Here is a 278,163-nt window from a genome sequence, read left to right as displayed (position 1 = left end):
GAATGTGAAGGATATGTTATATACACTTAAGGATAAATTTCTCAAATATATAGCCTGTAGAATGAAAGCTACAAAATATTGCTGAGAGAAATTAAAGAAAATCTAAAATAATGTTACAGTAAACAATATTCATGAGTCAGAAGACTCAATGTTGTTGAGATGTCAGTTCTTCCCAAACTGATTTATTGATTCAATGCATCCCAATCAAAATGTTAAAAGGCCTGTTGTAGAAATTGACAAGTTCATTCACATATTGTATGGAAATGCAAAGGACCTAGAATAGTCAAAATAATTTTGAAAAAGAAGAAAGCTAAAGAACTTATACTATTTGATTTCAAGAGTAATTATTTAGTTACAGTAATTAAGACAGTTTAATATAGGTGTAAAGATAGAGGTCAATGGAACAGAATATGGAGACTGAAATTGACCCATACATATATAGTCAATTGTATTTCAACAAATGGGCCAACGTAATTCAATAGAGAAAAGAAAAATCTTTTCAACAAATAGTGCTTGAACAACTGGACATTCATTCGCAAAAGCATTAACTTTGTCCTTTACTTCACACCGGACACAAAAGTTACCCTAAAAGGGATTACTAACTGAAACGTAAAAGTTAAAGTTATAAAACTTCTAAAAGAAAATATAGAAGAAATTCATTGTAACTAATAGTAGGCAAAGATTTCTTATATAGGACACAAAAATCACAAACCATAAATTTATAAAAAGATAAGTTGTAGTTTATCAAAGTTAAAAACTTCTGTTCTTCAAAAGATACTGTAAATGAAATAAAAATACAAGCCACAGATTGGAAGGAAAATGTTTGAAATATATAAATTTGCAAGGAACTTTTATTCAGACTATAAAAGAACTTTACAATTCAACAATAGGAAGAAAACAACCTAGTATATTATTTATGGGCAAAATTGTTGAACAGGCACTTTGTAAAAGAAGATACATAAATGGCCAGAAAGAACATGAAAAGATGCTTAATAGTATTAATCGTCATGAAAATGCAAATTAAACCCACCAGGAGATATCACTATATACCTACCAGAAGAGCGACAATGAAAGAGACCCACAATTCTGTGTTATTGAGAATGCAGAGCAGCTGGAACTCTAACACACTGCTGGTGGGGGTGTAAAATGATAAATCATTTTGGAAAACAGCTGGGCAGTTTATTATAATGCTCAACATACCCTTGTCATATGATTCAGCAATTCCATTCCCAGATATTTACCCAAGAAAAATGAAAACACATGTCCACACAAAGGTTTCTGCATGAACTTTCACCTTAGTTTTATTCATAAGCAAAACTAGAAACAACCCAAAGGTCCATTAATAGTTGACTAGATAAACAAGTCCAGTCCACAGACATGTGGAATATCTTTATAATTGAATACCACTTGGCGATAAACAGGAATGAACTACTGATACAACAACACGGAGGAATGTCAAAAATATTATGTTAAACAGAAGAAGCCAGGAACAAGAGAGTACCTACCATCTGATTCCATTTATATGAAATTAGAAAAAGCAAACTAAAGTGGCAGAAAGCAGGTCAATGTTTAGTCATGTCAAAATGACTTAGGAGTCAACCTGAATGGGGGCTCACTAATCAAAGATGGGACAGTCTGGTTATCAATAAACTTAACAATCCCAATGGAATGAAACTCATGGAGTGTATTTCAATCCATGAGTTTGTAAAGATGCTAAAGCACACACACGTGCGGTTAACAAAATGGTAAGTAAACAATTGTCAGTTGTGGAAACAAAAATGTTATGTTTTTTACTATATTTCTAACACTATTTCAGCCTAACCCCCAAAATATTAAAATTGAGAAACTAAATATTTATTGAATATATAGCCATTGAATGAAAGGAATTGAGGCAAATGAAAATGTGTTAATTTGTAAGGATGCAAGTGAAAATTTTTTTATTTAAACATTTCTTAATGTTTCAGCAATAAACAAAACTTTGAAGCTCTTTTTCTGTAAACCATCTGACCTTGAGTTCTACTCACAGAAATTTCCTGAATTCACACTGTGTGTTATTTCTCAGTTCACATAGCGTTTCTTCCCTCTTTTCACGGCTGAAATGCCAGGTCCTCTGAAATCTCCGTTTTATTAATGTAAGCAATGATGTACCACGTAGTCTCCTAATCCTAGGCTGCCTGGGTAGGGTTTTGACACTTATCATTCCCAAAGTGCAAGGATTACTCTGGCCCATTTGAGGAGCCCGTCAGTCCACAGGCATTCGGTCAGGGCTTGTATATTTTTCTTCCTTTAGGTTGTCATTTAGTCCCAAGGGAAACCAGACTAAAGATCTGGGTGGATTCACAAAACCTATCATTAATGGGAAAACAACTTGAAGGGCAAGCTCTCCCAGTACGTTTCAGCCAACTTGCCTCAGTCAGAAAGCAGTGTCTTTTTACCTTTGGCCAACTCTGACTGCATGGAAATGACAGACTCTGAGCGGGCCGGGAACGGCAGTGAGGAGGAGAGTTAGCGTGTGCCATCAGAATTAAGCTCCTGCCTGTAACCGAGGGGAGGGTGGAAGTTTAGAACTAGAAAGGACCTTAGCAATGATCGAGTCCATCGTTTCGTTGTTGTTAATCCTCACTGGAGGATATTTTTTCCACCGATTTTTGGGAGGCAGGGAGGGAGGGAGAGAGGGAAGCATCCATGTGAGATGCACTGATGGGTTGCCTACTGCAGGAGCCCCGCCCAGGCCAGGGACCAAACCCGCAACCCAGGTAAACCATCTGACTTTTGAGACTCTGCCAAAACACTACAAACTGCCTAAGCCATAAAGGTATTTAAATATTTGCAGAGGCTAGTTTAACTAGGCTTAGTGTTTCCTAGGGGCACGCCTCCCTTATTTATGTTACTCAATTAAAAAGTTGAAAAAGCCCAGCCGGCGTGGCTCAGTGGTTGAGTGTGGACCTATGAACCAGAGGTCACAGTTTGATTCCCGGTCAGGGCTGGGGGTGTGCAGGAGGCAGCTGACCAATGACTCTCACCATTGATGTTTCTATCTCTTTCTCCCTCTCTCTGAAATCAATAAACATATTTTTTTAAAAGTTGAAAAAAACAAAAAGGTGTAGAGGCCATGGGTTCCACAGAGGCACACGTTCTAATCTCGATCATTTCACTCCTCACTCAGCATTTAATGAGTGTCTACTATGGATCAGGCACCATGCCGGCTACTAGGAATCCACGGGACAAGGTCCCTGCCAGCCCAGAACTTACAAGGGAGGAGAGTATGTTAAAGTAGTGATTACATTGACGTGTTGAGTATTAAAATTGGGGAAATGCCAGGTTCTATAGATTTACCCCTGGAGAGTAATCCAAGCTGTTTCTCTTCTGTTATTAATATATTACTGGGCTGCCCCTATATACCATGATTTGAGTTCCCCAAACAGGAACTCTTTTCAATAAAACACTTAAAAAACCAAACATTTCCTGAGCGCCTCCTGGTATGCCATACATGGTGCGAACTTCTGCAAGAGAACCCCAAGGGAAACCAGCAATGTAAAAATAATTTTACACGAGGACAAAATTATTTGGGATTATATATGACTGATAAATTGAGTACCAGTTGACAGGCACAGGTGACCTGAAAAATAATTTGATATATCTTGAAACTTCAGACTCCCAGGTTTTTATAGTGTTCTGAACAGGTAAGCAAAATCTAACCCCGATCTTTTTTTTTTTAACGTTTCATTAGATTGATTGGGGTGACAACAGTGACCATGAACACACAGGTTTCAGGTGTGGGTTTCTGTGTGACAGGATCTGTATGTTCGCCCAAAGCGGAACCTTCTCCCGCCGCCAGGGTTAGGCCCGGTCCCGCGTCCGCCCCGCCCCCCGCAGCCACCGCGGCCCCCCGCCCCCCCCCCCGCAGCCACCTCGGCCGCCCCGCCCCCGCAGCCCCCCGCCCCGCCCCCGCAGCCACCGCGGCCCCCCGCCCCCCCCGCAGTCACCGCGGCCCCCGCCCCCGCAGCCCCCCGCAGCCACCGCGGCCCCCCGCCCCCCCCGCGGCCCCCGCCCCCGCAGCCCCCCGCAGCCCCCGCGGCCCCCCGCCCCCCCCGCAGTCACCGCGCCAGCCCCGGCCCCCGCAGCCCCCCGCAGCCCCCCGCAGCCCCCCGCCCCCGCAGCCCCCCGCAGCCCCCGCGGCCGCCCGCGCCCCTGCGTTTCAGTTTACATCCCGCAGATGCGTGCCATCATGCGGTCCTTAGGGTCTTCTGACCTATTTCACTTAGTAATGTTCTCCAGGTCCCCCCACGTTGTGGGAATGGCAGGGCTTCGCCCTTCCCGCGGTGAATGGCGTCCGCCTGTCCGCCCCACCTTCCGCAGCCTCAGGAGCAGGGCGCTGCTCCGTGAATGGCGACGAGCTTCCCTGGCGTGTCCCCGGGAGGGCGGCCGGGCGCACGGCGGCTCTGCTCCCGTTTCCCGGAGGACCCGCCGCCTGCCCCCGCAGCGGCTGCGCCCGCCCCGCTCCCGCCAGCGGCCAGGGCCCCTCCTCCCCGCGCCCCGTCACCGCCCGGCTGACACCCGCCACCCCCCGGCCCCGCGCCCCGTCACCGCCCGGCTGACACCCCCCGGCCCCGCGCCCCGTCACCGCCGCCCGGCTGACACCCGCCACCCCCCGGCCCCGCGCCCCGTCGCCGCCCGGCTGACACCCGCCACCCCACGGCCCCGCGCCCCGTCGCCGCCCGGCTGACACCCGCCACCCCCCGGCCCCGCGCCCCGTCGCCGCCCGGCTGACACCCGCCACCCCCACACGCCTTTTCCCGCAGCTGCTGGCTGTCGCCGTCCTCCCGCAGAGGGGACCGTCCAGGCCCCGCGCCGTGCGACCGGCTGTCCCCGGTCACCTCAGGGCCTGGCCTCGGGCGCAGGCACGCGTCCCCCGCCCCCCCAGGGCAGCTCGGGGCGCCGCCCCGCCGACCGTCCTCACAGCAACCTCTGCCCTCCGCAGATCCCGCGTCTACACAGCACGCGGCACATTCGTCCCAGTACCGACTCCGTGAATGTGTCCGCCCCTGAACTCGTTAAGGACGAGGCTGGGCCGCCACTCCCCTGGGCTACCGCCTTCAGAGGCAGTCCCCCCAAATCCGTACATTCATCACGGAGACACCCCGCTCGTGGGTGTTCGGGACTGCCCCATTAGCCGGGGAGCTCACCTCCCTGCCCCGTGCAGCACCCCGGTTCACTCCCCGGGTGGCGCCGGGAGCCGGGGGCGGCGGGGAGGGAATGGCGTCCGCGCGAGGCCACGGCGGCGTCCCGAGCGCCCTCGCCACGCGGCGGGGACGTGAACGCAGGCCTGAGGGGTGCAGCTGAAGGAAAGACAGACCCCAAAGTCGCGCGGTCTACAAGCAAAGGGGGCAGGGCACAGAACAAAGCGGCAGCCGCACGGGGCGTGGCGGGCACCGCGGGGAGCGCCCGCAGAGCGGAAGAGCGGGCACCCGGAGCCACCCCGAGGCCGGCGGGATGGGGCGGGACTTCCGGAGGCCTTCTGCCTGAGTGGCAGGGGAACCGGAAGTGGGGGCGCTGCCGCTGGTGCTCGGCCGACGAGGAACGCGCCGGAGTGGGGCCGCCGGGACTGAGCGAGCGACAGACGCGCCACCCGCCGCCGCCGCAGCCGCTTGGGCCTGCAGGGACCCTCTGCCTGAGTGAGTGCACCCAGGGTCGCCGGGGCCTGTGGCTTAGAGGCGGGGGTCCGAGGCTGCGGTTTGTTATTGTGAGAAGCCCGCGGCCTCCCCTCCCCCACCCGGCCCCTCCCCCCGCCGCCCTCGGGGGCCGTGCGCGCGCCCCGCTCTGCCCGGCGCCGGCCCCCCGCCGCCCTCGGGGTCCCCGGACCTCCGAGCCGCCCCCAGCGCCCCACCCCCAAGCCTGTCGGGGCCCCGCCGCCTCCGGCCCTTCCCGGCCTTGCGGGTGGAGGCGCCCCGGGCCCGAGGCCGCCTCCCGCCTCCCTCGGGCGGCCGCCGCCTCGAGCACCATTAGTGGCGGTTCTCCTGCCTCCAGCCTCAGCGGTTGCCTCTTCCCTGCGCCTCCGAGCTGCACCTCTGACCCTCCTCTCCCCGCCCTCTGGTCCGAGAGGCCTTTAACGCGGGCCCAAACCAGTTAGTTACTCGGTGTTTTTTTGACTGGGCACCTTTTCCTCTCTCTTTTGTTGAAAATGGTCAGCTCTTTAGAAACTTCAGCATTTCCTCCTCTGATATATTTTTTAAATGCATGGACCGTTAGGACTCAAAAGGGATTATTTCTTAGAGGGCTCTCCAGTCCGGCACCTCATTTTAGAGATGGGGCCCAGCGAGGTAGATTTGCCCAAGGTCAGCCAGCTGCTTAAACCGACCAGTGGGCAGGTGTTTTTAGGTGCTTTCACCCGGTCCCTGCCCATGAAGCAGATCAGGACCTTCTGGTCTGCAGGTTTGTGATACCCCCGTTGAGTGGTGACTCACTGTTCTGCTCTCTCTAGCTCCCGCCATCCTATAATTTACACATAAACCTAAAGACAACCAAACACTTGACATTTGGCCTCTTTTTAGAACTTACCCATGGAGAAAGGGAAGACCACCTGGACCCCATCCGAGGGCCTCGTTTTGTACAACTTTAAACTGGGGAGGGGACAGGAAGGTGTGGAGAAAGGGAGAAAATACAGAGGAGTATCTCCCCTGCACCTTTGAGTAGCCTTTGCCTTGGAAATGCCTGTGTCTTTAGATTCTTCTGGGCACATTGTTCTGATACAAAGGTTGCCTCCTTGTGGGGGAGCAGGAGAGGACTAGGAAATCACTGTGCTTTAATTTGTTGGTGTGGACATTTGATGATAAATTATGGATGTGCTGCAACCCAGGGACCCACCCACCAGCCCCTGAGGCTGGGTATTCGAGATGAGGCCCGCCTACCCCTTCCGAATAACCCTGCCAACTCACTGCCTCTGAAACAAAATGAAGAGTCCGAGGTCAGAGTGGAAACATTCTGAATCTTTTCATTCTTGGTGCAACTTTCCCCCTCCATCTGTTTCCTGGTTTCCTGGTTAGGGAACATCAGCCCAGCTTGAGAATTTGTAATTCTTTGTTGGAACTGGTTTGTGATTAGACCCACTACAGGGAGCTGGTATAAGCATCTGGAAATTCTGGTGTTGCGCTGTCATAGTCCAAGTTAAGCAGAGAGGATAGACAAATGAGAGAAAATTGGGAAATGCTCTCTGTGCAAGTCTTTTACTCATCTCCCTATTAAACTCATTTTCATGAACAGTAAAGCTTCCCTGGAAGAGTCTTTCCTGGTGAGTTAACAAAACTTGTGTTCTTTGGGCCTTTATCTCTGTTAGGCTGGGTTTTTCTAACTGAACCTGGTGTTTGTGATCTCAGAAGTTAATGCTGCACAGGAGAGATTATTATGAATCCTTAAGGTGAGATGGGAGTCAGATCCTTCCCTCTTGGTACTTTTTTGATGTGTTGTTGATTATAGCTTGACCATTTGTGAATACCACTGTGTTACATTATTGCACTCTACCTGAGGGAGAAGCCTAAAAGCACTCAGATTTTTGTGTCCTACCACAGACTGTTCCCTGGATAGTTCTTCATTCATTCTTCATTTTTATTGTAAAGAAGACAACAGTTTATTTTATCTAACTCCCATGTTATTTGAGTCTTCTAAGTGCATAGTCCCTTAGGTTGTACATTTCCATCCTGGTTCTTAAAAAGGAGATTGCACAGGTTTGTGGCTGTTTTTCTTTACCTGCTATTTTAAAATGTTACCAAGCCATAGGCACCTGTAAAGATGAAAGCTACTTTGTATTATAAGAGTTTTGACTTGTCAAAATAATACAAAATTCAGGGGTTTGAAGGCACAGAAAAACAAGTTTTTGCTTAGATACTTTTCCCTTGTAGAGGAAGGGGGGGGACCTTGTACTCATAGTTTTTTTAAAAAAGACTAGCTAATTGGGTATATTATGTGATCTCCTAGTTCTGCCTGCCTGGTAGCCTCAAATAAGTGACATTTTGTTCCTTAGTTTCTCTGTTCATAGTAGCTTTTTATTTTGCCCATGAGAAAATGTAGGACCAAGATGAAACTATTTTGCTGAGGGTATTAGAATGCCATTAAACTGAGATAGTAGTAATAGAAGATATAAGTAAACTGGTTTAGTAAATTAGAACTTGTCATTGTTCCATATACTCTTTTATAATGTCCTTTGCTCAAGTGTAATAGGCCTTGGAAGTATATTACCCAGAGTTTAAATCCCAGCTCTGCCTATCATGGAGTTCCCGAAAACTGAGGTTTAGTTTTACTTAAGTAACAAAGCTCCTAGTACAGTATCTTGTAAATGGTAAGGTCTTAATAAATCTTAGTTGCAGTTATTATTTTAGATCAGCTGTTTACCTGTTGGGGGAACGCTGAAAATCCATGCCTGTAAAATGAATCATCTTACAGTTTATATAGATCATTGGTCTTGAAAGTAGAGTATATGCACCCCCTGGCATGCATAAGATGATACATTGTAATACAGGAGAAAATTTAGAACTTTTTTCATTTATTTGTTATGTATAAAAGGAAAAAAATAAGCCTTACTAACATATGTATTGTATGTTATAATATATAGATTAACAGTGTAATTAACAATACAATATACAGATTAACAGTAATTCACATATTTAATTTATAACTAAATACATATATTGGGGTGCGTTTTTAAAAGCTTCTAAAACAAAAATATTTGTACCCCACTAATCTGGACTAATCTGGACTCGTATGCTTTAGTTCACTTTATGCTTTCCTGTTAGGTGTTTGCCTAGCCTCTCTTTCAATCTCTGTCAAGGAATCTACCTTGAGAGACAGGCAATGTCGTTTTGTGGTCATATTTGCTGCAAATTTGACTCACTCTCTGTTCTATCCATGGCCCTATCTTCGTCTTTGGAGACATGCAGAATAAGCCTAATATCCCTTCCTAGTAATCTTTGAATACTTTGACAGCTGTCTATGTCCTTGTTTTCCTCTTCCCCAGCCAGTTTTTCTGTAGCTATCCAGTTTATACATACCCTTTTTTTTTTTTTTTTTAAACTATTCTAATATGACAGATTTTCAAATTCCTTACGCATTTTTCAACAAGATCTGAACATGGCATCCCAAGAACTGAAGCCAGCTTAAGGGCTTGCCTGCATTTTGTCTTTAAGTGGTGAGGGATGTATTTGAATGCATCATATTACGAAGGTTGCTCTTATTGACAGTTTGTCACCCTTGCTCTTTAGACAATCCCCAGTAAAAACAGTTTCAATTATATAATACAGGGACAGACCCTTTTTCTCCCTCAGTAGTGCTCTCTCAGTTACACTCTCAGTTAACTGTGGATGTTAACTTTTGCCTCAAAATACCTAACATGTTAAGTGTTTCCCCAGGTAGGAAATAAATAGAGCAAACTAATGAAAGGGTTGTGTTTCTTAAATCTATTTTAAAAATTAGGAAATAAATTTTTTCAATTAGTGAGTGGAAAATGGAGCTCTTTGTTGTTATATTTCTTTATATTATATGTCTACTTTTGAAATCCATGATGGGAAATGTTAGTTGTCCTTTGTCTTAAGTCCAATAGAGCTTTTGATCAGCAGGAAAGAAAGGTACTTTTAAAATTAAAACTATTATTAAACATTATGTCATATTTAACCTGAATACCCAGACTTAAATCTAGAATTGAACTTAGACCCAAAGACTTATATAGAACATATAGGTGTTTTATGGGTTTAAAAACAAAAGCAAAAACCCAAGATTAAACTATTCTATACGGCTGTTTGTTTTAATCCCTTTAATCATTTTTCTTTTTCTTTCATGCATCTTTTAATTTTTCCATACCTTTTTTAGACAGTGAAACACCCCAGTCAGATATCATACGTAGTCTAATTGGAGCTATGCAAATTCATCTTGCAGTTCTTCCTAATTCTTGTATTTTTACATTGATGTTTTTAGCTCTGTGTAGTATTTACATAATGTCTTTTGAATGAAATGGTTAGATATAAGGTCCCCTTTAGGCACTCACTATGAATTCTTTTGTGATCAGTAAGCCAGATGTGACATTAATGGGGTCAGACATACCTAATTTCTATCACTCGCTGTGCAAATTACCTATATTGTCTGACCCTCGCTTTCCTCACTTTGCAGCACTTTTGTGAGGATCGTATACCTAACACATGTCATTCTTCATAGATAGCTGTTATTTTTTGGTAGTTTCAAATTTTAATGATCTAAAGAAATATATACACAGGGTGCGGATGGTATTTTACATCTTTGGTCAGATATGGGCTTAAACCTGAGCCTAATTTTTTTAGACCTAGTATCATTTAGAACTGAGTTAATTTGTTTATATAATTAGTGGTAAAACTCAGTCTTCTTTCCAAGAAAGTTTAGCTGTATTTGAGAATGGCAAAGGACGGAAAAAGATATGCGTATGGCCGGCCTCCTTTTTTTATAGCCACAAAACCCTAGATTTGGGATTTCTATTTTTTTCTGAATTTGACTTATTCTTCTCTACTATAAGATGCCATATTTGGTTTCATCGTTAATAAAATTTTCTTAGTGGAGTCCTGTCATAAGTAAAAATATCTAGTAAATGTTTGTCAAAACCAGGGCCAAAGCCTATGGTCAATTTTATCGTAACGTAGTACAGTTATTTATGGGATGCTTGTAACCAGTGGATTCTAGTCATTGCTGTAGTAATTCTCAGTGTGTAACTAGCAGCCTAAAAGGCTCTAATGTAGATTTCATTGAATTATAAGTGTCCAATTCCTTGTGTCCTTTGGTAGTAACAATATTATGTAATCATGAAAAATTAATATAGGTGTAAAGTGTATACTTGGAACAGACTTTTTAAATGTAATGCACTGTTCCTAAATAGTATCCAAACCTGCCTGGAAGTTTAGTGATGCTTGATATTTATGGGACTTAATCAGTTGTGTCCTGGAATTCATCTCTACTGAAGATAAAGTCCAGCTGTTTCTACACAAAACCACAACAAAACTTAAGGATTATTTTAAACCTGATGTTTAGTACTTAAGTAAGTGGTAACAAATAAACATTCCTGTTAATGAATGAAACATGACATAGACATTTTTTTCCTCAGGTGTAGAATGAGCCAAGGAGACTCAAACCCAGCAGCCATTCCACATGCAGCAGAAGATATTCAAGGAGATGACAGGTGGATGTCTCAGGTAAAAGGAAGTACACGTGTATTATTCACATGAGATGAGCCTCTTCCATTTTGGGGAGTCTTTTGACCAAAGCTGCAAAGGGTGTTTTTAATGGTCAACAAGAATTTATTACTATAAATAAAAGTCTAACATTAGAAATCTCAGGCCTAATCACTATCTGCTGTTGGAACGGAGGACTATTTTGAAAGCATGATAATTGCCCTCTGTTAATTTTAGGACATAACAGTGTTTCTACAGTATTCTTTTAGTAAGCTTTTAAAAATTTTGAAGTAATTTCAAAATTTTACAAATATTACAAAAATTTTACAAAGAACTCCCTATGTCTTTCATCTAGACTTGCCAGTTGACATTTTGCCACACCTACCTAATTATTGTGTCTATATCTATTTGTATATATGTCCAAAATACTGTTTTTTCTAAACCAACTTGCAGTCACCATGCCCCTTCACCCCTAAGTATTTTAGTGTTTTCTAAGAACAATGACATCTTCTTACATAACTACAATATGTAGTTAAAATCAGGAAACTTAGCATTGCTGTTCTACTATTACCAATCTCAAAACCGTATTCAGACTTCTCCAGTTGTCCCAATAATGTTCTTCATGTCAGTCTTCTTCCCAGTCTTGAATCACACGTTGCATTTCTTTGTCATATCTCTTTGTTCTTCTTTAATTTGAAATTTTTCTTAGGTTTGTTTTTCGTTGCATTTACAGTTTGGAGTAGTATAAACCATTCACTTGGTGGAGTCCCTGTCTTGAGTTTATCTTTTTCCTCATGATAAAGATTTAGAAGGTGCATTTTTGTCAGGAGTGCCATTGGTGTCCTTATTGCATCACGTGGAAGGCACGGGATGTTGGTTTGTCTCATTGGTGACACAGTAAGTCCTCACTTCTTGTCAGTAGGTTCTGTGACTTTAAGCAGAAGGGTGTGTAATAAAAGCAATTTTACTGTAGGCTAATTGATACAAACAAGAGTTAAGTTTCTACACTATCATCAACATAACAAGACAACGTTGAGCGAAATGACGTCATTCTAGGAGTGGTTGAGATGGTGTTGGCCTAAACCAATTCTTATATTTTAATGGGTTTATAGTATGAACCCATGAGTTCTTGTTTTATTTAGTGAGTTATAAGCCATTTTAATTTTGAAGCTCAGATTGTCCTAGGTTTAGCAAGTGGGAATCCTGTAAGCTGGCCCCTTTGTCTTCTCCATGTGTCTCACTCTTTTTTTTTAGCACTTTATTTTCTTTGATAGTTTTAGCTTCCTTTTAATAAACTTATCAACAGTAACTGTATTTAACTTTGATCTGTTTCTGACCATATTACCTCTTTGAAGTAACAAGTCTCTATGATTTTAAGTTCCCAGAGTTTTATCTTCTAGTATTTAGTGATTCTGTTTATAGTCTTTATAGCTGTGTAATATCCTCTTCTGGTTTTGCCTTCCCAGGCTTAAAAGTCAGTCCGTCAGCCAGCTTATTCTGAGTGGTAGTTAGGTTTTTCCCAGCTGTTCTCGTATGATCAACTACTTGGCTATTCTTACTTAATCTTCCTCATTTGCTTGTATCTTTATAAAAATATTATGAAATATTTTGAGCATTAGTGTATTTGCCACACACTCTAAAAAAAAAAATAAAACATTGCTAATAGAATTGCTGTTCCCTGTATACCCCTCACCAGTCAAATTTCTTTCTCTTTCCTGCCTCTCTGCCCCCAAACCAGTATCCTAAATTTGGTTTTATTTTTTTCATGTATTTACATACTACTTACGTGTAATCTCTTTTTGTGATGAGCACATTATAGTGTATGCAGTTGTCAGATTATAATATTGTACACCTGGAACTTACATACTGTTACTAACCAATGTTACCTCAATAAAAAATTTTTTAAAAATAACATAGCATTTCTTGCATGTTTTAAAACTTTATGTAAATAGTATCTTTCTGAATGTAGTTTCTATAGTATATCATGCATGTTAAAAGTTTAGCTATAGTTTATGTTCTCTCTTTAAATAGTATTCCATTGCTGTGTATGAAAATACCAGAGTGGATGTGTCCATTTTTTCGTTGATGGACATTTAGGTCATTTATAACTTAAATAGAAGTAGTAACTAAAAATAGATCCTTTTTTTCTGTCATAAATTAGGAGGCTTTTAATAATTAGCAGTGACTGGAAAAAATTAGGGATGAAAAAACAAGTGAATTTTTTTAAAAAATTTATCTTTGTGGAAATAGATGTGAATATTAAAAAAAAATTTTAACATGTAATATGGAAGGACTAACTTTACTAAATATTAAAATATATACACAGAACTTGGTTTTTAAATATAGTTCTCCAGTGGAAGAAACCGGGCTCCTTGGAGAAATGATTGATTCTACAACTAGAACAAAGAAAATAAAAGATGACCCTGGAACATCTTGTAATGCAAGAAAGCAAGGAAGCGCTCAAAAACCGGAAGGGAAAAAACGGAAGGGATGTATCGTCAGTGCATCAGTAGAAGATGTGGTTCTAGTTTGTCTCCTTGATGATACTAACTTGGACTATTTGGAGCCAGTTTGATAAGAGCACACAAATTGGAAAATTTGAGCAACATAATAAATGATGATACTGATTTATAACTCAAAAAATAAAATAAATATTCACGAATCCCATTCTGCTCTAAGTAAATGATTGGGTGAATAAGTAACTAGGGGGCGTGGGACCACAGAATAAGGGAAAAGAAAATTATGATTAGAACACCAAAGTAGTAATTACTGTAGGTGAGCTCCATTGATGAATACTGGAATTAGTGGGCACTTCAAGGAGGAACAGTATATTTGCCTCAAAAGTATTTCCCTGTGAATTACTTTGGTGGTTTTAATGTACGGCCACGTATCTCTCAATACTCTTCTCTCCAGCGGGTCGGAGCTTGATTCTCACCCACCTTTAATGTGGGCTGGACTTAGTGCCTCGTTTCCAACAAGTAAAGTATATAAAGAAAAATAACTTCATAGTGGAGAACCGTAGCAAACACCACCTTAACCAAGTGATTGATGTTAGCATCACCAGTAAAAGTCGTATCGGTATCGTGTGCCCCCTGATAAAACAGGCACATCACCTCTAGTCGTCTTCCAGAAGAATCCATAACCTCATTCTGTTCATGAGAAAACATCAGACAAACTCACATTGAGGGACATTCTCCAGAAGCTCCTGACTATAACATACCAAGGTCATGAAAGACAAGGGAAGACCAAGAAAGTGTCCCATTTTGGAAGAGACTCGGGAGACATGTAGACTAAATGCAACATGATATCCTGGACTGGCTCTGGGAACAGAAAAAGGACATTAGTGGAAAAATTGGTGAGATTCGAATAAACTATTTTAGTTTATGGTATTTACCAATGTTAATTTTTTTAGTTTCTTTTAAATATATCTTTATTGATTTCAGAGAGAGGAAGGAGGAGAGAGAAACATCAGTGATGAGAGTCATTGATCGGCTGCCTCCTGGATGCCTCACACTGGAGATCGAGCCCGCAACCCAGACACGTGCCCTGAGCGGGAATCGAACCGAAACCTCCTGGGATCCTAGGTCGATGCTGAACCACTGAGCCTCGCCCAGCAGGGCTAATTTTTTAGTTTTGACGAATGTGCAGTGCTTATTTATGTAAGATGTTCAAAGAAGCTGACTGAAGGATATATTATTTTGAAAAACATTAAAAAAAATAATCATGGTTAAACCAGATATTCAAGTTATAATCAATACTACCCTTGAAGTATTGCCAAAATGTCAAACCCTAGTGTAGACTTAACTACCGCATAGCAGGAAGCACCTGGAACAGATGATCAAGTTTACCATCACCTCAAGAATGTAAACAACGCAATCCAAACTGTAGGTCAAACAATCACATTCCTTAAAAATAAGTTTGGGAGATGGTGACAAGGGAAGGAGAAGCTGTAGATTAAAAGGGATTTAAGAGACAAATTGTTTGGGTTCTTGTGTTTTGTTTTTATTCTCACCAGAGGATATTTTTCCCATTGCCTTTTGGGGGGGGGGACGGGGGAGAGACATCAGTTGGTTGCCTCTTGCACTCGCCTGGACGGGCCGGGGTTCGAGCCTGCAATGTTGAGAAGGGAGGGTTATACGTGTTTTGTTTGATCTCTGATATTTTTCCAAACTTACTGCAATTACTTTTAGAACCTTTACAACAGCAGAGCCCAAATTCCACGACATGTTGAAAACACTATTTTATTGGTATTGAAAGGTAGTTGGTACTATATAGAGTGCATGCAATGGAGAGTTGACGTGATGTGAAAATGCACCTGCTCACTAGCTCAAGTTTTATTCCTGCTCATCTTATCCCTTCAGTTTAAAATACTTATTGAAACAATAGTAATTAAAAATAGATATATTTACACAAGAAATGGACGTGAGAGAAGAGAAAAAGCTATCCCAAATCCTGTCACCCTAAGGACCTGTTTTAATAAATTGTCAAATTATTTCTAGAAGTATTTTTGTATTTTCACCTTTAGCAAATGAATATGTTTCACCACAGTGTCATCTGCTGCTGGTATTAGCAGTAGGTATACTTAATACTTAACCCTACCTTAGTTCCTAGGGGAGCATAACTGAAGGTAGTTTGAGAAAAAGAAACAGCATTCAGACCTTTCCCTAGAACTGGGTTAGAGACCTGTTGCCTAAAGCATCATGTAAGTTTGTTTCAGGGACGAATATAAAAATCTGAAGCCTTGATGGGTAAAACCAATTTTATTTATATTTTAATCCTCACCTGAGGATATTTTTTTTTTCATTGCTTTTCAGAGAGAGTGGAAGGGGTGGGGTGGAGAGAGAGAGAGAAACATTGATGTGAGAGAGAGACATCGATTGGTTGCCTCCTGCTCCCACACTGACCGGGGCCACAGATTGAGCCTGTAACTGAGGTATGTGTCCTTAGCCAGGATCGAACCTGGGACCCTTCAGTCCATGAGCCAACGCTCTAACCACTGAGCCAAACTGGCTAGGGCTAAAATCCATTTTAAAAAGTGGCTTATGCCCTTAGAGCAAAGGGAAGCATTCTAGGACTAAATTACCACTGCTTATCAACTTGGATTAGACTGAAAAAGGCTTGAGTCCTAGTTTGCCAGTGTCTTACATTTGGAGTTAACAGACATTTTCAAAGGCATATTAAAAACATCCAAGTAGCCCAGCCAGCATGGCTCAGTGGTTGAGCATCAACTTAGGATCTAGAAGATCGCAGTTCAATTCCCTGTCAGGGCACATGCCTGGGTTGCAGGCTCAATCCCCAGTGGGGGGTATGCAGGAGGCAGCCGAGTAATGACACTTTCATTGATGCTTCTATCTCTCTCCCTCTCTCCCTTCCTCTCTCTCAAATCAATAAAGACACATTAAGAAAAAAAATTCCAAGTAAATCACATGCTTCTTGATTGGATAGATAGAAATCCAACTCTTGGGAAAATTGGAAAGATTGAATATGAGCTGAATGTTAGATATGGGATTATTGTTCATTTTCTTAGATGTGATGATAGTTTTGTTGTTTTCTAGGAGATTGTCCTTACACTTAGGAGATGCATGCTGAAATATTTCAGGCTGAAGAATCAGTGTTTGTAGCTTACCTTCAAATGGTTCAGCAAGCACATACAGATAAAACAAATACGGGGAAATGTCATTGATTATAGGTGGAAGATGTACACGTGTCCATTGTGTTACTTTAACTTTTCTTCATGTGTATGTGAAATTTTAAGATCTTGAGGAAGAGATAAGTTTTTAAAACGTTGAAAATATACTTTTTAGGTTTTTAAATTTCCTTTAAAAATTAAATTTATTGGGGTGACAGTGGTTAATATGCACATAAAGGTTTCAGGTGTGGGTTTCTATGTTGCAAGATCTGTATATTGTTCTGTGTGCCCACCACCCAAAGTCATATCTTCTCCCATCACCACCATACCCCTAAAAGTATTTTTGTAATTTTGGTGTCAGTAAAATTGTAGTTTTCTTGAGCATACTAGAATGACCAATATAGTAAGGGTGGGAAGAAAGTTCCAGCAGTTTATTGCCGGTCAAGAGGAATCAGCTTTAGGGACAGACCAAATAACATGTTTAACGACAGAGTAACTAGTTGGACAACTGTTCTATCTAGGCCAAGAAGTCTCACGGGGAAAGAAATGCCAGTTTCTAATTTTCCTCCTCCTTCAAACCAGCACAACAGATTTGTCCTGGACTGTAAAGACAAAGAGCCTGATGTGCTGTTCGTGGGGGACTCCATGGTGCAGTTAATGCAGCAATATGAGGTAAAGTGGAGGTGGCAGGGGTGACTCTGGGCTACAGTGTAAATGCATTCATCACTGGCCAACTTTCATTCTGAGTGGAGCCTGTGCCTGTCGAAGTATGTGTGACCCTTTAGAAAAGCTCTGGCTCAGAGTGTAAGGGTACCTGATGGAACTTTGTGTGCTAAACATAATGAATCAAAAAGGTGGCATTGTTTATAACTAAACTTCTTTTTCTGCCTTGGCTTCCAAGAAGCTTCACATTACATTTATTGTATTTGTCCTAGCCGTGATTTTCAATTCTTGTGTTTTACTATTTTCTTATTTGTATTTGCTCATTTAGGTTTGTCTTAGTCATGAATCTCAATTCTTACTGTTTGTGTTTTACCATTTCCTTATTTTATGTACTTTTGTAGTGAGTTGCTCCAAGTTGTTTTTTTTTAAGGTTAGGCATTCTACCAAGGGAAATTTAAAAGAAGAGATAGCTTTATTTCTTTTTGGCTCCAGCACTCTAAATATCTTCATCTTGAGTTTCTATTTTACCCTGTTCCTTTAAATAGTTGAATAAAGGGAAGGGAGAGTTTATTCAGTTGGCAACTTAATTATAAATGTTGCTACCTCTTAGGGGCAGCAGGTGGAGTTGTGAGTGGAGACTTGATACTGCAGGAACAGCCGAAGTTACACAAGGGCTGCTTGCAAGTCCTCAGACTGTGAGGAGCACACCACGTGCAGTGCTGTGTTTGAATACAGAAAATGGAAATTGTTACTTCAGATGCCTCACAATACGTTGCAATTGAGGGATTTTATTTCCCACTAAGTTTAGCTTAAATAAATCAAGTTTTTCTCCTTTCAGATATGGCGAGAGCTTTTTTCCCCACTCCATGCACTGAATTTTGGAATTGGAGGAGATACAACAAGACATGTTTTGTGGAGGCTAAAGAATGGAGAACTGGAGAATATTAAACCTAAGGTGAAGTGAAACTTATTTTTCAAAGATTTTCATTAATCTTGCATCTTTTTCAGATAAGTTGTCTGAAACTGGTAGCAAAAAACTTGTTTCTCTTTTTTTTTTTAACCCTCACCTGAAGATATTTTTTCCATTGCTTTTCAGAGAATAGAAGGGGGTGGGGGGAGAGACATTGATTGGTTGCCTCCCGACCAGGGCTGGGGATTGAACCTGGGACCCTTCAGTCCGAAGACGGACACACTAACCGCTAAGCCAAACTGGCCAGAGCAAAAGTTGCTACTTTAAAGCATTATTTCACTGTTGTTCTTTGGTTCATGCCCCATTAAGAGAAATTGTCATTGCTTAAGAACCTTCCAAATACACATTTAATGAAGAAGTCAGTATATTGTGCTGATTTGAGTGGTATTTGTAGTTGTTATAACCTTCAGCTGTAGGGAGAGTTTTGTTGCTAATGAGGTCTGCAGTTCTGTGAACCTGTGGCAGTGTGAGGGGTAAGCTGCAGAGGTGGGCCCTGGGAGCAGGGCCAAGATTTTCTTCAGGAAGTAATTTTTATCTGTTTAACTATAGAAACTAATTGGTAATCAAAGTCTCCAAGGTCTTCTGACGAAAATTTGAACCAGATATGAACAAAGGTTCACCATAAACATGAACCCAGTACCTTATCACATTATAAACATCCTGCGTGTATTTTTTTTCCAACCCCAAAGAAAAAGACTAAAAACTGAGCCACTGACAACAACTGCTTTAGTTTTATTTTACTCTCTGTCTTTCTAATAGTAAAGCTCATCCATGTTCCTCTCTTTGTGATAGAGGAAAATTACTTTGTTGAATTATGTAGTAAGATGTCTGTCTCTAGGTCACAGCCATGTTGTAAAGTTATTTTTTTAAAGAGGAAAACCTGTTAAAACTTCTTCCAGCTTCCACTCCAGCAACTCTTCCTTGAGTGCAACTCTGTGTTTATTATACCTTTACACTCCCTTGGGTACTGTGGCACTTCTAGTCAGGGAGACTTTGTGATATAGGTAGCAAATATTTTCCCCTAGGTTTTTTAGATTTCACTAATTTTTTTTGACAGGCACAGGTTTTATTTTTAGATATTGAATTATTTTTTTGGTAGAGTTTCTGGATTTTAACAGATTAGCTTCAAAATACACGATGATGAAAAAATTCTCTAATTTTCTTTTAGTAAAATTTTACCACTAAGTATTAATCTTCTGGGAATTTATCCTGATATATATGAGGTGTGAATCAGTGTTTTAAGGTGGCTGCTCAGTTGAAGCTATCCAGTACCATTTGAGACGTTCCTTTATTCCTGAGTATTTACCCCCTTTTTTCTTCTTCCTGAAATTATAGGTCATTGTTGTCTGGGTGGGAACAAACAACCATGAAAATACAGCAGAAGAGGTAGCAGGTGGAATTGAAGCCATCGTACAGCTTATCAACACAAGGCAGCCACAGGCCAAAATCATTGTGCTGGTATGTGGTCTCTGGGAGGGTGGAGACCTTAATGTCATTAGGTCAGCTGAGGAATCTTTTAGAAATCTGATGTTCATGAATATAAAGAATCTTTGGGTGGAAGCAGTTTACGATACTCCTGAGAAACTCTTTTCTGATATATTCCATTGTCTTACCGGTCTCATCATTTCCCAGACCAGCTGTGGGGCATCTTTTATCTGCTCATCCTTGTTTAGAAGTGGAAATCCTCTTTGTTGTCTCAGGTAGCCTTATTTTTATTTATTTTTATTTTTTTACTGTCTTTTGATAATTTTTAAAACTGCATATGAGACTTGTCCTAGTCTCGAGTCTCTTTTTATTATACCTGACTTTGGCTTACCTTAGACGTGGTGTGTTCTGTTCCACTGTTAATATGTTGTTAAAGGTGGTGGATTCACTGGAATCTCTGAATTCTCCGACCTACCAGAGATTCCATCACCAAGAAAATGGATACTTTATAGTCTCAACCTTCACCAAAAGTGCTACCCTTTTAGAGTTAAAGCAGTAAGGCTTCATGGACTCAGATAAACAGCTGTCTATTTCAGTGTAGAAGGTTACCTGTAGATAGCCTTGTCCCAACTAAAAATGTATGTTTTGGCAAAGTCTGATGTGTTCAGTTCTTGAATAAAGTAGTCCTGGGAAGATAGTCATTTACTCAAACATGCAAGGATTACTATGTACAAAGTACTCTCCTAGGTCCTGTGCATGCGAAAATGAAAAGACATAAACCCTCTCAAGGAGCTCACAGTCTGGTGAATGGACACAGCAGTTAAAGAGAGAACTATTATACTGCATGCTGATGGGAGTAAGGAGAGAACAGGGTGTATTTTAGACTTAAAAGTTGTGTCTGAGTTTAGTTTTAAAGAATTAATTGGTCTCCAGACAAACAGGGATAGGAAAGAAGAGAAGGCATTACAGAGGGGGAAAAAGAAAATGATCATGTATGTATACATGCGTGTATGTGTTTGCTGGTTGAGTGAACAAGGGTGCTAAAAGAATTTTAGGGTTGTCATGAAGTTTGAGACGGATTGTTAGGAGAAAGAGGTCACAGCCAGGGCATGTATGAATTTTTATACCATTAAGAGTTTGCATTTTATCTTACAGATGCTGGAGAGCCAGGTCTTTTTTTTTTTTTTTTTTTTTTTAATGTGGTATTTTGTACAATTTAATTTACTTATTTATATCTCGCCTTATTCCAGAAAGTATTACATTGTGGTTATGAGTTCCCCTCTGAAGTACAGTGCCTGGTACATAGTAGTTGCTTAGGACATATTTATTGCATGAAAGTTGTTGAAGAAGTCCTCCATAAATATTCTTTTTTCAACCAGATTTTTAAATTTGATAAACAGTGGTTCTACCTACAACACTAAAACATTGGCAGTAACCTCACCAGTCAACCCAATGGGGGAATGATTACACAAGTCATTTATATAATAGCATTAACCATATGACAACTATGAGGATTGCAGGAAAACAGTTTATGATGTATTTAAGTGAAAAATTGGAATACTAAACAATATATTTTATTTAGAATTACTTAAAAGTACATATGCAATTGGAAAAGGCAACAATTAAAATAGTTGTTATATGGTAAAGGGATTAGGAGCGTAATATATTTTTTTGTTTCTTTTAACGTAATATTTTAGCAATTACTAATTATTTTAGGGGAAACGTTCCATGGCATGCCCTTGATACTCATATATTAAGGAAAATAGATGTAAATACATAGCTACTTTTCTCATTCTGGCTCGAAAATTCCAATAGGCATGGTGCCCTGTCCTTGAGGCTTAATCATTCTTTATGGCTTTGACTGCTGTGGTATTACTTGAAAGTCAGAACAAAGTATGTATTTATTGTTCACTGGCCATCCTTCTGGTTGCTCATTATATCTCAACCACTCAGACTTTGATGTGTCAGCATTGAAAGCTGTTCTTCTTTGTTAAGTATTAGATGCACAACTATACTTTTTTTAGAGTTGGAAGGCGGGGGACATCGATGTGAGAGAGAGACATCAATTGGTTGCCTCCTGCATGCATCCTGACTGGGGCCTGGGATTGAACCTGAAACTCAGGTACATGCCCTTGACCAGGAATTGAACCACAACTCTTCCGTGCATGGGCTGACACTAACCACTAAGCCACACCAGCCTATACTTTTTTTTTTAAGGGTGTTTTATTTTTAATACATCTATTGATTTCAGAAAGAGGAAGGGAGAGAGGAGAGGGAAATAGAAACATCAATGATGAGAGAGTCCTCATTGATTGGCTGCCTCCTGCACGCCCCCCACTGGGGATTGAGCCTGCAACCCAGCATGTGCCCTGACCAGGAATGGAACCTTGATCTCTCCTGGATCCTAGATCAATGCTTAACAGCTGAGCCACATCCGCTGGGCCATAGCCTATACTTTTAACAGTCATATATAAACTAGGGTTTAGGATGATCTCATCTGTGATGACATTTTTCTGACCTTTTTTTATTGATCGATATTGATGTGAGAGTGAAACATCGATCTGCTGCCTCCTGCATGCGCCCTACTGGGGACTGAGCCTGCAACCCAGGCATGTGCCTTGACTGGGAATCAAACCAGCAACTTTTTGGTGCGTGGGACGACACCCAGTCAACTGAACCACAATGGCCAGGGCTGATCTGTGACATTTTGAGGCACTTATCAAGAAGATGGACTAGGGTAGCAGAGTCATAATTCTGTTTTGGAATTAACTATTACAATCACACAATAAATTGGTAATCAAGGCCCTAACATTTTGCTGAGAAATTTTAAAAGACATGAACATAAAAAATATTTACCTTTTTTTATTAGAATACCCACAGAAAATCTATTTTTGTGAAATAAGACCTCTTACCATACTCTGTAGTAGAAATGGATGGCATCATTAGCTATAAACCAACTAAAAGGTTGGGGATGTCTAACTGATTTTATAATAGGTTTGATCATCTCTAAAGGCCATTTCTAGTTTAAGATGATAAAACCTTGCTCTTACCATATAAGACCAGGCTTTTATTTATCATAGAAGGACAGATATCTGCTTTATCTGAACATCATATTAGATCACTAACAGAGGTTAAAAACAAATTTAGGACACATCTCTGTTTTAACCTACCAGATGTTATGTGTGTCTGATTCATCAAGACAGAATCTGATCCAGCTGTTTCTCTCGTGTGTCGTAGTATAGGTTCCATGTGGCATTAATAAGTAGATGTATGTTTGAGCTAGATTATTCTAGCGGCTGTGTAGAGAATGATGGGAAGGAAAGACAATACTGGACATAAAAAGACCTCAGGAGATTTTACATTAATGGAGGTGTGAGTAGTGTGGTAAGTTCCCTAGCCATAGCAGTGTGTATAGTCAGAATGGAGAAAAGGTGGATTAGAAAAATGTTTAGGATGCAAAGGCTGAGTAATTTAATGATAGATAGATAAATAAGTAAGTTATGTGGGATGAGAGACTCAGGGATGTCAGGGTAACCGTTGCGATAGAGAATGTAGGAGCATAGTTTGGGGGAAGAGGGTGAATTGCTTGTGTTGGGGGCAGTGCCTCAGGAGCATTCACATCTGCTAACGTTCAGTATGTAGTTCTGAAGCTCTGGGAAGAGATCTGGGCCAGAGTGTTTAGAGTGGCAACAACAGTGAGCCAAGGAGAAGGCCCTAAGAATACCAACAATTCAGGGACAGGAGGAAGAGGAGCTCATGAAGAAACTGAGAAGGAATGGTCAGAACTTTTATTCAAACCAATCTAGTCCAGTGGTTCAGAAATTAAAGGTGTAGCAAGTCCCAAATTAGTAGAGATAGCAAGTGACTCATCTTATGTTCTTCTCTGCCCTGCCGCAGGGTTTGTTACCGCGAGGTGAGAAGCCCAACCCTTTGAGGCAAAAAAATGCCAAGGTGAACCAACTCCTCAAGGTTTCCCTGCCAAAGCTTGCCAATGTTCAGCTCTTGGATACAGATGGGGGCTTCGTGCACTCGGACGGTGCCATCTCCTGCCACGACATGTTTGATTTTCTGCATCTCACAGGAGGGGGCTACGCAAAGATCTGCAAACCCCTCCATGAACTGATCATGCAGTTGTTGGAGGAAACACCTGAGGAGAAACAAACCACCATTGCCTGACTGGCTCCCATCAGTGTTAATTGCATCCCAGCTTCCTCAGATCAGTTATGTCACTGGCACTACAGAATCCTTCTCTTTCTTACGACACTTTGCATTGTAGAATGTTCCTGGATGTTCATATCGAGTGTTTGAAAGGGAGGAGGGATTTAAACTGGTCCTGTACATAGGTTTGTTTGACACAGGAGAAAAATTAGTCAAGGAAGATTGTTGTTTAAATTCATTTGAAACCAGAAGGGGACTTTTTAGTTGTATGTGTGACACATTCATTGAATTATCACTGTTGTACCTAGAACGACATGAAGCCTAAGTACGGAACAAAATGAAGATTCTTTTCTTGGCCTTTCTTTCTGTGGATTATGTTATGTGTAATGATGATCAGAGTCACACCTACTTGGCTTTAAAACATGTTGTATTCCCCAGTCTTTAAGGATCATAATTTAGCCTTTTATTTCTATTTTTCTTTACTCATATGTATTCTGAATGTTTTAACATATAGCATCAGATTGGAGTACTTGTCATTCAAATATCGGAGACACTATAGTTAAAGTGAGTTCGTTCCAGTCTCTTAATCTTTCCCAGGCTTAGCAGTGAAAAGTAGGTTTTGCCCCAATTGGGGGACTCTGGAGGGTATTATTTTTATGCTGCTGAATATCATGTCTGTAATAGACCCGTGCATGCAGCCTTTGCTTCCCTTTTTTGGAGTCCTTATTGATAATACAAGCTTTTAGTACATGTTTGACCTAGGAGCTCTGTTGCTGGAAGTGTAAGTCCCCAGCCAGTTACTCTCATGATACTTCTGATGTGTGGCTCATTCTTGTCTGGTCTTCTGTGCTATAGAGTCTGTGCAGTGCTTTCCGTGTTCATAGTTCCAGTTTGTTTTTCCCCTAGAACCTGTTACAGTTTCCTTTGGGGGGGGGATCAGAACTCTGATCTTCCATTCCATAAGCCCTGACATTATTTCAAGTTTTATAGTATTTTAAGGTGTATATTTTAGTTTTTTATCATCTTAGTTTTTAAATTATATCAGTCCAGAAAAATTTGGCCTTTTCTCCTGGGGAAACAAGTGAAACTGTTCTTCAGAATAGACATTCTACTTCATCCCACCATTTTAGTAAAAAAAACTAGGTTTGTTTAACTTTCAGGATTTCTCCTTAATGTATCTTCATCTGAGAATTTCTTTCAAGAGAGCTCTTTATAATCTTAATGGTTTGTTTGAGCTACAAGAACTGCCATTTTAAAAATGATGGGACAGTAGATGGTTTATTGTTCAATATACCTATGAAATGTGTACAAACTGGATCTACAAACTTATTTTAAACTGGACCAGGTAGATATTGAAGTAGCCCATCCAGATGTGCTCTGCGGTGATTCTGCTTAACATTCAAGTTCAGTAACTAAGGCATATGTTTTATGTTCTGCTTGCCAGGCAAATAGGAGGGTGTTGCTGATTTGTGCTAAGAGCCAGTTCTGATTGAGAGGGAGAGAACTTGGGCTGATGTGTTCTGTTCTTGTCAAGCCTCTTTCTAGGAAATTTTTTTTTTTGGTCTTTTTTAAAAAAACAACATACTTTTCTGAATGTATCATGTCTTCATTAACAAAAGAAAATACACATGATGTTTACTAAACTTGTTTACTATTTTAAAGTTTTCTTTTTAGTAAGCCCAGGTTCTTGAATTTTTCAAGGCAGATTTTTTTCTTAGCTGGGTCAAGTTCTAGGGAGAGTAACTAACTAAACTACAGTGTTGCATGTGAAAAGACAGTTTCCTCTCCAGTTCCTCTGTCAGAGGGTGGGAGCATGGTCCAGACACCCATGAGGTTACTCCAGCTGCAGAGGATTAAATATCCCTTTGTGAGCTGGCCTTCAACTCCTGTGCTGTGTGTTCAAGCCTGACATATATTACTGCATTTCTCCCAACCAGAGCTATTTGAGCAATAGTATTTGAGCCACTAGCCTTTTAAATAAAAGTCTGCCCCATTGCTAATGTGCAGATATTGAGTCCGCCTTCATTTCTTGCCCGCACTACTTTTAGACAAAAAGTGTTCATCTATAGGGTGTCCCCCCAAAATTATAATGGCAGTGTACATTTCATTTTCAGAATCAAGCTTTCAGCTGTTAAAGTGTGTATACATTTTTGGGAGACACCCTGTATTTTTCTTTCATCGACATCCCAGTTTGCTACAGTGACAGAACTTAACGCTTAATCTTTGGATCTCAATCTCTCAATTTATATGTGTATAAATTTAACGCACTGTCCAAGTGAAATGTCCCATTCGTCATTGTGATTTAGGGGCCAACTTCCCAGGCAGCTAGCAGAGGTAGTATTCTGTTCCTCTACCAGCAAATTTGAATTCCTTTGCCTACCCATTCCTGCTACATTAAATAGCAGCTGGTGATGACACTATAAAGATTTCTGTGGTCACATCTCAAATGTGGCAGGTGAGATGTACTGCCAGGGATGATCTAGGACCTGTTGTTCTGCTGCCCACAATATTCTAGGCTGCCATGGGCCTATTTGGACTATGTCTTTTGTCAAAAACCTGTACCCACCTGAAACAAATCTGGAGTAGCTTATGCCCTGCTGTTAAGAATTCTGTCTCATTGTTATATTCCAAGTTTTTTGTTTTTTTAACCTAGTCACTGTTTACAGTTGTATGCTAAAGCCTGAAATACTGTCTGTGCTGTGGTGTGTGAGCATTGCCAGTTTTATATTTATTGCAGTGAAGAACCTGAAAATACATGAAAACGTGGAGCATGTTCACGCTCCGAAATCCGTGTGGGTGCGTGTGGGAGAAGTGAGGTGGGGTCTCCCAGACTTCTCCTTGGTGTTCCTGCTTGGGGATCACTGCTGCTAGCTGACTGGACCTCCCCAACAGAAGTTTGTGATTCTGCTTTGGCAAAATTTCATTGACTAGTAGAACTCATTCTGATTTAGTGCATATTTCAATATAAATGTAAACATTTCACTTAAACTTGCTGTTTTCTGCTTCCTTTATCGTCTGAGTTCCAGTAGAGAAAGGGGTGGTTTTTTCTCCCACCTTATCACAAGCAAATTGGATACTTAGGTCACCCTGCTGCTTTTCTGTGGAACTGAATGTACCAAGCTGACCCTCACTAATCTCCTTAGGGGTGTAGGATGGTAGGGTGGGATGAACAGATACAAGGACTTCTAAGTAGACATGTGGGAAAATTGTCAAAACGTTTCATATTGGTTAAGAATATCTGGCAGTTGAAACCAGAATTAACTCTTAAACCATTAAATTGACCTTTTGACTCTAATTTCAATCTTTAGAATTTATTCACATTTAAATGTCCAAGTTTCCACTGCTTCTCCGTTTCTCACACTAATCACGGTTTCTTTTTTACACTTGGGAAAATCACTACTATTGCTCCCACCTTGAACTTAAGTACTTCAATTAATTGGATTATTCAGAGTTCCTGTGCCATCTAGGCAGAAAAGCCTCAGGATAATATTTCCTGTCTATTGACCACCTAAGGACTTGATATACATGCGTTCCCCATTCTAGTGTTGGCTGAGAGGCCCGGGGAGTTTTTCTGTCTTATCCAAGGTGAATCATGTATTCAAAGTGTGTGTGCTGGGGTTTGCTCCCAGCTCTACCTGACTTCAGTCCTTGCACTCACCACTCTTCATTCAACCTGGGGTATTTAGCTCTGGGTTCTGAGTCACTGAGGTGAGGACAGATACATCCCTAGCTGCCTTTCATTGGAAAGCCCTAGGAATGAAATGACAGTCTTGTCGCCTGGACCAAGGCAACAGTTTCCTTCAGTTTTTTGCAGCCAATACATGCCTTCTCACTTCCATCCTCCATGCACCACAGAATTACTACCTAAGCCAACTTGTTTCCCACCTTAAAACCAGCAGCAAGAACTGGATTGTGATGTTAGGGAGCAAGACTTCTTGGTGATACACATGAAGAGGTTCAAAGACTGCCTCGCTACTGTATCAGCGTCAATAAGTTCAGGTTGACACTAGTTGGGTAAATAAGATTTAAAATCTAAAAGGAAACAGGAAAGTATAAATACTGCCAAATGGCAGCAATAACTTTAAAATAGGAGTTGCTAGCTTCCATATGCTGAGGGGTGGGGGTAGGGACCACAATTGCAGATGACAACACTGAATGAGTTTATATCAGACCTTCAGAATACAGCTGTCTCCCCGAAGCCCGCCCTTTACGTGGGTCCAGGGCAGTGTTGCGATAGTTAATCTGATGCCGCTCTGTGGACCACCTCATCTGAACTGGGTGAGTGGCATCAGTCTCTGTAACGTAACACGACTACGGAGTGCAGGACAGGAAACTTGAACGTGGACACGGTTCTCACTTATCTCCCTCACGTCCCCAAGCTAAAACAGGCTGTCCCGAGTGCAGCCTGTTGATAGAGCTTTATGACTAGAACAAGGTTCAGTTGCTCCACTGACCATCAGGGCCTATCCTGATGACTAACACTCAACCCCCTGGCAATAACTACAGCAAATAGCTAGGTCAGCATAATGTTCCTAGCAGCTAAAAGTTCCCGTGGTTTTCGTAGCGTTCACTCCTTTCGCTCTTCGCTGCAGTGATGCTGTGGGATTACACGGGCTTACTCCTAGAAGAATATAACTTGGAGATATGACACTGAGGTGGTTTTATTTGCCCTTCCCACATATGTGATCACACCAAGTTCCTCCCTACCCCCAGAGGCCTTGCCTTTGGGAGCGACTTGCAGCTTCCCCTTAGGTCACAGAGCAGTGGTGACAGCAGCCTGGGTCCTGAGGCTTGGTTGACTGTGTCCACACTATCCCCTGGGAGCCTCTTCTGTGGCCCAGGAGAAGTGGAAGAGAGTGTGGGAGAAGGGAAAGCTCCCTCACCACATCTACTTTGGGAAAAAGTGAAAACCAGCAGGAGACTCCATCTACTTTTTTCCAGCCATGACGAGTGAAATTTTTGTTTAATGCTCACCCAAGGACATGCTTAGAGAGAGGAAGGGAGAGAGAAACATCAATCTGTTGCCTTGTGCACACGCCCCGACCAGCTAGCTAACCTGCAACCCAGGTGTGTGCCCTGACCTGGAATTGGACCTTTCAGTGCGTGGGCCGATCGATGCTCAACCAACTGAGCCACACCTGCTGGGCTGATGGGCGGGATCTTAACTCAGCTACACATTTTTCCATAGCCATGAAGCAAAGATCTTAAATGTGTTGCTAAACACATAGTCTTTTTTTTTTTTTAAGTTTTTATTGATTTTTTTCTTTTAGAGAGGAAGAGGGAGGGGGAGAGAGAGAGAAAGAGAAACATTGATGTGAAAAAGAGACATTAATCACTTGCTTCCTTTATATGCCCTTTAACCGGGGACCAAACCCGCAACCTGGGCATGTGCCCTGACTGGAAATGGAAGTGGTGACCTTGCAGTGCACTGGATGACGCCCAGCCAACTGAACCACACCCTCCAGGGCCATGGTCTTTTTTTGGGAGCCTGATTTTGTACCTCTTGCATTTTGCTTACTTGTTGGCTTATTTTGGTTTAACTCATCACATCGAAATACAGGGTAGGGCAAAAGTAGATTTACAGTTGTTCATATGGAAAATAATACAATAAGTAATAAAAGTACAAGAATAAACTTTCGCATACTCACTACTGTAAACCTACTTTTGTCCTACCCTGTAATGCATCAGAAAACACTATAAAATAAAAATGTATTGCACACACTGATCAAGCTTCGACAACACACCTGTGAAGAATTCCTGACTCTGTATAGTGCAGCATGCTCATTGGTCAACACTGATAGTCCAAGTATTGAGTATAACGTCCTCTCCATGGCCTGGCCCTCTTCAATTCATATCTTCACACCCCTTACTTTGAACTTTCATGCCAATAGTATTGAACTTTGAGTCGATGCCTTTGCCCCAGGTTGAGACCCCCCCACCCCCATCTGGAATATGCTCTGGCTCCCTCTCATCTTTTAAGCACCCCTCAGAGACACCTCCTGGAGTGTTTTCTGATTTGTGTTTGCAGCTCTGGTCTGTACTAGGTCTCTCAACTCTTGAGTTCCCGTAATACCTTGTGAAAATCTTTTATTATTGAACTTATCGCTGTTTACACTGCTAGATAACAAATTCCGTAAGAACAGAGAATGTGTTTTAAGCATCTCTGTGTTCCCAGCACCTGGCTTAGTAATAGTACAAACTAGTCACCGAATAAGTGCAGGAATGAATGACTAGGAGATTGATTCGCTCGGGCTCTTCTAGCCAGTAGCTGTCGGATTGAAACTGGAATACAAATTTTGACCACAGTTCTGCTTGTTCAGTGGTACCATGCTTCTGCTTGTGAAAACAATAGACATTATCCTTGCTGGTGATTAATAAGGGCAGACAAAGTTCACTTGAGAGCAACTACGAAAAAGATGCAGGACATGCCTATTACAAAAATGTTTGAGACATTTTCTGGAATTTTTTTGAGTAACACTAGATGGAATTAATAGAGTTTTTATAGGAAAAGTGAAGCTGGAAGAAAAGTCTGGCCTGGTTCAGAGGAACAAAAGTATTGTGAACGAAAATAACCTTTGTGGAGGCTCCGAGGACCAATGAAATAACAAGAAGCTCTGGGATGTGGCCTGTGTCTGAGCCAGAGTGAAGAGAGGGACCCTTTCTATTATGGAGAACAGCTTTGAATAAACTGGGTAGCTGCACATGATCTTTAGATACAATCAGAGAGGAGTTGTATCTAAAAGGTTCTTTGCCCACATCTTCTGATTTCTTAGCTAGAGACCCAAGCTTGCTTGAAACAGGAGGATGGCTGGCTCATTTTTATCAGTGATCTCTGGAAACACAGATTGAGTTGATCAATTATTTATCTGCTTGTTTTCAGCAACCTGATGACCAGCCTCATTTTCTGGAAAGCCCTGATGCTGGTTCCATCACATGGCCACAGGGAAGCAGATGCAGGGCCTGCATCTGTTTCCTAGTCTGAATGGGGAAAGCCCAGGGTTAGGACATGGAAAGTGGCTGGTATCTATGGCAGAAAGTCCTGCCCATTTAGTCCAAGTTGCTCTCTCTTGACTCACCTCCTACTCTTTAGACAATAGTTCAGGATGATGAATGCAGCCAAGTCCAGCTCCACTATGTGTCATGTAGACAGTGGAGATGAGATATGGCTCCTGAAGTCTCAGTTTAATTTGCTAAAATGTGCAACGGAGAGCTTTAGACCTATGCCTTTCTGATCTCAAAGTCCTCACTTTTTCCATAATACCATGAAACTGTGACATGTTTGAGGACCCTTATCCCCAGAAGGACAGTTTACTCTGTATCTTTAGCTGATTCCCAACCTATATGCTCTTAAAGGAAAGATAACCAGATACAAGAGCAGCCCTGGGAAAAAACAGGACTTGCATGATGGAAGGAGTGCTGGACTCTTGCTGCCGGGGCTGCCTATGTCCAGGATGTTTCTATTTGAGCTCCAAGTAGATACACTGAACACTTTTTATGATCACAATGAAAACAGGGAACTTCAAGTCTATTTGTTTCGGAGGGGTTGGTTTTGTAACCTTTTTTTCTGGGTTAAAGTTAAACCATTACTTAATTCTAAAGTCTGGTTTGATTCTGCCCCCTACCCACAGGCATGGCCACTCCCTAACCCCCAGGTTCCTAAATTACTTGATGGGACTCAGCTAACCCATGCACTGTGATTCTAACTGTATCCTGCTCTTAATGCAGTCTTAAGGTCATTTTAACAATACCCCCGGCCTGGGTGAAGCTTTCTTCCTGTCTTCTTGCTCCAAACCTTAGAATCCTGTGGCTTAAAATGGAGCCAGAGCCATGCAAAGCCAGGAATCTTGTCAGCTGCCTGCTGAATGGTCCCATTTCCTGGGTCCTTTCTCTACTCAGGCTGGGAAGGGTGGACCACAAGGAATAGAATAAAGTCACCTGAGCCCTGTGACCCACCCTGCCCCCTTCACCAGGGCTGGGATTGGGCTTTTTACATAATATGGGAGAATACAGTAGCTTGGACCTGTGCAGAGTGCCAAGGGGCTTTCCCTGAGGCCTTGCCATCTTTTTGAGGGGGAGCACTGCCCTTCTTTTATGCTGACTGCTGGAGACAACAAAAGGGCTTTCTCTCCTCTCAAGGCTGCCAGACCTCAGACAGGGCCTATTCACAATAGGGCTGCTGTTCCCTCCCTGGGAGGTGGGATAGCGAGACTCAGGAAAGGTCTACCGACTTGAGTAAGCCCTTGAGATCTTGCAAAAGGGACAGATCCCCTCTGGATTTGTTTGAATAGATTTCTCCCAAGATATTGCCAGGAGAAAGGGAGCAAACAGAAATATTGATAGTTCACAATTGTTTGGCCCCAAAGCAGTGGTTCTCAGAATTCATGGCGCATAGCAAACTTCTGGAGTGCTTGCTAAAAATGCAGATTCTGCCTGGCCGGTGTTGCTCAGTGGTTGAGCGTCGACCCATGAACCTGAAGGTTACAGTTCTATTCCCAGTCAGGGCACATGCCCAGGTTGGGGCTTGATCCCCAGTAGGGGGCATGCAGAAGTCAGCCGATCAGTGATTCTCTCTCATCATTGATGTTTCTGTCTCTCTCTCTCCTTCTCCCTTCCTCTCTCTGAAATCAATAAAAAACATTTTTAAAAAAATTTTAAATGCAGATTCCTGGGCTCCATCCCCAGAAACTGTGATTCAATAGCTGTAAGTAGTGTCTGGATGTGCATTATAAACAGGCCTAGGGGCACATTTTGCTCCAGAGCCTGAGAGGCTTGGAATGCTTCTCCCCAGGCCCCCCACCCCCAGCCTGGGCTGACTCAGTACGGTCCCAGCACCACCATCCTGTGGCAGAGACTATGACCCTCAACATGTGGCCCTCACAGCTCCTAGGAAGGTTCCTGGCACATCACAGACTAGTTAGGTTACATCTGGCTGAGTAGGGTGCTCAAGCCCTGGGTATTTCTTAGAGTCCAGATTTACTGGCAAGAGGAGGAGGGGCGTCAGTGAGGGAGAAAGTGCAGTCTGGTGGGAACCTGGGAATTTTACATTCACTCTCCAAACTGGGCTGCTGGCTTCCTGGGGGACTCATGATGACACCTCTTGTTATTCTGAGGGTCTTCCAAGTCCGGTTTGCCTAGATGTGCTGGAAAGAGTGCTGGACCGAGGATCAGGAGACAGCCTAGTGAGCTACTCCTCAGGGGCCTTCTTGGGGCTCCCCCTGTGCCTGTGAAATGAGGGGCTGGCCCTGACCTGACTTTCTAAGGTTCTTCAGCCCCTGCGGCTTGCTGCAGGTCTTCATCCGCAAGCATGAATGCTGGGCAGGGCCAGGTCTAATTCTCCCACTCACCCTTTGCCCAGTGTAATTAGAACAGTACTTGGCACACTGTAGGTGTCTGTTAAATTTTTAGTGCAGAAATGGATAAATAGGTGTAATTGGTCATAAGGTAAAATAGTCTTCATTGGAGCAGTGTCCAGGTAGAAGGTGGGCAGGGGCTGAGCTGCTGGGGCCTCACCAGGGGGAGGGCGGGACAGGCACTGCCCAGGTGGCTTCACCAGGGGGTCCCACAGCTTCAGAGGCAGCCACAGTACAGTTCTTTTCTTTTCAACATATATAATTTATCTTATAAAAGAAATTTGTGTACATTGTAGAAAATTCATAAATTTTAAAGGTATTAAACATTAGAAACCACCCACAATACATCGATTTTTCTGGGGGGGAGAGGGGATGAGTGCTTTTCTATTCAAAGATGATCACTGCTAAATTTTTATGCATTTTTCACCGTTTTTCTATGCTTGTCTGTGCTTGGAAACCACACTGCTCATACAGTCTCTCCTTGCGTGTCTCCGGTTGCGCGGAACCTTCGCCGGCTTCGCGCCGAGCGCGCCGCCGCTCCCCCGGGGCGCGCACGCTGCTGCCTTCCGGCTCCGGCTCAGACGCCACGGCCCGGCCGCCCGCGCGTGCTGACTGTACGTCCCCAGGACAGAGTCCCGGACATGGAATCTCTGGGTCAGAGTGCGAGGCTCTTTCAGCTTCTTGAAGCGCAGCCGAAGTATTTCGTAGGAAAGTTTCCCGGTTTACCCGGCGAGTCGCCGCCCGCCCGAGCCCCGCGCCGCCCTCGCGGGGGGCCGGCCGCCGCGGGAGGGGAGCTCCTGCAGCTCCGCCCCGCCCCCTCCGGGCGGACGACCCGCCAGCTCCCCGGTTCTTCGTTTCCTATGATCCCAGGAGAGAAAAATGGCCCAGGGGTGCGGGACGTTAGTGGTAACGGCAGTAGGCGTGGGAGTGGGGGTCCCATCCCTACGTTTGAGCAAAGAGAATCTGTTCAGGATCCAACACTTGCAGATCCTTCACGGAAACACCCGTCTCTTCCAAAGTGAGCTTCGAGCGAGGGGCAGGCCGTAGAGCGGGAACCAAATGAAGCCTCCCCGCCGGGGCGCTGCGGCCCCTTTAAGGCCCAGTCCGGAACCTGGCCCTTTAAATGTGTGTCCGTTTCCCCTGACGTCAGCCCGCCGGCGGCCGCGCCGCTGTTTACCGCTCCGCGCGCCGCACGCCGTCCCCAGTTCCGGGCGCCTGGGCCGCCGCGCCCGCCCGCCCGCCCGCTCTTAAAGGGCCCGCGCAGCAGACCGCCCGCCGGCCGCGCGGCGCCGGGTGACTGCGCCCCCGCCCCGCCCTCACGCGCCTCCCTCCGCGGCCGCCGGGCCGCCCGCCTCGCGCCCGCCCTCCCGCCCCTTCCCGGGTCTCCGGCTCCCGGCAGCTGGCCTCCCCGCGCTCACAGCCCCGGCCTCCGCGGGGGCTCCGAGCCGCGCTCCGCCCCGCGACCCGGGCCCCCTCCCGCGGCCCGGACCCCGCACCCTCCCCTCCCCGCCCCTCCCGCCGGTGCCCGGGGAGCGTCTCTGCGGCCGCCGGGAGGGGACGTTTCCTAATCTCGGGCCGGGGTTAAAGTTCTGGTCCTGGTGAGATGGTGGAGGCGGCGGCCGGCGCCGCGACCTGCCCCGGAGGAGTCCCGCCGCCCGCCGCCGCGCCCCCCGCCCTGCCGGGGCCATGCTCGCCCTGGGCCTGCCCCTCCTGGCGCTCCTGGCGGCCTCGGCCCAGGCCCGCCCGGGGCTCCTGGGGCCCAAGAACGTGTCGCAGAAGGACGCCGAGTTCGAGCGCACCTACGTGGACGAGGTCAACGGCGAGCTGGTCAACATCTACACCTTCAGCCACACCGTGACCCGCAACCGGGTGAGCCCCGGGCCCGTCCCCCCTCGCCACCGTCGCGTCCCCGAAGCCCCCGCCGGACGGCTCCTGAAGCCGCCGGGTTCCCAGCCCCCCCCCCCCCAGCTGTGGTCTGAGCCCCCGCCGGACGGCTCCTGAAGCTGCCGGGTTCCCACCCCCCCACCCCCCCAGCTGTGGTCTGAGCCCCCGCCGGACGGCTCCTGAAGCTGCCGGGTTCCCACCCCCCCACCCCCCCAGCTGTGGTCTGAGCCCCCGCCGGACGGCTCCTGAAGCTGCCGGGTTCCCAGCACCCCCCCCCCCCCCAGCTGTGGTCTGAGCAGGACGGACCCGCCCCGACCCGGCCGCCAGAGCCTCGTCGCTCCGCGGGCCGGTCTCGGTAAAGAGGAAGCCGCTTGCTGCTGCCTCGGCCCCGAAAACCCCGAAAACCCCAAACCCGGGGCGGGGGGGCTCCGCAGCCCTGCAGCCCCGGGAAGCCCGCCCCAAGCCCAGCCGGGGGGAGGCGGGGGCCTGACTCCCTCGCCCTGACCTCACTTTCGTTTCCTCCGCGGGGTTGAACTTGGGCACAGCCAGGGCCCGGAGCCCAGCGCGCGGCGGTTCCTGCTGCCGGCCCGTGGCCCCCTGCCCAGCGCCCTCCGTGACTGCACTTGCTGAGAGGCGGTGTGGAGAATGGAATCGGAGTTTTTTCCAGGATGGGGAGGGATTTGGTTTCTATGACAGGCCAGGATCTGCCTTCAGTGCCTGGTTGGGCAAAGCTCCATCTCCTGTTTAGAGTCCTTTCTTGCTTTTTTCCATATCTGGGTGACCCTGGGAGCTGTGGGCTCTGCCCCTCCGAGAAATGCTGCCCTAGGGCTCGGGTTTCTGCGGCCCAATAACAAGATTCAGAGGAGGAAACTGAGGCTCTGAGATGTGAAGTGACTTCTCCACCGCCCTGTCCCGTGGTCAGAGCTAGGGATAGAATTTAGCTGCCTTGGCTCTCGACAGTCCCTGTGTGTCCACCCGCCCCAGCCACTGACTAGATGTTGAATAGGAGCTTCTGGCTGTTAAGGAAGAAAGTTGAGGAGCATTTTTTGCTCCCCTCTGTCCATGTGTATGTGCATGCACATATGTGCAAGCATGTGCATCCCGTGGGCATGGATAGGGTATCCCATTTCTGGAGGTGCCGAGATCTCCACAGTGTTTCCTGTTGGGAAGTGAGGCCCTGCAGTTGCATGGGTCCCATTGCTCTGCCGGTACTGGCATCCAGGAGCTTGCCTCTCCCATAAGCCTCTCCCCTAAGTCAGCACCAGTCCCTCCTGTAGACTGGGGGTTGCTCTGGCAGAAGAAGGGGAATGGATAGCTTCCCAGTCTGACCAGGATGGGGAAAGAACAAAAATGGTTGGCAGGAGGGAGGGCAAGGCCCACGGTCTCTGAGCCGCGTGTCCTGGGTTGCAGAGGTAGAGTCGCCATGGGCTTGACTGAGGGACATTTTCATCTCATTCTGCAGACAGAAGGTGTGCGTGTGTCTGTGAACGTCCTGAACAAGCAGAAGGGGGCTCCTTTGCTGTTTGTGGTCCGCCAGAAGGAGGCTGTGGTGTCCTTCCAGGTGCCCCTAATCCTGCGAGGGCTGTGAGTAGGACCTGGGGATCAGGGAGGGGGTAGGCCTAGGTCAGGCCTTGCCCAGAGCCTCACCCAGGTCCTTATCTGGGGCCTCTGACCACCCAGGAGCCCCTCTGTTTCTCTTCCCCATCCCCAGACCAAGAGGCCAGTTAGTGGCATGAGGGCCGAGCCAGCCAACCCAGAGTCTGTCAGCCTAGTGGGGGCAGAGGTGGAGGGATGGTAGAGAATCAGAGTGGAGGAATTGGGGCCTTGCTCCTCTGGAGTGACATACTGGTTGGGACATTAGTCACGTCCCAACTCTCTGCTTTGGGCCATAGATTTCAGCGCAAGTACCTCTACCAAAAGGTGGAACGAACGCTGTGTCAGCCCCCCACCAAGAATGAGTCTGAGGTCCAGTTCTTCTATGTGGATGTGTCCACCCTGTCACCAGTCAACACCACATACCAGCTTCAGGTCAGCCGAATGGACAACTTCATGCTCAGGTGTGCAGGGGAGAACAAGGGACTGTGGGACTGGCCTCCTTCCTAAGCTCTGGGGATGACCTTGGAGGCTCTTCTCTGCCCTACAGGACCGGGGAGCTCTTTAGCTTCAATACAACAGCAGCCCAGCCTCAGGTAAGATCCCCTGTTGACTGCCCCTCAAGAGAATAAATGGGGAAGCTTGAATGTGGGAGTAGGAGTGGCTGCTGGTATGTGGGAGTTTCAAATTGACTGGACTCTCCCTGGAGAGACTCTGGAAGCAGAGGCTCTCGCCCCAAGGTGGTAATGGGCAAGTAGCATGGGAGGTGCAGAAACATGGATCTGGCTGCCATCCTCTCCTACTTGCCTCTTGGGCACTGTCCTGAGCGCCCAGCTGAGGTCAACAGGAGTGGTATCCAGAAAATGGGGCTGCTGATAGTCAAGGCTTCTCTCCCCAGAGAGCCTCCAGTGCCAACCTGAGAGAACTCACACTGTCCCCTAGTTCTAGGGGCCAGAGAGGGCATCCTCATGAGATGGGCTCTCCCTGCCGCCCTCCCTCTGCCCTCAGTACTTCAAGTATGAGTTCCCAGAAGGAGTGGACTCAGTGATTGTCAAGGTGACCTCCAACAAGGCCTTCCCCTGCTCGGTCATCTCTATCCAGGATGTCTTGGTAAGTAGCCTGCCCTTTCACACTCCACCAGTGGATAGCAGTCCCCCCGCGTCCCGAGGGGACGGCCCAGGTGCCTGCATCTGCTTTTCCACTCCTCCTCTGTAGTGCCCTGTCTATGACCTGGACAACAATGTAGCCTTCATTGGCATGTACCAGACTATGACCAAGAAGGCAGCCATCACTGTGCAGGTAGGAACGCACACGTGGCTGGTGATCAGCTTTCCAAACCTCTGCCCCTTTTCCCTTGCCCCATTCCTCCCCTACCCATTAGTCCCTGAGACTTTGGGTCCCCTATATATGTGAGAATTGAATCATAATCCTAGTTGCCTTTGGTGGCAGGAAAGAGCAGCATACCCTTTCTGGCTGCCCTGCTTCATATCTGCTTCATTCACTGCAGTGACAGCAAGGAGAGGAAAGGGGCCCTCGCTGAGGCTTCTTGCCTGCACTTGGCAAAGGCTGAAACCTACGCTGGGGGCAGGGAGGGGCCGTGTGTTCACCTCACAGCACTCATTGTGTAACTGACGGAGGCAATGTGGCCCCTCCACTCTTTCTCCTGGCCGGCGCCCAGCCTATAATAGGGCACCCATGGGTGCCATGATGGTGGGGTATACGCACACTTGCTCACCTGGCCGCAGTATAGGTTTGGGCTTTGGGCTCAGGCTTTGGAGTCAGATAATCTTGGCTCTACCACTTACTGGCAGTGTGACCCTAAGCTAACCTCTGAGCCTGTCCAACAAGGGTAATGATAATACTGTCTTGTGAGGGCCTTTGGGAGGATTAAGTAAAATAACATACAAAGAGAGGTTAGCATAATTTCGGGCCCAGCGGTGGTATTCAGAAGATGATGGTGGTGCTGATGACAGTAACAGTATCACCGTCGTCATCGTTGTGCAGCGCAAGGACTTCCCGAGCAACAGCTTCTATGTGGTGGTGGTGGTGAAGACCGAGGACCAGGCCTGTGGGGGTTCCTTGCCTTTCTACCCCTTTGTAGAAGGTAATTTTGTGCCCCAGGCCTGGCTGGGGATGGGGAGGTCTCGGTCACTTCCTGGGAGGCAGAAGAGCCTATGCGACTGATTAGTGGACAGGATGGGATACCGGTTTTTGGCCCCAGACTCTCCCAGGGCTGGTCCACCAACTCTAGCTAAGTTCTGGGCAGCCCTTTGTTTGCCAGTGTGACATTTTACTTCCAGATGAACCGGTCGATCAAGGGCACCGTCAGAAAACCCTGTCAGTGCTGGTGTCTCGAGCAGTCACATGTGAGTGTGGGTGGCTGAGTAAGGATGCACTAGCCTCTGGCTCTTCCTCTCAGACCAGGGGTAGGAAGGGTGGTGAGGACCTACTCAGCCAGGCTGACGGGGTGGGAAAGGGGCAGTGTTCTTGGTAGGCTTCATGATGGAAGGGCCCGGAGGTGAGTCCCAGTGTAACTTGGTACAGAGTCCCTGACTGAAGAGGAGAGTACTGAGTTCCAGTTATCTTTGTGCCACTTAGCAGCAGTGTAATTTCCTTGAGCCTCAGTTTCCCTATCTCTGTAACAGGGGTAATAGAATCTGTCCCATTAGTCTCACTAAGTTGTGAATTTTAGGGCAAAATTAGTAGGAAAGTACAAGGCCCCTTAGTCATGCTCAGTAAATATTTACTGAGCGGTTGAATGGGCCCTTTATGAACTGGAAAGTATAAGATAAAAATAAGAGACTGTGATGGGCGGGGAAAGAAGCTGCCTCTCCTATACGGATTCTTTATTCAGCAAATATTTATTGAGCACATCTGTGTGCCAGGTGCTGTGCTCCAGCTGCAGCCCTAGGGAGCACCTGTCTAGAGGGATAGGAGCTGGTTGCTGCACAGGGTGCCAGGAGCTGTGATGAGCAAAAGTTAGGTCACTGTGGGAACAAACACAGGAGAGAAGAAGTTTCCTCGAGGACAGTCATTGAGCTATGTTTTGAAGGTTAAGTCAAGATGGAGTTTTTGAGAAAAAAGTGGAGGAGAAAGTTCTTGCAGAGAGAGCAACATGGGCACAGACAGTAATCAAGCCAGGGTTTGGCATGATTTGGGGAACGGCCAGTTCACACTGGCTGGGTCATTGCATTTGAGGGGAGAAGTGGTGAGAGATTTGGCTGGGCCCTGTGTGCCATGATCGGTGTGTTCAGCGTCCTGCTCCCTTCCCAACAGCTGAGGCCTATGTGGCTGGGATGCTCTTCTGCCTGGGCATATTTCTCTCCTTCTACCTGCTCACCATCCTCCTGGCCTGTTGGGAGAACTGGAGGTAAAGTGGAACTGTTGGGCCCTCCTCTGTTCTGGGGTATGTTGGGCAGGGGATGGGGGGAGATGGCCCAGCAGGATTTGAGCCAGCCCAGGGTAGTCATCCACACCATCTACAGGGCAGAGGAAAGCAGGCCCCTGCCAGGGTCTGTGGTCCAGGGGCCTCTTCTCCAGAAACCAACCCCTTCTCTCGGCCCTCATTCCAAGCAGGGAGACCCCACATTGCTTCCCAGCCTGGGAGGAGCCATAGCATCATGAATGAAAGACAGGGTTATGGGGTGGAGGGGGTGAAGGGAGGCCAGCCCAGCTGGAGGGACGCTCGTCCTGCCCTCTGGTTTGCCTCTGGATTCTGTCCCTGCAGGCAGAGGAAGAAGACCCTTCTACTGGCGGTGAACCGAGCCTGCCCAGAGAGCGGTACCTACAGAGGCCTGGGTGGGAGGGCAGAGTGTGCTCGGTGTTTTGGAGGGGATAGTGGTGGATGGTTCCTTCGGGGGTAGGAGAGGCTGTCTGTGGGCTTCTGGATATTCAGGTTGGGAGTAACACTACAGGTGGACATGGGGCTGGGATGCTGTCCCTGCCCATCCCTAACGTGCTCGTCTGAAAGGCTGCCACCTGATTCATTCTCTGGGTTAGCTGTACTGTTTGCCTGCCTCAGACAATGGACTCACAGTCTCTGGGATTATTAACCTTTCATTCTCTCTTCCTTTCTTCCATCCCTCTCTCTCTTTCTCTCCTCCTTCCTGCTTGGGACCTTCTCTCTCAGCTTCTCTCCTTGGTAAGCTCCAGGTGCTGTGGGCAGAGGAGCTGGCGTCCAGAATGAGGGAGGGAGAGGGGAAGAGGGAGGAGTGTCTGGGTGGGACCTGTGCTGGCCAGTGCTGTCTGTCCCTGCTGCTGGTAATTGAGATGCATCAGTTCCTTGCCATTTCTCTCTCCATGGAGGACAAAGGGTGGCGAGTGTTTCCACTGGGGACACACATGGGAGGGAGGTTGGGGTAGGTGGTGGTGGTGGTGGGAGGGAGCTGTGTTTGCTGGGATCCTGCTTATTGTTTGCGGCTGCTGTGGCCCTTCTGTGTCTCTTTTTTCTTCTCTCTTTTCCGGGGCTTTCGGCCTTTCTCTCCTCCCAGGGCTAAGGGGACCTTGATGCCTTATTGCAGGTCACCCTCGGGTCCTGGTCGACTCCTTCCCTGGCAGCTCCCCTTATGATGGTTACAACTATGGCTCCTTTGGTATGTGTCAATGCCAGAGAGTGTGCTGGCCCACGCGCAACCTAGTCTCCTGAGGCTCCCACCTCCATGGTGGCAAATTGGTAGCCAGCCTCCTCAGAGCCCCCTGGGGCTGGGGCCAGCATCCCCTTCCCTGGGGTCTTTCCTCACCAGTTATTATTCTGCAGAGAATTGTTCTGGATCCACCGAGGGTCTGGTTGACAGCATGGATACCGGCGACCTTTCCTACAGTTACCAGGGTGAGTGGGCCAGGCACTGCTGAGCGTGTGGTGCAGGGCTGTTCAGGCTGGGTGAAACCTATCGGTGGGCGGTTGCCTCTTCTGCCAGACGCTGGGACAGGGAAGGGCCTGCTGTCTCCCACCCCTCTCCTCCCTTGGCCTTTCCTCCTTGGCTCCACTTCCCTGGTAACTTTCCCTTTCCTTTGAAGGGCACGACCAGTTCAAGCGGCGCCTTCCCTTTGGCCAGATGCGGCAGCTGTGCATTGCCATGGGTAGATGTGGGGAGGGGGGGAGCTGCTCTGCCAATCAGCTCCTGCCAGGGCGGTTGAATAGAGCCCCTGGGCTCCGGGGCCAAAAAGGTGCTTTGTGCATGGCTTCCCTCTAATGCTGACAATTGCCAGCTCTGGGGTCTTTTGAGATGAGCAGGCACTGGTGGGCTGGTACCCCAGCTCCCCCTGGGCCAGATACTCTGGTTTGCTGTCCTGTTTGCCAGCACCCTCACTCCCTGCCTTCTGGGTTAGGGCTTGTGGGCAGGGGCATCATGTCCTGGCCTCTGGGGCTTTTGTCGGACAGGGTCACAGGAGGGAGCTGCTGAGGCACAAGAACAGTGCAGGCCGGAGCAGCAGGTGCTCTTCCCAGAGGCAGCCTCTGACTCTCACCTGCACCCTAGGGCCCCCTGGGTCTCTACCCAGTGTCTTCTCAGAATCCACACAGCTGGGCATCTTCTAATCAGCATGACTTCTGCCAAATTCTGTCTTACTGCTTGTCTGGGGCCTGGGTCTGCTCAGTGCCCTGGCCTCGAAGCCTTGGCTCAGCGAGGGGGCAGGGCTGGAGCAGTCCTATTTAGTGGCCTTTTTGCAGAGCCTGCCCTGGTTCCCCTCAGGGACTTAGGAGTATTTGCTACCTCCCCCCAGGGCCTGAGTCCACCTCTACCCCTGCTCTGAGCCCACAGTTTGCCTCTTCCCACTGCCTAGTAATTGTGACAATTGCCCCAGGTGGGTAGAGACAGACCTCGAGCTCAGTGCCCACTGGGACACCCTCCCCACTCTCTCCAGATCGCCCCCTTGACCCCGTGGGCACGCGGCCACGACTCGACTCCATGAGCTCTGTGGAGGAGGATGATTATGACACGCTGACTGACATCGAGTCGGACAAGAATGTCATTCGCACCAAGGTCTGACCATGTGGGCAGGCCCCGGTCGGGTCCCCCGGGAGGGGAGAGTCTGTGTTCAGGCCCCCGTATATCTCCCCCTGGGGCAAGACAAATTTCCAGGGAAACTGGCCCGACTCCCAGTCCCCCTGGGTGCTTGGCCAGCAGCACTGGGACGGCCGAGAGCCCTGCCCACCATTGTCTGTACCCTCTTGTGCTTCTCTCCCCTGGGCAAGAGGGGCCTCTCTCAGGTGGTGGGGAAGGGGCTCACTCTAGCTTCTCCCCAGCAATACCTCTGTGTGGCCGACCTGGCTCGCAAGGACAAACGTGTTCTGCGGAAAAAGTACCAGATCTATTTCTGGTGAGTGGACAGGTGAATGGGCTTCCTGTTATGTGGGGTGGGGTGGCCTTTTCTTGGGTCCTTCCACCTCACTGTTATCCTCGCACTCCTCAGGAACATCGCCACCATTGCCGTCTTCTATGCGCTCCCTGTGGTACAGCTGGTGATTACCTACCAGACGGTAAGGAGGGGGGACTGGCTACCCTGGGCCCAGAGCCTCAAGTGCAGAGTGTCTAAGCCTGGGGCTCTGGAGTGAGCATAGGTCTTAGGTCACTGGAACTGGGTTCAAATCCCAACTTTTACCAGCTGGGTGACCTTGAGCAAATCACTTAACCTCCCTGAGCAACAGTTTCTTCATCTGCAAAATGGGGCCAGCACAGTACCAGTACTGGCACCTTCCCCAGCTTGCAGGGATTCATGAAATGAGAGCCCTGGGATTTTGTAAGTCTTGGTTTCCCTTCCCTTTTCTCTGTACTGGGGTAAGAACTTGAATTACGGTCACGCCCTAGGATTTTCAGCCACACCCCAAGAGAGGTGATAGTGACTGTGCCACAAGGAGGACTGCCTGGTGTACATGCGCGCACATGCTGGCCGTGGCAGCACTGCCTGTCCACGGCAGAGTGCAGTAGCGTGGCCTGGGCCTCAGCCTGGCTCTTGTCACTGGGCAGTGGTCTGAGCTTGGTGCTTTAGCAGCCCCCCACCCCTCCCTGCTGCAGGTGGTGAATGTCACAGGAAATCAGGACATCTGCTATTACAACTTCCTCTGTGCCCACCCGCTGGGCAACCTCAGGTAGGGATGTTCTTGAACTGGTGACCCCGGGAGGGGCTCTGTGATTGCCTGCCTCAGAGGGAGAGGCTGGGCGTGAGGCTGAGGCAGTGCGCCCTGTGTCACCCCTTCTAGTGCTTTCAACAATATCCTCAGCAACCTGGGGTACATCCTGCTGGGGCTGCTCTTCTTGCTGATCATCCTGCAGCGGGAGATCAACCACAACCGGGCCCTGCTGCGCAATGACCTCTGTGCCCTGGTACGGCGTCTGTGAGAGTGGCCAGCCTGCCCTGCCCACATGCCCACTCTGCCCGCAGCTTGCTCCTCTCTCACAAGCTCCGTCTGTTGGGCCCCTTCCTTCCTCCCTTCCTGCCTCACCTCTTCTCTCCCTTTCCTCCTCTCCTTCCTACCAGGAGTGTGGGATCCCCAAACACTTTGGCCTGTTCTACGCCATGGGCACAGCCCTCATGATGGAGGGCCTGCTGAGCGCTTGCTATCACGTCTGCCCCAACTATACCAACTTCCAGTTTGGTGAGTGGGGCCTCCCTTTTCCCTGGCTGAACCTAGAGCAGGGACCTGCCTGTGTCTTTCACCATCCCCACGTCACCGATAGGGGTCCCCAGGACTCAGACTCAGCAGCTGCAGGACCTGGTGCACACACATCCAAGCTCATGGAAAATTGGCATCTGGGGGCTTTCGCATTGATCTGTGGTCCTTTCTTAGGGAAAGGCATGTGCAAGCCCTGAGAACATGATCTCAGGGGAAGTCAGACTGGGTAACAGCTAGTAGGGGACAGTGTGGTGTGGCAGATACCACCGGCTTGCTCTGTCGCCTTGTGGCGGTGTGGGCTGGGAGTTCCATGCCGAGGCCTGGCAGTGTTTCTATGGCTCATGGCCACGTCCCCACCCTAGACACGTCATTCATGTACATGATCGCTGGGCTCTGCATGCTGAAGCTCTACCAGAAGCGGCACCCGGACATCAATGCCAGTGCCTACAGCGCCTACGCCTGCTTGGCCGTGGTCATCTTCTTCTCCGTGCTGGGCGTGGTGAGGCCCTGTAGGAAAGGCATACAGCCTTCACGCACCTGCACCCCCTTTTCCACCTTCCGCAGGAGAGATCCCTGCTCCTTCCCAGGGGTGCTTTCCCTGGCCCTGAGAGCTCTGCTCCTACCATTCTTCCCAGCTTCTCCAGAGGAAGGGTGGGCTGGGGGAGCAGCTTCCTTCAGCGCCAACTCAGCCCTTCCCTGGGCCGCCCCTGGCAGGTCTTCGGCAAAGGGAACACGGCGTTCTGGATTGTCTTCTCAGTCATCCACATCATCGCCACGCTGCTCCTCAGCATACAGCTCTATTACATGGGCCGCTGGAAGCTGGGTGAGGGCACGTCCGGGGCAGGGCATGGAAATGGGACCTGCTGGGCCTCATGGGCTGAGGGGAATGTGGCCTGGGGGCCTGGGTTGCAGGAGACTTTCAGATTCTACCCTGTCACTGGGGGCCTGGAGGAATCACTGGGTGAGGAATTAGACAAGGCCTCGGCACAGTGGTAGCCCCCAAAGGTCCCAGCTCCTGAGCTGGTGCAGGCCAGGGGCCCAGGAGAGAAGCAAGAAGCGCACCTTCTCTTGTAGACTCGGGCATTTGCCGTCGGATCCTCCACGTGCTCTACACAGACTGCATCCGACAGTGCAGCGGGCCCCTCTATGTGGTACCTGCCCTGCTCCCCAGCCCCTCTTCCCCCATCTGCTCTCTTCCCTCTGGTGGGGGTGGGGCAGAAGCTGGGGCCCAGGGCAGGGGGTACTGGCTGGCCTGGACCTTCTCCCATGCTCTTCCTGTCTCTCTCCCCTCTCTCAGCCCCATGTCTCTGCTTCCCTCTAGGACCGCATGGTGCTGCTGGTCATGGGCAACATCATCAACTGGTCACTGTGAGTCTGACCACTGTTTGTGGCAGCCTGGTTGGGTAGGCAGCTGGACACTCGGCCAGCCACTGGCCACCTTGGGGGCCACGGACAGATTCTAAGCTTTGGGCATGAGAAATGGGGGCTGAGGAGAGGTGTTGGCACCTAGGGTTCTAGAGTCTTCTGTAGGCTCTGAACCAGCCCCACGTCCTAATGAAGCATGGAGTAGGGAGGAGGGCGGGCCCTTCTTGCCCTTGCCCTCCCGCTTCACCAGCCTCCCTCCTCCTTGCTAGGGCTGCCTATGGACTCATCATGCGCCCCAATGATTTTGCCTCCTACTTATTGGCCATTGGCATCTGCAACCTGCTTCTTTACTTTGCCTTCTACATCATCATGAAGGTGAGGGGGGCGGGCTGACCCTGCTCTGCTGCTGCTCTGCCTTTATGGAGGGAGATGGGCACAGCCTGCCTGGGGCAGCACTGACACTGAATTTTCCTGTCTGTCTGTCAGTGAGGTTTGAGGAGGGGAGAGGCTAACATCTCTTGCACGTGTCCCCTGGGAACCAGCTACACACACACACACACACATACGCACGCACGCACGCATGCACGCACGCGCGCCATTTCCTGAGCACCTTCCATATACTAAGAATGGCCCGTGAAACTGGTAACACTTCAGGCCACAGTTGCTAAGAGGCTTGTCTAACCTGCAAGGGGTTGAGGTGGGGCTCACTGAGTCTGTGGCAGGCTTGTGCCTCCGAGGGCCAGGTGTTTCCCAAGGGACCCTCATGCCATCCAGTGTCAGAGGAGCCCCCTGCACAGTGAGAGCCCTCTGGTCAGGACGCCCTGCCAGCACACAGTTCTGAGCACATGGAGGCCCGGCCAGGGTGGCCATCAGCGGTGAGGATCTAGGCTGCTAGTGTGGGGGCGCATTGAGCTGTGTAACTATTTGAGGTGATGGTAGGAATTCAGGAGGGCTTCCTGAAATCCTGGTAAGGTGCCAGGGGTGCGGTGGGAGAGCCTGGCCCTCAGGCTGCTCTTCCTCCCCTCCCCCAGCTCCGGAGCGGGGAAAGGATCAAGCTCATCCCCCTGCTCTGCATTGTCTGCACCTCCGTGGTCTGGGGCTTTGCCCTCTTCTTCTTCTTCCAGGGACTCAGCACCTGGCAGGTGAGCAGCCATCCTGCCGAGAGGGCGGGGGGTCGCCCACAGGCTCACGTTGAGCCAACACATGGCCGGTTTTCTTTCCACACATCATCTGTGAGCACCTGCCATGGCCAGTGCTTCGCAGCAGCTTTCTTGTCTAACCCTCCTACCATCCAACATGCATGGAGGGTCCCCATACTACTTGTGAGGTGGCTGAGGCTCAGGGAGGCTAAGGCACCTGCCCGAAGATACACAGCAGGGAGTGGCACAGCTGGGGTTTGAAGCCAGAGATTCCAGGCTCTGCCTTCTGCCTCCTGGGGCACCTACCATGGGTCAGGCTTCAGTCCTGTCATCAAACTGTCCAGTGTGGGCTTTGCCTCGGAGGCGTTTATAGCCTAGTTCAAGGGAGGGACTGCTGGTTCCTGGCTTTCTGTTTACAACGTGATATTTGAAATGAAGGTACAGGCTAGACGGGCAGGGGCATGTACAGAAGGGCAGAGGAAAAGAGCCTCTGAGTTAGGGCGCCAGGAAAACTGCAAGGCAGATCTTGCTCTTGGCCATAAAGGCCCTGGGTAAGGGGGAGGGGCCCTGTGGCCCAGAGACCTGTGACCTGTGGACTGATACAGAGGCAGAACTAGGTGGGAAGACGGGAGCCAGGTGAAGACTGTGCTTCCGAGGGCGGGGAAGGTCTCCCTTGCTCCCCACTGTGACCTGAGCCGGGGCGCAGACAACCACAGAAACAGCAAGTCCCCGCCGCTGTCTACTGGACCTGAGTGCCACAGGTCACGGCTGCTGCGGGCTTGGGCAGGGTTGTGTCAGCTGACAGTTGTGCTTTGGAAAGAAAATGAGCCTGAAGGAGCCCTGGAGGCCTGAGTAGAGTCCAGGGCGGGGCTGTTAGGAGGCTTCTGGCCTTCTAGCACCTCAAGGTCATCACAGCCCTCTGCTCTCAGATGGAGCGAAGAGTCTGCGGGGGAGGAGGGCCCAAGTCAACCAAAGGAGAGGGCAGAACAGGGAGAAATTTGTAACAATAGCCAAGTTCTTAGACGTGGGAGTTGGGGGGGAGAGGGGGAAGGGGCAGAAAGAAAGTGTCCTCCCACCTGGGGCTGGGAACAGGGAGCCCTGGAGGTAGAAGGGGGTGCCAGGGCCAAGGCAGCAGGCACCTCTCCCCGTTCCTACCTAGAAAACGCCCGCGGAGTCAAGGGAGCACAATCGGGACTGCATTCTCCTCGACTTCTTTGACGACCACGACATCTGGCACTTTCTCTCTTCCATCGCCATGTTTGGGTCGTTCCTGGTACGTGAGACTCCGGCAGAACCGGGAGGTCGAGTAGAGGTGCAAGCTGCCCCTTTCCTGTGCTTGACTTGGCATCACCCCACAGGTGTTGCTAACACTGGACGACGACCTGGACACGGTGCAGCGGGACAAGATCTACGTCTTCTAACGGAGCTGGCCCCTGCCTCACTCACGGGCCCTGTGCCCCTCTCCTCACTGCCGGAGTCTGTAGCAACAGGGATGTGAGTCCCAGCCCTGCTGCCCTGTGCTGGTAGCAGGTGGGACACCAAGCCTCGCCCAGGCTTGGCCCCGACAGTCACGGGGGTGGCCTTGAACCTTGCAGCTGCCCCCTGCTGGGGAGAAGGCCTGCTCCCCTGAAACCCCAAATGTTGGCCAAATTGCTGCTTTCTTATCAGTGTTGGGGCCTTCCAAGGTCCCTGTCCTTGGCTCTCCGTTTGTCCCTCTGCAGGAAAAGGGGGAAGTGTTGCCCTGCCCATCTCATGCCTCGAATTCTGCCTGTCCTTCCCTTTTCCCCAGCCTGGAACCCAAAACACTTCATTCCTCAGTCTGGGGCCTGGTTCTCTGGCCTGTACCAGGACCCTACTTCTATTTGGGGTTGTACCTGGCTGCCATCACTGCCCACTCTAGTCAGCCAGGACAGATGGGTGTAGGGTTTTGGGGACTGGCCAGCTGGTGCCAGGCTTATGGTGCTAAGACCTGCAAAGGGCCCTGGTGGCTCTTTGGCTACGAGGTTCAGCTCATATGTGAGTACTGCCTTTGATCTGAGGGGCTGAATTCAGAGGTCACCTTCCTGTTCCATCAGCCCCCAGACTGATGCTAGCACCAGGCTTGGAAAGAAAAAGCTCACCCTCCTCCTTCCTCTTTCTTTCCAGGGCCCTTAGTCCTGCCAAGCTCCAACAGGGGTCTTTTAGTGCCATTGACATTGCCCAAGAGTGTCCAGGGGCAAAGGAGGGAGGAAACAAGAGCCTAGCCCACCTGCCTCCTCCACCGCCACGGGAGCCCCAGTGCCTATCATAGAAAGGGGCTCAGGAAAGGGACATGGCATTTCTCTGTCCCTCATCCCAGCCTCACTCTAGGACCAGGGCTGGCTCCTAAGTTTCCGTCCAGTCTTCAGCCAAGTTCTGTGTTGGTCACACACATGCGTACATGTGAAACCTTGGAGTTTACACTGGGTGGCCCCAGCTCTGGGGCCTCTGGCTGCGCGCGTCCTGGGGTCCCCTTTGCCCTCCCTGGTCCATTCCAGATGCCAGGGTTGGGGAGTCAGGTCAGGCCTCTGCCTTGCAGATGGGAATGTGTTGTGTTCTTCCCAACTTGTTTGTATGGCCCTCCCTGGGCTGGGGAGAGGAGGTGGGTTTGGATGTTTTTTCAGAGCTCTGTTTGATGTCTATTTCCATGCTATGGTTGCATTTCTGTTTTCTATGAATGAGTGTGCATTCAATTAAAGACACAACAGACACAGTCCTTGGACCCTATTTGCTCCCTCTTTCTGGGTGTAGATGTTGAGAATGTGGGGTGGAGCAGGGGTCTTCCATTTTCCAGTGCTGGTCTACCTTTCTCTTTTCCAAGTCCCAGGCCCATTGGGAACAACAGTTCAATTCCTCTGTGTTCTCTCCTTTGAGTAGTGGTGTCAATTCAGTAAATGTTACGAGGAGCCTGCGCCATGCCAGGCACCGTGCTGAGCACAGGGTCAAGCAGTGAACAAGCCTTAGCCATGCCATCTCACCTGAGGTCCCCACCCCTTTCTGGCAAGTGACAGTGACCTCTGCCCACCTGGTGCCCACTTACCAGTCAGGTGGCTTCCCTGTGACCTGAGTCCCTCCCAGCTTGGCATGCTGCAGGTACAGTGCTCCCTCTCGTGGCTTTAAAGGACAGGCATGCAGGTCAAGGCTGAGGCGGTGGTCAGGGAGCACAAGGTGTTGAAGGCTAGTGGGTGCGAGGATGACAGGCAGGCACCAAGAGGAGGGAGTTTTGAAACGAAGGTTGATTTAGATTTCAGCAGGCTAAGAAGGACAAGATTTGGGAGCCAAGGGAGCTGGTGAATTGAGGACACAAGCAGAGGTCTATGGGCTGCTCTCTAGCAGCTCTCCAGCTCCTTTTCCTGCTCTTCCTGCAGGCGCCACGGGGGGGCACTATAGCTCTGCACCACTAGCCTGTGTGGGTCACTGGGGGTGGGGCTGGGGGAATGGAGCTGTTTCCTCTGGCAGGGAGGGGGCCAAGGGCCCAGCACTGGATTTGGGAGGCTGACTGGTGCGCCCACCCTCTCCTTTTAGCCCTTCCTGAGACCCATGAAGCCAGGTACAAGCAAGATATGAGTGGGATTCCTTCCTGGGGTGAGGGAGTCCCTTTTGTGTTCGGGATAAAAGGCGGGAGGGACGATTGCAGCATTGGAGCTTCCTACCCTGGTGTTGGTGTCTCAGGGCCTGCCAGGCCTTAGAGATCCTCTAGGTGGGGACCAGGGTTGACTGAGCCGCTGCCAAACCCCTAAATCCCACCCCCAACTAAAGAACAGGACCCAAGACCCACCCAACAGGAAGTTCTCAGCCTGAGCAGATGATAGGGCTGAAAGGGGGGTCTCTCAGCCTCTGCAGCTCCCACAGGTTGGCAGGTCGCAGGGATGTTCAGGTTCTGCCACTCATGGCTCACCATGTGGCCTTGGGTGAGATGCACTCTGAGCCTCAGTGTCCTCATCTGTATAGTGGGGGTGGTAATTACGACCTCACAGTGTAGCTGTGAGTATTAAATGAAAGCATTTGCAAAGTGTCAGGCATGTAGTCAGTCCTCAGTAAAGGTTAGTTCCTATCTCCAACTAGAGCTAAAAGCCCAGGAAGAGAGGGGGGCTGGTTTGTCCCTACAAACCTCAGTGATGGGCCTTCCCTCCCCTTAGCCCCTTTTTTCTCTCCGGTCAGACCCTCTTGAATTTTCCCTTCCCTCAAACTCGGGGGGGGGGGGGGGGGGGGGGGAGGCAGGGAGCAGTGAAGCAGGAGCAGCCCTAAGTCCAGGCGGCAGGGAAACCTTCATGGTCCTGTCCATAAAAGGCTTTTCCCGCTGGTTCCCCACGCAGCTCAGCCCCGCCCCGCGCTCCATCTCCAAAGCACGCAGGGAATGTCTCAGGCAGCCCTGGCAGACTGCTCCAACTTGGTGTCTTTCCCCAAATATGGAGCCTGTGTGGAGTCACTGGGGGGCCTGGGGGTGGGGAATGGAGCCTGTTTCCTCTCTCAAGGAGGGGGTGGGGGACGGGGGTGGGGGGTGGAGGCTGACATCACCACAGCAGAGCCTTTAAACCCTTCACCCAGCCAGCGCCCCATCCTGTCTGTCCAAGGCCAGACAGAGCTGACTCCTTCCTGCGAGCCCTGAGGAGCCCCTGTGAGTGCATTTGTCCCAGGGTTGGAGGGAAGTTTGACTGGGACTTGACAGGAGCTGTGGATGTATTGCAGGATGGGATGGGGGTTGGAGGGGGGTGTCCCTGGTCTCCAGCTTCCTGGCTAGGGGAGCCCACCCTCTCAGCCAGTGTGCATTCCTAATCTCCAAGTGGGAGGTGGTCCTAACAGACGGGTGGTGAGGGATTGGTAGAATCCATATTGCTCAGACTGGGCAGCCTTGGGCTCATTGAATTGCCCAGGATGACAGAAACCTGAGAACTGGGCTAGTGGGTGTGTGGTAGGCTCTGCTGTCTGTTGTCTATCTAGGGGATGTCCAAGGTGAGGAGGTGTGTGAGTCACTAATGCTGGAGAGCAGTGTCCCCCTGGAGGGTCCCCAGGGCTGAGCAGTGTGGGGGAGCCCCTAGGGAGCCCCTGAGCAGTGAGAAGGACCACAAAGCCCTTGCACTCTGAAACAGGTGGGGTGCAGGGTGCAGGGAGAGGTGAGAGCTAACTTTGTGGGTATGCAGCTCCTTCCAACACTGAGAGGGAGGTCACCTCACTACAGGTGGGGGGGGGCACTGCAGGGAGCTTCCAGTGATGGCCTGGGTGGCTCCACCAGGCTGGGGCAGGCCCAGGACCCTGGGCCCTTCCAGACAGTCTGGCTGGTTCCCCTCCATGGTTGCTATTCAGAGAAGCAGAGGATGGGCTGTTCTCTGTCGCTGGAATCTCGATGAGCCACCTCTCCTGCCAGCTCAGAGAGGCACAGGGCTCATTCCTATGTGCTGTGTTTTACTCTGAGGCGGGGGATAGCAGTCCTGGGGAGGCCCCTGGTTCCACCAGGTTTCCCAGGTTCCCACTGGTAGGAGGTGCCCCCTGACCCTTTGCAGCAGGACTTTGTTCTTCCTCTGAGGGGAGGGGAGGCTGACAGAGCCAAAGGGCAGGGGGTCGAAGCAGAGCTTCAGACTGTGCTGTCCATCCTGTCCCAGGAGCCTTTGTCTAGAACGTCCCCCGGGTGCAGCTGTCTCCCCAGCAGCTCTCAGGCGAGAGTGGGGAGGTCTTTATCAGAGGACTTGGTGGTGGTGGGGGGGATTTCTTGGGACCAGGAGGGTGCAGAGTAGTCAAAATCTGATCAAAACCATTCTGATCAAAATCCAAATATGGTCTCTAGATCTAGGGGCTGCAACTTTATGCCCTTGCCACTGAGCCTGGTCCCCTTGGCTATCTGTTCTGAGTCTCCTCCTGTGGGGGTCGGGGACACCCTCTGGCTTCCTTCCTGTCCTGCTCCTCACACATCCAGTAAGGTCTGGGAGGGGCGGTGGGGTGGGGCCCGTGTGGTTCAGGTGGGCTGAGAGCGGCTGGTTTGATTCCCAGTCAGGGCACATGCCCAGGTTTTGGGCTCGACCCCCAGTAAGGGGCGTTCTCTCTCCCTCTTTCTCTAAAATCAATAAAACGTATTTTTAAAAAAGAGTTCAGGACATGGAAGATGGTGTGTGCCTGGACCACAGGGAGGCCTGCCGCCTGCCTGGGGTGGGGGAAGCTGAGATAGGGGAGGAGGGAGGCAGGGATGCAAGACGGGCTGACTGGCAGGTTTGTACCACAGGGCTCTGCCCAGGGCCCTGGGATGTGGGGGAGCAGGGCTAAGACAAAGTAGGCTGAGGAAGGGAAGGGCTTGCTGTTCGGGGCCAAACAGAGTGAAGCGCTCTGCCCTTGGGTTCTTTTGCATCACTGACTGGGGGGGGTGTTGCTCAGAGAACCCTGTCCTCAGAGGTGGCCCAGCCCTCACTTTACAAATAAGGAAACACCCGGAGGGAAGTGAGTTGCCCAGTTGCTAGAATTTAGACGAATCCTCCATCTCGTGTTCTTTCTCTCAAACTTTGTTGTCCTCTTGGCATGATTTTGAAGAGGGTGGAGGCTGGAGCGGGAGGAACACTTGCTGCTCTTACCCCTCAGCCAGGGGCCGCGCCCTGGGAGCCAGAGCCTGCGGTGCTGAGCTCTGAGGGACGCGAGGGACAGCTGTGTGTTAGGTGGCGACTGCCTGCTCTCACCCAATGTTCGCAGCCCCCACCGAGGGGACGAGCTGTCCGCGTGGGTAAAGGAGGGGCAGCCTGGGCCCGTGTGCTGTTCACTCTGCCTCCGCGGGGGGGTGTGGAGAGGGTCTGAACTCTAAGAGGAGCTGGGGGAGCATGCTGACTACTCCATCCTCAGAACATTCTCTCTGACCTCTCCGAGGCCAGGGGAGGGACTGGCCTCCTTTGGCACCTCTTCAGATGAGCTCTGGGCACCACCCAGTTGACACCTGTGGCCAGGTCAGGCTCCTCTTGAGCACCCACACCCTCGTCTGCCCAACGTCCTGCCTGCCTGGACTGCGCCTGCTCCTGCAGCCCTCCCTCCCATTAGCGCGCTTCTCCGGAGCAGGCTGCTGGTGGTCTGGGCAGGCAGATTCTTGGCTCTGGGGTTTCCCTGGAGGGCTCCGGCTTGGTTACTCAAGCTACTCCAGTGCGAGAACCTGGGCACGAGGGAGATCCCATGGGCACAGCAGTGGCTGCTCTCTCTCATCCGACTCCCCTGAGGAAATGCAGCTGCTTGGCCAAAAGCTCCTGGGCTTCGCTGTCTTTCTAGACCTTGCCCGGGGTGGATAAGTTGGAGCCTCTTCCCCTGCAGGCCAGAGGCTGAGGTGACCTGGCAAAGCCCTAGTTTTGGAGTCCCCTTCCGGCTAGGGAATAGAGGGGGGAGGGAGTCGGAGGTAACTAACTTGAGGCACAGTTAGTGAACCACCTCACACCTGCCTGGGTAGACACCTGCTGGCTCACTCTGGGGGGCGATGCGGCTTCTCCAGGAGGCCTCTCCAGTACCTCTGTGGCCAATCTTGGCAAAGAAAGAATGCTCCGCATTAGGGGTTGTCAAACCATGGCCCATGGGTGAATGCAGCCTGCTGTCTGTGTAAATAGTTTTATTGGGACAAAGCCATGTTAATTTGTCTAAGGCTGCTTCTGTGGGACAATGGCAGAGACCATATGGCCTGCAAAGCTTAGAATACTTACTTTCTGGTCATTCACAAAAAAGTACACTGAGCCTGCTCTCAACCACCAAAGAGCCGGTCTCCTGCTCCTCCGTCTCCAAGTCTGGAGAGGCCCGTAGGACCAAGGGGAGGAGCCTGGCCCAGAGGGGCAGTACCCTGAAAACAAAATTGGGCAGCAAGAGGGGAAAAACCAACGTTGAGGGTGGTTGGGTGCCCAGAGCTAGACCTGCCTGGCACAAGTGAAAGCAGGGCAGTTTTCTGACCCCTCTCTCCGTTCTCTGGCTGGTGCTGCTTAAGCTCTCCCCAAACATGGCCAACAAGGGACCTTCCTACGGCATGAGCCGCGAAGTGCAATCCAAAATTGAGAAGAAATACGACGAGGAGCTGGAGGAGCGGCTGGTGGAGTGGATCGTAGTGCAGTGTGGCCCTGATGTGGGTCGCCCAGACCGCGGCCGCTTGGGCTTCCAGGTCTGGCTGAAGAATGGTGTGGTGAGTGGCACCCTGGGAAGGGGGTTGGGGCTGTGCCATCCTGCCAGTCATGGGACAGGTACCCCGAGCCCAGTGCCAAGCTGTGTTCTGTGCCTGGCAGATTCTGAGCAAGCTGGTGAACAGCCTGTATCCTGACGGCTCCAAGCCAGTGAAGGTGCCCGAGAACCCACCCTCCATGGTCTTCAAGCAGATGGAGCAGGTGGCTCAGTTCTTGAAGGCAGCCGAGGACTATGGGGTCACCAAGACTGACATGTTCCAGACTGTTGACCTCTTTGAAGGTACAGGGAGAAAAGGGTGGAGGAGCCAGGCGCAGGACAGGTGGCTAAGACGGGTGAGGCGTGACCGAAGCGCGCCTCCTGCAGGCGGGAGTGGGAGGTGCCAGGACCAGCGCGCGCTCGCCGAAGCCGCCCGATTCTGCGAGAGCCCTGCCCCTGGGTTGCCGTTTTCTGAGCGGTGGGCGCAGGCCCTGCCTTGGGAGTCCTGTTCACACACAGCCCTGAAGTGTGGCTGCCCTCCCTCTCTTCTTACAGGCAAAGACATGGCAGCAGTGCAGAGGACCCTGATGGCCCTGGGCAGCTTGGCGGTGACCAAGAATGACGGGCACTATCGTGGAGATCCCAACTGGTTTATGAAGTACGTGGCTCCTCTGTGGCTGGGTCTGCGTGAGGGAGGCGGCCTGGGCTCACCCATTAGTGCGAGAGATTTGGGGAAGCAGATAGCCAGGAAGGTATGAGGTCTACAGTAGGGGGAAATGGGTCCCTAATACTTCTTTTTTTTTCTTCTTTAAAGTGTTTACTGCCTTGAGCTCAAACAAGGTATGGCATGATTTTTAAAAAAATGTTTTGATTTCAGAGAGAGGAACGAGATGGAGAGAGAGAGAAACATCAATGATGAGAGTCACTGATCGGCTGCCTCCTCCAGGCCCCCTACTGGGGATCGAGCCCACAACCTGGGCATGTGCCCCAACCAAGAATCAAACGGTGACCTCTTGGTTCATAGGTTGATGCTCAACCATTGAGCAACGCTGGCCAGGCCCTAATACTTCTTGACTCCTCCCTTCCTACTCTCCTGTGCTCCGCCAGTCTCCCTAGCCTGAGGGGTAAGCTAGGCCACGGAGAGAAGTGAGACGAGGTGGGAAGGGGATCAGGCTAGGAAGTAACAGAGCAGACAGAAAATGGGTGGAAAGCAGGCAGTCCTGACAGGTTTTATCTTGGTTCCTCCTCTTCTAGGAAAGCCCAGGAGCACAAGAGGGAATTCACAGAGAGCCAACTGCAGGAGGGAAAGCATGTCATTGGCCTACAAATGGGCAGCAACAGGGGGGCCTCCCAGGCTGGCATGACGGGCTACGGAAGACCTCGGCAGATCATCAGTTAGAGGACAGGCCCAGCCCCCTGCCTGGCCCCCCAGCTCATTGGCTGCATCGGCCCCTAGCCCCCCACCCCCACCTGTTAGCTCCCTCAGCCAGCCAAGCTTCCAGGCTCCGAGGCTCCTCACTGAGCAAAGGTGACTGCACTTGGGCAACTCTCCCCCACCCCTCAGCCCAACTTCTTCCTCCAAAGCACTGCTCCTGGGCCTCCTCCCAGCTCCCCACCTCTCTACTGTCTCTCCCCATCCTGGGCTGAGCAGGGGGGCTGGGCTGGGTGTGGCCTAGGGGTGGGGCAAACCCACTGTCCTCCTAGGCAGCAGATGCCCACTGAGGGAGACCCAGCCCAACCTCCCCCCATTTTTGCTGGAATATTTTGGGGGTTGAAATTCAAGAAGCAAAAAAATATATACATCTTTTCTCAGGCCTGGCTGGCAGAGTTTGATTTGCTGTTATCACTTCCATGTGGTTCTGAGAAACAGGAGCAGGGGACAGACAGGGAAGAATGTCCTCTGAAGCCCTCCCACTCCAGGGTCCGGGGGTCAGGTTCTCTCAGAGGACCAGGCAGTGGGAGAGGAGAGAATCTTGGGACTGACAGGGAGGAGAAGCTACTTGCAACCTGCACTGTCAGAGAAAAGGAGATGAGGAACAGCAGGGTTGTGTGGAAGGATTTTATTTTGGAAAAGCTGTGCAGGAAAAATTCAACAAAAGTTGCTGTGAAAAGAGAAAACCAAATCTTAAGTGTTAAAAAAAAAGTCCAAATCAACCAACCAGCTCACAAGAGGGGAGGAGGCCAAGAATGGAAGGAGAGAGTCAGCCTGCGGTGCAGACAGCTGGCCTCCGGTGGGGAGGCCGTTTCCCTGAGCACTTTTCAGAGGAAGGAGGGTGGTCCAGGGCTGGGCAGCAGTGACTGGCGCCTGTCATAGTCCTGCGCAGGCTCCTGGTGCAGCAGCACAGCCCTGGGCCAGGCCCACCCCCAGCTTTGCAGGAGCTTTGTCCTGACCCTTCAGGAGGAAGGGGGTGATGGTGAGTGGCTGTGTTCATGGCTGGCTCCCAATTAGGGAGAATGGAAGCAACGGCTCGTAGCGCCGTGTGCTGGGCTGAGGGCTGGCGGCCATACCAGTACGTCCAAGGTCCACGGCTTAGGCAGGAAGGTAAGGAGAGGAAAAGTCTGCTGCTTTGGGGTCCTGGGTCATTAGGACAGGCATACCTGGGGCCCTTCTCAGCCCGCACCTCTGAGCTCTCTTCCCAGTGACTCCAGTGATGTTTCTGCTGAGAGGCTCCTCTGGCCACACAGGCACGTTCTCAGCCAGGCACAGGCAGACATTACTGGCCTGCCCAGGAGAAGTGAGGATGGAGTCTACCCAGCAAGGGACGCCAGTCCCTTGTCCGAGGCCTCTCACCCAAAGCTGTGGGGTTTGAGGAAGGTCCTGTGGCTGCTCCCACACTGTTCTCTGGCACCACTCCTCTGCCACGCGTGCCTTAGAAAGCCTTGGCCTCCCTGAGCAGTCAGAAGATGCTCCTTAGCCTCTGCGTTGCAGACATGAGCATCAGGAACACCTCTTCCAGCTCCCCGCAGGGGGAGTGGGTGGGTGGGGTGGGAAGAGGAGCCACCCCAGCTAGGTCTGTGAGGCCGGGGTCAGCAGACCTGCTCCTCCCTCTGCTGCATGTCTGTGGCCCGGGGACCATCGGTGGTGGGAGGGCCTGCACCCTCCATCTCCACTCCACCTGGATCCTTGCTGTTGCAAAGTGGCGCTGATTCCAGTTCTGTGTCCTCCTCCCTGGCTTTTCGGCTTCTTTGGGGCCAGTGGTAGGGTCGACTCCTACAAACTGGGTGAGAGGCCACATGCCTCTGGCTCAGGTACACTTCTAGCATATAGTAAACAGTCCAGAAGACGGTAAAACAGCCGACCAGCACCAGGGTCTAGGGAAAAGTCCACACCTAAGTTAGGGACAGTTTCCCAAAGCCTGTGGCCTTTCTCAGCCCAGAATGATGAGCTTAGAAAGTCTCTCTCCTACTGGGGACTGCCTCTCCCACCCCAAACCACTCACCTACATACAGAGGAAGTGCTCTCAGAGTCAGCCAGCAGAGGGGCGCCCCCAGTCTTCCCACCTCCTTGTCTATCCCTCCAAGGACTGACTCCCCCAGACACTCCTGCCCCCCAGTATGAGTCCCAGCTCTGGTACCTTGAGGGTGTTAGGGGTGATGGTATAGCCGTCTTCCTCAGGAATTTTGAGCCCAGGAGGGCAGGGCAGAGTGAAGCCCTCATGCAGGTATTTCCCACTCATGGCATCTTCTATTAGTCTGTGGTGAACAAGAGACAGGGTTGCCCGGCTGAACTTGGAACCATCTGCCCTCCCCACCCTCCCCTCTTAGAGCTGAAAGGAGAGAGGCCCCACAACAAAAAGGGGAGGGTGCACGAAGGTTCCCAGGGGGGTGGAGCGCCCGAGTGGCCTCTCCCTATCCCCATGAGTTGCCTTCCCTGACACGTGTCTATACCTACCTCTGTCTGTCTCTGATGTCCACCGGACTCCACGCAGAGCCATACAGGATCAGCTGCCACTGCCGGAGGGTGCCAGCCTGCACCGGCTCATCTCCTAGGGCAGCAAGTGAGGCAGGCCATGAGCCCTGCTTTTCTGTTGGCCACATGGATAGCAGAGACCCTCCCTGTCCCGCCACGTAAAGGGACTTGGCCACAGGAGCTGTCTCCCTGTGTCACGCTGAGCCTGGGGTTCCGTAGACCTGCTTCACAGGGTCCCCTTGGGATGGAAGGGGGGTTGAAAGGTGGGACTCTGAACCAGAGAAGTTTTGCCTTTCTTTCATGTTTTGAGGTTTTAGCTGGGATTTTGCTTGGGGGAAAAAGTCCTCCTACTAAATCAAAGGGTTGAAAACCACCTGTCTAGTGAAGACCTAACTGGACTGGAAGGTGAGGGTGAGGGTGGGTCCAGTCTCCTGTCCCCTCACTGAAATCCGGTTACTCACAAATCACTTCAGACATCTAGGCGGGCCTGTTTTTCCAAAACAATGGTGAAAATTAGCCCTGCCCTTACCTGCCTACCAGGGCTGGCCAAAGGGTGGCTGTATGTGAAAGGACTTGGAATGTGGTTGAGTTTTTGTTGCTACCTTGAGGAAAAGTAGGCCAGTCAAGCTCAGGAACATGAGAGGCAGCACAAATGAACACTTTAGATACAATGCCCACTTTTTGGACGGGGCTTACTTCTTGGTCTACCCAGTTGGTCCAATGGCAACCCCATGTATTCCACATGGACAGTTTCTGTGGAGACTCAGATCCAGAGGGAGCAGATGGCAACCACAAAAGGCAGGGCCCGATGGGAGGGTGTGTAGGCTCACCTACATCCCTGACAACGAGTCTGTAGGACCCTCTCGCCCTTTCCCCCCAGCACCGCACAGTGGAGAAGGTCCAGTCGTTGAAGCCGTTGGGGTCCCTGGGGAAGAGCACAGAAAACCTGGAAGGCATGGAGCAGGGAACGGACCCTGTTGCCAGAAACATCCTTTTCTTACTGTAGCAGCCATGAAAATGGAGCAGCTGTTGCCTGAGTACAGCCATCTGGGGGGATGCCTGAGGGGCCCTCCCGTGCTGTCCCCTGCCCTGGGAGCTCATGGGCCGAGGGCCTTACGTCAGTGTGCTGTGGTGGAAGCAAGGCAGGGCGAGCACAGGCTGGGAGTCTGACAGGTCCAGGTTTAGCGTGACTTTCTCAGGCACTAACTGGCACTGTGACTTGTTCCTCATTTGTAAAAGGGGTTACAAATGCTACTCTGCACTGGCCTTATGAGGATTAGAGAACATATGTGTAAAGTGCTGTGCTTAGCACATTGTGAGCACTTGTGGAAAGCCCATAGCAACTGGCTCCCAGCTGCAAGGTCGCCATGCCATGGTACCTCAGCACAGTGCCAGCATCCAATTCTCTCTCCCTTGAAGAGGCCCTTGTTATAGAGAGCTCAGCAGGCGCGGGCAGGTATACGTACGAGTCCATGCTGCGGGGGGCGCCGATAAGGGACATCATGCCACTGGGGCAAAAGAGTTTCAGCTCCAAGCTGCCACGTCGCGGGTGAGTGATGGAGACTGTCACTGCCACATGCTCCAGGGTCCTCAGCCCCGACACCTCCAGGTCCATCCTGCTGACTGTAGGAGGTCAGGCTGGGCAGCGGGAAACCAGCCCATAAACACTTACACCTACTTCATCCCCACACACACAAAGGCGCGCGCTCACTGAAGCCCCACAGGAACGCCCCGTCTACACAGAGACGTGGAACGCAGTGGCTGCTCTCAGGTACTTTACACTCTAGCTTAGGGTCTAGACGGGGGACAACATATACCGAAGAAACAATATAAGAACCAAATGGAGAACCTCAACCGTTCATTCATCCAAAAAATAATTTACCGGGTACCTCCTACAGTTCAGGCCTGTACCAGGTGCCGGGAATATAAAGATAATTTGGACCTGCTCTCTGCCCTCCACTGCAAGTGGGAGATGCTACGGCATGAGGTGTACATAACTGACACCAGCATTGAGATGGGTCCGACAGGCTTAGGCACTAGCAGCGAGCACTCTATAGGGTATTCTAGAAGGGGAAAAGGCATTTACAAGGGCAGAGGGGAAATGAACAAGTTTCAAACAGAATTAAACAAAACTACTTAAGTGAATAAACTTCAAGGAAATTATGCTGAATAAAAAAGTCAAAAATCGGCCCTGGCCGGTTTGGCTCAGTGGTGAGAGCACTGGCCTGCGGACTGAAGGGTCTCGGGTTCAATTCCGGCCAAGGGCACGTACCTCGGCTGCAGGCTCGATCTCCAGCCCTGGTCAGGGCGTGTGTGGGAGGCAACCAATCGATGTTTCTCTCTCTCTCTCCCCTTCCACTCTCTCTGGAAAGCAAAGGAAAAATCCTCAGGTGAGGATTAAAAAAAAAGCCAAAATCAAAAGGATACATCATACATGATTTCATTTATGTAATATTCACACATAACAACTGTAGAGATGGAGGCCAGGCTTTAAGGATGGGTCAGAGGGGATGGTGTGGCCATACAGGTGACACGAAGGAGCACTGTGGGGATAGTGCCATCTGCATCTTGGCTGTGGCAGTGGTTATACAAAGCAACACACGTGGTAAAACTGCACACGCACACACACAGACACACCCACACGCAAGTGCATGTCTAAGTGGTGAAATCCAAATAAGCTCTCTGGATTGTACCAATGTCGTTTTCTTGGTTTTGATATTGTACTATAATTATTTAAGACATTAACATAAGGAGAAGGGTACCGGGAACTTCCCTGAACATTTCTTTGCAACCTGCTGTGAATCTAAAACTATTTCAAAATAAAAGCTCTTAAAAAAACATAAGCTACTGAAGTAGAAGACTTAATTGGGGAATATTAAGAAATCAGGTTGAAATGAGAAAGAATCCTTTCTATAGCACCATTTCCCCCATTAATTCATTCTAACAGGCGAGGCAGAGCAGCATCTCTATTTTACAGATGAAGAACCTCAGAGAGGCACTGAAAGCTGGGGCGGGGGACCTGGGATGAAATGGGCTTTCAAAGTTTACTTTAAACAAGCAAGCAAGAGCCATTATAGATTACTGAACAAGGATGGAACTTTTTCCCAAAAAACTGCTTAAGGAAGGTTGCTCTTCACAGCTCTGGGTAGGATGGAGTAGGAAGAAGCAGGCAACAGCCCAGCTAAAATGCGACCGCCTTATTCTAGGGCTGAGGCCGTGCGAGCACTGATAGCTACGATTGAAGATGAAAGAGGAAAGGAAAGGCATGAGCCTTTTGGGGACACCACTTTCTGTCCTTCCCAACCCCGGGTCTACCGGCCTGCTGCTCAACCCCCCTCACTGCATTCACAGAAGTGCAACCCCAGTATACACGAAAACTCTGGTATGCATGGGGACTATTTGATGTCATAACTTATATTTCTTTACCACCTCAGCTCCACAGACCTTTCTCTGTCCCATGTCAGCAAACCTTCCCATGAGCAGACCCTGGCCCTTGTCATGATCTGGGACTCCCTCACTTCTGGATGCTTTAGCAACTTTCATCGTGCCTTTTATTACAGAAGCAACACAAATTAATTGAAGACAAATTAGAAAAGTAGTTGAGCAAAAATGAAAACAAAGAAGGTCCCAAAACTCTTGATAACATGTTGGGAAATACCCATCTAGATGTGTGTGTGTGCACGTGAGTACATGGGTGTATTTTCTTCAGTTTCATCTGTAAACTCTTCAAAGCCAATGTCCCACCCACTCTGAAAACAACATCCTGTCCCTCCACCTTGCCCACTTCCTCCCTGACCTCTCCTGTCCCTCCACCTTGCCCACTCCCTCCCTGACCTCTCCTGTCCCTCCACCTTGCCCATTCCCTCCCTGACCTCTCCTGTCCCTCCACCCTGCCCACTCCCTCCCTGACCTCTCCTGTCCCTCCACCTTGCCCACTCCCTCCCTGACCTCTCCTGCCCCTCCACCCTGCCCACTCCCTCCCTGACCTCTCCTGTCCCTCCACCTTGCCCACTCCCTCCCTGACCTCTCCTGCCCCTCCACCCTGCCCACTCCCTCCTGGACCCTTTCATTTTCTTGCTCTTCAAGAAATCTGTCGAGCTCCCCCTTCCTAACCAGCTGATCCCAGCTCATCTCTCAGACACACTCGTGTACACTCTCAAGCTCCCTCTGCTTTCTTTTCCTTTCACAGTGATCAGCCCAATTATTCATTTTCTTGGCTAGATCTTGCTTATGTCTTTCCTACAACCAATGAAGAACAAAACAAACCCTTTCTCAGCTCTTCACCTACTTCCTCCGAGTGTTAAGGGCTTGGATTCTGGAGCTGTCCAGCCTGGGTTTAAATCTCAGCTCTGCCATTTACTATGAGAACTGCATTAGTTTCCTTAGCTGTAAAACGGGGGTAGTAACAGTACCTACTTCATACAGTTCATAAATTAGTTAATATACATAAAGTAAAAGTGTTAAGATTACATAAGTATATTTCCTTTTCTTTGCTGTTAAACTTCTTGAAAGAGATATCTGTATTCACTATCCCTACTTACCCTTCCATTCATCCTTACCATTTTTTTTTCTATCAAAACAATGTACATGGTTTTAAAAGTAAACTGGTTCTTTGAGAAATTTGAATATATTTAAATGTACCCACTGTGGTCTAGCCTCCACTGTTTCTGCTAATAAGTCAGTGGATATTTTATTGGGCTTCCCTGGTAAGTAAGGAGTCATTTTCCCCTGGCTGCTTTCAAGATTTTCTCCTTGTCTTTGACTTTCAGCATTTTTACAATGATGTGTCTGTAGATCTCTTTACATTTATCTGACTTGGAATTCAGTTAGAGAGTCCTGGATGTGAAGGTGATGTTCTTTAGTAAATCTGGGGAGTTTTCAGCCATTATTTCTTTGGCTCTCTTTCTGTTCCTCTCTGTCCATTCTTTCTGGTACTCCCATTACATGTATATTGGTTCACTTAGTGATGCCCAACATTTCTCTAAGACTCTCTTCATTTTCTTCATTCTTTTCTCTCTGTTCTTCAGCTTGCATATCTATCAATCTATCTTAAAGTTTGCTAAGTCTTATTCTGCCAATTCATATCTACCGTTGAGTCCCTCTAGTGAATGTTTTAATAATACTCTTCAACTTCAGAACATCTATTTGGTTCATTTTTTTTTTCAATCCTGAGGATACTTTTTCCATTCATTTTTTAGAGAGAGGGGAGGGAGCGAGGGAGAAAGGGAGGGAGAGAGAAAAAAAGACACATAGATGTGAGAGACATATTGATTGGTTGCCTTCTGCATGCACCAGGATCAGGGCTGGGGATCCAGCCCGCAACCAAGGTACATGCCCTTGACCGGGAATCAAATCAGTGACCCTTTGGTTCACTGATGCTCTAACTACTGAGCCAAACTGTTTGGTTCAGGGCTGTTGGTTCATTTTTTTAAAATACATTTTTTTATTGATTTCAGAGAGAGGAAGGAGAGGGGGAGAGAGAGAGAAACATCCGTGATGAGGGAGTCACTCATCAGCTGCCTCCTGCATGCCCCCCTTTGGGGATTGAGCCCGAAACCTGGGCATGTGCCCTAACTGGGAATTGAACCGCAATCTCCTGGATCTCAGGTCCATGCTCAACTGCTGAGCCACGCTGGCCAGGCTATTTGGTTAATTTTTAATAATTTCTATCTTTTTATTGACATTTTCTATTTGATGCAACATTATCATCAAATCTTTCTTTCTTTTTTTTTTTTGGTTAATCCTCACCCAAGGATATTTTTTCCATTGATTTTTAGAGTGGAAGAGGGTGAGGGGGGATGGGGGACAGAGAGAGACATCAATTGTGAGAGAGGCACATCAATTGGCTGCCTCCTGCACGCGCCCCAACCAGGGCCAGGGATTGAGCCTGCAACCGAGGTACATGTCCTTGACCAGGAATCAAACTCTCAACCCTTCTGTGTGCAGGCCAATACTCTAACCACTGAACCAAACCAGCCAGGGCTCAAATCTTTATTTCTTTAATCATGGTTCCTTTCATTTCTCTTTTACATGTTTATAATGGTTACTTTAAAGTCTTTTTCTGATAAATGCAAGATCTGGTCACTCTCAAAGGCAGTGCTGTCAACCAAGAGTCCTATAATCCAGCAAAACTATCCTTCAAAGACGAAAGCAAAATAGACACTTCTGGATAAACAAGGACTGAGAGAACTTGTTGCCAGCAAACCTATCTTAAATAAGAAATACTAAACAAAGTTCTTTAGGCTGAAAGGAAATGATCCCAGATAGTAATTCAATCCAAAAAAATGAAAACACCAGTAACTGTAATTGTGTCGTAGAAGACAATTTAAATGAATAGTATCTCCTTCTCTTAACTAATTTAAAAAACAATTACACACAATAACATGTATACAATGCATACAGAAATGTGCCATATTTGCAATAACAGCACACAAAAGGTGAGTGGGAGCAAGGTTGTACCGGGCTAAGAAAATGGCTATAGATGGTAAAGTAGTTGTGACAGTGTATTACTGGGTTTGTAACAACAGATGTAATATTTTTAACAACACACAAAAAAAGTGGGTAAAGGAAATAGAGCTATATGGGAATAACATTTCTGTATCTCTGGAATTAGGCTGGCACAAATCTGAAGCTGGTTCTGCTTTGCAATGTACACATTAAACCTAGAGTAACTACTGGGCCTGGGGAGAGTAAACTGGTTCTGGAGTGCTTATGATATAAAAGAGCTCCTACCCTGCTCCTCACCACCTTTGTCATCCACTCCCGAGTAGCAAATACTTTTTATTGCTTTTAGTTGTTTTCCTCTGGGATCTACCTTCATGTTTCTAAGTAATAAGCATGTATGGCTATTTCATGGTATATCAATAAAGGCATTATTTATCTGCTTTCGATTACAGCAAATAAAGATTCAACACCAAGCCCACGTTTTCTCCCCACCTGCCTGCTCCTCTGCCTTCTCAAAATAGTTACATCAAACTTTTGATTAGATCAATATTTTGTTTACCACACAATGACCTTATAAACATGTGGAATTTAGTCAAGTAGTATACAACGATTATATTTCATTTCCTCAACAGTTCTCTGTCTTGCCCTCTAGAACTAATAATTGCCCTGTTTTTTAGTGTACTTAAATTCATGTCCCTATTGCTTCTTGGCAAACGGCACAAAAGAACCACTTGTCTGGATACTATTCTTCAAGTAAACCAGCAAGTCAGGGGCTCCCTCAATGCCATCTTCCCACTGGTGGCTCTCTCTGGAACCTTCTGCCCCATTTCTACCTGCTGCACTGCTGTTGGACTAGGACCGTCCTTTACCTCCCACCTGGGCTTCGCTTCCTCTCTGTGCCCTCCCCCTTCCTCTCCACCCCTTCCCTCCCTCCTTGCTTTTCTTTCTTTCTATCGTTTTCTTCTCTGGGATTCCTAGTCACTGCAGGGGAGCACATCTTCTAGCAGTTTTCAGACAAATGGAGCATGGGAAAGACTTGCACCTTTGAAAACATCCTTATTCTACCTTCCCATATGATTATTAGTTAGGCTGGGTTTTATCGACTGAAAAAATTTTCTTCAGAATTTGGGAGGGTTTTGGAGCACTTTTTCAAATGGCCAGTGATCCTTATTATCTTCAAAAGCCAGTGGGAAACTCTAACCATGGGTGGAGCTTTTCAACTGGTTGGCTTCCTTAAAGTTACTGCACTGGGACAGGACTGTTTCACGGAGGGGCCCACATATCAGTATCTACATGTCTTTTGATGAGGGATCATTCCATTTTTCCAGAGAGGAATCTTCCTCTCCTGCTAGTGCTTTGGGGTCTGACCAGCTGCTTGGTGGGAAGGGTCTCCCTCTCTCGGGACACTCCCAGTCTTGCACTTTCTGCTGTACCTGGGTCCCTGGCTCTGGAGAATAAACTTCCCAACACTTGGCCGGTTAAGGATGGGAGAAGGTCCTTGGAAGTCTTCCTCTTAACTGATCCCTGTTTTTAGTGTCATACCTCATCTCTGTCCTCTGTAGTACACGGGGCCTCCAAGTCCTTCCTGTGTCTTTGGGGTTCTGTGGCGTGAATGGGCTTGTTTCTTAGCATGCCCCTTGCAGGTATTTACTATGCGATTTTCTTAGCCCTGTTCACTTCTCCATTCATTTCCATCTTCCAAAGATGTGATGAAATATCTCACTTGCTGTGGTCTCCTCTCTCATTCTCTTTGTCCTTGCGCTTATACCCTTTTATTTCTTTGCTCTTATTTTGGTGAGGTTTTGGGAGAAAGCAGAGATAAAAGCATGTGTTCAATGTGCCATCTTTAACCAGAAATCTTCTGCCCCATTAGTTATCCAACCAGTGGCAATCTAGCTTTTCCCATATGAGTAACCTGAGACGGTGCATCTCAGCGTCCTCATGGCCTCTTCAAAAACCCAGGGAAACCTTCAGCCCTGTCTACTTTCCCTCTCACTGTCACTGTCCTATGCTGCTATCCTCCTGACCTTTCTCCTACTCAGGCCATCTCTTTTCAGATGTTTTCTCAGAGACTCCTTTCCTCTGTCCACTCCTTTAATGCTGACTGTGTCCGGGGTCCTCTTTTATCTTTCGTCTAGCCACCAGCCCTGGTAAACTCATTTCCCCAGACTTTTTTCTTCCATTTTTATGCTGGTGACTCCCAAACCATCACCTCCAGTCTAGACCTTCAAACTCATTTATCCAACTGTTTCCTGAATATAACCTTTAGGTGATGCACAGGAGCCTAAAACACAGAACCAAAATTCTCTTTCTGCTTTTCACACTGTCACCTGTCCCCAGGTCTGTTCTTGCTCTTGGATTCTTAATGTCATTTGCTGGCATCACCACCTAACCAGTTGCCTAAGCTAAGCCCTTGTTAATATTTTTATATACTAAAAAATATACAAAACATTTATTTATGTAAACATATACATTTACATATAAATTTTTATTTTAGGAGATTTCAAACATATATAAAAGTAGAGAGAACAGGTTTTCTCAACACCTAAGTTTATTATGACCACATGGCCAATCTCATTCATGGTGACACCCACTTCCTTCCCAGATTCCATAACGGACTCCCCAGGCATCATGTTACCTCATCAGTACAGGGTGAGTACTTGTCTCTAAAAGGTTAAGGCCTTGGAAGTCTTGCTGACTGTTCTCTCTTACTGTGAACACTGACTGACGACAATTGGTCTTGAGGGCTCCCCACAATGGGGCACACGGGCCACTGGCCCTCATAGATCTCCTGCTCTCACACCCCACATTGCGGCTAGACCACACGACCTGGTTCCCTGAAGGTCCCATCGGCTCTCTGCACATGTTGCCCTGCCACCTGGAAGTCCCTTTCATCCCCTCTTCCCCTGGCTGGTTTATATGGTGGCAGGAGGAGCCTCTCCCTGACGCTGTGTCACTTCTACTGCAGTGCTTACAACACTGCACTCCACCTGGACAGCAGCTGTCTCCCTTCCAGGCTGGGAGCTCTTTGAGGGGAGAAAACATGTCTTAGCTCTGAATCACTAAAACTTAATACAGTGCCTGGGAAGAGGTAAGTCTCACTTATTTGTAGAATGAGTGAATCAATTGAGGGACATTTCAGGGAAATAAATGAAAGATTAAATAGCAGGGGAAAGGATAGGGGAAGACTGGGGAGGAGCAAAAGACACAGAGGGATTGAAAACTCCAGAGTTTCCAGTTTGGGAGTCCAGGGAACAGTAATAGCAGGGACAGAAATGGGAGAAACTTGAAAAGCAAGCTGGCTTTCGAGAGGTGATAATGAAATCTGAAATTTCGTCCATGCTACTGTAATGTACTGGTGGACTAGCCAACATCACACAGTGATTTAGGAATAGAAAGATGAAGGGAAATATTCATGGCAGAACTGGAGGAGAGCACTGACATGACAGAGGGGCGCATGGAAAGTAAAATGGCAGCATTATGGAATGAACTGGGATCCAGAAGGAGCCCTGAGAGCGCCTGTCTGTAAGTGCATGCACAGTGGCATTTCTTACTGGTCTACACAGGGACTGGGTGGCCACGTACATGAAAACACTAGATTAAATGAGTTAATACTCAGAATAGTGCTTGGCACATAAAAAGTACTCAAGTCTTAGCTGATGAGGATCATCTTGTCATTGTAATTTGGCCTTTGGTAAGGGTCTTTTAAAACTCGTACCCTCTGACCAGAAGACCCCTGGCCTTGTGGAGCTTGTGAGAGTCTCTATCTTCCTCCCTAAAGAGGGACCAGGACAAGAGATTTTGATCTAGGACCCATTTGGCAAGAGGTGGTAGCTGAAGTCCTGAGATCAGCTGCTCTGTTGAGGAAGAAAATGTTGGGGGGGGGGGGACAGGAACTGTGGGGTGAGTCCAGGGGCACTTGTGCTGGGAGCAGTGGGGGGGGCAGACAAGAAAGCAAGTACCTCGCCAGAGCTGCTGGGAGAGGCGACGGAGCAAGGAGGTCGAAGGAGCAAGGAGGTCATGGATGCTGGGAGAGGAGAGGCTGCTACAAAGGCCTCGTTAACAGGCTCAAAGCAACAGGTTGGGAAGGATGAGCTCTGAGCCAGCCCCAGGGTCTGACAGAAGAGGCACGTGAGTGATGGAGTAAAGCTTCAGTGGTCGAGAGAGGGTGTGATATAAGCAGCAAATGCTTTAGATAATTCATTTGAAAAGGTTACAGGCTGCAGCGTGGAAGGGACTGTAATGTGTGTCCTGACAGGTTAGCGAGGCTGAGTGAAGGCAGAGGAGAAACAGGGGAGAGTGCAGGCTGAGTGGGGAGGGAGCATGTGGAGAAGTGAAGGAACAGGGCCCCCTGCCTGGGCAGAGGGTCAGCCACACACTCAGATGGCCAGTAAGGATAAAAGGTCAATGCAAGTGGTGTTCAGGAACCTTCTATAAACACACACACTCCCTTGTGCTATAGACAATCCTCACAGACTCCACTCCCCACCTCCTCTCTGGTAGAGAGCTCAGACGCAGAGTGAGGTCTAGGAACCAGGGGCCCCAGTCCCTCTCCCCCGTACCCTCCGGCCAGTGGGGGCGCTAAAAGCCTGTCTTGCTATAAAGCTGCACTGCCCAACACAGTAGCCACTTGCCACACGGGGCTATTTAAATTTAATTATGATACAATAAAATTTTAGTTCTTCATTCTAGCCACATTTCAAGTGTTTAACAGCCTCCTATAGCCAGAGGCCACTGAACTCAGCAGAGAGAGAACATCCCATCCCTGTGGCAGTCCTAGTAGACACTGCTGCTCGTCTTCCTGGCGCTTCCCTCCTCTCCTACCTCAGCTCCTCCACCTCACAGAAAGTTTCCTCTGCAGCCCTCCCAAGGAGCCACCCAGGTCTTGGTGGACAGACTACAGTTTGGTTCCAAGGAAGAGGTTTCCTGACTGTCTCAGGACTGAGTTGCTCAACACTCCACTAACTGTACATACTTCCTTCAGCCTCTAAGGACACAGACACATGAACTTGTGCCTTCTGCTTGGTCCGCTCAGGGTTACGAGCATTCCCACAGAGGGATGGCACCTTTGCTGAGCTCAGACATTAGCCAAGTCCTGCTTGTGGACCTCCAAACCAATGGCAGGCTCTGCATGCCGAACGTTCAGGGTCTCCACTGCTCCTGGCTTCACCCTCTCTCCACGACCTTCCCAGTCTCCTCCGCCCAGGACAGTCTGTTCTTTCTTGGGCTTTCTAGTGACAAACATGCAGTTGCCAGGAGCCTCTATACCTAGGGGAGTTTGTCAGACGTGTTGGGGCAACAGCCCTGGGAGGTGGGAAGCAGAGGATGACAAAGCTGGGAAGGACCCAACCCTCTTCTAAGTCAATCCCTCATTTGACAGATGTGACTGTGGGTTACTGTGTTGCCTAAGTGACAGGACGCAGTCCTGGAGGGTCGAGGATGAAAGTTAAAAGGCACACCATCTCCAGACACTAGAGTTTCCAAGACAAGCCTGGGGGTTCCGCCTGATCTGCATTCCTGGGGCTGTTCCTGAACTTCTCTGCCTTGGCTGATGCTTTGTGCCCTTTCCGAGATACCATCTTTTTTACAAAAAATGCAACGAACGACACCCATGGATTTCCTTCCACCTAAAGGGCAACTGGGCAAGCACTGGATGTGGTCAGGGAGAGACAATGACTCCTCCAGGGACACCGCCACCCGGGGAAGCTGCCTCTGACCCTTCTTTCCAAGCTCCCTTCTTGGGCCATCCCTCCTCCTGTGGTTGCTCTGGTTTTGATCACTTCTTACGAGGGAGGGAAAAGTGAGGATGGAGTTCTAGTTTGGGCACAGAACAACTTCACAAAAAATAGCGAATAACTGCCAAAATTTCTCAAGGGAAAAGAAAGTCCCCCAAGGAGCTGGAGGTGGGGAAACACCACATGGGAACTCAGGGAAAACTGCAGACAGATGGTCCTCCAGCACAAGTTTCCCAGTCCAGCGTCCCTCTTTTCTGGGAAGGTGCCCAACCATTGTGCTCAACACCAAACCCCTGTCTCTCACTTACAGACCTCAGATAGCCCTGGTGACCCTGGGTGAGATGGAGGCGGGTCAGATGGGCAGCTACATCCTGGGGAGACACCCACGTTCTCCTCTGTCTGACCCCCAGCAGGCCCCATGTGACTCTCTGCATTAGCCAAGGTTGAGAATCAAAGGAAGAAATCCCCAACTCCTTTACTTTGTCTGGCAAGCTCTCAGCTTAGAATTCAAATGGACATCTTTCAACTCGTGCCTAGTCTCCCCAAGTCCCAACCCCACTTCCCCACCAGCCTTTCTAATCAGTTGCTCAGCAGCTCCTTTCCATGACTAGTAGCTCGGGAGAAAGGTCTGTTTAAACAGCCAGGGGGCCAGCCAACTCAGAAGCAGCAACATGTCCTAAAATGGTCACAGAAAACTCCACAGGTTTGGCTGAAGCTCAGCTCTTAAAGGAAGGGGGCAGGACCCAGGGAGGGTGAGATCCCCACTACCCGCCCCAAATCTCAAGCCCAAGATTACGTACCCCCTTTCTGTGGACTACTTACCATTCCACAGTACCTCCAGGGAGTGGGGGGACAGTGGGATAGCCTTGTTCTCTTTCAACATGGGGCTAGCGTAGGAAGCTAAGTAAGGGACAGATGTCCAGATCTGTTAAAGGAAACGGGTGGTGGTGGGTGAACAAAGACTGGCCCAACTCTCTCACTAACTCGGTCCTTAGGGCCCAGGTCTTTGTATTTTTCCTTTCCTCACCACCTTCTTTCATTCCTGAGGCTCCTGCTCACACCAGGGAGTGTTCCCTCTGGCACCAAATCAAGGAGCCGGAGGCAATGGCTGTGTCCAGGGTGGAAGATGAGAGCCAGAGCCCCTGAGAGTTCCAAGGTACACTCAGGTCCCATTTACTCCCTACAAATGGTTTGGAAACTTCAATTAAAGTGCTGAGCCTGCTTCCTCATTGGTAAAATGGGTATCAGCTGGGATGAGGATAAATGAATGAATGAAATTTATTAAGCACTTACAACATGCTAGGCAATGGTCTAGGCATTTAGCCCCCTCCCTTGGTCCCTCCATGCAGGCTCCCTGCCCTGCCAACACATGTTCACCTTGGCTGCATTGACGAGTCTCCAAGCATTGAGCAGGCCAAATCCATGCTGGTGGCTGTGGCTGAAGCCTGCCTCATTGGTGACCCAATCTGCACGGAGATCCTTGTACTGAGAGGGCAGAGGTCCTGATTAGTCTCTTGAGTTTCCAAAGTAAACTCAACAACCTAACTCTGGCTTTCCTGTTCACCCTGCTGGCTGATCCAATCCACACTCTCCCCACTAAGGCCACTGGGAATGGGTTCCCCAAGGAATGCTGGGAGGAAAGGTCAAAGCTCCATGATGTCACCACCCAATGGCCTGCTTCCAGAGAAGGAGCCAGGAGTCAAGCTCCAGAGAGGAAGCCCAGCCAGAGCTCTCCTTTGCAGGTACAACGACATCATCAGAATAGTTATGAATGAGTTGAGGTCTCTGGTCTTAATGAGGTCCCCACACCTGTTCTATACACATGCAACTCTGAAAGAGATGTGAACCTAACACCTGGAACATTTAGAATCTGAAGCCCCCCGACACCTGTTAAGTCCTTGGAACCAGAACTCTGGGGTAGAATGGGCCAGGACATGTGTCTACCAGGCAGCATCTCACCTGGATGGCTGTGAAGACAATGATGTGCTGGACATCGCGCCACGTGAGGCAGGGCCGCACCTGCAGCATGAGGGCTATCATGCCAGCTGCCAGAGGGGCTGCGGCTGAGGTCCCTGTGTGGCCCTCAGTGCAGCCTGTGCCCTTCTGAAGGTCCCAGTCTGTGGTCACCTGGGATGTGAAATAGGAGGGGCAGTGGGTTAGATACTGTATTCACAGGTGCTGTGAGGGTGCGGTACAGGCTGGTCCTCAGAGCATGTCTCTCAGGTGGGCCCTTCCTTTGTGAGAGCTGAGTCTTTGACCAGAGGGAGGCCCACTAGCCAGTCAGAATGAAGGAGCTCCTCAATCCTTCTGTGCCTCACAAGGAATCTCAGGAGAACAGAGAAAGGCAAATACAACTGAAGGAGGACTTATGAGGGCTGGTAGTGAGGGAAGGAGATGGAGGCATGTGAGAGGCCTACGTGCAGGGGAGCGTCCTGATTCCTGTTGCTCTAATGAGCCATTCCCAAAGTCTCCACCCCAGCCCCCACTCCCAACCCTCCAGACCCCACAACTGTGCCAGATAGAGGAAGTGGGCAGGGAGCTCCTGGGCCCCAGCTGGAGCTGGGACAACGGTGACAGCACCATTCGAGGAAATCCAATTTGGCGGCTCAGCGATAAGGAGCTGCAGTGACAACAGTGCAAACAAAGGGAGTGTGTTACCAGGGGGGACTGTCCCCTGCCCATCCTGCGGGCCAGTATGGATCAACGTCTATACTGCCTGGCTGCCCTGGCCTGTGGCAATTGACAGGACAAGCTGCCTCACTGCTCTGGGCCTGATACCTCGGTGTGGTTTCCGGGAGTTCCCCCTTCTCTACTGTGGTTCTGGGAGGGAGGAGAGAGGCTGTGGGGAGGGGGAGAGACGGCATCTGTCTGGTCTCAAGTTCTTTTTATGCTGCTATCGACCCTGGAACTACAAAGAGTTTAACTGAGGAGCCCTAAGTCTTCTCCACTCTGTGGCACTTTGGATCTAGCACACGGTGCCAATATTAAGACCAGAGAATGTTATTCTTCCAACCTTCTCTTCTGGGTCAGAAACCAGGGTCCTAACTTTTGCCAAGAGCTGCTCTTTCTCCACTGTACTCACTGCTTCCCTCCCAGCTGTTACAGCAGCTGCAGGAGATGTGACTTTCACCCAGATGCCGCACACTCCCAGAAGGAAAGGAAGAAACTCTCCCCAGAGGGAGGCCTGCTCTGTGCCAGGGAGCAGACTGCTTGTTTCCTGTTAAGGAAACAGCCTCACAGTCTGGTGTGTAGCTGTGAGTTCTGGGAACCTGCTGGTGATAGCAGGAGCCCCAGGCGCCATTGGGAAGTCCAGGGGAGTGCCCTGGGCAGCCAAAGGGTGGCAGCATGAGCCTTCACACCCTGCCCTTAGGAAGACAGCTTCACCAAGCTGCTCACTGACAGAACTGGCAACAGGAGCGTTCCAAGGCGAAGACATCCCAAAGATGGAAACTTGGCGAAACAAACTCTTTTCACTTCTGGACAAGCTCCAGTTCCGATGGAAGGTGGAGGTGGGGGTGAGAGGTGGAGTTTAGTTAGGACAAAATCCACCCCCCCACAGAACAAGACAGAGTCATGCCTGGGAGCCCTGTTGGTTCCTGGGTGGGGCAGGGATGAGCGATTCTGGAGAGTTCTGCCAGGGCGCCAGAGCACAGTATGTTCCTGCTCTTGCCCAGTCTGGCCTGGTGGTGGTGGGGGTGCCCTCTGCACCCAGATCCCCGCCTGCTGAGCAAAACCTCTCTTGCTATTGGACTTTATTCCACTCCCTCTTCTATTCTCCCCAGGGCGCGAAGGGGGGCGGCAGGGGTCAACTGGCCCAGAGTCTTGGAACATTGTGTTAACCAGAAGTCATTTACTGGCAGAACAAAATTTCAGATTTGGAAAGGGAATTTGGCCCAGCAGGGGACCAAGCAGCCTAATTCCCAATGGCCCCAGAGAGACCTCCCACCGGCCATCACCACTGGGGAAATCTGACACACCTGGCTGCAGCCCAGTCCTGCCTGGAGCCCTGGCCCACTTCATTCTGTTATGGGCAGCAGGGCCGGGCAGGGAGCTCTGGGAGGATGGCCCAGAGACTTGGCTTGAAGACACTGGGATGAAGCTGAGCCAACCGGGGGCAGGCACTGGACCCTGAATTCTTTAAAAGGTTCCCATAGCTCGCGGAGCTCCACTCCCTTGCTCTCAATCTCATTTGCTGTGGCCCCAATTTTAGTCCAAGGAAAGAGCTCTCTCTTGGGCTGACAGAGACACCCCCTGACTTCTCATCTTGCCCATCCCATAAACACAACCACTAGAGCTCACTCCTGATAATGAACATGACCAGAACTCAGTATTTACATAAGGGCTGAAGTGCAATGGAATGATTTTTTTAAGCCCACAAAAATTAGCCAAAGCCAAAATTCTACCAAAGAAAGACATTTCAAAGAAGTTCTTAAGTCAGCGTGACGCTTAGCAGTTCCTCTAACAATATATAAACCTGCAAGTTAAAATTCTAAAGATAAAAGTCATTTTCACAGATGGTTCGAAGTCCTCAGCTCTGCCCCCTCAGAGGCAGATCTGCTGGGGAGGAGGAAGCTGAGGGCAGGACAGGGAAGCAGGATGATGGGACAGAGGCAGGGAGTGGAGGGCCACGAGGCACTTACGATGCTCCGGAGCATCTTGTCCCCACCACTGAAGGTGACTGCCAGCATGGACGCACACTCCTCTGCATAGAAAGGCATTCGTCCCTCCTCATCCACAGCACCTGCAACAGAGCAGGGGCCATGGGAGCTGAGATAAAAGCCTGATAGTAGCAGAGTCACCTTTGAGTTACCAGCTGGGAGGTTGCCCTGAGTTTAAAAAATGATTTCAATGGCCCAAGTGCCCCAGAGTGCCTACACTCCTCACCTGAACAGGCTACGTCAAGGGGCAGAGGGTATTCTGTGCCCTAGATACCATTCTCCCCATAGGCTTGCTCCCAGGTAGAACTGGGGGAATGCCCCCTGCACCTCCTCATTCACTCACATGCTCACTTTCCTCAGTATTCAGTGTCTCCTGTGAGACACATACCGGGCAAGGAATTCGTACAGTCTAATCTCAAAAAGCCTACACTCAAGGCGGAGATTGGGTAAATAAGTACACCTGAGATGGGGAATCTGTGGTAGGCAGCACTGATAGAGGGGAGGGAGGCAGGAGGCCCACGGGAAGAGAGGCCGGAACAGAGGCCTAACCAGCTGTACCATCTGTGATATCTCCAGATGCAGGACTGAAAGCATTCCCATGGCACAATACATCCTAAAGAAGCCCCAAGATCCTTCAAAAGCAGGGTGACTCCCTTCTCACTGTCTGGCCCTGAGAGAAGATCCTGCTCATACACTTACATACACAGCACTGGGGCTCCAAGATATAGTCCCTTCTCCATACAGTGACACACACACAAAGACACAGGCCCCTCACCACACAGTGAGTGACACACACATCAAGATACAGTCCCCTCACCACTGAGTCTCACACACACACACACAGAAGCACAAGGGTGCTACCTATGGTGACCGTGTAGATGGAGTTGGCGTAGCCATCATAGTTGCAGTTGTCATTGTGCTGGCCCCCATTGCCACTGGCTACCACAAAGATGCTCCCAAAGCCCTGACGGCCAGCGACCACCCCGTGTTGCAAGGCAGCCTGAGGAGAAAAATGCCCAGGAATCAGTTAGGAAACTCACAGAAAGATCTCTACCTTCCATACAAATTGCCCTCTCCTCCTCTTCTGGAAAGGAAAAAAGCCCAAAGGCCCCGGACATGGGAGGAAGAGACTGAAAGATAGACATAAGCCCTGGCCCATCTGGCTCAGCAGTGAGAGCGTTGGCCTGCAAACTGAAGGGTCCCGGGTTCCATTCCAGTCAAGGGCATGTACCTCGGTTGCAGGCTCAATCCCTGGCCCCGGTTGGGGTACGTGTGGAAGGCAACCAATCGATGTGTCTCTCTCACATCGATGTTCCTCTCTCTCTCTTCCTTCCATACTCTCTGAAAAGCAATGGAAAAAATATCCTCAGGTGAGGATAAAAAATAAGTAAAATAGCAAAAAAATAAAAATAGAGGCGGGCACGAGAAGGGGAAGGAGCTGGTAGTTAAGCAACTGTTGTCGGATGTACTCTGCTTATCAGAGCTGGTGGTGTCAGAAATGGGGAGCCAAGCACAAAATCAAAGGGAAGCCATCACAAAGCACTGCTCCATTTCCCTCTCTCAGAACCTGTGACCCCCTCCACCCTCCTGTCCAATTAGCGGTGGTCTTCCAGAAAGGAGGTGGCAGGGCTAGATGGCACAGGCCTGGCACTGAAAAGGGGGTGGGGTGAGAGGGACTGACTTGCAGTATTCTTCTAGAGGTGAATGAAGAGGGTGTTTGGGGTTTCCTAAAGTCTTCCCGTGGTTCAGTTACCTTTCCAAGCTGATGAGGGCCATCCACTGTCTTCCCATCATCATCTGGTCCCCAGCTGTTGAGAAATACCCAGAGGGAAGAGCGGGAAGCCAGTCTGTGGCAGCCCTTCCCCCGCCCATAGTGGGCCATCCCTCTGCCTGGGCTCTTACTCTCCTCCCAAGAGTTCCAGTTCAGGACTCCCATGATTAAAGAACAGAAGGTTCAAAGGTTCAGCCCCCCCACTCCAAAGTGAAAAAGAAAAATATGTGCTAAGGTTCTTTGCTTTGAAAACTTTCCCAACTTAGGACTATTTTAACCTGCTCCTAGAAATCCCTTCTCCAGTCTCAGGTAGGAAACAGAACAAAGTGGTAGACAGGGACTGGGGCCACCCTCTCCTGATCTCAGGATCTACGACTAGGCTTGAGGGAAGAGCACCCAAGGAGGGAGTACTCAACCTGTATCAATTCTCAGGTCTGAGTTCTCTATTCCTTCTCTGAGAGGAAATGTACTGTGGATGTCATGGACTTGAGGGAGGTACTGGATGGGGGAAGAACAGGTGCCATGGGTGCCACGGGGCAGCCCAATCTGTTTCTCTTTAATCCCACCTGACCCCCTGCCATAACCACACCCCAAAACTGCAGGCGTGTTTATGTACGTATGTAGAGCAGAGGGGGAGATGCTGGGCACTCAGCTCAGCTGTGGGGGGCAAGGAAGTCCACTCTTTCCGAGAGGCCTATGAGTTTATTAAATAGCTGGTGCACTCCTCACGTGGTAACCCAATTACTGGGGTGACGTGAGGCTTGAAACTAAGAACCCAGTGGCTGGGGATCTGGAGAAATGAGGGTAATGGACTGACAGGCTGAACCCAAGGAGACCCCTGCTGGAACCTGCCGGGTCAGCTCATTTTGCTGTTTTGTTGGAGAACTAGTCCCAGGTGTCTGAGCCGTTCGCCCTCTCACCAGTTCCTGGCTGTCTCACCTGCAACTGTAGATGTCATTGATCTGATAGTGCTTGTTGAATGCCACGGCCTCCATGCTGTCTGTGAGGGGTCCATCTAGTAACCGGATACCTAGGCAGCAAAGGCCACATTAGCTCCTCAATAATGTGAGTCCCCTTGATGGGGACCGGGTGGTAGGGAGCCATATGTGGACATTTACTTCTCCCTCGAAGTGCTCTTGTGTTTTTTATACCATGTGTATGTACCTGTCCAGAAGCATTTTTTAATATAATGCTAAATTTTAGACTTTAAGGATCATCGGGTCTGGTGGAACGAGGTTGTAGGTAGCCAAGTTTCCCTTAATATTTGCATCCTTAATCATGTAAAACACAGGTGCTTCACACACAGAAGGTGCTCAGTAAATGATACTCACTGCCATCAACTATTCCCATGGATGTCTAACTTCACCCTCTAAAATGGGGTGGGCCACATCCTGGTGACTGCATAGGGACAAAAGGAGCTTTCAGAAGGGATTTGGACCCTGAAGGTTTCTGGCTCCCTCAGTAGCCTCATTTACAGAGGGCTGCTGCCCTCTGCTGGAGTGTAAGAGGAAAACAGCCAATTTATTCAGTCCATGGGTTCCAAGCGTGGGGAGAGCTTCCCCATTCATTCCTTTCACCTTCTGCCTTGATGGACAAAAACCAAAAGGTGAAGGTGCCACAGAACCACCCCCAGCCGAGGCCAGGGCTCTTCAGGCCTCCTGAAAGGATGGAGAGCAGACAGCGACCACCAGAAGGGCCGGGAGCTGGAAAGCTGGGAGACAGGAGAGGAGCCTCCACAGATAAGCGGGGTCAAGGAGGTAGGGCAGATAAGGTGTCTGGTAAACTAAAAATACAAGTATAGCACAGGTAAGTAAAGGAGGTATTGCAATGAGTTGGGTCACTGATGGAGTACAACCAAGATCAGAAAAAGAGGAGACAGCAGGTGGGACCTGAGCCTCCATCCTGCATAAAGAGCATTCCTACTTTTGCCTGTTTTTATGGTGGGGGTTGCTGCTAAAAGCATGTCTAAAACACCACTGCACTGAGAAAAACATCAGTGAAATGATTTGTCCCATAGACATTTCTTACAAGCTTACCCTTAGTTCTATGCTGTGTGTGTGGTGGGTAGGACAGACAGTACACAATCAGGGCTGGGGTAGGGAAGGAAGACTCCATCACAGGAGAAACCTAGAGGCTAGAATGAAAGATACCTGCTATGCGGCTCCCATATGCCACTCCCACTGCACAGAAGCTGTTGTTAGGCACAGCAGCAATCTCTCCCGCACATCGAGTGCCATGATGGTTGCCATTCTCCACATCCGGGTGGGGCATGGGGTCAGGGTCATTAGAGTTGAGGTCATAGCTGCCCTCAGGGCTCTGAAACATTGGGAGGGGGTGACATGTGATCACTCACTGGTTATAAGAGGTCAGGTCTTAGAGTTCAGGGAGAAAAGGGAACTGGAGTTTGGGCTTGGAGCCAGGGTAGGCCCATCTCTCTCTGCAAACCACATGGGCTAAAAGATATGAGGCAGGACACCAGGGCAAAAGTGAGAAGTGCCACAGTTCTTAGGAAACTTCTTTTTCATCCACTACAGAAATGTGTCCAGAAAACTGCTCCATGACTTGGGAAACCTGGGATAAAAACGATTTAGGGCTACCTAAAGGCCAGGCTTTAGAGAGAGGAAAGTGCTCAGAACTTGTGTGGAGAGGGAAGTTGCCTAAAGGCTCTACTCTCTACTCCCCAAGGCAGGGAACTGTGACAGGAACCAGTTAGCATCACCTGGGATCCTCTCCCTTGCTGAGGGTGGAGCCACTCCACATCCTAACTGCCAGTCTGGGATGCTGGCTGGGGAAGGAGAAGATGAACACCATCCCACTCCCAGTCCCTTTTGTTTAGCTCAAGGACCTCTAAGAAAGGGGACAAGCCTGAGGCAATATGGAGGTAAGACATGGGGGTGGGAAGGGTCATTCCAGGGCCACTCACATAGTTGGGTGCGATATCCTGGATGGTGTGTTCCACTCCATCATCCACTACCACCACAGTCACCCCTCGCCCAGTTACGTTGTGTTCCCATACACCTGTCACGTTGATGTCCCTGCCGGGGCTCTGCCTGTTATTCTGCAGGACAGACAGGGTCAGGAACTGTCTCAAAGCCTTGGCAATCCAGTGACAGACAGCATAGCCCACAGAGACACAAGGTATAGCTAGCAACCTCTTTTCATCTTGGCTGCCGTGAAAGAGCCAGACTGAGGTTATGGACCAATAGGTCTAGGTGGGGGCAGAGTTAAGGAGGGACAAGTGAGAGCTTTGCCAAAAACTGGGTCTCCAGGAAAGCTTGGCAGCATTCATGGGCAATAAAGATGAAATGGCAGCTAGGCTCAAGGTTGGATATATACAGTTATTACGCCACATAACGTATATTATGTTAACATTATACAATATAATCTTAGTAGTTAACACTATAAAGTGCTTATCACGTGTCAGGAACACACATGTTAATTCATTTACCCTTACTACCTCTATAAGAGATACTATTAAAATCTCCCATTTATAGAGAAGGAAACTGAGGCACAGAGAAGTTAGGCAGCTTGCTCAAAGGCACATGCTAGTTAAGTGGCAGAGCTAGAATCTGAGCCAAGGCAGCCTGGCCCCGGTACCCATGCCCTAGCCACTGTAGCTCACTGGCTCCCTAGAGGTGAGCACAAGGAAGGTGGAGCCCAAGGAAGAAACATACCACCGAAGCCCAGAGAAATATCTCTTCAGGCAAACTGAAAAGTAACACAGTTGAGAGTTCACTAAAGAATTGGATAGTCCTGGCCAGTAGTTGGTTACAATGTTGTCCTGATACGGGTTAGATCCTTGATCAGGGCACATACAAGAAGGAACCAATGAATGCACAAGTAAGTGAAACAACATATTGATGTCTCTCACTCTCAAATCAATAAGATAAGTAAATAATTTATTAATACTTAAAAAAGAATTGGATATCCAGAACCTATCCATCTGAAGCTGAAAACTGCAGAGCTGGACTTACCAGGTGCCACTGCTGTGGGTACTTGGGGTCATTGAAGTGGACGCTGCGCTTGGCTCGCTTTAGTAGCTTCTGCTCTGCGTGCCAGCGCACACCTTCATGCCTGGCTAACATGGCCTCTGCCTGCTGCCGGATGGCCTCTACCTGCTGGTCCAGCCTGAGTCCAGCTGGCTGGACAAAGAGGTAGTGCCCCTGGAGCTCCCCGATGCGTCCAGCATTCACCAGTCCTGCTGCCTGGGCCAAGGCATCTGCCTTCTGCTCCAGAGTCTCTTCCTCCCCCTTGCCTTCTAGGCTGTCCAGATGCACAGCCCAGCTTAGCCCCCCTGGGGTCTGGGCCTCAGGCCCACCTGTCCCTGGCAGGCCCATGACCCAGGGAACCAGTAAGAAGAGCCCAGCTAATTCCAGCCAGAGACAGGTGGGCAGCCCCAGGGGGGCATCCAAGTGTGGCACTTTCTGCCTCCCCTTCTGCATCAGAGCAGTAGGCTGCAGACAAAGAGAAAGGACATGAGAGATAAGAGCTGATAACTACAGTAATCTGAGAGGGCGACTGAGCTATCAATGTGCAACTGGAAACCCCCAATCTACTCCTTTCAAATGAGGAAACATGTGATCCCCTTTTTATTCAAATTTATTTCTGACCAACAGGGATAAGCATCCAGGTGGAGTGTGGGCCAGTACTACTACCAGTGAGCACCTCCATGGAGCAATGGGCCAATCTCATCTCGCTAGATAATTAAGCAGCATATCCAACTGCTAACAGGCACCATGCTGCTCTTTCCCACTGTTGCCATGAAAAGGGCTCAAAAACCCTACCACTTTCACAGATTACTGGCAGAATCATGACTGTTCTTTAGAAGAGATCCTCCTCCCTTATTTAGAGGGGATGAACATCTTTGCCCAGCTTACTTCTTGGGGTTGACCTCCCAGTGGGGCCCCATTCCCACCTGGACTCTTCGTGAGGTTGAGCTCCTGGTCTGGCTAACCACCTCACAGTCATTTTGTGCAAACGGAGAAGAGGCATCACTTTCACTGTGGGTTCTGTTGACTCTGAGCAGACTGCGGACCTGTGGACCCCAAGAAAAAAAGAAATGGTATCCTTCCAAACCCAGTGGAGTGAACAGAGGCTCACCATGAACTCCAGGACCTGTAACCAAAGAAACTGGCCAAACAGCAACTACCATTTCCAAGGACCTCAAATAAGTCATAAACTGGAACGGAACTGGGACAGGAAGGCCAGATCAGTACAAACCCAGAAGCTCCGCTTCTTGTCCTGTCAGACCACCTCTTTTCTTTTTCCCCAGAGGCCTAGAAGAGGGCCTGAGGTGTTGCCAAAAACTCCCCTTCAGAAAGTAGGTAGCACCCTGGCCAGTGTGGTTGGGCGTCACCCTGCGCACTGAGAGGTCGCTGGTTCGATTCCCCGTCAGGGCCCAGGTTTCCAGCTCAAACCCCAGTAGGAGGCGTGCAGAAGATAGCAGATCAGTGTTTCTCACCCTCTCTTTCTCAATAAAAACATTAAAAAAAAAAAAAAAGGTAGCACTGCTTCGTAGAAGTCCAGGTGGTAGCTAACTTCCTGATTTCCGCACCAGGGACAGTGAGAGTAGGCAGGAGGCAGGGGAATGGGGAAAACCCGAGAAGGCAAACGGAGCGGAACAGGCGCAAAGGGCCGGGGGCAGCCGGAAGCGGGAAGGGCCGCCGGCTCGGACGCGGGGCTCGGGCTTCACCGCGCGCCGCCCGAGGTTTGACAGAAGGGCCCGATCAGAGCTCAGCGGTGGGCCCCCTGGGGACCGGGACAAGCAACTGGGGGCAGAGCGCGTGCGTACCTCCCGGCGGCCGGGCTCCTTCAGAAGCTCCTGCTCCCTGCGGAGGGCTCAGCACCCACACGCTCCCAAGTGGATCTGACTCAGAACATCACAGGAAAATGGGGGTTTTACAAAGTCCCCCTGGAAAGGGAGCAGGGGCCGCGCGCCGCCTACCGCTGCCCTCCGGAGTTCCGCGCTCCACACCCCCTTCTCCCCGCGTCTCGGGCCCAGGCGCGCTCCCTCTCAGAGTCCTCCCCGGCCTCCCGCGGCCCTGGCGGCCCCGCGACGCTCAGGTGCCTGCCGCGCGGACAAGTGAAACAAAGCCCGGCTTGTTAGCCGACAGTGACCCACCCAGGCAGGCTCCTCGTCTCGGCGGGTTCCGCGGCGCCGGGCAGGGCGGCTGGCCGCCGCTTCCTCCCCCGCCCTCCAGAGGAGCTGCTCACCCGGGCTTCGCCGGGAGCCGTCACCCCCCGAGGCACACCTTCACCTCACTCGGCGCGGGACGGGTCTGCGCGGCTCCGGCGCCGAGGGAGCGGAGGACACACGGGCTGCCGCAGCCCGGGACCCCGCTCCCAAGACTGTCGTCCTCGCACCGTCGGCACCTGCTCCCGGGAGCCGGGCTGCGCTCCGGGCTGTTTCCGCGGTTTCCCCTCCGCGGCCTCGAGTGCCGCGCACCGCAGCGCTCCTCTCCCCCGAAGGACCCGCTGTCCGGGTCCCAGGCCGCGGCGCCCGCGCCCCTGGGCGCCCCCGCGCGGCGCCCTCCTCCTCGGCCCCGGCCCCCCGCGCCCGGCCCCGCCCCGCCCCTCACCCGCGCGACCGCAGGTCCCGCCGCCGCCGCCCCGCGGAAACTCGCGGCTTCCCGGGAGTCAGGGGCAGTGACAGCAACGTCACTTCCGCCCCGCGGCGCAGCCAATCAGCGGCGGGTCCGGGCCGCGCGGCTCAGCCGCGGGCGCCAGGGCTGCTCCCGGGTCCTTCCTCCGGGGAGGGCGTGCAAGGTGGCGGGCTTCCTCGCGGGGCCCCGCCGTCTCGGAGTCCCGGGTATCTTGAGGGGGCCCCTCCCCCGAAGGACGTCTTTTTCATGGTGTCCTCTGGAAAGGGCGTCTCGGTTGCGATCTTTAAAAACACCTTTGTCTCCTCCCTCAGACGGCCGCGATCCAGACTTTTCCCGTGACCTTCCAGGAGGAGCTCCTCCCTCCACGGGGGGGGGTGTCTCCGTCCTCGCGAGGGCATCTCCCTTCTTCCTAGCGTCCCGGAAGAGTCCACTGTGTCCTAGGGGCTTCCGCACGGCCGCGTCCCCTCCGCGGGGCCAGCTCTTGCCGCCAGGGGGCGCCGTCGGGGGCGGCCAGTGCCACTGCGGCCGCTCCTCTCGCTGCCGAGCCCCGCCCCCTCCGCTCGCGCCGCCGGAAGTGGGAGGTGTAGCGCGGGTCAGCGCTCGCCCCTCCCCCCGAGGCCCGGCCGCCCCCTCCCCCCGCTCCGCCCGCTCAGGTGCGTCCCGTCCCTCCCCGTCCCTCCCGGGGGCGAGGAGCCGGAGGGGTGTGCGGGGCTGGCGCGCGGGCGGGGGGCTGCGACGCGGGGGCGGGAGCGGAGGCGGGGGGCGTGGAGGCGCCGTGAGGAGGCGGGCGGGGTCCTGGCCTACGAGTGGGACGGGGGCTGGCCACCGGGAGCGAGGCCGAGGGGAAGGCGCGGAGGGGCTCCGGAGGCAGCCGCCGGCTTCCCGGGTTGGAGGGCGGCGGGGGCCACCCGGCGCTGCTTCCACCCATTGTCCCTTCGCGGCCGCCCCGTCGTCGCCGCCCCGCGGTGGTCGCCGCCGGGTTGCGGGGCGGGGGAGTCGCCTTCGACTGTCGTCCCTGCGCCGCAGCCCGCCCGCAGCCCCAGCCCGAGTCCTCCGCCTTCCCCTTGGGCTCCCCGGCGCGGACTTGCGTGTAGGACCCGTGCCCTGTGGTTTCGGTTACTGGGCACTAGGAGCCCCCGGCCCCCGGGCTGTGCGGGGGCAGCATGCTTGCCCCTGAGGGAGCAGTGATGGCTATTTGGGGCCCGTTTTCTCCTAGGAGCTTTGCGTAATGGGGGAAACTGAGGCACGGGGTTCTCTGGCTTGTGACTGAAGTGCTGACACAGCAGTCTCCATACTTGCCTTATGGGTTCTTGAAGGTTCAGGGTTGTGCCTGTGATATTATTAAAGACAAAAAAAGTAGTTAGACTAACCCTATGTTACACCTCTCCATCTCCCCCTCCCCAAATATATATTTTTTCCCATAGAGGAAAAAGTGAGTTTGTCCTGCGACATAAAAGATGACCTTTTGATCTAAGAAAGTCATCTGTCCTGGTTCCCTTACTTGGAGTACCCTGTTTTCAGCTCATTTTCATGCTAGGGTAAACTAGATTCTCACGCTCTTGCACCCCTGTAGTAACTTTGAAGAGTCTGTACTTTCCTCAATCAGTGGTTATCAAACTTTCCCCATCCGTGGGGAGCCTATTGGCAGTAAAAGATACTTGGATTACCCAATATAACATTGCTTTTCTCTCACAAACACTCCCTAAAACTTCTCTTACGTTAATAGAGAATTCTTTTAATGTAACAGCAATCAAATGATTTAAAAACATGGTATTGTTGATATTAGGCCAAAAAAATGCATCCTTTGTAAATGACAATAGCCTGGTTCTTTAAATGACTGCATTTCTGCCGAAAGGGAAAAAAGCTTTGCACAGACTCCTAGGTATTTACATAAATACGGTGATTCCCGAGAATTGATGTGGGCTGGACCTATTGCACGGGATGGCTCTTTTAATACTGCACTATAGAATAGTCTTAAGTGTTTTCTCCTGGAGCCCGACTTTGTTTCATTTCTGGGACAACTAACTGTGTTGTGTGTACATTCTGAAGGGGAAAGATACATTTGTTTTAAAAATTTGAAACTTGCAGCCTGTAATTTGTTTCTGGATGTACAGAGCATGATGGCGTCCGAGGTAGCTGGTGTGGTGGCCAATGCCCCCAATCCTCCGGAATCCTCTTCTAGTTTATGTGCTTCCAAATCAGATGACGGTCTCCTAGATGGTCTAAGGTAATGTATGGATTCTTGACTGGGAAGATTTGGGGTGGGGGGAGGAGGGGTAAAGGGCTTTTGTGCTGGGCCTCTTATGGAAGTGTAGCTGGTCTTTCCTTTTATGACTCTAGTAGCACTGCACTAGATTAAGCTTTTTAAAGATAGGGACTATCTGATCTATACTTGTATTTCTGGTACCTAACATAGCATCTGACACTCAGCAGACGTGCTGAATGTTTGTTGACTAAATAGATTAGAATACAGGGGGTCAAACTCCCAAAAGTGCAAATATTTCCTCACTCTATCCTACATGAATTAGATGTTCACTTAACCACATGTTTATATATTATATGTATTTATACACATATACATCTATATGATAAGTATATACATAGATATGTGCACAGGTATATATATGTGTGTGTGTTTCTATATCTGTAACTATAGACAGGTAGCTTTGGTAATATGGCTTACTGCTTTATATATATATTTTGCCTTCCATGGGAACTCTTGAGAACAGGAATTATGATTACCCAACCTTGTATCTTACAGTGCTTGACACTTTGTGTGTACAATGTTGTACTAAATTGACTATGTAGTCTATCTCAGCTCTTTATTCTAGAGTACCCAGGACCTAATACAATAGAAAAAATACTGTACTAATAGCTTTATATGTATTAACACATTTAATCCTCCCAACAATCCCAGGAGGTAGGTGCTAATGTTATTATTCCCATTACAGGTGAGGAAACTGAGACACAGAGAGGTTAGTAACTTACCCAAGGTTACCAAGCTATGTTGGAGTCAGGGTTTGAACCCGTGCTTCTCTGACTCCAGAGTACTTAATAAATATTTGTTTAAATGAACAGAAGTTTGTTAGTGAACAGGTAATTGGGGAAAATATTAAGTAAGCCTAACCATAAACTTGGATCTTCATTTTGTAAATAAAATCAGCCGTATACTACTCTTAATATTACCAGTTAAGGTTTATTGAGTGTTATTATGTGCCAGGCACTGTAGTAAATATTTCAGATGTATTATCTCATGTAATCCTCATAATAATTGTATTACGTAAGTAATATTATTTCTGTTTTTAAAATGAAGTAATTTGGCCAGAACCAAACAACTAGTAAAGAGCAGAGTCAGGATTCCCATCAAGTACTCTATATGCCCAAATTTGTAGTTAAATGCCCCCTCACCCCTCAGTTAACTACCAGCGAGGAATCAGCTTGGAGTATTTATAAAGATTTTCATATTACAAGGTGCTCTCTCAGCTGTTTTATTTTGAACAGCAAGTACAATTGAGGAAAGAAAGGATAGTAACCTGAAGCCTCAGTCAATGCTAGTGTGGGGTGCTTGAGGGTATCTGTTGACAAAATCAGTTTTTAAAAAAGGTAAAGAAATTTAACACAGATTTAGTCATTATTCCTGGTGAAAAAACTTAAAATTGTGGATGTTGTATGTCATTGTAAATAGGTTTTAAAGATCTCTTTGAAAACCAATATGTTGCCCTGGCTGGTGTGGCTCAGCGGTTAGGGCATTGGCCTGAGCACTGAAGGGTCACAGGTTCAGTTCCTGGACCTGGGCTGCAGGTTCAGTCCCCAGCCCTGGTCGGGGTGCATGTGCGAGGCAACCAGTCGATGTGTCTCTCTCATATCAGTGTTTCTCTCTCACATCAATATTCCTCCCTCCCTCCCTCCCTAAAAATCAGTGGAAAGAATATTCTTGGGTGAGGATTAACAAAAAAACAAAGAAACAAAAAACCAATATGTTAAGTTTCTGTGATAAACAATAAAGCAACTATCCCAGTGCTGTACATATATGTACTTGTCTGGGATAAAATGCTTACTGACAGCTTCAGTTTTGGATTCAAAATTGTTTGTACCTCAAACAGCTTGAAGTGAAGGTGCTGTGCTCTGGAGAACTTGAAGAGCCTAAAAAGTAGTTCTGGTCAGAGATCTATATAATGAGTTTGAGTGAAAATTATTTTGTGAAACAGTGGAATAAAAACATTTCTAAATTAATATTTTATTTATTAAAATATTATCTGTAACTAAATTAATACATGTAACTAAATGAAATAGCCTAACTAGCATTAGGCTATTTCCTCTGTATCCCTAAAAGTTATTCAGCTTGGCCCTCAAAAGGCTTTTGGATCTTCAGAGTCACTTATGTGTCATCATTTCCTGGAGACTGTCTTCAGAACGCAGGTTCTTTTTTAAAAAAAAATATTTTTATTGATTTTAGAGAAAGGAAGGGAGAGTGAGAGAAAAACATTGATTGGCTGCCTCCGGCATGCCTCCTACTGGGGATTGAGCCTGCAACCTGGGCATGCATCCTGACTGGGAATCCAACTGGCAACCTTTTGGTGCATGAAACCATGTTCAACCACCTGAGCCACACCAGCCGGGGCCAAAACCCAGGTTCTTAACCACCAAGCAGTACTCCCTGCATATAAGGTAAAATCACTGGATAGAAACTAAGTTCCTTTTCATATTGATAATTGGAGGTGTTTAGAGTCCAGTTTTGTTCTTTTAGTGGTTATGTTAGAAGTATTGTATATTTAACCCTCTTTAAGACTGGGTGAAGAGAGAAACTTTTTGTCTTGTGTTTTGATAGCCCCACAGACCCTGCACAGAAGCACAAGAACTCGCCTCTGTCGAGTGTAAGTAGCCAAACGATAACCAAGGAGAATAACAGAAATGCCCATTTGGAACAACCAGAGCAGAATCCTGGTTCGTCAGCAGGTGACACCTCAGCAGCACACCAGGCGGTGTTAGGAGAAAACTTGATAGCCACAGACCTTTGTCTTTCTGGCGGTGGGGCTCAGTCTGATTTGAAGGACGTGGCCAACACAGCAGGAGAGGAGGGGGACACGTGCCTCCGGGAGAGCCTCCATCCTGTCGCTCGGCCTGTTAAGGCAGGGTGCCATACAAAGCAGCTTGCCTCCGGGAATTGTTCTGAAGAGAAGTCCCCACCAGCCTCCATCCTAAAGGAAGGGAGCAGGGACACAGGCTTGGATTTCCGACCTGTAGTACCTCCAGCAAATGGGGTTGAAGGAGTCAGAGTGGATCAGGATGGTGATCAGGATAGCTCTTCCCTGAAGCTTTCTCAGAACATTGCTGTACAGGTCAAGTATCAAGTTTTTACTATTCAAATGGAATTTGGGCTTTTTTTTTTTTTTTTTTTTTTAAGGGAAGAGACATTTCTTCATGGTTGGTGGAGACTACTCTTTATTGTTTTTTTTTCTGGCAACTGTCATACTATTTCCATTTGGTTCTGTGTGATGACTTCATCCTGGTGTTCAAGGACTAAGAAAGCCAGGAGCCATTGTATAATTGTGGCAACTAGGGATTTTATGATCTACATATCGTCTCTCTCCCTGAGTGACTGAGTGCAGTCATTGGCATTCAGGTGGATGTCAGTGTCCATTGGCCAGAACTACGGCGCTTCTCTCACTGCGAAGCCAATAAGTTAGCTGCTTTGTTACTTGCAGCAGATTTCCATGTGAAAGTACTAGAGTAATTCTCCCTTTTAAAATGCCACTGAACAGTTCTGAATATATTGTTTCTTTCTTTATAGACTGACTTTAAGACGGCTGATTCACAGGTAAACACAGATCAAGATATTGAAAAGAATCTGGTAAGTATTTAACCTGTCATTGTTGACATATGAAACCATTAATGCGGAATATCCAGCACTGTGTGATCTCAGTTAGAAAAGGTGCAGGAACCCCCTTTATAAAATTCCCAACATTAGTCAGCTAACTTCTACCTGGTCACTTCCAGAGATGGGAAGCTTACTGCTCACAGAGCAGCCTATTGCATTTTTATTATTATTTATTTTTTGTTAATCCTTACCCGAGGATGTTTTGTATGTCAGAGAGAGACTAGAACGGAGTGGGGGAGAGGAAGAGAAACATTGATATGAGAGAGACATTGATTGAGGCTACCGGGGCAGGAAGAACCTGCAACCCAGGTACATGCTCTTGACCGGGAATCGAACCCATGACCCTTCAGTTCGTGGACCGATGCTCTAACCACTGAGCAAGACTGTCCAGGGTGCCTGTTGCATTTTTAAAACAGCTCTTATTGTTAGATCTCAATCTGAGGTGAGGACAGAACCTCTAAAACTTCTTGTAATTCTCTCTTGAGTTGTATCTGCATATAATACATGTAGAGTAAACCTAAACCCTCGTTTACTTGTTAGCCCTACATATTTTTTTTCTAGTGGGGGGTGCACCAATTGAATTCAACAAACGTTGGAGTGCTGGTTATGTGCTAGGTATTGTTCCAGGTACTTGGGACACAGCAGAGAGCAAAACAAAGGTTCCTGCCCTCATGGAGCTTACAGTCTAGTGTTTATGATCACTTTGCCTGCACACTGTCTGTGACCTTGGGCAAGTCACGGCACCTCTCTGTGCCTCTGTCCTCAGCCACCTGATGCTGAAAGAAGTGGACCCAGCCCAGACATGGGTGATGTGTCTGGTGCGTTATAGATGCTGAACAGACACCACCCCCAATCCACCACCCAGAAAATAGATCGGGCTAGAAGTTGACTTTTATTAATAAAGTACAAAGGGGGAGGGCAGAAGGATTGGAACTGTGTAGTCTGGTGTGCAGCTGGGTGGTCTGGTGTGCGGCTGCATAAACTGCTGCTGCTGCCACTGCTGCTTGGTGGCTGCCTTGCTGGCAAGGTCCTTGGCCTTCTCTGTACTGCCAATGCTGTCTCCTCTGCCTCCTCCTTGGCTTCTTTGACTGTCTCAGCAAGGCTTTTGGAAGGGACCTCACCTTGCAGCTTTGCCAAGATGTATTCAAAACCCTTCATCGTCTTGGTCACATTACTTTTGAACCGGGTGAGACCAAATTCCTGGACAGCTCTGAAGATGCCAAATAAGCTAGAAGAGACCCAGCCTTCCGGGCGGATTTCAGTACAGCTTCTGTTTTCAGTTCACACACTAAACAGTTCATTCCTCCACTATTATCAGCCAGGCGTGGTTGATGTTCCAGGTGAAGTTGGTCATGGTCTGGCTCTGTGGTTCCACAATAGAACCCTCCAGGATGTACACTGAGTGAGCAGCATTGACAGGAGTCTGGCTCAGCTCAGCGGGGCATCCTGTTGGTCTTGGTCAGGAGTTTCTGGGACAGGAGCTTCTGGTCAGGGGTCACCTCCCCATGCACTGTGTCTTCCGTCAAGACATGTTTACTGTAGGGATTCAGGTACTGGTGCTAGAAGGCAGTAAACTCTTGATCCCAGGAACTCTGGAGCATGCTGTGGCCCAGAAAATACTTCACCATCATCCCCAGTTGGGGCAAGGCTCAGCACCTGGTCAGCATGAGGGTGCAGTGGTGGGGGGAGGGTGCATGCCGGAGGTGGCACTCGGAAGTCAGGTCAGGTCAGCACATACCCACCGGGCTCAAAGCTCAGTCACCACCCTTCAATGCCTCACCAGCTGCTGCCACCGTGAGGAGTTGTCCAGTAGCCCTACATATTTTTGAAGGTTTTTTTCCTTGCCTCTTCCTCTTAGCTCAGGTCTGAACCTTTCCAGACGGTGCCAATAAAGACTTTAAAATAGAGAGTTGCAACTCAGAAGTTATTAATAACAGGCAGATAAGAAGATCCTAGAGATGAGGATCTCATGGAGATATGCTGGGTAGAGGAGGACCTCCAGAGAAAGGGGGAAAAGTCATTTTTTCTTAAGCACTTGTGCTAATAATTTATTTACGTATTTATTTTGTCCCTGAAATTTAAGGTGAGGTTTGGATGACTGTATAGCAATTGAAGGGGCCAACTAAAGTTATAAATGCACTTTAGTATCGGTCTGAAACTGGTAGAAACTGGCAGGCAACTGGGCCAAAAGGGGCCTAGAGTTGTGTTTTGTTTGGCTGTATCCTTCTGGGAGGTAGCGTAACCCACCATCTTTTAAAAAGGCAGTAGAGCTAGGTAGCTATATTAAACTTAGCAGCAATATAAGAAACTGGCCTCTTGTTTTATTTGCTACTTTTCATGCATTTATGGTAATTGCCCACTACCTTATACCAATGTGTTTTAAATTGATCCTCTTTGAGTTTTAGTATCTGTTTGAAAGGTAACCATAGCTTTTCTTGATTTACTGGTTTGAGGGAGGCAGAGCTGAACTGTGGTCCTTGCTTCTCCCTACTTTATATGAGGGCTTGCTGATTTGCTCAATCTGAATCCCAAGTTCCCTGGACCTCTTTGTGGGTCTGTCAATTTTCAGAGCTAAAGATGTAGGAAATCCTGTTTCTAGATGTATTTTGGTAGGTGATGTGTTCATTGTTTTTGCCGAGTAGTCTTTCCCTTAATGGATTTTAAAATGCCTCCTTCCTCTTACTCCCTAGGGAAGAGATTGGCAAACTTTTTCTCTAAAGGGTCAGATAATAAATATCTCAGGCTTTATGGGCTGTATGTGCTCTGTCGTAACCACTCCACTGCCGTTGTAGTGTGAAAGCAGCCTGTAAGCCATTGGCTATGGTGTGTTTCTATAAAACTTCTATTCACAAAAACAGACAATGACTGGATTTGACCCACAGGCCGTAGGTTGCCAACCCCTGCCTTAGAGCAGTGGTGTCCACTAGAACTCCCTGTAATGATGGAAATATATTCCATGTCTGTGCTTTCCAATATGGTAGCTGCCAGCCACATGTAGCTGTTGAGCACTTGGAATATGGCTAGGTGACTGAGGGGCTGGAATTTTAAAATTTGTCCTTTTAATTAGTTTAAATTAACTTAGCCCCGCATGGCTAGTAGCTACAGTGTTGGACACTGCAGCCGTAGAGCTCTGCACAGCTCCCTGAGCCAGGGCTTGATGAATGTTGCTTGCAATTAAATTGGGGAATTACATTTTTCTTCTGTTGTTACCAATAGGATAAAATGATGACAGAGAGAACCCTGTTGAAGGAGCGTTACCAGGAGGTCCTAGACAAGCAGAGGCAAGTGGAGAATCAGCTCCAGGTGCAATTAAAGCAACTTCAACAAAGGAGAGAAGAAGAAATGAAGAATCACCAGGTTTTCTGTTTATGTTAAAATTGTCGATAAGTAAAGCTATAGCCCTATGCAAACTTTGATTTTGTTTCCAAATTAATAGAAATAGGAAAGCAGTATTTAACTTTTTAATGGTTATCATAGAATTTTAAGGTTAAAAATAACTTTTGAGGGCATCTTGTTCAAACTCTCACTTCTGTTTTAGTTCAGAGAGAAAAGGATTATTTATTTAATATTGTTTGTTGACATAGTTGACAGTCTACCTAGAAAATCATTTGATTGGACTCTTATATCACATTATATTTAGAAATATAATTCTAGGTAGATTAAAAGTCTACATATAAAAACTGTAAAAATCTTCAAATTAGAAAAAATTTAAGAGAATATTTATAAAACCTCAAGTTACAAGAGATCATTTTAAGCCAGGCAGAAAACCCAGAAGCCATACAAAAATTTAATTACGTATGATTAAAAACTTTTGATACAGCGAATGATACAGAAAGTAAAAAGATCAATGTTAGTCTGAGAGAAAATATTTGTAGTGCATTTGATGAAGGGTTTAATATCCATGACATTCTGAGATTCCTATCAATTCATGGTGAAAGTCTAATAATCTAGAGAAAAGCCAGGAAAGGTTATTGTATTAGTTCCCTATTGCTGCTGTAACAATTTATCACGAATTTAGTGGCTTAAAACACAAATTCATAGGTCAGAAGTCCAACGTGGGTGTCATTGGGTGAAAATCAAAATATTAGCAAGGTTGTATTCCTTTCTAGGGGCAGTAGGGGAGGGTCTGTTTCTCGTTATTTCCATCTTCTTGAGAAGCTGCTCGCATTCTTGACTGTGGGAGCTCCCTTCCCCGTCTTTAGTCAGCAACATTGTATTTCTGACCATCTTCCCTGTCACAGCCTTCTCTGATCACAATCGAGAAAGAGTCATTTTAAAGACCCATGTTGTGATTAGATTGGGCCCACCCAGACAATCCAGGATTACTTTCCCATCTCAAGATTCTTACCTGCATCACATCTGCAAAATTTCTTTTCCCATGGAAGGTAACATATTCACAAGTTCCAGGGGTTAGAACGTGGACATGTTTTAGGGGAGGGGACTGTTATAGACAGTAATTCACAGAAGAGGAAAAGCAAATAGGTAATAAATATATGAAAAGAAGCTCAGCCTCACTGGTATTCATTTACTTAGCAAATATTTTTTAAGTTTCTTATCTGGGCTCTGAAGATTTAGTGGCGAAAGAAACAGTCTCTGCCTTCATTGATTACCTATTGTAGGTGGAGGAGACAGACAGTAAAAACAGTAAAGACTGGGAGGTAGTGAAATGCTCATTATAACTATTAGATACCATTGTTCCTTCTCCCCCAAGGGATTGGCAAAAATGAAGTAAGTTGTCAAGTATGAGGGAAAATTAATTTTTAGACATTGGTAGGAGTGTGAATTGTTATGACCTTTTGGGAAAAGTTATTAGGAATTGTCAGTTAAAATTTTAAATGTACATATACTGTGACCTAGCACACTCATTATTAAGAGTCTATTGTACAGAAATAGAAGTTTTTGTATGAAAGTATAGACATCTAGAATGTTTATTATAGTATTGTTTATAGTTACAACAAAGCTGGAATCAACCTGATGAACTCTTAACGGAGAATGGTTGGACAAACCACATATATACACATTATGTTATACGCAGCTATTTTTGTGTTAGATCTGTGTTTATTGACAGTATGTTCTTTTCAAGTGGGAAAAAAACCCAGGATGCAGAATAATGTATATAAAATAACCTCATTAAAAAAAAAAAAGCAGTGAAATACATACATAAGTTTACATGTGTTCGGGTGAGAATGGAGAAAGATGTGAAAGTACAAAACAATTAACACAGTGATTATGTTATGAATGGATTTGGTGTGAATTAGGGAGTGACTTTATCACTTTTTTATTACTTCTTATTACAAAAAATATATTTTTGTTAAGTAGTAAGAAAAGAAAAAATTAACCTCATGCATAATAAAGTAGGACCATAACAAAACAAGACCGTATTTCTTGAAACATTTCCACCCTGTGCAAGAATACCTTTCTTAGCATTCTTGGCAGGTTCATTCAGCCTTTATTTGAACACCAGTAATGAAGAACTTATTGCTTTACAAGGCAGTAAATTCCACTTTTTGAACAGTTAGAAATTCTTTTTCCTCTTGAATTAAAATCTGCTTTATTGTAACTATCTTCCTTGCATCTAAATACTGGCTTTTGGAGCTACTCATCAGCCAGATTCCTTCAATTCAATTTGAATTTACTGAAGTCAGTATGTTAAATTGTGATAGTTGAAAATAACTTTCAGACCAATAGAACTAATGTATTTCCTTCTTTGTTTGTGTGTGACTGGTTGTGTGGGATTCAGGAGATACTGAAGGCTATTCAGGATGTAACGATAAAGCGAGAAGAAACAAAGAAGAAGATAGAGAAAGAAAAGAAGGAGTTTTTGCAGAAGGAGCAGGATCTGAAAGCTGAAATTGAGAAACTTTGTGAGAAGGGCAGAAGGTAAATGATGCTGTTAAGAATAAAGACCCTATGTGTATATGCATAAGGGGCCAGTCCTGTTTGTATTTCTAGTTTCTTTCAGTCTAATTTTTTTTTTTAAAAAACAAGTAATGATTTTAGCTTCTCCAACACCCTGTGTTAGTTTAATAAAGAAAATTTCAGAGATTCACTAATACCTTGAAATAATAGCAGTTAACTGTTGGGTACCAAGTTTGATCAAGATTTTGATATGCATCTAACACCTATTTTACTTGCTTTATAACCTGATGTTTTAAAAGTTCAGGCTACAAGAATACTTTGATTATATTTATGCTATTCAGCACCAAAAGTAAATTTCTAATAGTAACACTAAGCTGTTTGGAAAGAATTGTTTAGTGAGCCTGTGTCCTCTTCTGGGTACGAAAGCAAGAGTAAGATGGGCATAGAATTTGATGACATTTTCAGTTTTTTAGGTTTCTTAGTCTGAGTTGTTTGGAAATCAAAATAGCTATGAATACTGTGATGATTTTATTTAAATTCTACTAAAACACATTTTTATTTATCAAGAAAACCTTGGCTTGCTAATGTATGAAAGAGCTAAGTGAAAAGTAGCAAGATCATTTGCTGAATCATTTTCCAAGTATGAGAGATGATAGTTATGAAAGGTCGTATGAGAAAGAATGTTTAGAAGAGGCCTTAAGACAAGTCAGTTGTTCTGTTGAGAATCTAGTGATAATGATTAGAAGATGGATACGTTGTCCGTGATGATCTATATGCCAGTAATTATGAAGCATGTACTAGAAGCAAAACACTGTACTAGGTTTTGTTGTCCATCCAAACAGCTAACCCCCCCCCCCCCCGAACAACATGTCCTCTGCCATCATCTTCATAGTCTATGTGGGGAAGATGAAGCATAGTTAGGCACCTGTAAGCAACTTAGCAGCAGATATCTTAAAGAACAGGAGTTGGGAAAGTGAGTCTGTAATTCTCTTCTAAGCTCCGTGAAAGATTTCCTTTTGATGTGTGCTCCATACACTGTACATATTTCCTTTTTTTTTAATGTTTTTATTGATTTCAGAGAGAGGAAGGGAGAGGGAGAGAGAGAGAGAAACATTAATGAGAGAGAACATCATTGATCAGCTGCCCCCTGCATGCCCCGTCCTGGGGATCAAGCCAGCAACCCAGGCATGTGCCCTGACAGAGAATCTAACTGTTACCTCCAGGTTCATGGGTAGATAGATGCTCAACCACAGAAACACCGGCTGGGCCATAGCTCTCTTCTTTACCATCTGATTGAATAGCTACAAATGGTGATGGATAAATTAACAATTTGCTGCTTGTAGTCTTGAAGATCTAATTGTTTTTTTTAAATGTATGTCATGCTTCCTGTAAATTTGGGCTTCATTTTCTCAGAAGTAGGGAAAGAAGTCGTCTGTGTGTATCTTTGTTGTAGCTGTGGTGTATAGGTTTTGTTTAGCATTCCATTAAACATAAGCACTGTAGGCACAAAGATTTTGGTCATTGTATTAGTATGCTCAGGCTCCCATAACAGAGTACCATAGACTGAGTGGCTTAAACAACAGAAATTTTACTTTCTCACAGTTCCAGAGGCTTGAAATCTAAGATCAAGATGCTGGCAAGGTTGGTTTCTGGTGAGACCTCTCTTCTTGGCTTGCAGACACAACTTCTTGCGGTGTCCTCGTATGGCTTTTCTTCTATGCACGCACTCTCCTGATGTCTCTCTTCTTCCTATAAGGACACCTGTCCTATTGGATTAGAGCCCCATCCTAATGACCTAATTTGACTTTAATTACCCCCTTAAACACCCTATCTCCAAATATAGCCATATCAGGGTTAAGACTTCAACATATGAACTTGGGGCACAGTTAAGTCTATAATGGACATATTTGCTATTCATAGCTCTTTCATTCTTTCAGCCAACCTTTATTGAATATCTACTATAAGCCAGACACTATGGGTCTGGAGAATGAAAAGCCCTCAAGGTGCTTGCTGTTTAATAGGGTAAATAGATAATTACAGAATAGCACAATGATACCATGATAGTTGTGGTATGAAAACATTTAGAAGTGTGTAACCAGACTGGGTAGGGGAGTGAGAGGACTTTCAAGAGGTAATCGGACCCTCGACCCTTCAGTCCACCAGGCTATGTTCTAACCCAGGGTGGGGAACCTTTTTCCTGCCAAGGGCCATTTGGATATTTATAACATCATTCGCAGGCCATAAAAAATTATCAACTTAAAAACTAACTATGAAAAAAGCTCCTAGATTTATTGAGTTTTGAGACCCGCCTTCGGTTGCATTGGCAGGGCCAAAATGATTTATACAGCCTGCAGGCCAGATGTTCCCCATCCCTGCTAATCACTGAGCCAAACTGGCCAGGGTGAGGACAGTTATTTTTATTATCTCTTGCTGTGTAAAAAAAAAAAGTAAAACTTAGTATCTTAAAATGACTAATTTATTATTTCTCAAAATTCTTTGGGTTGATGGAATTTCTGATGGCTCTGCTAATTTCTTTTGGAGTCATTGCTGTAGCTCTAGTCAGATGGCAGCTGGGAATGGAACATCCAAGGTGGGCTCAGCTGGTCCACTGGGATGTCTAAGTCTCCCCCCACACCTCCTTTCCCCCTCCCTCCCATGTTGTCTCAGGGCTTTTTCCTCTCCAGGTGGTCTTTCCAACAGAGTTCTTACTTGATGGCTCAGAGCTCCCAGTAGTGCAAAAGTGAATGCTTCCAGGCTTTCCTAAGGTGTAGTCTTGGCACTGGAACAGTGCTACTCCGTGGCATTCTATTGGTTAAAATGAGTCAGAGGCTAGCTCAGAATTAGTGTTGGAGGGGACTACCAAGAGCGTGAACACCAGGAGGCCTGATTCATTGGGAGGGGTCCATCTTTGGAGATTTGCTACCACAGCAAGTAACACACCTTATTTAACTTTTGCTGCTCAGCATGTATTAGTATTTTTAGCTATGGGAAATCATAGAAGTTATATAAATGGGTGATGCATAATTAGAGACGTTTTAGAAGTATGTAGGATTAATTATGGGGAGAGACAGAGGCTGGGATATCAACCATTAAGCTCTTACAGTAAAGTGAGTTTAAAAGGATCAGTGTAAAACTGATGGTGGTGGAATGAAAAGGAAGAAATGGATTCAGTAGGAATTGGCGATTTAAAATATTAAGACAGAGGATGAAGTAAAAAAATGTCACTGTTTTGACCCTGGGTAAGTATGTGCCACATGGACAGTAGTTGGGAAGTAGAATCCCAGTTCTAAGTTTTGTGCTTAAAATAATAAATTTGATGATATGGGATATGTGAATGAAAATACTTAGTAGGCAGTTGGAAACAGGAGACTTGGATACAGAAGAGATGCTATGTCTTGATTTGGTGTTGACGGCACAGAGATGATAGTTAACACTATGGAAGTGGATTTTCATGGGAGAAAGCTTAGGGTGGGGCTCAGTTCTGAACACTGAGGTACACCTACAGTTCAGGAGAAGAGAGAGGAAGGGAATGTAAGAAGGACAATCACAGGAAGAAAGGGAAGCGGTTTAGGACAGTAGAATGAGGTTTCAAAAGAGACGACGATTTAACAGTGTCAGCAGCCTGCTGGGAGGTGAAATGAGAGCCAGGTCTGAATAAAGGCCATGGTAATTATGGAGTGTAAGCAGTGGCACTTTTATACAGGGGAATTACGTTTTGTATTTATTTTCTCCCAATGTTTTATTATGAAAATTTTCAGACACGGGAGAAACTGTAAGTATTGTACATAAACATTTGCCACCTAGATTCAACAGTTAACATTCTGCTAAATTTAGTATCTTTCCATCCTGCTTTCTCTATCCATTCATCAGTCCTTTTTTTTTTTTTTTTTTTTTAAATTTTCACTCGAAGATATGTTTTTTGTTGATTTTAGAGGATGGGGAGAGAGAAACGTCAATCATTGCCTCCTGTAATACCCTGACTGGGGATCAGATCTGAAACTTAGGTTCTGCCCTGACCAGGAATTGAACACTCCACCTTTTGGTGTACAGACGAGGCTCCAACCAGCTGAGACACCCGGCCAGGGCCATCTTTTTCTTTTTTTATGCATATCAGAGTAAGTTGCATTCACAGTAACTTCACCTCTAAACCCATAAACATGTATATTATAATTAGAGTTTAATATTATTTGCATTTCCTTTTTTTTTAAAATTCTCACCCGAGGAATGAGGATACTTTTTCCATTGATTCAGAGAGAGTGGAGGGGAGAGGGAACGACAGAGAGAGAGGGAGAAGGAGAGGGGGCGGAGAGAGAGAGAAACACCAATGTGAGACCCACATCTATTGGTTGCCTCTCGCATGTGCCACAATCAGGGCCGGGGATCAAACTGGCAACCCAAGTACATGCCCTTGACCAGGAATCAAACCTGCAGCCCTCCAGTGCTCAGGCCAACACTCTTAACTGAGCCATGCTGACCAGGGCTGCATTTCCTCTTTTTAGTAATAAAATGTATATGCAGTTAAATACATAAATCTTAAGTGTGCCATTGAATGAGTTTTGGTAAATGCATGTATCTGTGTAATCAATCCCCATAAAGATACAGGGAATACTACCATTAAGTCAGATGGTTCCCTGGTGTACCTTTCCAGTCAGTCCCTGTCCCAGCTCTCCCAACGGCAACCACTGTTCTGATTGTTTCACCATTTGAATTCTGCCTGTTCTAGAACGTCACATAAATGAAATCATACACTATGTAATCTTTAATGTAGAACTTCTTTCATTCAGCTTTTGAGTGCTTTTGACACTCATTCAGTTTGTCTCTTTTATTGTCAAGTAGTATTCCTTTTGTTAATATACCGGTTTGTTTAGCCATTCTTTTGTTGATGAGCTTGTAGCAGCTTCCAGATTTTGATTATTATGAACAAACTGCTGGGAACATTCAAGTGCAACTCTGTGTGTCAACATGTGCTTTTATTTCTCTTGAATAAATTCCTAGGAGTAAAATGCTGGATTGTAGGGTAGGTATACTATGTTTAGTTTTATAAGAAATGGACAGGTATATTTCCAAAATGAATATGCCATTTTACACTCTACCTACAAGGTATGAAAGTTCTGATGGTTTTATATCCTTGCTGTTGAAGTGGTTATGGAGTGGTGTTTTATTGTGGTTTTAATTTGCATTCTTCTAATGACTAGTACTATCAATCACTTTTTCCATATGCTTGGTGGCCATTCATATATCTGTTTTTGTGAAGTGTTCAGTCAAATTTTGTTTTGGTTGAGTTTTTGGCTTTTTTTTATTGTGTAGTAAGAAGTTCTTTACACAGTCCAAATATAAGTCCTTTGTTATGTGTTCTGTGAAAATTTTCTTCTACTCTGACTTACTCATTTTATTGAGTAAGAAATGCAAATATTGAATAGTTTATTGGGCTCAGCCCGTGTGGCTCAGTCATTGAGTGTCAACCCATGAATCAAGACTTGCCCATTTGATTCCCAGTTGGGACACATTCCCGGGTTGTGGGCTTGATCCCCAGTAGGGTGCATGCAGGAGGCTGCTGATTGATGTTTCTATCTCTTTATCCCTCTCCCTCTCTCTCTCAAATCAATAAAAATGTATTTTTAGAAATGAGAGAATAGTCTATTGATTTTTGGAGAGAGAAAGGGGAGGGAGAGTAAGAGAGAAATATCAATGTGAGAGCGAAACATCAATCGGCTGCCTCCTGCACATCCCTTTCCTGGGAATCGAGCTTGCAACCTGGGCATGTGCCCTGACTGGGAATTGAACTGGCAACCTTTCAGTGTGCACGAGGACACCCAACCAATTCAGCCACACCAGCCAGGCCCCAGCACCATTTCTTGAAAGGACTTTGCTTTCCTTATTGAATTCCTTGACACCTTTGCCAAAAACCAAATGCAGTAGGAGTCATTTGTATAGTGAGTCTATTTTTGAGTACTATTCTGTTGCATTGATATTTTAATATATTTTTACACCAGATCATGCTGTCGTGATTATTACGATGATTTTATAGTAAGTCATGAAGTCAAATACTGCAAGGTATTCTACATTTTTCCCCCCAAGATTGCTTTGGTTATTATATGTACATTTGCATTTTTATGTTTATTTCCGTGTGTGTGTGTGTGCGCGCGCGCGTGTGTGTGTGTGTATGGATGTATTTAGAAGCAGCTTTCCAGTCCCTTCTAAAACAAAATAGAATTGGTGAGAACACAGTTGTCTTGAATCTATAGATCAGCTTAGGGGATATTGACATCATAATATTGAATCCTCCCATCCATAAATATGATATAACTTTGTGTTTATTTAAGTCTTTCATTTACACTAACAACATTTTATAATTTTCAGTGTATAGGTGTCACACATCTTTCTTTAAATTTCTAAAGAAATTTATTCCTAAGTATTTTATGTTCTTTGACACTGAGTAGAATCACCAGGTTTTTAAAATTTTCCCAGTTTTCTAGTATGTAAGAATACAGTTTATGTTTGTGTATTAACCTTCTACCTGCCAACTTTTCTAAATTCACATATTAGTTATTTTATAGATTCCCTAGGATTTTCTACATACAAAATCATGGCTTCTGTGAATATACACTTTTACTTCTTCCTTTCAAATCTTAAACCTTTTATTCTTGAAAATATTATTGCACTGGCTAGTACCTCCAATACAACGTTGAATAGAGAGACAGCCTTGCATTGTTCCTGCTCTTAGGGGAAAATGCTTAAGATTTTATCGTTAAGTTTGATGAGAGCTATAGGGTTTTTTAGATGCCCTTTATCAAATTGAGGAAGTTCTCTAGTTCTAATTTTCTGAGAGTTCTTAACATGAACGGGTGCTTAATTTTGTAAAATGGTTTTTCTGCATCTATTAAAATTATCAAATTATTTTTCCCTTTGATTCTATTAATATGGTGAATTACATTTATTTTCAAATGTTAAACTAATCCTTCATTTTTGGGATAAACCCAACTTGGACAAGATACATTGTTTTTATATATTTCTAGATTTGTCTTGCTAATATTTTTAAAGGATTTTTTAATCTGTGTTTATGGAAGCACATTGTTCTGTATTTTTCTCATTTTTAAAAATTATATCACTTGCTGAGGGGATGATGTTAATATCTTTGTGACTCTAGAATTTTCTCTTTCCTTTTTTTAAAAATATTTTTATAGATTTCAGAGAGAGGAAGGGAGAGGGAGAGAGAGATAGAAACATCAGTGGTGAGAGAGAGTCATTGATCAGCCACCTCCTGCTCCCATTGTCGTCGTCCCAGTCCGTCCGTCCCGTCCCGTTCCCCCCCCCCCCTCCCCCCCCCCCCCCCCCCCCCCGGCCAGGGATTGAGCCCACAACCCAAGCGTGTGCCCTGACCGGGAATCAGACCGTGATCTCCTGGATCCTAGGTCAACGCTCAACTGCTGAGCCACACTAATTGGGCACTCTTTCATTTTTTAAAAAAACAGTTAATAAACTCTTCAGTTCATTTCATGACTATAGAAAAATTTTATAAACAGAATACCTGCATGTCTTTTCTGTATGTATCAAACACATACAACACACACACACTATTGTGTGTGTTTGTATTTTACAGTAGAGGTAAGTAAAGGAGAAAATCTTAGCCTAAGACACGAATCTCTTGATTATTTTTACCAATTTTCATATTTAAATCTGTTTAACTTGCACTAATAAAATAAATGAATATCAGAGTTAGATAGGATTTAATGCATTTTTAAAGGTTTTTTTCCTTTTTTATTGAGTTTATTGGGGTAACATTATTCAATAAAATTATATAGGTTTCAGGTATATAATTCTATATATTGTATTGTGTGTTTACCCCCCTAAGTCAAGTCTCCTTCCATCGTGATTTATCCCCCCAATACTCTCTTCTACCTCCCTCCACATCCCCTTCCCTCTGGTAATCACCATACTATTGTCTGTGTCTATGAGTTTTTTATTTATTTTATTATTTTTTTCTTAATCCCTTCACCTTTTCACCCAGCCCCGCAACCCCCTTCCCCTCTGACAGTTGTCAGTCTGTTCTCTATGATTCTGTTTCTATTTTATTTGTTTATTTTGTTCATTAGATTCCACATATGAGTGAAATCATATAGTGCTTGTCTTTCTCTGGCTTATTTTACTTAGCATAATGCTCTCCAGGTCTATCCATGCTCTTGCACAGTGTAAATGTATCACAGTTGTTGTTTTTTAATTGATCTTAGAGGAATGGGGGCGAGGGAAAGAGAGACAGAGAATCATTGGTTGCTTCCTGCATGCTCCCTGACTAGGGATTGAACCTGCAACCTGGGTATATGGCCAGACTAGGAATCAAACCTTTTGGTGTATGGGATGACACTCCAACCAATTGAGTCAGGGCCTTACCACAGCGTTTTTATACACTCATCCACTAATGGACACTTGGGCTATCAATCTTTTCTATTGTAGATAACACTGCAGTGAACATAGGGGTGCATATATTCTTTCAAATTAGTGTTTCAGGTTTCCTCGGATAAATTCCCAGAAGTGGAATTGCGGAGTCATAAGACAGTTCCAGTTTTAATTTTTTTGAGGTAACTCCATACTGCTTTCCATAGTGTCTACACCAATCTGCATTCCCACTAACAGTGCATGAGGGTACCCTTTTCTCCACATCCTTGCCAACACTTGTTGTTTTTTGATTGATAGCTGTTCTGAAGTGTGAGGTAATATCTCATTGTTGTGTTTGTTGTTACTCCTCACCTGAGGATATTTTTTCCACTGAGTTTTAGAGAGTGGAAGGGAGGGAGGGAAAGGGGGGAGAAAGAGAAAGAGAGAGAAACACTGATGTGAGAGAGAACAATCTATGGATTGGTTGCCTCCCACACACGCCCCGACCCGGGCAGGGGATTGAACCTGTGACCCTTTGGTGTGCGGGCCAACACTCTGACCACAGAGCCACACCAGCCAAGGCTCTCATTGTGATTGTAATTTGCACTTCTCTGATAATTAGTGACATTGAGCATCTGTACATACATCTATTGGCCATCTGTATATCCTCTTTGGAGAAGTGTCTATTCAGGCCCTCTCCCCGTTTTTTAATTGTATTGTTTGTTTTTTTGGTATTGAGTTTTATAAGTTCTTTATAAATTTTGGGTATTAACCCTTTATTAGATGCATCATTGGAGAATATGTTCTCCCATTCAGTGGTTGTCTTTTCATTTTGTTGATGGTTTTCTTTGCTGTGCAAAAACATTTTAGTTTAATGTCCCATTTTTTAATTTTTTCTTTTGTTTCCCTTACCCGAGGAGATATATCAGAAAAAATATTGCTACACGAAATGTCCAGGATTTTGCTGCCTGTTTCTTCTAGGCTTTTTATTTTTTTGAGTCTAACATTTCAGTCTTTAATCCATTTTGAGTTTATTCTTGTGTATGGTGTAAGAAGGTGGTCTAGTTTGGAGTTTTTGTTTGCATGTATCTAATTTTTTCAACACCATTTATTGAATAGACTCTTTACCCCATTGTATATTTTTGCCTCTGTCAAATATTAATTGACTATAAAGACATGGGTTTATTTCTGGGCTCTCTATTCTGTTCCATTGATCTATATGTCTGTGTTTATGCCAGTACCATGCTGTTTTGATTACTATGACCTTGTAATATAATTTGAGATCAGGTAGTGTGATTCCTCAGACTTTGTTCTTTCTCAAGATTGCTGCTGCTACTTGGGGTCTTTTGTGGTTCCACATAAATTTTTGTATTATTCTTGTTCTGGGAAATACTCCAGTGGTATTTTGATAGGAATTGCATTGAATCTATAGATTGCTTTGGATCGTGTGGGCATCTTAATGATGTTAATTCTTCCTATCCATGAACATGGTATATGCTTCCACTTATTTGTATCTTCAGTTTCTTTCTTCAGTGTCTTTTAATTTCCTGAGTACATGTCTTTTATCTCCTTGGTTAAATTTATTCCTAGGCATTTTATGTTTTTTGAAACATTTGTAAATGAGATTGTTTTCTTTGTTTCCCTTTCTGATAGTTCATTATTGGTGTAGAAAATGCAACCAATTTCTGGATATTTATTTTGTTTCCTGCTACATTACTGAATTCATTGACCAGTTCTAGAAGTTTTTTGGTGGAATCTTTAGGGTTATCTATATACAGTATCATTTGGAAATAATGAGTTTTACTTTTTCCTTTGTAATTTGTATGACTTTGAGTTCTTATCTGATTGCTGTGGCTAGGACTTCTAGCACTCTCTTGAATAAGAGTGGTGAAAGCAGACATCCTGTCTTGTTCCCGATCTTAATGGAAATGCTTGTAGTTTTTTCCATTGAGTATGATGTTGGCCGTGGGCTTCTCACATATGGTCTTTATTATGGTAAGGTATATGTTCCCTCTATCCTCACTTTGCTGAGAGTTTTTATCATAAACGGTGCTGGATTTTATCAAATGTTTTTTCTGCATCTACTGATATGATATGTGGTTTGTATTCCTCATTTTGTTTATGTGATGTATCACATTTACTGATTTGTGGGTATTGTACCAACCTTGCATCCCCAGAATGCATCCCACTTGATCATGGTGAATGATCTTTTTAATGCTGGATCTGGTTTGCTAATATTTTGTTAAGGATTTTAGCATCTATTTTGACCAGGGATTTTGGTCTATAACTTTATTTCTTTGTAGTGTCTTTATCTGATTTTGGAATGAGGATAATGCTGGCCTTGTAAAATGAGCATGGAGTCTTCCCTACTCTTGAATTTTATGGAATAGTTTGAATGTTTCGTAAAGTTCACCTGTGAAGCTATCCAGTCCTGGACTTTATATTGTTGGGAGTTTTTTTTTTATTACTGCTTCAAATTCTCTAGTTGTTATCTGTATACTCAGGTTCTCTGATTCTTCCTGATTCAGTTTTGGAAGATTGTATATTTCTAGGAATTTATCCATTTCATCTAGGTTGTCCAATTTGTTGACATATAGTTGTTCATAATATTTTCTTACAACCCTTTGTATTTCTTTGGTGTCAGTTGCCATTTTTCCTCTTTCATTTCTGATTTTATTTATTTGGGTCCTCTCTCTTTTTTTCTTGATGAGTCTGGTTAAAGGTTTGTCAGTCTTGCCCTGGCTGGTGTTGCTCAGTGGTTAGAGCATTGGCCTGTTAACTAAAGTGTCGAGGCTTTGATTACTGGTTAAGGGCACATACCTGGCTTGCAAGTTTGATCCCTAGCACCAGTTGGGGCACATATGGGAGGCAACTAATCAATGTATCTTTCTCAAATTGATGTCTCTCTCTCTCTTCCTCTCCGTCCCTCCCTTCCACTCTCTAAAAATCAGTGGAAAAAAGATTCTCGTGAGAATTAACCATTAAAAAAAGGTTTGTCAATCTTGTTTATCTTTTTGAAGAACTAGCTCTTTGTTTCATTGATATTTTGAATTTTTTTTTTTTTACTCAATTTCATTTATCTCTGCCCTGATATTTATTATTGCCTTCCTTCTACATACTTTGGGCTTTGTTGTTCTTTCTCAGGTTCCTTTAATGTAAAGTTAGATTGTTTGACATTTTTTTGTTTCTTGAGATAGGCCTGTAATGCTATGAATTTCCCTCTTAGACTACATTTGTTGTGTCCCATAGATCTTGGATTGTTGTGTTCTCATTTTTGTTTGTTTCAAGGCATCTTTTGATTTTTCCTTGATCTCATTGTTAACCCACTCATTGTTTAGTAACATGTTATTTAGCCTTCATGTCTTTGTGTGTTTTTCAGTTTTTATCATGTGATTGAGTTTAGTTTTATACCTTTCTGGTCAGAGAAGATGCTTGGTACGATTTCAGTATTGTTAAACTGATTGAGACTTGTTTCGTCTCCAAACATGTGGTCTGTTCTAGAAAATGTTTTACGTGCACTTGAAAAACATGTATATTCCGCTGCTTTGGGTGAAATGCTCTAAAGATAACTATTAAATCCATCTGATCTAGTGTGTCGTTTCAGGCCACTGTTTTCTTGTTTATTTTCTGTCTGGAAAATCTATCCATTGATTTCAATGGGTTGTTAAAATCCCCTACTATGACTGTATTACTGTCCTCTCTCCCTTTGTGTCCATCAAGATTTGCTTACATATATAGGTTGGGTGCATAAATGTTTACAAGGGTTCTATCCTCTGGTTGGATTGCTCTTTTTATTATTATGTAGTGTCCTTCTTTGACTCTTACTTGCCTTTGTTTTAAAGTCTATTTTGTCAGATGTAAATATTGCTATTCCAGCATTTTCCCCCCTTTCCATTGCATGAAATACCTTTCTCCATCCATTTACTTTTAGTCTGTGTGTACCTTTCATTCTGTGGCGGTTCTCTTGTAGTCAGCATATATATGGGTCTTGTTTTCTTACCTGTTCAGCTACCCTATGTCTTTTAATTGGGGCTTTTAAGCCATTTACATTTAATGTAATTATCAATGGGTATGTATTGCCATTTTATTTTTTTAACTATATTCCTCTGTTTTTTCCCTTCCCTCCCTCCCTCCCTCCTCCCCTCCTTCCCTCCTCCTCCCTCTTCCTATCTTTCTCCCTCTCCCTCTTCTCCCTTCTCCCTTCCTCTTCTCTCTCTTCCTTCTTCTTCTTCTTCCTTCTTCTCCTCCCCCTCCTCCCCTCCTCCTCATCCTCCCAAATGTCCCTTAGACTGTCCTCATTTTTTAAATTCTTTTTTCTTTTTCCTGCTCTGATTGGGTGTATTTTTCTGCCTTGTCTTCCAAATTACTGATTTGATCCTCTGCTTCATTCAACCTACTGTTTATTCCTCCTAGTGTATTCAGTTCAGATATTGTATTCTTCCTCATTTCTGACTAGTCCTTTTTCATGCTCTTGAGCATGCTTGTAACCATAACTTTGAACACTATATCTAATAAATTGCTTTCATCTATTTCATATAGCTCTTTTTCTGGAGATTTCTCCTATTTGATTTGGGGGCTTTTACTTTGTCTTCCCATTTTGGCTGCATTCTTATGTTTGTTTCTATATATAAGGTAGATCTACTGTGGCTCCCAGTCTTCATGGGGTAGACTAACGTAGAAGGTGTTTTGTAGGGTCCAGTGGTGCAGTCTCCTTGATCACCTGAGCTTGGTGCTCCAGGGATGTCCTTTGTATGAGTTATGTGGACCTTCCTATTGTAATTGAGTCTTGATTACTATTGGCTAGTTTATGTCTGGGGTTGAGCCCCCCCCCCCAGGCTGACTGACCATAAGGCTCACCCTCAGCCTTGGCATGTGAGCTGCTGTGAAGGTTCTGACCACATGAAGCAGAATTCACCTCAGCAGGGTTTGGTGCCTTCCATGATCTCCCTGTGGATTATGTCGCTTGTGAAGCTTATTGGATCCTGCTCTGATGTTGTCTGAAGCTGGCCACTGGGTGTGTTGTTTCTGGGCCTTTTTGGATGGGCTCTGATGCAGGCCAGTGCCAGATACTGCCTTTGACTGGTCCTGGACAACCTGTTTGGAGCAGTTTTGATGTGGATTCTTCTATAAATTCTTGGCTATAAGACTTGTTTTCAGCTAGTCATCAGTTGATTTTTCAGGATGATTGTTCTGTAATTTAGTTGTAATTCCAGTTTTGTCCTGGAAGGAAGTGAATGTAGTTTCCACCTACTCCTCCACTACCTTGAATTCCACTTTTTCCTTTTAATTCTGTCCATTTTTGTTTTTTATATTTTGAAGCTTTGTTATATACATTTATCATTGCTATACTCTCTTAATAAATTGTTCATGTTATCATTATGAAATATCTCTATCTTTCTCATACTCTCTTTTTTTCTCAGATTTTTAATTAATTTTTAGAGAAAGAGGAAGGAAGAGGGAGAGGGCGGGGCAGAGAGAGGAGTGGGGAGAAACATTGATGCGAGAGTGGATCATTGATCCGCTGCCTCCTGCATGCCCCCTACCAGGGATGGAACCCGTAACATGGGCATGTGCCCTGACCAGGAATTGAACCAGCATCCTTGTAGTGCATGGGACCATGCTTAACCAAGTCACACCTGCCAGAGTTTTATCATACTCTTTATGTTAAAGTTTACTTAATCTGGTATTATATAGATACTGCAGTCTTCTGATGTTTATTCTTTACATACTGTATATTTTTCCATCATTCATCCTTAGCTTATCTACAGATTTATGTCTTAAATATCTGTTTACATAGCATGTATTTTTTCATCATTTACCTTCACCCTATCTACAGTTTATATAATTTGGTCCTTTAAAAAATCTATTCTGACAATTGCCTTTTAATTAAATGTTTTATTTTACTTATATTTAATGTAATTATTGATACGGTTTGATTTAGGTCTGTTCTGATTCTTTGAGTACTCTTTAAATTTTTATTTTTATTTTGCCATTTCCCCCCAGAATATACATTTGTTACTTAAATTCACTGGCAATGCGTATTATAAAGAAAAACTACCTGCCTGCTGATTATGCTGTATTAGAAAGGCTTGTGATTTTCTTGGATAAAGTATTTGGGAAATTTTCCTTGTCTTAATTGTAGAAGCACTGGGGTTTTGTAGAAGACAAATTGGATTGTTTGTCTTCCTGGTGTTGAGATGTGTAAATTCTTCATATATTTTGGATATTAGCTCTTTATCAGATGAATCATTGGTAAATATGTTCTTCTGTATGATGGGTTCCCATTTCGTTTTGTTGATGGTTTCCTTTATGTGTAGAAGTTTTTTAGTTTGATATAGTCCCAGTTGTTTATTAGTTCCTGCGTTTCCTTTGCCCTTTGAGATGTATCAATACAAATATTGCTCCAGAGATCTCTGAGATGTTACTGCCTGTTATTTCTTGTAGGAATTTTATGGTTTCACCACTTACATTTAAGTCTTTTATCCATGTTGAGCTTATTGCTGTGTGTGGTGTAAGTTGGTTGTCTAGTTGCATTTTTTTTGCAGGTACCTGTCCAGTTTTCCCAACATCATTTATCGAATAGACTGTTTTTACTCCATTGTATGCTCTTGCCTCCTTTGTCAAGTATTAATTGACCATGAAGGCCATGGGTTGATTTCTGGGCTCATGGGTTGTGTTCTGTTCTATTGATCTATATGCCTGTTCTTGTGCCAGTACGAGGCTGTTTTGATTACAATGGCTTTGTAGTATATTTTGATATCTGGTCTTGTGATTCCCTCCAACTTTGTTCTTTCTCATATTGCTGAGGCTATTCGGGGTCTTTTTTGGTCCCATATAAAATTTTTGGAATATTTGTTCTAGATCAAATGAGATATGCCATTGCTATTTTAATGGGAATTATGTTGAATCTATAGATTGCTTTGGGTATGGACATTTTAATGATGTTAATTCTTCCTGTAAATGAAGATGGTATATACCTTCAGCAGTTTATATCTTTCTCTATTTCATTCTTCAGTGTCCACTAGTCACAGGTCTTTTACTTCCTTGTTTAAGTTTATTCCTAGGTATCTTATTTTTTTATTGCTGTTGCAATAGTAAATGGGAGTTTTCTTAGTTTTTCTTTCTGAGAGTTTATTATTGGTGTATAAAAATGAAACTGATTTCTGGATATTATGTATCCTGCTACTTTGCTGAATTCATTTATTAGATCTAGTAGGTTTTGGTGGAGTCTTTAGGGTGCTCTACATATAATATTATGTCATCTGTGACTAATGACAGTTTACTTCCTCCTTTCCAATTAGGATGCCTTTTATTTCTTCTTCTTGTGTGATCTCTTTGGCTAGGACTTCCAGTGCTATGTTGAATAAGAGTGATGAAAGTGGACACCTTTGTCTTGTTGCTGATCTTAACAGAAACACTTTTTGTTTTTGCCCATTGAATATGATATTGTCTGTAGACTGTTTTATATGGTCTTTATTATGTTGAGGTATGATCCCTCTATTCCCAACTTGCTGAGACTTTTTATCATGAATGGGTACTGGATTTTGTCAAATTCTTTTTCTGTACTTATTATCCCTGGGATAATTCCCACGTAGTCATGATGTATGGCCTTTTTAGTATATTGCTGGAGCCTATTTGCTAGTATTTTGTTGAGAATTTTAGCATCTATTTCATCAGGAATATTGGCCTGTAATTTTCTCTCTTTGTAGTGTCTTAACTAGTTTTGGAATTAGGAGAATGCTGGCCTTATAAAAAAGAGTTTGGAAGTCTTCCCTCCTCTTGAATTTTTGGGAATAGTTTGAGAAGGATAGGTGTTAGTTCTTCTTTGAATGTTTGGTAAAATTTATCTGTGAAGCCATCAGATCCAGAACTTTTTTTGTTGGGTGTTTTTTATTACTGCTTCCATTTTATTAGTTGTTAGCAGGTTATCTGATTCTTCCTGATTAAGTTTTGAAAGGTTGTATGTTTCTTGGAATTTGTCCATTTTACCCAGGTTTTCCAAATTGTTGGCATATAGTTATTCATAATATTTTCTTACAATCCTTTGTATTTCTGTGATGTCAGTCGTTACTTCGCCTCTTCATTTCTCATTTTTATTTATTTGGGTTCTCTCTGTTTCTTGGTGAGTCCGGCTAAAGGTTCATCAATCTTGTTTATCTTTTCAAAGACCAACTTTTGGTTTCGTTGATCTTTTTTTTTGTATTTTTTTCAAGATTATATGTCATTTATTTCTGCTCTGATCTTTATTATTTCCATCTTTCTGCCACTCTCCACTTTTCTTGTTTTTCTAGTTCTTTTAGTGTGGATCCCTATTGTTTATATGAGATTTTTTTGTTTCTTGAGGCAAGCCTGTAATACTATGAAATTCCCTCTAAGGACTGCTTTTGCTGTGTCCTAGTGATTTGGGGGTTGTTGTTTTTCCATTTTAATTTATTTCCAGTGTTGTTGTTTTTAATGTGTTTTTATTGCTATCAGAGAGAGGAAGGGAGAGTGAAAGAGACAGAAATATCGATGATAGAGAATCGTCAATTGCTGCCTACCACGCAACCCCACTGGGCATAGAGCCTGCAACCTAACATGTCCCCTGACCAGGAATCAAACTGTCATCTCCTGGTTCTTGGGTCAATCCTCAGCCACTGAGCCACACCAGCTGGTCTCTTTCTAGTAATTTTTTATTTCTTCCTTGATGGCCTTGGTATCCCATTTATTGTTTAATTGCATGCTATTTAGCCTCCACGTGTTTGCCCTTTTTTTGGGTTTTTTATTTTAGTTGATAGAAATCAACTAGAAAGTTTCATGCAGTTTTGATTTGAGAACATGCTCGGTGTGCTTTCAGTCTTTTTTAATTTGTTAAGATTAATTTTGTGTCTTAATGTGGTTTATCCTTGAGAATGTTCGTGTGCCCTTGAGAAGAATGTATATTCTGCTGCTTTGGGATGAAATATTCTGTAAAGATCAGTTAAATCAGTCTGATCTTGTGTGTTGTCTAAGGTTGCTGTTTTATTGTTGATTTTTTGTCTGGAAGATTTATTCAGTGATGATAGGTGTTAAATTCCCTTATTATGACTGTATTGCTGTCCATCTCTGTTAAAAAGTCCACCAATATTTTTTTAATGTATATTTAGGTACATATGTGTTTACAAGGGTATGTCTTCTTGTTAGATTGATCCCATTAGGATTATGTAGTGACCTTCTTTGTCTCTTTTATGGCCTTTGTTTTGTTTTTAAATATATCTTGATTTCAGAGAGGAAGGGAGAGGGAGAGAGAGAGCTGAAACATCAGTGATGAGAGAGCTGTCATTGATTGGCTGCCTCCTGCACGCCCCCTACTGGGGATCGAGCCTGCAACCCGGGCAGGTGCTCTGACCAGGAATTGAACCGTGATCTGGATCCTAGGTCAATGCTCAACCACTGAGCCACACCCAGCCGGGCTATGGCCTTTGTTTTGAAGTCTGTTATGTCACATATGAATATTGCTACCCCACCTTGTTTTTCGTTTCCATTTACATGGAAAAAAATTTTCCATCCCTTCACTTTCATCCTATGTGTGTCTTTTGTTCTGAAATGGGACTTGTATTCAGCATATACTTGGGTCATGTTTCCTTATCCATTCAAGTACCCTGTATCTTTTGATTGGAGCATTAATCCATTTACATTTAAGGTTATTAATTGTATGTACTTATTTATTGCCTTTTTTACCATTATACCTATGTTTCTCTTCCTATATATTTCTTCTTATTCTTAAAGCAGTCCCTTTAACATTTCTTGCAGTGCTGGTTTGGTGGTAATGAACTCCTTTAGCCCTTTTTTTTTTTCCCATTGTCCGGGATGTTCTTTATTTTTGTCTTCAATTTTGAATGATAGCCTTGCCCAATAAGAGAGTCTTGGTTTCAGGTCCTTGGTTTTCATTACTTTGAATACTTCATGCCATTCCCTTCTGGCCTGAAGTGTATCTCTTGAAAAATCAGCTCATAGTCTTAGGGGAATTCCCTTGTAGGTAACTTAGTATTTCTCTCTTGCTCTCTTTAAGATTCTCTCTTTGTCTTTAACCTTTGCCTTTTTAATTATGTGTCTCTGTGTGGTTCTCTTTGGGTTCGTCTTGATTGGGACTCTGTGCTTCCTGAGCCGTTGTGACTTTTTCCTTCACCAGGTTAGGGAAGTTTTCTGTCTTTATTTATTCAAACAAGTTTTCTATACCTTCCTCACTTTCATCTCTTTCTGGTACTCCTGTGATGTGTATATTGTTTATTTCCTGTTGTCCCAAAGTTCCCTTAAACTATCCACATTTAAAAATATTCTTTTTCCTTTTAGTTGCTCTGATTGGGTATTTATTCCTACCTTTTTCCAAATTGCTGATTCAATTCTCTGCTTCATCGAGCCTACATTTCATTCTTTCCAGTGTATTCTTTTTGTTGTTGTCAATCCGCACCTGAGGATATTTTTCATTGCTTTTTCAGAGATAGTAGAAGGGAGGAGGAAGGAAAATGGGAAGAGAGAGAGAGAGAAACATCAATATGGAAGAGCCACATGGACTGCTTGCCTCCTGCACGCACCCCGATGGGGCAGGGAGCAAATCTGCAACCCAGGTACGTGCCTTTGACTGGGAAGCGAAACCAGGACCATTCAGTCTGCAGGCTGACACTCTAACCGCTGAGCCACATGGGCCAGGGCTTTCCAGTGAATTCTTTTATTTAAAAAAATATATATTTTTATTGATTTCAGAGAGGGAGAGAGAAAGATAGAAACATCAACGATGAGTGTCATTGATTAGCTGCCTTCTGCATGCCCCCCACTGGGGATTGAGCCTGCAACTCTGGCATGTGCTCCAACCTGGAATTGAACTGCGATCTCCTGAATCATAGGTAGATGCTCAACCACTGTGCCACACTGGCCAGGCATTCCCACTGGTTCTTTTCTCTCTCTCTTTTTCTTTTATTGTTCAAAATATTATAGGTGCCCCTTTTTCTCCCCATTGACCCCTTCCATCTTGCCTGAGCCCCCTCCTCAGTCCTTCACCACACCATTGTCTGTGTCCTTGGGTTATACATATATGCATGTAAATTTTTATGTTAATCTCCCCACACCCCCCTCCCGAGATTCATTAGTCTGATCCATGCCTCCATGTCACTGAATCTATTCTGTTTATCAGTTTATTAAGTTCTTTAGATTCCACATATAAGTGAGATCATGTGGCGTTTGTCTTTCTCTGCTTGGCTTATTTCGCTTAGCATAATATTCTCCAGGTCCATCCATACAGTCCCAAACGATACGAGATCCTTCTTCTTTACAGCTGCATACTATTCCATGGTATAAATGTCCCAAAGCTTTTTTACCCACTCATCTACTACTGATGGGCACTTGGGCTGTTTCCAGATCTTAGCTATTGTAAACTGTGTTGCTGTGAATATAGGGGTGCATATATTCTTTCTGATTAGTGTTTCAGGATTCTTAGGATATATTCCTAGAAATGGGATCACTGGGTCAAAAGGCAGTTCCATTTTTTATTTTCTGAGGAACCTCCATATTGTTTTCCATAGTGGCTGCACTAGTCTGCATTCTCACCAGCAGTGTGCCAGGGTTTCCCTTTCTCCACAGCCTCACCAGCACGTGTCATTTGCTGATTTGTTGATGGAGCCATTCTGACAGATGTGAAGTGATACCTCACTGTGGTTTTAATTTGCATCTCTCTGATGATTAGTGACGTTGAACATTTTCTCATATGTCTCTTGGACATCTGTATATTCTCTTGAGAGAAGTTTCTATTCAGATCCTTAGCCCATTTTTTAATTGGATTGTTCGTCTTCCTCTTGTTGAGTTGTACAAATTCTTTGTATATTTTGGAAATTAGCCCCTTATCAGATATATTCTTGGCAAATATGTTCTCCCATACCATGGATTTCCTTTGTATTCTGAGGCTGACTTCTTTTGCTGTGCAGAAGCTTTTTAGTTTGATGTAGTCCCATTTGTTAATTTTTCCTTTTGTTTCTCTTACCCTAGGCGATGCATCTGTGAAAATTCCACTATTTGAGATGTCTGTGACTTTACTGCCTATGTTTTCTTCCAGGATTTTTATGGTTTTGAAATTTACGTTTAAGTCTTTTATCCTTTGAGTTTATTTTTGTGTATGGTATAAGTTGGTGGTCTAGTTTCATTTTTTTTCATGTAGCTGTCAAATTTTTCCCAGCACCATTTATTGAAGAGACTATCTTTAATCCATTGTATGCTCTTTCCTCCTCTGTCAAATATTAACTGACCATAATTGTGTGGGTCTCTGTTCTGTTCCATTGTTCTATATGTCTGTTGTACCAATACCAGGCTGCTTTGATTACAGTGGCTTTGTAGTACAGTTTGATATCCGGTAAGGTGATCCCTCCCACTCTGTTCTTCTTTCTCAAGATGGCTGTGGCTATTTGGGGTCTTTTATGGTTCCATATAAATTTTTGGAGTATTTGTTCTATCTCTGTGAAATATAATGGTACTTGAATAGGAATTGCATTGAATGTATAAAATACTTTGTGTAGTATGGACATTTTAATAATATTAATTCTTCCAGTCCATGAGCATGGTATATCCTTCCACTTGTTTATATCTTCCTCTATTTCTTTTTTCAGCATCCCATAGTTTTCCGAGTACAGGTCTTTTATATCCTTGGTTAAGTTTATTTTTAGGTACCTTATTTTTTTAGTTGCAGTGATAAATGGGATTTTTTTTTTTTTAGTTTCTCTCTCTGAGAGTTCATTGTTGGTGTATAAAAATACCATCGATTTCTCGGTGTTAAGTTTGTATCCAATTACCTTACTGAAATCATTTGTCAAATGGAGTTTTTGGGGTTTTCTATGTACAATATCATGTCATCTGCAAATAATGACAGTTTTACTTCCTCCTTTCCAGTTTGGATACCTTTTATGTTTTCTTCCTGTCTGATGGCTGTGGCTAGGACTTCCAGTACTATGTTAAATAAGAGTGGTGAAAGTGGACACCCCTGTCTTGTTCCTGTTCTTAGGGAGAATGGTTTTAGTTTTTGCCCATTGAGTATGATGTTGGCTGTAGGTTTTTGTATATGGCCTTTATTATATTGAGGTATGTTCCCTCTATTCCCACTTTGCTGAGAGTTTTTCTAAAAAATGGGTGCTGGATTTTGTCAAATGCTTTTTCTGCATCTATTGATATGATCATATGATTTTTGTCCTTCATTTTGTTTATGTGATGTATTACATTTATTGATTTGCAGATACTTTGCATCCCTGGAATAAATTCTGTTTGGTCGTAGTGTGTGATCTTTTTAATGTATTTCTGGATCAGGTTTGCTAGTATTTTGTTGAGGATTTTAGCATCTATGTTCAGCAGGGATATTGTTCTGTAATTTTCTTTCTTTGTAGTGTCTTTATCTGGTTTTGGGATTAGAATGATGCTTGTCTCATAAAACGAGTTTTGGAGTTTTCCCTCCTCTTGAATTTTCTGGAATAGTTTGAGGAGAATAGTGTTAATTCTTCTTAGAATGTTTGGTAAAACTCGCCTGTAAATCCATCTGGTTTAGGACTTTTTTTGCTGGGAATCTTTGATTATGGCTTCAATTTTATTAGTTGTTACTGGCCTGTTCAGGTTTTCTGCCTCTTCCTGATTCAGCTTTGGAAGATTCTATGCTTGCAGAATTTGCCCATTTCACTCAGGTTTTCCAGTTTGGCATATACTTGCTCACAGTATTTTCTTATGATCCTTTGTATTTCTGTTGGGTCAGTTGTCATATCGCCTCTTTCATTTCTGATTTTATTTATTTGGGTCCTCTCTCTTTGTTTCTTGGTGAGTCTGGCTAAAGGTTCATCAGTCTTAATTATCTTTTCAAAGAACCAGCTCTTGGTTTCCTTGATTTTTTTGTATTGTTTTTTTAGTCTCTATGTCATTAATTTCTGCTCTGATCTTTATCATTTCCTTCTTTCTACTTCCTCAGGGCTTTTCTTGCTGATCTCTTCCTAATACTTTTAGTTGTTGTGTTAGATGGTTTATTAGAACTTTTTCTTGTTTCTTGAGGTATGTCTTTAATGCTATGAACTTTCCTCTCAGGACTGCTTTCGCTAAGTCCCATAGATTTTGGTTTGTTGTTTGTTCATTTTCATTTTTTTCCAGGAAGTGTTTGATTTCTTTCTTGATCTCATTGGTAACCCATTCATTGTTTAATAACATGCTATTTAGTCTCCATGTGTTTGAATGTTTTTTTAGGTGTGTTTTTTTATAGCGATTTCTAGTTTCATGGCATTGTGATCTGAGAAGATGCTTGATATGACTTCAGTCTTCTTGAATTTGTAGAGACTTGCCTTGTGCCCTAACATGTAGTCTGTTTTTGAGAATGTTCCATGTTCACTTGAGAAGAATGTGTATTCTGCTTTGGGATAAAATGTTCTGTAAATGTCAATGAAATCCATTAGATCTAGTGTGTCATTTAAGGTCTATGCCTCCCTGTTGATTTTTTGTCTTGATGATATGTCCAATGATGACAGTGGGGTGTTAAAGTCCCCCAATACCCACTGGTTCATTTTCATGCTGATGTAGTTTCCATTAAATACCTCTGTAGTTCCCATTAAGTTTCTTGTAGTTTTCATTAAGTTTCTTGAGCATCCTTATAACCATTACTTTGAACTCTGATAAATTGTTTGGCTTTTTTCTGGAGAGTCCTCACTTTCTTTAATTTGGGGACTCTTTTTTTGTCTACCCATTTTAGCTGTCTCTTTGTGTTTGTTTCTGTGTATTAGATAGAACTTCTATGACTTCCACTCATCATGGATTGGCTTTATGTAATAAGTGTCCCAGTGGTGCAGTCCTCTTGATCTCTGAGTTGGATGCTTTAGGAAAGTCCTTTGAGTAGGTTATCTGGACTCTCTTGTTGTAACTGTGTCTTGATTGTTGTTGTCCCATTTATGGCTGGCTGGCTGTGAGGCTGAGTCCTGACCACATCATGCAAGCTGTTGTATAGGTGTTGACAGAACAAAACCAAACAAAAACATGCAAAAGAACCCAACATCAACAACAGAAACAATCACAAAAGAAAAAAGAATTAGGAAACAGAAAAGAGAAAAAGAATAACAAAAGAAAAAAGAAAGAATTACAAGAAGGTAAAAGAGGAAGAAAAATAATATGAAAAGGAAGAAGGGAGAAAGAAAAAATAAGGGTAAAGAACAGGAAGGAAATCAGTAAAAAAGAAGGAAAAAAGAATAGAAAGAAGAAAAAATAAGGAAGAAGAAGGGAAAGAAAAAATAGGATGAGAAAATGAAAGAGAAAAATACAAGATATGAAAGGAAAAGGAGAAAAAATATAGTAATGCAATAAAAGAAAAAATAAAGCATCAAAAAGATCAAAGTGGAGTTCGTCTTGGCAGAGTTTAGTGCCTTTTGGGATCTCCCTTTGGATCATGATCTTATGTTGTCTGATGCTATTTTGTGTGACTTTTCTGTCCCTTCCATGAGGTACTTTTGTGCTAGACATTGTCAGAAGCTGTCCATATTTTGTTCTCTACAACCTGTTCAAAGCTCAAACAATCCACAGCTTTAGGCTACCTCTTCTGGGCTTGGCTGCACATGGGAGGGACTAAACCTGTACTCCAAGGCCTGCTTTTTAGCAGCCCAGTGCCCAGGGGTGTGTCATCAAACATCTCAAGGTACCTCAGGATCTACCTCTGCCCAACTCTGCGTGCTAGCTGGCTTTCAGACTTAGTCACTGAAAAGGCTGTTTATGAAAGTACTTTTGATGGAATCAGGATGATGGGACCTCTGTCTCTGTATATCCACTGAGGGGAGGTGCCATTCAGACTTCAGGGAAGATGGTGGTTGTGTTCCCCCACTCAGAGCCACACATCTGAGTCTGTCCTGGAATATTTTCCTGACCTCAGCAGTGTGGAGCCCCTTGTAGGGAGGCCGGTTGGGTCTTCTGAAAGCTCTCCCATGAGGTGGAAGCACTAGTCAGGTTCCCAGGAAAATGGGGGAATTGTCCAACCCCAAAACCAATCACTAACGCCCCCTGAGTATGCCCAGCTCTGTAACTCTGGCCCCTGCTCCTGCCTCTTCAGCAGGGATCAAGATGTAGGGTGGGGCAAGCTGTATCCCAGAGAGTTGGTGTTTGCCTTTCTCCAGGCTGCTCTTGGGAGGGTCTTGCACCTCTCAGGAAAATGGCTGCTGCTTTATGGGAATGGGTATGTGTGGGGGTGATGACTAAGTGCAGGGATTCTGGTGTCCACTCTTCCATGCCTCTCCCCAATGCCTCCCACCCATACTCTCCTCAGGCAACTCCAGTCTAGACCTACCTCCCTCTGCTGAGGCCCATGGCGATTGGCTGCAAACAAAAATCCTCTGCTCTGGCTCTTTAAAAATGGCATTGTCTTTGGCAGGCTCCGTCTCCCAGGCAGATAGAAGCCCTGTCACCTTTCATTTCTGGATGCTGCATGGGCATCTGTCTTGGCTCTGGCACTCCAGGCTGGGGATACCAGCCTGTGGTTCAGGCCTCACTACTCTCGGGGAACTCCCCTGCCCACTGCAGGTGAGATATCCCTCTGCAACCATGGCCTGCTACCCTGTGGGAGTGAGGTCAACACTTCTCGCAAACCCACCCTTCCTTCTAATCACTAGGTGGTTTCTGCCCTTCCGTGTTTAAAAGTCTCATCTTCAGCCCTGCCAGAGTGGCTCAGGTGGTTGTCACCCTGTGCAACAAAAGGTTGCTGGTTCGATTCTTCGTCAGTGCACATACCTGGGTTGTGGGTTTGATTCCTGGTCAGGACACATATAGAAGGCAATCAATCGATGTTTCTCTTTCACATCCATTGTTTCTCTCTCTCCCGCTCTATCTCCCTTCCTTTCTCTAAACATGTCCTTGGGTCAGGATTAAAAAAAAAAATTCTCTTCAGCTAGTCATCAGTTGGTAATTCAGGGTGAATTTTCCCAAATTTAGCTGTTTCCAGTTTGGTTTTCCTTGGGAGGTGTAAGAAAGACCCACCTACTCCACCATATCTTGAAAACCCAGAAGTTATTAATTTTAATGAAGCCTAGCTTATCAGTTGTTTCTTTCATGAATTGTGTCTTTGGTTTTTGTAACTAAAAAAGCATCATTATACCCAAATTAAACTAGATTTTCTTCTGTATTATCCTCTAGGAGTTTTAGTTCTACATTTTCCTTTATATCTATGAGTTAATTTTTGTGAAAGGTGTAAGGTCTGTGTTTAGATTTTGTTTTTTTTACATATAGATGTAGTTTCAGCACAATTTGTTGAAGACACTATCTTTTCTCCATCATATTACTTTTGCCCCTTTATCAAAGATCAGGTGACTATATTTGTGCAGTTGTATTTCTAGGCTCTCTCTTCTGTTTCATTGATTTATTTATTTTTTGGACAGTATCACGCTCTTGATTAGTTCTACAGCACGTGTTGAAGTCAGGTAGCATCAGTCCTCCAGTTTTTTTCCCCTTCAATATTGTAATGGCTATTCATCACAATACTGAATAGGCCTTTGCCTCTCCATATTCATTTTAGAATCAGTTTGTTGATACCCATAAAATAACTTGGTGAGATTTTGATTGGGATTGCATTGTATCCTTAAGACAAGTTGGGAAGAACTGACATCTTCACATTATTGACTTTTTCTATCCATGAACATGGAATATCTCTACATTTATTTAGTTTGTAAGAGTTTTATAGTTTTCTTCCTACACATTTTGTACCTTAGATTTATACCTAAGTATTTAATTTTGGGGGGTTGCTAATGTAAAGGGTATCTTTTTACTAAATTTATTGGAGTAACATTGGTTAATAACATGAATTTCAGGTGTAGAACTTTATAATATGATACCTGTATACTACTGTATTGCGTGTTCAACAACCAAAGTCTGTGCTGCTTTGGTCACCATATATTTGATGCCATTTACCTGCTTTACCTCTCCTCCCCTGTCTTTGTTCTTCTCTGATAAACACCATTCTCTTGTCTGTGTCTAAGAGTTTGTTTTTGTTTTGTTAGTTACCTTTTCTTTTATATTCCAGCTATGAGTAAAATCATACAGTTTTTGTCCTTTTTTGTTTTTGTTAATCCTTACCTGAGGATATTTTTTTCATTCACTATTTTAGAGAGTGTAGAAGGGAGGGCAGGAGTGGGGAGGGAAGAGAGAAATGTCGATGTGAGAGAGACACATCAATTTGTTGCTTCTCACACAAGCCCCAGCTGGGGCTTGGGATTGAACCTGAAACCCAGGTACGTGCCCTGGACTGGGAATCAAACCCAAGACCCATTGTTGCACAGGCCAACTCTTTAACCACTGGGCCACGCCTGCCAGGGCTAATTTTTGTCGTTTTCCATCTGCCTTACATAACCTACCAGAGTACTCAAGATCCATCCATGTTGTCACAAATGGCAATATTTCATTTCTTTTAAGTCTGAGAAGTTATATAAATATATGTATAAACATATATACTGCATCTTTTTTCCTAATTTTTAAAAAGTAATTTTTAATTTTTCAATTACAGGTAACATATAATGTTATATTAGTTTCAGGTGTAGAGTCACTGATCAGACATTTATATAACTTATGAAGTGATTACCCCAGTAAATCTAGTACCCATCTGACATCATATATAGTTATTACAATATTTCTGACTGTATTCCCTCTGCTGTACTTTACATCCCCATGATTATTTTGTAACTACCAATTTGTACTTTTTAATTCCTTCACCCTTTTCATCTATCCCTCTAACCCCCCTTCCACCTGGCAACCGTCAGAATATTTTCTGTATGAGTCTGTTTCTGTTAATTTTGTTTTTTAATTCCACATATAAGTGAAATCATCTAGCATTTGTTTTTCTGTGTCTGACTTATTCAGCACGATCCATCCATGTTGTTGTAGATGACAAGATTTCTTTCTTTTTTCTGGCTGAGTCATATTCCATTGTATATATGCACCACTTCTTTATCTGTTCATCTATTGATGGACACTTAGTTTGTGTCAGTATCTTGGCTGTTGTAAATAATGTTGCAATGAATATAGGGATGCATATGTCTCATCAAATTAGTGTTTTGAGTTTCTTCAGATAAATACCCAGAAGTGAAATAGCTGGGTCCTTCTTTGTCTCTTGTTATAGCCTTTATCTTAAAGTCTGTTTTGTCTGATATAAATATTGCTACTCCCGCTTTTCCTTTGTTTCCATTTTTCATGAAATATATTTTTACGTTCCTTTACTTTTAAAAATATATATCTTTATTGATTTCAGAGAGAGGAAGGGAGAGGGAGAGAGAGAGATAGAAACATCAATGATGAGCGAGTTGTCATTGGTCGGCTGCCTCCTGCATGCCCCCGACAGGGGATGGAGCCCACAACCCAGGCAGGTGCTCTGACCAGGAATCGAACCATGATCTCCTGGATCCTACATCAATGTTCAACCACTGAGCCACTTCCGGCCAGGGCATCTTATAGGCAGCGTCTGTATGGGTCTTGTTTTCTTAATTATTCAGCCTCCTTGTGTCTTTTCATTGGAGTATTTAATGCATATGCATTCAAAGTAATTGTTGATAGATATGTATTTTTTGCCATTTTATTATTCACATTTTTGATGATTCTTCCTTCTCTTCCTCCTTCTCCTCCTTCCTTTAATATTTCTGTAGTACTGTTTTTGTGATATGAACTCTTTTAGCTTTTTCTTGTCTGGGAAGCATTTTACCTGCCCTTTGATTCTAAATGATAGCTTTGCTGGGTAAAGTAATCTTGGTTGTAGGTCCTTGCTTTTCATCACATTGAATATTTCTTGCCACTCCCTTCTGGCCTGAAATGTTTGTTTTGAGAAATCAGCCGACAGTCTTATGGGAGCTCCCTTGTAGGTAACTAACTGCTTTTCTCTCGCTGCTTTCAAGCTTCTCTCTTTGTCTTTAACCTTTTGCATTTTAATTGTAATGTGTGTGGCTGTGGGCTTCTTTGGGTTCATCTTGTTTGGGACTCTGTGCTCTTCCTGGGTCTGTATGTCAATTTCCTTTGCTTAGGGAAGTTTTCTGTCATTTTTTTCAAATAGGTTTTCAATTTCTTCTTTCTGTCTTCTTTTTCTGGTACCACCATGATGCGAATGTTTGTCCCAGAGTCCCCTTAAACTATCCTCTTTTTTAGGATTTATTTATTTGTTCTTTTTACTGTTCTCCCTCTGATGGGGTGTTTTCTGCTATGTTATCTTCCAAATTCCTGATTTGATCCTCTGCTTTATATAATCTGTTGTTTCCCTCTTATGTATTCTTCATTTCAATTATTGTATTCTTCATTTCTGTATGGTTATTTTTGATGTTTTCTATTCATTTTTATGTTTTCTCTTTGTTGAAGTTCTCACTGAGACCATTGAACATCCTTATAATTACGGTTTTGAAGTCTGCATCTGGTAGATTGCTTATCTCCATTTTGTTTAGTTCTTTTTCTAGAGTTTTGTCCTGTTCTTTGATTTGGGACATGTTTCTTTATCGCTAGAGGAGGGATTTAGTGTAGTTTTATTTTTATTTTCTCCTCAGAGTAGAACTGTTCTAAGAGGAATTTATAATAGCCTTATTTCCCAGAAATTGCTGCTTTTAGTCATATAAAGGAAGCTCCCAGAGGCTTTTTGTTGTTTTTTTTTCCCCTGCATTTGTTGAACCTTGAATGTCTTCAGCTTAAGATCATCTTTCTAAAATCCTGGGGTTACTGGTGGGTCCCAGTGTTGATTTGGAAACACCGTGCATTGATAATTTGGAAAACATTGATTCGTTCAGAGTTATTCATATCTTTCGAGTGTTCACACATTTTATTTTATAATATTTGAAGAATCACATTCATTTATATCAGTGATTTTTCAACCTTTTTCATCTCATGGCACACATAAACTAATTACTAAAATTCTGCAGCACACCAAAAAATATATTTTTTGCTGATCTGACAAAAAATAGTTATAATTTTGATTCATTAACATCAGACAGCTATTGTGTTAACCATTGTCATTTTTTTTTTTTTTTAATATATATCTTTATTGATTTCAGAGAGAGGAAGGGAGAGGGGGAGAAACATCAATGATGAGAGAGTCATTGGTCGACTGCCTCCTGCAGGCCCCCGACTAGGGATCGAGCCTGCAACCTGGGCATGTGCCCTGACCGGAATCGAACCCCACTCGCCTGGATTCTAGGTCGATGCTCAACCGCTGAGCCACCCCCGGCTGGGCACCATTGTCATTTTTTTATTAGACAGTCTAAGGGAAAAGAGGTCAGTGCCCCTGACTAAATAGTCAGGTATTACATATTTTAAAATTTTTTGTGGCACCCCGGTTGAAAATCGCTGATTATATCACCATTGATCTCATCAGAGTAGTCTTTATAATAGTGGGAAGCCTTCAAGCTCCCAATGGCTGGTAAAGATTTTCACAATTTTAAGTTTTGCTTGAAAGCATGAATTTTATTGTTGGCAATACTGTCAGTTGTTTTCTTTGAAATAACAAGAGTTCATTTATTTTCAAGAATATGTCTGCCAAATTTTCAAGTTTAAAATCCATAGTTTGTCTATCAGTTGTTCTTTAACGTAGAATGGTATCTCCATGAAAAAAGAGATTGATTCAGCTCACAAACTCAGATGGTCTCACAAGTATTTTTCTCTGAGATAACCATTGTACTTTGGCATGCAGCATTTCATCAAATCAGACAATTAAAAAGATATTTATTTAAGGATTGAGATTTAATAAACATTGTTTTTAATGCTCACCCCCCAAAACTTTAAGTATATGGCAGTAAAGAATAAAATTTTATGCCATTGCCTTGATTTTGTATGGTGCCAATGTATATATATATATGCGTGTGTGTGTGTGTGTGTGTGTGTGTATATATATATATATATTTTTTTTTAAGTCCTCACCTGAGGATATTTTTTCCATTGCTTTTCAGAGAAAGTGGAAGGGGGAGAGAGAGACATCAATGTGAGAGAGACACATAGATTGGCTGCCTCTTGGCATGCACCCCGACTGGGGCCAGGGATTGAGCGTGCAACCAAGGTATGTGCCCTTGGCTGAAATCGGACTGGGGACCCTTCAGTCCGCGGGCTGACACTCTAACCACTGAGCCAAACTGGCCAGGGCTGGTGCCAATGTTTTTATCCACTATAGTTTTTATATTATAACTGCACTGTAAGTATCAACACATTGGTTCTAGGATAAACCATGAGATTCAAAAAAGTTACTCAACTTGGAGCATCAACTTGGATGCTCATCACTTATGTTTGTGGCCAAGAATTTACACACAACATCATCTTTGGTGATGAGTTGGTGCCAACACTAGATGAATATAAACAAAATAGCAAGTCTAGTCAGATCTGTAGATTTGTTTATTTGTAAAGCAAAATTACAAATTCCACAGAAGAAATCTTAACTCAGTTCTTCAAATCTGCAGCAAAATCTTTACCTTAATGAATTCCTATATCATTGAAAGGTAACACTGCCATGATTTACTTTACTGACTCTTCATCCAGCAGGCATGTAGCAATGCCAGCTGTACATGGTTGTGCTTCTCCAGTTAATGAGTACAGTAGCTTAACCAGGTGAGATACTTCATGCCTTTTTCACTTCTAGTTTAAAAAGCTCTAACAATTTTTAAAATTTTAAAGAAGTCATCACGCCCGGCTGGGCGTGGCTCAGCAGTTGAGCATCGACCTAGGATCCAGGCAACTAGGGTTCAATTCCCAATCAGGGCACATGCCCGGGTTATGGCCTTGATCCCCAGTTGGAGGTGTGCAGGAGGCAGCCGATCAATGACTCTCTTATCACTGATGTTTCTATCTCTCTCTCTTCCTCTCCTTTCTTCTCTCTGAAATCAATAAAGATATATTAAAAATAAATAAAGAAAGAAGTCATCACATCTGTGTCTTAAATATTCAGTTCCTTTCCCTTTAAATTCTGAACAATTGGTCTTAAAATGTCATGGTAACTTACTGGCACAATATAATTAGAAAATATTCTGTTGCTTAAGATGCAGTAAGATAGCCCCGGGCAGGCGTGGCTCAGCGGTTGAGCGTTGACCTACGATCCAGGCGATCAGGGTTTGATTCCCGGTCAGGGCACATGCCCAGGTTGCAGGCTTGATCAATGACTCTCTCATCATTGATGTTTCTATCTCTCTCTCTCCTTCTCCTTTCTTCTCTCTGAAATCAATAAAGATATATTAAAAAATAATAATAATAAAATACAGACTCTTAAAAAAAAAGAAAAAAAAAGATGCAGTAAGGTAAATTATTAAGCATAAACTCAGGAGAAAGATGGCTTTTGTCATATTTTGGTTTCTTATTTATAATTTTGCCCAGTTTCTTTGGAGTAGATTCTTTCTTTCCACGAGTCAGATAACTTCAGGCCAGTTGCATTATTTTTAGAACTTCAGATGGATACATTGCATTTGTGGGTTGAAAAAGAGAGTTTTCTAAACTTCTTTTCGAGCCAGTGATTCATTTTTAAATATAAGAGAAAAATTACAAATCTTTTATTTTAGAAAATGTTAAAATAAAACAATACATTTTAGATATAACTTAAAAATTGAGTAAAGTTAAAAAAAATTTTTTTTAAATATGTTTTTATTGATTTCAGAGAGAGGAAGGGAGATGGAGAGAGAGAAACATCTATGAGAGAGAAACATCTCTCAGCTGCCCCCTGCATGTCCCTCACTGGGGATTGAGCCTGCAACCCCCACATGTGCCCTGACTGGCAATGGAACCAGCAACCTTTTGGTGCATGAGACTATGTTCAACCAACTGAGTGCACCAGCCAGGGTCAAAAAATTTTTTTTAATATTATATTGCAAAGCAAAGTAACAAAAAGTACTTGTTTCTACCAAGATGTGTGAAGAACTTAGAAATTTCACAGTAAAGATTTATTGGACAATAATAAGATTATAGAGATTATAGCAAGTATTACTAAGATTGCTAGGAAGAGTACAACAGAAAAATTGAGAAACAAAAATTTGAGAGATTAAATTATACCCTAAATCTCCCTTAGAAAATGCTATAACACATAAGAACACAGACCCATATATTCCATTAGCCATCAAAGTGGTGATACTATCTCTTATCACGTGGTCTCGTAGACTCACGAAAGAACAAGAGTGAAAAGGCAAATAAATTTAGTGTTCTTATGAAATTAGTTTTTGCCTCATAGCCCAGGCCCTCAAAGGGCATTAGGGACCGTGAACTATGTTTTGCAAACTGCTGTTCTAGATTATTTCTTTTATACCTAGAGTTTCTACTACTAACTCTATGCTAGTGACACTGTCATTTGTATCCCAAACCCTGACTGCACCACCAAGTGTTAGACTTGTATATCCAATGCCCGCTTCCTTAGCTTGGTGCTCTCTTACTCTTTCGCCTTTGAACATGCTATTTGTTCTGCCCCAGATTTTCTTGTTTCTTTTGTTAACCTAGAAAACGACTAAATTGTGAGCTTCTTGGGGGCAGGGACTGTGTGTTTTATATCCCCAAATTTTAGCAGAATGCCTTTCACTAGGCTGCTCTGTAAATGTTGAATGAAATTGAATCAAGGAAGAATTCTAGCCTCATGAACAATAAATTTGCAGTTCATCCCTGGATAAATTTTTTCTGCTTTATGTCTGACCTCATTCATTCCATATTGGTTTGTATTAGCTTCAGTTTCAAAGAAAAGGATTTCATAATCTACCAGGACAGCCAATCCCTGTATATTAACTCACCCAACAGTTTGTTTTGTTTCCTTGTGCCTTGCCTAGGGAATAATGTATTCTGAAAGGAAGTATTTTGGGCTGGGATTCAACATCTTAATTTTTAGCTCGTTCTCTTTGACCACTGAGGATATCACAAGACACTTAGCATCTGCTTCTCTCTATTAAAATCACCTGATTTTCCATCAGCACTAGTGGTGGAACAATTGTATACTATATAAAGTTTCTCTGAAGGAAGATGTTCCAACATCCATTTGGTAACTAACATTTTTTTAAAATATGTTACTGATTTCAGAGAGAGGAAGGGAGAGGGAGAGAGAGAAAATCAGTGATATGAGAGTCATTGATCAGCTGCCTCCTGCACGCCCCCTACTGGGGATCGAGCCTGCAACCCAGGCATGTGTCCTGACAGGGAATCAAACTGCGATCTCCTGGTTTATGGATTGACCCTGAACCGCTGAGCCACGGCAGCTGAGCCTCATATATTTTTTACCTTGAGGAATTTGTGTTATAGCAGTAAAACACATCTACTGTAAACCTTTGTCTAAAGAACTATTGGGGAATTTTTCCTCTGGCAGGAAGTTAATTTGAGGAGGACAACACATGGGGATTGAGGAAGAAAATGCCAACCTAGTCATTTTTGTTACATTAAGTAGACCTTGTCAGTAGAGGAGCAGGCTCGTGTTAGTGAATCAGTGAAGATGTGTGTAACACACACACATACCCCTATACTTTGTCTTTGAAACAGAGAACAGGAATGTGTGGAGGACTGGGTCAAGTGAAAGAGGAGACTGCAACAGTTTAAGTGAATTGCTCCCTTTCGAATATGTAAGGCTACTAAAAGCACAGAAAAGGAACAGAATTGTTTCTCTCCCTGAAGAAAACTGGGAACATTTTAAAGATGTGACTCTTTTCAACCTTTTCTTCTTATTTTCACTTTTTAAAAATAATTTAAACTTTTCCATATTATTCTCTTCACTGATTTGGGTAATCCTGTTGCTTTCAACCACAACACTTACTACAGTCAAGTGTAATATAAGGAATTTCTTTTGCTGGCTCTGTTCCTTTATTGGCATCTTTAGTCCTGAGCAGGATGCTTGACTGTCCCCCATCTTGGGAAGTCCCTCACTACTAAACAAACAGGCAGCTGTCACCCTAATGCAGAGTGGGATGTGCTTGGGGTGGGGAGTGTCAGGAGGGAGGAAATCATGGGAATGAGAAGTCCTGAGTATGAAGAGAAGATTCTTTTCTTTTTGAATGTTTGCTATAGCTAAGAGAGTAGGAATATCAGTAATCCACTAACTTTGTGCTTAGTAGTGAATTAGAGATTAGTATTAAATGGACCCTGGTTTTTCATCCTGCATTCTTCAGTACCCATCCCAAAAGATAAGTTGGAAATAAGAGGAATGCCATAATGATCTGAGCCCTCCTTGAACATAGAAGAACATTCTGCCTTCAGTGGGTTTTGGTTCCAAGTACACTCCTTTTCCTGCTCTGGGTAACCTTGTTTTAGCAGGTGGAGATATGAACATTTTTACTTTCCAACTTTACTTGCCTTTATGCAATTACAGACTACTTTAAACATTATTTTTCTGTATCTATAGCTAATACTTAGAGTAAGACTTCCTGTAACATACTTGGCAGACCAATTTTGGGTTTTACTTTGCCTTGGTGTCTTTCTCCCCTTAGACTTGTTCTTGGTTTCTTATCTTACAGAGAGGTGTGGGAAATGGAATTGGATAGACTCAAGAATCAGGATGGCGAAATAAATCAGAACATTATGGAAGAGACAGAACGGGCCTGGAAGGCGGAGGTGAGAAGAGTTGTTGCATTGAAGGCCTTGATTTTGGGCTTCCAGATGGTGTATCCTTTTGGTATAGTATTATACCACTAAGCCATATTGTACCATATAGCCACTAAGCATTTGTTTTAACTAAGCTTTGTATATGTAAAATTAATTATGTGTGTGTGGTTTTCTTAGATCTTATCACTAGAGAGTCGGAAAGAGTTACTGGTATTGAAGCTGGAAGAAGCCGAAAAAGAGGCAGAGTTGCACCTTACTTACCTCAAGTAGGTGTAGTCCCATTCTAGACTTTTAATGGTCCTGCAGTTTTGTGGGTGGTTGTTTTTTTTTTTTAAACCCTAAGCCACCTAGTCTGGCACTTACTTTATCATCACAGGAATTTCAAGGTCACCTCTGCCTGTGCAATAGTAATTTTTCGTGATTTCTCTTTCCATGTTCTAACTTCCTCATTCTCTAACTCTTCCTTTCGGCACTGTTATAGTTTTGTATTTTCTATTGTATTATTTCCAATTGTATAAACAGCATCTTTCATGCTGTCAAAGCATAACAAATATGTTTGGAGATTTGTTTCTTATGCAGTCATTTCTCCTTTTCTTGCCGTGGAATCTGGAGGACCCCTGTGGTATTTTTAGGCAGATGAGACCCCTGTCTCAGTAGTGGGTTCTCTTTCTCTGATACTTGGCTTAAAAGATGCTGGAGTTAAAGTGAGGCAGACGACCTAGCTCTTTGGCCTTTCTCTTGCATCTGATTTGACCTCTTCTCTCCAGGTCCATTAGCCAGTACTGTGATGCTATCTCAGAGCATTGGGAGTTAGGTTTTCTTTAATTCTGTAAATTCCTGTTGGTTTTTTGAAAGGTCAACTCCCCCAACACTAGACACAGTTCGTTCCAAACAGGAGTGGGAGACAAGACTAAGTGGAGTTCGGATGATGAAAAAGAATGTTCGGGTAAGTGTAGTAATGGGGTCACTGATTCTGAGGTGACCTGCTTGAACACTGGTGATAGGCAGGGACCTTTGGCATTGCCCTTTAGAGCCATTCTACCCCTCTGTTTTCTTCATATTGGATGGTGGGTGCTGTCTTTCTGGGAGGCTCCCTCAGCTCGGCAGTAAAGGATCGTCCTTTCCTTTCACTCTCTCCTAGGACCAGTTTAACAGTCACATCCAGCTCGTGAGGAACGGTGCCAAGCTGAGCAGCCTTCCTCAGATCCCTACCCCCACCTTGCCTCCACCCCCATCGGAGGTAGGAATGCTGGTTTTGGGGAGTCAGCCTTTCTGTAACAGAACCAGTCTTTCACTTGTTCTTTTGAAGAAGATGCTGATTTTATTGTTATATTATTATTGGTTATTATTGGTTATTAATGGTTTTATTTGCTGTAAGGGTTGCTCATTGGTTTCTTCTTTTCTCTTCTGTCTTCCACCTCTTCCCCTTTACAGACAGACTTCATGCTTCAGGTGTTTCAGCCCAGTCCCTCTCTGGTTCCTCGGATGCCCTTCTCCATTGGGCAGGTCACAATGCCCATGGTTATGCCCAGTGCAGACCCCCGTTCCTTGTCTTTCCCAATCCTGAACCCTGCCCTTTCCCAGCCCAACCAACCTTCCCCACCCCTTCCTGGCTCCCATGGGAGAAATAGCCCTGGCTTGGGTTCCCTTGTTGGCTCCCATGGTCCACACATGCCCCCTGCCGCCTCCATCCCGCCTCCCCCAGGCTTGGGCGGTGTTAAGGCTTCTACTGAAACTCCCCGGCCCCAACCAGTAGACAAACTGGAGAAGATCCTGGAAAAGTTGCTGGCTCGGTTCCCACAATGCAATAAGTAAGCATCTTTAAGGACTAATAAAAAAAAAATTGTCAAGAGAAATTTAGGGGCTATAGGAAAGATTTTATGGATATTTCTTATGAGTGTAACCTAAAATATCTCTCCTTTTCTAGGGCCCAGATGACCAACATTCTTCAGCAAATCAAGACGGCACGTACCACCATGGCAGGCCTGACCATGGAGGAACTGATCCAGTTGGTAGCTGCACGACTGGCAGAGCATGAGCGAGTGGCAGCAAGTACTCAGGTAGGACAAGGTACTTGGGGGGAGCTCAGACCTGCTGAGATATTGGGGAAGAGGCAGTTTTCAGAAAAACGGGAAGGGAAGCAGCCTGCAGTGAGCGTACCTTGTCTGCTTCCTTTGCTGGCCTGGGATCTCAGTGATTTCTTTTGTTACATGCTCTGTTACTCGGACTCCTTCCTTACTCTCACAATGTTTCTGCCCACAGCCACTTGGTCGGATCCGGGCCTTGTTCCCTGCTCCGTTGGCCCAAATCAGTACCCCAATGTTCTTGCCTTCTGCACAAGTTTCATATCCTGGGAGGTCTTCACATGTAAGATTCATTTTCTTTGAAAACGAGGCTGTGAAGGTGGGGGAGCGATGTCAGTAAGGAGGGAGCGGGTTTACAGATGGAGTGTAGGAAGAAACCATTATTTCATCAGCTGAGTTGTTGGCAGCCCCAAATGGGAAGATGTAAGTACTTTTGGCAAGAAACTATTTGAACTTTTATTTCTTCTGGTGTAAAATCTTTTTATTGCATGAAACAGTAGGTAGAATCATGGGATAAAAGGCAAGGAGACCCAGAGGTTTCTTATTGTCTTACTCTTCTGGCCATCCCTCCTCTGTTCTGCAGGCTCCAGCCACCTGTAAGCTGTGTCTCATGTGCCAGAAACTCGTCCAGCCCAGCGAGCTGCACCCAATGGCATGTACCCATGTGTTGCATAAGGAGGTGGGTGCTACATTCCTTCCCCATTTCCCACTCTTTATATCCTGACGACTGAGATAATTTCTCTTGCACATTTTAGTGTTGATGCTCATCATTAATGTGTAAACATAAAGTTTTTAGTACGTTGTGGCTAAAACATCAGCAGAATTCAGAATACTGCAGCTAGGATCCCCTAGCTTCCTTCTACCCTCTTTCCTTTATGGGACTTGAAAAGCAGTTCATACAGAACACAGGTCACTTTCTTCAGAAATTGACCATAAGATATATGTATCTAACTGTTTCCAAATATAGCATCATCAAGAGACTTTGCTTAGATGAGAGGAATGGCATAGAGAACCTGGCTATGAGATTAGTAACTCCAGTAACAGAATTGAAGCCTGAAGACCTGCCTATTAGAGATTATCTTTCCAAACGGACAGACTATTTCCATTACTCATTACCAGCAGAATTAAGTCTCTTGGCAGCAGGGATGATTCCTTTTTCACTATTTTATTTTGTTCATTTTGTTTTAACAAGAGGTAGAAACTGAATTTACATCTAAATTCTTGGTAAGGGAAAATCATGAATAAAATTTTAGGGTGATGCGTATTAGGAGACGGAAGCTCATTTAAGCCTAAATGGATCATAAGAGGGAGCAAGCCTAGCTATTCAACAGAAAGCAGCTTCACACTGTTACTAGTGGATTGTTAATGTGCACTCTATAAGGAACAGGTCCACTAGTCTGAAGATTCTCTTGGGGGTGACTTAGTAAATATTCCTTAGACCCATTGAACCTTAATAGCACTCCCTCTCCTCCTTCCCTCCATCTTTCCAGGTAAACCTGAGGTATGTCTTTCTTTTTTTCCAGTGTATCAAATTCTGGGCCCAGACCAACACAAATGACACTTGTCCCTTTTGTCCAACTCTTAAATGATGGACCTGATTGGGGCATAAGAAGAGGAGAAACTGATGTGAACAGGAAGAGCGGGTTCAAGATTTCTAAAACTCTATATTTATACAGTGACGTATACTCATGCCATGTACATTTTTATTATATAGGTAACGTGTGTATAGAAAGTCTGTATTCAAATGTTCGTAAATGAAGGTATGTATATTATGCAGAAATGGTTTGTCCCCTTCAGCTTGCAATTCCTTTAGGGGGATGCAGATTGTAGCTAAGATGATATTTAGTTTGGCCTTGAAATTATGATATTCCTGCCTAAGGCTGTTTTCAAATACAATATAAAAACCATTAGGAAGCTGCTGTTGCTCTAAGGCTATCCTGCTTTAATTTGGCTCAACCACTAGTCCATTTTCTTAAGGCTCATGTATGCAGATTTGACCCCTGGTGCTCACCTGCTGTCCGACCAGATGCCTTGCTTACTGGAAGCCTCTGGAAGCCTCAGTGTTGTTCTAGCAACTCTCTCCAAATGGATAAAATGAGACTGATTGAGGAAAAAAAAATGTAACCCTAATAGTTTGACTTTTCGTTGAGTATTTTACTGTGTTAATGCTCATTTTTTGTACATAGGCTTTAGGTTTACAGAATACTCTGTTTTACAACAGCAAAATTCACAGTCCAACAATAACACCATAACCAGGTCCAGTTCCCCCACTCCCTCACAAACTTCTGTTTACCTACTTCCTAGATAGTCGTCTCTTCAGAAATTAGCACAACCTAACGGTCTTTTCTGGCAAAGTATCCCTTGCTACCACTGACTCGGCCAACCTTATAAAGGCCTTACCTCTTCCCCTTCACTTCTGGTCTCCCAGTCTGGCTAACTCCCTCCCCCTGAAGGTTAAGGCAGTTGGTTCACAACCAAGTTTTTCGGCGACCTTGGATGAGCTCCAGGCAGGCACTGGGGTGAGGAGGGGTGTCTGTGCAAAATTATTTTCAGAATGATCTTGGGATGCTGGGGATTTTTTTTGAAGCAAGAAAGCTATAGGGGACATGTTTCCTGCCCTGGGAAAGATGAAGACCCAGGTGTTGTAAAGGGAGATTGGGTTTGATGGTTAGAAGTCCTGTGTTCCATGGGTAGCCATTTGGAACTAGATCATTTTCCACCTCTGCCCTTGAGCACTTCTCGTTTGTACCCAGAAGCTGTGACTCAATTGGAGCTTTGAATCTTTCTCTATCCTTTTATCTTTACTCTTACCAGAAATGGATCCAGTACCCTTCTCTTTTGGAATTAAACAACTAAAAACTAAGTGTGAATTTTAAAGCAGTAGCTCCAGGGGAAGGACATTATTATATCACCAACTGCTGCATTTGTTTTCCATTTAGGACCTAGAAATGCTTGCTCACACTAGCAATACACTAGGGTAGCAAAAACTTTCCCTTGTAGATCCATCTGAATTCTCTCCCCTCTGTTCTTACTCTTTTGCTTCTTTGTCTTTTATTCTTGTTCTCAGCTCATGGACATACTCTTTCTCTTCTCTTGTCTTACAGCCAGTTTACTGACTGGCATAGTGTGAGGAGCTGGATCTCCCAGGGCCTCCTTGACATCTTGTAGGGTCACTGAAATCGCCTAAGTCCACCCATCTATAGAGGTCAGATGACCCACTTTCCTTGGTTAATAGAACATTCATGCTTCCAGTGCAGTAGCTGTCCTGGTAAGGGCATGTGGCAAATGGAAGACCAGCACCTTTGTTCTTTCCATTTGGCAAGGGTTCATTTTTATCTTGTAATCTTAAGATTTTATTTCCCCTCAACTTTCCAGGAGCCCTTGGGCCATCTGCAGTATTTTTCAGTGGGTATAAAGAATATTCTGTTTCTTTTCCATAGATCTTTGGAGCCAAAGGAGAGAAAAAGGAGAGAGTAGGTAGGGGGGTTAACTGCTTCCTAGTAAAAGCCAACTGTAGCAGGAGGACAGTGTTTTGGAGAGTCGTGCATGGGAACTGGGGCCTCATTGCCTCATTGTTGCTCTTTTCTCGTGTTCAGGATCCAGCAGAAAGCGCTGACTTGTTGGCCAGCCTTGTTCTGCCTTCCTCCTGTCCACTGGCCTGCAGTGGTAACAGCCATGCAGACCCTAGTGCAGTGAGGAGAGATGGGACAGTCATTTCTCTGGAGTAGACTTTAAAAATGAAATATAAGACACATAGTTTTACAAGCAAGAAGCTGTTGTCAAGATTTTTTTTCTTTACACTTAGAGTTTATAGTTTCAGGGTGGAAAGGAAGTAACTGTAAAAAGAAGCCCACGTTTTCTCTTAAAGGAAAATTGGACAGTGGGACTTAGAGTGACGGGGTTGAGTTTAATGCCCTGGGAAGGGCTGGGAAGGAGCCAGTTTCCCCACATTGGTAGAAATTATAAAGCAGAAAATGGCATTTTAATTTCATGGTAGCAGTTCTGGAAGTTTATTTACACAGTAAGTTCTGAGATGGAAGTGGACAGTCTCCAGTCTTCCTGTCAGTCTCTGTGGTGCTGGGTGTCCCGTCAGCCAAAGCAGCACCAGGTGCAGGGCAATGAAGAGTCCAGATAAAAACTACGACTCAGTGTTCTCAATTTATTGGTGTATGGCTTGTGGGCAGCTGGCTGAGGCCAGGATTCCCAGAGGCCCTCCTTGTAGTCCTCTCCCTCATCAGGAAATTCCACACTCAGGCCCATGCCTGGAAGCAGTGTGTTGACCACATAGGAATAGGACAGTGGGTATATTAGGAAAATTCAGCTCTTCTCACTAACACTGGCATCATAGTCGACTGTGTTAGACCTGATAGAAAATGAACATGGTCCCCAATACTTAGCCCAAGAACCAGCCTGGGTACCCAAATACTATTAGGAGTGGGGAGCAGAGAGCAGGATGGAGAAAAAGGTGGATTCCATTGAGGGGCTCATGATGAAGGAAGTGAGGAAGCTGAGGCCACCATCCTTTCTCCAGGCAGCCTTGATGCTGAAGGCATGATGCTGTAGTCAGCAAGCCCTGTGTTCTGACACTCTGGGATGCCTTAGCCAGATACGTGGAGGGTGTGACATTAGGGTGAAAAGGCAACGGAACGGCTCTGTTTTATAAAGATCTCACTACAGCTTATAGCTGAACAGGAAGAAACCCAGACAGGGGTAAAGGGAATCACCCCGATGCCTGTCGAATGAGCCTTCAGGATTCTGCTTTCGAGGATTATTAGGTAGGAGAGGTCTCCTGGCCCCGTTCATAGCACCTCAGCTGCAGAGCTCCAGAGGATAGGGGTTTGGGGAGGAAGTGCAGAGGTGAGTGGGAAGACCGAGCCCAGCCTGCTCTGTTGCTCTGTTCCCGTTGCTTCCCTCAGAGCGCCTGCAGTTTAGGAGGGTTGGGACCTTTCACTGTTACCAAGCATTTGTAGAGTAAAGTGTTCAGGTAGAGAAGGAATCAATAAGGTAGAAATTCATTTGTTAGACGGAACTTCTTAGTGGACACTTCATTTAAGAGCTAAAAAGAGCACTTTGGCTAAACAAGTGCTTCTCACTTTTGGTCAGGCTGCAACCACAGCAAAGAGACCACTGGGAAGCAACGCCCATCTTAAGAGATGGGTTCTGTCTAGGAGATGAGTCTAAAACTGGAGCCTGCGGTGGTCATTTCCACCTTTCCTAGTGTTGACTTGTGTTCCCTGTCTTCACACTCCCTCTCCTCTTCTAACTATCCCCTTTGTACAGATATTCAGCCAGATTATTTTTTATTTAATTCAAGAGGCAGTCTTTGCACCAATGTTAAGCTCGTTGATACAGTTCCTATGTCTAAAGCAAAAACAAACTGCATTCACTCCGACTGCCTTGGCCAGGGCACCGCAGACACACCGGGATAACCTGGGTGGGACACCCCTACTTCTGGAACTAAGGAAAGAGGAGACTTTGGGTTGGAGGGTTTAGAGGGGGTGGTGGGCAAAGATCAGGGCTGAAGTTTTAAGCAGCAGAATTTCCCAGCTCAAGTTTGAGGTGACAGTGCTCCTGCCACTGCAGCGTGTCTCTTCCCTGCCCTGTTTCTGCAGGTGCAGTCCCTGTAACCCACCTTGCCATCTCCCTTCTCGGTCGAGGCAGAGGCACGTGGTGGGCGGGTAAGGGTCCTGAGGTGCTCTGGCCACAGGTACCATCTGTTTCCTTGTGACCAACCTGAACCCACCACCCAGAGGGTCCAGGGAGTCTCTGTTGTCTGCTCCCGGGCCGCCTCACTTCAGCAGGGAGATGTCATCGGCAAAGTCGTCGTGCTGGCGGCGCAGGCAGCGGAGGCAGCGCCACTGGCACACCATGAGGCAGAGGGGCAGCATGAAGAGGGCGCAGATGGCGGCCATGACGTAGGCTATGGTCATGAGGGTGGACTCGTCTGTCTGCGGGATGTTGTAGCCACAGTCTTCCATGTCCAGGGTGACAAAGGGGCCCTCCACGGCTGCCGTCCTGAACTCATCGTGCACTGGAGAAAGGGCAGATGTGAGAGGGCAGGTCTCAGTGCCATAGAGCAGGTTGGATCACTCAAAAAAAAGGACTTCCTGATAGGCCTGGGAATCAGCCCCAGGGGGCCATAGAAAGCCAGTGCTAGGTGGGCGCATCTCCTCCCGGGTCCTGGGGAGCGACAGCCTTTTCCTATATAGCTGTCTCGTAGGAATGACACCTAAGAGTCAGTTCTGAGTTGACTGAAAGGCCAGCCCCGTAGATACCTAGTAGCCTCACCTGCCACTGCTGAAATGGAGCCACAAGACCCTGCTGCCATCTTTTCTTTTTTGTTAATCCTCACCTGAGGCTATTTTTTCCATTGAGTTTTTTAGAGAGTAAGGAGTGGGAAGGAGAGAGAGAGAGAGAAACATCGATGTGAGGGACACATCGATTGGCTTCTGCCTCCCACAGGCACCCCATCTGGGGCTGGGAATCAAGCCTGTGATTCTTTGGTGTGTGGGCTGACGCTCTAACCACTGAGCCGCACTGGCCAGGGCACCTGCTACCATTCTAAAGTGGCATTCAACCTCACCATCCAGCAGGTGGCAGGGTCACTGTGGGCTCTGCCAGCCCCCTTGAATCTCAGCTTCCCAAGGTGCTCGACAGCACTTGGCTGCCCTGGGTGCCCAGCAGAGGCTACCATGCAGGTGGGGTCGCCACGCCAGGCACTGGAAGGAAAGCACAGGCACGGACTCTGGCTTGAGGCCACTGCTCCCACCTCCCTGACTGATGGGCCCCGGTCTGACTCTGATGACTGCTGGACAGGGAGAACACGTATAGACCCCTGCCCGGGCGCTCTCACCGTGGCAAGCGCTGACAGCAAAGCCAATCCGTTTTCTTGCCCGATCAAAGACAACATAGAAGCCCTCCATGATAACAGCTCCCATGACAGTGCCCGTGGATGACTGTGAGATGGCGAACTTGTAACAGTCGTCCTGGGACGTGGCTACGTCTTCCACTGGCCGCAGGTATTGCTAAGGATAAGGAATCGGAGAGTCAGTCTTCTCTTCCTCACTCCACCCTTCACCCATCTCTGCCTTCTAGGTGTCTGTGTCCTTAGGCCGCTCTTTTAGTCACCCTTGAGCTTGGAGGGTAGCTTTTTCCAAGAGCCCTTTACCACTGGACACTCATCTGTTTTGTCTTCCAAGTTCTGGGAGCCATGCCTGCTGACTGTCTCCCAATGTGCACTGTCTTCCCGGGGTCCCACTGACTAGGGTTAGGGACGTACCTGTGGAAGAATGGTGATGCGGAAGGACTGATTGGTGACCTCACTCATTAGGTAGAGTGATATGACTGGGAAAATGTTCCAAGGGGTGGTGCCTGCTTGCCAGCATACCAGCTGCTCCCCTAGCCAAAAGCCGTCGGGGAACTTCTCCGTCTGTGTCGGTCAGAAAGGGAGAGCAGTGAGGAAACGGCCTCTGTCACCACCTCGCCTCTCCCATTTCCAGATAACAGTGGGCCCTTTATTTGCTTTTCCTGCAACATCCAAACTGGGGAAAGGTAAATCAAAACCCAATAATTGAAGAGACCAGGAGAGTGAGGCCAAAACTTTGTACGGGGGGATTGTGTGATTAGCAAACGCTCAGGAAAGCTTTCTCAGGAGAAGGGCCTAAGGGGAGACACGGGCTCTTAAAGAATGGGAGTGGGGGCGGACGCCCTCTGACTCCAGTCCTCTCTGTACCCCTGACAGTCCCACTGACCGAGGAGGCTGCCTTGATGGATTTGACTGCAGCTTCAAACACTTTCTTGGGCAAACGAAGGTTGGTGGTGCCGCTGTCCACAATGCTCTTATCATAGTTGTACTGAGAGGAGAAGAGAGGGTTAGAATTGTCAGGAGCTGTTGTGATGATGCTCCGGCCAGAGCCTGGGGGTTAGTCTGCCTGGGTTGGCATCCAGGCTTTACCACTTCTTAGGTGAGTATCCTTGGGAAAGTTACTTAACTTCGGTGCCTCGGTTTCTGCAGCTTACAGGATGATACTAGTACCTACCTCACGGAGTTATAAGGATTAAATGAATTAATACTTTCAAAGTGCTTAAAGTGGCGTCCGGCACATAGGAAGCATTCAGTAAGTGTTAACTCTTACTATCTTGGGTGAAAAGATGTTCCCCAAATCTTGAAAATAGAAATAGCTCATATAATGGTTTTAACTTTCCATAATACTTTTATACCTATTCTAATTTAGCATCCATTCAGAACCTGAGTAAGGAGGACAGGCGGGTTAGCTGCTGTTTACTGGTACTGCTATGTGCTGGGCACTAGGATGGCACAGTTCATGCTCCCTCCACCACGTCTTCGGGACGCTGTTCTTGCCTTTTGCAGATGAGGAAACTGAAATACGATAGTGACTTGCCTAAGGGCAGGTGGCTAGTACATGGCAGAGCCACAAACCCGGGGCTTCCTGGCTCCAAAGCTGGACTCCGTACAGCATCAGATTACACCGCCTTACAAACAAGTTGCCCAAGGCCATAAAGCAAGGCCGGACGGGTCATTGCTAGGCCATACCTCGGGTCATTGCTAGGCCATACCTCGAGGAGTCCCTGTGAAAGCGCCCTGCCAGTCCCGCTCCAAATCCCAGGTCCTGCTGTGCGACCCTTGTGCTCCCGACTGTTCTAGGTTCAGCCCCGAGCCTTCCTGCAGGTCCTGCACCTCTGCCTTGTCCTCCCAACCTCATAACCAGGGTCTGGCCTCACACTGTGGCCGCCCCCTTCCCTCTCCCTGGTGTCCCCTTGGTTTTATTACCTCCTTGCAGTCCATTCTCAGATCCTGTCCATTGATCTCCACTCGCACGATGATCACCTCGTAATACCACTCCCGCCTGATGGGTGTGTACCAGAGGCTGCCCGTGTACAGCGAGTGGTCGATACCCCCAATGATCTAGGGAGAAAAGAGGCAGGTACCCGAGTCCCAGCAGGGGTGGACTGCAAGTCTGCCTGAGAGCAAGCGGAGGACCAGCGATTTCCCGGAGTGGCCAGGCCCTCTACAGACCACCTCACCTGCTGCTAATCTAACCACTCCCGGAGTAACTTACAGTTTCTTAAAGTGTACTGAGTGTGTTCAGGGGAAGAGACTTTCCAGGATTTTTAATAATTTGTTTCAGATTTACAAAGTCCTTGAGATGTTATTTAAACCTAAACTGGCGCAATAAATGTTGGATGAGTGATAATCTGCTTCTGTAGTTTATTTCCTCTGCTTGTTGGAGAGCCATTCACCAGTTGTCCTAATTAAGTAATAAGTACACTTTTAAACTTCTTACACCTCTGTCTTCTGAGGATGGGACTGAATGATCTTACTCGAGCAGGTCTCATTTTCCTTTCCTTTGAATCCCAGTCCTCGCTGGTCCTTCCCAGGCTTACATAGGTGGCTTGAGTCCTTTCTGGGGTAATGCCAGGAGGAGAGGATGGAGGATGGACAAGGAGGGGGCTGGGGAACGTAGAGATACTAAACAGTGGAGCCCAAGACTGCTTTAGAGGAGGGAGTGGGGCAGGTGACACCCGTCTCTGCCCAGTGCCAGGACCTCCCCTCCCAGGACCTACTCACCATGCTCCCTCCAACTGAGGCCGGCACTTCTGACTGGTTGAGAGGGAAGCCGGCGCCACACAGCTGCAGTGAGAAGAGGTTGGGAACGTGGGTCTGCTTTACCAGGGAGTCAAAGAAAGGCTCCAGGGAGTCGTCAGGCTGTGGCAGAGAGACGCGAGTGAGTCCTCATGCAGGACCCTCAGGGCCTGGGGCCAGCTTCCTGACACGGCGTGCAAACAGGAAAGCACTGAGGGCCCACAGACCTATCAGAGCTTTGATCCCTGAGTGCCTCACCTGTTTCGGATTCACGGGGCCCTCTTTTCTTACAGATCTGAGTCAGTAGAAAGCACAGCCGGCTCTACCAACCACAGCGTCTCTTGCTGTAGTTCTGCCCTTGACAGGGATGAACTTCAGACTGCCTTTCAACTGATGTTTCCCTCCCTTAGGAAGTACCCTCCCCTCCTCTGTCCCCACTCCGCCCCTGCGTGGCGTGATGTGCAGGCACTGTCTAGCGCTAGGCCTGCTCCGCTCACCCTGGCGATCTCAGCATAGGCCAGCCCCAGGATGCCTTCCCAGTTGGAGCCATTGATGAAGAACTTGTCTGACTCCGTGATGGCAGCAATGTTGGCACGTACAGTGACATTGGGGCCATGGGGGATGCTCACCAGGTCGGTGCCCAGCTCTCCCTCCCACTTGCCCTGGGTGTAGGGCACATACACGCCCTTGCGGAGGTCCCGGTACGTGCTGGACCTGTGGAAATGGAGGCAGAGAGCCATGGATGCATAACCACAACTGGTATAGGGATCCAGCGTCCAAACAACTCCCAAATGCCCAGCCTCATCTCAGGGGCGGTCTAGGTAAGTAAGATGCTTTCAGCTGCACAATGCTCTCTAGGGAGACCAACTACCCAGGACGGAATGTAAAGTGACCTGGCAAACAGAAGAGGGGCCACTGCCGGGGCCCACTCTCCTGTCTCCATTGCCCCTGGGTCTCAAGCTCAGGCCCTGGAAGAACAAGCCTCTGCTTTGTGTATTGTACTGGTTGCTGCTGTAGGGACAGTTAGTGGCATCTCTTCCCCACACCACCCCCAGCTCCATCAAGCTCCCAGAGAAAAGGAGTCATTGATTCTCCTGCTGCCTTGGGATCCAGTGGTGCCATCTGAGCAGTAGACAAAGCGCCAGCGGGGTGAGCGGGGAGCCCCTACAGCAAGTTCTTCCAGAGGGGCCTGCACAGCATCTCGGCAGAGCTCAGGGTGTTCATACCACCTGTTCAAAACATGCCTGGCAAACCACCTGCGTCTAACCACACCGCTGACCAGGGCTTGTGTGGTGTGATGGGGGACAGGGACAGGACTGGGACGAGGACCTGCAACGAATTCCCTTTGTGGTTCCGGGCACGCCCGCCCCGACAGCTTCCTGCAGGTGGGAAGCTGGAGGGAGGCAGCCGCAGAAGGCAGCACTGGGGAACGTGGCCTTGGCATCTTCCTGGAGGTCCCAGACTGGGAGTTAAGCCTCCGTTCACAGGTTTTCACACAGATGCCTCAGACATCAGATGTTCTCACGCCACTGCTTTTATGCGAAGGGTGCTCCCAGGTGATCCCTCGCTGCCCCTTACCTTAAAAACCCACTTTGACCCTCCCTTCCACCCGCTAGCTAATCCAGCTGCTGGAGCTCTGGGGATGTGGGAGGAGACATTTCAGCTCCCGGTCCCTGATGCTGGTCCAGGCAGTGGGGTTTCCGGAGGCTCTTTCTTCACCCCCGAGAACTGTGCGGAGCCACCGAGGGTGACCCCTGGTAAGAACACAGCAGCGAGCTCCCTGCAGCCTGCTCATCCTAGAGGTGGTTGGTGGTGTCTCAAAACCGAGAGCCACTGAGGGGGTGCGGAACGATTCCTGGCCCCCCACTCAGGAAGAGGAATGGACCCTGTGGTCGCTCTGGGAACGCTGGGGCTGCTCTCCTCCCTCACTTCCCCGCCCCGGGAGGCTGCCTGGCGCCCAGTTCCGAAGAACTTCCTGGCTGTCTCTCAACTTACCCTTTCCCGCAGTGCCCCTCAAATCCACCCCTACCCCACTCTTCTGTCCTGGTCACTGTTCGTTCCCCTTCCCTGTCCCCGGCAGGAGGAAGGGATCTGAGGACCCAGTCTCTCCACAGCCCTCTTTTCCGTGCCCCTCCTTGGCCCTGCACCCTTGGGAAGTGCCCTTCCCCAGCTCTCCCCAGACTCACAGCTGCCTCTGGTAGTAGCGGTGCAGGAAGGGGTGGGGGGCAGCCCCCACGGCGAAGTTGCTGCTGCCGGTGTCCACCAGGATGTTGAGCTGCCAGAGAAAGAGGAGAGAGCGCCGTTACTGCCACGAGGCTCTTCGCCCCACCGGCCTCATAGCCTCCCTTCGGAGTGCCCACAGCGACACGTCCGCGAGGCAGGACGGGACACGTGGCAGCCATAGACAACATGGGGTCCTGTGGCATCCTCAGCACGGCCTCAGAAACCCGTGTCTGCTCTGCCTTCACTGGAGAATCATGACATCTTCTGTCATGAGAGCCACATTATCTGTGTGGGGTGTGCCTCAATCCCTGTCTCTCGCATTGCCCTACCTACTGTGTGCACCTGTCCCCTTCTGGCTGCAGAGCTTGCCCTTCCCTCCTTTCCTGCCTCTCTGAGGAAGCACATCTCCAGCAGGCAGCCTGGCTTGGCCCCTCCAGCTCAGAGGAGCTGTCTGGGAGCTGGCACCGGCGAGGGGGCTGAGGGGACAGCCATGGCACGGTGACGCCCATGTGTTCCTGATCCTGCCTGCCAGACGCGGCCCCACGAAGGGCTCCTCTTCTGTCTCAGGTGACAGACCTGAGTCCCACTGTGAGAAACAGTGGGGAGCGGGAGCCCAGTAGGATGCCATCTCACGGGGGCCCTGGTTTTTGGCCGGATGAATACGGACAGGTGTCTTTGGCGCTCCCGGCTGGGCGGCCCCTTCTAGCATCTCTTCGACCTGCCCCTCCTTCCTCCCCTGCCCGCCTTCCCCGAGTCCTGCCTGCTGGGCTGCCTCCCCCGTAACTTCCCGGCCAGAGGAAGGGACGGCCCAGAGCTGGGTTTGAAGCTGTTTTTTGAATGCCTACTGTATCCTCACAGGCAGAAAGAGGGAAGGCCCTGTCCTCAGAAACACTGCCTTCCGAAAAGTGAGTCCTCTCTTGCCAACTTGCCGTGTCCACCGACCTCGGCTCCTCCCCGACCTCAGGGCCCTGCATTTTTCATCGTCTCTCCTCAGTGCAGTGAAGCCGGCTGCCCCGGGTTTGGTGCAGGCTCTGACCTTGTCACCCTGGGCAGGTCGCCGTGCTTCCCGGGCTCCAGTTTCCTCCTCTCTGCCACTCCTTCCCGCTCGCCTGCTCCTCTGTGGCGCTGCTGACTGCACCGCCCCCAAGCCTGCTCGTCTCCTGGCCTCCGCTGGTCCCCAGGCCTCTGACCTTGCTGGTCACCCTTCCCGGGCCTCCACTCCGGACCTGGTTCCCATCTATCTCCCTCTCTGTCCTCTTCCCTGACTTCTCCCCTGTCCCTCCCCCTGGTCTCTGAGCAGCCCCAGCCCCAGAGGCTGTGCTCTGAGAGGATCAATAACCCAGAGGCCCAGCAGCTCAGATTCAATCGCCAGGTTAATGATTAAAATGGCTTCTCACCTACCCCCACCCCCCACCTGCCAGGACGCTGCTCCCAGCACCAGGTCAACCTCAGATTGGTGGGGATCCCTGCTTTCGTGGGACTCCAAAGAAAGAGGGTGTCGTCCACAACTCGGTCCCCTTAGCGGTGCAGGGGAGAGAAGCCTGGAACGCGGCCATGTGTTATGGGCAATGGAGTGTTTATCTGGGGGCTCCGTGTCCCCAGTGTTCCAGACCCTACTCCTTCCCAGTCCTGGGTGGGGGAGGCTTTCTCTGCAGGCCACCCCCTTCCCAGCCAGGAGGCCCAGTCATTCTTGCTGGCTTTCCAGTCCCACCCTTCTGGTCTGAGGACCGTCTCCCCCTTTCACCACAAATGGGGTCAAGCCAAGACAGGAATGATTCCGGCACTCCCCCACCATGAGGCCCATACCAGGAGTTCAGGCCACCACTGCTCTGTCACCTTCCCTTCTCCATTTCACAAGAAAATGGGAAACCAAAATAAATAGTTGCCATTTCCTCTTGGGCAAATGTCTGACGGCTGTCTGCCCTTTGCAGTGTGGTTCTGCTTCTGAGAGAGTGCTTTCTGGTCCTGTCCTTAAGCATCTCTAGCAAAGCCCCCTGGGCAGCTTCCCAAGAGACCTCTTAAGGGGCAGGCCCGACAGCAACAGGGCCACCACACCCACCAGGAAACAGGGCAGTGGGGATGGCCTAAGAGGAAAACAGCCATGAAAGGGTTGCCTGCCACCAAGCCTTCTCTGCAGACACCCTCACCAAAGGAGGCCAGCAGGTAGGACCTTCCACATCTCCCACAGCCAGTCCTTGCAACCTGCCTGCCTGCCAGTCCCCTCTCAGCTGGCCCTCCTCCTGGCTCCAGAGCAGACTCCCTCCTTCCTTCTCAGACACCCTCCACTATTAATTATCCCAGCCCCTCAGGTCTTCAACCCCCAGGCCAGTCCCTGACCCCAACTCCCACCCCCAAATCTCAAGTCTCCCTATGGGCATTTACAAATGCTTTGGTCTAGTTACTTTTTTAGGAAAAACTTTGAAATCTCACACCCCCCTCCAGCTACCCTCTCTCTCCTCTCCCTTCACAACCGAGGTCCTCAGCCAAGCTGTCTGCATTTCATCGCCTCCCCTCCTTCCTCAGCCCATTCTAAAATTGTGCCTCTATCCCTCCCTCCACTGTGGAACAGCCCTTACTACAGTCACCGATGATGTCGTGTCACCAAATGCAGAAGACAGTTTTTAAATCCGGCTCTCGCACCGACTTCTCCAGAGCAGTCAGCACGCTGACCTCACCTCCTTCACACACTGCCCTGTGCCCCCAAAATCATCTCGCCCCTGGCTGTGATGTGTCCCTCGCCTCTGTGCCAATGCCTCCTAAGTGTATAGCTCTAGCCCTCCGCCCCACTCCTTTGAGCTCCAGAAGCCCATATCAAACTGCCTTACAGATACCTCAAATTTAGGATGTCCAAAGCTGACCACGCACGGTCCTGCCCACCGGTGCTTCCCAGTGTTCCCCGTATGGCACCCCAACCATCTGCTCCACAGTCAGCAACTTCAAAGGCCTCCTAGCACCGTCCTTTCTTCACATTTTTGCAAGCCCTGCCCAGTTAACTGTCTTTAAAGCCTCTTGAACTTGTTCATTTCTTGCCATCTCCTCTGCCGCCCCCAAGCCAAGCGATCACCATTTCATCCTGGAAGACGACTGCTCAGGGCACACCCACCACCCTCACCTCTCCAACCTGGTTTTGCGCTGTGGCTAGAGTGATCTTTTCAAGGTGCAAATTTGACCAGGCTAACCCTTCTGCGTCAATGGTGTCCCTTTGCTGTTAAAAGTAAAGCTTAAAGCACTAGCATTTCCAACTCTTTCAGGATCCAGTCCTGCCTACATATCTGGCCCCGCATGTCCCGTTCCCCCCAAGCCCTCTGCCTACTTGCCCCCCTGGCATCGTTTCAGGTCCTCAAGCCATCCTTTCCACTTGCAGTTTTGTCTATTCACCTCCTGTCATCCATCAGTCTGTCTCTAAAGGGACATTCTTTTCTCTTGCTAACCTGCATCCACAAAGCTTGGCACTCTAATTTCACAGTGACTCTCACCTCCCTTGTATCTAATTTTAAAAAATCCCCATTGCGCCCGGCCGGGCGTGGCTCAGCAGTTGAGCATCGACCTGGGATCCAGGCGATCAGGGTTCGATTCCCGGTCAGGGCACATGCCCGGGTTGTGGGCTCAACCAATGAATCTCTCATCATTGATGTTTCTATCTCTCTCTCCCTCTCCTTTCCTCTCTCTAAAATCAATAAAGATATATTAAAAAAAAAAAATCCCTATTGCGCCCTAGTGGGTGTCACAGGGCCTGGCAATACATATTGCTTGAATTAATGAATGGTTAGAGGAAAGAATGGGAAAGAGCTCATCTGCCCTATATTTTGGGTGAGGAAGGGGTCCCTTAGTTTTTAGGTTATAGGTGTGGCTCCGTCTCGGACCTGCCTTCCTCTCACCAGGTCCCCTGGTTGACACGTCAGTCTTCAGGCAGCCTGGGGTCCTGAAACCATCTTATTTCCTCCCCATCTGCTGGGGCCCCGCCAGCTCAGGAGTCTCCAAAGCTGTGGCCTTTAGAGGCACAGGGGACCAAGCCTGGGGGTCGGGGCTAGGTCAGTGCCTGTCACTTAACAAACACACGCGCCCCTGAGGCCTCTGAGGGAAGGCAGCCTCACGGGAAGTGCTAACAAGCCCCACAGGGAAAGGCACACCTGCTGGTTCCTTCTGCAGACAAGGCCCTGAGGAATCTTCAGCAAAAGATCTTGGCTGATCAGACAGGTACTGAGCTGCTGAGTTCAGGGTAAGCTCTTTGTTCCCAAATCCCAGCTGCCTTAGCCCAACTCTAAGTAGCAGACAGCAATAGCTCAGATACTTGTGGATAAAAAGACTTCAGGAGTCATCTGTCCATGGGCCTGGAGAGGTGGGACTCTTTCCAATTCTGAAAGACTTCTAGTAAGATCCGCAGCCTGTCCTGGTAGTGTATCCCGGGGCCTCCCCAGCTTTGTAAGCCTCTTGGGGGGGGGGGGGGTTTCACCTAAATTACCCTACTTCTAATTCCCCTAGGCTATGTCCTTCGATGTGGGCCTTGGAGGTGATGGGAGGAAAGCTCTTATCCTCTTATAACACGAGCCTTTTTGCTAAGCTGAGATGTAGGAGCCCTTCCTCCATCATACTGAGGAGGCAACTGAGACCTACTGTGAGTAAGCAACTTAACCCATCTTACGCAATGAGCCACAAAGCCAGGACAAGGACCCGTAGGTCCTGACCAAGCCCAAGCCTGGCTTTTCATCTCCTCGGTCTTCCTGAATCTCTCATTTGAAGGAGAAATACATGGTAGGTTGTTATACTAGTGACTCACACCCCCCTGCATCCCTGGCCTGGTGTGATCCCCTCTGACAGACTCTGAGCTTGGCCACATGACTTGCTTTGGCCAGTGAGTCTATGCAAAGGAGGAAGCAGAGGTGGGGTAAGTGCTCATGCGCTGGGGTCACCCTCTTGGAATACTGCCCTGAGAGTCTGGCCTCCTTGAAGGTGAAAGACTTCTTGGAGAAAGAGGTCCAGCTGGTCCAGCAAGGTCTGGTCCCCAGCTGACCCACCAGCTGCATGCAGCCACGAGTGAGTCCAGGCAAGACCGTTACCGAACCACAAGCCAACCAGCAGAATCCCGATAAAGAAAATAGCCCTTGTCTTCAGCCACCAAGTTTTGGAGTATTTTGTTACATAGCATCAGGTAACTGATACAAAACCATCCGAATTAAATCCTGGGATCCTTGACCTTGGGGGCCTCTAACCAACCATAGGTCCATCCCAATGAACGTCTCATCACTTTTCCCCTTCCTCACCATGCTTCTCGTGAAGGTTCTCAAAAGCACACAGACCTCTTACCTCTGCACCTTTGCACATGCTGTTTCCTTTGCTTAAAATGTGCTCCCCCTGTTTTGTCAAACTTGTGTCCAACTTTCAAGTCACAGTTTAAACATCCTTTCTCCCAAAGGTCTTGCCCGATGGCCCTAGCAGAGATGAGCTCCCTTCCCCTGCAGTCCTCAGTAACAGCTGTGCTTCTTTGCATATCGCTGGTCTAACTTTTAATCGCTTACCCAATGCTGCATGTCCCACACACTGGGAGCCCCACAAGGGTGGGAGCACGTCTGTATCCTTATCTATTCTCCCCCAGCCCTCAGTAGGTGCTCCAAAACGTTTTAACTGATAGTAATTGCCTTATCGCCGCAGGTCTCTGTGCCACTACAGACTCCTGCTGTTAATTCTCAGCCCTGGGGTCCTTGCAGGGTGATTTTTCAGCCTGGTACTGTATGGTGACGATGACACTGACACCCACACGGGCGCAGCTCACTAAATACCCCCTCAGTTTCTTGGAGCAGTCGTAGGGACTTCAGGGCTCCCTGCTTCCAGAGCCTGGGCGCCGGCTTCGCCTGCTTTCCTAGGTGGATGTTCCCAGGCCTGCGCTTGCCCAAGGTGGAAAGGAGGGAAGGACCGCAGGAGCCTGACGCCAGCATCCGGGAGCGCTGAGCGCAGGCAGCGTGCACAGCTCCTGCCTCAAACGGAATCTAGCCACTGGGTCGTGCCCAGCTTCCTCCCACCTTGACCAGATCAGCTGACCCAGTGAAAATGACTGGATTGTCCTGGACATAGCCCCTGCTTCCACTTCGCTCTGCAGGCTGAAGCTGGCAACTGATGCCTGGGAGCAAGCAGGCTGCCAGGCTCCCCACCTTGGGTTGTGTTTTTTTTTTTTAAGGAATCCCAAGGTGGCTGCATCACCCCAAACCTTATCTAAGGCACCCTTTCCCCTTTAGACAGGATGCTCCATTTCCCCCAGCCTCAAATCCAGCCCAACTAATCTTTGTCAGTGTTTCTGATTCAAGTCAGAATGGTCAAAAAATATACCCATCTGTCTTAGAGATTAGATCTAAGACAATGGTTTTCACCCTTTTTTAAAGCAGCAGAATGCCTTTCTGAGCGCATGCAGGATCCCAGCACCAAAGAGAAGAAAAGCAGAGGTGCTGTTCCAAGGAGAGGTTCCACTTCCTGTGTCTGTCCCATCCCCGGCGGCTCTTGAGGCATCTCTTTAGCACCTTTGGCCTCCACGAAACCCATCTGGAAGCCCCAGTCTGTAAGGTGTCACAGCTGCTGGGCCACCTGCTTTTCACTGTAAGTCCTTCCTGTTGTCTATCCATGCCCCACCCATAGGCGACAGCGATTTTCATGTTCTCTGGGTCTGTACTCAGTTGAAAATGAAGCTGGTCTGTGGCACAGCCCACTTTCCCCTGTGGGACCTGGGTCACACTCACACCTGGGCTTCTCTGCTCAAGCCATCGGGAGGCACCAGGGTTCACACCTGTGCTCCTTGGCAAGAAGTCCACAGGCACCGGAAAAGAGTAAGCGGTGGGTTCACTGACCTCAACCCCGCCTGGACGCAGGGGGATGACACTGGGCAGCAGAGAGGGTAACCACAGGGCCATGCCAATTTAGAAGGCCTGGTGAAAGGAGTGGCTGGGTGGGGGTGGCAGGGAGCTCAGCCGGCTCACTGAGAAAAAGACCTAGGAGTCCTGGCTTCCCATGTCAGGCCTAGGACCATGGACTCATCGTCTGCCTCTGAGTGCGCGCCCCCGTCCCAGGAGCACAGCACCTGCGGTGTGGCAGAGCTCAGGGCAGCTCCAGGGCCTGGAAAAGGGTCTGGCTCCTTCCTAGAACCCTACATTACGCGGGCCCCAGAGAAATGGCTCCCAGAAGACAGAGCGCTTAGCTGTCAGGTAGGGGGCTCCTCTGCTTCTCCCCCTGGATTTTCAACCAGAACTCTGCTTAGCTCTTTACTGGAGACGCCTGAAGGGTTCCTGACCTTAGTGAGAGGGCACAGTCTTCCTCAAAGCCCCCACACGCAGATAAACTCTTTCTTTCCTGGCCTGGGGGGCAGAGAAGTGTGTGAAATGGTGGCAGGAGGGTCCTAAGACGGCCAACGTGCAGCAGGAACCTGGGCCCAGGCAGTCCTGCTGTGGTCTCAGAGCTGGGTCAGCAACCTTAGAACTAGGGTCCCACCTGCGTTGTCTAATTTGAAGGGTAGTTCTTTGAATTCAATGGTTTTCAACCTTTTTAGTATGAGAACTTATGCATATACATCATATACATATACATGTACATGTACATGTACATATACATATATATAACCTGGAATTCCACTATATAAGCGCAATAAAAACTGAGCTATTGTGGGAGGGTAGGGAGATTTGGGGGCAGGTGGGAACAGGAGAGCTTAGGAGGGTGGAAGGTACAGCCTGTCCTCCTATCTTTCTCTTAACCTTCTCCCCCACACTTGCGGTCCATTTATAGAATTCCATAAACCCCAGTTTGAAAACCATTCTGGGGACAGGGGCGGAAAACTGCTTGGCCCTTCTTGGTTTCTGAGATGCTGAACCCTCATAATTTTCTCCGTCTCTGGTCACTTTCTTGGCTTCCTTGATCCCTCGCCTTTCCCCAGTCGTTTTCCTCCGCTCTTCCAAAGAGCAGTTCATTTGCTAACTTGGCTTCCACACCACCTCTCCGCAGGCTCCGGGCCTGCTCGTGCGGTCCTGACTTCTCTCTCCCAGTTTCCAGATCCCCATTCTCGGCTGGCTGCTGTGCCCATCCTGGGAAAGGCCCCCTGGCATCCCAAAGTCTACATGTCCCAACTGTAGAACACTGGAAAGAACCCAGTATTTGGACTTGGAATCCAAAGGCCTGCATTTGAACCCTAGTTTTGTTCTTTCTTAGCTGAGTAACTTTGGGCAAACCACTTAATCTCTCTGAGCCTCAATTTCCTCACCCTCCAGATAGGCATGCTAATACACCCCCCTTATAATTCACGCAGAGTTTTAACTAGAAAATTCTGGAAAACTATGCTCTGTTTTAAAACTGTGTTGCTCCTTTTGCCGTTTCCCCTGACACCACACAGCCAGAGAGGCTGGAAGGAGGGGAATGGTCTTCTCTTCCCTTTCCTGTACCAGCGGGGCTGGGGCCCAAGCGGCCTCGAGGACCCCACCTCCTTTCTTTCCCCCCCACCCCGCCCCTCCTGGCCCTTGTTTTCTACCTTTGACCTTCCTCTCAGGCTCTAGGCTACCCAAGCTATCCTCCAACCGTGAGCCACAAGAAGGTTTAAACCGTGCAATGCCTGACTCTTTAGTCAGGGGCACTGACCTTTCCCTTAGGTTGTCAAATAAAAAAATGACAACAGATAACACAACCATAGCCGTCGGCGTGAATGAATGAAATTATACCTATTATTTTGTTAGATTGGTAAAAAAATATTAATACATTTTTTGGCATGCTGCAGAATTTTAGTAATTAGTTTATGTGCCATGAGTTGGAAAAGGTTGAAAATCACTGCTCCACACTGAAGTTGTTTCCCTGGAGCCAAAACGACACGAGCCCATCCCCTTGTCATGCATTTACAAGGACTCTGCTGCCCCTAGAATCAAGCCTACAACTCTCCCAGCCTCACAGACCCCAGCCCAGCTTCCAGCGCCTCGGCTCAGCTCTGCCTCTCCTCGCAGCAAAGCCTCCCCTGCACACAGCCCTCTCCAGCGCCCCCGAGACTCACTGTTCTGCTCGGACCAAATGCCTAAGGTCCCGGATGTTATTTAGGCGTTTACATGCCTGGGTCTCACACCAAACTGTGCACCTCCGAGCGCTAAGAGGACATTATTTTCTCTTCCGCACACATAGGTGCTCAACAGACATTCATTAAACTGCATTGACTCACCAGATTTCAATCTTAACGAATTATTAGCCTGTATTTGGGTAGTGACGCTCAGGCCATTATAATGAGATGACATTCTTTCATTCATTTAGGAAAAAGAATAAAAATATTTTCAGCAGAGCTCCAGTTCTGCGCTTACAGTCGCCCATCAACAGCTCTATTTGGATGTCTTACGGTTTATTTATTCATCACTCAGCGCTCTTTAGGTGCATGTTCTGAGCCTGGTGTTGGTGCAGATATTAGATGAAGAGAAATAAGACACTGAAAAAGAAATTTTAAAAGATTGTTCTCATGGGCTTGATGTTTTATGAGGGAAACAACGGTTAGACACTTGGGTAAGTGCAGTGAGGGAGACAGGAGGGCATCACGGGAGAAGGGCAGGGGGCGCCCTCGGTAAACTCTTTCTCCTCCCCAGGACACACAGGCGAGGCGGCGCGGTGCAGCAGGAGCTACTGGCCCGCCGCCTGGCCAGCTGTTTACCCTCTCCGTCCCTAGTTCTTCTGCTAGAAGCTGTGAATATAAAAAAGAAAATAACTGCCCGGCCGACGTGACTCAGTGGTTGAGCATCAACCTAGGATCCAGGAGATCGTGGTTCGATTCCCGGTCAGGGCACAGGCCCGGGTTGCAGGCTTGATCCCCAGTGGGGGTGTGTAAAGGAGGCAGCCGGTCAATGACTCTCATCATGGATGTTTCTCTCTCTCTGTCTCCCTCTCCCTTCCTCTTTCTAAAATCAATAAAGATATATTAAAAAACAAACAACCTATGTGTAATTTATTTTTAAAACTTTACATGAATCGCAACCATAAATATAAGTAGATACTTGTATACAAGTACTGCTAAGCCATCCCCTCCTGCCAACTTGCCTGTTCCCCCAGGGGTCTTGTTCTGCTCCAGGATACTCCCGATCAGAATCTCGAAATCATCTCTGAAATTTTCTTCCTCACTGTTCACACCAGCGTCACCAAGTCTGTCCGCCTGCCCACACTGTTCCCTGCAACCTGGTCTTCCCTTCCCTTTTGTCTTTCTCAGCCTCTTGGGCCAGTAACAGCATCTCACCCTCGGACTGTGTGACAGCCTTCAGCCCCTGCTTATCCCAGTTCCACTCTTTCTAAAATGTAGATGTTTCTTCCTAAAACACTGCTTTCTTTATGTCATTCCCCTACACAAGTAAGTTCAGTTCCCCCCTTATATCTGCAGAACAATGTCCAAACCTTAGAGCTTGACATTTAAGACTTTTGGCAATTTGACTTATTTATTTACCCAAACCTGTAACATTACCTGGACTGGGTTCCTCTCTGCCTCCTGAACAAACATGCCTAAGCCCAAACACACACAACTCATTCTCATTTGTTGTGGCCTCTTCTGGTCTATGGGACCCAGTCTCAGGGAGGGAAGAAGTGGACATACAAATAAAGTTCAATTCCAGTTTGGTGGGACAGGTGCCATTTCCCCACTGAGAATGACCTTCCTCCTCACAGCACACCTCCTCTGTGAGGCCTTCCCTGATTTTATTCTTCCTGGACACCAATAGAGCTCACTCTTTGTACTACTGCAGATCAGTGCTTCCCTGAGATTCTGACTCAGTAAGTCTCAGGTGGGGCCAGAGAGTTTGTATTTCTAACAGGCTCTGATAACAGGAGCGTGGGGACCTTACTTGGAGTACCACTGCTACGGATTACCTTGTCTTCACACTTATACGTTCACTTCATACTAAACTCTTTAGGGGCAGAAAATGTATATTCCATCTCTCTGTGGATCAGCCTCCAAACCCAGCAACTAATTGCATGGCACACAGACAGTGCTCACTTTTACTTGCCCAGAGTACTCTGCCATTTGGGTTCTTATATGGTGCTTACAACAGCCCACCAGGCAGGGAGAAAGGGCAGGCTGCCGGGGAAAGAACCAGAGTCACCGCAGAGCAGAGACAGGCTGGGTTGGTTCGGGTGTGCACGCAGGGCAACCCACAGTCAAAAGGCTTCCCTGGGCTGGTGGTGAACTCTAAGCCCACTTCTCCTTCTCTTAGAAAGGTGGGGAGGAACTGACATTCACTGGGCAATTACACTCTGCCAACTTCTGGGCTGGGGGGTATAGACATCATCTCAGGGGCCCAGGGAAGTATAGTAAGTGGTCCCCCAGTTCTATATGTGCAAAAAACTGAGGCCCCAAATAACCAAGTTTTTATGCTTCTTTGCATAGTACAGAAGAGGCAGAGGTGGCCAGACAAATTGGGAGAAACTGATTTTAATTTTCTGGAGGTCAATTATGTGTCCACCTACACTGTTTGAGATGCTTTCACCTACACAGTCTAACCCCTAGTTACCTAGGAAAGAAGAGCTCATTCATCTGTGTTAAAGTCGAGGCAGTAGCCTCAGAGAGGGTATATCATTTGCCCAAAGCCACATAGCTGAGAAGAGGAGAAGCTTGAATTTCTGGTCTGTCTGACCCAAAGCCCCTCTTGGTTTCACAGCCCTGCTCTGTGTCCATGTCCTGGGGTCTGTGCACAGCTGCACAGCACATCCTGGTCCCCCTGGTTCCTGACAATACCCAGCGTTCTTGTGGGCCAGGCAGCGGGGTCTTAGACTGAGGCTCTGTCCTCACACTGAGGACTGAGTCAAGACTGTGTCTGGGTAAGTTAGGATGCACAGGAAAGAGGAAGGTAAGTGAGGAGACCAGAGCCTCGGATCAGCCAGGTGGTGGGAGGCCTGGTGGCAGGGGCCTAGGAAGGCTTGCTTGAATCAGGGAATTGGGAGGTGGAGACTTGCATTTCTCTCGGGTCCAGTGTAGGAGCTTTCTGAGAAGCCCAGGGAAGTGTTTGCTCTATGCACAAACACTCCCACCTTCATAGACCCTCCCAAGGACAGGCCTCCTGGATACAGATCCAGGGGAGAACGGTGGATCACAAAGATCTGCAGGCTCAGATTCAAGGTGACATATACTAGCACACACAGAACCATCCTGCCACCCATGTCCAGACTCAGCCACAGAGGTGGCACATGGACATAGAGGTCAGTCACAGCACCCATGGAGGGCCACTAGCACCCACACTCTCACCCACCCGCAGAGGGGCAGAGGGGGCAGCCTCCACCGGCCACCTTGGAGGTACCATGAATTGTCAGGAAGGATGGGAAGAACAGGTAGTATTTCCCCATTGCTGCCATGTCTGTCCCCTGCTCTCCCCAGCACCTATTAGCTCAGAAAAGGAGTCTTATTCTTAGAAGGGGGCTCCGGTTCCTTAGCTGTGATTTTCCTTTCCCCAGGCTCAGTTTAGTCCCCTATGGCCTGTGTTCCTGTCTTGGAGGCACTGGGCGGGGGAGGGGCTGGAGTGTAGATGCAAGGGGGGAGGGGGGAGTAGGGGGGAGGGGGGAGTAGGAGGGAGGGCCTGGGGAAGGCAAGAGTCTGCCTAGGGCTTCTGATCTAGACTGGAGGTCAGAGGAGCTGGGACATCATGCTTTGCTGTCCTGGTGGTAGCCCAGACAGTGGGAGAAAGGGCTGGAGCCCACTTGTATCAGGTCTTCAAGGTGCTGGAAATGATGGTGGGAACCCCGATTCCCGGAACACCACAGGAGGTAATAGGGTTGGGTGACCAAGATCCAGAGCGGTGGGGTGGGAGACTCGGGCTTTGCCAGGACTGACACCTGTTCCTAGCAACCCTATGGTTGGACCCTTCCCCAGGTCAGGCTCCCCGCATGGAAGTGTGTAAGATGGGAGTGAGGGGAGGTCAGTCCCACCAGGGAAACTGGGAAGCCTGTGAAGGGGAAGGGACTTTGGGAATGACAAACGATCCCAGCTGCCGCCGTGATCCAAGGACCACTCCTTGGGGAGGGTCGCTCCTGCCCACACCATCCAGCCCACCTAGCGGGCCAGCGGCCCTCTCCAGCCTGCCCCCCTGCTCACGCTGGAAGTGGGATAGAGCGGGCCTGGGCCTTACCGTCTGCGGGGGGCTGCCCACAGTCATCTCCACATAGTAGCCCTGACCGGATTTGCCCCTCAGGTTGTCCACCATCTCCACAAAGCTGCCCCTCCGGCTAGGCTCCTCCGGCTCCTCGGTGTCCCGGGGCAGTCGCAGCCCCAGGGGCGTCCCCCCCAGCCCGCTCCGCAGGGGCAGCCGGATGCCAGGCTGGGCGCAGTGGGCAGGCAGCGCTGCCGAGCCCATCCACAGCAGGAGCCAGGGCAGTGCTTGGGCCATCGTGGGCCCTGGCCTTCAGGCCCGCAGGGGTCACTCGGGCCCAGGTCCGTCCCTGTTGCTTGCCCCCAACTCTGGGTGCCGGCGGCGGCTTCTCAGGAGAGAGCGCTGTGCAGCATCGGGGCTCCTGCGGGCCCCGGGCCAGCCTGGGGTCCAGGCTGCGGGAAAGGCAGGAACAATCGGCAGAGAGGAGGGGAGGAGATGGATCCTGGCTACATCTGGCCAGCGGCGTCCAGCCTCAGCGCAGATCTGGGAGAGGCCGACGCGGGCCCCCGGGGGCGCTGGGAGGGGCGGGCATGGCGGGTGGGCAGCGCGGGCCGTCCGGCGCTCCGGCGGGTCGGCGGCGCGGGGAGAGGCGGGGGCTCCCGACTCCCGCAGCTGCGCCCGCGGGTCGGGCCGTGGCCTGGCGCCCAGCTCCCGGGCGGCCGGGAGGCGGAGGGGCTCGTGGGGCGGCTGTCAGAGCCGCGGCTCTCGCGCTCCGCGGGGTCGCTGGGAAGTGTAGTCTTCCCCGGGCGGGCAGCGCGGCTTCCGGGCCGCGAGGGGCTGCGATGCCCTCTGCCGAGGCGGAGTCCGCCCTGCAGGCCCGGGCGAGGGGCTGCGATGCCCTCTGCCGAGGCGGAGCCCGCCCTGCAGGGCCGCGAGGGGCTGCGATGCCCTCTGCCGAGGCGGAGCCCGCCCTGCAGGGCCGCGAGGGGCTGCGATGCCCTCTGCCGAGGCGGAGCCCGCCCTGCAGGCCCGGGCGAGGGGCTGCGATGCCCTCTGCCGAGGCGGAGCCCGCCCTGCAGGCCCGGGGCGAGGGGCTGCGATGCCCTCTGCCGAGGCGGAGTCCGCCCTGCAGGCCCGGGAGAGGGGCTGCGATGCCCTCTGCCGAGGCGGAGTCCGCCCTGCAGGCCCGGGCGAGGGGCTGCGATGCCCTCTGCCGAGGCGGAGCCCGCCCTGCAGGGCCGCGAGGGGCTGCGATGCCCTCTGCCGAGGCGGAGTCCGCCCTGCAGGCCCGGGGCGAGGAGCTGCGATGCCCTCTGCCGAGGCGGAGCCCGCCCTGCAGGCCCGGGGCGAGGGGCTGCGATGCCCTCTGCCGAGGCGGAGCCCGCCCTGCAGGGCCGCGAGGGGCTGCGATGCCCTCTGCCGAGGCGGAGCCCGCCCTGCAGGGCCGCGAGGGGCTGCGATGCCCTCTGCCGAGGCGGAGCCCGCCCTGCAGGCCCGGGGCGAGGGGCTGCGATGCCCTCTGCCGAGGCGGAGTCCGCCCTGCAGGCCCGGGAGAGGGGCTGCGATGCCCTCTGCCGAGGCGGAGCCCGCCCTGCAGGGCCGCGAGGGGCTGCGATGCCCTCTGCCGAGGCGGAGCCCGCCCTGCAGGGCCGCGAGGGGCTGCGATGCCCTCTGCCGAGGCGGAGCCCGCCCTGCAGGGCCGCGAGGGGCTGCGATGCCCTCTGCCGAGGCGGAGTCCGCCCTGCAGGCCCGGGCGAGGGGCTGCGATGCCCTCTGCCGAGGCGGAGCCCACCCTGCAGACCCGGGGCAAGGGAGCCGGCCGAGGCAGGGAGGGGGCCCCGCAGGATAGAGTGGCAGCTGGCCTCCCATTCTCAGTCCTTCATTCTGCATTTGTTAAGCACCCACTGTATGCCCGGCATTCTGCCAGGCACTGTGAGCGCAATAAAAGGCACATAAACCACACAAAATGCTGTGGCTCTAAGGAGCCGGGGTGGGGGGACAGCTGTTAGTGTTATTACCACCACAACCTTCGAGAAAAAGGACACCAAGTTAAAAGGTAAGTCACAGACTAGAAGATAACAGTTGTCACACAATAGAGAGACAAAAAGTAAATTTCTGTAATATACAAGGAGCTTCCATAAGTCAATAAGCCTCCAACAACCTGGTAGAAATATGACGAAATAATGTAAACAGGTAACTAATAGAAGAAATTCAAATGGTAAATAAACATGAAAAAAGGGTAACTTCATTAGCAGTGAAAGAATGCAATTAAAACAACATTTAGATACTATCATTATTTATTTATTACTTCCCATATTGGTAATATTTGATGTTAGTGAAGGTGTTGGTTGGGCTGTAAATTATTCCATTTTTAGAGAGAAATTGGCAATGTCTATTAAAATGTAAAACGTACTCTTTGAGCAATGTCAATTCTAGAATCCTAGACAACAAAAATAACTGTATATCAGCATATGTGCATTATCAAAACTTTTCAAACAAAATAAATGACTGTCAATAAGTGAATGAGACATTCATGGAATAGAATACTATGTAACCATTATAAAGAATGGAGTAACTTCTTATGAAACTTACCTTGGAACATCTTTATGACATGTGACATGGAAAGAGCACATTGTAGAACATTAAGTCCATTATGATCTTATTTCTGTAAAATTAAAAAGTATGCACATGTGCATATACATGTGTGCATATAAATTTACATCCGCATAAGCATGAAAAAGACTGGGGATAGGAACCAAAGTGTTTACAGTGATTTCCTCCAAAGTGTGGGATTCATGTCTTCCTTCCTTTGATCATTCATTCATTCATTCATTCATTAAATGTCTTCTGAGGTCTTACTATGTGCTAAGCACTGCTTTAGGCACTGTGCATACAACAATAAAGTGGACAAAACTCCTGCCCTCATGCAGCTTATGTGTTAATACAGGGAGACAGACAATAAAGAAATAAATAGACAATATTTCAGGTGGTGATAGGTTTTATAGAGAAAAATAAAGCAGAGAAGGGAGATGGAAGGGCAGTTTGCAATTTTAAATAAAGTGGATTGAAAGTGTAGAGGGAACATTTCACATCTTTATATAATTTTTTTAAATGGTAGGGTTAATGAGTGTTTTTCTTTATATTACGTGGGTGATTACTTTGTATATTACAAGTAAACAGAATGAAGAGAGAAGAAATGTTTTAAAGTGGAATTTCTGACCTGGGGTAGGGCATAAAATTTGAGACTGATTTGTTTTTTCCTCCCCTATCTTTGAAAAACCATCCCTAAATGTTCACCCCTGACTGCAGAAGAAAACCTACTGTGTGAAATTCTCAGTCTCTCTTCTCCACTCATTGGGCATATTACTAGTACATCAATTAGTATGTCATTTTTGTTATTTTCCCTTAAAGACTTGCTTTCTTATGTTTGCCTAAGGGCATTTAAAAATTGGTTTGCATTTCTGAGTACAAACCTATAGGGAAACCTGATAAAATGCAAATTGCTTATCTGTGTGAGGTAATCCCATTAATTCCAGAAAGACCCTTATTTTATTAGTTCTCCCCAAGAGAGAGCAAGGGATCCATGTTAAGGGATAGAAGTTAAGCGTTTCGATGACTATTAAAGTCAACCAAATTAACTGCAAATTCTTAAACATAGGGACCAAGTCTACAAATGGTTTTTTGAATCTCTGTTTTGTGCAAGGTCTGTGGTGTAAACTGGTTCCTTCCAGTCTGGTCTCTCTGGCTTCTCTGAGAGACTTTTAAGGAGTGTGGAAAGGAAGGGGGAACAATGATTTGTCATCTGCAGGCAAAATAAAGGAAGTATAGGCATAACTGCCACAGAAAGATTTAAAGTTAAACACGAAAACCACATTCTGGGAACCTGGTTCGGGATCTACAGGAACAATCTGGTTTTCTCATTCTGGAATCAGCCCCGAGTGGCGCTGGGACTGGTTTCAGGAGTTGGTGGGAGCCAGACACCTCTCCACAATGGAACTTATCGGGAACTTCTCCAGGTGTTTCTCCAGGTGTTCCGTTCTCCTTTTCAACTAGTAATGTAACTGTGGGAAATTATAACCCACCCACCATTCTTTTGACGTTGTTTCTGTAAATGCTGACTCTGACTAATATGCAGCTTGTAGATAAACAGCATGTTTGTATAAGAATTGTAAAAACTAACTTCAGAAGATGCAGACTCCGACCTTTAGTCATCCCAGTTCCAGGAGATTTGCTGACCTTCAACCTTAGAACCAGGATGCCAAAGACCAGGGTGACCCACACCAGACTGTCGCTTGACCAGTTTCACGGTCCTTATTGGAGTGGACTGTGCTGGCTGCACGTAAAGAGCTGTTTAACCTGCCCCCTTGATCTCGTTGTTCTGCTTTGCCTCTCCCTCCTTATAAAAACCTCTGCCTGCACTGAGATGTGGAAACGGGCTTTGTGACAAGAGTCCCCCATCTTCTCGAGATGGGGGCACAGGAACAAAGCCTCTTTCCTTTCTCACCAGCACCTGTCTGTGAGTTTGGCTTTCATGGTGCAGGCAGCCGAATCTTGGTTCCGGTTATAGTAACATCTCTTAACTTTCCTGGTCCCAGTTTTCTGATTGATAATGGCTGGAGGTGTCTTTGCCACTCTTACCTTCTCTAGGAGGTTGAGAATGTATGAGAGAAAGGAAGATTTGTTTTCTGTGTAAGCAAAACTAAAGCTCTTTGGAATTATATTAGTAGCAACTCTTCTGTCAAATAGGGTGTGTGGAGGGACTACACAGTGTGTCACTCTTTTTCCTCTTGAACAGTCCCTTGAAATAGTTAGGACAGATATTATCCCCACTTTGCAGACATGTAAACTGAGCCCGTGCTCTGGTGAAAAGATTGACAGTAGAAACTAGTCTCTTAACTCCTGGTCAGATGCTCATTGATTTAATCGGAGCACAAAGGAGACGTTCTTTCTTTTTGGAGGAGGTGGTGGTAGGGGGTCTCTATTACCGTACATCCATATCTCTTTTATTTTTTAAAAGGCTCATGGGTTGATTATTTATGATCAGTGTATTGTTTACCTGATGTTAATCACACTACTAAAAAATGATGAGCAATGAATTGCCCTAGTTAATTCACGTCACGGTAAAGAGCGTGAGTGCGCCTTTCCCGCGGGGCAGAAGTTCCCCACGTCTGGGTTCGGAGCTCCGTTTCTACCCGTCGCGGAGCCGCCTCGCGGCTCGGACTCCATCTCCCATCGTGCAACGGGAAACCTGCAGCCCCCTTCGGCGATCCGACGGGACGCCCAACCAATCCAGTGCCAGAGCTCTCATCCTGCGACCTATTGGCTCCTGAGAGAGGCGGGACTCTCCGTTGCTACGTCGGTTCCCTCTCCGGAAGTGGCTGTGGGCCGCTGCAGGGCAACACCCCGGCGTCCCTGGAAGCGGGGAAGCGGGGAACCGGGGTGGTGCGGGGAACCGGGGTGGTGCGGGGGAAGCTGCGCCGAGCCGGGAGCCCTAGCCCCGAGCCTCCCGGGGTGGGGGACAGGTGAGGACGTCGTCGAGGGAGGGCCCGGGGTCGGGGACAGGAGGGCGCGGGAGAGTCGAGGCCTCTCGGTGCCGAGGAGCGGGACGCGCCCGAGCGCGGGCGGGAGCTGAGGGAAGCGTGAGGTGCGGTGGGACCCGCGTCCTCCGCCCGCCATCCCCGGGCGGGGGGGCCCGGGCCGGGCTGGCGAGGCCGGGAGCGGGCGCTGCCAACGAGTGCGAGCTTGCGGGCGCTCGTTGGCCGGCCCCGTGCTCGGTGCGGACGGCCGCCTTCGAACCTCGGGGGGCAGCTTCCCCAGGGCGGCTTCAGGGCTAGCCAGGCTCTTCCCCGTCTTTTGGGCAGCTGGGGAAGGTAGAAAGTTTTGGGTTTTCTTTTTTTTAACTTTTCCATGCATTGATTAAAAAAACCCCTACCTTCTCCTACTGCCGTTACTTGGTTTCCATGATTCCTATCTCCTGGTTTTTCTTTTAAAAAAAATCCTCACCAGGCCCGCCGGGCGTGGCTCCGCGGTTGAGCGTCGACCTAGGATCCGGGCGATGGGTTCGATTCCCGGTCAGGGCACAGGCCCGGTTGCGGGCTCCATCAATGACTCTCTCACCACTGATGTTTCTATCTCTGTCTCTCCCTCTCCTTTCCTCTCTCTGAAATCAATAAAGGTATATTTAAAAAAAAAAAAATCCTCACCAGAGGATATATCTTTATGGATTTTTGGATAGAGAGGGAGGGGCGAGGAGGGGGCGGTGAGAGGTGAGAAAGAAACGTCTGTGTGAGGGAAACGTCCTCCATCGGTTGCCGCCCCATCCGCACCCTAAAGGGGGATTGAACCTGCAGCCCAGGTATGTGCGCTGACGGGGTGGAAGCCCAGCCTTCCGGCGCCCTGGGGCGCTCCGCCGCTGGGCCTCCGCCAGGGCTCTCCCGCTGTTCTAACTCAGCCTTCCTCAGTCGCCTGTGCAGCGCCCCCATTCTACTCACCACAGCCAGGTCTGGGTGATTTCACTCAGAGGTTCAGCTACCATCTGTTTCAGGGTGACTCCCCAAACTATGGCTCCAGCCGGACCCCTTTCCTGAGCTCAGACCTGCTTACTGATCATCCGCAACTGCACCTTCCCCAGTCTTCCCGGTCTCCCAGATCTGTCTCTCCTGTCTGGGTGAAGGACTTCACCATTCACTTAGCCAAGTCTGCACCTGGAATTCCTCTAATATATGCAGCAAACATCTGTTGGGTATTTCCTATATTCTAGGCAGTATGCTGTGGGCTATTGGGCAAGGTATAGAAGTGAAAAAATAATCGTGAACAGGATACTGGCTTACGTGCTCTGATTTCCCACCTCTCTCTCCCTCACTTGGTGTAGACATCACATCCTGTTATTCTGCTCCTAATAGCCATAGAATCTGGTCCTTCCTTTCCATTCTCACAGCCACTAATTTAGTTCATAATTTCTTGCCTACGCTTTCAGGATAACTTCTTTTTTTTCTTTCTTCTTTTGAATATATCTTTATTGATTTCAGAGAGAGGAAAGAAGAGGGAGAGAGAGATAGAAACATCAATGATGAGAGAGTCACTGATCGGCTGCCTAGCCCGCAACCCGGGCATGTGCCCTTACGGGGAATGGAACCCTGATCGCCTGGATCCTAGGTCAATGCTCAACAGCTGAGCTATGCCCGGCTGGGCAGGATAACTTCTTAAGTGGTCCCTCTGCCTCTCTTCTCTCCATCCTCCAGTCAGTTCTTACACAGCTGTCATGATGATGTGAAATCCTGTGATGACCCTCGTCTTCAACAGGATAGTCCTTTACAATGCGCTCCTTCCTTCCATTGCCCCTTGCGCTCTGGTCATGTCAGAGTGGTTAGCGCTCCGGCTTTGGAGTCCCATAGATTGGTGTGTGCATGTTTTGCTCTGCCATTTACTAGCTGCGAGACCTTGTACAAGTTGTTTTTTATTTAAACCTTGCTGAGACATAATGAATTCTCTGCACCCACCATATTCTTTCCTGCCTCTGCCTCTGTGCATGCTGCTTCTGCCTTAAATTCCCTTGCTCCCTTATCTCGGTGAGCTGCTATCCTTCGAGAACCATTTCAGTGGTCCTCCACTCTGTGATGCTTTCCCTGATCTTCCAAAGTAAGGTTAGTTTCCCTTAGTTTTGTGTCTCATATTTTGTTACTTCCCTTAATGTGCTTAACATATTATGTAATCGTGTGTTTACCTGTTTGACTTCCCAGCTAGGCTGAGCTGGAGTTCAAGCCCATGTGTAATCAGGTTCTTACCCTAACAGTGAGTGCAGTGCCTGACCCATGGTAGGCCAGTTATTGAATGTCTGAATGGCTTTAATTGATATTCCCTCGTACTGGATTGTCCTCTGGAACAAGTAAAATAAGCCCTTTAAGAATGTGAATTGTAATAACAATTGACAGTTATTGAGATCTTACTATGTTTTAAGTATTTTATGTGTATTGAATCATGTAACTCTCACAACCCTTTGAGATAGGTATTGTTATCCCCATTTCTACAGATGAGGAAACTGAGGCAACTTGCCCAGCTGATTGGTGGTAGATCTGGGATTAAATCCGAGAATGTTCTAAAACCTGTGCTCATCGCCACTACATAATCAACTCTAATGTCTTCTACTTTCTCCCCAAAGCCTTCTCCAGTAATTTTTTTTTCCCTTGTGGTGAACTTTCTTTAAAATTGTTCAAGCAGGGAGGAAGAAATAAATATGCAGGGAGCCCTAATTGTGCATATGCGTGTGTATGCTTTGTTAGTGTTCAAAAAGTACAAAACTTTTTGGCTATGCTGACAGCGTTCCAGGATGGTAACCACAGTGTTGAGGGGCTGGGGAACAGTGGCATGTAATGCATGGAACGGAGTACTTAGCTTAGAGTAGTGAAGCCATGGGTGCCCTCTTTAGGTCCAGAGGGCAGAACAGGCAAATGGGAGGAAGCTTCTTAGAAACTGATTTTTGGCTTAATATGGGAAAGACTTTTTCATAGTTGATAATTAACTGTGGAATTGGCAGTAACATCAGTAAAACTGCTAAATTTGTTTAACAGTATTGTGTACTAGTGACTATGCCAGGTACTGTATAAGAAGCACCTCATTTCATCCTCAAATAACCTTTTGATGTAGATTATCATGATTATTTCCATTATACACATGAGGTTATTGAGGCTCTGAGAGGTGAAGGACCTTGCCTAATGTGCTGACAGTTATACAGTTGGTAAGTGAGAGAGCTGGGATTTGAATTCAGGTGTTTCTGGCCCCAGAGATGGTGCTTGGACCACTATGCTGTCTGTCACTTAAAGCACAAAGAGAGAGAGAGGAAAATTTCAGTATGGGAGGGGTAGTTAGACCAAAGCTTTTATGGTTTGTTTTTTTTTGCTCTAGATTCCTTGGTTCTATGTTAGTGTTTTATAGCAGAGACAGAGCTCCTGTACTTTATATACTTCATTTTGGGCTTGGTCAGAAAATGCAGAGGAAGGCGGATGCATGGCCTTCATAAGTTTGTGGTTTAACAGGAGAGGTGGAACATATTCCCATGAAAGAAATAATATTAGGAGTAATATGCCTACGAACACATGAGAACTGTGTCCTTACTGCTGAGGAGGTTATGTGTTAATGAGAAAGGCTGAAGTTAGCCAGGGGGGCTTCCTGAAGGAGGTATATGGGCCACTTTTTTTTTCTTCTGCTAGATTCTGGGATTGGCAGGAGATGGATGAGTGCAATTGGATGACCCCTCCCCTACAATTGTTATGGCTCATAGAGAGTCTCAGGCCTGGTGGCAAGTAGATCTCGTTGAATTTCATCTCATCTGTTGGTAAGTGCTACATGGAATACAATATTGATGGTTCTGAAGGCATGTAGGGGGTACTATGATTGACTAGTGATGTCCCTCACAATCTCAGGCTTGGAAGGAAATGCTAGGACATGTGCCATGTATTTGCAATAGCAGATTTCAGGGCTGCTTTCTTAGATATCTCATCTCCTCTGTTACTGCTATAGCCCAGGTTATCATCTCTCACCTGGACTAGCTCATGGTTTCCTACTTAATCTCTCTGCAGCCATTCTGATTTTCTCCCTTCCAATCTGGCCTCCATTCCAGTCTGTATTCCCAATGGCTGCCAGAGTGAACATTTCAAAATGTGTATGTTAAAAAGCCCTTTCCTGGCTTTCTTACTATAAAGGCCAACTTCTCAGCATGGTGTGGCTTCCACCCACCTCCCCAGCAGCATCTCCAACCATGCTTCTTGCTTGGTGGTATTTCCTGTTGAAGGGCCTTTGCATGTGCCGCTGCTTCTGTTAGGACACCTTTTCCACTCTCTGTCTTGTGAATACTTGTCCTTCAGTCCTCAGCATAGGTTTTATTTAAATCAGACTCATTTCCTCTAGAGCTCTTACCTCGTTTATAATTACACATTTATCTGTGACTTTTGGTTGGTTGTCACCCTCCTTCATGAGACTGTAGCTCCAGGGGAGTAGTAGCTGAATCTGCTTTTATCAACCTTTCATCTCTAGTGCCCAGCTGTAAATAAACTTGGCTCAATAAATATTGCTCGAATGAGTAAATGATCTCTAGTAGCCATTAAATAAATATGGTTTCTCTTCTCACCACCTTCCTTATTCCTACAGTTCCTACTCTTATTTATTTATTTTAAATCCTCACCCGAGGATACCCTTTCCATTGCTCTCCAGAGAGAGTGGAAATGGGGGCGGGGGGGGGCCGGGGGGAGAGAAACATTGATGTGAAAGAGACACATCGATTGGTTGCCTCCCACATGTGCCCTGACTGGGCCAGGGATTGAGCCTGCTACTGACGTACATGCCCTGGGCTATAATCGAACCTTGGACTGTCAGTCTGCGGGCTGATGTTCTAACCACTGCTCAGTGGTTAGAACTGGCTGGGGCTACAGTTCTACTCTTTGGGCCCTGTCCTTGTTCACTCTTTTCTGAAGCTAGGCAAGGCGAGGAAAGAAGGCAGAATATGGCCCACTCATATTTTAGTTTTTTTCTGGTAGGTTTGTTTGACATTTAAGTGATCCATGAATTCAGATTTCTAGGTTCTTTCTGACCTTTAACTAGTTAAACTTAGATAATTATATATGTAGCTAATTAGACACTTTGCCACAAGGACAGAGATTTTACCTGTCCCATGTTTTCTGGAGATGGGATGTGTCTAGGGATGGGTAACATTTCTCAAATGCAGAACTGCTCAAATTCTCTGAGGTAGTTGATGCAATGACTGTATTGATCACTGCCTGTTGGAGTGAATGATGCCCAGCCTGATGTTCAGGCCACTATTGGTTCCTCCCTCCCCAGGGATCCTTTCCCTTTCCCTCTCCTCCCCAACTCAGAGGATTAAAGACTCTTAAGCCACCAGGTACTGTGCTGCTCCCATGCTTTCCTGCTGTGCTCTTTCAGAGTCAGTGGCTCTCCTCATAAATGGGTGTGTGCAGAGGCTGGAGTGCCAGGCGTGCAGGGTGTCACTGGGTTCTTGTGGCAGGGACCAGAGTCCCACTGGGGCTCATACCCTGCAGAGAAGATGCTTCTTCCTCTCTCCTTGCTTCCCGCGGTGCTGCTCCAGCTTACTGCTTCGTGGCATCCTGGTGGGAATGAGAGGCAGCAGAGCCTGGCTCCCTGTGAGTCCTAAGGCCAGACACCTCTCTTGCCCATCTCAGCTGTCAGGCTGCAGAGAGGGCCTCAGTAATCCCATGCTATTGGTCAGGTCCCTCTCTAGGAATCTTGGAGAAGATTCAGAATGATCAGATCTGAGCGCTCATTGCAAGTCACATCCTGACCTTTAGATGACAGGTTTTTTCTGCTTTCAGAGGTCTATGTCATGCTCACACTCCAGGTGGGACAGTGACAGCTTCTGAAGAGGTCAAGATCTGCTCCTCTAGACTGCTGTTGGTCACACGGTGTGGCTGATGCCTCCTCAGTTGGGAGACACACTCAGAGTAGTGGCTACAACAGCCACTTTACAGGGCCACTTGTCTGTGTGTCACTGGGCGTAGTGTAGGAGCTGACATCAGGGAGGGTTGGTGTGACCTTGGGTCCTGAGGCAGTTACAGGAATAGAGATGGGAAAGGAGGAACAATTCTAGAACTGTACCAGCTTGTTAGATGAAGAATTTGGCACTGTCCCATCCCTGAAGCTAGAAACCTTGGATTCGAGTTGGACTCCTTTCCACTCTTTCCCCTCACGTCCTAGTCCTGTTAACATCAAAGCATCCTTCGTATCTGTCGCTTCTCATTCCCACTGCTTCTGCCCTAGTTTGAGCCTCATCTCCTTTCAGCTGGATGGCAGCCTTCTCAGTGGTTTTCCTGAGACCAGTCTCTCATTTCTCTAATCCAGCCATGCCACTCCTGCCAGAGTTCTCATCCTAAAAAAAGGTCACTCTGTGCCACTTTTTTTCACTAAAGCCGCTGCCCCCCCCAACTGCTTTGCTACAGGGCAGAGTCAAGGCTCTTAAGCATGGTCTACCTGGCTTTCCACCCCAGCCCCACCATGTGTGCTGGTGGCCAGCACTTCAGAAAACCTTGTCTGCACATGGTGCTCCCTCTGCCTGGAATAGCTCTCTCCACTGTCAGACCTCCTGTCAGCCCACGTTACTCCTCTCCTAGTGCTCTCAAAGCAGGGTGTGTTTTCCCTTCTGCCTAGTACTGTTGTTGGGACAGTGTGACCACACTGGGGTCTGTTGGTATATGGTGGGGGTGGGGTGGGGTGTGTGCGTGTGCTGTTAGGTATTTTGGTCACTAGAGTTTTCCAGCTGGGGGTCATATACTGTTTGTTCTTTCTCCATTTGAGGGATAGGAAGCCAGCCTTTTGAGAGAGTTGGGTTTTCAGATCTTTTGTGTTCCACCAAGTATTCAGCAAGCTTTAGGAGATGTGTCTCAGGGAACTTTCCTGGGCACAGAGCCAGAAGGCCTGAGTTCTTGCTGGCAACTGGCAAATTCCCAGCGAAGTTGGTTTGCAGGGTCTAGTCTGACCTAGGTGCTCCATGATGTAGCTCTGACTTTGTCTCTTCTAAGCTGGGTTACTGATTTTCTCTTTGGGTGGGGTCTCTGGGATCTAGGCCTTGGAGCCCAGGCCAATCATGGCCGGAAGACCCATCCGCATAGGAGACCAGCTGGTTCTGGAGGAAGATTATGATGAGACCTATATCCCCAGTGAGCAAGGTAAGAGGCCTGGGGTGTGTTGTAATAGTTCTTTGAGGGCGGGAATTATCTCTGATTTATCTTTGTTCTTCTGATGCAAAGATGGTATGTGCACAGGGCTGCTCAGTGTATTTGGGTTAATCAGGGTTGGCAAACTATATAGCCCATGGGCCTAATCTGGCCTATTGCTTGATTTTATAAATAAAATTTTACTTGCAAAACAGCTGTGCTTACTTGTTCATGTATAATCTATGGCTGCTTTCATGCTGCAAGGGCAATGCTGAGTAGTTTGACAGAAAGCATATGACCCACAGTGTAAAATATTTACCATCTGACCCTTTATAGGAAAAGTGTGCTGACCTTGGATTAGACCAATGATTAATTTTAAATGAAAATATAGTAGGGATATTATAGCTGAGGCCAGGGGAAACCCAATTTCTTAAGAACAAACTACAGCAGTGTTTTTTTTCTTTAAACAACAATAACACTATTAATAGCAATAATAACAAAATTTATTCAATGCTACTATGTGCCATTCTCTGTAGTAAGAACTCTATATGTGTTTCCTCATAATAAGTAATAAGTTAGGTACTTTTATTTTCCCCATTTTACAGATGAGGAAAACCAAGGCACAGAAAGGTTAAGTAGCTTCTCTGCAGTCACACAGTTCTAAGCGGTACAGCTAGATTCCATACCCAGGTATTCTTAAGGGCCTGCACTTGGAAGCACTGTGCCATTTTTGGGAGTGAAGATTCCTTTGAAATTGTCATGAATTATGGACCTGGACACACAGATTTTGCTTATAATTCAGATGGTTTGAGGGTCTGTTGGGGGAGGGGAAGAACTCTTTCACCCTCAGGAGTCCATGGATCCCACATTAAACCCTGGGCTTTGCTTGCAGCATAAGATTTTAGTTTATTTGCCATGTAGAAATTTTTAATTTTCATGTTAAATGCATCAGTCCATTCTCATATGGTCTCTAAGTTTTATATCACAGTTAGAAAAGCCTTCCCTACTCCAAGGATAAATACTTATCCTTTCCTCTAGGTTTGTCCCTACACCATCTGTGGAATAGCTCATCTTTCCCCCATTGGGTGCTGCCTGGGTGTCTTTGGGTCTACTCTCTCCTCTCTTCCATTCTGAGAAGTCTTCCTTGACCCTTTCTAAAGGAGTGCCCCCTCCACCTTGACGTTCTCACTGCTTTTGCCTCCTTCATTACGGTTGCCAGAAACTTTACTTCTCTGTATATTTATCTGTTCATTTCTTTACTGGCTGTTTCTTCTAGAATGCAAGTTTCATATGGGCAGAGGCCAATTCTCTCTCACTCATGGCACATGGTGACTGGGGCATAGGAGGCACTCAAAAACCGTTTGTGAAATCAGTGAATAAATGACTCCCTGGCTGGCCCAATTCCAGCTGGTCCTTTGAAAAAGTGCTTTTGTTTGCTAGTCCCCAGGTTTGTCAACCTCCTGCATGCCCCCTGTTGGAGAGAGAAACATTGATGTGAGAGAGAAACATCAACTGGTTGCCTCCCGTACACGCCCGCAACCTGGGTATGTGCCCTGACTGAGAATCGAACCTGCCACCTTTTGGTGTACAGGATAATGCTCCAACCAACTGAGCCACACTGGCTAGGGCTCTAAATTTTTTATTCCAAAAGAGTACAACAGAAGTGTTAAGAGTTCAGAACATATAGCAAAATTGAAAAGAAACAACTGTCTTCATGGAAGAGAGGTGCAGTGAGTGGGAAGACTGCCTGCGTATCATCTCGCCTTAGCTCAGGTGGCCCTGCTGGAATGTCCTGCTTTCTCTGCTCCTGTGGCACTCAGCTCACCTCTCCCTTACAGCACCCATCACCTGGATTTACACTAATTGTGTGTTGGTCGGGTCCCCAAGGGGCTTAGTCTCCTGTAGTTTTTCAGCACATTCTGGTTTGAGTGACGAGTACTTTTGCACTAAGATTTTGCAGATCTTGGGAGAGCTTGTGTCCTGGTAAGGCTGCTCTCGTTCAGAATTGTTCTAGCTGGGGCTGTGGGGATTCTTCCTGAGGCCCTGCTATACTGAAGTCTCTTGGTCTTATTTTTGTTTTTTTTGCATTTGTTAACTTGGCTTCAGATTATATTCTTGGAGTACAGCAGTAGCATACCTGGGTTCAGATGTGCTATTTATAACTGTAGTTTAAGAACATTATATATATTTATTACATAGAACTAATACCTGCTCACCGAAGAAAATTTGGAAAGTAAAGGCAGAGTAGAAAACTTGTTTGGGGAAAAAACCCTGTTTTTCCTTTACTCTGAGCTCAGTGCTTCTGATATCAGATGTGTGGGGTTTCCCATAGCAACCAGTTCTCTGACATCAGCTGTGTGTCCTCAGTTCAGTTCAGTTCAGTTCTGACACTGTGCCTGCAGTTAGCACCAGTCTCACAAGTTCAAGGCTCAGTCCCACAAGATTGCACAGATGTTAATCAGAAGTCCCAGGTTGTCCTTGGCCCTTTGGGCCGTCAGCAGTACTCCAAGTTCCCACGACCCAGTCCTCAGGTGTGATGACTTGCTATCACGGTCACAAAACTCAGGGAAACACTTATGTTTAACAGCTTATTATATGATAAAGGATGCAGGTGGACAGCCAGTTGAAGAGATATATAGGATGAGCTCTGGGAGGGTCCCTGGTGCAGGAGCTTCTGTCCCCGTGGGGTTGGGGTACGCTGTCCTCCTGGCACATGGATGTGTTCTCCAACCTGGAGGCCCTGGAAACCCCATAGTTTAGGGATTTTTATGGAGGCTTCATCACATAGACTTGATCCGTTAACTCACTTTCCAGTCCCTCTCCCCTCTCTGGAGAATGGGGGGTGAGCCTGAAAGTTCCAAGCTTCTCATCCTTGTTTAGTCTTTCTGGTGACCAGCACCATCCATGAGCCCACCCAAGTCACCTCACTGGAACAGAAGTGCTCCTGGTACTCGGGAAATTGCAAGGGTTTTTAGAAGCTCTGTTTCAGGAACTGGGGTCAAAGACCAAATATTAACAGGAACTGGGGGCAGAGACCAGCATATACATTTCTTATTATTTCACAGGTTGATTGTGACTTTTTTCCTTTTCATCCACCTGTCCACCTCTCTTACTTTTCTACCTTCCTGCCTCTCTTGCAGAAATTCTTGAATTTGCCAGAGAAATAGGTATTGATCCCATCAAGGAGCCAGAACTGATGTGGCTGGCACGGGAGGGCATCGTGGCACCACTGCCTTCGGAGTGGAAACCATGGTAAGTCAGCACTGTGTGGCCCAGATTTGCCCACCAGAGGTGGAGGGAGCCTGACACTGGAGATCAGCGCTAACCAGCCACCTTTTGAAGCCTGTCCTGCCTAGAGCTGGGGACAGCAATGGCTGTTCCTCCACTGCGCTGCCTGATGCGTGGGTCTGAGCCTAGGCCGACTTGATGGTCCCTGTGTGGCAGGGTCCCAGGAGCTGCTGCCTTGGCCAGGTCCTCCTGCCCCAGCATGTCTGTGGATACACTCAGGAGGTGACTGTTATTCCTCGCAGACCGATGTTGAGACCCCGTCAGCATGTCTAAATGGGTGCTGGTGCTGAGAGGTTTGTGATGAGGCTGAAGAGTGCATTTGAGTGATCTCTTCATGAATCTGTTCATATTCGTGTATTTGTTCAGATTTTTGGGTTCAGCTCTTTGGACTGTGAAAAGCAGAGACTCAGTCAGGTTATCTCAGGGAAACAGGTTGATGGCTGAGGAAACAAACTGGCCGAGGCAGGGAAGCTAAAGGAGTTTCGGCCGTGTCTCCCTCCTGAGGACGTGTCCTCTCCTGCTCTTGCTAACGCTGTTTCTGTTCTGCACGTCTGCCCTGTTCTCATCACGTGCACAGGGCACTGTCTCCAAGCTGTCTCCCTAAGTGAGTGCCATAAGTTTACTTCCTACTGTAGTGTGGGATTTCCCTATGCTTGTTCCCAATCGTCCCCACATGTCCTAGGGGTCCTCTCTTACGCTGGCATTGTGCAGTTTTTATGTGCAAAGTATAATTATTCTGTTCTTATCCATCCATTTAATGTGTCGGCCATACTTCAAATGACTATAACTGCAGCCTTACTTATCTCCACTGAAGAATCGTAATCCTTTTAGCTTCTCACCTGGCAGTGTCCCCTGTTCTCTTGATCTTTTTAGCTGCCTTCCCTTGGACCTTCTCCAGCTTCATGACATCTTTTTTGGAGTAAGTCCGTCAGCACTACACACAGTATTCTAGGTGCTGAGGACTCATGGTGGTTTGTAGAATAATGGTTTCTGTCTAGTTTTCAGTATCAACCCTGATACATTTGCCTTGTCTAATAATCTCTGTCTTCTTTTTCCCTATGTTTTTAACTTTGTATGTATGTTGTTTTGCTTTTGGATATGTTTAAAAAAAAAAGTCTTTATTGATTTCAGGGAGAGGAAGGGAGGGAGAGAGAGACAGAAACATCAATGATGAGAGAGTCATTGAGAGGCTGCCTCCAGCACACCCCCTGTGGGGATTGAGCCCCCAGCCCGGGCATGTGCCCTGACTGGGAATTGAACCGTCCGTGATCTCCTGGATCATAGGTTGATGCTCAACCGCTGAGCCACGCTGGCAGGGCTTGGATATGTTTTTTAATGAAAAGCCATATGAGAAATATAATCAGTATAACAACACCTTAATGTACACATACACAATAAATAAATGGCTAGAGTGATGTTAAAATAGAAAGGTGGATGGAAGGAAGGAAACTGTCATTGGTTAAGGCCCAGCTGTGTGCCAGGCTTGTGCCAGCTGCCTTCACACATATTTGCTAGTGGTGGCCAATACTCCCTTGTGCTGTAAGGAGAGTGTGAAGTATTTTCACTTTTTAAAAAAATAAAAGTCATTACAACTTACGTACGCAGTGGTACCTCAATTTTCGAATGTGATCCGTTCCGGAAGACCGTTCACATTCTGAAATGATCGAAAACCGAGGGATCCACAGCCGACAGCTAGGCCTCAGAATCTTGCCCTCAGCGGAAGCCGTGTGGCATGTTTCACTTCCGAGGCGTGTTGGAAAACCGAAGCATTTCCTTCTGGGTTTACAGCGTTTGTAAACCGAAATGTTCGTCCGCCGAGACGCTCGAAAACCGAGGTACTACTGTACGTGTCATCTTTTACCCTTACTCTCAACCCCAAGAGTGATTAATTGGTGAATTCCTTCCAGACCTTTAAAACACACAGACCCGCCCCCAAAACATTTTGTTTTTTAAAAGTAAGTGCTGTATACACTGCTTTTTTATGTCTGGGTGTGAAAGTCTACCTCATTCTTTTACTGCTGCATGCTTTTCCATGCATGGATGGACCATAATTTAAAAAATCCTGGTTTATTTAACCACTTATATTGAAGGGTGTTTAGACTTTTCTCGAAATTGACCATTATGTGTGGGTCTGTCTGGGGAGTCTGCTGTCTTCACTTATCTGTCTACCTTTATACGAATGTCAGGCCGTCGTGATTACTGTAGCTTCATTATAAAACTTGAAATTATTTAGGGTAAATCCTCCACCTTTGTTCTCCATTTTCAAAGTTGTATTGTAGGTCCTTTGTATTTGCATATGAATTTTAGAATCAGTTTGCCATTTTGTACAAAAAAATCCCGTTAGGATTTTGATTGGGATTGCATTGAGTCTGTAAATCAGTTTGGGGAGAGCTGACATCTAAAACCATATTGAGTCTTCCAACCCAAGAACAGGGTCTGTTTCTATTTAGGTTTTCTTTAATAACGCTAAGATATGTTTTGTAGTTTTTAGTGTATATCTTGCCCACATTTTGTTAGATTTATTCCTAAATAGTTCATATTTTTGATGTTTCTGTATATTTAAAATTTTAATTTCCAGTTGTATGTTGCTTTTATGTAGAAATAAAGTTGGTTTTTGTATATTCATCTTATATCTTGCAAACTTACTAAATTCACTTATGTCAGTTCTAATAGCTTTTCTGTAGATTCCGTAGGATTTTCTACATGGGTGACCACATATTCCGGGAATAAGGACATTTTTACTTCTTGCTTTCTAATCTGGATACTTTTTGCTTCTACTTCTTGTCTTCCTGCACTCACTAGAACCTCTAGTATAACTGGGGAGAAGCAGTGACAGTGGACAGTTTTGCTTTGTTCTTTAGGGAGAAGCAGTGAGCCTTTCACCGTTGAGTATGATGTTAGCTGTGTTTTTGTAAATGCCCTTTGTCAGGATGAGGAAGTTCCCATCTCTCCCTAGCTTTCTGAGAGTTCAGATCAGAAATGGATATTGGATTTTATCAAATATTTTTTCTGCATTTATTGATAAGATCATATGATTTTTCTATTTTGGTCTGTTAACAATTATATTGATTGATTTTCAAATGTTAAACTGACCTTACGTTCCTGGAATAAAGTCTGCTTGGTCATAAACATATGTTAGTTGATTTGATTTTCTAAAATTTTGTTACAGATCTTTGCTCCAAACTAATAGTTTGAAGGGAACGAGGTAGATAGAGTTTGGGCATTTTTATTACTGATTTCCAGTTTTTTTTATTCATTATATTCTTTGTTACAAATTGAGACTTCTTTTGTGGCTCAGTAAGTGATCCTGTGTATGTAAATGTTTTATGTGTGCTTGATACAAATCTCAGTTCTCATTTTTTTTTTTTTTAATCCTCACCTGAGGATATTTTTTCCATTGCTTTTCAGAGAGAGTGGAAGGAGGAGAGAGAGAGAGAGAGAGAGACGTTGATGCGAGAGAGACACATTGATTGGTTGCCTCCCTTTCGCCGAGCCTACAACCGAGGTACGTATCCCTGGCTGGAATCAAACCTGGGACCCTTCAGTCTGCGGGCTGATGTTCTAACCACTGAGCCAAACCGGCCAAGGCTCATCTCTCATTTTTGGATACAGGGATCTAAAAATGTCCTTTGTATCAAGCATGTTAACTGTTGCTTATATCTTCCTGTGTCCTTAGTCATTTTTGTCTGGTCTCACTCTTGAAAGATAGTTTCACTGAGTATAAAATTGTTTGTTGAATATGAACAACCCTTTGACAATATTATGCACCATTATCTTCTGACTTCTGATTTTGCAAATAAGACATGTTTTTGTGGTCTAATTTGTTGTTCCTTTATAGGCAAATCAAGTTTTCCTTCTCTGGCTGTTTTTAACTTTGGTGTTTTGTAATTCCTACAGTGTATCTGAGTATGGGTTTATTTTTAATTACCATGCTCAGGATTGGGAGTGCTTTCCTACTCTGAGGACTCATTCCTCTTCAGTTTTGGAAAATTCTCAACCATATCACTTTTCTGGAACTCTGACTAGAAATATATTGGTCCCCCCTTTTTCTTAATCCTCTCTGTCTCTTTAAAAAAATTTTGTTGTTGTTAATTCTCACCCGAGTATATTTTTTCCATTGATTTTTAGAGAGTGAAAGAGAGGGAGGGGAAGAGAGGGACAGAGGGAGGAATAGCTATGTGAGAGAGGCACATCGATTGGTTGCCTCCTGCATGCGTCCCAAATGGGGCTGGGGATTGAACCTGCAACCCAGGTACGTGCTCTTGACCAGGAATCAAACCCTCAACCTTTCTGTGCTTGGGCTTTCTGTTGCTCTAACCACTGAGCAACACTGGCCAGGGCAATCCTCTGTGTTTCTTAACTTCTGTTTCATATTTTAAAAATTACTTTATCTTGCATGCTGCATTCTGGGTAATTTCCTTTGGCATATTTTTAATTCATTATTTGTTTCTTTTTCTGTGTTAAATTTACTGTTTAATCTACCTGTTTTTAAAAAAATATGACTACCAATTTCTGTAAGTTCTATTATGTTTTCTTCAGTATGTCTGGGTTTTTCTTTTTTTTAGAATCCTGTTCTTTCATTGTGGATTCTGCTCCTTCTATCCCTTCTACAATAACTGTAAATGTAGTTATTTAGTCTTCTTTTAATCATTCTCCTGAGCCAAGTTTTGGATGTGATAACTCTTCTCTTTATTGTGTCCCTGTGTTCTGTCCTGGGGAGCTGTTTCTGCACGTGGTTCGTGATTATTTGTTGTGAATTTTGTGAGTTCATCTTCTGTGGAGGTGATTTTCTGTGAGTGTCTCATTCCTAGGTTGTCGAGTGGCTTTATAATGGCTTCTGTCCAGGATTTTTCAGTGGTTTAGCACCAAATTTTCATATTAGTTTCCTGACTTTGGATTTCCTTAACACATTTTCGCCTCTGTACTTACATGTGTCTTGGGGTTTCAGTTATTCATAACATTTTATTTTGCCTGCTGGAACCTGGAGTGGGTGACACGCTTCTTTGTTGTTTCCATGACCCTCTAGGTTATTTTATTCATGGGGAAAGCATTCTTAAGGCCCACAGATGAATGTGAGAGTCTCATTTCCAGTTTCCACATTCATGAAAGCCTAAGGCCGTATTTTGTGTTCATAAATTGACATTAAAACCTGAGTTACCAGGGCCTGTGTCTGGGTCAGATACCAGCCTTGACCTGTCAGCTCCTGTACTTCCTCCTCGGATCTCATGCTTTCCCTGTTTCTGGCACATGAGAACTTCTCTTTCTGTCTGGCTATATTGAAGACCTTTTTTTGTCTTATTTTGTTGTTGTAGTTGTTATGTATTAATCAAGTATTTGTGTTGCCATGGGGTGAGGGTAGTTCCGTGACGCATGTTGCCTGGTTTTGTGTATGTTTCTTTAGAAAAATTTCTACAAGTTGAATTGATGTGTTAACAGATGTGCAGAATTGCCCTGGCCAGTTTGGCTCAGTGCTTAGAGCATTGTCCTGCGTACTGAAGGGTTGTGGGTTCGATATCCTTCAAGGGCACATACCTCAGTTGTGGATTCGCTCCCTGCCCCCTGTCGGGTGCATTTGGGAGGCAACCAGTGGATGTGTCTCTCTTTCCCCCTTCCTTCCTCCCTTTCACTCTCTCTGAAAAGCAATGGAAAAAATATCCTCAGGTGAGGATTAACCAAAAAAAAATTTTAAAAAATGCAGAATTTAAATAGTTAGATAATACCAAATTATTTTTCCATTACAGTTTATCAGTCACATCAATAACACATGATTGTCCATTTAAAAATATCAAAAATTATCAATCCAAAAAATTGTCAGTCTGAAGGCAAGAAATTATACCTGATTGTTTTAATTTGTATTTCCCACATTGTTCAGAGTTGAGTTGGCCATCAGTTGGCCGTGGTTTAGCTTTTGCGATTTGCTTGTTTATACCCTTTGGCTTTTTGTCTATTGTGTTGCTTATTTTTTAATTTTTGTTAAGGAGGTAGAACTCTTTTTTTTTTTTTAAATATATCTTTATTGATTTCAGAGAGAGGAAAGGAGAGGGAGAGAGAGAGATAGAAACATCAATGATGAGAGAGTCATTGATTGGCTGCCTAGCCCGCAACCCAGGCATGTGCCCTGACCGGGAATCGAACCCTGATCACCTGGATCCTAGGTTGACGCTCATCCGCTGAGCCAAGCCCGGCCGGGCAAGGAGGTAGAACTCTTTGAATTTTCCTGTGTATTAATCTTACACCACCATTTCTGCTATTTTCCCTAGCTTCTTGTCTTTAATTTTCTTTATTCTTCCTTATGCACTGACTGAACAACAAGGCAGAAGTGCCCGTTGGCATCACTCCTGTGCATTTATACTAGCGGGTCTACAGTCATAAGTTACTAATTTTTTTGTAAGTTTTTTTTCTGGTAAACTATACATAACAAAATTGATTGTTTTAACTGTTTTTAGACATACAGTTCAGTCGCATTAATAAGTACATTCATGGTATTGTGCAACCATTACACACCACCATCTCCAGAACTTTCATCCTAAACCGAAATTCTGTATCCATGAAATAAGACTCCCCATTCTCCCCTCTCTCCAGCTTCTGGTCACCTCTGATCCATGTTCTGTCTCTATAACTTGTCTATTCTCAGTACTTCATATAAGTGAATTCATACAGTGCTTGTCCTTTTGTGACTGGCTTATTTTACTTAGCATAAAGTCTGCAAGGCTCATCCATGTTATAGCGTTTTTCAGAATTTAATTCCTTTACAAGACTGAATAATGTTCTAGGTATGTATAGACATTTTGCTTTTCCATTTGTCAGTGGATTTTCGGATTGTTTCTACCTTTGGCGGTTATGAATAATGCTGCTGTGAACATTGGCATTAAAACCCATGTTCCCAGGACCTACATACAAATGTCTGTCTGAATCCCGCATTCAGTTCTTTTGGGTATATACCCAGAGGTTGAGTTGCTGAGACATATGGCAGTTCTACTTTCAATTTTTGAGGACCTGCCATACTGTTTTCCACAGTGGCTACACCATTTTACATTCTCACAAACAGAGCACAGGGTTTCAGTTTCTCCATATCCTTGCCAACACTTGTTATTTTCAGCTTTTTTGATAATAGCCATGCTAATGGGTGTGGAGGGGTATTTTAATGCTATTTTGTGGTTTTAATTTTCATTTCTCTAATGTTTAGTGATGTTGACTGTCTTTTCATATGCATGTTGGACATTTGTATATCTTCTTTTTATCTTTTATCCCTGATATTTTTCCTGTTTACTTCTGTGTATTTTCTATTTTATTTGAATAGAAATTGAGTTGGTAGGTTTCATAAGGAGCCCGATTGGGGCTCTACTGGGATTGTAGGAATGAATTAGAGGATTACTGGCTTGTTTACAGACTTGAGTCTATTCAGGAACATAGAGTCTCCCTCTAATTGTTTTGTTCTCCCCCCTCCCCCCTTTCCTGCTTTTCAGTAAAGCTTTATAAAGATTTAGCACTTTGGATTGATTCCTGGGCATTATATCTTTTATATTGTTATTGTGACTGTTGCTTTTACTACTATCTGTGTTAATGGGTTATTTCCTTCTGTTGATCCCACTAGTCGGATTGTCACTTCTTATGAGTTTGGAGGCTTTTATAAAACCAGAGCTTTCACAATGTATCTTTTTCCCTCAGACCATTTATAAAAATGTTAAGCAAGGTCTGTCCTGGATTTTATCTCCAATATACCGTAGCATGTGTACTTAGCTATCTAAAACCAAGTTTATTCCTACACCAGTCTCGCGTGAATTCCCAGGGACCCTGATAATTATGTGTCTCTGTCTAGAGAAGTCCCTAGGTGTCCCAATCCTTCATTCCTGTCTTAGTTAACTCCTTTATTCTTAGCTAAACAGTACCTTTCAATTTTGTGTTACCCTTTCCTGTCTCTCCCTCTCCTCCCACCTTCCTTCCTTCCCTCCCCGACTCCTCCTCCTCTTCCTCCTCACCATTCGTCGTCTTTTTCCCTAAGTAGCTTTGGATTTGAGCAGGGACTGACTTCTGGCCTCAATTCACTCCTAGCCAGGACATCACAGGTGACATTTACTATTTCAACTTTGCCAACGGGCAGTCCATGTGGGACCATCCCTGTGATGAGCACTATCGGAACTTGGTGATCCAAGAGCGAGGGAAGCTGTCAGCTGGGGCCAATAAGAAGAAAGATAGGAAGAAGAAGAAGGACAAGAGGGACCGGAAGGACAGAGAGGCCCCCAGCAGTGCCACGGTGAGTTGGGTGCCAGCCCAGAGCCCGGGGCTGCCACCTGCACGACCTGGGACCTCTCGGTGCACATGGCTGGGAGGGGAAGGACGGCTGGGAGGGAAAGGATGGCAGCTGACGGTCCTTTCTCGAGGGCACATCATCCGATTGTGCCAGTCTTCTGGCATGCTTTCCTTTCGGCTTCTAGAGGAGGTTCCTATTTCTAAATAATTCCTCTCTCCCCCTTGGGAAGCACATGTTACAGACTAGGGCTGGTAAGAAGGTGCTCTGCCGAGGGTCGCGGTTCACAGTAATGGTGAGAGAAGTGATGCCATCTGCCCCCTGGAGAGGGGGACAGGGAGCAGCTGGCAGAGCCAGAGAGCCCAGGGGAGCAGAGTGTCTTCCCTCTCCTCTCAGCCAGGCTTCCCCAGTGTGGGTCCATTGTGTGTCTCAGCGGTGCGAATCCTAGATGTCAGAGGACCCGTAATTCAGCTGTGAGAGCACCTTCAGGGTCCCCAGAGAAAAGCTGTAGGGCTTTAGCCACTCCTGGTTGTCTTTGTTGCCAGTGGCCTAGGCTAGTGATAGATAACTGACATTGGAGTGCAGTGTGATAACCTTGGTCTCAAGTGACTGTTTTTGCTTAGATTTGAAGGTGCTTTTTTGCATTATTTTATTTGTCCCTCTAGTATGTCTGCCCTCAGGAGGCAGAATTATTGCCCTCATTTTATGGCAGAGAAGCTGAGTTGGAGCGATACTGAGGTGAGGCCGGGCTCTCCCGGCGCAATGGCGGCGCAGGGACACTGCCTTTTCCCTTCACCCAGCTGGGGGCAGGCTGGGCACTTTGAGGAGAGCGCAGCTCAGCCAGTCAGGAGCACTGGGACTGTCTTTTCAACCTTGTCCAGTCCACTTGATTTATCCTTTTGCTTATGGTCTTCATCCCCACCAGTGCCCGGTGCTCACTCCTCAGTGGAGATCGCCTGTGTCCAGTCAGTCCTTTTCAAGGTGCCAGTCTGGCATTGGATGGTTGCTCATGAACTCAGCCTTTTACCATTTCTAAGCTATACAGATCCTCCCTCTCTCCCCTCCCCCTGCACATTACTACTCATGGCTCTGAGAAATGAGATAACAAGCTCGTTCCTCCACATAGAGAAAAGAGGACAGATACTTTGCAAACAGGTTGAACTTCCTTACGTCATGTGTTTGAAAGGCAGAGATGGTGATGGGATTTCTCTTGGTCAGGGTTACTTTAATAACATTCAGCACCTGCACAGGCTGTGGCACGGCTGACAGCGGGAGAGGGAATGTAGAGAGGGTTTTGGGGTGGAGGGCTTGGAACTAGACTGAGTTCTGGGTGTGTGGCTGAATTCCTGGAGCTTCCTGTTAGAAAGAATTCCTTATGTAGTTTCAGGAGCTGGGAACGGTTGGATAACACTGTGCTGCCGGTTGGGATCTTAGGGCTCAGGACAGGAGTCTCAAACCTGAGTTTGTCTACGGGGCAGGCATGTGGGTAACCTGGACTCAGGTGGTTTGGACTCTCTGGAGGTGTGTGCTCATGGGCCCAATGGAGTTTAGTGTGAATGCCTTCAGGGTGTTATTGATTTTTTAGGGTTTCTTCTAGCCCAAACATTCTCTGACTGCATGGACCTCTCGTGAACGGTACCAAGTCGAGCCTTTGGTAGAAGACCTGGGCTGTGTTTCCAAGGCTCAGCTCACAGGTGCCCCCTCTTCTCTCCCTTCTCAGATAATTCTGGCAGTCCTTGATGAGGTTGGTGGATTTTATAGAATTAACCAGTCACAGAACTGAGAGCTTGATGGCACTGTAGGGCTAATCTAGATGGCGACTTTCAGACTTTGGTTAGTGGTGAAGCATGCCTTCAGGTCAGTGCCTCCAGAGAGGCCCAGCACATGGAGAAGTGGGACTGCTGTGCTTGAACCTGGGGTGTGATTCTGGGTGATGCCCCTTCCTCATAGCATGTATAGGCTAGCAGCCCTGGGGTACCATGTGGACCCAGCCTATAGGTTCTGTGGAGCAAGGTTGTAAACCATTGATCTAGTCTGGCCTCCTCTTTACAATAAGGAAACTAGGGCCAGAAAACAGCAAAGCTCAAGGGAGCTTTTAGCTTCTCTTCCCTCTTTGGTTTTTGTTTTACTTTAAATGGAGGGTGGGTTTCTTCTAAGGGCTTGCCAAGGGCTGAGGTAGTAAGTATAAATCCGAAGTGCTTTGTCTTAGTGTTCTCTGCATGTTTATATATCCATCTAGGAAACACAGCCTGAGCAGGGACTTCTGCCTTCTTCCTCCTTTCTCCGTGGCCCATCCCCTCTCCCAGCACCTGGGCTTGCTGATCTCGACCTAGACCAAGATGTGCAGGCTAGAAGTGAGGGCTCCTTTAAGAAAGGGAAGAGTCCATGCATGCTTGGTGACACCCCCTGGCCTCTCCTGGGCACCCTGCCCAACAAGCTACAGCCACTCTGCAAAGGCCAAGCTTCCCGAACCTACCAGATCTTTGCCGATGTGGAGAAAATCTTAGGCAGGGCCCCAGCCCAATGCAGGACAGAATTAGGTGATCAGCAGGGTCTGGAGAAACCCCAGAAGCCAACAGAGAAAATCTACCTGGGGTTTTCAGACCCTGAAATAGAAGAGCTGGAAATGAGCAGAAAGCAGAAACTTGGCACTGTGGGCCTCGAGAGCAGTGGGCCACTCCAGGATGGGCAGGCTGTGATAGAAAGCAGGAACCAGGCCTCTGCTCACTCAGAGCTTTCTGAAACCACCAAGGGCCCACAGCTGAAAGGGGAGCCGCACAGCTACAGCATGGCCAAACTGAGCCCCACTGGCCCCGCGGGGGACAAGGGCCAGAGCCCCATTCCCTCAGCATCCCCTGAGGAGGACCCCTCCCTGTCCCCTTGTTCTTACCAGATGCTGCCTGCCAGGAAGAGCAAGCTCTTCTTGTTAGACAGTGGCCCAGCTGAAGACCTGAGCTGGCATGGCGTTTCTGGGGAAGGTGGGAGTGTGGGCTGGGGAAGGAGAAGGAGAGAGCCCCCAGGATTGTGGATGGGGCAGGTCTCCAAGTTTGTCAAGGATGGCCCAGACAGCTCCACTGATCCTGAGGATCTAGGGGCCTCAGCTGAAGATCCACTTCAGGTACTCTCTCTAATGCCACCTGATACTCTGGCATCAGAACTAGCCCAGAATGCCCCATCAGGGAGTCCCCCTGGGGCATCTCCTACCAGTGAGAAGAGACAATCCCCGGTGTATCCAGACCCCCCCAAAGAAGACAGGAAGCCTAGTGTGTATGAGCCTGACTTAGAGAACACCATCGGCAACAACAGTCTGGCTTCTCACCTTGACTCTCAGATTGTGGGTGAGGTGAATAACTTCCCATGGGACCTGCAGAGCTCTCAGGGATCTGGGCAGGGTGTGGGCCAGTCAGGCCCTGGACCCAGAGGTCTACACTTGAGCCCCTTCCTAGTGCCCCAGTTGTCCCACCTGCAGAACTCTGCTGATGAGCAGTCCGAGAGTGAAGACTATTCTGAGGACCAGAGGTTCTACCAGCACATCCTGCAGATGGCCAAGATCTCCAGGCGGCTGGAGGGCCTGGGGCCGCTCGAGAGCATGCAGGAAATGCCGTGCAAAGACCTCTCCAGCATGGTCTGCTGCATGGCAGCTGAGTCTTCCAGGATGTCTAGTGTGGGTGAGCACGAGGCCATCAGAGCCCTGGAGAGGGACTCAAGGTTTCTGGCTTGGGAACCAGAGCTGCTGGAGCATCCTCAGGAGGTGGCCCTTTTCCTGGCTGGGCAGGAAGCCTCTCAGCAAGCCTGTTTCCAGCCAAGCAGCAGCCCTCTCAGGCAGGGGCTAGTCGAGCTGAGTTCCAACGGAGGGCTTGCTGTAGAGCCAGGCAAGATGCAGTTTCTCCACCAGGTAGGCTTCTTAGCATGGCCTCCAGGCCTCAGCGAACGCGGCAGCAAGGGAGCCGGTTGAGTTGTCGTGTTAAGGTAGCCGTCAGGTCTGCTTTCCTATTCTTTGCCCTCCTTTGGTAACTATTGACCCCTTAACTACTCAGGATAGCCATCTTGTGGATGACATATATTTCTTGTTTCTTCTACCCCATCACCTGCCAGATAGGGGTGGAAGGTACCTGGACTTCTGGGGTGGTTCACATGCTTTGGAGATGATTCTTTTTGAGGGTGAACAAGGTAGCACTGGTCCTGGCACTTATGCAGGGTATAGGTGCCTTTTTAGGATTGGGAAGCCTTTCCCATCAGCTGATGATAGAGAGAGGTCCTCCTAATCAGACACCCTAACCCCGAGCTCTGCACTCAGTCCCTCCTTAGAATCACACAGAACTAGAGTTAATCTTGTTACAGGGCTGAGGCCCAGACTCTCTGACCATCCAGTGAGCTGCTTCTGCTCCTTGCTTCCCAGGTTTCCCAGAACCATGTGAACAACCTGGTAAAGCTGTGCAGACCCTGCCTGTGCCTTCACTTCCTCCCCAACTGGGATGTAACCCAAGGGCATGGCTTGCCCTGTCATTTTGACCTTTGTCCCTTAATAAGTCACACCATAGTCTTCATTTAGAAGTCAGGTTGGCTCAGAGGCCACGGGGTCCATTTGAATTTCCTGGCTGTTCTGCTGTTGCCCAGCTATGGCTTTACCTGGTTGTTGCCTCTGCTTCCTAATTACAGGGGTGCACTGGTTCTCCACTGGCCCTACTAACCACTGTGGCACTATAAATACCAGATAGGCCACAGGTTATCCCGCAAGTGTTAATCAGCCCAGTGGCAGCAAGGTATCCTCTCTGAGGGACAAGCCACGCACAGCCCGTGGTCAGGGTTAATGGCCATCTATAGAAGATGACCAGCTAGGAGCCAGGAATGTATAATTTCCCTGCTAACCACTGATTTGGTAAAGGTCTGGAGAACAAAGCCCTCAGCCTGCTTGTCTCCCTCCCTCCATAGCACGTTAGCAAATTAGCTGTGCCAGGAGTCTGTAATTTTCTGTAAGTACAGTGTGGGAGGGATTTTGCTTGCTGCTACTCGTGCTACTTGGGAGGGCGGACGTCAGGAGGAGCAGGCCCTGTTTACTTGTGGTTAGAAGCTTGCCTGGGCTCCCTTTCTTCCCCAACTAGAATGCAGTGTAAGAGGCTGCCTTGGACATAGCCTGGGTTCCAAGCCCATGTCTGCCCCCTTGCTGGCCCTGTGACTTTGGGCAGGGGTCTTGACATCCTCAGTCACCATTGGCTCATGAGGGGAGGATGGTGGCCTGAGGCTGCTGGGAGAGGTCAGTGAGACGTGGCATGGAAGGCGCTCAGCTCGGTGCCCGGTGCTCAGGTAACGGCGGCCAGTTTTATTAGAACCACCTCCTTTTCTGCCTAACGGAGATGCTCTGCAACAGGCCAGGTGACTGGGAATCTACAGAGGCCCGGGCATGGGTCTCATCCCACCTTTCAGAGGACCGTTTGATGCCCTTCCCCTGGAGAAACGGGCCCTGCTCAGAACTGCCCGACGGTCGGCTGCTAGGCTGAGTGAGTGAGAGATGGGCTGCCTGCATGCTCTGATTCTGACCTCTAGGTTCCCCTTTTTTTATTCAGTCCCTGTGGGATTAGAGAGAAATGGACTTTTTGTGTTGTTTTATACATTTTAAATTTGTGAAATTAATTTTAAAGAGCTCTTTGTAAATTGTCCCCAGAACGCTATCCTTGCCTCTGCTTCTAAGCCCAGACTATTGTAATGTGAATCCCTGTGATGATAGCAATTCTGTCACGGTGACGTCGCCCTGGACCACCTGCATGTGCTCCTTGCATTCATGGTCTCATTTGAACTTCTCAACAAACTTGAAGTGGTAGGACAGACATCTTTCAGATGGGTAAATTGAGACTCCAGCAGTGTGTGAGCAGCCCCAACTCTCACAGATTCTTTCTGTCAGCCTGGTTCTCCCCGGCCTTGCTGGCACGGCACCTTTGGAGGGCAGGGAGGAGAGGAGAGGGCCCGTCTGGCAGGGCCTCTGTCAGCCACTTTCTCCTTCAGTGCAGTAGGACAAGAGAGCTCCTCCCTTGTTGGTCATGTATCTTGTTTCATAGTTAATACTCATTTTAAGCCAAATCATATATGCTCATAGTAAACAAAGTCAAATAGTCCCAAAGGACACAGCACAAACTACAGCAGCTCTCAGGTGTGTGCCCCTCCAGAGGCAACTGCTTTCTCTGGTGTTTACTTCGATGTTTGTAAGCAGCGTGGTCGTGCTACTGTTTCTTGATTCATAGGTTTTAAACTTTATCTGTAGAGACTTCTCATTCTGGCAGATGAGGCTTTGGTGTTTGCTCTCTCCTCCTCTGCACTTTTGTGTGGCTTCTGGAAGGAGAGCAGAGCCCTTCGCGGCCTCTGCCAGCTGTGGAGAACTGCATGCCGTGAGACAGCAGTGGGGGTGTGAGACCAGGAAAGCAGCTGTGACTTCTCACAGGTGGCACAGTGGTAACCTCTGGATGCTGGGTTTCATTGGCAGCCTCTGAACGGAGGTGGTTTAAATGTGAGCAGGCAGGATTCAGATGTTTTGTTTTTGTATCTGTCTCCAGTTCTCAGAGCCATGTGGTTTCTTCAGTTTGTAACAGGCTGTTTTCTGTTGCCCAGGCCCTGGGCTCCTCGTTAGCCCCAGTCCACGTTCCTCTTGGGGGCCTGGCTCCCTTACGAGGCCTTGTGGATGTCTCGCCCTCTGCATTCCCCGCATCTCACAGTGCGAGCCTGGGGAGCTCCGTGGAGTCTGGTCAGCTTGGAGAACTCACGCTGGTAAATGCTTTTTCTTACATTATGTGTATTTAGTTACTGTGGGGCCTCCTTGTGCCATGCTAGGAGCTACGTGGCCCACAGATGAGAAATAGAGGGCATGGGCTGCGTCCTCAAGGTTCATAATCTACTTGGGAAGCTGTCACACCTGTTTGTTGCTGAAGGGGGACTCTTGGTGGCGGAGGATGGACTCATGCCCTAGGGACTGCAGCCCGACAGCCAGGGCAGTAGCAGTTGGGGAAAGGAAGGATCAGCATGAGCCACAGTCACCAGGGTCAGCTTTGTGCATGGGGCCGGCTTGCTCTGGAAGACACCTAAACAAAGAGAGTGGGGAAAGCATTCTGAAGGTCATGTGAAGATCTTCCTCGTGAGCCCCTTGACTTTCTTTCTCTATTTTGGGGCCTTCACAGGGTCTCAAGACTTCTGCTCATACAAAGGCTCTCTTGGGCTCCACCCATGAGGACAAGAATGCTCTCAGCCTCTTGGCTTTAGGGGAGGAGTCCAACGAGGAGGAGGCAGAGAGTGACAACCAGGTAATGACGAATCCTCCTCCTGGCCTGAAGACCCTCTGTGCTATTTTTTTTGGAAAAATTTTTATTGTGGTAAAATATATATAACGTGAAAGTTACCATTTTAACCAATTTTAAGTATACAATCCATTGGCCTTATTATTTTTACAGTGTAGTGCCATTGTCACCACTGCCTGTTTACAGAACTTGTCCATAATCCCAGACAGACACTCTGTGCCCTGAACAGTAATTCCCCATCTTTACCTCTCCCCGACCCCCGGCAACCTTTGATCTACTTCCTGCCTCTGAATTTGCCTGTGAGAATAATTATACAGTGTTGTCCTTGAGTGGATGGTTTCTTTTGTGTGGCATAATGTGTCCAAGGTTCCTCCACATCATAGCATGTATGAGAACTTCATTCCTTCCCATGCTGGGTAGTACTTCTTGTATGAATAGACCACATTTTGTTTATCCATTCATCTGTTGATGAACACTTGGGTTGTTTTCACTGTTTGGCTAAAGTCTGTATGATTTGAAAATAAATGAAAATGATTTTGCAGCCCATAGCCTTACTGCTCGCCCAGTCTGTGTACTTCTTAGGTCTTACTGAGAAAGTATAACCCACAGAGAGCCTCCTGGCCCTCACCCTGGCTGTCCAGTTTCCTTCAACTCACCGCTCATAATCATTTTTGTTTCAGAGTGTCCACAGCTCAAGTGAGCTTCTTAAGAACCTGCACCTGGACATTGGGGTGCTGGGGGGTGACTTCGAGTATGAGGTAAGCTCCCGAGGCCCTGTAGGCAGATGTCTTACTTGGCCTGGTATTTTCCTCTTTGCTTCTCTCATCTTTCTCCCTAGGGAATACATATTAGGAAAGAGAACTATTCTGTCCCAATCCTGTTCAGATAGGACTTTGGGGCTTGGGCAAGCACAAGAGGGAAAAGGAATTCACCCATTTACTCATTGACCAAATCACCGCCATTTATTGCATGTTTCTACAAAATAGGGTACTTTGCTAGGTGTGTGGGTCATAAAATGCCTAAATTAGGTCTGATTCCTCCCCTCTAAGAGTGTGCAGTCTCATAAAAGAGAGGCTTAGAGGACTGTAGTGCGGAGTAGGATGCAGTGAGACCGTCGGGAAGTAAAGCAGAGGCCCGGGAGGGGCGTTAGCAGCCTCTTGTCCACGTGGATCGACCAGGAGAGGTTTCATTGAGAAACTCACCTCTGAGGTGAGTGGGGAATAGCAGCAGGACCAGACAAGCAGGGTGAGTAGTGAGAGAAATCCAGATGTAGGGCATGCACAGGGGCACAGATGTGGGGTGCATTTGAGGACTCATGTGGGAGAGGACTGGGATGGCACTGTGGGGTAGGTTAGGCTGGATCGTGGAGAACCTTTGTGCCAGCTCCGAAGTTTGGATTGAATAACACAGGCACTGGCAGCCATCAGAGGTGTTCATCAGGTGTGACATCCTCCAGATTCAGCATATTGGTTGAGTGCTGGCTGTGTAGCAGCCACTGTGCTAGGCCCTGTAGAGACACAGGTATTGGTGAGGTCTGGGTCTGGGCTGGCTCAAGGAGTTTGCAATGGAGAAAGAGAAAGGACAGTAGGGACTTGGTGTTTAGTAAGTGATCAGTTAGTGTTGAGTAAATGAGTGTTTAGGAAACTAAAGCAGGGCTGCATGTAAAAGAAGTATAGCACAAGTTTGGAGGAGTCCTGAGGGGGAAGAAATCACTTGTCTAGAGATCAGGAAACTTGGTGGAAGACATACATGACATTTGACCTGGGTCTTCAGGAGTCAGTAAGTTTTGGACATGGAGGAAAATTAAGTGATATTTTAGATAAGCAGACAGCTTGAGCACAGGGCCTGGGAAATGCAGGATACAGTTGGAGTAGTTTCCGGAAATCCTCCTACCCCCAATAGTGCTGTTGCTTCTGATTTCTTTCCCCATGGTCTGTCCTTTACTTCCACCAGGATGTTCTTTATAAAAAACAAACAAAACCCCAAACTCATAATATCGTTGTAATACTCCAGAACTCCAGTGCACTTTTGTACTTAAAAGGAACAAAATACTATATGTATTTTGGTGTCCATTCATTTTTAACAATTAACATTTCTCTAAATATTCCCAAAGTATTCACACAACTAGTAAATCATGAGGTCAACAACTCAGATTTCCCCAAACATTTAAATATTGATTGCAAGCTTAAACTTTTCAGTCTAATATACCAGATTCTTTTAAATACTTGAAACACTTTAAAATGAGACAGATCACTCGTACTTTATTAGAATGATCACAAAACCAACCACTAAGCAGTGCTCATATCACAAATTTAAAATTGTTTTCTTATTATCTCTTATTATTATGTCCTTATAATCCCTTACCATGTCCCTGTTATTTCTGACTCTTATGTCTTGGTCCTCAATTCCCTTTTAGAGCCAGGGCTAATGTCTCAGGCCTGCTGGGGTTGCAGGTTGGCTCACAGGCCCTGAGTCATGGGTGGGTCTTCCAAGGTGACCCAGCTTGAGCCACTGTAGGCCCCGTTCTACAGCTAGGCTTCCTCTAGTACGTACCTCACACACTGTCCATATTTTTGGCTCTGCACAGATATGTTTTGATTGTGACTTTGACACTTCTTCTAAATGTGGCATTTTTCTGAGTGTCCCATTTTTATCATCAACCTGATCTGTGTCTACTTTGAAACTTTTTGTTCTGAGTGGGGCCTGGTCTGTTTGCATTAACTTCAAAGCCTTCAGTGTGTTTGCTTCCCCAAAGTGACAACTTTGTTCTTCTCATCGATCACTAAGACCTTGTAACACTGGTGGGATCAGCAGCTCAGGTTTTGAGCTGGGAGGATGGCATGAGTAGGAATGGTTGTCAGGAGGCTGCCTGACTTCAGGAGAAGGGTTAGTCTCCACAAGACTGAGCAGATCGAGAGGAGGTTCTACCCTGCTCATGTCTGTATGTTCAGGACCTGGCCTACTGCCTGCAACATAGGAAGGGCGTGGACAAGTTTTGCTGAACAGTTGAGAGAATGAATAAGTGAATGAATGAATGGGCCATGTGGGGACAGGGAGCGCGTCCTGGCAGACTGGGCTGTGCTTTTTCTTCCCTTGGCTCTCCCATGTCCTACGTAGAATGGACACTTGGTCCCTGCTATCAGCTGGTGGATTGAAGATCCCAAAGTAGATCCATCATGATGAACTTTGACTTCGAGCTAGTTAATTTTTACGTTATAATGGATTATAAGTGTCAAAAAGAAAACGCATTTTCTTCTTTGACATGCCCTGAATTTCCAAAAGCTTCCCTTCTGATGATGATATTGGGTGAGTGGATGCTTTTAAGCATTATTTCAATAAGTATAACCTCTTTAATATAAATAGGCAACCTAGTGTGATGGGGAAATGTCTGGCATGGGAGGTGTTAAGTACACCTCCCACCCCTGTCTCTAGCATCTCAGGAGACACAGTTATTTTTGCCACATGGAGTGTTGGATTCATGTGTTCTAACCTCAGGCAGGAACTAGGGACTGTTAGGGGTGGGGATGAAAGCGGCAAGGGTGTTTTTAAGGAGTTGACAAAGCTGCTTCTGCTTGGACCACATCCTTTGAAAATAGCTTTTGCCCCAGTTTATAGACCTTAGATCCTCTGAGGTGCCCACCTCTTCCCACTCCTAGGCATCCCAGGCAGCCCTGGATGGAGAGCTCCTCCCGCGGCTTGTTCTGCCCTATCTCATTGTCGAGTCACTTTGCTCATGGTTCCATGAGAGGGCAGTAGGATGGCAAGAATGACTTTCTCCTTCCCTTCGTCTCCTGCCTTCAACTTAACCCATTTCTAGTGTGTTACAGAATCAAGAGGGATGGTTTGTGCAACAGAACTGAAAATGGTGTGAGTAGAAGAGGGAGGCTAAAGGGAAGGCAAGCTGGCAGTGGTCTCGGGTTGCTAGTGCGAAGCCCGTCAGCGGGTCGGGGAGAGGGAGGGAGCTGGGCTTAGAAACATGGCATGATGTCAGTGTGATTGGAAGGTGCTAACAAGACCAGGGAGAAGTGTGGAGGAGGGAGAACAGCGGTGGGAATGAGGTGTGGAAAACAGACTGCTCTGATGGTTGGCTGGGTGGGGGCCTCCCAGAACAGGATCTAGGTGTGGATGTCTGTTCAGCACCCACCCTCCCTCCTGAGCTGTGTGGACTACGGGAGCCCTGCCTTTGTGCTCTGGGCTGGAGGAGGATTGTGGCATGGGGGCCTCATGGCTTTTGGGGGGGTATGCCAGACATGAAATGGTTCTCACAGGCACTCTCATGCAGGTGGCAACGTCTTTTTTGAAAAAGCAGCAGCAATTTGCCTGGAGATACCTAAAGCCCGGGGGCTGTGAGAGGAGACAGGAGGCTGGCCACAGATGAGCTGTGAGCAAAGCTGCCCGGGGTGTGGTCCCCGCCCATGCCTGTGTACCCCTTAGAATACTGACTCCAGAGACTGTACACGGGCCTGGAGTGTGTCATGGGTGGGGCCTCGGGCCTCGGCCCAGAATGTGATGAATAGCAGGGCCCAGTGAAAGCAGAGGCGCATGTCTGATGGGCTTTGTACGCACTCCCCTCGTTCATCCATTTGTGACAGTCTATAACAATGTCTGTCTCCCTCTGCTGTCCTTCCCGCAGTGTGTGCCTCTGGCTATCACGCTGTGCGGCTGTCACGGACTCAGCACGCAAGCGCTCTTATTTTAACACTAGCCACGTTTTAATATTGTAATACTTCAATAGACAGGATAGGATAAGCCCACCGTGGGAAAATCTTTTGAGAGCTGAAGCTTGAGAATGGCCTGGACGGGCCTAGCAGTCTTGTAGCCTGGCTCAGTTTTCTCGTGGGTAAGAGTGGGAACCTGGCCTTGTGTCTGGTGTCCTCTGGTTTTTGATAGGTTACCTGTTTTTCCATCATCTTGAATATTAATAGCTAACATTTGTTTAGCTATTTTTCATGTAATGAGCAGTATAACAAATATACATATAATCTAATCTCCGTATAACCATGTAAGATAAGTATTACATCTCCCTTTTATAGAGTAGGAACCCAATATCTGCAGGACACACTTCTCATCTTTATTGACTCATTTATTTCTGCAGCAGCAGCTCTAGTCGCCAGACCTCTTGGCCTCAGGCTCCCTTCAGAGTGGGCTGTGCTTACGTTGAAGCTCTTATCCACAGTGTAGCAAAGTCTGTGGGGTTTTACAGTTTATTTTAAAAAGTCAGTCAAGCATTACTGAGAACCTATTATGTGTCAGGCAGTGAGGATAATGGGTCTGATCTGGCAACGGAAACAGACAAGGAAACCAGCAATGATGATACTGTAGTTGTTATGAAAGAGTATGGGGAAGGCCCATCTCAGGGCAGCTGCCCCAGGGATGGAGGAAGCTTCCTGAAAGATGGGGTGCTGTGAGGCTGTGAGGACTTGGGGGGCGGGGGGAGGGGGAGATTTAAGATTTAAGAATGTGCATGGCACAGTAGCAAAAAAGCATGATGTTTGTTCATAGGCCGGGAGCGAGGATGTGTGCAGGGTGTGTGAGGAGATGTGAATTTTGTCCTGAAGGCCATGGGTGCTGTTTGTGGTCTGATACCTTCTCTGTCCCCTAATTTATGGTCTGCTGCCTTTATTTAATCATGAGGTGAGCATAACTGGGTGGATTGGCCCTGCTTTTGATGAGTGAGGCAGTGTGGCTGGCCAGACACCCTCATGTATCCTGAGAAACTCCTGCTTGGAGTCCTTGGAGCCGCCCAGACTGGTTATTGTACTGCTGCGTGCTGGCCACTATTGGGGATGTTGGGATGAGGAGCCTGCCTCACCCTGAAGGTGCTTGTTTTGAAGAAGAGGAGCTCACCCTACCCCTCTCTCAACTCAGTGATTGTGGCAGATCCCTCTGCTGCAGGTTAGGGCTGCTGGGAGGATGGCGGCACTGGAGGGGCCCTGCCTCCTGGCAGGCTTGAGGCAGGCAATGGCATCACTATTGGGTCCAGTGCCCTTCATTTGGGGCAGTAAAGGCTCCTAACCAGGGTCACCTGTGACATTTCACTTTTCTCCACACTCATCTGAAATCCACCAGGGCAATTCTATGTCTTGTTTATATTTGGTCCCCAAGGTGGTGTTTGGCACAGAGGTGTCTCAGTGAATGAACGTGTGGGTCTCCTTGTATAACATCAGTTAATATTGATGGAACACTTATTGTAAAGAACACTCAGTTATTTAACTCACTTAATAGGTGTCACTCACTTCATCTTCCCAGTAACCCTGTGAGGTTGGCCTCACTGTACCCCCCTGTGTTTTAGAGGAAGAAACAGGCGCAAAGAAGGTTAAGTCACTTGCCTAATGTGGAGCCAGGATTTGCACCTGGTGGTCTGTCTCTGAGGCTGAGCTCTGAACTGCTCCGAGTTTCTGCCTCTCTCAATGGCCCTTGGAATGTGTGAGTTGGCTTCCAGACCTGCAGGCAGACAGTCACATCTTTGGGTGCAGCAGCTCTTTAGCAGAGTGTCAGTGAGTGCTGCATTTAGGGCTGCTCCTGGGACCTTTGGATTATGACCCGCAGGTTCTTGTTTGGGTGTCCAGGGTAGGGAATCAGGAGGCCTTGGAGGTTGTTTGCTCTGGCAGTTCAGGTGTTAGCACAGATGTTTTCTGGCAGGGAGGTTTCTCCCTCAGCTCAGGAGAGATCACTGTCTGCATTTCCAGGGGTGGGGGAAGGGTTCTTGTTTTATTTTGCCCACTCTAAAGGTGTTACCTGGTCTTTAAAGTGAGTGAGAAGCAGGGTGTGGTGCTGTGGAGGTCTGCTGCCCAGATCTCCTTTCAGGAGGCCCTGGTGAAGGGCCTGACTGATTAACAGCCCCAGCTGCTGACTGTGGCTCCTGCCAAGGCCATGTTGCTGATGGCGTGGATGGGGCACAGCAGGCCCTAGAGCAGGGCCCTTTTTGCCTGATGTTGTGTCCCCCTCCCCCCCATTTCTCAGAAGTGTGTTGTGGCCCGAGGCTCTTCCTTCTCAAGCTCCCTCCTTCCCTCTCTCCAGTCGCAGGTCTGAGACCTATGTTCCAAAGGCTTTCCTGCCTCCTTTATCCTTTACAAACATTTCCCCCATGAACTGATGACACTCCTAACCCATCCTGGTGTGTGGTCTCAGAGGGCTTGGTGGGGGGCTCCAACCGATGGCCTGTCTTGGTGCCTGTGCAGGAGGGGCTGTGGGAAAGAGCTGTACCTGCTGCTCCGGACATGTTTTCCCTGCTGCCTTTTAAAAATGAAAAATAGAAATTCTAGACTCTGGTACTTTTCTCTCATGTGATTCTCCATCATCCCCATTGCAAATAAGTACTGACTTTGAGTCTGCAATCTTATGATTTGTCTCTTGGGGCTGGAGTGAGACAGATTCATTACTTGAGGATGTGATAGGTGGCAATGGAGCTGCACCGTCCAATGAAGTGGTTTCTGTGCCCATCAGTGGGCAGAGGTCAGGTTGTGTGTGTCCCAGTCTCCATGAAGTTCAGGCTCAGTAGGTCTGGGTGGAGCCAGGCATCTGTTTTAAGAAGCTTTTGGGTGTTCAATAACCATTGGTGTCAGAACTAGAGCATTGGCCCGTAGGAGTCAAGGAGTGGCTGCTCTGTCTTATAGCAAATCTCTACATTCTTTTTATTAATTCTTGATGCCTCCCTTTCTGACATGACCTGTGGCTCTCCAGGAGTCCCCAGGAACAAGCCAGCCAGAGGAGAAGGCCGTGTCTCCTGATTCAGGTGCCGTCCGCCCCCCTACTCCTGGCAAGCTCTTCAGCCAAAGCGCAGACAGCAGCCTGACCAGTGGAGATGGCAAAGGGCGACAGGGAAGAGGGGCGAGTACCTGGCTCCCAGGAAAAGACAAGAATCACAAGAGTGACCCTGCAACGTCCACAAGTCTGGTATGCCCTGGGGGCAATCAGCCTGCCAAATCCAGCAACAGAGATGCAGCAGAGGACCTGGTGGCTGCAGGAGAGGAAGGTTCCAGGAAGGAAGAGGAAGCAATGGAGCCAAAGAAGGAGGTTTCTGGCCCAACAAGGAGCAGATCAGATGCCAGTGAAGTGAGTCATTCTGCCCTACAGGTGGTTGCTGGCTGCAGCCCTCTGCTGCTTTCAGCCCTGTGCATATTCCTGTGTATAGATCATTGTTAGGGAGGCAGGAGCTTCCTTTGCAGGCCTGCAGTTGGCTGTCAACATCAGCCAGAACCCTTAGTTGTGATAAATAGGTCAGGAGTCTGCAGGAGGTAAAATCCTGAATGAAATTCAGAGCAGAAATTTGCTTTTCCATTGGAACCCTCCCGGGATAGCCCTGTTCTTCCTTCTCCTACTGACTTCCTCTTTCCTCTTCCCATTTCCTTGCCTCCCCCTTCTACTTCTTCTTCTTTTTTTTTTTTTTTTTTAATATATCTTTATTGATTTCAGAGAGAGGAAAGGAGGGAGAGAGAGAGAGAGAAACATTAATGATGAGAGAGTCATTGATCAGCTGCCTCCTGCATGCCCCTGACTGGGAATCGAGCCTGCAACCTGGGCATGTGCCCTGACCAGGAATTGAACCCTGATGGCCTGGATCCTAGGTCGATGCTCAGCTGCTGAGCCACGCCCGGCCAGGCCCCTTCTACTTCTTGACTTAGGTCTGGGATTGGTCTTAGTCACAGCAGTCTGAGTTTCTATATAGAGAGATCACTGAGGGAGCTGGGAGATAGTTGGGAGTTCCTGCCCCAGCACTGGGCAGTTAGGTTAGAAGATGACTCCTCATTGATTTCTGTGGGTCTTTCTGAACCAACCTAATACCTGGCCAGTGGCCCAGGTGGACGGAAGTAGGACCTGGTGGGGAGAGCCTTTGGTATTTTTGACTTTTCAGCCCTTCATCCTGCTGCTTCTCCAGGTACAGGGTGAGGGAATTAGTGTAAAGGGCTTTTAACTACCTGGAAACAATACTCTCATTCTGTTGTTTTTCCAGGTTATCGTCAAACTTTCTAGCCACGCCCACTATACTTCACTGGTTCTCCTTACGCATGTCACCCTTTTTGGCCTGAATTTTAGTGTGTTGTCCACACTCAGCTGGGCAACCCAGCCTGAGGGTCTGGGGGCTGGTGCCTGTGTCCAGAGAGAATGGGAGGGCCCACAGGCCTCTTTCAGATTTTCCAGGAGAGGTGGGCTTTGCTCTGGGCTCAGCCCTGTGTTGGTGTCACGGCCTGAGCAGGATCCCCTGGATCATGATCGCAACCCTCTGTGCTCTGTTTGCGTGTGGGTCTTTTTACCTAGGAGCCAGAGATCAGTGAACACATGAAGGAACTACAGCTCTCGGACTCTGCTGCTTCTGACCCTGAGTCCTTGCTTGGCCTGGTGAGTCTGGGGGGCAGCAGAGTGGCGGTAAAAAGTGAGCATTCGGTCAGTGTGCCCAAGTAGTTTGCCCCACGTTCACAGCTAGTGACCAGGGAAGTTAGATTCAAACTTGGGTCTTGTCTAATTCCAGCTTCTTATGCCGTTAACTAAGGACAACACTACCTCCTTTATAGGTTTGTTATGAGAAGAAAGTGGGGTAAAGAATGTGAAACATTAGCATATAAACATTAAATAAACGTAGCTGCTATTGCTACTGCTGTGTGAATTGCCTATGAGGTCATGTGAGATCATTGCCTCTGGGCTCTTGTAGGAACATTATATGAATCTAGGAGGTCAGAGAGATGTGTGTGTGTGTGTGTGTGTGTGTGTGTGTGTGTAGGGGATTACTGAGCAATGTGAGGACCAGTCCTTGGGCTCTGGCCAGGAGGGGTGCTGTGGTTTCATTTCTAAAGTGAAGACTGTGTCCTGGAATGCCAGCATCCTTGGTTTCTTTGTCCCAGACCTTCCCCAGCCTGCTGTATCCCAGCTTCCTTCACAGGGCTGAATCGAAGGGAAGTAGTTGTGATGCACTTTGACAGAGCATTGCCTCTGGAAACCCTGCTCCATCTGTTTGGAGGAGGCACTCAGAGGGAATGGACTAGTGGAAGAGGGCCGGGGATGAGCAGCAATGATGTGAGGGAGTGCAGAGGAGTTGTGCTCTAGCCCCCTACCAAACCGTGGGCTTAGGAGGCAGACAGCAGCTGCATTCAGTGGAGTAGAACGCAAACTGAAAGGAAAATGTCACCAAAAAAAGAAAACTCCTAAGCTAGGAAGGGGAGGCAAAAAGTCATTGGCAAAGACCATCATGACGGTAGTCATGTCTCAGACTCTTTGAAGCCAGGGCTCTGCTCTCTAAAGGAGTCACCATGTGCAGTGGGCCCATCAGTATCCTCTCTCCTGTGAGAGTGGGTTGGGGGGGTACTAGCGGGACCAGAATTTGGCTGGGCCTCTGCCATTTTCCAGGGCTGATGACAGCTGTCCCTACGACCATGCTATCAGGTAGTGACTCTTCACTTTGCCCAATGGGAGTCTTAGGTGTGGAGGGGCGGCAGCATGGTTATGTGGCAGCCCAGGGCTGCGGGAGCTGGCACCTGTGTGGGCACTTGCTGCCTGTCCCAAAGAGAAGCCTGTGGAGGAAGTCTGCTGATTAATCCCTGTTGTGCAGAGGGCACCTGTGCGGGAAGGGGGAAAGAACAGGCTGGGAGCAGCCTGCCAATCCTGTTTCCAAGCTGCCCACAGGTCTTTGGGGCACTTTGGTTGGGAGCAGGCGGGAGATACAGCTGGAAAGTGACATGCTTTGCAGTATGTGTCATGCAAAGAGCTTGGGCTTTGGCATCTGTCCAGGGCTCATTTGCCCGCAGCCCCATTGTTTATCAGCTACGTGACCTTGGGCAAGTGACATATGCTATCAGACCTACCTCCTCAATTGGGAGATGTGAATAGGACTATTCCACTAACAGGGTTATTTTTCTTCATACTTTTATTATGAAAAATTTCAAACATACTGAAAAATTAAAAGAATTTTACAGCGACTACCCACATTCTTATACCTAGAGTCCACAGTGAACATTTTAACATATAGTACTTGCTTTATCACATCTTTCTTTCTGCTCACGGTGTTATTTTGAAGATTAAAATAATTAGATAACAAAATATTTAGCATAGTGCCTGGCAGATGGTAGGTGCTTTCTGGAAGGGGTGGTGGAGGAGGCTCTGGTGGGTGCTGGCTGTGACAAGGGCAGAGTTAACCTTCTCACCTCCACTGTCTCTAGGGCTTTGGTTTTCGCAGCCGGATCTCAGAGCACCTGTTGGATGTTGACGTACTTTCCCCAGTCCCAGATAAAGCCCACTGGGAGGTGAGTCTCTCTGGGTGGTGGACTAGGGATAACCCAGAGCTGAGCCCTGCCCGTCCCAGGATACATGCACAGGAGTTTCCTCTCTCTCATTCATTAAGGCAAGGCCCCAGCTCTGCTCTGATGGAACTTCTGACCATCCCTTCTCTGTTGCCGCCATGAATTAAGGCACCCTCCCCCCAACCGTATTTATCTGCTTATCCATTCATTTTTCCCCTGAGGGTTGGCCACTTGCTCCTATGCAAAGTTTATATAGATTGTGGATTTCCAAGGCACTTCCCAGCCTGGCTCATTCAGCCTTCACAGCCTGATCCTCAGCTTCCCCACCGGCACCAGCTGTGCCTGCCACTCTCCATCCATTCCCTGCTCTGCCTGCTGTGGTCCTTCCTCTTTCATCCAGGCTCTTTCCTGGTCTTGGAGGCCTGTCTCTGCATCACCTCCTCCAGGCAGTATGAATCGTTTCCTCCCTTTGCTTCCCTTAGTGCTTTTTTTGTTTTAAGGTTCTTTGTCTCCCTGCAGATATAAGTTCTGTGTGGGCATGGGTGATGTCTGACCCAGAGTAGGGTGCCAGAATGACTCAGACACAGATATTGTCCTTAAGGAGCTGTGCTTTGAGAAGAAAGTGGCGTAAAGGATATAAAAATTACCATATAAATATCAAATACACTTAGCTGTTCTTACTAATTCTGCTGTGTGAGTTGCTTGTGAGATCATTGCCTCTGGGCTTTGGCAGGAAAATTACATGAATCTAGGAGGTTAGAGACTGGGGGGTAGTGTGTGTGTGTGTGTGTGTGTTTATGGGATTACTGAGCGCTAGTGAGGACCAGTCCACAGGCTCTGGTCAGGAAGGATGCTGTGGTTTCATTTCCAAAGCTAAGATGAGAAGATCATTTTTTTTCTCCTTGGTGGGTTTGTTAAGAGGAGAGATTTTGGCACACAGTCTCTGCAGGTTTAAGAGAGTGTTTTGTTTGGGTGAAATGGAAACTTGTTGGGTGAAACAGATAAGATGTTTAATGTGAATCTAGCCTGGGAGTCCTTAGTGGAGTGAGTGCTGGAGATGGGACAGGGCCATGAGGCCAGCTGCGATTGAGCCTGAAATGATCCTCTCAGCTCTGGCTGACAGGTCTTCCTGGGCCACTGCCCTGCCACCAGGGCTCTGCTGCACATTGGTCACCCCTGTTTGCAGCTCTGGGGGGAAGTGAAGGCACAAACAAGGGCAGGTGGGACTATTCAGGAGGTATACGGAGCAGGTGAATTGTGGGGCACCTTTGACAGTAGGTAAGTGGGGAGGTTACTGAGTTGGCTGGACTCTGGCTCCAAAACCTGGCCAATATCAGAATATTTGGGGCTTTAAAAAGGATAGAGTTCTAGATCCTGCCTAAAGCCTAGTGAGGCTCGTGGCTTCTTTTTGGGTCATGGCACTTGGTATAAGTAGTACTAGGGCCAGCTTAGGTTCGGTTCGTGTGAGGCACCCTCTGTGGCCGCCAGCTCTGGCAGAGGAAGCCCTAGGTATGTCTCATGACCAGCATACTGGGGTGTGGAGCATTCTGGGTGCTCAGGTGGTTCACCCCATGAGCCCTTTGTGGGGCTCAGCCTCCAGTTCTCGCCTGTCTTCAGGACCTGGAAGAGTGAGTAGAGCCTTTGTGGAACAGACAGAACTGTGGGTTCAGTCTTCGTTTTTCCTGCAGGCTCCTGTCTATGTTCTGTACTCTTTGGACCTTTCCCGAGGCCAAGGCCAGTACAGAGGCTCAGAACTGAGCTTACTGAGGTTTTCTTCACTTGATACACTATATGCAGCTTAATTGAGATATATAATTGACATATAATAAGCTAGACATAAAGTGTACCATTTGACAAGTTTTACCATATGTATACACCTTTTAAAACATCACCACAGTCAAGATAATGATTATGATCAGTTATAAACATGATCAATTTTTTTTTAATTTTAATTTTTAAAAATTATATCTTTATTGATTTCAGAGAGAGGGGGAGAGAGAGATAGAAACAGCGATGAGAGAGTCGTGCCATTGATTGGCTGCCTCCTGCATGCCCCCAACTGGGGACTGAGCTCACAACCCAGGCATGTGCCCTAACCAGAAATCAAACCGTGATCTCCTGGATCCTAGATCGATGCTTAACCGCTGAGCCACGTCCGGTGAGGCTCTATTTACTCTTTTGATTGGGTGCAGAGCATCCAGCTTTGTGAAGGCACTGTGGTTTATTTAACTGGGGACTAGATCATGCACAAACGAAACTCCGAAGCTGAGTTAGGAGGGAAATGGTGTCTGGAGGCGTCTGGAGCAGTCTTAGGCCAGAGGCCCAGAATCTGTTTGCTGTCTCCCTTTCTGAAGAGCGCCCACGCGGGTGATTTCTGTTTGGGTCCTTCAACTCCTTTTGTGGGGATCAAGTGAGACTACTCGAACGACCTCTGTCTGGGTCCTTTCCCAAGGAGTCCCCTTTTCTCCAGCAGGGGCTTCTGGCAGAAATAGAGATGAAACGAAGGAAGCAGACACGTCTGCAGCTAGTTCTTTCTGGCTCAGGGCTCAGTTTCCAAGGTTTTATCATGATCACTTCACTTTTTCACCCATCTTCATTTTCGTTTGTTAGATTGGCCTGTGTGACTTTTTTCTTGAGAAATGAGAGAGGGAGCTATTTACTGAGCTTGACGTGATTTGTAGGGAAAACAGGTTGTGAGTTGAGCACTGGAAGGAAAGAAGGGGACAGAGGAGGACTGTGTGCCCTGCTCTTGTCTGCGGGCTGCCCAGGCTGATGCGATGAGGAGTGGCAGCACTGGCAGGGAGCCCTTCTGCTGCAGGCGCCGGGAGGCACTCAGGGCAGCATTTCTATTTTTAATGTAATTTGGGGGAGCTGGCTTTTAGCTCAGGCCCTACCCTCCTCGCCCATCCAGATGGCAGAGTGGGCCACAGCTGCTGGGGTGCAGGTTGCCAGTGGAGAGGTGTGGGAGACTGCGGGCCCAAGGCCGGGCCCCCTGGAGAAGGTGGGGTGAGTTGTCTCTTACCCCACGGCTCCTGCTCTCCCATGTTCCAGAACAGATGGCTCCTGTCAGTGGGACAGAAGAGCAGTTGCTCCATTGTCTGTCTTTTTGTCTGTCTGTCTGCCTTAGGCCTGGAGGGGAGACGTGTGCGCAGGGAGCTAAAAGGGTGGCAGTCTTCTGTGGGCCAGGGTCGGTTTATGTACGTAATCTGATCTAACCCTCTCCAGTGCTGGCACAGGGGGTGGAGTCTGGGCTGCCTGCACCACTAACTCCTGTGGCCCCGTCCCTGAAGAAAACATCGGAACTTATCAAGAATAGTTCTCTTCACCAAATTTGCCCAGACACCTCGGCTTTAAAATGAGATTTGTTGGTTTTTTTGGATAGATGGTATAATCCTTGCCTGGGAAGGGGGCACTGTGGTCCACTGATGGGAGCAGGGTGGATGGGGAATCTCAGGATGGAGCAAAGGAGCACCCATCCTGCTCCCTGAGGTGCCCATCTGGGCCCTTTCTGTTTGGAGTACAGTGCTCTCTTATTTCCCTCCAGGATCCTTCCTTTTGGGAGGGGGTTGGGAGGAGAGGGAGGGAGGAAGAAAGAGGACCATCAATGTGAAAGAGACACATCAGTTGGTTGCCTCCTGCATGTACCCCGACCAGGGCTGGGGATTGAAACTGCAAACCAGGTATGTGCCCTTGACCAGGAATCTAACCCGAGACCCTTTGGTCTGTGGGCGAACGCTCTTACCACTGAACCACACCAGACAGGGCTGGCATCCTTTCTCTTGAATGTAGTTGTCTGCTGCTTCTGATGTAGCCCGTGTCTTTCAGCCTCCTTGGGTGTCACTGGCACGGGAGGTCTGGGGCCTCAGTGGATGTGGGGTGTTCATGGATCTCTCTCTTTTCAGCTGGCAGTGAAGGCTTCCAACTGCAGGGGGCAATATTTGTTTTCTCCTGTGTGTTGTCCTTCAGCCCCTGGCTTCTGGTTCTGCATGCAGTAGCTGTGGTGTCTGACTCACCCTCCCAAGCCAGGGCCGGACCTGGGAGTGGGGGCTTAGCCAGAGCCCCTGGAGGCTTTATTGTACAGTAGATAGGCTGTTTCCTCTGTATCCCGGGTGTTCCTCACCCACCGAAGAGCCACCTCTCAGTGCTTCCTCCAGGGCCTGGGAGTAGCGAGGATTGAGAAACCCACATACAGAACCCTCTGAGACACTTTCTAATGCTGCTGCCTACAGGCCCTGAGGTTGGGAGAAGACAGGGACGACAGCCAGCACAGCCAAGATGAGCCACAGAGCAAGCAGTCGGAAGGCTCGGAGAGGTACAGTACAAGGAGGCCGCCCTCAGGGACCTCTGGGATGTGTGACATGGGCAGAACTCCTTGCTTTGGTCTGTGTGACTCAGTGTGCTCCTGCCCAAAGGCGCATGTGAACTGACTGGATGGCCTTGTAAAGTATGTGTGTGTGTGAGTGTGTGAGCGTGTTTGCATGTGTGTATGTATGAGTGCACTTGTGTATGTGTGTGAGTGTGTGTGCATGTGAGTGTATAGAGCGTATGTGTGAGTGTGAGTGTGTGTGTATGTGAGTAGATCTCTGATTCTGCACCAAGACAGGAATATAAAGAGCTGCTGGTGCCTTTGTGGGACTTTGTGCACATAGCACCACTGTGGGCCAGGGGCTCCGTCCTGTCACCGCTTGGATTAAACTGTGTGTGTTGTGGCCGATGGCCAGCCCTGGAGTAGCCTGCTGGATATCTTGGGGAGTCATGTTAGAGGGTCAGCTCTGCAGCTCAGAGCTTGAACCTGGGCCCTGCCCGAACAGAACAGGCTGTGGCTGACTTGGTGTGTGTGGGAGGGGGCTTCTAGCTTCTCAGGCCTGAGCCCAAGATAATAAAAGGGCTGCAGCTCTGGAAGGGGAAGGGGGCATTCATTTTACTGTTTGGACCTTGAAAAGCTGTCAGAATCCTTCCTTCGAGCTACAGCTTCATGCATTTTCTATAGTCTGACCACTTGAGCCTGACTTCACGTTTTCTCCCTATTTTCTGCGGGGTGTCCTGTCCCTCCCTGGCCCAGTGATGGTGAACTCTGGGAATGGGCACACCGAGAGTGAGTCCAGCTCTCTCTCCTGGGCCAGCAGGTACAGCGCAGAGACCTGGGAGTCTGGGCCTAGTCAGGCAAAGGAAACACTCAGCAGGGAGTCTCCCCTTTCTGCCCTTCTGGATGCTTTGTTCTCTGTGCCTCTTGTGAATGTGGGGTCGGGCCGGGGTCCAGCCTGGGAGGAGGAGTGGACCTAGGTCCCCACACTGCACTACCCAGTTATCTTCCTGACTCCGCTGCTCTGGATGGTCTGACCAGGGTATCTCCTTCACTTCTGCATGGGGAGTGGCTTGGGAGTCCCCTTCACAGCCAGGCCACGGGAAAACGGCCTCTGCAGGCCTGTGACAGGCAGACAGAGTGGAGCAGGGCAGAGGAGCCTGGGGAGGACTCTGCACGCAGCCCCCTCCCGCCCGATTTCCTGCAGAGGTAAGAATGATTGGGGAGCCTCTTGGGATGCGTGGTCCATCCTGCATATAGTTGTGTGCGGGGGCTGAGAGCCAGTGGTAGGGGTAGGGTGGCAGGCCTGGAGAAGTGGGAGAGCTGAGGCGAGTGTGCAGCCTGAGCAGCTGGAACAGGTTTTCCCGAAGTGTCGCATAGGAGCTGGAGAGGGAGGAAATGGGTCTCTTCTGATTTTCAGTCTGCAGCTAGAATTGGGGCGCATAGTCTGATTAGGGGAGCTTAGGAACTCTTGAATGAGGCAGGGTCTCTTTTGACCCAGCTGCCTCCCTGGTATCAGGGCTGTGCTGGTCCTGCCTCAGGCCCTTTTCCTAGTCTCTGCCCACCCGCTTCCTCCTACCCAGTAGTCATCCCACCTCTGGTCCTTCAGCAGACCCCATAGGGCCCTGTTGTATGCTAGGTGAGAGAGGTGCCCTACCCCAGGCTTCCCTGAGGCCTGCTGAGGGCACCTTTGTGCCCCTGCTGGTCCAGATCCTGGGGCTGGCTCTCTCTGGCAAGAAAGAGGAGCTGGCCTTAGGGCTCATCTAGTTGGAATGAATCACTGGGGGAAGTGGAGCAGCATCAGTGTTGAGTCATCAGCATCTATCCAACACCTGCTGTGTGCAGAACTTTTCCTTGGGTCCCATACCGCTCTGCCTCCCACGTGGGATGCCAGTGTCTCTTCATTGTAAACAGCTTGGGAAGAAGCAGGGAGAGCAGAGTGAGATTTAAGACCTGAGGTAGGGAAACTTTTGGGGCTGCCTCCCTTGTCCCCATCACAGCTGTTTGACCCCGAATGGGGTGCAGCTGGAGCCTCTTGCATTTCTACTGGCTTAAACACATTTGCTTCTTTATTGCTATCAAGGGAGGAGACCCCAAGTCCACCTGCCACTTGCAAGAGGGGCAAGGAGTTGTGCTCCCAGGCCGAGGAGCCCGAGGAGAAGGTGGCAGTCAGCCCCGCGCTGCCCGTCTCTCCTGAGGTGTAAGGTCCAGTTCTTACGTGTCTGCCCCTGTCGTCCATCGTGTGTGGATGGCTTTAGTTCCCCTCCACTCTTGGGTGGTGGGGAAGAGATGCTCCGGCCCCACCAGGGGTGGAGTGGGGTGTGTGTGTGAGTGTACCCTTGGTTCTCTGAGCAGCCTTGAGATCCCCAAGTAGCTGTCACTGCTCCCCAGGGGTCCCCTTGTCAGGCCCTGGGATACAAGGGTAGAAGTGAGGGAGTACCTCCTGAATCATTAGTAGAAACCTGGTAAATCATGTCCTCCTCTTCACCAAGCACTATTTTCTCTTTCCACTATAATTGGAAAAAAATGCCTACTGAAAGAAAAACCAGAAGTTGTATGGAGATATCTATGTACACAAAAGTACACAAATCTGAATTGTACAAGTCAATGCATGTTTACATGTGTACACACTGTGTACTCGTAGCCTAGATCAGATGGAGAGCACCCCGTCCCTCAAGAGAGTTTCCTCTTGCCCCTTCCCTCATAGTCCACCCACCCCAGGTCACCACTGTTCTGTTTCTGTCCTGTGGATTTGGTTTTCCAGTTCTCCAGCTTCATATAAGTGGAATTAGATGGTATACAGAGATGTAGCTTGTGTCTGGGTTTGAAGCTCATTTATGTGGTTGCATGAAGCACTTCCACAACTTAGGAGTCACTTAGTGTTTCTCTGCCCAGTTCTCTTCCCCCTCACTCACCGCTTTTACAGATGGGGAAACTGAGGCTCAGGGAGGGGAAGGGGTTTGCCCAAGGACACATGGCTAGTTGGTTGCAGAATTAGGACTGGTCTCCGGTCAGTGGAACCGTAGACGTCTGACTTGGTGTGCAGCCACTGTTCCTGCTCTCTGCAAGGGGAGATAGGTGCAGGTCACACAAACGTTCCTACCTGACTGAGTGGTTCAGAAGTCAGGATTCGGGACTGACTGTGGAGCAGAGACTCGCCACCCAGGATGGCTTACAGAAAGTGTCTGAGAGCTGGCGAGGCACATGAACTCCCGCACTCACAGTGTCACCACAGCGCTGTAGGAGCGGTGTGGTGAGGGGAGCCCTGTTCTCAGGTGCTGATCCAGCCTACTGACAGCTCTGACCCCAAGGAATGCCATGACTTTCTCAGGCCTCCTTTGTGGCTGTGGATAGCCAGGCCAGGGTGCTCTCTATGAGGACAGGAGGCGAGTGGTTCAGGAAAGGACCCTCTGGCAGATGTCAGAGGTCAGAGGGTGTATACCCGGGGCCTCTGGGAGAGAAGCTGGGCAGTGATGGAAGCCAGGGCACTTGTGTTTCTCCCCTGTCCAGTGACACTGCCCTGGTGAGGTCTCAGGGACAGTGCCCTTAGGAAAGCTCTTTTGTTCCCCTCCTGAGCCTTTTCAGGTCCTGTAACTTCCTTGTCAGTAATCTTCATGGCTGCAGTAGGATTGATTTTCTGGGTTCTGTGGGGAGTAGTCTGTACCTCATTTGTACCTGCGGGATTTTAATTTGTGGAGGTGACTGACAACATGGAAAGGCCAATGCCCATGAAAGAAGAATTTATTACTGACCTTTCCAGAGAGAAGAAGGCATGCCATGCCATACAGGGTCATGCGGGGAAGGACCAGGGCCGATCAGGAGGCAGAAGAGGCGAGAAGGGAGAGCATGGTCCAGAACCTTTCTTGGGGTTTTCTTGGGAAGGAATGAATGAGGCAGGGTAAGTACCCTAACTGTGGGATTGTTTGATTTGAATAATTTTGTGGTTTGGGATTATGGGGTGGTTTCTTGGTGCCTAGTACCTGGCCCTGAGAGATTTAGGGTAGGATAATGCTGACTTGGTGTGAGTGTGATAAGGAAATGCTTGGGGTGTAGGCTCAGGGCTGCCTGTAAGAATTGGCTAGTCCTGGGAGGGGCAGTCTCTCTTTGACCAACAAGCTTTTTAAGAATGTCAAAACAGCCTGGCTCAGTGATTGAGCATCTACCTATGAACCAGGATGTCACTGTTCAATTCCTGGTCAGGGCACATGCCCAGGCTGTGGGCTCGATCCCCAGTAGGGTGAGTGCAGGAGGCAGCTGATCGATGACTCTCTCTCATCACTGATGTTTCTGTCTCTCTCTTCCTCTCTCTGAAATCAATAAAAACATATTTAAAAAAAAAAAAGAATGTAAAAAAAAGATGTCAAGTTGAATCATGAGTTAGGAGGGAAGGGCCCACCAGAGAGTGTGGGCAGGGCCCGCAGGCAGTCGTCATGCAGGCTTTATGGCCAGAAGGCCTAGGTCTGGGAAGCAGGGTCTTTCTCCCATTTGTCATACGCATATCTTCCATGAGGTGCTTGTGGAGAGAGGGTGGGTGAACTGAACCACTGGGTTGAACGTGAGAGGACACAGATGTCTCAGTGGCTGTTCCAGTGTCAGTGGTGTATGGCCATTTCAGGATGCCTGGTGCCGTGTCTTCTTCCGCCTCTTCCTCCCTGATAGCCCTCCCTCCTTGCTCTCCTTCTCATGCCTCAGAGCTACTTGGTGGCCAGCCTGAAATGTTATATTCCTGCAGAGCCTCTTCTTGGCCATAACTGTTGGAAATCAGGTCTCACTGGTGCTGATACCTGAGGAGTGGCCTGGAAATCGACCTGCCTCTTCCTCTGGAGTCTGCACCTTCCCAGTTGTCTGGTGGATCTTTCCTGTGGGCCCATTGTTGACTGCCTAGGATCTAAGCTGGGAGTTTAGGATTTTAGATCTTTAGAACAGGGACATGGAGAAGAGGCGCACTAAAAAGTAGGCCAGTGTGCCTGCTTGCCAGGCGTGCGAGCCAGCTCACTGGTGCGTGCAGCCCGGGCACAAGCTGCCATGCTGTCTGATGCCTCATCTTTCTGCAGCGTCTGTCCCTGGGGCTCCACATAGCTGCACAGCCCACAGGGGAGGGACACATTAAACAGCCATCTCAGGGAAAAGAGATGTTTTCAGCCAAGGTTGGAAATGAGTTGGAGGGTTGATGAGGCGGAGAGCTGCGGGGGGAGGCTCTTTCCAAGCGCGGGATTCTCAGAGCGGGTGGCAGCTGCATCCCTTACATCTGCATCAGTTGGGCTGTGTCAGGGGACTGAGAGGAAGCTGGGAATTGGAAGGAGGGGTTGATAGAGCTGGGAACAGAAGAGAATTGAAGGCATAGCTCAGGACTGTTTCTGGTCTCAGTAATAATTTTAGGAACAGTGGAGAGATTTTAGTGGTATTTCAGAGATGTCATTGGCTTTTTATGTTTTCCTTCTCTCTGTGGTCTCAAGGGGCCAAAATGGAATTGTTCCAAAGGCCTTGTTTTCACCTGCCATTCTGACCTGACCTGAAAGATGAGGCATGCTGCCTTCCATCTGCTGCAGGGCTAGAGCTGGAGGGAGAAGGGGTTCTGCGATCCCAGCAGGGGGACTGGCTTCCTGCCCCTGGATTTGGACCATGCCCGCATGCTGCTGAGGTTGACGGGGTCACTGTGCCAAGCTTGCTGCAGCCTGAGCACTGTGGGAGGAGGGTGGTGGTTGAGTGGCAACAGCAATTTCTAACGTTAGAGTTAGGGAGCTGGGAATGCAAACATACTGGCTTTTAGGAAACCACCCTGGGAGGTGAAATACTTTACCCCACTTATGCTTTCATCGTTCTCAATGCTCTTTGGGTTTCTCTGGATATTTCTTTCAGAACCAGGGCACAAATAACAAACTACCTTGTTACTTTATAGACATCTTTGTAACTGATACCCTTAGTCTTTATCTTCCACCCACCGTGTGCATCCTTTTAGCTCTGAATTTCTGTTACCCATTTTTAAACATTGATTCCCCCTCAGTGGATGAGCACGTCGCCTCATTGGGGAGATGGGAGCATCACATTCTGTTGTGCTCTTGCTCTTAGGGGGTGGTGTCCTGCCTGACTCCCTGGGCAGTGTGGGCTGAGGTTCCCGTTCCTGGACCTTCATGACTGTTCTGGGTCTCAGGGTGAGGGGAGATGCTGCTGCTTCCCCACTGGCTCATATGCATTGTACTCTATTCCGTTTGGGAGGCAAAGAGCAGCCTCCGGGGACTTCCCAGACTGCTGCATGAGCCTCAAATAGAGGCAGAACCCTAGTGGAGAGACAGAACCAGGGCCTTGAGCCGCGCTGGGGGAGAACTGCTGGGACAGAGCTTCAGTTTCTCCTTGCTGCTGCCAGCTCCTGAGCCTCATCTTCTTCTTGGCTCCCAGCCTGCCAGGTCCTGCTATGGGCTGCCCTTCTCCCTAGGCTCTTGGGGCCATAGACAACCACAGTGGGGCTTGTCTTGTAGAACGGGTGCTGCCATATATCTGAGAGTGGTAGCCCTACTTCCCGCCTTGGGTGACCTGCTTTACATATGTGATTCCTGATCATGGGCCCTCCCTCCATTAGGGTCTGTGAAGATCTGTAGCTCTGTAAATCTTGATGCCAAAAGGTGGGTGGGTATTAAAACTTGTGAAATCCTGTTTCCCAGCCTTGGTAGGCCATCTCCAGAGCTTTTGGCTCCCCCAAAGCAGCTGTCAGAGGCTGCCTGGAAGGCTGTGGAAGAGTCAGTGGCCCAAGAGCTCGAGCAAGACCAGAGGCAGCTCCTAGAACTGAAGCGAGAGAAGATGCAGCAGCTGCGAGAAGAGCTGTGGCGGGAGGAGGAAGAGGAGACCCTCCAGCTTCACCAGCAGAAAGAGAAATCTCTGAGGTGCTGCCCCTCCCCTTCGACAGGCTGCACGGGGTACATGTGGGGAAGGGACACTCCCACATATGTCCCAGGGACACTCCCTGGGATGCCTGTGGCCCCACCGGGACTCTTCTGCGGTAGCCCGTGTGGAGGAGTGGGCTCCCTCGCCGAGGCTCACTGCCCCCTCCTTTTGGTGGGGAATTGGGAGGCATGACCATAACAGGAGTAGCTGACACTTTTTGAGAGATCACATTGATACCTGTGCTTTATGTCTGTGATTTGTTAGTCTTCTGAGTGGCTCTTACAGGATGTTGTTATTGACCCCATTTTATAGAATCTGGAATGTAGGCGAAGAAGTTGAGGCACCGAAAGGGTGAGTCCGCTGTCCAAGGTATGGAGGCTGAGGGGCAGCAGAGCCAGCTTAGCCCAGGGGCATGCCTCTGACACCCGTTTTCTTAACTACTGCATGTCGTCTTGGCAGTCAGGTCCCTGCTGGGACCCAGTTGGGGTTGGTGGGGCCACAGGATGTGTGTGAGGTGCTCTTGCCCAGGACCCAGGTTTCTGTTTGGGTTCCTGCTCTTTGTGTAGCTGGCTGGGAGGCCCTAAACAAACAAGACACTTACACCTGGGCTGGGCCTCTGTATGTGATTGTGTGTATATGAATGGACGAGCTAGAGCTTATTTTTGTAAGAAAAGCAGTCCTGGCTGGCACAGAGGCTCTGTAGAGTCCCAGGCCCCTGTCTTCTCTAATCTGTGCCTCTCCAGTGCTGGTTTCACTCTCAGGGTCTCTTCACAGTGCAGTATAGCTTCTCGTCTCTAGCCACCGCACCTGTGCTCCAGGCAGGAGGAACAGGGCAGAATATAAAGGGAAACCTTCTAGCTCCTTCAGCCCCATAACAGAGTTTTCCTGGAAACTTGACCCAATAATTTCCACCTAAATCTCATTGGTTACCCTTGGTTACAAAGGTGACTGGGAAATGTAGTCCTTCAGCTGGGCCTCTGTTCTTGATAGAATAAAACCAGGGCTCTGTGAGTAAGGAAAATGGGCTAGTGGATGTTAAGAAGGATGGGAAAAGTGCTATGAAAAGGTGTTAATGTAACTTGGCAATTTAACTAAATCTTACCCTCTTCAACAGAACATCCAAAACTGGTGGATACTTATTTTTTTATATCATAGATAACAAAGAGTGTATAAAACCGTTTATGCTTTATTTAGAGAAGAAAACCAGCTTCTGACTATCCAGAGGGTGGGGACAGTCTTTCTCATTAGCCAACACCAGATCCCCTGACCCAGGGCCCATCCTTACATCACCCTCCTGGATCCCCTGCCAGGGAGTATCCCATGGAACAGATCTCCCCATAGCACCCTTTTCCAGCCAGCTGGAAACTGAGCCAAACAGTGTGGTTCAGCCCACCTTGAGAGCAGTGCCTAGAAGAGAACCCTGGCGGTGCTTCCCTGCAGCCCACCAGGCTTCTCTCCTCCTTGCCCTCCCTAAGCTTAGCTTCCCATCCAGAGGAGTGTCCACAAGCAACTCCTAGGTTGTTGTAAAGACTAGCATGCCAAAAGTATCTGACTCAGGGCCTGCACACCATAGTCGCTCAATAAAGGGTAGCTCTTGTTTTTATTTTCAGTTGAAATCAACATAGTTTCGGCAGTCTTGGCTAAGTAATATTTCTATGGGCCGTGCCTTGCCTGGCTCTCTTTGAAATAGTTCATCATGAGGACCCTGTTTCTGTTTACACTCGAGCCTTCTTGAGGGGTGGGGTCTCTCTCTGCTAAGAACTTCCACTTGGTAGAAATCTCTGAAAGCCACACCAACCTAATAGTAAATATTTCTTTCTTTTAATTAAAATTTTTAAAAAATTATAGTTTACATTTGTACTAGTTTCAGGTGTACAGCATAGTGGTTAGACAATCATATGCTTTACAAAGTGTCCCCCTGCTATTTCCAGTACCCAATGGACGTCATACACAGTCCTCGCAATATTATTGACCGTATTCCACAGGCTGTGGTTTACGTCCCCAGGACTATTCTGTAGCGCAGACATCTCCTGAATGAGGAAGGCAGGCAGGAAGGCAGTTGTAAACTGAGGAGACTGAGTTGAGCTGTAAGATGAAGGACGCCCCCCCTGAAGACCCTTCCAGCTCTAACAGTCTGTGTGCTGTGTGTAACATTCAGCCGGAGGACAGGGAGCAGGCTTCTGGGGAATGTAGAAGGAAGGATTTTCACTCAAGTTTTGTGCCATAATGGGAGAGAGCAGTGGTGCTGATAACTTGAAACAGAAAACGACCCTTAGTCTTTTTGGCTTTGGAATTCATTACAGAGGCTTCTCAAAGAAATTGTCTTCGGAATCATGTTTTTCTTGGGCTTGAACTGCCTGAGTGCACTGCTCAGAGCCCTGGCTCTGGGGGCTGTGGGAGGATGTGGTTTGTGTCAGCAGGGGTGTCTGCTTTTTTCCCATCGTTGGTAGTAAAGAAGATACCCTCACAGGCCATCGAAGCTGCTGAGACAGGGTGGCCCCCAGTCGCTTTACCATGTGAAAATGGAATACATTTTTTGTTTAATTTTTTTCTATTATTTTTTTATAATATAAAATACAGAAAATGGTATTTTTTAAAACGCTGCGTATGAAAAATGATGTCATGCAAATGTCCTCCAATTTCCGGTTCGCAAGTACAGGCACTTTCTACGGCATTTTCCATGAGGCTTTTAACACGTCTGGCTGCAGCGTTTGGACTTCTTCCCGATGTTGTCCCTCAGCCGGCGGGCAGTCCTGGGCTTGGACTCTTGCCCTGTCTGGGCCCAGGTGCAAGTCAGTTTGCACATGTTGCGGAAGTCCGTGGGTTCTGGGGCTGGCTCCAAGCTCTCAAGAACATGGAGGGACGGCCCTGCCTCACCCTGAGTGCTCTGCTGCACACGCTCAGCACTCTCCTGACTGCAAGCTGAGCGTGGTCTCGGGCTCCGGCACATCACTGACAGACCCTGGTACTGCAAACGCTGAACCAAGGGGCGTGTTGCTGGGTTTGCGTGTGGGTTGCTGACATGGAAACCCATGCACATGTGCTCTATGTGTTAGAACAGTGGAGCGCTGATTTTTGAAATCAAATTCAGTGGTTTTTACGTGTTGCTCCGTCATGAATTTTTCTGTAACAAATTTCTAGGGAACATTTTCAGAATCTGAAACAAAAATTAAAAAAGTATTAGTGCCAAAAAAGTTATGAAATTTTTAAATAGTAAAGTGACTTATGGGCCACCCCGTATTTGGGGGCTAGGTGGGACTGTTCAAATTCACAAGCATTTATTGAGCACCTGCTTCATGCTAGTTCCTGTGCCCGGTACTTGGGATATAAAACAGTTTCTGGCGAGATTCTTTCTCTGGAGAAGCTCCCAGACTTGAAAGGAAAACAGACACAAGCGATTAATTATGACACAGTATGGTGCATGGTGCAGAGTGGCCAGGACAAGAAAGGTCCCCACGTAACCTGTGATGGGGATGGATCAATGAACTTGGGGGGGGGAGCTTGGTCTTGGATGATGAACACGGGTTCATCAGGTTGGAAAGGGGAGTCTCAGCAGAGGGGCCAGCATGAACAAAGGCCGAGGAGCGAGGAGAGCGGTGGGCTTTAGAGGTAGCAGCTCATCTGATGTGGCTAGAGCAGAATCCAGGGGTGGAGAGTGAAAGGATGTGGACTCAAGTCAGGCTGGGGTCAGTCTGCATCTGTCCTTAGCGGGTGCTACACAAGACGAACCTGGAGGCAGAGGGAGCCTTGGGGAGGAAGGCTGGTCTGGGATCAGCTTCCTGAGGCAAAGGGCAGGTGGGGCTCATGGCCCCCTTTACCCTGGGAGGTACGGGGAGGCAGCAGGACCCAGAGGCTGAGGTCAGGATCACCTCTAAGAGTTTATAAGCTTCGCAGGCAGGCTATAGGCTTTTGAGAGCCAGGAGCCAGGAATATGACTAGAAGAGGAGAGACCGGTGGCCTTCCAATGCTTTCCTTGCCTTTCCTCCCTAGTCTCCTGAAGGAGCAGCTACAGAAAGCCACTGAGGAGGAGGGGGCTCGGATGCGAGAGGAGGAGGGCCGGAGGCTGTCCCTGCTCCAGGCGCAGGTCCTGTCCGGCGCAGAAGCAGATGAGAGCCAAATCAGGTGAACGCCGCTGTGAGCTGCCGTCCCAGGGCGGCCCGAGTGCACCGGCCAACCGCCATTCCCCTCTGTTTGCCCAGGGCCCAGCACGAGGCTTCCCTGCAGAGGCTGAGGGAGGAACTGGAGTCTCTGCAGAAGGCCGAGAGGGCCAGCTTGGAGCAGAGAAACAAGCACATGCTGGAGCAGCTCAGGGGAGAGATGGAGGCTTCGGAGCAGAGGGAGGAGGCTGCGCTGAATGCTGAGAAGGAGAAGGCTTTGAGGCATCTGAGGGAGCGGCTGGAAGGGGAGAGGAAAGAAGTGAGCAAGTAGAATTGGACCTTCCTCTCCGACACGTGCCTGGGCTGCCTGGGGAGGGACTGAGTGTGGAGGAAGAGCAGCCTTGGGTATGCAGGTGGGGAGACAGGCAGAGAGTGGGGGCTGCACAGGTGGGTGCAGAGACCATGGACCCACTACTCTGTGTCACCCAGCCTGTCTCAGGGCAGGAACAAAGCTTGGTCCCCGCGGAGCGGAGGGTGTGCAGCGGTCCAGAGGCTCGCTGTAGGGCCGCTGGGCCTGTAGTGGTTGGGTGTTGTCAGTGGCAGTGAAGAAGTTTGAGGGAGATGGCCTGTGGATCTTGGGAGGTTTTATGATCAGAAGAACTTGAAGCAGACCAGAGGTCCTGAGACGAATGTGCCTGCCCCCGTCCTTGTCTCGGACAGCTGTGGCGACCTCCCATCCTCCTCTCTTCTCTCTGGCCTTCAGATGAGTGGCTTGCACACTCAGGAGGCTTCCCCCTTGTCCTCCCTGTCCCTCTGCTGGGAGGCTCTGTCTCAGGCTACGTGGAACTGTTTCCTTGGTGAGGGGTGGAGCTTCGCTCAGACCAGGAGAAACTCGCAGGGTTTTCAGTACTGAGTGCTAAAGCCTCCAGCCTCTGCCGGGCCTCACCCACAGGCATGAGTGTCACCCGAGTGCCTGTGGCAGCAGTGGCCTGAGGCTGCCTCAGTGCTCCTCCACTGTGGCCCTGTGTTCTGTTTATCTGCTACTTGCAGACTTTAGGGACTGAGTTATAGCGGGAGAACAAAGACCTACCTGTGGTTCCCCTTAGCCCCTTAGCTCGAGGAGTGTTGGGAATGGTTTTCCTGGCTCCTCCTTGTCTAGGGTCAGTGCCCAGCTAGCCTTCTCTGCCCTGCATCCCTCACACGCCCTTTGTTGCTCCCCAGGCAATGGCAGCGCTGGAGAGGGAGCATAGAGCTGAGCTGGAGCGGCTCTCGTCCTCACTGGAGGCCAAGCACAGAGAGGTAGATGCTGCCAGCCTGGACATAAACCTCAGACTCCTTCACTGCTCGTCCCTAGAAGTACTCAAGCCCACCCCTGCCATGAGGGAGGGAGCCTTCCACCCCCCGCAGCCCCATGGGGAAGAGCACTGGGTTCCTGGGAAGTGAGTCCCCCTTGGCCACTCTGTAGTGCTCTCTGAGAGTCACCCTCCTTGCTGGGCCCTCCTCAGGTGGTCTCCAGCCTCCAGAAGAAGATAGAGGAAGCTCAGCAGAAGGAGGAGGCCCAGCTGCAGGACGGCCTGGGGTGGGCGGAGCAGAGAGCTCAGCACAAAGCTCACCAGGTGCTGGAGTATGAGCAAGAGGTGAGTGCTGCACTGTCTCTTCGCTTGAGTCGCTGCCTTCTTGCATGGGGTGCTGCGTCCTCTTTTGGGGTGCTGCTTCCTCAGCTTGGAGTGCCATCCTGGCCCAGAGGGTCATTGCTTTGATGGCTCAGCTGGGGTTAGCACTTCTTAGCCCACGCCCTTGTGTGTGGGAGGTGGTGCTGAGGTGTGGCTGTGTGCGTCGTGTGTCACGCACCTGTGACGGGCATGTCGTGTGCCTGGGGGGCCTTGGGATGTGCTGTATGAGATCTTCAAGTGCTTCAGTCTGCGCACATGGCCCACTCAGTCCCGCGTGTTGTGTGCCTCCTGCCCTGCAGCTCGGTGGCCTCCTGAGAGAGAAGCGCCAGGAGGTGGAGAGGGAGCATGAGCGGAGGATGGAGAGGATGAGGGAGGAGCACCGGCAAGCGGTGGCTGAGGCCAGAGAGCAGTATGAAGCCCAGGTGACTTGGCCCCCCCCTGCACGCGCGCTCATGGGCACAGAGCCTGGGCCCTCCCCAGCTGGCCAGAGGGCAGGGAAGAGGGAAGCCCGTGGGCGTGGTTGGTGGGAGGCCTCTTCCCTGGCCCTGCACCAGCAATGTCATTTTATGTCTAAAGCATTGGGTGAGGAGTGAGCCCTCTTTTTCGGGCAGGTGCACCTTCCTCTCTTGATAACAGCTGGCACTGAACTTGTCCTACGTGCCAGGCACTGTCCTAAGCTCTTTATATAGATTAACTCATTTAGTCCTCACAGCACCCTTAGGGGGCATGAACTACCATTATCTCCATTTTCAAAGTGAGGAAACTGACTTGGGGAGCGTAAGCAACTTTCCCCGACCATGGCTAACAGGCAGGAGCTAGGGTTCAAGCCAAGACTACCTGATTCCAAAGCCTCAGTTTTAACTACCCTAACGCCATGCCTCCAGGCTGCATAGGAATCCAGGGCACCAAGGAATAGAGGGCAGGAGCCCAACAGTGTGTGAGTGTTATCTGCCGTCTTCAGCCTTGGCCATGGGTGGGAAAGGTCAGCTATCCAAGTGGCTCCTCTCTGGCTTGGTGTGCTTTGCACAGTGTGGGGTGGCCGACGTTAGCCTGCAGCGGGGCCTCTGCCCAGGGTTTCCTGCTGCTGCTCCAGGGACTGCAGCACCCCAGGCTCTGTACCATCTTCCCCGGGCAGAAATAGCAGCCATGATGGAACGAAGTTGATTCCCTTCCCAAACCAGTTCTGACCTTGCTGAGGGACAGTGGTACTTTATTAATGACCTCTTTTCCCTTGAGGAATGGAAACTGGATGTGATGGAGCAGTAGGGGGCTCCCCAGGGGTTTCCTCACCACATCTGACCAGCCTCTGCTTCAGAGTGGGCTGCAGACTTTCTGGGGGGAGGATCATGCTGTCCTCTCCTCTCTTCTAAGAGCTGGCCTTAGGAAACTGCTGGAGTCCTTGATCTTATGGACTCAGGTGGCAGGGGTGGGAGGCCCTGCAGTTTCCCATGGCGGCCCCCTCCATGCAGGAGAGGAAGCAGCGGGCTGAACTGCTGGGGCACCTGACCGGAGAGCTGGAACGCCTGCGCAGGGCTCACGAGCGAGAGCTGGAGACTGCAAGGCAGGAGCAGGGCCGGCGGCTGGAGGACTTGGGGCTCCGACAGCAGGAGCAGGTGGGGCTCTGGGCAGTCCTTCAGGGCCACCTCCATGTGGGGCAGAACAGGGCTGGGGCATCAGGAGAGCAGGACGGAGCCCAACAGCTTCAGGAGTGGGGTCTTGCTGGCCATCCCCAAGCTGGGGCATCATTGCTCTTTCGTTTTCTGGGAACATCCCTGGTATGAGAAGAGGAGGCCAGCCCCTTTAGGGCCTTGGGGTTGGCACCTTTGCTTCTCCTTGCCCCCACTGGGAGTAAGTAAGGTGTGGTGCTTTCCTGGGAGTTGCAGGGCCAGATGGGAGGAAGCATGAGCCCACTTGGGTGGTGCTATGGTATGGTCAGGACCCCTCCTGTCACTCAGCTAAAGTCTCGTGCCCTTTCTGTACTTACATTTTTCCTCCACCTTTGCTCTGTGCAGGAAAGGAAACTCCAAGAGTTAGAGTTGGATCTTGAAACCAGAGCGAAAGATGTCAAGGCCAGATTGGCTCAGCTGGACATTCAGGTGAGGGAGTGGGGTGGAGGCTAGGATCTCGAGGTGCTCTTGACCTTGGAGTCATAGCTCCCCCAAGAGAGGATGGGCCTTTCTGCCCCTTAGCCTTGGAGCCTGGAGATGGCCCAGGTGCCCCTTTCATTCCCTCCTCAGGAGGAGACTGCCCGGAAGGAGAAGCAGCAGCTCCTGGACGTAAGGAGGCAGGTGGTGCTGAAGAGCAAGGTTTGTCTGCCTCTCTCAGCCTCGGCCTCCCTCTCTCCCCCGACTCCCTTTCCTTTATTCCTCTCCCCCCATTACCCCACCTCTGTCCACTTGATCTCTCAGGGCATGGGGCTACTCCACAAGCAGCACCACTGTGTGGAAGCAAGCTCGGGTTGCTCAGGGAGCGGCTGTGGTGGGAGGATGGGAGCTGCAATGTGTCAGCCCCTCCACATGGGGCAGAACAGTGTCCTTTCCCCTCCTCCTGGTGTCCCTGTCCTCAGGCTTCTGGCTCCCTGCTTTCTCCCTACTCTTTCTCCAGGTGCTTCTGTTTTTTCTTCTGCCCAGGAAGTCACAGCTACCCATCGACACCTGGAAGAGGCAAAGAAGGAGCACACCCACCTGCTGGAGTCAAACCGGCAGCTCCGAACAGTTCTCTGCGAGCTGCAGGCCCACAAGCTGGAGTTGGAATCCCAGGTGGACGTGCTGCAGACCCAGGCCGAGAGGCTGCAGAAGCACATCAGGTGGCGCGGGCACCCTGCGTGGAGCCACCCTCTGCCCCTCGCATGCCCTCTGACCTCTGCTGCTCAGAGCCCTGTCTGCATGTGCTCAGTTCACAGGCAGAGTGGACCAGGCTCTGTCTGCTGCATGTTGTAGGGATGGGGAGTCTTAGGAGGTTCTGAGTAGCTGGGGTCCTGGTTTTACTGTTCATGCCCCAGCCCCGCTCAGGGACTTTGATGTGAGTGAAGGGATGGAGATAGTCTTGCTCTCTACCTCAGGTGGGGGCTTGAAGCCCCCCAGGGGTTCTTATAGTGTGCTGCCTGGTTTGCTTCATCACGTGGCGCTGCCTTACCTCCCTGCACCTCCACTCCCCCCTCAGTGACCTGGAGGCCAAAGCTCAGAGGAAGCAGGATGTGTTGACAGAGCTGGCGGTAGAGGAGAGAAGAGCTTCCCCGTGTTGTGAGCCAGATCTCCACATCGAGGACCTGAGGACATCCCCTGGGAGTGTGAGCTTCTCTGGCCTTGGAAGCAACAGAATGGCTGGGCTGGGGCACCAGGAGGGATGGGGCGTCAGGGGGGTGAGGTACTAGGAGAGGGTAGGGTACCAGGGAGGTCCAGGCTGTGCTCTATGTAGGGCTTTTGGCTCCTCTTCTTACTGTTCCCCACCCCAATATCCATCAATCAGATGATCTCTGCAGTGAATAGTGCCTGGTGCTGGCAAAGCATCATGTCTAGACCCTGGGAGGGATTTCAGGGCTGCGAGCCTGCAGTGTATCTGCTTGTGTTACAGTTAGTGGGTCTTTCCTATCATGTATCCCTAGAACCAGACCAAAGAGGTACCCTCTTCTCTCTCCCAGAGCAAGGAGGATGCCGGCTTGTCCTTGGACAGGTGAGTTCTGATAGCCTGTCTTATTTTGGGTTGACACCATGAGGTGTGAGTGCCTGTACCATGGAGCTGGGGGACTGAAGACAGGTGACAGTAGTCACTAGTGGGTCTTGGTTCAGGGAAGTTGATGCCACTGTGATTGTTGGCACAGCATGCTGGCACCTGCTGATCCTGGTTGAGAGTCAGGCCAGTGGGAGTGTCTGGCTATCTGCCTGGAGGCCTTTCAGAGTCCGGGTGGGTGCCGCACACCCCATGCTGTAGTCTTAAACGGCCACATTCCTACACACTGCCCAGCCCAGCCAAGCAGTTTGTGCCCAGGATGGATCTCTGCTGGGGGTGTGTCTGGTGATCCTCTCAACCTCCCTGCCCGCACCCACCCATGCCTGTCCTCCACAGCTTCCGGCACTACCTCTCTGCAGAGGGGGTGGCTCTCCGCAGCGCCAAGGCCTTCCTGGTGCGGCAGACACGTTCCATGCGGAGGCGGCAGACTGCTCTGAAGGCCGCCCGGCAGCACTGGTGCCAGGAGCTGGCCAGTGCCCCAGATGCAGCCAAGGACCTGCTAAGCACCAAGGCCCTAGGAGACGTGCGAAAGGACCTGGAAGAGGTCAGTGCCTGGACAGCCTCCCAGCTCTGGGGGAAGGAGGTCCGGGGAGCAGGATCAGCACTTGCCTTGGGACTCACCCTCCGCTGCTCATGCTGGGGACTCCAGGATAGTGGCTGCACAGCCCTTGGCTCGTACACAAGTCATCTAGGTGGGCAGAAAGGGGCATGAAGGTTATATATTTCCTCGAGGATGAAGGCACCACGTCCAGAAGGCCGTGCACAGTGTGCCGAGTGCTCTCTCATAGTAAATTGTGAGGCTGTGCACTGCGTGCGGGATGCTGTCTCATACATAGTATATCTCGAGGCTGTGCACAGTGTGCCGGACGCTGTCTTATAGTAAATCACAAGGCCATGCACTGTGTGTGGGACACTCTCTTGTGTGGGTCTCACAGTAACCACAGGTGATGTGCAGGTGGTAGTGTTATTCTGTTTTCTAAGTGAAGAGTACAGGAGGTTTTCAGAATTTCACATCCTGTACCTTGCTTGTCCATTCCACATGAAAGACTGTTCATGGCTGGAAATCTTTGAGTATACACTCGGCATGAGATTGAATTACTTCTCTTCTGTACTTCTTTGGTACCCTAATTTGCAAGGAAAAGCCAGTCTTCATGATCACTCTTAGTTAGGATTGCAGATCTTTGAGGGTCCTGACAATTGTACTCAGTCCCTTAGAATTCTGATGGTGCTCAGAGCTGGCAAGTAAGCTGGGCCCTGTGCCCCTCAGCCTGGCTTGGGGGGGCAGCAGAGTACAAGAGTCTGGTACAGAGCTGCAGGCTTCCCAGGGGTGTGCATGTGCTCCCGGGCCCTGCCATTGCTCTACTGTGTTCCTCCTGATGACAGTGACAATGATGATGATAGTGGTAGTAGTTGGAGCCATGATAATAGTGACCATTTGGTTAACAGTAACCATGTGAGAATTTATTAGCTATGGATGTGGTGCTAAGCGTGTAGCATACTCTGTCTCTTTTAATTCTCATGACCCCATGAAAAGTAGTATTTTTCTTTCTCAGACAAGAATCTGGACTGAGAGTTAAGTAATTTTTTCATGATAACCAGCCAACAGAGGGCAAAGCTGGTACCCCACGGTCAGTGTGGGATTCACATTTACCCTCCCTTCCTCCCTGACTGCAGGAGACCAAGCACCTGGAGGAGATGAAGTCGGCCATGAGGAAGGGCCGAGACCTGCTGCGGAAGAAAGAGGGGAAGCTGAGCCAGCTGGAGGCCTCTCTTCGGGATGAGGTGCAGCCCTGTGGCCATATGGCCTCAGGTGGCCACAGCTTCCTTTTCTGTGCCCAGGATACGGTTGGGTTCTTTGGTCCTCTGTCGAGGGCACTGGGTCTCTGGGGCCCAGGACTGGCACTAGGCTTAGGGCTGTGGGCCTGTGTGAACGGCAGTGGCTTGCGCTTAGAGGTTGGTTATCTGTGCTGAGTGGTTCTGAGACCCGGAGCCTCTTTCTAAAGTTTCTTGAGAGAGAATCTAGCCCTGGCCCTTCCCCTGCCATGGTACCTGAGGACAGATGTTCCCACCTGGGAGGTTGCCCAAGGTTCCCTCCCTTTTCGTGGGCCTGTACTCTTCCCTGGATGCCTGAGGCGTGGGTGTGGCAGGAGGGAAGCTTAGGTGGAGACACTGCAGGGAGAATTTACTGGGAAAGGGTGGACAACTGTCTGGTCCTGGTAGCCTTGCTACCTGTGTCTCAGGGCTGAGTTCTGTTAGCCTAGCCTCCCTTCCACCCCCTGAAAGGCAGCCTGCAGGATGTGCCTCTCCCACGTACAAAGTGCTCAGGGCCAGTGCCAGCAATAACTGCTGCTTCTACCCATAAGGCTCCAGATGAGGATACTCTGAGAGGAGCCCCCGCCAAGAAAGTGGTGACTTTTGACCTCAGTGACACGGAAGACACTAGCAGTGGAAGTTCAGAGTCCTGCTCCCTGCCTCACAGTGAGTGGTGGCAGCGAGGAGGACAGGGAGGGTGGCAGGGGAAGGGCTACAGTTTCCATGGAGAGGGAAGAACTTCGGGAACAGAGGTGCAGCCCCCTTCCTCCGCTCTGTGTGAATTGGCCTCTGGGTGCCAGTGTCTGGAGCAGGTTCCCAGTAGATGCTTGGGAAGGAGGGAACCACTCTGGCTTTGCTAGTCCACAGGATCGGGAAAGCCTTCTGAATGCACAGAGTCCCTAACTGTGAGGGTGCCCCTGTCCGCCACTCTGATCTCTGCAGCCTGGCCTGCAAAGCGAGAAGCCCTCCTGCTCCTTCCCCAGGGCCTCTTTCGTAGGGCCAGTTTCCTGTCTCCACTGTCTAGAACACAGAAGCTCTGCCCTCTCCCAGTCAAGGCCAAGGCGCTGTTGCCTGGAGGAATGGGGAGTGGTGGCCGGTAGGGAGCCACTATGTCACCCCAGCATCCGAAACCTGAGTCCTTCTTTACCACCTGCCTCTTCCCTTTCAGTCAGCCTGACCGCAAGCCCCACCTTCCCCAACAAGATCCAGTACTTGAGCAGCTCCCTACAGCGGATCAGCAGCCAGCTAAACGGGGTCCTCAGCATGCTGGGGGGCCTCAGCTCTCAGCCGCCACTCCTCACTCCCACCCTGGCACAGACCCCGTCCCCATCCTTCCAGAGGGCTCCCGTTCCCTCCTACCCCTCCCTGGTCCCCATCTTCCCCTCATCCCCCAGGACACCTGTGTCCACCCAGTGGGCCTGGGACCAGGGGCTGGGCCGCAGGCTCTCCTCCTCCGTGACTCAAACAGTGGATGACTTCCTGGTGGAGAAGTGGCACAAGTACTTTCCAAGTGAGCTTCCTTCCGGACATGTGGTTCTGGGCCAAGCCTTCCCCCTCCCCCACCTCCTCTTCCTCCCTTCTGTCACCTACCCCACCGCCTCCCTGGGTCCCTGGGAAGGAGACCTTGCTGAGTACCCAGAAGCTGTGGGCTCTGTGGGTTGGGTGGCTGACTGGGGCCTTTAGGACTCCAGAGCTCAGCAGAACCTGAAAAGTCATCGTCGTCATCATCAGAATAGCTACTGTTACGTGCACTATGTCATAGGCCAGGCATTTTATATGAAGGTATTCATTTAGGTCTTACAACCTCTGAGGTACAAATTCTTTACCCCGTTGTTACAGATGGGGAAACTGAGACTTAGGGAGGTTAAGCAGTGTGTTCCAGGGTGCCCAGTGAGTGAGTGGCAGACTGAGTTTTGGTCAGATCCAGGCTTCAGCTTGGCACGGTGGCTGCTGTGGCATCATAGCACTGTTCAGTTAGAGGGAAAAGTTACAACTCCCTGTTCCACCCATATAGTTCTAGAAATAAAATGAATAGGGTGATTCCTGTCTCTCACCTTTCACTTCAGCTACTGAAAGTATCCCTGTTTGTATTTGTTTTGGGGGCACTGCCTTTTCAGTTTTGGGGAGGCAGAAGGTGCTGGGGAGCAGGGAGGTGGCCTGCGTGGCCCGGGTCTGGCTCAGCTGCCCCACTGTCCACTGTGAGTGATTTCTTCCCACTTTCCAGCTGGAGTCCCCGTCCTCAGCAGTGGCACCACCTCCTTGGAGAACAGGCTGGGTTACATGTCTGCCAGGTAAGACTCCCTATAGCTCAGTGTGGAACCACACAGTTCAGCTGTGCACTGCTCTGCCCTGAGCTGATGGGACCTCTAGGGGAGCAGAACTCATGGTCGTGTACCCAGAGAGGCCAGGCAGGCCCCAGTTCTCAGAGCTGCCTGGGTCTTAGACACTCCTCCATGCAACCGGAGGAGAATCTCTGGGGAGCACAGCTCCATGAGGAACCTGTGAGACGACAGCCCTGGCTGGACCCTGCCCACTGCCCTCCCATAGCCCCTCGAGCCTTGGAGCAGAGTGTGGCCTTTTTCTTTGCCACTCTCTGTGTGTGCTTCCTACAGCTTCCTGCTTCCTCTAGTCCTGTGAACAACATCTGGAGTGAGAGGCGCCCCTGTGGGGGGAGACAGATGGACAATTATTTAAGCCTGTTATTTCTCACTCATCTTATTCCTTACCAGATGTATCCCCTCCCACCAGACCCCCAACCATAAGTCCCCCCCCTCACCCCTTTTGCCAGTTTGGGAGCTGATGCTGGGCAGGTATTTGAGTGGACACTGTGGAGAGATTTTGCTGGTGAGATTGGCCAGGATCTGTGGAGCCTGGAGTCTCCATGTCAGTATTCACCCAGGAGGGGTGGGCACACTCCAGAGGGGCATCCTGCCAATAGAGGAAGCTTTGAATTGCTAAAGAGACCCCAAGCCTGCAGCTGGTATCTTGAGAGGAAGAGGGAGGCGCCGTGATGGCCTCTCGCTGTGTTGGCCTCTCCTGGCTTTATCACAGGTCCCCCTTCCTCTGATTCTCCTGCCTCTCTCCCTCCTCCTGCTGTGCTTCCCTTCCCAGAGAGCAGCTCCGCCTCCTGCAGCATCCGCACTCCCACATCCCGGAGGTGGGCAGTGCCAACTTGCAGGGCATGATTGAGGCTAACCGGCAGTGGCTAGAGCATTACAAAAACGACCCTAAGTTATATCCTTTCAGCCAGTTCTCGAACCCTGGCCCCTTTCTGCTGTAGCTGCCTGATGGCTGAGCTGGGCTGCTGGCGGCTATTTGTGCCCCAGGGGTCCCAGGAGGATCCTGTTTGGCTTCTGACCCTTTCCCCCATGGCCCTTCCCTGGTGCTTAACTGACTGCAGTTTTCCTTCACCTTGTGGCCAGACATCTTTTCTCAGTGCACAAGCCAGGAGCCACTTCGGGCCTCCTGCAGCTGGGCCTGGATGAGAACAACACGCTGAAGGTGTATCGCTACTGAGGCCTGCGCGGTCGCGTGCGGTGCACCTGGCTCCCCTGCACCCACATCAAGTGCCTGAGGAGGGGCCTGCACTTCATTTCCTCTGATGGAGCATCCTCCTGTCCCGCCTTTGCTGCTGCCGCCCCACTCGAAGCTCAGGGAACTGTGGGGAAATGGGCTGGGTGGGAAGGATGGTACAGCCGGGAGCAGTTAGCCACCGCAGCGACCAGGTGGCGGATCTCAGCTGAAGCACGTGGGCCGCTGCGAGCTCCTGCGTGGGTATGGCAGCCCTGAGGATGAGGGGCACCACCGGGCACAGGGGCACCTTCAGGAGGAAAGGGCGGCATTAGAGGAGCTGATATGAAAGTCCAGGGACTCTCTTTGGAGCCCCACTGATCCCTTGTACCTGCAGGGCACGCATGGTTCAGTGTATGGTCCTCACTTCACAGAGCAAAGCCCCAGCCTGTTGGTACCCCGGGCCAGGCTCTGTCTCCAATACCTCAGCCTCATAGAGCCCAGAGCTTTCTTCCCATTTTCCTTTCCTTTTCCTTTTTCTTTCCTTTTTTTTTTTTTAATGTCCTCTTTCTTGAGTCCTCTGTTTCTCCTTTTGAGTAACTCAGGATTGGCCCAGAGCCCTGCCAGAGGTTGCTGGAGGCAACCAGAGTTTTGTCACCTCTCTTCCCTCTCCTGGCACTATGCTGTCCTCAGGAGCACCCTCTCCCTTTCCCTTTTCTGGGGCTCCTCCCCAGAGCCCTGCCAGCTAGCTTCTCAGGTCTCTAGCACACAACTTCAGTAAGACGACAGCCATAGGAGAAGTCTGGGGTGGCTTCTGGTCCTCACCTCGCTTTCTCCACCTCGGTGTATCTATGGGTTCTGGTTTCCGTCTCTCTTTTCTACCTGTGCCCAACCCCTGCTGCCTCTTCTCAGAGCTCGGAGACTCCTTCTGAAGGAGGTGAGGGCGGGGCCAGTGCCTGGCCTTGGCGCGAGGGGCCTTTGCCAGTGAGGCTGCTGCCATCTGTACAGCTCCCTACAGCCCCTCTCAGCGGGCTCCTGGGGATCACAGGAGACGCTGTCTGACATCCGTCTCAGTGTTTAAAGAAAATCCCCCCCCTGTTTTTCTTGTCTTGAAAGCTATGGGGTTATCCTTGCCTCTCTAATACATAGAGACGAACCCTCCACCATCCCATCACGAATTTCTTTGTGCTGGAAGAAGAAACTAAGATCCAATAGGCTTTTATCTACCCCCAAGGCCATACTTCCCGGTCATCAGTCTACCACACAGAAAAAGTCCATTTTGTAACTTGGCTGATTCTGTGTGCTTTGGGACTTTCTTATGTGTCACAACCGTCTCTGGTAACAGTCCTGTGTTTTGTACATCAATTAAACCTGTGCTGGTCCAGTTTCTACAAGGGGGCTGTGTGAGTGTGTTTCCTCCTCTCCGAAAGCCTTTGCCTCCTTCCACTTCAGAGCAGAGGAAGGAGAAATTAATATTCACAGAACATCTCCTAGGCAGCTGATCCAATCACAACAAACCTGTGATGCAGAGATTGTCTTCGTTTCTCTGAATGAGGAAATCAAGGTTCAGGGACCTGTAAGTGCCTGGGGTCCTGGATAAAGTAGCCGAGTTCCCTGCAAGGCAGAGCCCTCACCCCCATCCCTGCGCCCTGGAGCTCCCTGTCCCCTGCCGCCAGCCTTGGGAAGTGCTGACCTCCACCTCTCCCTTTGTCCCCCCTCCGTGTTCCACTACCTACCAGACAAGACCCAATGTGCCATTTCTCAAGGGCCACTGTTTTCCCTGTGCAGACAGGTGAAAGATAAACCCGTGAAGTCCTAAGCAGGCAAAGTTAGGTGGGTATTGTCCCCACCCCAGTGGCGTAAACAACCTACATACAGTACAATCTTGGATCTGCAGCAACAGAAATGCTGGGAGACCCAACTTGAGAATGGCCCATTTAATGGATTTGCATAAGAAAACCAACTTAGAGACAAAGCATCCACACTAACCCAGGCTCCATGTGTCCCAGTGTCCTTGCTCTGATGAAAGGAGAGATGGAGAAGTAACATTTGTCGAATGCCTCTATGCTATGTGCTTTTCATGTTATCTCCTGTGATCCTTTTAACCCAGGAAGTTGGTATTCTTTTTTTACAGGTGAGGAAATTTAGGCTCAGAGAGGTTAAATGACTAGAGCTCAAGGTCACCCAGGATTTGAACCCAGGCCCTCCTCTGAGAGCCGAGTTCTGTTGACCACACTCCCTCCCCTGTGTCAGCATCCCCTGTCTTCCTCCTTGCTCGCAGAACAGTCCTGGCCAGCTTTGGTCTGTAGACCTGGGTCCCAGGAAGGGGGTGGCTTCTAGGTGAGTAAGCAAAGCCCCCGGCCAAGGCTTTTTCCAGACTCCAGAATCATCGCATCTCTCCCCTCATGGATTTCAGAACCTACCTGGAGAGTCTAGAATCAGACAGGAGCTGAGTGGAGCCTACAATGGCCGGGTCAGTGCGCTCATGTTTGCCAGTGGAGCGGCCTGGAGAGATGACCAGTTGTCCAGTGAGTGTGTGGCAGAGGTGCAGCCAGAGCCAGGAACTGGTTCTCAGATTCCCAGCCTGAGGGCTCCGGAATATTTTTAAAGGACATTTATTTTGAATAGGCTGTGTGTTCATGTGCTCAATGCTCAAATGCTAGAGAAGTCACTCCTCCCATGGGCCATCTGGTTTCCTCCTTGAAGGTAACACGTGTGCCAGTTCCCCCCGGAGATTTTGTGCAAAGACGAGGAGAGTGGGCACTGTTTCGATAGTCTTGCCCTTCTGCTGGTGGGCTTAAGGGTCATTCCTCATATAGAACAAACCATTTCCCAAAGCTCTCCCGTGAGACACTCCCTGACTTTTCTTATGGGAGCAACGTTGGGAATGATAACAGCCCACCCACCCCTCAACTGCTACAGAATCTTCCACACACAGTGGCAGTGTGGCCAGGAGGGAAGCAGCCCTGGCTTTAGCACACCTACAAGCTCTGTGGCCTGAGCAAGCCCTTTCCGGGCCCATGCCTTCCCTGGTCTGAAGCTCAAAGCCTGAATCTACGCTCCAGGGAAGAAGCAGGGTGGCTGTCTCAGCCTCAGTGACAGAGGGCCTGCTGTGGGTGGGGAGCCGCCCTTATCCAGGGCCCTGAGATAGGGCTCGACTAGGGAGGGTGCTGGGCTGGGGAGGGGTGTGAGGGTGGGGAGGGGTGCTGGGCTGGGGAGGGGTTCTGGGGTAGGGAGGGGTGCTGGGCTGGGGAGAGGTGCTGGGCTGAGGAGAGGCGCTGGGCTGGGGGAGGGGTTCTGGGGTGGGGAGGGGTGCTGGGGTGGGGAGAGGTGCTGGGGTGGGGAGGGGTTCTGGGGTGGGGAGGGGTGCTGGGGTGGGGAGGGGTGCTGGGCTGGGGAGAGGTGCTGGGCTGAGGAGAGGCGCTGGGCTGGGGGAGGGGTTCTGGGGTGGGGAGGGGTGCTGGGGTGGGGAGAGGTGCTGGGGTGGGGAGGGGTTCTGGGGTGGGGAGGGGTGCTGGGCTGGGGAGGGTTGCTGGGCTGGGGAGAGGTGCTGGGGTGGGGAAGGGTGCTGGGCTGGGGAGGGGTGCTGGGGTAGGGAGGGGTGCTGGTCTGGGGAGGGGTGGGGTGGCCAGTGCCAGCTCTTCAGTGGAGGTGGGAAGTGAAAGCTGTCACCATGTCCTGATGACTTGGGAAACTCCTGTGCCTCCTTCCTCTCCACCTCCTGTCTTCCATGCCTGTACTTCCTCTGAATCTGCCACCTCCAGCAGGTGTGAGGCACACACAGGCACAGTCACTGTTTGCCGTTATGGAGAAGGGGGCGCCTGCTCTTGGGAGGCAGGAAGCAGCGGGACAATTTGGTGAGTCCCACTCTCGGTTAAAAGCAGAGGGGGCGTGAAACAAGCATATTCTCTCTGTGCCTCAGTGTTCACATTTGTAAGTGGGGTTAATAGTAGTATCATAAGGTGGTTGTGAGGATTAAAGAAGTTAATCCATGGAAAGTCCTCAGGACTGTTCAACACAGAGTAAGGGGAGTGACATCACCAAGATGACAACATAGGTTTCTGATTTGCTCCCCCTCACAAGAAAAACAACTGACAGCTATTCGTGGGCAGGAGAGACGGCCTTAGTGGGGAAAGCATGGCCACATGCTGACTGCACACCAAGACGTCTCCCCTGAGCCTATGGTTTCCCCAAAGGGAGAAGGGAGCCCAGGGGTGACATCCAGCCCCCAACCCCCAAATTGTGGATCATTTCATGGGAGCCCCTGCTCTGGTTTTGCCCGAAAGGGACCGCAGGGGACTGTGGGGCTTAACCACTGGGAATCTGATTGTGATGGGAGGGGATAGGGGCTCCCAACCACCAGCACTTGAATCTTGGCAGACCAAGTTCCTACCTGCAGAGCCCAAGAAGTCGTCCCAACCAGGAGCTTTGCTCATCTGCAGAACCAAGTTGGTGGTGCAGTCAGACCAGAGAACTTGGCAGGGTACAGGTCTGCCTGATTTGTGTCCTCAAACAAGGGGTTTTGCTGCCCCTGGAGCCTGGTCTGCCCATGCCCAGGCAGAAGAGCTGAGTCATAGCCTTGCCAGCCGAATGCTTTTTGTGCATCTATTGATATGATCATATGATTCTTGTATTTAAATTTGATTATGTAATGTATCGCATTTATTGATTTGCAAATATTGTACCAGCCTTGCATCCCTGGAATAAATTCCACTTGGTCATGGTGTATGTTCTCTTTAATGTATTGCTGGATCCAATTTGCTAATATTTTGTTGAGGATTTTAGCATCTATGTTCATCAGGAATATTGGCCTGTAATTCTCTTTCTTTTTAGTGCCTTTATCTGGTTTTGGAATTAGGCTAATGCTGGCCTCGTAAAAAGAGCTTGGAAGTGTTCCTTCCTCTTGGATATTTTGGAATAGTCTGAGGAGTATAGGTGTTAGTTCTTTGTATATTTGGTAAACCTTCCCTGTGAAGCCATCCCAGCCAGGGCTTTTGTGTGCTGGGAGCCCTTTGATTACTGCTTCAACTTCATCAGCAGTTATCAGCCTATTCAGGCTTTCTGACTCTTCCTGATTGAGTTTTGGAAGACTGTATTTTTCTAAGAATTTGTCCATTTCATCCAGGATGTCCAGCTTGGTGGCATATAGTCGTTCATAGTATTTTCTTAGAATCCTTTGTATTTCTGTGATGTCTTTCATTTCTGATTTTTTAAATTTTGGGTCCTCTCTGTTTCTTGATGAGTCTGGCTAAAGGGTCATCAATCTTGTTTCTTTTCAAAGAACCAGCTCTTGGTTTCCTTGATCCTTGGTACTGTTTTTTTAGTCTCTATGTCATTTATTTCCACTCTGATCTTTATTATTTCCTTGTATTTACTCTGGGTTTTTCTTGTTGTTCTCTTTCTAATTCTTTAAGTTGTAAGGTTAGTTTATTAGAAAACTTTCTTGTTTTTTTGAGGTAGGCCTGTAGTGCTATGAACTTCCCTCTCAGGACTGCTTTTGCTTTTGGGTTGTTGTGGGCTCATTTTCACTTGTTTCCAGGAAGTTTTTGATTGCTTCCTTGATCTCATTGGTAACCCATTCATGTTTAAGAAAATGCTATTTAGCCTCCATGTGTTTAAATGTTTTTGGGTGTTTTTATTGTCGTTGATTTCTAATTTCATGCCATTGTGATCTGAGAAGATGCTTGATATGATATCAATCACCATGTCCTGATGACTTGGAAAGCTCATCTGCAGATGAGCAAAGCTGCTAGTCTTCTTGAACTTGTAAATACTTGCTTGGTGTCCTAACATGTGGTCTATGTTTGAGAATGACCCATGTATACTTGAGAGGAATGTATATTCTGCAGCTTAAGGGTGATATGTTCTGTAAATGTCAATTAAATCCATCTGATGTAGTGTGTTGTTTAGGGTTGCTATTTCCTTAGTGATTTTTTGTCTGGAAGATCTATCCAGTGATGTCAGTGGGGTGTTAAAGTCCCCTACTATGACTGTATTGCTGTCGTTCTCTCCCTTAAGGTCCTCCAGACATTTTTTATATATTTGGGTGCTTCTCTATTGGGTGCATATATGTTTATGAGGTTTATATCCTCTTGTTGGATCTATCCCTTTAGTATTATGTAGTGACCTTTCTTGTCTCTTGTTATGGTCTTCATTGTGAAGTCAATTTTGTCAGATATGAGTATTGCTACCCCAGCTCTTTTTTCATTTCCATTTGCATGGACAATTTTTTCCATCCCTTCACTCTCATCCTGTGTGTATCTTTCGTTCTGAGGTGGGTCTCATATATACGGGTCATGTTTTCTCATCCATTCAGCTACTCTGTCTTTTGATTGGAGTATTTAATCCATTTACATTATAGGTTATTATTGATAGGGACTTGTTTGTTGCCATTTTTATTCTTTATTCCTGTGTTCCTCCCTCTCTCTGTATTTCTTCTTCTTACAGCTGTCCCTTTAGCATTTCTTGCAGTGCTGATTTGGTGGTAACAAACTCTGTTAGCCTTTTTTTTGTGTGTCTGCAAAGCTCTTTATTTCACCTTCAATTTTGAATGATAGAATTTCTAGATAGAGTAGTCTTGGATTCAGTCCCTTGTTCTTTATTACTTTGTATATTTCATGCCACTCCCTTCTTGCCTGAAGTGTTTCTATTGAGAAGTCTGATATTCTAATGGGAGCTCCTTATAGGTAACTTTCTGTCCCTTTCTTGCAGCTTTTTTTTTTTTTTTTTTAAAATATATCTTTATTGATTTTGGAGAGAGGGAGAGCGAGAGATAGAAACATGAATGATGAGAGAGTCATTGATTGAGCCCACAACCTAGGCATGTGCCCTGAACAGGAATCGAACCGCTATCTCCTGGATCCTAGGTTGACACTCAACCGCTGAGCGACACCCGGGAGGGCTCTTGCAGCCTTTAAGAATCTTTCTTTGTCTTTAACATTTGCCATTTTAATTATGATGTGTCTGAGAGTGGGCCTCTTTGAATTCTTCTTGCTTGGGACTCTCTGTGCCTCCTGAACTTGTGTGACTTTTTCCTTCACCAGATTATGGAAGTTTCCTGTCATTATTTCTTCAAACGGTTTCTCTGTTCCATGCTCAGATTCTTCTCCTTCTGGTATCCCTATGATGCAAATGTTGTTACATTTCATGTTGTCCCTAAGCCCCTTAGACTCTTCTCCTGCTTTAAAATTTTTTTCCAATTGCTGCTCTGAATGGGTGTACTTTTTTTCCTACGTTGTCTTCTAATTTGTTGATTTGGTCCTCAGCTTCTTTTAGTCTACTGTGCATTCCTTCAAGGGTATTTTCTATTTCAGCTGTATCATTCTTCATTTCCGCTTGATTCTTATTCATGGTTTCTATCTCTTTTTTCATGCCGGTGTAGTTCGCATTATGTTCCTTATAGTTCTCATTAAGTTGTTGGTAGTTCTAACTAAGTTGTTTGAACACCCTTATAACCATTAGTTTGAATTTTTTATCAGACAGATTGCTTGCCTCCATTTCATTTAGTTCCTTTTCTGGCAATTTCTCTTTTTTTTCATTTGGGGGTTGTTTCTTTATCTCCCCATTTTAGCGGTCTGGTAGTCCAAGCACCAGATAAAGGGGTGTTGGTGCTCTGCTGGTCAAGGAGGCAGGGCAGGTCACCCATCATGGCAGCGGGCCAGTCGTCTGGGGGCCACAGTTCTGGCACACTGGGTCTCTATGACCCTCCCATGTATCCGGGGGCTCTGGGTCCCAGTGGTGGGGCCTAGGGGCACCAGGACATGGCCCCTCCCAAAGAGAACCCTGCAAATCCTCCAAAATGGCACCCTCTTTAATCTCAAGCAGAGAGGAGTGCCAGGCTAAGCAGCAATGCACAATGGCCAGCAGCTCCTCTGTCAGGAGTGCCCAAACTGCCCACCTGGAGTTTCCACACTGACAGATGCCCACCCCCACACACTCTCACACACTCTCTCTCTCGCTCTGGTCCTGCCCACTGCCATGTTGGTTCTTAAGAGACTCACTTTAGCCTTAAAGACACACACAGACTGAGAGTGATGGGATGAAAAAGATATTTCAAGCAAACTACAACAACAACAAAAAGGCAGGGATAGCATCAAAAACAATAAAATACTTAGGGATACACTGAAGGAGGTAAAAGATCTCTATTCTGAAAACTATAAGACATGGATGAAAGATATCAAAGGAGACACAAAGAAATGGAAAGGTATTCTGTGTTTGTGGACTGAAAGAATTAATATTGTTAAAACATCAGTAATACCCAAAGCCATCTAATATTCAATGCAATTCCTATCAAGATTCCAATGAGATTGTTTTTACAGAAGTAAAAAAAAATCCTAAAATTTATGTGGAACCACAAAACCCCCAAATAGCTAAAGAAATTCTGAGAAAGGAGAACAAAATAGGAAGTATTGCACATCCTGACCTCAAGCTATCATATAAAGCTAAAGTATTAAAACAGCATGGTGCTGGCAAAAAATACAGTGAGATCAATGAAACAGAATCAGGAGCCCAGAAATAAACCCAAGCATATATAGTCAATATTTGACAAGGGAGCCAGGAATACTTAATGGAGAAAGGATAGACTCTTCAATAAATGTGTTGGTAAATTGGATATTCACATGTAAAAGAATGAAAGTAGGCCCCTATATTACACCACTCACAAAAATTAACTCAAAAGGATTAAAGACTTAAATGTAGATCTGAACCATGAAACTCCTAGAAGAAAACCCAGGAAAAAACCTCCTTGACATGGGTTTTGGCAATGAGGTTCTGGATATGACTCCTAAAGGACAAGCAAGAACAACAGACAAACAAAAAACACAAAAATGAAAAGAAAGAAAAGGAAATGTGTGCTATACCAACCTAAAATTACTCTGCACAGCAAAAGAAAAGATTGACAAAGTAAAAAGAAAACCTATGGGGTGGAAAAAATACTTGTAAACCATATATCTGATAAGGGGTTAATTTCCAAAGTTTGTAAAGAACTACAACTCAATCCAGTTAAAGTGGGCTATGAATAGACATTTTTCCAAAGAAGATACACAAATGGACAACATCACTAGTCATTAGGGAAATTCAAGTCAAACCACAGTGAGATATCATAACTATTAGAATGGCCATCATGAAAAAGACTGTAGAGATAACAAATGGCAAGGATGTGAAGAAAAGGGAACCCGTGCGTACTGTTGGTGGGAATGTAAACTGACAGCCACTGGTACAGTATGGAGGTTCCTCAAAAAATTAAAAATAGAACTTTCATATGATCCAGCAATTTCACTTCTGGAAATATATCCAAAGGAAATGAAAACACTAACTCGAAAAGATACATACCACCCATGTTCATAGCAGCATTTTTTACAATGGTCAAGACATGGAAGCACCCTAAGGATCCATCAATGGATGAATGGATAAAGTTTCTCTCTCTCTCTCTCTCTCTCTCTCTCTCTCTCTCTCTCTCTCTCTCTCTTCTCTCTCTCTCTCTCTCTCTCTCTCTCTCTCTCTCTCTCTCTCTCACACACACACACACACACACAGGAATATTATTTAGTCATAAAAACAAGAAAATCCTGCCATTTATGACAACATGGATGGACCTTGAGGGCATTATGCTCAGTGAAATGTCAGAGAAAGACAAACACTGCATGGTCTCACTTATATGTGGAATCTAAAAGAAAATAAAAATCCATATTAAAAGAGATCAGATTTGTGGCTATTAGAGGGGTGGGTGGGAGTTGAAGGAAGGTGGTCAAAAGGCACCAACTCCCAGTTATAAGATAAGTAAGTCCTAGGGGTGTCACGTACAGCATGGTGACTGCAGCTAACACTGCTGGGTGGTATACAGGAAAGTTGTTAAGAGAATAGATCCTAAGAACTCTCATTACAAGGAAAAATTTATTTTTTTTCCTTTTCATTTTATTGTATCTATATGAGATGAGGGATGCTAAACTAAACTTATTGCTGTAATTATCTCAATATATGTAAATCAAATCACTATGCTGTATACCTTAAACTTATACAGTGATGTATGTAAATTAACTCTCAATAAAACTGGAATAAAACACATAGCAAGAAGGACTCAAGAAATGTTAGTTATTATTAGCACCCATGCAGGGAAATCAGGAACACAAGTCAGGTTCTGCAACTTGTGTGACTCCCATGATTAACAGCAAAGCCTTGGAAATAAAGGACAAACAACTGGCAAGGAAGAAGTTTGCTGGGGGATTGTACTCCTCATGGCCAGTTGTATGTGAAGGTCGGGAGGGGGGAGAGAGGGAGGTGGTGAGGGAGGGAGGGAAGGGCCTCACATGAAAAAGGGATGCAAGCCCAGGCCATGGGGTTGGCCTGCAGGAAAACAGGAGGCAGTGGGGAGCCTGTCTGGCTTGAGGAGTTGGTGAGGTGGGAGGAAAGACTGGCTCTTGGGCTCTCCCACAAGGACCAAGAGCCAGTGCCTGCCAACCACATGGACTCTAGGAGTTTGAGGGACAGACTTGGCCACTCTGCTAGTCATCGGTGCACCTGTGGAGCTGCTGCTGGGGGAGCTGGGAGCACCTTAGCCTAGGATTGGAAAGGAGGGAAGGGAGTGGGGATAGGCAGGACCTTTCCAGAGCACCTATTACACTGAAGTTGGGCCAAAGTCTGGCTCCAAGGCTCCATGCCTCCAGAAGACATGGGTTCAAACTCTGCTTGCTATTTACTAGTGGAACATCCTTGGGAATGACTCCTCTCTCTAGGCCTCATTTTTTTTGTATAACAGGGTCGAAAATACCTCGCACTGAGAGGGTTAATGAAATAACCTGTATGGAGCACCCTGGGTGAAGTACCCTGGAAGTGACAGGGTATTAGGGAAACAGAAGTCTGTCCAGCTTCGGCTGACTGCTTCCCAGGGCCAGGCAGCCCAGTCTCAGCTGCCTGCCTCTGAGCCCATCACTGGGGGATTTCTCCCATAGTACCGCAGTGAGGCCACAGAAAGAGTGCCCCTTCTACCCCTTTCACACGACAATGAAGCAAGGTGGTCAGACACTCCTCCCCCTCTTCTCCTTCCCTTGTTACTCATGAATACACATGTGTGTGCTCACACAGGAGTTAGCAGGTAGGGCCCACATATGCTCTTGCAGGGCTTCCTGTTAACAGCTTCTGTTACTTAATGCCAGTGTGTTACCTACTCACAGGCCTCACTGAATATCACTTCATGACAATCCTGTAAGGTCATAGTTGTAAGATGGTGTGTGTGTGTGTGTGAGGGACTTGGAAAGGCTAAGCTAGTAGGTGGCAGAATCAGAATTCCAACCTAGATCAGAATAACTCTGTAACTTTGGGGGCAGGCACGGTTGCGAACATGGGCATTTGTACTCACCGTCATGAGTATGTGCCTTCCCTCCTGACCCTGGAACTAGAGGGCAAATAAGAGGGGTTGGGCAGGTGGTCTGAGCCACTTCTCTCTTCATGTAAACAGAGAAAAAGCCTCCTGATCTACCCTTCTCCTCTTCCTTCCTACCCTCCCATGTTTCAGAGGACAACAGGGCCTCCGACTGAAGGAAGAACAGTGTTTGTGCCTTGAAATTAGTAGCACTTGTCTCTGCCTCCTCTGCCCTGTTTCACTTTAGGGGCAGCACTCACTCAGCTGCAGCCAGAAGGAGAGGCCAGGGGATGCAGTGCCTGGGTGACCCCACCCCTCAGGAACATCTCCTGTGTATTTTAGATCCCCGAGAGGGAGCCACTGCTGTTGGGGTCAGGGTCAGAGTCAGAGGGACCCATCCTCTGGCTGTGACTGCCATTTACCACCTCTGAGCTCTGACTAAGTAACTATGCAGAGACTGAGCCTCCGTTTCTTCATCTGAGAATGGGACCATTACATGCACCCAGGGGGAGCCCACTACCTGCTTGTCCTCCTCTCCTGGTGCCCCAGTGCCTGGCAAAGCACCACATACAACAGGTACTGGATGAGGCTTTCCTCCATGAAAGCTGCATCTAATTCTCTCTCCCTTCCTGGCGTTGGGGACCTAGGGACCTGGGGACCCAGCCGGACCCCCCAGTAGCACTACAACAAGCCCTGCTCGGCTTGGTATGCAGTTTGTTTGCTTCTTGGCTTAAGGGTAATCAGACCTGCTTGCCTCTCCCCCCAGTCCACCAAGTTAGGGGCAGGGTGCCAGCTCTCTTTTAGCCTTTTGTTCCCATGGAGAGGTCTTGGAGCCTGAGAAGTGGGGACTTGGGAGTCCTAGGGGGGAGGGTATGGCAGGACCCAGGGTGGTGGGATGGAGTCAGAAACTCTGGGTGGAGGCTGAAGTGAGGGGTTTGTGTGCTCAGGCCCCATTCACTCACTTGGGTACTAGGTGGGAAGCTCTAGGCTGGGCTTTTGTGGGTGTCAGGGGGTAGGGCAAGAGTGGTTCCTGGCAGCCATGGACATGCAGGGCTGTGGCCTGGAACAGTGCCTCCACCTTGGCCTGAAAAAGGCGGAACTAAAAAGAGAAAGAATGACACTAACAGCAGCAAAAGTGCTTCCAGGCAGAACACTGCCATACAGCTGAAGCCTCCTGGGGGGCAGTTAGGGCACTGACACAACTGGATTGGGGGAGCATCTAACCACATGTTGCCCTATCTACTGGAGTATCTCTTATTTGGAGTCAGAGAACCAACTGCCAACTCTTGGTTGCTACCAACGTTAATGGATTTGAGGATATTATCAGCCTTCAGAGCTTCATTCCCTCTTGGCAGACACTGTGAGCTCTCATGGTGACTTTCAGTAGGTTCTCCAGGGCAGCAAGGGACCTTCAAATCCCACCTGCTCCCCTGGATGCAGCAAAAGCAGTTCTAAGAGGAAAGTTCATAGTAATAAATGCCTACCTCAAGAAACAAGAAAAATATCAAATAAGCAATCTAACTTTGCATCTCAAGGAACAAGAAAAGGAAGAATGTGTGAAGCTCAAAGTTAGTAGAAGAAAGGAAATAACAAAGCTCTGAGTGGACATAAATGAAATAGAGACTAAAAAGACAATAGAAAAAAATAAAACTAAGAGCTGGTTCTTTGAAAAGATAAACAAAATTGACAAATCTTTAGCTAGCGTCACCAAGAAAAAAAGAGAGGGCTCAAATAAATAAAACAGAAATGAAAGAGATGTTACAACTGATATCACAGACATACAAAGGATCATAAGAGGCTACTATGAACAACTATATGCCAACAAACTGGATAACCTAGAAGAAATGCATACATCCCTAGAAACATACAACTTGTCAAGACTGACTCATGAAGAAATAGAAAATCTGAATAGACCGGTTACTGGTAGGGAAGTTGAATCAGTAATCAAAAACCTCCCAACAATCAGAAGTTTAGGATCAGATGGCTTCACCGGTAAGTTCTACCAAACATTCAAACAATACCAATCCTTCTCAAACTTTTCCAAAAAAAGAAGAGGAAGGAACACTTTCAAACTCATTTTACGAGGTCAACATTACTCTGATGCCAAAACTAGATAAGGGCACAGGAAAAGAAAATTACAGGCTAAATCCCCGATGAACAAAGATGCAACAATTTTCAACAAAATGTTAGCTAACTGAATTCAACAATACATTAAAAGGATCATACGCCATGATCAAGTGGGATTTATTCCTGGAATGCAAGGAGAGTTCAACAGCCACAAATTGATCACAGTGATACACCAAATTAACGAAATAAAGGATAAAAATTATATGATTATTTCAACAGATGCAGGAAAAGCATTTGACAAGATCCAACATCCATTTATGATAAATACTCTCCATAAAGCAAATATAGAGGGAGTGTACCTAAACATAATAAAGGCCATATGTTACAAGCCTACAGCTAGCCTCATACTCGATGGTGAAAAGTTCCACTTTCTTCCTCTCAGGTTAAAAACAAGACAAAACTGTCCACTCTCACCACTCTTCTTTAACAGAGCAGTTAGGCATGGAAAAGAAATGAAAGGCATTCAGATTGGAGAGGAAGACATAAAACTGTCACTATTTGCAGATGACATGATATTAGATATAGAAAACCCTAAAAACTCCACTAAAAAACTGTTATAAATAAACAAGAATTCAGTAAAGTTATAGGATACAAAATTAATATACAAAAATCTGTTGCATTTCTATACATTAATAATGAACTATCACTTAGAGAAATTAAGAATACAGTCCCACTGGCATTAAAAAGAATAAAATACTTCAGAATAAATTTAACCAAGGAGGTGAAAGACCTGTACACTAAAAATTAGAAGACATTGATGAAAGACATTGAGGGAGACACAAATAAGTGGAAAGATTTTCTGTGTTCATGGATTGGAAGAGTTAATATTGTTAAAATGTCCATACTACCCAAAGCAATCAACAGATTCAATGTGATCCCTATCAAAATTCCAGTGGCATTTTTTCACAGAAATAGAATAAACAATCCTAAAATTTGTATGGAACCACAAAAGATCCCATATTGCCAAACTAATGTTGAGAAAGAATAAAATTGGAGGCATCACACTCCCTGATTTCAAACTACATTGCAAAGCTATAGAAATTAAAATATAGTTATGGCAAAAAAATAGGCACATAGATCAATGTAATAGCATAGAAAGCCCAGAAACAAACCCACACATATATGGTCAGTTGCGACAAAGGAGCCAAGAATATACAATGGGGGAAAGACATAGTCTCTTTAACTAATGGTGCTGGGAAAGCTGGACACTGCCTTACAGCATAGACAGAGATGAACTCAAAATAAATTAAGGCTTGGATATAAGACCTGAAACCGCCCGGCCGGGCGTGGCTCAGCGGTTGAGCGTCGACCTAGGATCCAGGCGATGGGGGTTCGATTCCCGGTCAGGGCACATGCCTGGGTTGTGGGTTCGATCAATGACTCTCTCATCATTGATGTTTCTATCTCTCTCTCCCCCTCTCCATTCCTCTCTGTGAAATCAATAAAGATATATTTTTTTTAAAAAAAAAAGACCTGAAACCATAAAGCTTCTAGAAGAAAACATAGGTGGTGAGTGCCTTAACCTTGGTCTTGGTGATGAGTTTTTTGGACCTGACTTCAAAAGCAAAGGCAACAAAAGCAAAAATAAACAAGTGGGACAATATTACACTAAAAAGCTTTTGCACAGCAAAGGAAGTCAACAAATGAAAAGGCAACCTACTGAATGTATTTGCATATCATATATCTGATAAGGGATTAATATCCAAAATATATAAAAAAATCATACAATTCAATAGAAAACCCCTCAAACAATTGGATTAAAAAATGGGCAAAAGATCTGAAATACATTTTTCCCAAGAAGACATACAGATGGCCAACAGGTACATGAAAAGATGCTCAGCATCACTGATCATCAGGGAAATGCAAGTCAAAACCACAATGGAATATTACTTCACACCTGTTAGAATGGCTACTACCAAAAAATCAAGAAATAAGTGCTGGCGAGGGTATGGGGAAAAGACAACCCTCGTGCACTGTTGGCGGGGATGTAAATGGGTGCAGCCACTGTGGAAAACAGTGTGGATGTTCCTTAGACAATTAAAAAATACAACGACCATATAATCCAGCAATTCCACTTTGGGGCATTTAACCAAAGAAAATGAAAACACTAATTCGAAAAGATATCTGCACCGCCATGTTCGTAGCGGCATTATTTACAGTGGCCAAGATATGAAAACAACCTAAGAGTATGGTCTCACACGTGGAAATTAAAGAAACAAAAACCAAACAAAAAACAAACTCACAGTTTTAGAAAACAGATTGCTGGTTGCCAGGGGAAGAGGCTGAGGCGGGGCAAAATGGGTGAAGGGGTTCAAAGGTGCCAACTTCCAGTCATAAAATAAGTCATGGTGGCGTAACATACGGCATGGAGACTGTGGAGACTATGGTTATTGCATATTTGAAAGTTGCTAAGAGAATAAATCTTAAAAGTCCACATTACAAGAAAAATTTTTTTTGTAACTATGTGTGGTGATAGATGTTAATTAGATTTACTGTGGTGATCATTTCCCAATATACATAAATACTGAATCAATATGTTGTACACCCGAAACTAATATGTTATTGTCAATTATACCTCAATAAAAAGTAAGTTTAAAAATTGGCAAAAACAACAAGAAAAAGGCAGAACAGTCTACCCCCGTCACCAGGGTGTCATGCACACCCTGGAAACCATGCTCACAGTTCAGGTGAAGACGAGAGCAGAGCCTTGTTCTGTTTATGATGCTACTACTGTCCCATGTGCAACCCAAGATGCGCCAGCCCTCTCCCTAAAAGAAGGTAAAAAATCCCTTATCCAAAACAGTGGTGAAGATGATAAATTTTATGCTATGTATCTTTTACCACAATAAACATAAAAGTCAAAGTAAATGCCTGGGTTGCACGGCCACAGACTGTCACTCAGCTGGGGTTGGTGAGATCCGGCTTGTTTCTTAACCAAGCCCCTCGGGTGAATCGGGTGAATCGATGTGCAGCCGAGTCTGAGGCCCGCGAGGCCGGCTCTGCTTGTTGGCAGGGCGGGGAGGGGGCGTGGCCTGTCTGAAGCTTCTCGAAGAGGGCGGCTTGAATCTGAACGCGCATAGGAATCCGCTGTGGGTTTTCCTGAACTGCGGATCCTGAGCCAGCGGGTGGGGGCTGGGGCTCAGCCTGCATCTCACAGGAACCAGGGGGCGCTAGTGCTGCTGTCTGTGGAGGCCCTAGGGTCATGCGGTGGCCTTGGCTGTGGTGGACAAGCGCAGGCCTGAAAGGGGCCGGGATGCTCTGAAGCGCCTGCCAGGAGCTCCTGGTGAGGAGCCGACTCTGCCTGACTCGTGAGTGAGCTTCGCGTGCAGCTCAAGCAGGCAGCCTGTGGTTCGGCTAAAGCCCATCTGAGGTTGTAGATTGTCCGCGCAGAGCCTGGTGGGTCTTGCAGAAGCCTGTCTGAATTTCCAGGCCTTGTGTTTCATAGCAAGGGGCCCAGCTCAGCTGAACCCAAGCTGAACTGGCTCAAAATTGGCTTCTCTGTTGCCTCAGGTCCCAGGCCCTCTCCAGCCTCCCCCGGAGCTGACTCCCTCCCTCTGCTCACCGCCCCTCCCCTGAGTGGAGGAAACGGAGGTTGAGCACCCAGGCTCATGTCCCTGAATGGGTCCCTGGCAATTCCACACCGGCTGCTTTTCTGCCAGGAAGCACAGCTGGCTCGCCTGGTCCCGGAGGCTCTTCACCTGGCAGCATCCTCAGGACAGAACTGAAACTCGGCCTCAGAACAGAGGAACACAAGGCATTACGGGCCCACAGTCACTATGGGTCCATGGTTAAGGAATCAGACACTCCTGAGTTTGAATCTCATCTCCATCTCTTCCTGCTCCTCTGACTGGGTGAGTCACGTAATTCCCAGCGCTCCAGCTTCTCCCCTTTCAGATGCAGACTGCGATGCTTACCTCCCCAAGCTGCAACGAGGTTCCCAGAGCCAATGCAAGGAAAGTGTTTTGCTCGGACCTGGCACAGACCACAGGGCGCTGCTTTGCGGTCCTTAGCGGCTGGCTCCATCGACTCTGGCTTCTGGGGACTTGTTCATCCACGCGTGCTAGTGGGAGTTGGGGCTGATTCGTGTTTCCCAGTGCCCACATGTGGGGTGTGGGGCGGGGGTGGGCTCTCTAAGCCGAGTTCTGGGAGGAGCTCCCAGTTTGGTGCAAGCAGCCCGGGAGGCACCCTGTCCTCCAGGATGGATGGAAGCTGGGCTGTCAGCAGGAGCCTGGAGTGTAGAGCCTTGTTCTGGTCATTCTCCTTCATGCCATCAGCTGGTTCTGCGGGGTGAGCCCAGGAGTCACCGAGGAACCCTCCTATGTCACCGTGCCCCCTACGTTGTGATGTCCCACACTCACTGGGTGCTCAGGGAATGTTTATGGATAAGTTCCCTGTTGGAAAGTGTGTTTATTAAAGGCCATGCACCTCAGGTATGCAGCTCTCACTGTGGCCTAGACCCCTGGGCACAGCCCCTGCCTCCCTCGCTCCCCAACCCTCAGTCCCTTCCAGTTCTTCCTCTCAGCTGTGGGGCACAGACTCTCCTTCTCAACCTTCCCATGCACAGCGCGGCCTTGCCTGGGGTGCTGAACTCAGGAGCGCCCTTCTACTTCTTAGGGCACCTTCTTTTCACTTGAGAGCTCCAACCATGGTGGAGGGAGGCCCTGCCAGACCACAAACTTCATGCCCCTGGGCCTTTACTAGAACCTCTGTCTTTCCCTCTCTGCCTGTCTGCGCCTTCCCATCCTTGGAGGACCAGCTCATGTGCCACGCCCTGTGCTGCACCACTAACCCTCTCATCAGAAATGGCCCCAGGGCACAGCTGCCCGTGGGCACGTCTGCTTCTACCTGGCAACCTAATTGCCAACTCCTCTGAAACCGGGTGAAGTAGGATTCTGGCCTGATTCTCTTTGGCTGAGCTCCATTTCCCCTCATTCCTGAGCCCTTCTTACCTCTCTGACTTGATGGCCTCACTCCGTCTCCTTAGGGCTCACCTTGCCCTTAGATTCCGCTCTGGCCCCACCCCTGGGGTACTTATAATCTCCTCCTCCCTCTCTGGTCCCTGGCTTTGCTCCCCTGACTATGCTGTACTCTCCCTGAGGGAAGCCAGCAGACACCCCAGCCCCGTACCAGGCTCCCCCAGCCCCGGTACCAGGCTCCTCAGAGCTCTCACCAAAGTTGCCTCATTTTATAGATGAGGAACCCAGGCTCAGAGGGGTCGTGGAGCTTGCTCAAAGCCACACAGCAGGTCTCCTTTAGGGCCCAGCACAGACCTGAGATCGGAACAGGTACTCAAGGACGCACCTTGGCTAACTGGAGGCCTTTTCAAACGCTTCACGAGCTGAGCTGGAGCCCAGGCTTCTCAAAGTCTCTCCCTGAGAAGTGATGGCCTGGCATAGGGGCCTTTCCTCCCTCCCTCCCTCCCACTGGCCCCCGCCAGAGGGGAAAAAGCCACCACGTAGAAACATAACCTTTATTGCACACGGCGCTGGGTCTTTTTTCATAGAAAAAGGTATTAACACATAAGCATCTGCAAATTGAAGCAACTCCTGGTTTTCTTGGAACAGTGAAATCGCATGCAGTGTCTCTGAGTTGGGATTCTGGTCTTTGTCAAAACCACCTCGATGGGGGGGGAGGGGAAATTGCTGAGTCTTTGTGCCTCTGTCTGAAAATAAGGTGAGAGACTAGACAGACGTGTAGCTTGGCGATGCGCCCCTCTGCGTGCACCTCCCCGCGCGGATTTTCTGGGGCGGCGCGGTCGGCGTGTGCGGTCCAATCCTTTGTGCCCTGGCTTCACGGGGTAGAAGAAAATAGTTTCATTTGTACAAAAGAGTCCTCCGCACAAGCGCTCAGGGCTCGGGCTTCCTGGGCTTCCTTCCCGCCGTTGGTCGGCTCCGTCTGCCAGTTTAATATAAATAATACCGGAGAACAGCCAGGTTGGTGCCGCCGGCGGCGCGGCAGGCGTCCGAGTGCCAGGCCGTGCCCCCGTGCCCCTACACCAGCGTGTAGGACTTGGAGTAGGCCCCAGCCCCCTGCTTCTGAGCCCTCCCTACTGCAGATGTGCTCATCTCGAGAAGGGAGTCCCTGGAGCCCCCCATTTTGGTGTGTGGGCCCCCGGCCCTCGGAGGCTCGGTGCCGGGGGCCGGAGGGGCTGCGCTGGGGGCAGCAGGGGGCTCAGGGGGGGTGGGCCCGGGCGCCGGGGGCGCTGTGGCAGCCGGGGGCGCTGGCACGGCCAGAGTCCTCTGAGGTAAGGTGGCTGTGGAGGCGGCAGCGGGAGCCCCTGGGTGTGGGAGGCCCAAGGGCTTGCTGGCGGGGTCCAGAGTCAGGTGGCGAGCCTGGGCGTGGTAGGCCCGAGCCAGGCTCCGGATGGAGGCCTCCCGGGGCGGGACCACGGGGCAGGGCTCCCGGCCCTCGGCCTTGCGGAAGAAGGCCTCGGACTTGGCGTACAGGGGCAGGTTGCAGTAGTCACCTGGAACGAGAAGCAGAGGCTGCGAGAGGCGCGGCAACCACTCCCTCCCCTCGCGCCCTCCCCAGGCTGGAAGGGGAGGCCCCGATGGGCCCTGAGGGCTGAGGAGAGCCCGGTTCCTGACATCTCCGAGCCTGAGTTTCCTTGCCTGTGGGATGGGGACAGTCGCCTTCCCCTAGAGCAGCAGCTGGGCAGTGACGGAGACAAAGCACGGGGCTGGCACATGGCGCCGCACGCAGGGCTGGCACATGGCGCTGCCCCCAGCACTTGCTGCTGGGTAAACCGCCAGGCGGGCCGCTCAGCTTCGGCTGGCGGGCAGCTCGCTCTGCAGACCAGAGCTTCCTGAGGGCCCTGGCTGCCAGGAGGCCTTTCTTTACCCTGAGAAGAACCTGATTATGCCTTCAGAGGACCCACAGAGCAAGACCCCCCCTCTGTCCCGCCCCGCCAGTCTTTCAGGTACCCCAAATCAGCTGCAAGTCCCATTCCTTCTCCCTGTCCCCTCTTCTTCAGGCAGAATGTCCTTCATTTCTGAAACTGTGTCCATGTCCTGCGCCCCTGCCCTGTGCACCGTCTCCTGTGGGTGTGCCTTCGTCCTGTCCTATGCTGGGCGCTCTCTGCAGATGACCTCATTTAGCCCCCACATCCTCTGGACAGGCTGCCTGCTTTTTGCAAGTAAGGAAATTGAGGTTCAGAAATATTGAGTAATTTGCCCAAATTCACACAGCTAGAAGGGGCTGCTAGTCTCTGAAATCCTTGCCTTTTGTTACCGTAGGCTCTTCTCTGGATGGCCTGAGCCCTCATGTCAGCGTGGCCACTTAGCAAGGCCAGTGCCAAGCAAACAGCGAAGGGTTTGACAGCCTTGGCCTTGTCTGCTGGGGGCTCAATATCTGCTGATGGGCCCCCTCACATGCCTCCTGCTCATCCCAGACCTGCCCCACCAACCCCAAAGAGGTGTATGCCTTGGCCAGGCCCCTGGAGTCAGATGGTCCTCAGCCAGGCTGGGGCACTGCCCATCATGAAGTTTGGCTACCACAGGCTGAGCTGCCAGGATCGCTGCTTTGGGTCTAAATTAAGTTCAGGCAGTGTTGAGACCAATGGCCACTGGGCAGCTGACCCCATAGGGGTCCTTTTCCATCCTGGCATAGCTTCAGAGCAAGGGACTGATCACTACTTAATGAGAACACACTATGTGCCGAGCACTGTATCATGTCTAATGCCCATTACAACCATGACAAGCATATGCTATCATTTGCCTTTTACAAATGAAAAAGCTAAGGCCAGGGAGGTCAAATGACTTGCCCAAGGTCACAGAGATAATACAGGACATGGACCCTGATCTGCTTGCTCCCAAGTCCTTGCTCTTTGCACTACCCCACACTGCCAGGGAACCGCACCTGGCTGGCAGGATCCAGGGGCCGTTAGCGCTAGGCCTAGCCAGGCTCATGGGGTTTGGGACAGGAGACAGAGCAAGAGAAGGGTCAGGGCACTCACTCTTGTTGGCCCGGTGAGGGATGGGCACAGCCACATTTTTGCCCCGGTCGGCATCCTGGGGCTTGGGTGGGGAGGCGGTGAAGCGGCAGATGCCGGGCTCTGAGGGCGTGCTCATGGAGGTCATGCTGTCGGCATTCTCGTTGGTGCCTGTGGTCATCTGGTCAGAGGAGCTGTCAGAGATGAAGCACTCAGTGATCTCGAACTTGGCATGCTGCAGCTGCTCCTCCAGCTTGGCGTGCTCATAGGCCCGGGCCAGCTCCTCGTAGGTGGAAGAGGCACTCTCGGTGGACACCATGCTGTTCCGTCCTTTGTCTGCGGAGATGGAAGCCATAGAGTTAAGGGGAAATAAGGGGCTTATGGGGAGCAGGGTGTAAATGAGGCGGGGCTGAGCAGTTCCCCTGTGCCTCACCCAGCCACCTGAGAGCCCGGCTGTAGGTGCGCTGGGCTCAGAGGCTCCTGCTCTCCCACCGTGAGGGCAGCCTGGCGAGATTAGGATCTAGGCTAAGGAAGGGCAAACACCATTCACTCTTGAAAGTAAGCAACTATCCGGAGCACCGAGCCCTTTCTCCAACAAATGTCATGCGTACTATCTCCTCTGACATCTGGGGGGAGAGCAAGATGAAGCCCTGAGCAGGCAGAGCTCAGTGAGTGAGGCTCAGTGTTTCTGTGTCAGCCACACAGCCGGTCAGGGGCCAACTGCAAGTGAAACTGCCCGGGTGGTGGAGCGTACGGGCTGGTGGCAGGAGCTGGGAAATGGAACCGGAGGAGAGCAAGCGGACTCAGGCAGAGCCCTGGTCTCACCTGTGTCCTGGGAGAGACTTGCGCTGTAGCTGTCACTCTCAGTGACGGTGACACCATGCTGGGAGCCCACGGTGCGCCAGTCGGAGGTGAGGGTGCGGGCGGGTGTGGAGGCCTGGCACTTGGTCAGAGTCCACTGGCTGGAGTAGCGGTTCCGGGTGCTGTGGGCTGACTTCACGCTCTTCCTGGACACCGGGTCTACACGGAGGGAGCAAGAGCTAGCAGCCTCCGGGGGCACCGGGCTGGGGCGGAGAAGGTGGGGAGCCAGGAAGGAGGCAGCAGCCAAGAACTCCCTGGCAATGCTGAGCACACTGTTTCCTGACCACACAGCTGGCCCTGGGGGCGGGGGGGGGGGGGGGAGTGTCTAGGTGGGGCCGCGGGTGGTGTCCCGCTCTTCTCTACCCACCCCACCTTTCCTCCAGCCTGGGGAGACTGTCGCCTTTCCTGCTGCCCCCTGACTGCGTTCTACTCTTCTGTCCAGAGCTACAGCGCCCAGGCAGAAGGCCCTTGAGGGCGAGAACACCCACCCCTCTCAGCATTTCCAGGTAAGGAAACCGAGGCTCTGAGATACAAGGTTAGGTATATTCCCAAGGTCACAATAAGTCTGCAATCAAGGTGTTCAGACTCTAGCTCCAGTGCTCTTTCTGTTCTTCCACGCTCCTCCTCCCTTCTCTTTATTTTTAAAAATCGCCCCTGCCCCATGCTGTGCCCGACACACTGTGCGGGAGGAGGGCTGCCTCCCGGGGACGATGCGTACTGGTGCCTGGCCGGATGTCCGACATATCGATGAGGGGTCCTGTGCTCTGTATGAGGGCTGGGTGGTGCAAGGAGACCCCGCTGCAGAAACTCTGTGGGTTGACAGCTTGGCTGAACTCAGCATCTGCCACGGGGATGGTGGCCTTGTCATCTCCTGGGGGAAGAGGGACAATTAGCAGGGCGCCCTCCCTTTGGGCACCATCTTTAGTCCCCAAATTTCTCTTTGTTTTTATCCAATGTTGAGGCCCAGTAAGGCCAGGAAAATTCTCCCTTAGAGAAGGAAACAGCTCTTGGGAGAAGCTGCAATGCGTTCAAGGTTGTTGAGTTGTTGATAGGGCTTCGGTTAGAACCACAGGCACTGCCCCTTTTGGTGTCGCGCCTGGGACAGCACACTCAGCGCAGGACAGAGAGCTCCTGGCCCCGTCACTCACCCAGCTGCTTGATGCCCTCTTTGTCCTCGATTAGCAGCTGGACCCTGGGGATGTCAATGTGTAGTCGTGGTCCCTGGGGTGGCCCCTTCACGGGGGTGTCAAAACTTCGGTTGTTCTTGCTGTGGGGAGAAGGGCTAGAGGTGGGTGACTCAGCAGCCATAAGGGATTGTGGGAGGGTATTTTGCAAAAACAGTGGGGATTTGGAGATTGTCCTCTGAGAGGAGAGGAGAGAGGAAGTAGCTATATGACACCCACCTTATCAACATTTCTGCCAAACTCTTTGCATCTGCAAAACAGTAGAGAGAGGGGCTGCGTGAGAATGGTGTTTGTGTAGGATGAGAGTTGGAGGAGGCATGGGGACAAGGTGGGAGAATTCCCTAAATTCGGGCCAAGGCTGGTCTCCTGGGAAGAAGAGGGAGAAGTGTCAGGACCTCTAAAATGGCCCCAAACATAAGGTCTCACAGTTTCCAATTCAGGATTTGGCTCAGGTCTGTTTTCCCCCCTCAGATTTTATCTAATAGGAAGGTCCTTCCCAAAGGAAGGGTATATAGGCTCCATTTGCTTCCTGAACTGGCTCTAATTAAACAAGACACCGGAGCAGGCTGGAAGTGGGCATCAGTGTGGGTCTATCCTTAGTTATCTGTTGGGGAGGGGAGACAGTGGAGAGTGGAGGGTGCAGGAGAGGTGGTCAATAGGAAGCCTTAGGTGACTGTCAACCAAGAAGCTTCACTTCCTCCTCTAGGGCATCTATCCCTAGACAACCCATGGGTGGATTTGGAGGTTCTTGCTTTGTTTCAGAGGGCCCTTGAACAGGATTAAGACTCTCAGGTTAGAAATTGGTGAGAGAGGAGAAGCAAAGGTCCGAGTTAATACATTAGACTCCCGATAACTGACAATGATCTGTCAGAGTGAATCTAGATGCATGCATGCATCCAAGCATCCAACTGCCATCCATTCACCCATATATTATTGATCCAAACACCTGTCCCTCCATCCATCCATCCATCCATCCATCCACCCACCCGACTGTTCACACACTCATATACTCACCCACCCAACTATTTATCCATCACCTACCAATTCAACTACCCAACCATCCATTCATTTAACCATCAGCCCAGCCAACTACCTCTCCAACCATCCATTCAGTTATGCATTCATCTGTTTATCCATTCATCCATTCATCCATTCATTTAACTGTCTAACCATCTCTCCATCTTATCATCCATCCATCTATCCAAATATACATTTATACATCCAAGCATCCATTCAACCATCAACCTATCCAACCATCCATTTATCCAACAACCATCCATTCACCCATCTAACCATCCATCCATCCATCCATCCATCCATCCATCCATCCATCCATCCACTAATCCATTCAACCATCTATTCATCAAACTTTTTATTCAACCATCCTTCCAACCATATTTCCTTCTATACATCCTTCCATCCAACCATCCAATAAATAATCTAACCATCCATCCAACCATCTAACCACTCATCCATCCACCCATCCATCTAATCATCCATCCAATCATTTATTCATCCATCTGTCCAGCTACCACCCAGCTATCCTTTGAACCATCCGTTCATCCAACTCTTAAAAACCCTACATGGTGTTATTCATTCTCTCTTCTGTGCTACCATTGTGCCCTGGCTTCTCACATTAGACCGTGAACTCTATAAGGATATGGATTGTTTCTTCTTCATTCATATTTTTATCTCCAATGTCTGGTAGGATCTACAATACAGCAGATAATAAATTTTCCAAATGAGTTATGAAACATCTATTAAGTAACGAGTAGGTGCCAGACACTGTACAAATCAAGGTAAATCAGATCCATTCATACCTGACTGCACTATTAGGTGTTGGGAGAGGGGATGATATTAAAAATATTTAAAAACTGATGTGTATGGAAACTGTCCAGTCAGAACTGAGCAAGTTCCTAAAGAACACCTGCAGGAATGCTCATTAGTGGCTAGGCCCTAGGAAAGTCACAGGGATCCTGTGTAAGAAAGTGGCACATCTAAGGTGAAGTGAGCAGCATCTATTTACCAATCAACATGGGAATTTTTAAATCCTTTAAGAAGCAATATGGCTTTACCAGTGCAAACGTCTGAAAGTCAGCCCCGGTTAGGACAGGCACAAAGTCTGGGGGCATAGAGGAGGGAGCAGCCAGCACCAGGAGATTTTAGAAGGTTGGCATGGCAGCTCTCCTTTCAAAGGGACACAGACACCCTCTCTTGTCCAGGTGGTGCCCCAGCCAGCAGAAGGTGGCCAGAGGGGCTGAGGGTCAACACTCCTGCCTAGGAAGCCCGTAGGAAGGAGACTCCCCCACCTCGGAGCCTCTTTAGCCGCTTCTCCTTCCTCTTCTTTCGAACAACGAAGAGCAGGGCCACCCCTAGTGTGGCCAGGATGACCGGGCAGCCGATGGTGAACAGCTTCTTTACGTCATCCCCCTCGCCTTGGGCAGACTTGATGGGAGGGATGGTGCCTGCATGGGGGGAAGAAGGGCGTCAGATGTCCCTTGTGAGGTGGGTGCTATGCAGATTCCCATGGGTGGGAGAGCCCTGCTATCACTCTGACCACCACTGCCTGGCGCAGAGTCCCTCCCCTCCCCTCTGTTCCCATAAATTCTGGTCCCATCAGGACGGCCATGGACAGTTGGGTAGTTTGTACACTACATTCTGATAGTAATGACTTCCTGGGCCTGTTCTAAAATTATCCTGAAGTCTCTCAGGGTGTCTTTTCTGTTGGAGTTCAGCGTTCACTCCTAAAGGGTGAATTGGTGGGCTTAGGTGCCCACACTCAGCTGGGAAGGTGGGCTGGGGTGGGGAGATGGTGAGAGTCTTGGTAGAGAGGAGTCAGGACAGTGGGATCTGGGTTCTCTTCCCCAGATGAAGACAAAAGCCACTAACTGCCCTGCATCCTCTCTCTGCTCCCCCTCCCATGGGCAATACTAGTCTGGGTGCTTGCAAGGAGGCAACAATGCAGTCTCCTGCTGGCACGGCCTCTGTCAAGCCCTGATCTTTGCCTGTTTCAAAACCTTGCCTAAGCCTTTCTGTTTGAGCCCATCCCCTTCTGATACCCCTTTATTCTGCTTCCTTAACACATGGGCAGACTTAATTTAGCTTGTGACAACTGGTCCCTATGAATGCAGCCTTCTGTACACCTTTAATGTATGTATGTGTGCAAGTATGTCAGTGTGTGCACGCGTGCATGTATGTGCATGCATGTGTGTGAGGTGTCCCCACGTGGCAGACACCAGTTAGTGCTCACCAAATATCCAGGAAGCTTGTCCGCCTGCCCCAGCTTCCTGGCAGTTAGGTGAGAACCATGTGACTAGTCCTGGACAACAGAGTGTGAGTAGAAGTCATGGGTGTCACCTCCTGGCCAAGGCAGCTGAGAGCTGGTGTGCCTTTTCTCTCTCTCTCTTTGGTGATCTTGGAGGTTATGGTTTCAAGATAACAGAGCTAAAAGATGGTACCCAGCCAGAACTCGTGAGGCTTTATGAGAGCAAGAAACAAATCTTCACTGGATTTAGCCACGGAGCTTTGCGTGCTCCCAGTTACTGCAGCACAGCCTCTCCCATCCTGCCTAATCTGCCGTATTAGTAGAGGGTTCTCAAGGCAGGACCTCCCCTACACCTCTACCTCCCTCTCCATCTCTCTGAAGTAACGGACAGCAAGGCTCAGGCCTTCAAAGACTCCAGTGTTATGACCTGTTTGTCTGCCTGCCTGTCTGTCTCCACTGGCCGTTAGTGCACCTGCCTGCCTACCTGTCTGCCTGCCAATCTGCTGCTTCCGTTGCCTGCGTATCCACCTGTCAGCCTTTCTCCTGACTCCAGTCCTGCTGATCTCTCTCTTTGCTTGTCTCTCTCTGTGTGTCTGCCTCTCTGCCAGCTTCCCTGGCAACACCTGGCCTGGCACCTGTACTGCTCCCTCCCCGCTGCCCCGCTCACTGCCGTCGTAGTCCAGGGTGGCGAACTGGGCCGTCTCGTTGCCGCAGCCGGCGCTGTTGCAGGCCCTCATGCGCAGCTCGTACCACGTGGCCTCTCGCAGTTCGGTCAGAAATACCTCCCCAGAGGTGTTGGCCCGGAGGCTCTGCCAGGCCCAGGTGCCCTTGGGCCGGAACTCCAGTCCGATGGCTGTGATAGGGCAGCCCCCATTGTTCCAGCCTTGCAGGTTAAGCCGAGCATGGGTGGAGTTGATGTGGGTGAAGAGATGCTGGTCTTTGCTGAAGGAGGGCTCTGAGGGCCAGAGGAGAGGTTAGAGAGACAGAGGGGAGGGGACTCACGCATCTGGCTGCAAGGGTCCCTGGGGGCAGCTGGGACCGCAGTGGCTCTGGGGCATCAGTGGTTGGCACAGACTGAAGTAGAGGTGCCCCAGGGCACAGAGGAGGAGGCAAGGAGGGGAGGGCCTGGAGAGAAGGCCTGGGCAGGGGAGGAAGGGAGACGCAGGAAGAAGGAAGAGAAGTGATAGCCATCTGCCACCCCTAGTAGGAAAGTGGGACCAGTTTTCCCTGCTGTGGTTCATCTAGACGCTGCCCTGATGGGAACTAGGTTGCCTCTCCCTTTAGCCTCCGGCTTCCCTGCACCCTCCTTCCCTGGCCCTTCCCTGTCCCAGCCGTCTCCCACCCCTTGTCCTGGGCTCTTCTCCCTTCCCCCTCCTCCTTGGGCTCACCCTCCCCCCTACCCGTCGCCAGGCCTCACCCCGCCCGTGGGTCTTGGCCTCGATGATCTCGCTGATGCGCCCGGAGCCCACACTGTTCTTGGCTGCCAGCTTCACCTTGTACCAGGTGCCACACTTGAGACTGTCCAGCTTGAAGGCCCGCTCGCTTGAGCTGATGAACACGTCCTTCCACTCCTCGCTGTTGTCCACTGAGTACTGGAGCACGAAGCCTGCCGGGAGGTTTGCCCGGCTCAGGTGGGGCAGGGCAGGCAGGGGTACCTGGCATCCCGGGGCTGGGCTCTAGGAAGGGGGCAGGGTGGGGCCTCTGCTCATTGGGAGGGGCGGGTGCACTTTAGAGGCAAAACTGGAAGGACCTTGGGTGAGCTTCACTGCTCTCTCTTCAGGTCTCATGTTAGGGTTTAGAAGCCAAGGTGGGGAGGGGAGCAGAAAACCAGGGTTGTGAGGCTTAAACGGGATCCTGTTCAGACCCTCGTGCTCTGTGCGTCCCCCTGACAGTGGCACAGTCACCGGCGCTTGTTGGACATGCAATTCTCAGCCCCACCAAAGCCTCTGAATCAGGACCTTCTTACAGGACCCTGGTGATGCATATACACGTTCAAGTTTGAGCAGCTCCCATCCTGTAGTTCACCCACTGTACAGATTTAGAAACTGGGGCCAGGGAAGAAAATGACTCCTTTGGGTTTGCACAGCTCTCTAGTGGGTGCTAAAGCCCAGGTGTTAGGCCCGTGTGCTGTTCATGGCACCTGGGCCATTTCTTGGTGGTCTGAATTGGACCCCCATCACCTCCTGGGCACTATGGGGACAAGTGGTAGGAGTGGGTGAAGCCCTCCCCTACTTCTGGGCCCAGATTCCCTCCCCTGCCTCCCCTCCCCACCCAGACCCCTCTCACCTCGGATGGAGCTGCCCCCATTGTCACCTGGAATCCAGGTCAGGGTGATGGACGAAGCAGACGTTTTGGAGACAGTGAGGCGGGGCTGGTCCGGGGGAACTGTGAGGGGAAAGCCACCAGCCCTCACCACAGGGGCTGACTTCTAGTGATGGGGACCTTGGGGGGTCCCAGTGGGAAGGAGGGTGAGGGGCTGGCTTCCCACCTCTGAGGTGCTCCCCCCACTCCTGCTCCCTTCCATTTGGACCTCTGTTCCACTGAGGGCCGCTCTCCCTGGTGGCTGGCCTTCCCCCATTCGACAACCCTCTTTGTCACAGGGTGGAGTTTCTCCCCCTTCTCCCTCCCTGCCCCCCCAGCCCCGCCTGCCTCGCAGGCCTCACCTTGCACGAGAAGGTTGACGATGATGGTGTCGAAGCCCCCGGTGTTGGTGGCTGTGCAGGTGTAGTAGCCCGAGTCCTCCGCCTTCACCGCACGCAGCAGCAACGTGCCGTTGGTGTGGATGAGCCGGTGCCCATCCATGGACATGGGGATGGCCGAGTCTTCGCTGTGGGGGGTATGGGTTATGGCAAGCACCCCCTCACCGGGGCCTCCCCTAGGTCTGCAGGCAAACAGCTGGGAGCAGAAGGAGGCTTGCTAGTGGTGCCTGGATTCTTGGGGCTCTCCTTGGGACTTCCTGGGGGTACCTAGTAACCTTGGCCTTTGGACCGTCCAGGGAAGGGGGATCCTGAACTCCCAACAGAGGGGAGGCAGGAGGCTGGGCCTACCTCCGAGAGTGGCCCTGTGCCACCAGCGGGGCCTCCGCAGGGCGAGCCAGCGGCAAGGGAGGGGCACCGACTCTTCTGCACGCATGTCCTACTACGCTCCTCTCTGGGGTCACCCGTCCTTCCGGGTCCCACACACACCTGTCCTTGGTCCACTTCACAGCTGGGGCCGGATCTCCCACTGAAGTGCAAGGCAGCCGGACATCTTTCATCCACGGTGTGGTCACGGTGCCCCCAAATGAGATGATCTTTGCTGGGGCTACAAAGAAGAGAGGCTGAAGGCCACCCCTCTTCTACACCCAACACTGCCTTGGCCCCCTTTCTCAGGGCACCTCGAATTTTACAGAACGCCCTTCTTCTCCCACCTGAACTCAGCCTTGGGCTTGGGGGCGGGGAGGGGGTGGGTATAGGGAGTCCACCTGGGAGTGATTGATTCAGCAAATGTTTATCCTGTGCCTATTGTGGGTCAGCTGTCACCTGAGACTGAGGATTCGCAAACTGAATAAAATGTATTCCCTGTCCGCAGGTTGCTGATTGTCCAAGAGGGAGACAGGTTCTTTAACAGTCATATGGGGTGGGAAATCCTGCGGCAGGGTCGGCAGGAGTCCTCAGGGGGCACAGAGGAGGAGGGGGACTCTGCCGCTCAGTGCAGTGGAGGCGAAGGCAGGGTTGGGGGGTGGCTTTAGACGGGGAATACCTGACCTGGACCTAAAAGCCAAGGATCTCACTGCGGAGAGGGAGAGGCATGCCTGGGAGGGAGCAGCCCTGCAGAAGTGGGGGGACCACGTCACAGGGTCACAGGCCTGGGGGCATCTGCAAACACAGGGTGACCAGAGCCCAGGGTGAGTAAAATCGGGTGGAGGGGTGAGAGGAGTGGAAGCCCAGGGTGCTCTGCTGGCAGAAGGAGCTGCGTGTCCCTTCATCGCGAGGAGCCACGAGAGGCTCCTAAGTCCACAGGACATGTTCGCGGTGGAGCCTCAGATCAGCCCTGACTGTTGGCAGAGGACGGCCTGGCGGGGTTGGGCCTGGAGGACGGGCCTAGACCAGAGACGAGACAGTGGCCGGAGAGCAGGCTGGAGGTGATGCGTGGCAGTGGAGGAGATGGGGGTCGGACAAGACCTCCCAGGACCTGGGGCCTGACTGGTTTCCGGGAAGAGTAGGGAGGAAGGGCAGCTGAGGGCAACCGCTGGGGTTCCCGCTGGGCCCACGCGGTGGGTGAGGAGGCCTGTGGGAGGAAGAGTGCGGGGGCAGGAGAGGCGGAGGACGTGGCCACGCCAGCCGGGTGCCTGCGGGAGCGCAGACACTGATGCAGGGGCGGCAGAGGGACCTACGCCACCAGGCGCCAGGAGGGGATGGAGATGACGGAGAGGTGGCAGGGAGGAGAGGGGAATGCCCCGGGGGCGGGCTGGGGGACAGGAGCACACCGAGAGGACCGGGATGCACAAGCAGCGCTGCAGGGAGCAAGGGAGGCAGGGACGCGGGGTCCAGGAGGGGGGTCAGGTCTCACGGGCCTCCAGGCCCACGGGTGAAGGTCTTAGATTAACCGAGTGACCAAGTGCTTCAGAGGCCACGGCGGGTCCCCCGAAGCCATGGGCCCCTCCTCGGGAGAGGGATTTAGAAGGTGGTCAGGAAGCAGTGTTGAGAGGCCTGGGTCAGGAAGGGAGGCTCCTCTCCACGGGCTGGGGGCAGGGGGTGAGGGCGTGAGGGGAAGGACAGGCAGCTCAGGCGTGGAGGACTGTCCGGTGGCCAGAAAGGCTTGGACGGAGCAGAGGGGCCCAGGTGAAGGTGGCTTCTGTTGGGGTCACAGAGCAGTCTTGGGGCCTTGGGGAGAGCGCCAGGGTCTCTGGCTCTACACTCGGCGGGGCTGGCTCCCTGAACCTCCGCATCTCAGTGCATGTGTGTGGGGGAGGACAGAGGACAGCAGTGCTGGTCCCTCCTGCCCCGTAGGGCTGCTGTGAGGACAGAATAGATGTGTAAACGTCTTCTAGGGCGTACAGAGGCCTCTGGGAATGTTACAGTTCATGGCCGCAGGGAAGGGGCCAGCCTTCTGCCAAGACGCCCGGGCCCTCAGGCCCTGTCTCCAGGCCAGTGCCTGCTGCCGGGAAGATTCTAGCTCTCGGTCCATTTCTTCCTGAAGGAGATGGGTTTAGGAGAAGCGGGTATGTCTGGGAGGAAGGGTCAGGGGAGGTTAGAAACACTGAGGCCGTGTGGAAAGAGCTCCAGTGTGGAGCCAGAGGGCCAGCCCGTCCACCACAGCTGCCTGGCAGGCCACGTGCCTGAGTGCTCAAGCCCCACTGGCAGGCCGGGGAGGCCCCTGGCCACTGCAGCCCCAGGCGTGGACTAGCTGACCCCGAGCCTGTCAGGGGAGGGCTGACGCCTCTGTGTCCCAGCTAAACTCCCCCTTGTTTCCACCCCATCCGAGTTTTGGTCCTGGGGCCCTGGGCTAGAGAGTCAGGGGGCGGGGGAAAGGGGGGCAGGGAGGTAGGCAGGGCCAGCAGGAAGGGCCTGGGGAAGCCCAGCATCAAATAGCAGACCAGAAGCCACAGGCTTGTATGCCAAGCCCCAGCCCCAGGCTTGGCACAGAGGGCAGCCTGGCAGCCGTGTGGCCGCCTCTGTCTTGATCTTGGGTGGCGGCCGTGAACTGTCATGCCTTGAAAGTGGGATGCACGTGCCCCTCTGGCACAGGCATGTCCAGGTCAGGGATTCAGTGGGTGCCCCTAAGACCTGTGCACAGCCTCTACCCACAGCCTCCTTCACTGCCTGCGCTCTGAAATGGCTGCTGATGCAGTGAACCCGCCGTCGGCGTGGTCCCCTCCTGCTGGGGCCCAGGCTTCGGGACGAGGGCTCTCTGCTCTGTGGAGGCCGTGTACCCTGCCTCAGCCCTCTCGAAGAGCTCAGCGTTGGGACAAAGGATCTGTTGGGGGCTGGAAGGGGCTACCCCCCTTCTTTAAGCCCAGAGTAGAGTTTAAAGTGGGGGGCCCTGGTGCACCATGCCCCACAGCCCTGAGGTATCAGTGCTGCCTCGAGCCTGTTATGAGGCTTTCTGGGCATCAGGGGGCAGCAGAGGCCCAGTCTTGGTGGATGCAGGAGGGGACAGGTGGGACCAGCTCCTCAGACAGGGTGGAGGGGAGACATCCCCTATTTGTGGAGAACCAGAATTCTGGAAAGGAGCTTCTGGGAGCTTCTGTCCCCCGGCCCAGCCCCAGGCTGCTCACCCTTGCCCGCGGGCTCGATGATGACCTTCTCACTGCTGTTGCCCCGGCCCGCAGAGGTGACGGCTGCCACCCACAGCAGGTACTGCTGCCCTCGGTTCAGGTGGGCGATGCGGTAGAAGAGCTGCTCTGGGCTCGTCTCATACTCGCTGGGAGCCTGTGGGGCAGAGGAGGAAGTGCTAAGAGCCAAGGCCCTCGGGCCTCCAGCCTCCAGCTCCAACCATTCCCAGGGCCTGGGCTCAGAGGAGCTGGTGGTCGGGCGCTTGGAAGGGGAGGCAGGATCCCGTCCACTGTGCCCTGGGCTTGGCCCTGGGAGCTGACAGGCCTGCTCTGGGGTATTGCCCAGTTAGCCTCAGTTTACCTCTGACTTATCCAGGTGTTGGCAACTGTGGTTCCAAAGCCAGGGAATGTGAGTGTTTTGGTTGAGAGCTAGAGGGAGTTGGGAGAAAGGAGACTAGAGGAGGGTGGGTCCCAGTAAAAGCTTGAGAACAGGGAGTCTCTGGAAGAAGCTGAATTACTGTGTTTGACTTACTAGGGGTGTAGACAGGCTCCCTGGCCTGCCCCCAGTCAGAGTCACCTCCCAGCCCTGCCATCTAATTACCACTCCATTCTGCAGGAAGCAAACCCATCCAGGGGAGGAGGGGGCGGGAGAGGGAACTGCAAGCTTCACTGGCCACCACTTTATTAATGATTATTAGCAGCATAGATCCTGTATATTTGTAGGTTATGTAAATCTATAAATTTTTTTAACCAAATGACAGTTTTGACAAGTTGCCAACAAAACAATATCAGATCCCAGTGGTTTTACCAGTTGCTTTGATGAAAAGATTATGTTACCTTGGAAACCAGAGGCTCAGATATTGAAATGAATTTGAGAAGGAGCTTTTGATAAGCGCTAGTTTGCAGACCTCCTGTCAGCCTCTTCCCTGGTGCAGGCAGGATGGGGCTGACTTGCATTTTATTTTATTTTTTGGTCAGCTGCAGGGAGGGAAAGGAGGACAACACTAGAGCTTCTTTGAAATCAGGGTGAAGTCTAGGGAGGGGGAGCCCCCGGAACAGATGGGGGGCCCTGAGGCAAGAGGGAGCTAGTAATTAGTTATCTCTGCAGTCGCTGGATCTTGCACACGTGTGCGCACATACACACACTCACACACACAGACATGTAGATGCATTCATCATGTGCTGAGGGACCTCTAGATACATATAGTGTCACAGAGGCACATTCTCTGTGCCCCATGGTAGGGCTGAGGGGCCCAGTGACATATAACAGGAGAAAATATTTTTTTGGCCCCAGGCTGTCTGCAGGGAAATGTTAAGGAGAAGGCACAGGCATCTGCAATACAGAGCTCCCTGGCAAATTCCTCCTGCTGCCTCCCTCATGGAGATGTGACCGTGAACCCAGGAGGACCCTGCTGGGGATAAGGGCAGGGCCACCTGAGCCCTGGCAGTTGGGGACTGTGTGCATGAGTTAGGTGGTGCAGTGGCCTCAATGCCTGCCTGCCCTTCTTACTAAGCATATGACTCAAAGTGTCTCTTATGGCTCCTGGGGCCTCAGTTTTCTCTGCTGCAAATTAAGAAAGCAGTACAGCTCTGCCTACCCTGTGTGGTTATAGGGCAGTACAAATGAGGCAAGGTGTGTAAGTCATTTGTAAACTGGGATATATTCTCCTGGCTCATTTTTCTGTGACAATGGAGGTGTGTGTGTGTGTGTGTGTGTGTGTGTGTGTGTGTGAAAAGATGAGTGTAGTTGCTTGTGTGTGTCAGTGTGTACCTGAGTGTACATTTCTGTCTACACAAGGGAGGAAAGTTTTGGCTTCCTCTTTTTTTTTTTTTTTAATATATCTTTATTGATTTCAGAGAGAGGAAAGGAGAAGGAGAGAGAGAGAGAAACATCAATGATGAGAGAGTCATTAATCAGCTGCCTCCTGCACGCCCCTGATCAGGGATCGAGCCCTCAACCTGGGCATGTGCCCTGACCTGAAATCGAACCCCAATCACCCGGATCCTACGTGGACGCTCAACTGCTGGGCCACGCCCGGCCAGGCTTGGCTTCCTCTTGAAGGTATTAGCATCTTACCCAGCCTTCCTTTTACTCTGGAATCCCTAAGAATCTGCTGAAATCACTTAAAAAAACCCATAACCATGCTCCCAAGTAAAGCTGCAGTGGATCAAAGGTTAAAAAAAAAAGTAAAACTACAAAAGAAGACACTATGGATAAGTACTTTTCTGTCTTTCTAATCACAAAAGTAAAGGCAAAGTTATAAATGGAAATGGTTTATAAATTTGAATTATATAAAAAGAAAACCTATCATATAGGTTTTTACACCAAAAAATAGAATCAAAATCAAGCAATGAACTGGAAAATATTTGCAACCTATATGATAAAAAAAAATGCTTATAATCCCTAATATGTAAAGAGTACTCACAAATCAATAAGGAAAAAAATGAGCCACCTAAATAAAAAATGAATAAGGGACAAAGATGAAAAAGAGACGAACCACCCAATAAAAACATATAACAACCTAACTAGTAATTAAAGAAAAATGTAACTTAAAATAAAACAACTTAAAAAAATCCAACTGGCAAAAATATATAATACTTTGGATTAACATGGACACAGGAACAAGTATGCACTTATTATGCTAGTGGAAGCACAAGTTGGTGAAAACGTTCTGAAGGCTAATTTGCAAAGGTACATGCAAACCTTAAGAATATTCTTTGTGGTCTATGAGTTCCTACAGAAATTTACTCTAAGAAACAATAAATAATGTGCATAGAGACATTTATGAAGAATGCTTGAGGAGAGACAAGATGGAGGCGTAGGTAACTGCAGTCCCTGCTGCCTCCCACAACCACATCAAAATTACAACTAAAATACATAACAACCATCATTTAGAACCTCCTAAAATCTAGCTAAACAGAAGTCCTACAACCAGGGAACTGAAGAAGCATCAGGACTGGTAGAAGGGGCAGAGACATGGGGAGGAATCAGGGAAGAATCACGGAGACACAAGCCAGGCCCATACCCAGTGCCACGGTTTAAACCTGGGAGGGATATTTAGGAGGTGGAGGTTTCCTGGAGGAATGAGGGGTCCCAGCCCCATACTAGGCCCCCAGCCTAGGGTTCCTGTACCAGGAAGAGAAGTCCTCATAACTTCAGGTTGTGAAAACCAGCGGGGATTGTGGCTGAGTGACTCGGAGGCTGCAGGAATCCCAGGCAGCTCCTCTTAAAGGGCTGGCACATGAACTCACTCAGACACACTCCCTCTGAGCTCCAGTGCTGGACAGCAGCTTGAAAGGAACCTGGGACATTCAGGGAGGAACTAAATGGCCTGGTATCAGGGTGAGAGCTAGAGGGGTAGCTTCCTCCCAGAGAGAAGAGCTGGCAGAGGCCATTGTTCCTTTGCTGAGCCCTTCCCCCACAGAGCTGGTAGGCAGGTGCCTTCTCTGAATCTCCATCAACCTGACTCACACATTTTGCTCCACCCTGGTGATTCCTGGAGACCCTACCCCTCCCTACTTGCAAGCTCATTCAAGCCATTTCCAGTGGATTTTCTATGAAAGTGGCCTCTCTTGCCTCAGGCTTAGGACTTTCCTAAAATCTCTCAAACAAGCAACAGCTGGCCTCAGGGTTCCCCGTACCTCTCAATAAGTGGTCCCAGGCCTGGCACTAGTGGCAGCCTGCATTGGTTCATAACTTGGCCTCTCCTGGACACCTCTAAGCCCAGCACAAGTAGCAGCCATCTACAGATTTCTGTGTAGCTCATGCTGGGTGGTTCTGGGCAGGGCACAGGCAGAGGCTGACTTTGCACCTCTTGGGAAGTCCCAGAAACAGTGCATCCGGTGCTCAGCTTTGAACACAGTGGATTACAACCATACCACATCCATGAGTCACACTCAAGGGACCGACTCGGTGAACACCAAAGCTCCCCTGCAGTAAATCCTACTCCATAGGGGTGTCTCCAGCACACCAGCTCTTCAGCTGTAGTTGCAGCTGGTCCTCACAACCGATTGGCTTGGGGGTCAATTCCTCCCAGTGATGCCAATAGCAACCAAGGCTCAACTACAACAGGGCAGTGCACACAGCACACACAGGGGAGCATCTAGAAGCCCAGGTGACTTGGGAGGCTGAGTCACTGGACCCTACAGGACACCTACTACACAAAGCCACTCTACAAATTCAAGAAGACATAGCAGCTCTAACTAATACATAGAAACAAACACCTGGAAGCAGCAATATGTGGAGGCAAAGAAACATGTCACAAATGAAAGAACAGAAGAAATCTCCAGAAAAGGAATTACATGAAATGGAGTCAAGCAAGTTACTAGATACAGAGTTCAGAATAATGGTTATAAGGATGCTCTAGGATCTTAGTAAGACTATTAAGGAAACTAGTGAGATCATCAATGACATAATAAAGAACCAGTCAGAAATGGAGGCTACACTAACTGAAAGGAAGAATAATTTACAGGGAATCAACAGTAGACTAGAGGACGCTGAGAATCAAATCAGCAATTTGGAACATGAGGAAACAAAAAACACCCAATCAGAAGAACAAAAAGAAAAAAGAATCCAGAAATATGAAGGTAGTATAAGGAGCTTCTGGGACAACTTCAAGTGGCCCAACATTCACATTATGGGGATAACAGAAGGAGAATAAAGAGAGCAAGAAATTGAAAACCTATTTGAAAAAATGACAGAAATAGACTTACAAGTCCAGGAAGCACAGAGGGCCCCAAACAAGAGGAACCCAAAGAGGCCCACAGCAAGACACATCATAATTAAAATGCCAAAAGTTAAAGACAAAGAGAGAATCTTAAAAGCAGCATGAGATAAGCAGTTAGTTACTTACAAGGGAGCTCCCATAAGATTGTCAGCTGATTTCTCAACAGAAACATTTCAGGCCAAAAGGGAGTGGCAAGAAATATTCAAAGTGCTGAAAAGCAAGGACCTACAACCAAGATTACTCTACCCAGCAAAGCTATCATTTAGAACTGAAGGTCAGATAAAGAGCTTCCCAGACAAGAAAAAGCTAAAGGGGTTCATCACACCCAACCAATCCTACAGGAAATGTTGAAGGGTCTTCTTGAAGAAGAAACAAAAGACCCAGACAAACAAAATAGACCCAGAGACATTGACGCATGCAACAGACTTGAATCTCAGAGGTAAGGGGCCTGGGGGTGGGGAGAGATTAACAAAAGTTATATTCATATATGCATAACCCATGGACACAGATAATAATAGAGTGAAGGCCTTGGGAAGGGGGTGGGAGTGAGGTGGAGAGGGTCAATAGGGGGAAAAAATGGGACACCTGTAATACTTTCAACAATAAAGATAAATAAAAAAAAGAATGCTTGATGAAGTATTATTTATAATGGTGAAAATTTGAAAATAGATTAATATAGAATAATGGAGGGACTGGTTAAATAGATTATGTATAAACACGAATTCAAGATCACATTAAAAAATTATTTGATGGTGTGGTAAAGTGCCCACATATATTACATGAAAAACCATATGATCTCCCTAATATGTGGAACCTAATGAAGAAAATAAACTGATGAACAAAATAGAACCAGAGGCAGGGATACATGGATGGCAGAGGGGAAGGGGGAGGGAGGAACTGGATAAAAGAATGTGACAAGATTAGCCGAAGAGCATATATGCATAGCCCATGGACACAGAAAACAGTGTGGTGAAGACTGGGGTGGGGGGTTGGAGGAGACTGGGCAGAGGTGGGCAAAGGGGTGGGATTGGGGACATCTGTAATAGTGTTAACAATAAAACAAAAAAATAATAAAATAAAACTTTATTTTAATTTTTTTTAAAAAAACCTAAAACTCACAATTACATAGAGATCAAATACTGGAAGGCTGTATAACAAAACATTGCTAGTGTTTACATTTTCTTTTCTTTCACTTTCCTTTCTATTCTTTTATATATTTACAGAATTTTCCACAATAAATAGCATTATTTTGATAATTAGAGAAAAACAACAAATGTTTTAAAATGTTTGGTGAAATTTCTAACAGGACTCAATGCAGCTCTGGCTGTCTCCAGGCATAACTTGCTGGGAGCCAACGCCATATGTAGTTTCCCACGTCTATTCTAGGATTCCACACACACGTGCACACACTCAGACTCAATGCATTTGCCTCTAACCCCACACTCATGCTCACATTTCTGCACCATCACATGTACACACGTGAGCCCTCACTCCATCACTCACTATTGGAGCTCATTCATAAATGAATTTGTAATGCTGTTATTTGGAATTTGGTGGTTAGGTCCCTGGGTCCCTCGCTATGCCCAGGCCCTATCCCGAAATGTGGCTGAAGCTCTCATCACACTAGGCAACGGGCCCTTGTGTGACACTGCTTGGTGGGAAACTTTCTCATGGGAGAGGAGGTTCCTACAATCTCAGGACATGAAGAGGAAGCAGGGAGGGTCCCAGGGTCTCCAGCAGCAGGAGAAAGGAATGGGGACCAGGACCTCTCCTCTGGGTCCTAGAGCAGGGTCCCCAGCTAGTGGACTGGGGGCTCCTAAGGCCCAAGTTAATGAGGACGCTGGGCCCCTGGATGCCAATCCCTCTGAGAGACTTCATCATCAGAGGAAGAAATGACTGCAAAGCCCGAGCTGGAGAGCCAGTTCATGAAGGAAACGTGCCCGATGTCTGAGGCTTTGCGATTGCCAGGCTGTGTGCAGTTAGTGATGGTGATGTTCCAGGCACAGTGTTCGCAGCTCGAGACACAAAGATGAAAAGATGCTGCCCTTGTCCTCGCAGGAACCCACAGACCAGTGCGGAGCAGATGAGGGGACAGCTATGCCATCTAGCACACCCAGTGTGTGATAGAGGGGAGAACACATGGCGGCAGCGATCAGGGGGGCAGGGGTGTAGCCCTGTGAAAAGGCATTGTGGGGCTCAGGATGGCGACAGGCTTACTGTAGGGAGAGCCTAGGATGTGTGTGTGTGGGAGGGCGGGGCCGAGGAAAGAGGGGCAGAAGACTGGCTGAAAACACTGACTGGAAATTGGGAGCAACCACCCACCAGTGGCAGGTGTTCTCAACCCACCCCGGAGACCCCAGGACCCAGCACCTCCTCTCCTAGGCACATGCCCAGCGGGGACCATGAGCACATATAGGAATGCTCACGGCAGCACCAACGGGGGTGGGGACATCTGGCCCATGGGCTGTGAAATCTTTTGGTCTGGCCCTGCCAAGGCAACCGCAGTTCCAGCCATCACATAGGGTGAATTAATTAAATGTTTGACCAAATATAGCAGGCTAATTATAAAGTTGATAATCTTGTATGGCCCTCGAACGATGTAATAAATATCCAAATGTCCCTCGGCAGGAAAAAGTTTCCCCGCCCCTGACAATAGCTCCAAACTGAAAACTACCCCAACGCCCATCAGTGGATGACAGCTTGTAATCCCAGCACACAACTGAAAACTGTACAGAAGCGAGAGTGAGTGATCTACAGCCACACACAACCATGTGGGTGAAATTCAGAAATCCAAAATACCCTTTAGTAGAAGAAGCCAGACAAACGGCATGACTCCATTTGTATCAGGTACAAGAAGAGGCAGCCGCAACCCGAAGCCAGGACGGCGGTTGCCCTGCCAGGGAGGGGGTGGCGGGAGGCGCACAGGGAGGCCTTCTTGGGTGTGGTATTGTCCCGTTCCCCGCTCTGGGTGCTGCCTGCCGCGTGTGCTGGGAAAACTGGAGCTGGGCAGGCGCGGTGTGTGCACTTTTGTGCACGCGAGGCAGTGGCCAGGAGGAAGGAGAGCAGGGCAAGGAGGCACTGAAATAGAACTCCGGCCCCAGTGTGAGGGGCCGGGCCACCTACCACTCAGAGGGTAACTCAGAAAGACCACAGGAAAGCAGAGCGCAGAGAGGGAGATGACACAGTTACTGAGCAATTCCAGGACAACTCTCCTGGCTGCCGGCCGCTCAGCTGCAGGAGCTCAGGCTGCGGTCACAGCACAAGCTGCTGACGGAGGGAAGGGCTGGCTCCTGCGCCTCTTGCTCCCCTCCTCCCCCAGCCAGTCCCAAGCACATCTCCTGGGCAGCACGGCTGCCCCTCTAACGGGCACCCCTTGGTCGCCTCCCCACACTGGAAGCCTCCTGAGGGCAGTTATCTTTGCACCTGCTCTCGTAACCAGAGCATGTGCGCCCCAGAGTAGTCACCCAGCAGCACCTGCGGCTGAGTGGCTGGAGATAAGGGGCGGAGGGAAGGATGCATATTATGGGATGCAGGTGCATATCCCACCTCATCTTCTCTTTCCTTTCCCCGGGGCCCCTCGGACCCTTCTTAGAGTTCAGTGGGAGGGCAGGGCCAGCACTGTGCCCCCCTGGGGGGTCACTCCCTCCACTCCAGGGTTTGGGCACATATTGCAGCCTCTCAGTCCTCTTGCCTCGGCTGGGCCCAGGCCCTGGCCCAGAGAGATGTCCTTGCCATGTCTCAGCTGTCCTCTATCTTTTCTCCTTCCTTCAGCTGGCTCCGAGCTGAGGGCGCCAGTCAGGGCAGAGCCCCAGCAGCCCTCCAGGCCCAGACTGACCAGGCTGAAAAGCAATTCATTCCCAGAGACCACAGAGCAGCCAGTGCCCAGTCAAGCAACAGCTCTGGGGTCTGCTAGGGGTTTTCCTGGTCAGTCAGGCTAGAATAGCCAGGGCCTGGGCCTCCCTCTCGTGTCTGCTTGGCGACCCCCGACTTGAAGGAGCCTCCAGGGCTGTGACAACCTTGCTGCCCATGGAGCAGAGGACTCACTCCAGGTGGGCACTGGGTAAGTCTTCAGCCACTCTTGCATGACCAGCACCCATTCCTAGCCCTAAATCCAGGTAGAAACACAGATATAAGTAGCCCCAGGGTTTGGCCTAGAAGCCAGCTGGTCCTCCTGTCCCCTTACCCTTCAGCCCTGGGCCCACTTACCGGCTGGCCAGACCCGGGACTGGAGCAGAAGATGGTGTACTTGCGGATCACCCCATTGGGCTTGGTGGGGGGCAGCCAAGACACCACCACACTGCTGGCAGACGAAGGCACAGCCTTGATGCCAGCGGGGGGACCTGGAACTGAGCAGGGAGAAGACGAGGTCAGTTTAGAGAAAGACATGGTGGGGAGTGCGCAGGTCCGTCTGGGAGAGCTTCCTGGAGGAGTTGTCCTTGAGCTCTGGCTTAGAGGGGGAAGTTGCAGCATGGCAAACAGGTGGGAGAAGAAAGGCAATCATTTTGCCTTGTACTAAAGTCTCTGAGACGAAGGCACTGGGAATGGCCAGCTTCAGCACTGTTTGGCTGGAACCAAGGATCTAGGACTCACAGGAGAGAAATAAGACCCGTGAGGAATTCATGTTGATCCCAGGACCCTAACCTGCTCCCCGCCCCAATGCTCTACTGACTAATAACTTGCATTTAGGCCACACAAATGCCCTGGGCACTTTGCTCTTTCTGTCCTCCGAGCGACTTGAAGCTGGGGGCTCCCGAGGCTCGCGGGGTGGGCCTCCTCTTGAGGGCTAAGGGCTGTGGGGGGCCAGGGGATGTGCACACTCTTCATCTTGCCTGCATATTGCCTGGTGCTCGTCCTCCCTCCTGGGAGCGGTCACGCTCCTTTGAGGACAGTGATGGCATCTTATGCAACTTATTTTACCTCTCTGAGTCTCAGTTTCCCCATCTATACAATGGACATGATAACAACCACATTAAAGGTTTGTAGGGAGAATTAGTGCTAATTAAAATAAAGCACCTGGCATAGTGCCTGACACATAGAAGACAATCAATAAATTACACCAATTGTGATTTTTGTGTCCCTTCTCCTGACTCTCAGCTTCCAGCAGCTACCTAATTTTTTGAACCTAGTAAGTGGTCAACAGTTCTAGGTTAAATGAAATGACTAGATATGGCGTCATCATACATACAGGGGCCTGAGCTGGCTCTGGTCCTTGACTCCACCCTCCCTTCCTGGCCCGCGTCCTGCACCCCGCCTCTGCCGGCTGCCTCGCAGCTGTGGAGCAGGCTCGATAAGCGGCCACCGGGGCGCGTGCTAACTGGGTGTTCAAACCTCCTCCATCCCTGCACACTCTTCCCCATCAGTTGTTGAGAGAGGTACGTTGAAATCTCACAATCACTATGATTGTGGATTTGTCTATTTATCCTTCTAGTTCTGTCAGTTTTTGCTTTTATATATTTTGAGGTTATGTTATTAGGTTCACACAAATTTAGAACTGTTTTATTTGCCTAGTGAATTGAATCTTTTATCATAACAAAGTACCCTTCTTTCTCTCTAACAACACTTTTGCCTTATAGCCTACCCTGTCTGATGTTAGTATTTCAGTTTTCTCCTAGGCAGTTTTGTGTGGTCTGCCTTTTATCTTTTTACACCCTCTTGTGTTGAACCTTTCTACACCTTTATGTTTCAGATGTCTCCTATAAACAGCACACATTTAGGTTTTGTTTCATTGCTAGCCAGTCTGACAGAGTTTATCTTTTAATTGGAGAATTTAGTCAATTTATCTTTAATGTAATTATTAATGCATTTGAATGTTAATATCCCATCTTACTAAATACTTTTTATTTGTCCCACTATTTTGTTTTTCTTTTTTTCCTTTTGTGCCTTCTGGATTGAGTATCCTAAAAAATACTCTACTTCTCCCACTCTATTAATTTGGCTATTATACAATCTTTATTACTATTAGTGGTTATTGAACAGATTAATACATGAATCTTTAATTTACCAAAGTCTAATATCATTAATTGGCATTTTTCTTTTCAGACAATGCAAGGGACTTGGAACTTCCAGTTACCCTCTCCCAATTTATATGCCATTGTTGTACATTTCAGTTCTGCATATATTTTAGGTCCTCCCCAAGATCATCATTTTATACAATCAATATTAATTGATATTCACCATCTAATTACTTTTCTTTCCTACTGCATCACTGAGCTTCCACCTGGGGTCATTTTCACTCTAGCTAAAGAAGGCCTTTTAATATTTTTCTAGGGCAGGTATGTTGGTGATAAATTCTCAGTTTTTGTCAGAAAATTTCTTTATTTCACTTTAATCTTGAAGAATGTTTTTGCTTGGTATAAAGTCATAGGTTTGACAACTATTTTTCTTTAATACTTTAAATATACCATGGCATTATTTTCTTGCTTCCATTATTTCTGATAAGTTAGATGACAATCTACCTGTTGGCCCTCTGAAGGTAACTTGTCTTTTTCCCTTTGGTTGCTTTTAAGATTCTTTCTCTTTGTATTTTTTGTTTAGCAGCTTTGTTATGATGAGCCTATGTGTGGATTTCCTTACGTTATTGCCTGTAGAATTTGCAGATCTTCTTGAATTTGTGGCTTGATATCTTTCAAGAGTTTTGAAAAGTTTTCAGACATTTTATCTTCTGCCCCACTGTCTTTCTCCTTTTCTTTGGAATATCTTCTTGCATCCTTTATGCCTTGATATTCACAATGTGGTCCATAGATCAGCAGCAGCATCACCTGGGAGCATGTTAAAAATGCAAAATCCCAAGTGTCACCCTATACCTACTAACACAGAATCTGAATTTTAACATGATCCTCAAATGAATTGTTTGCACAGTCAAGTCTGAAAATCACTGCTCTATGTCTTACTTGCTCTTTTATTTTCCATTCATTTATCTTTCTGTGCTTCCTTTGGGTATTTCCTTCTGACCTATCTTCTAGTTCACTAGTTATCTCTTCAACTGTGTCTCATTTATTTAAACTTATCTGCTGAGTTCTTGTTTTCAGGTATTAGCAGTTTTTGTTTCTAGATTTTCCATGTAAGAGTTTCCAATTCTCTTAAAATTTCAACCTTATTAAGAATAATTATTTGAAAGTCCATATTTGATTAAAAGCACGCACCTATGTTTGGAATCCTTGTGGATCTGTTTCTTTTGTCTGTTCTTTTTTTCTGCTGTCTTTTGTTTATATTATCCATATTTTTTTTATTGTGCCAGGCACAGTATTTGCATAATTGTTTGTAAAACTAATTTGAGGCCTCAGATGATGTAATCTTCCTAAAGAGAAAATTCATGCTTGTTTCTGATGGGTACCTGCAATTTAGGGCACTAGCAATCTCAGGTTGCTTCAATATAACTTCCATGACTGAGATGATCTGAAGATGAGCTGTTTACTTTTGGCTCACTTTTAATCCTGTCCTGCATGGTCTTAACTCAAAGTGAGGGGGTTCACCAGACAAACCCCCATACCGTGGCATGTCCTAGCCTTCAGTTCATGTCTTTCTAACGCTGCTCAGATTCTCAGCAGCTGCCTCTAGTTGCAGCAATGTCCCCCAGGGGAAAAGCTGCTCCAAATGCCAGGCTTACCTTCTGGGCTTCCATTCTCCCTTGGATCCTGGCCCAGTAATTTCCACTCTCCTGCCAGCAATCTGATACCTTCAAGCAGGTGTTTTAACAAATATTTTATCCAGATTTTATAGTGTGCTCAGCAGGAAGAAGAGTGGGTTTGGGTTGTCTCGTCCACCATGGCTGGCAGTGGAAATTCTCCGGTATGCTTCTCTAACCTTGGCCCTCCTCTGCCCTCTCCCACACTGCTGCCACCCTAGCACACAGCTTCCTCTTCTCTGGCCAGATGCCCACAAGTTTTAACAGGCCTCTCTGACACTAGTTCTTGTACCTCCCACCTCCTTCCTGTCATTAGTCCCCTGCACTCCTCCAAAGTTACTTTCCTAAAACATGGGTCTAGTCAAGATTCTTCTTCAGTTAAAGATCTTTAAAGAGGTCTGAAATCCAACTCAGACCTTTGCCCTCTGAGGCCATGGGGCTGGATTTGGAATTGATGAGGGAGCTGAGGAGCAGGCAAGAGGCTTTGTTGTTCATAAACCGAATCCAGCCTGAGGCCCAGCTCAGACTGAGATCTGGACTTAAAAAATGAGCTTGAATTGATATGTTTGCATGTTGTCTTTTTATTTGTTTTACTTTTCTCTAAATTTCCTTGTGATTTTTTTCCTTTGGAAAAAATGCGAAATCTAGAGTGGGAGTCACAGTGTGTTCAGATGAGGAATCTGCCCAAGCTCCCATGGCAGAGGTGGACTTGGAACATGGGACTCCGCAGTGGAGTTGAGGCAGCACCGATGCAGTGGGCCCGACTGTCTGCCCACCTGCCCACCATTATCTTTCCTATTCCTTGCAAACAGAGCCTCACTTTCTTTTTTGGTTAATCCTCACCTGAGGATATTTTTCCATTGATTTTTAGAGCGAGAGAGAAAGAGAGAGAGAAACATCAATGTGAGAGAGACACATTGATTGGTTGCCTCCCATAAGCACCCTGACCAGGGCCGGAATTGAACCTGCATCCCAGGTATGTGCCCTTGACTGGGAATCAAACCCAAGACCCTCTGTGTGCGGGCCAATGGAAAATTTTTTTATTAATTAATATTTTTAGAGAGAGGAAAGGAGAGAGAGATCAGTGTGAGAGAAAAACATCAATTGGTTGCCTCCGCACATGCCCCGACCAGGGATGGAAACCACAGCCTGGTATGTGACCTGACTGGGAATCAAACCCAGCACCTTGTGGTGTACCAGACAATGCTCCAACCAACTGAACTACCTGGCCAGGGCTGAGCCTCACTTTTGCTTGGTACCATGCTCCTCCACCCCTTAGAGAAAGCTGTCTCCATCACCTGCCCTGGAGGATTTATCATGCTTGGGGTATGTGGGGCGTGACAATTCCATTCCTCTTTCAGTGACTGGCTTCACAAAAAGCATGGTGCCCACTGTGGCCACTGGGAATGAGGAAAAGTCAGTTGAGGGGTTTCTGGGAAAGGTTTCTTTCACTCATGCCCATAGGAGGAGACCACTTTCCTCACTCTGCACTGTCCTGTGTGGTGATGCCTGGAGCTGCAGACATCTGGAAATCACAAGAGGAGCAGATAAGATGCTGAGGATGGCAGAGCAGAAAGGTGGGGGCCACTGAGTTAACCAACCCCGGAGCATCCTACTCAAAACTTCTTGTTATGTCTCAGAATTAAATATGCCCATGGCTTAAATCTTCTTTCAGTAGTATTACTCGCAACCAAAAGATTCCTAGCGGATACGGTGGTATGAGGGAGACTATAGAGGACATGGAGGCAAGGAAGCCTGAGAGGCCACGTAATACCTACCTCATCAGGCTGTGGGGAAGGTGACATCATGCCTATGACAGCACATCACACACATGCCAAATGAAGGCCACCGTTCTGACTGAGACCTCAGCTGACAGTGGGCTCCTCTAGCCTCTGCCTCCCTTGGGGACACCACTCTCCTTAGGGGCACCTGGGTCCATGTCAGCAGTCATTCTATTGTTAGCACCTTGGCAGTCCTAAACCAACCCCATGTGCCAGCACCTGGCATTTCAGAAAGAATTTTACAGTTAACTTGCTGCTTGTTCCCATTTTATCCTGAGGAAGCTGAGGTTCAGCAAGTTTGAGTGACTTGCCAGCAAATGACAGGGCTGGGCATGCAGGTCTGCAGGGCTCCCAGGGCCCCTTCCACTCTGGGGCCCTGCCCCTGCCTGGATGCACCCCTGTGTGTGGCTCCGGAGGCAGCTCCAGATCAGGGGGTTGACAGGTGCCTGCAGGGCGGATGGTGCTCCCTGACCTTTGGGCTCCCGGCGGGGCCTCAGCTCAGCCGGGGCCTCAGCTCAGCCGGGTGAGAGTGAGCAGGTGCTCATGGCTCAGGGTGCAGGAAGTCTGGGGCCCCTGCCTCTGTGTGTGTGGCCCTGAGTCCTGGAAGGGGCCAGGCTCTGAGCACCATCCCTGTTGAGTCTCCAGGAAGCTCTGGCTGGGGGGACTGGTGACAGGAAAAGCAGGGCAGGGAGGTTGGTAAATGTTTGATTGCTCAGAGCTGAAGGTGGGAGGGGCTGATCTGCTGGAAAGGGAGGGCCTTGGGAAGATTGGGGGCATTAAGCTGAGCTGGAAAGGGTCTGGGAACAGTGCTTGGCTCATCTGGGAGCTTCTCAACCCCACTCCTAGCTGGAGTCGGTTTTTTCCAACTCCTCTAACCCCTTCAGCACCTCTTGCCAAATGGGTAGAACCTAGACTTTGGAGAAACTGAGGCTGAGTGGGAAGGAAGCCACAATCTCAAGCAACGTCTACTGTTTAAGTGCCCATGGTGTGCCAGCCACTCTTCATTTAAACCAACTCTCCTGAAGATACAGCACCTGGCTCAGAGTGTTAAAGAGTCAGCTAAGCCATGGGTTTGGGGTGGGGTGAGCTGTGCAGCCTGGGCCCTGGCTAGAAGTCTGACCCTTCTGGTCTGTTCTCTCCTGGGTTCACTCAGCTCCCAGCCTCCCCGTGCCCTAATCTGTTACCCTGCCGCGTCCTGGCTCTTTATCTCTGGTTTTCCTCTGCTTCTGCCCCCATCGAGAAGGGCCTTGAGACCATAGCTCCCAATGGAGGCACGTTCCACTCCTTCCCCGAGAGATACCCCTCGCTGCACACCAGAGTCCATTCTGGGGCCTCTGAAGGGTGACTGCCAAGTCCCTAACCCGGGACATGTAGGGTGACATTCTTGTTCCCCCTCAACCCCAACCTTCTGCAACCAGAGGAAACCAGGCTGAACCTGGCAGGAGGGGAGCCACAAAAAGGGCGCCCTTTGGGGAGGGAGAGGCTTTATCTGGCTTCTGCCCAGTGCTGCAGGGAGAGGGGGCTGCTGTAGCTCTTGTGTTTAGGGGTGAGTCCCAGAGCATTTCCCACCACCGTTGGAAGCTGTTTCTCCAAAGCAGGGCCCAGGGTCCTCTGAGGGACGGAAGAAGATGGTGCTCCGCTCTTGCCCTTCTCCTCAGGGTGGGCGGTGGGTGGCTCAGCAGCAGGCCCTAGGGAGCTGGCCCTGGGCAGCTGGGGGCCGAGGAGACACTCACCGTCCTCCTTGGTCTGGACGTAGAGCACGCTGCTGCGCACGCCGTCCCCCGCCTGGGTGTAGGCCAGCACCTGCACGCTGTAGTTGGTGAACTTCTCCATGCCCCGCAGCTCTACCCGCTCCCGCGTGGTGGTGACGTTCTGCATCTCACCCCACTCTGCCGGAGACAAGCAGCCCCTGCATGCAGCCCGGGTGGCCATGCCGGGTCCCTCTGCCCCCCTCACCAGCTGGGGCTCCTGTCAGGCCTGCTTCACTGGCTCAGTCTTCGACTCCATGTGGTGGCAACTAGGGAGACCCTCTACCTCAAGGTACATGGGGCCAGATTTGGGGCACTGCTTATAGGCCACGTTTCTCCCCAAGTGGCCCCACCTGGTCTCAGTCCCCAGCTGATCTTGCACCAAATTCAATGTAATACTCTCCCTTTAGAACATGTCATCTCCATCTCTGCAATCAACACTTCCCCTTGGCTAGCCATCCAACCCCTCTCCATGTGAAGGACCCTGGGAGTGGCCTGGATCTGGAGGGGCCTGCTGGGGCTCTTGGATGTCCCTAGGCAATGCAGCCACCTGGGGTGACTCGTGACAAGCTGTGGCTACATGGACTGCTCCTGGGTCAGCCTCCTGAACTCACAATAGTGAAAAAGGGCCGGGCCTCCTTCCTGCTTGGAGAAGACACATCACTGGCTCTGCAAAGGAACTCCATAGACTCTGAAGAGAGCTCAGAAAAAGGGTCCCATGGGAGGGCCAGGGTCTTAGAGGGAGGAAAAGAGACAGGCTCCTGAGCTGACAGCCCTCCCACTGGGACACCGGGCTTATAGAAAGACTGGCCCGGACACTGGCTGAGGACTGGCCTGGTAGAAACCGAGCACCTACAAACCGACCCCAGCAGCCCACCAGGCACTGAGTGCAGCCTGCCGGGGTCCAGAAGGTGACAGTGGCCAGCCTGAAAGGATTCAGGTCAGTTCGGGGGAACTTGGAGGCCTTAGCAGAGGGACCTTCCTTCCCTAGGAGGTCAGAAACCAGGACAGACCTGTCCAGGACAGAGCCAGAGAAAGACCCAGGAAGAGGGCAGTGTAGCCAACAATCCAGGTGGCCTTCGGAGTTAGAGAGGCCAGTGCCTTCCTCACCTGAAGGGGCTTAGCTGGGGAGGCCTGCAGGCTTAGAAAAGAGGAAGCAGGTTCTGGAAAAGGAGGAAGCAGGTTCTGACCCAGCAGAGACATGAGGCCATCTCCCAGTAGGAACTTGGGAGAACTTGGGGTACCTTGGGATCAAACCCCTGGGCTCTAGGTCTCTGTGCTTTCAGAGGAGACAGAGGAGGGGGTGAAGGGGGCAGACACCTATTGGCAGGGTGTCTGGGCAAAGCAGAACCCAGGTGCAGAAGGGGAAGGCAGCTGCCCTGGAGAGGTGCCACGAGCTGGAGTCCTGGGTCCTCCAGGAAAGAAGGGAGGGGCCAAGGGCTGGTGGCAGGAGGTTTAACATTTGGGGAGCAAACTCACTGTAGCCTTTGTGACTCCAGCAGAACATTTCCAGAGTTAGGGATGCTGGTGCTCTGGCTGGCCTGACTGCAGACTTCCTACCTGCTGCCAGGACTGTGTACACCAGCGGGTTTGTGGTGTGTTTGTGGGGCACACGGGCCTGTTTGGACCAGTGCATCCCAGGCGAAGGAAGGCACCCAAGGGGTTGGGACACTGTCTTGGTTTTCCTCCCTCTGCCATTCCTCCCCCTAGCTCTACACAGGCTCTTGTCTACCCTTGTCCGGGTGTCACACAGCTCCTTGGCCCATAGTGCAGCCTCACCTGAGCAAGGGGTGGCTCTCGTGGGTTCTGCAAGCCCTGCCTCCTTGTGCCCCGAGAGCCCTGGATGGTGAGGGCTTCCTGCTGGTGCTGCTCTCAGGTGCCCCATCCTCCTTCCACACCCTCCAAAAGCAGGGCCTTCATTAAACTCTTTTCAGTTGCACCATTTGAGTGCCAACTACTTCCTGCCGGGACCCTGACTATATGGCCATAAAGGCCTAATATCAGCACATTACATTAGAAAAGCAAACATGCCCCTATCACGCATCAAGTCATTCCCAAACATACTGCAGTCTAGGAGCAGCTGGTGTCCCCCACCTACCAGCAAGGTGACCAGGTCCCTGGTCCCTGGTCCCTGGTCCCTGGCCCTGGCTTTGGCTCTGGCCTGGGATAACATGCAGAGGAGGGGCTGCACTTCATTTGACACCTGGTGGGGAGATGCTCAGCTCTAACTCAGCATGAGCGCAGACCCACTCCTGCCCCTCTCACCCTGAGACTCCGTCGCTCCCAGCAGACTCACCCCCATCAGTGTAGAGTGACCAGAAGATGACCCGATAGCCTTTGAGGACGCCATTGAGAGTGCTGCGTGGGGGCTCTGACCAGGAGATGACAGCCACATCGGAAGTGATGGACAGGGCCCGGACGTTCTCTGGGGGCTGGCTGGGCACTGCACGGGTGAGGGGAGAAGCGAAGGGCCCATCAGGAGCCTGATCACACACGCTCCGGCCCTGCTGCCCAGCCAGAGGAACCCCAGCGCAGGAAGTGGAGGGACCTCTTGATTCTGAGTGATGGGAGTTTGGGGCAGGAAGTGAACCACCTTTCCTTTCCTGGAGATCTGGGTAAACAGAGATCTTTACGGACTTGAATTCTTTCTCTTTGGGGGCCATGTCCCTGGTTCTGGGTAAACGCGGGGGGAAGAAGGTGAGGAACCCTGGGCATGAGCCCCAGGAATCAGGAGTGGCACCGCAGCCCAGGAGTCCGCCTCTGCTGAATGTGACAGCTGAGGGACCTGTAACTGATGACCTTGTCTGA

At 48.4% G+C, this 278,163-nt stretch overlaps 8 protein-coding genes and 1 pseudogene across 34 annotated transcripts in view; 5 read left to right on the top strand and 4 right to left on the bottom strand.

The window, feature by feature from the left end:
- The first annotated feature begins 5,532 nt into the window (after positions 1-5,532).
- PAFAH1B2 (platelet activating factor acetylhydrolase 1b catalytic subunit 2) lies at positions 5,533-27,010 on the top strand. Of its 3 annotated transcripts, XM_081154323.1 has the most exons (7): positions 5,538-5,675; positions 11,111-11,198; positions 17,389-17,478; positions 18,308-18,424; positions 19,775-19,897; positions 20,072-20,139; positions 23,762-27,010. In XM_081154323.1, exons 2-7 carry the CDS (start codon positions 11,118-11,120, stop codon positions 23,796-23,798), a joined length of 516 nt encoding a protein of 171 aa, XP_081010449.1. In that variant the 5' UTR covers positions 5,538-5,675; positions 11,111-11,117; the 3' UTR covers positions 23,799-27,010. The 3 variants fall into 3 exon arrangements, with proteins under 3 accessions (XP_081010447.1, XP_081010448.1, XP_081010449.1); XM_081154321.1 differs by lacking the exon at positions 20,072-20,139 and having other exon boundaries at positions 5,533-5,675; positions 17,328-17,478; XM_081154322.1 differs by lacking the exon at positions 20,072-20,139 and having other exon boundaries at positions 5,535-5,675.
- A 7,904-nt stretch (positions 27,011-34,914) lies between these two features.
- SIDT2 (SID1 transmembrane family member 2) lies at positions 34,915-49,699 on the top strand. Of its 4 annotated transcripts, XM_081152999.1 has the most exons (27): positions 34,915-35,241; positions 36,719-36,840; positions 37,149-37,313; positions 37,400-37,445; positions 37,858-37,959; positions 38,065-38,148; positions 38,854-38,953; positions 39,150-39,215; positions 40,126-40,219; positions 40,577-40,629; positions 41,370-41,441; positions 41,606-41,677; positions 41,866-41,928; positions 42,712-42,830; positions 43,094-43,167; positions 43,261-43,327; positions 43,863-43,936; positions 44,048-44,171; positions 44,326-44,443; positions 44,824-44,960; positions 45,176-45,284; positions 45,536-45,612; positions 45,783-45,829; positions 46,096-46,201; positions 46,858-46,968; positions 48,125-48,238; positions 48,324-49,699. In XM_081152999.1, the coding sequence occupies exons 1-27, from the start codon at positions 35,059-35,061 to the stop codon at positions 48,384-48,386; spliced, it is 2,562 nt and encodes an 853-aa protein (XP_081009125.1). In that variant the 5' UTR covers positions 34,915-35,058; the 3' UTR covers positions 48,387-49,699. The 4 variants fall into 4 exon arrangements, with proteins under 4 accessions (XP_081009125.1, XP_081009127.1, XP_081009126.1 ...); XM_081153001.1 differs by lacking the exon at positions 41,370-41,441; XM_081153000.1 differs by lacking the exon at positions 41,866-41,928.
- Positions 49,700-51,473: 1,774 nt separating this feature from the next.
- Positions 51,474-56,893, top strand: TAGLN (transgelin). The gene is made up of 5 exons (XM_081153204.1): positions 51,474-51,601; positions 54,914-55,105; positions 55,206-55,383; positions 55,636-55,738; positions 56,335-56,893. The coding sequence occupies exons 2-5, from the start codon at positions 54,926-54,928 to the stop codon at positions 56,477-56,479; spliced, it is 606 nt and encodes a 201-aa protein (XP_081009330.1). The 5' UTR covers positions 51,474-51,601; positions 54,914-54,925; the 3' UTR covers positions 56,480-56,893.
- A 232-nt stretch (positions 56,894-57,125) lies between these two features.
- PCSK7 (proprotein convertase subtilisin/kexin type 7) lies at positions 57,126-84,513 on the bottom strand. 9 transcript variants are annotated; one of them, XM_081153188.1, is made up of 18 exons: positions 83,850-84,136; positions 83,390-83,464; positions 82,514-82,633; positions 81,573-82,052; positions 80,522-80,656; positions 79,749-79,914; positions 78,538-78,628; positions 77,581-77,635; positions 76,689-76,827; positions 75,810-75,910; positions 73,129-73,296; positions 72,547-72,654; positions 71,992-72,094; positions 60,457-60,613; positions 59,821-59,936; positions 58,973-59,066; positions 58,656-58,773; positions 57,126-58,392 (listed from the first exon to the last, which is right to left on the bottom strand). In XM_081153188.1, exons 4-18 carry the CDS (start codon positions 82,038-82,040, stop codon positions 58,108-58,110), a joined length of 2,304 nt encoding a protein of 767 aa, XP_081009314.1. In that variant the 5' UTR covers positions 82,041-82,052; positions 82,514-82,633; positions 83,390-83,464; positions 83,850-84,136; the 3' UTR covers positions 57,126-58,107. The 9 variants fall into 9 exon arrangements, with proteins under 9 accessions (XP_081009314.1, XP_081009317.1, XP_081009315.1 ...); XM_081153191.1 differs by having other exon boundaries at positions 59,821-59,915; positions 83,850-84,124; XM_081153189.1 differs by lacking the exons at positions 83,390-83,464; positions 83,850-84,136 and adding an exon at positions 84,177-84,513 and having other exon boundaries at positions 59,821-59,915.
- RNF214 (ring finger protein 214) lies at positions 84,499-134,801 on the top strand. Of its 5 annotated transcripts, none has more exons than XM_081153198.1 (15): positions 84,499-84,853; positions 86,315-86,427; positions 89,029-89,539; positions 89,992-90,051; positions 93,295-93,435; positions 95,819-95,958; positions 130,716-130,812; positions 130,981-131,069; positions 131,659-131,749; positions 131,945-132,043; positions 132,238-132,614; positions 132,731-132,863; positions 133,066-133,170; positions 133,471-133,566; positions 134,411-134,801. In XM_081153198.1, exons 2-15 carry the CDS (start codon positions 86,318-86,320, stop codon positions 134,474-134,476), a joined length of 2,115 nt encoding a protein of 704 aa, XP_081009324.1. In that variant the 5' UTR covers positions 84,499-84,853; positions 86,315-86,317; the 3' UTR covers positions 134,477-134,801. The 5 variants fall into 5 exon arrangements, with proteins under 5 accessions (XP_081009324.1, XP_081009326.1, XP_081009325.1 ...); XM_081153200.1 differs by having other exon boundaries at positions 84,765-84,853; positions 89,029-89,074; XM_081153199.1 differs by having other exon boundaries at positions 84,806-84,853; positions 86,289-86,427.
- On the bottom strand, positions 90,875-91,785 carry LOC308564690 (PRELI domain-containing protein 1, mitochondrial pseudogene; annotated as a pseudogene). The gene has a single exon. The product of its transcript is annotated as a PRELI domain-containing protein 1, mitochondrial pseudogene (transcript).
- A 2,066-nt stretch (positions 134,802-136,867) lies between the features above and the next one.
- BACE1 (beta-secretase 1) lies at positions 136,868-158,536 on the bottom strand. 2 transcript variants are annotated; one of them, XM_081153202.1, is made up of 9 exons: positions 157,809-158,536; positions 144,678-144,766; positions 142,989-143,205; positions 142,477-142,614; positions 141,679-141,813; positions 140,639-140,740; positions 140,167-140,316; positions 139,741-139,912; positions 136,868-138,918 (listed from the first exon to the last, which is right to left on the bottom strand). In XM_081153202.1, exons 1-9 carry the CDS (start codon positions 158,064-158,066, stop codon positions 138,677-138,679), a joined length of 1,503 nt encoding a protein of 500 aa, XP_081009328.1. In that variant the 5' UTR covers positions 158,067-158,536; the 3' UTR covers positions 136,868-138,676. The 2 variants fall into 2 exon arrangements, with proteins under 2 accessions (XP_081009328.1, XP_081009329.1); XM_081153203.1 differs by lacking the exon at positions 157,809-158,536 and adding an exon at positions 145,751-145,844.
- A 4,609-nt stretch (positions 158,537-163,145) lies between these two features.
- Positions 163,146-227,890, top strand: CEP164 (centrosomal protein 164). Of its 8 annotated transcripts, XM_081152722.1 has the most exons (34): positions 163,146-163,291; positions 166,976-167,100; positions 170,356-170,458; positions 173,587-173,698; positions 181,787-181,988; positions 188,583-188,738; positions 189,146-189,268; positions 189,943-190,020; positions 196,946-197,317; positions 198,521-198,601; positions 200,413-200,496; positions 204,723-204,805; positions 205,838-206,005; positions 206,880-206,996; positions 208,557-208,694; positions 211,456-211,674; positions 211,988-212,026; positions 215,666-215,797; positions 215,875-216,091; positions 216,994-217,071; positions 217,278-217,409; positions 217,745-217,867; positions 218,915-219,058; positions 219,458-219,541; positions 219,683-219,751; positions 220,076-220,251; positions 220,608-220,734; positions 221,050-221,117; positions 221,511-221,718; positions 222,849-222,956; positions 223,538-223,652; positions 224,155-224,496; positions 225,211-225,277; positions 226,098-227,890. In XM_081152722.1, the coding sequence occupies exons 3-34, from the start codon at positions 170,377-170,379 to the stop codon at positions 226,264-226,266; spliced, it is 4,413 nt and encodes a 1,470-aa protein (XP_081008848.1). In that variant the 5' UTR covers positions 163,146-163,291; positions 166,976-167,100; positions 170,356-170,376; the 3' UTR covers positions 226,267-227,890. The 8 variants fall into 8 exon arrangements, with proteins under 8 accessions (XP_081008848.1, XP_081008851.1, XP_081008849.1 ...); XM_081152725.1 differs by lacking the exon at positions 205,838-206,005; XM_081152723.1 differs by lacking the exon at positions 211,988-212,026.
- An 18,079-nt stretch (positions 227,891-245,969) lies between these two features.
- The window catches only part of DSCAML1 (DS cell adhesion molecule like 1), a gene marked incomplete at its 3' end in the record, with an annotated part of 322,135 nt that continues 289,941 nt past the window's right edge, over positions 245,970-278,163 (bottom strand). The window contains exons 18-33 of the mRNA XM_081153849.1: positions 277,652-277,798; positions 275,341-275,496; positions 268,409-268,548; positions 259,479-259,632; positions 256,405-256,522; positions 255,883-256,046; positions 255,506-255,604; positions 254,637-254,825; positions 253,887-254,174; positions 252,264-252,419; positions 250,174-250,204; positions 249,919-250,037; positions 249,489-249,641; positions 248,735-248,929; positions 247,934-248,245; positions 245,970-246,445 (exon numbers count right to left, since the gene is read on the bottom strand). Coding sequence (XP_081009975.1) covers positions 245,970-246,445; positions 247,934-248,245; positions 248,735-248,929; positions 249,489-249,641; positions 249,919-250,037; positions 250,174-250,204; positions 252,264-252,419; positions 253,887-254,174; positions 254,637-254,825; positions 255,506-255,604; positions 255,883-256,046; positions 256,405-256,522; positions 259,479-259,632; positions 268,409-268,548; positions 275,341-275,496; positions 277,652-277,798 — 2,897 coding nt within the window. The remainder of the gene's footprint in view (positions 246,446-247,933; positions 248,246-248,734; positions 248,930-249,488; positions 249,642-249,918; positions 250,038-250,173; positions 250,205-252,263; positions 252,420-253,886; positions 254,175-254,636; positions 254,826-255,505; positions 255,605-255,882; positions 256,047-256,404; positions 256,523-259,478; positions 259,633-268,408; positions 268,549-275,340; positions 275,497-277,651; positions 277,799-278,163) is intronic.

The sequence above is a fragment of the Miniopterus schreibersii genome, assembly GCF_964146895.1.
Source record: "Miniopterus schreibersii genome assembly, chromosome: 12".
Taxonomy (NCBI): domain Eukaryota; kingdom Metazoa; phylum Chordata; class Mammalia; order Chiroptera; family Miniopteridae; genus Miniopterus; species Miniopterus schreibersii.
The sequence above is the reverse complement of the archived record's forward strand: the minus strand, read 5'-3'. Positions and strand labels throughout refer to the sequence as shown.

What these genes read in the sequence shown, in the direction of transcription:
- PAFAH1B2 (XM_081154321.1), top strand. Translation starts at nt 11,155, where the DNA reads ATGCAGCAGAAGATATTCAAGGAGATGACAGGTGGATGTCTCAG. An exon ending in ATGACAGGTGGATGTCTCAG is followed by an intron (nt 11,199 to 17,327) that starts GTAAAAGGAAGT and finishes TGTTCTATCTAG; the next exon opens with GCCAAGAAGTCTCACGGGGA. An exon ending in AGGCCAAAATCATTGTGCTG is followed by an intron (nt 19,898 to 23,761) that starts GTATGTGGTCTC and finishes GCCCTGCCGCAG; the next exon opens with GGTTTGTTACCGCGAGGTGA.
- SIDT2 (XM_081152999.1), top strand. Translation starts at nt 35,059, where the DNA reads ATGCTCGCCCTGGGCCTGCCCCTCCTGGCGCTCCTGGCGGCCTCGGCC. An exon ending in CCCCTAATCCTGCGAGGGCT is followed by an intron (nt 36,841 to 37,148) that starts GTGAGTAGGACC and finishes TTTGGGCCATAG; the next exon opens with ATTTCAGCGCAAGTACCTCT. An exon ending in GGTGTCTCGAGCAGTCACAT is followed by an intron (nt 39,216 to 40,125) that starts GTGAGTGTGGGT and finishes CCTTCCCAACAG; the next exon opens with CTGAGGCCTATGTGGCTGGG.
- TAGLN (XM_081153204.1), top strand. Translation starts at nt 54,926, where the DNA reads ATGGCCAACAAGGGACCTTCCTACGGCATGAGCCGCGAAGTGCAATCC. An exon ending in TCTGGCTGAAGAATGGTGTG is followed by an intron (nt 55,106 to 55,205) that starts GTGAGTGGCACC and finishes TGTGCCTGGCAG; the next exon opens with ATTCTGAGCAAGCTGGTGAA. An exon ending in GACTGTTGACCTCTTTGAAG is followed by an intron (nt 55,384 to 55,635) that starts GTACAGGGAGAA and finishes CTCTTCTTACAG; the next exon opens with GCAAAGACATGGCAGCAGTG.
- PCSK7 (XM_081153185.1), bottom strand. Translation starts at nt 82,040, where the DNA reads ATGCAGAAGGGGAGGCAGAAAGTGCCACACTTGGATGCCCCCCTGGGG. An exon ending in GACATCAGAGACAGACAGAG is followed by an intron (nt 58,774 to 58,972) that starts GTAGGTATAGAC and finishes TGTTCACCACAG; the next exon opens with ACTAATAGAAGATGCCATGA. An exon ending in TCACCCCTAACACCCTCAAG is followed by an intron (nt 58,393 to 58,655) that starts GTACCAGAGCTG and finishes ACTTTTCCCTAG; the next exon opens with ACCCTGGTGCTGGTCGGCTG.
- RNF214 (XM_081153198.1), top strand. Translation starts at nt 86,318, where the DNA reads ATGATGGCGTCCGAGGTAGCTGGTGTGGTGGCCAATGCCCCCAATCCT. An exon ending in AAGATATTGAAAAGAATCTG is followed by an intron (nt 90,052 to 93,294) that starts GTAAGTATTTAA and finishes TGTTACCAATAG; the next exon opens with GATAAAATGATGACAGAGAG. An exon ending in TTGCACCTTACTTACCTCAA is followed by an intron (nt 131,070 to 131,658) that starts GTAGGTGTAGTC and finishes GTTTTTTGAAAG; the next exon opens with GTCAACTCCCCCAACACTAG.
- BACE1 (XM_081153202.1), bottom strand. Translation starts at nt 158,066, where the DNA reads ATGGCCCAAGCACTGCCCTGGCTCCTGCTGTGGATGGGCTCGGCAGCG. An exon ending in CCTCAGTTGGAGGGAGCATG is followed by an intron (nt 141,814 to 142,476) that starts GTGAGTAGGTCC and finishes TTTTCTCCCTAG; the next exon opens with ATCATTGGGGGTATCGACCA. An exon ending in TGCTGTCAGCGCTTGCCACG is followed by an intron (nt 138,919 to 139,740) that starts GTGAGAGCGCCC and finishes CCCTTTCTCCAG; the next exon opens with TGCACGATGAGTTCAGGACG.
- CEP164 (XM_081152722.1), top strand. Translation starts at nt 170,377, where the DNA reads ATGGCCGGAAGACCCATCCGCATAGGAGACCAGCTGGTTCTGGAGGAA. An exon ending in CAGAAAGAGAAATCTCTGAG is followed by an intron (nt 211,675 to 211,987) that starts GTGCTGCCCCTC and finishes CCCATTTTATAG; the next exon opens with AATCTGGAATGTAGGCGAAG. An exon ending in GCAGATGAGAGCCAAATCAG is followed by an intron (nt 215,798 to 215,874) that starts GTGAACGCCGCT and finishes CTGTTTGCCCAG; the next exon opens with GGCCCAGCACGAGGCTTCCC.